The 280,270-nt window shown below is 48.4% G+C and overlaps 23 protein-coding genes and 2 long non-coding RNA genes across 35 annotated transcripts; 13 read left to right on the top strand and 12 right to left on the bottom strand.

The window, feature by feature from the left end:
- Positions 1-63,554: 63,554 nt before the first annotated feature.
- LOC120904364 (3-oxoacyl-[acyl-carrier-protein] reductase FabG-like) lies at positions 63,555-64,565 on the top strand. The gene has a single exon (XM_040314326.1). The coding sequence runs from the start codon at positions 63,698-63,700 to the stop codon at positions 64,454-64,456; it is 759 nt and encodes a 252-aa protein (XP_040170260.1). The 5' UTR covers positions 63,555-63,697; the 3' UTR covers positions 64,457-64,565.
- On the bottom strand, positions 64,506-65,691 carry LOC120904284 (3-oxoacyl-[acyl-carrier-protein] reductase FabG-like). The gene is made up of 3 exons (XM_040314212.1): positions 65,579-65,691; positions 64,916-65,511; positions 64,506-64,840 (listed from the first exon to the last, which is right to left on the bottom strand). Exons 2-3 carry the CDS (start codon positions 65,466-65,468, stop codon positions 64,623-64,625), a joined length of 771 nt encoding a protein of 256 aa, XP_040170146.1. The 5' UTR covers positions 65,469-65,511; positions 65,579-65,691; the 3' UTR covers positions 64,506-64,622.
- Positions 65,692-65,710: 19 nt separating this feature from the next.
- LOC120904046 (cell cycle checkpoint control protein RAD9A) lies at positions 65,711-68,089 on the top strand. The gene is made up of 3 exons (XM_040313808.1): positions 65,711-65,869; positions 65,933-66,168; positions 66,239-68,089. The coding sequence occupies exons 1-3, from the start codon at positions 65,836-65,838 to the stop codon at positions 67,637-67,639; spliced, it is 1,671 nt and encodes a 556-aa protein (XP_040169742.1). The 5' UTR covers positions 65,711-65,835; the 3' UTR covers positions 67,640-68,089.
- On the bottom strand, positions 67,742-83,366 carry LOC120904118 (coiled-coil domain-containing protein 1-like). Of its 3 annotated transcripts, none has more exons than XM_040314091.1 (4): positions 83,264-83,366; positions 70,534-70,623; positions 70,196-70,435; positions 67,742-70,113 (listed from the first exon to the last, which is right to left on the bottom strand). In XM_040314091.1, the coding sequence occupies exons 2-4, from the start codon at positions 70,610-70,612 to the stop codon at positions 69,089-69,091; spliced, it is 1,344 nt and encodes a 447-aa protein (XP_040170025.1). In that variant the 5' UTR covers positions 70,613-70,623; positions 83,264-83,366; the 3' UTR covers positions 67,742-69,088. The 3 variants fall into 3 exon arrangements, with proteins under 3 accessions (XP_040170025.1, XP_040169868.1, XP_040169947.1); XM_040313934.1 differs by lacking the exon at positions 83,264-83,366 and adding an exon at positions 75,588-75,860; XM_040314013.1 differs by lacking the exon at positions 83,264-83,366 and adding an exon at positions 75,794-75,856.
- Positions 83,367-84,245: 879 nt separating this feature from the next.
- On the bottom strand, positions 84,246-95,343 carry LOC120908471 (mediator of RNA polymerase II transcription subunit 12). Its single transcript, XM_040319457.1, has 11 exons — positions 93,085-95,343; positions 92,332-93,023; positions 90,540-92,240; positions 90,283-90,339; positions 89,422-89,506; positions 88,632-89,354; positions 88,369-88,556; positions 88,010-88,292; positions 86,392-87,943; positions 85,139-86,323; positions 84,246-84,590 (listed from the first exon to the last, which is right to left on the bottom strand). The coding sequence occupies exons 1-11, from the start codon at positions 94,948-94,950 to the stop codon at positions 84,430-84,432; spliced, it is 8,493 nt and encodes a 2,830-aa protein (XP_040175391.1). The 5' UTR covers positions 94,951-95,343; the 3' UTR covers positions 84,246-84,429.
- Positions 95,344-97,507: 2,164 nt separating this feature from the next.
- Positions 97,508-99,017, bottom strand: LOC120894564. Its single transcript, XR_005738207.1, has 4 exons — positions 98,589-99,017; positions 98,446-98,514; positions 98,050-98,352; positions 97,508-97,964 (listed from the first exon to the last, which is right to left on the bottom strand). It is a non-coding gene; the product is annotated as an uncharacterized LOC120894564 (long non-coding RNA).
- Positions 99,018-99,534: 517 nt separating this feature from the next.
- LOC120897304 (UPF0687 protein C20orf27 homolog) lies at positions 99,535-100,766 on the bottom strand. Its single transcript, XM_040302076.1, has 2 exons — positions 100,313-100,766; positions 99,535-100,174 (listed from the first exon to the last, which is right to left on the bottom strand). The coding sequence occupies exon 2, from the start codon at positions 100,160-100,162 to the stop codon at positions 99,626-99,628; it is 537 nt and encodes a 178-aa protein (XP_040158010.1). The 5' UTR covers positions 100,163-100,174; positions 100,313-100,766; the 3' UTR covers positions 99,535-99,625.
- A 554-nt stretch (positions 100,767-101,320) lies between these two features.
- Positions 101,321-103,966, top strand: LOC120902386 (eukaryotic translation initiation factor 2A). Its single transcript, XM_040311100.1, has 2 exons — positions 101,321-101,439; positions 101,835-103,966. The coding sequence occupies exons 1-2, from the start codon at positions 101,409-101,411 to the stop codon at positions 103,700-103,702; spliced, it is 1,899 nt and encodes a 632-aa protein (XP_040167034.1). The 5' UTR covers positions 101,321-101,408; the 3' UTR covers positions 103,703-103,966.
- On the bottom strand, positions 103,950-104,688 carry LOC120902396 (small integral membrane protein 8). 2 transcript variants are annotated; one of them, XM_040311111.1, is made up of 3 exons: positions 104,559-104,688; positions 104,244-104,429; positions 103,950-104,133 (listed from the first exon to the last, which is right to left on the bottom strand). In XM_040311111.1, exons 2-3 carry the CDS (start codon positions 104,343-104,345, stop codon positions 103,978-103,980), a joined length of 258 nt encoding a protein of 85 aa, XP_040167045.1. In that variant the 5' UTR covers positions 104,346-104,429; positions 104,559-104,688; the 3' UTR covers positions 103,950-103,977. The 2 variants fall into 2 exon arrangements, with proteins under 2 accessions (XP_040167045.1, XP_040167054.1); XM_040311120.1 differs by having other exon boundaries at positions 104,244-104,479; positions 104,559-104,678.
- Positions 104,689-104,742: 54 nt separating this feature from the next.
- On the top strand, positions 104,743-112,608 carry LOC120902377 (girdin). The gene is made up of 8 exons (XM_040311088.1): positions 104,743-105,311; positions 106,616-107,634; positions 107,704-108,001; positions 108,068-109,849; positions 109,926-110,164; positions 110,235-110,310; positions 110,389-110,672; positions 110,738-112,608. Exons 1-8 carry the CDS (start codon positions 105,261-105,263, stop codon positions 111,222-111,224), a joined length of 4,236 nt encoding a protein of 1,411 aa, XP_040167022.1. The 5' UTR covers positions 104,743-105,260; the 3' UTR covers positions 111,225-112,608.
- Positions 112,609-112,861: 253 nt separating this feature from the next.
- Positions 112,862-113,600, top strand: LOC120893747 (probable trafficking protein particle complex subunit 2). Its single transcript, XM_040295820.1, has 2 exons — positions 112,862-113,049; positions 113,140-113,600. Exons 1-2 carry the CDS (start codon positions 112,960-112,962, stop codon positions 113,470-113,472), a joined length of 423 nt encoding a protein of 140 aa, XP_040151754.1. The 5' UTR covers positions 112,862-112,959; the 3' UTR covers positions 113,473-113,600.
- A 10,114-nt stretch (positions 113,601-123,714) lies between these two features.
- Positions 123,715-155,858, top strand: LOC120904727. Its single transcript, XR_005739818.1, has 3 exons — positions 123,715-123,893; positions 127,823-128,089; positions 155,498-155,858. It is a non-coding gene; the product is annotated as an uncharacterized LOC120904727 (long non-coding RNA).
- Positions 155,859-155,933: 75 nt separating this feature from the next.
- Positions 155,934-180,955, top strand: LOC120897464 (1-phosphatidylinositol 4,5-bisphosphate phosphodiesterase epsilon-1-like). Its single transcript, XM_040302388.1, has 15 exons — positions 155,934-155,937; positions 155,982-156,721; positions 165,375-165,596; positions 165,738-165,883; positions 167,569-167,692; positions 167,815-168,480; positions 171,037-171,181; positions 171,271-172,126; positions 172,210-172,343; positions 172,413-172,639; positions 172,716-172,953; positions 173,022-173,233; positions 173,839-173,996; positions 174,084-174,220; positions 174,294-180,955. The coding sequence occupies exons 1-15, from the start codon at positions 155,934-155,936 to the stop codon at positions 176,927-176,929; spliced, it is 6,645 nt and encodes a 2,214-aa protein (XP_040158322.1). The 3' UTR covers positions 176,930-180,955.
- Positions 180,956-181,359: 404 nt separating this feature from the next.
- LOC120904722 (ADP-ribose glycohydrolase ARH3-like) lies at positions 181,360-182,759 on the bottom strand. The gene is made up of 3 exons (XM_040314962.1): positions 182,467-182,759; positions 181,727-182,406; positions 181,360-181,662 (listed from the first exon to the last, which is right to left on the bottom strand). Exons 1-3 carry the CDS (start codon positions 182,627-182,629, stop codon positions 181,456-181,458), a joined length of 1,050 nt encoding a protein of 349 aa, XP_040170896.1. The 5' UTR covers positions 182,630-182,759; the 3' UTR covers positions 181,360-181,455.
- A 596-nt stretch (positions 182,760-183,355) lies between these two features.
- On the top strand, positions 183,356-184,944 carry LOC120895680 (threonine aspartase 1). Its single transcript, XM_040299229.1, has 3 exons — positions 183,356-183,519; positions 183,594-184,531; positions 184,646-184,944. Exons 1-3 carry the CDS (start codon positions 183,492-183,494, stop codon positions 184,724-184,726), a joined length of 1,047 nt encoding a protein of 348 aa, XP_040155163.1. The 5' UTR covers positions 183,356-183,491; the 3' UTR covers positions 184,727-184,944.
- On the bottom strand, positions 184,565-186,452 carry LOC120895679 (cyclin-J). The gene is made up of 3 exons (XM_040299228.1): positions 186,283-186,452; positions 185,991-186,202; positions 184,565-185,888 (listed from the first exon to the last, which is right to left on the bottom strand). Exons 2-3 carry the CDS (start codon positions 186,190-186,192, stop codon positions 185,017-185,019), a joined length of 1,074 nt encoding a protein of 357 aa, XP_040155162.1. The 5' UTR covers positions 186,193-186,202; positions 186,283-186,452; the 3' UTR covers positions 184,565-185,016.
- A 93-nt stretch (positions 186,453-186,545) lies between these two features.
- Positions 186,546-187,809, top strand: LOC120895681 (polycomb group RING finger protein 3). The gene is made up of 4 exons (XM_040299230.1): positions 186,546-186,822; positions 186,953-187,105; positions 187,233-187,516; positions 187,637-187,809. Exons 1-4 carry the CDS (start codon positions 186,717-186,719, stop codon positions 187,760-187,762), a joined length of 669 nt encoding a protein of 222 aa, XP_040155164.1. The 5' UTR covers positions 186,546-186,716; the 3' UTR covers positions 187,763-187,809.
- Positions 187,810-189,778: 1,969 nt separating this feature from the next.
- On the bottom strand, positions 189,779-191,131 carry LOC120898746 (dihydropteridine reductase). Of its 2 annotated transcripts, XM_040305012.1 has the most exons (4): positions 190,935-191,131; positions 190,291-190,811; positions 190,129-190,216; positions 189,779-189,944 (listed from the first exon to the last, which is right to left on the bottom strand). In XM_040305012.1, the coding sequence occupies exons 1-4, from the start codon at positions 191,016-191,018 to the stop codon at positions 189,936-189,938; spliced, it is 702 nt and encodes a 233-aa protein (XP_040160946.1). In that variant the 5' UTR covers positions 191,019-191,131; the 3' UTR covers positions 189,779-189,935. The 2 variants fall into 2 exon arrangements, with proteins under 2 accessions (XP_040160946.1, XP_040160935.1); XM_040305001.1 differs by having other exon boundaries at positions 189,779-190,216; positions 190,935-191,129.
- Positions 191,132-191,436: 305 nt separating this feature from the next.
- LOC120898735 (serine/threonine-protein phosphatase Pgam5, mitochondrial) lies at positions 191,437-192,860 on the top strand. 2 transcript variants are annotated; one of them, XM_040304988.1, is made up of 4 exons: positions 191,437-191,627; positions 191,694-191,897; positions 191,970-192,366; positions 192,468-192,860. In XM_040304988.1, exons 2-4 carry the CDS (start codon positions 191,716-191,718, stop codon positions 192,744-192,746), a joined length of 858 nt encoding a protein of 285 aa, XP_040160922.1. In that variant the 5' UTR covers positions 191,437-191,627; positions 191,694-191,715; the 3' UTR covers positions 192,747-192,860. The 2 variants fall into 2 exon arrangements, with proteins under 2 accessions (XP_040160922.1, XP_040160915.1); XM_040304981.1 differs by having other exon boundaries at positions 191,439-191,627; positions 192,465-192,860.
- Positions 192,861-193,059: 199 nt separating this feature from the next.
- LOC120898721 (calmodulin) lies at positions 193,060-210,582 on the bottom strand. 4 transcript variants are annotated; one of them, XM_040304950.1, is made up of 4 exons: positions 210,410-210,582; positions 200,271-200,880; positions 194,662-195,361; positions 193,060-194,563 (listed from the first exon to the last, which is right to left on the bottom strand). In XM_040304950.1, the coding sequence occupies exons 2-4, from the start codon at positions 200,271-200,273 to the stop codon at positions 194,406-194,408; spliced, it is 861 nt and encodes a 286-aa protein (XP_040160884.1). In that variant the 5' UTR covers positions 200,274-200,880; positions 210,410-210,582; the 3' UTR covers positions 193,060-194,405. The 4 variants fall into 4 exon arrangements, with proteins under 4 accessions (XP_040160884.1, XP_040160902.1, XP_040160892.1 ...); XM_040304968.1 differs by lacking the exon at positions 210,410-210,582 and having other exon boundaries at positions 200,271-200,351; positions 200,580-202,355; XM_040304958.1 differs by lacking the exon at positions 210,410-210,582 and having other exon boundaries at positions 200,271-200,471; positions 200,580-202,354.
- Positions 210,583-211,531: 949 nt separating this feature from the next.
- On the bottom strand, positions 211,532-213,124 carry LOC120898714 (vacuolar protein sorting-associated protein 37A). The gene is made up of 3 exons (XM_040304927.1): positions 212,740-213,124; positions 212,458-212,650; positions 211,532-212,391 (listed from the first exon to the last, which is right to left on the bottom strand). The coding sequence occupies exons 1-3, from the start codon at positions 212,781-212,783 to the stop codon at positions 211,669-211,671; spliced, it is 960 nt and encodes a 319-aa protein (XP_040160861.1). The 5' UTR covers positions 212,784-213,124; the 3' UTR covers positions 211,532-211,668.
- Positions 213,125-213,440: 316 nt separating this feature from the next.
- On the top strand, positions 213,441-218,837 carry LOC120908581 (integrator complex subunit 3 homolog). Its single transcript, XM_040319753.1, has 2 exons — positions 213,441-213,515; positions 213,585-218,837. Exon 2 carries the CDS (start codon positions 213,827-213,829, stop codon positions 217,436-217,438), a length of 3,612 nt encoding a protein of 1,203 aa, XP_040175687.1. The 5' UTR covers positions 213,441-213,515; positions 213,585-213,826; the 3' UTR covers positions 217,439-218,837.
- A 211-nt stretch (positions 218,838-219,048) lies between these two features.
- On the top strand, positions 219,049-220,875 carry LOC120908582 (FAM172 family protein homolog CG10038). Of its 3 annotated transcripts, none has more exons than XM_040319756.1 (5): positions 219,049-219,165; positions 219,265-219,565; positions 219,631-220,295; positions 220,378-220,462; positions 220,671-220,875. In XM_040319756.1, the coding sequence occupies exons 2-5, from the start codon at positions 219,355-219,357 to the stop codon at positions 220,805-220,807; spliced, it is 1,098 nt and encodes a 365-aa protein (XP_040175690.1). In that variant the 5' UTR covers positions 219,049-219,165; positions 219,265-219,354; the 3' UTR covers positions 220,808-220,875. The 3 variants fall into 3 exon arrangements, with proteins under 3 accessions (XP_040175690.1, XP_040175689.1, XP_040175688.1); XM_040319755.1 differs by having other exon boundaries at positions 219,152-219,267; positions 219,385-219,565; XM_040319754.1 differs by lacking the exon at positions 219,049-219,165 and having other exon boundaries at positions 219,189-219,267; positions 219,379-219,565.
- A 19,775-nt stretch (positions 220,876-240,650) lies between these two features.
- On the bottom strand, positions 240,651-242,387 carry LOC120897316. Its single transcript, XM_040302091.1, has 2 exons — positions 240,993-242,387; positions 240,651-240,917 (listed from the first exon to the last, which is right to left on the bottom strand). Exons 1-2 carry the CDS (start codon positions 242,172-242,174, stop codon positions 240,840-240,842), a joined length of 1,260 nt encoding a protein of 419 aa, XP_040158025.1. The 5' UTR covers positions 242,175-242,387; the 3' UTR covers positions 240,651-240,839.
- An 18,360-nt stretch (positions 242,388-260,747) lies between these two features.
- Positions 260,748-262,169, top strand: LOC120893693 (volume-regulated anion channel subunit LRRC8A-like). Its single transcript, XM_040295725.1, has 2 exons — positions 260,748-261,107; positions 261,194-262,169. The coding sequence occupies exons 1-2, from the start codon at positions 261,070-261,072 to the stop codon at positions 262,122-262,124; spliced, it is 969 nt and encodes a 322-aa protein (XP_040151659.1). The 5' UTR covers positions 260,748-261,069; the 3' UTR covers positions 262,125-262,169.
- The last annotated feature ends 18,101 nt before the right edge of the window (positions 262,170-280,270 follow it).

Below are 280,270 nucleotides of genomic sequence, written 5' to 3'. Positions count from 1 at the left end.
TTACTCATAAAACATGTACATGCATTAGGTAAAAAAAAATGCGATTGGCGGACTTGAATCGTGTGGTGCAGCGGGCGGCGTGCTGCTGCTTTGTTGTGCGGGCCGGGATAAATCTTGAGCTCACTATCTCAAATCATTTCCAATAAGCCAGCGCCAGGCGCACGCCCTTACCATAAATATGCAATGCGCCGCCTGTGCTGCTAGTGCTGCCAGCCCTGGGTATTTTATCACTGTGTGTGGTTCGAGCTGCTCGCATCCTTTTGCATGATGCGGATGCTTTCGTTTATTCGATCGGCACTGAAACGGACCCACCGAAAACCTGCGCCCGTATTCCCCAAGTCCCACTCAACCGAGTGATGTGCGGGATGTTTGCATAGCCAAATGAAACTCCCTCTGCCCACCAAAAAAAAAAAAACAAAAAAAAAAGATGAACAAAACTGGAGAGCTAGGCTGCTTTCGAAATCAATCTACTTCATGCAATTCCCCAGCTGAGGGAGAGTTGCCCGTATGTGGCTCGGTGAAAAAAAAAAGATTATTTCATGAAACATTCATGCACTTGATTCGCTTTGCCAAAATCCTCCAGAATTTGATCTGACTGAAAGAGGGAGTTTGTGTATGAGAGAGAGAGAGAGAGAGAGAGAGAGAAAGAGTAAGAGACTACTCGTTGCAGCATTGTAGTGTGCGGCTCTACTGCGATGTGGTTTGTGCCGCTACTGCTGACGACTGCTGTGCATGGTCGTAAAATCGTAGCAAGCTATGGAAACGGTTGATGAGAAGCAATTGTCAATTGACGTGCCCCGGTGGTGTGTTGTGTTTTGCTCCATCCCGATTTCGGGAATGTTTTGCGTCCGCTCTTTGTCTGTGTGTATGCCATTTTCTTTAAAGATCATCGTTGTAAAAGTACCGAATCGTTAAGTGTGCAGTCAACAGGAAAGAACAAAACTGAAAGAACCGGGATATTGCAGGACAAAAGGTATGTTTGGGGGGCTGTTCGTTTGTGAATCGAGGAAGTAACGTGTAGAGGGTGATCTAGCGGGCTAAAGGAGACAGCGTGTGAGGGGTAAATCCATTAAACGGCACTTTAGATGAGTGTGGGAGGATTTTTATTCGGGTTCAGTTACTACAGCTCGCCACATCTCCTCCCATGCCCCTGTGGCACGAGCCTGACTATTGAATGGCAGTAATAAAAGGCTTCGACAAACTATAAATAAGGATGTCAGCATTGGACCGGGCCGGTATGCCGTGTATGAACCAGGAGGGACGTGTGTATGTGAGCACATATTGTTCACTGGATCGGTTGCCCGTGTGCATAATGCCACCTAGACAACGCACGCGAACACATTTACACACACACACACACACACACACACACACACACACACATACACACACATACACACATACATACATACATGCCCACAATAATGGAATAGGTAATAGGAGAAGCATCCATAATGTCCTTCTAGCTGGAAGATGTATTTCTTCATGCATTACGGCAAGTGTTTCGAGAATTCCGCTACGAAACGAGAAGACGAAACGTGCTGCAAAGTCCTGGCACAAGCACTCGCACGGAATGGAAGCACCACATTACCTACATACACAGGGAGAGACATGTTCACTGTACAGTCCCGTGGCTGTAATAAAGTGAAACTATTTATGACCTACACGCCGCCAGTGCCAGCGTACATGGGCCACCTTTTCCACCGTGGCGACGGACGCAAAAGGAAGGAGTGTGAACGTCACCGGGTGGTAAAAAAGGTATGCACAACGATACCGTCCGCATGTTAATGCTACAATTGCTGGCCGGATGGGACCCGCCGGGTACAGCAAAACTGATCTTCCCACTGGTTAGGAGAGGATGAAGGTGGCACAATCCACCACCAAAGCAGGAGGCGATCCATCAAACTTAAATAGACTACACCAGCATAATGCTTGGTGTGATTTACTGAAGCTCGGAGCGCTAGTTACTGGTGAAAGAAGAGTGGCAAAAGGCGGTGGCTTTAAAACACAAAATACCCACCGAAACTCTTGAAACGGTCGCTGAAAGGGGTGACTGTATGATTAGCCTAACGAAGCCCCATTTCATACGGTGTGTTGAGCTTTCCTGCCAGTACGATTCGGTCGATGTTGATGATTTTAAATGCAAATCTGTGTGTCTGTGCTGTATTATTGATACTATTTCTTTGCAAGCAGCTAGGAAATAATGCGATGTTTGAATTACAAAAAAATGGAAAAGAAATTCTTCTTTTCCATTTCATTCACAGTATTACGTGCCCGCAACGCACGTTCCCTACTGCTATAGGTTCATCGCAAGAAACAGATCGAAAATCATGGCGCTACTCGCTCCACGGGGCGGATGTAAATGAGTGTGCTGGGCCGTCCCTGACACTCGAGTAATGTGTGCACGACCCTGCCCTCTATCCCGCATTTGCCCAAACGGTAGAAAAAAATGCTATGAAAGCGCTTGCTTGAAGCTTTAATATTGCCTCCGTGCACGTCATCGCCCGGTGCTTGTGACAGCAGCTTCCGGCAGATGGATACGCACCCGTCAATCAGTCACTTCGGCCTGCGTCTGCTCGTATTCGGGGTAAGTCGTAAGCCCCGTTCGGTGTTTGTAGATGAATTCTCTGATCTCGACAACCACAAATCGCTGCAATGGATGTTTGAATTCTTTATCCTGTAACACTGTAAGAACGTGGAAAAGGTGTACATTTTTTATTTGATTTTGCTTGCCGTTTTTTTCTCCTTTTTGGGTAGGAATATTGAATTAAAATGAGAAAAGGGGGGAAACTGAGCTTCAGCACTTTCTAGACAGATATTAATACATTCTGCCGGCAGAAGGTTTACTCCCAATTGTAAGCAAAGAGTAAGCAACGATAGCAAGAAACAGCCAGAATTAACATAAATCTCTTCACAATATCAAAGAGCTGCCTTGCGTGGTGTTCGTCTGGAGGTGTCTCGGTGGGTGAGACTGTTTGGTTAAGTTTGGTACCCAAGCGACATACGACCTTCAGGGCAGCCTGTGGCTGGTTTAATAATCGACGATTCGTTATGATTTTTTTTGTCGTTTAGAGGTTGGTTGTTGATTTGAATAAATGGTGGGTTAAGGACAGGCCGGATGAACGGTACAAAGTGTTGTCGGTTTCCTTGAATTTCATGAATGCGGATTTGCCAAATCCATCTGGCTTACCAATAATAGCTAAATTCTTAAGGCCGGGCTACATTGATCGTACTCGCACGCGTAATTTTGATTTTCACTAGCGCATCTGGCGGCGGCTGACCGAAGCATTTTGCCAAACAATTGGAGCCGCTCCAGAAAATAAGTTAATTTTCCATGTTTTTTACTTAAATCGGAGGAGAAAAGTTTTGTAAAACGTAGATACACATGTTTTGCACGCATTGCATCCATTTTTGCAATGGAAAACGATGGAAAAACTACTTAATTTTGAGATCCGGCAGGTCCATTCTCTCGATGACCAAAAAAAGCTTCCACCAGCCGCCGCCAGATGCGCTAGTGAAAATCAAAATTACGCGTGCGAGTACGATCAATGTAGCCCGGCCTTTATAATTTATAGAAAGATGGTAGACTCCCGTTTCTGTAAACCAGCAAACGATGAAACAAACTTATTTTTATTGTTTTTTTTTTTCATGTATCCTGACAGCCGTTATATAGTACCTACGTGGCTGCTTCACTGCGAACCTTCCCTGCTGCTTCCCTTATTTCCTTATGTCAACAGCTGGCAACAGAATATCACTCCAGAGCAGGAGAGCAGGCCAAAGTCAAACACGTGCCAAAAGATATGCTGCCTTTGACGGGATGCATCGTATGTCCTTTTGATGGATGTTTATGCTAAGAGGCACCTTCGTCAAGGATGTCGAAGGCAACAAAACAAAAACCATTCGCCTGTCCCCTTCCATCCTCTGCTGCCTTTTCCTTGGGCACATAAACGCAAATACATACCGCGAGGTAGAGCCAAACATGTAAATAAGAAAGATATTCCGAGCTTTTTGCCTTTTTTGAAACATTCTTTTCTTGGAATGCGACCTTGAACGGAAACATTTGCCATTCTGGACAGATTGCTGGTCGCATGAGCAATGCGGAAATGTGAAGCTGTTTAAAGCCTACATAACATGCTGATGCCTTTTTGTACCACCTTTAAGGGGCCAGGTAGTTTGGCAGCGTTTTGGTGAAAGGTTTTTATCAGTCTCACCATTGTTCGGTGCAAATCAACAGGAAAAATAAATAAAACATTTATCACCGAACCTATTTCCTATCAACATTTTTCTTTGCACAATCGAAAAAAAGGCGAACAATTTTGCTGCGTCCCTTTAGTGCCTTCCGTTTGTGCCCTAACGCCCTTCGGTTCAATCAATTCTGAGCGATGTTGGTCTACCGCTGCTCATGTTTGTTCAATTTCAGAAATAAAAGCTCCACCCCGAAGCGATTCGTCACTGGTGTGTACTCATCTCGCCGGGTAGGCAGCAGATCGTCAACAGCTTTCCCTTTCGCTTCCAGCTCAGACAGAAATCATCTGTTGAGCAGCAGCAACTCTGCTTCGTTCACTAGGCGTAGGCTTCCCCCGTTTGGTTGATGTGAAATGATCACCCCTTTTTGTGGTGTGGCTTGCGATATTTTACGGCTCTCGGTTTATGGTTCAATTTCTCTTGTACCACCCGCGCACGCAACGCGTGGCTCGTAACGATAGGTCATGCTGGCCCGGGGGGACGAAAACTGCCAGCAAAGGCAAACAAATCATTGTCTGGTGAGGGTGGATGTTTTTTTTCTTCTTTACCAACCGTCGTCCAACTGGTTCGCAAAATCAACGGATTTGACGTACCGGTGTGTGATTGAAGGGTGATTGATCTGTTGTCGCTGCAATTTAATAGGACAATTACGGTACAAGTGAATTGTTGAATTGTAACTGAAAGGAAGCGAAAAGGTTGACAGGAACTGTTTGTGTAACGGTTACCCTAGAGACGGATGTTACGAAACCTTTCAAAATTTCAAATTTCTTTAGAAAGATTGCAAATGGAGACGCCTGGTCTTTTGTAATATATCAGCTACCTAACAGATATGACGTTACGTATGGAGAGATATTCTAACGCTACACAACTTTAAACAGCATCATTTGTAACGTTGGCCGTTTTATTTATTGCATTTTTGTTTGAATTCATGAAACGAAAAAAATAATAATTCAAATGGAGGCGCCTGGTCTTTCATGTGGAAGGCAAAAGAGTTCACTTTATCGAACACTTTGGTTATACTTTTATGACAGGTAAGGCGTGCAATTGCAATCAAAACGGTTGTGTGTGATGAATTATTTTTATTGATTCCTCATTAAATCTAAAAACAAACCTTTCCACTCGGTCGCTTAAATATGTAATGCATAACTTCATAATACGCACATGCCATATTTAGCTCCCATATGCGAACGTGCTCGACACTAAAGCATGTGCGTAGCATTCGCTCTTTGAAAGGTAGCATCGCCTCATCGAAAGTGATTGATTATCATGGTGATTCATCCTTTCCTCGAGCAGCTAACTATCTTTAGCTCTAGCGCACCACATGATTGATTGACTTTTCTTCACTTTCCCTCTTTCATCGACACACATACTCACACATGCACACAAACGCTCTTGAAGGATATATAACGCACATTCCGCAATAATGTCTTATTGTTTTCAGCGAACGAAACCACTCACGATTCAGGGACTCAGCCTCTGTCGAGCGTTATTATCACTCGGTTGCCAACAAATCCCAACATGTGCGCGTGCACTGATTATTGGCGTTCCATGTGAGAAAGCTAGCGTGTGCTCATCCTCTCCCGCACTCCCCCCACTCGATCTCTATTGGGATTAAGACGTATCTGCTTTTACCGAAGTTCATTATAGGTCAATGGCGGGACTCGTTGCCAGCCAACTGCCAGTAGAGGTAGATTTTCTCTATCGAATCACTCGACGGTATCGCCCTTAAGAACACGCATTGATTGATTGCTTGTTGCGAAGAAACCGGCAAAGCTGTTTGTGGAAATTCGTACCACAATCTGCGCTGCCGAACGATATAATTAATGCAAATGAAGCCATTTCAAAGCCATCGTTCGTGTAAGATCAAACGCAAACTAACGCCACGACCAGAAACCCTTTCGGGAGTTGGTAAACGGTTTCACGCGAAAGAATGTGGTGGGCATCCGTTCCCCTTTGCCGCTGCCTCACCGCAGCCAGGTGAAGAGGTATTAAAAAGACAGTCCCTCCGGAAAGATGCATAGTTACAGGCACTGCTTCCTGGCTCTGCCTGTCTACTTCTCGTTGGAATGGCGCAAACACATAAAACTATGCTGTGGTATCCCGCCAGCTTATCACATTTATCATCGGATGATTAGCTGCACTCGACTGCTGCACTGGTTTTTCACTTGCTCATTTTCCTACTCTCTCGCTCTCCTTCTCACGCACACACACACACACACACCCAGGTTCCATTAGTTTGCAATGAGTAATGAGTTTCTGTACCAGTTCTTCCTCAACATGACGCTCTGTTGTGTAGTGGTACCGGTGAAGTATCTGGGCAGGACACGATGCATTTTCCCGGTACGAACGACTCCTGCCAACACGAACTGCAGCAACCGGGCTTGACGAGGCTTGATTGTAAAGCCAAAGAGACAGCTGAAAAGCCACCAACTATGCCGGGGTAACAGATAAGCTGCGATGCAACGACGATGGGGGCTGTTTGCTCTTGTGTGCGCTTCGGTTTTGTATGCATGTGTGCTGTTGGGCTTATCGGAGTGTATTTAACTGACACGTCACAGTGGCAGATGTCTTGTAGCATTTATTTATAATCCTCTCCTCTCCGTAACTGGCCACCTCCGGGGCTTGGGCCGTTACCAAATGCGTAAAGCAAGCGATTGCTGGTAAAAAAGCACCGAGCCCATAGCTCTTCCCACAGCAATGGGATGAAAATCCAGGCTCTCCCTGGTGGAAAACACATTTTTACCTCCTTCTTTCACCTCTCTCACTCATCCACCGGTTTGCTGAAAGTACACACACACACGTCCAGGAATGGCTCGTTTTGGTAAAAGAAACACCGAAAGAAATTATCTCTTATTTTCTCAGCTAGATGTGCCGGGCGGATGACTGGCTAGATGAGTGGAATTTTCATTCCCCCATTTACTCTACCCCCTATCCGTGTTCCACCCCTTAGCATCATGCCCGCCCTGTCCGTCCTCATTGTTCGTTACTTTCCCGGTGGAAGGTTTTTTGAGCTGGCGCCCAAACAGGTCTAACGAAGCGTGGAATTGCTCGAATTTTGTCAGATTGCCAGGCAGCGTTTTGCCGGCGCAGAGTTGATAAGCCTTGCGGGTTCTGGATATCATGTGTGTGTGCGTCACGTTGATGAAAAGAGTCTCGGCAAGCCACAACCGGGGACGGGTTGGCAGGATGATTCCGATCGAGACCGCGCTCTCGCACACATTGTTGCCGTTTTCTCGAGCGGCTGGCTCCCCATCTCTGTTGTAAATTGAATTTGCATAGATTTAACGTTTAGCAAGGCGGAGCCGGCAGGATGAATTGAAATGCCGCGAGTGTAGCATTCCAGCAAAATGGAATGTTTTGATTGGAGAAAAATGTGCTACAAATCAAGTTCAGCCGAGTTGTTGTAGGCGGAGGTGGGGCGAAAAAATCACACACACACACACACACACACACACACACACACAGGATTAACATTGTCAAATACGGCATGCCATCTTGGAGATGTTCCAGGAAAAACAATATGTCAAACAGGCGCACACATTGAGCGGTGGCGTCACTTTGCACATTTAGTAAACGAGGGGGTGCGGGCCGCCCACCCGTTTGGCCAACAACTCCGATCGATTACAGTCATGTTGCAAACGGGCCACTTCTACGGAAAATACTTATACCGCACCGGGCACTGGGAGAGAAAACAATGGCACTCCGGTGTCGGGGAATGTTGATTGAATGTCTGTAGAAAATGAAACTCACCGTTTTTCACCGTTTGTGCGTGCGAGGGAGAAGAGGTAGAAATATGTCGGTGCTCATATTTTTCGTAATTCGTTCTCGAGAAGCCTACCTATTCATAAAACCTCTCATCCATCCATGGCGAGATCTTCCGACGTGCCTGTTCCATTCCTTTAAACGCTCGTACTTCTGTTGTTTACCTCCAGCTTTACCGCCTGTCCTGAGTGTTCGGTTTGGTTCGGCAACACACAAACATGGGAACATATGTGTGGGAGTGTCGAAAGGAAAGGGGGGGAGAAATGATCTACCAAACACCGTCTACGTTGGCGAGTGTTTTGCTTGCCCTCGGAATGGGGCCAAACATGTTTTGAGCCAATGTTTGCTAAGCGTGCGCGGTTCAGATCGAGTGGCTGGAGAGGGGGGGGGGGAGGATACAACCGCATACCACCGATCCCTCGTAGCGCAGGTGAAAGTTCAAGATCCGCTCAAGGAGTTCGCGCAATCACTACCGCTCACGGACGAAACAAAACAAACTACTTGAAAAACTTTACAGGCCAACCCAAGCTAAGGTCTAAGCAAGCTGGATGGGGTTGGGTTTTTGGGGCGCCAGTGTCGGCATTTAGATCAGATTTCGATGGCTCAGGACCAGCTTCCGTGGCGTGTTTCGGGGTTCAGTTTCCATTTGTTTGGCGCATTAAACGCGTGTGTGTGTGTTCCTGGGCGGCAATAAAGCAAGGGCATGATATGCTGGTCGGCTGAATGAGGTACTTCGCCCTCTACATGGCAGCAGCAGGAAGATGAGAGTGAAGGATCGACTTTCAACGGCGTATTTGTCCCGCCCCGGTTATTTCGGACGGTTATTTAACACCACGCTGAGAAGAATTCTCAGAACAACAGACGCTCTCTCTGTTTCTTTGTAGAGCAGTGCTTGTCCTATGGCTTTTTCGCTGCGTTTCGCTGCGTAATTTCGCAAAGATTAACCAGCTACCATGTCAGGTGAAGGTTTTGTTTGCACTGGGATGAATTCGAGTTACTACGGCGAATTGCGCTCGCTCTTGCGCTCCGACAAGACGCAAACAAGATTATTAAAGCACGTCTAGAGCAGTGTCTATGAACACTGGCTAGGCAGGGATATCGTCCTACTTCTAGCGGTAATTCATTTAGAGCTTCTGTTCCCGCTCCCATATTCGTTAACTCAACGCAACTAAAGCTGGAAAAAAACTCAAACACATCGGAATTTTTCCACACGCGCCTAGCAGTGTAGGAGCTTAATGTCACTTTTTCGTGTTCCGGCCCGATTGCGATGAGATTATCACCTGGGACAGCGCGACCGGCCGGCGAACGTATTGCCTCATTGCTAATTCAACAGGCACGCGCTACGGCGCTACCCGGGTCAGATAAGCGGCCCCCAGGTGTGCAGTAGGGCAATCCTGCATGCCTGAACAACCATAAGCCTACCGTGGCCGTGTAAGTGGCGCACCAACTGACCACCACTACCACTAAACTCCCGCCCCACAAATAAGTCCGTACGATCGTGCATGCATGCTCTGTGTGTTTGCTTTACTAGTGTTTGATTAAAGTAAATGTTGTTGCGTTGTTGTTGTTGTGGTTGTTTTTTTCATCATCGTGCAATGAAGCATGCACAGATCCTAATGGGGTTGGCGCTTAATCTGCGCATATGGGAAAACAAATAAAATCCTTTACTACGTCCGTGTCGATGGGTGACATGTGCTCGAGCTTGCCCGTTTCACGCCGGCCAGGTGCATTAATTTGTGGATGATTGTTTCCGACAAACCTGCGTCAATAACATGCCCATCCTCGTGTTGCTTGTGTGTTCTAAAACGTGTTCGAACTGTATGTGAACGACAAACAAATAGCAAACGGGGATGTAACTGAGCGTTAGTGATTTTATGGTAAAATACACACGCTCTCATGCTAATAACCGTACTGTAAACTATTGGGATGGGTAGGAATGCCTAAATAAATAAAGTCAGTAAAGGCATTTGCTATGATATGTTACTGCTTTTTTAGTAGTTTCCTTTATAAACTGGCTTTCCAATATCCAATCAATGTTGTGATTGAAATCAATGCCCTTTTAATTGCAGGATATAATTACAATTTTGGAGTTCCGTTGAAATAATATCAAATGTTTACACTATTGAAATTACATTTCACTAAACCCTTCGCTCATCTTGCTTCATTCAGTATATAGTTTGAGTTTTTATTTGTTGAAAAACTCAATATATTGTGTGTTGATTTTGCTCTCCTTTATTTCAATTTAATCTGTCCAACATCGACTGTTATGTCCCGACATTACTGTCCCCTTACTGCGCTGCCTGCTGGAATCGACATAAAATTTACACGGTCGGTGTAAAGCAGGGTTACGGGGAACCTGTACGAACAATTACACCCACATTTCGGTACGGCTCAACATCTTCGGTACCGTAAATTATTCACATCCGATCGTGCCGGTGTGCGGTCCGCCACGCACAACATGAGCCCAATTTAAGCCTCAAAAGTGTCACATCCCGCGGTTTGTAAATGAGTTTGTAAACTTTTGCACCCGTTGTGCTACCATAAAAAATGGTAACCATCACGCTTGATCGACCAAAAGACGCGCCAAGATGGGAGCTCAATCGCCTGCTGTTCGCACCGGATGGCACCACGGAAAGGGACAGCCGCTGCCAAAACGGCCTATCTCTGTATAATTTTGCTTTAATGGTTTCGGGGGATTGGGTTCCGTCCGGGTGGGAAAGAGTGGCGCTGACTTTGATTTAAACGTATTCAAAAACCAACCCACGGCGGTGCAGGCTTTGTCGCTGCCGTTGGGCTTTGGGCATCACAAATCATTGAGCGGGGTAGTACGATCGAAAGGCAAATGGTTCTCTCCTTTGGTTCTGGGTGAGCCATTTGCTGGGGAGTTTGTTCCGAGGGGAAGTGGCGAAAGTGGCGCGTTATTTATGCGTAAATTGACCTTGCAACACAATGGGCGCGGTGAAAGATAGAGCAAAGAGGTGTACGAAACCTCACCGCTGCTTTCAGCTTTGTTGTGAGACCGGGCTTTTTTGTGCCCGTTGGTGTGGCCGATGTGTCTTTTGTTTTGAAAAAATAATCCGAAATCTCGTTACCGCAGGACACTCCCAAGTGATGGGACGCGTAGAAACTTTGCGACTTTCCCCCCGCTGTGGCGTTGGTGATTGTGGGCAGCTTCCAGCCAACTGTTTCCATTCCGCAACACAGCGTATGAGCCCAAAACGGTGTTGGTCCTAATGTGGCGCTGCCACCGAATGAATGGTGTCCATTTCGGGCCGTCCGTACAGCATAAATAAACGAGTAGTGCCAACTTGCCCCGGGACCGAACGGGTGAACGAACGAACGAGGGCGAGTACCGCCCCAGACCGTCTCTCTTTAGCCGCCGGGAGTTGTTAGAGTTTTGGTTTTATTTATTTTTTGTTTTTTCCGAACGTTCTGCCCCTTCCCGCGCCCCACCACTCAAGTGCCCATTAGTGCCATCTGGTGGTGTTGCGGGACAGGACCGTCCGTGTACACACGACCATGAACGTCCAAAACTAGCGTTTAATGGCTCTCGAACGACCCACCAATTTTCCAAACCCACCAATGGAACTCTGAACTGGAAGAAGGGGAAAAGGGGGGGTGTGATGGGAGTGTCTAGTTCGCGTGGCCAAATATTTCCCTTTCCCAAATGATACCCCGTCATGGTGTTGGGAGTGTATGTGTGTGTGACAGTGCGCACCATTAGTAGTGGTGTTTCTATCGGGCTTTTACGGTCACCGGGGAGAGACCAACACACTGTCGGCAATCGGTGCAAATAGGGTAGGTTAGTGTGAGACCATGTAATAGATGGTTAGCTCTACAACTGCGTTTGCAGTTCATTTCACTCTGCAAAGAGCGAGCCAGCATGGAAGGGTTCGGTGGCTAAGTTCGGTGCGAGTGGTTTTAGATTGTATGCAAAAGGCGTGGTCAGCACCTAACAGAAACCTGCCAATTTACGTGCTGGCGGTGGTGTTGTGGCAATACGTTATCACCTTCGTATTCGAGAGGTTTCGGTTCACTTTGGGACAGCAAAACCATTGACTCAATTACACCGAACCGGACTAATGGAGTCATGCACAGGGAGGAGATGGTGGAGCGATTGCTAACTTTTAACCGTATCCTCTTTGCGCCAAGCAAGCTTTTGTGACACCGTCATCGACACATGGTATTAGGGGCGTTGGCGTGGTACGACGGGAACTGGTGGGAAAAAGTATTTGCGGTTCATTAGCTGGTGGTGGTGTGGTTCGGGGATGCTGGTTTGGTAGGTTCGTTTGAGGTTGTAGCCCGTGAGACCACCAAACAGCATGTGCTCGAGAGCTGAGATAAATACATAAATCGCATTTAGTCTATTGGGGGGACCCCTATTAACAGGGCAAATAAAAACAGCTTAACGGAAGGGGAGCAATTGTACATTTAATGTGCTTAAAAACCCAATAGCGCATGCAGCTTGTTTACAGCTGGGCGATACGCTACCACTTATTAAAATGTACTATGGCTGAGTATTTACAGTGTGTTGGCATTTGGCTTTCTTGTTTTCTTTATTTTTGCTATAATACATCAACATGATTTTTCACAGAACCTCGTGCGAATTCGAAAGTAGTGGGAAAAGGCCAACAAATATCGGCGGATCTCATACAGATATCCTTCTAGAAACTCCATCTCGAAGATGACCAACCACCGAACTAATCCAGTGAAATAAGACGCACAAGAAAATCATACTCTTTAAAAATCATATTTGATTCCGCCCGCTGACAGTACTCCATCATTTCTTAATCTGGCGACTGTGCTATGGAGCAGGACTGTGGCCCCAACATTTCTGACACATAAAGCCACTGTCTTTGCACTCGCCAGCTGCTACTCACGCGTGCAATAAACGGTATGAACGAGAAAAGAAAAAAGAGTTGAAGAAATAATCTAACGCTTCCACGTCAGTGGAATTTTCCCCCTACTGTCTCTCTACCCATCGTATTTTGGGCTGCATTCGCAAAGTCACTCGTCGACGTCGAACCCCGGGGTGACATTTTTCCTGGTGACAAACGCACGTTTCATAACGCGATGGCGCTGCACTTTTGCGACCCCCGTTGCGCGATACAAGCGCGCGAAATACGTGTCCGCACTGATGGTGTTGGGGCGATGGTTGCAAGCATCATCAACCACACACTCGCACAAACAGGCACACATAAGCAGGGTAACAGTAGAAGTAAAAAAAAAGATTCATACATAATGCAAGAAAGTGAATATGTGTGTATGTGTGTGCATGTGCGCGGGCTAAGTTTGCCTCAAGCGACGGCAACACAGCGACAGTCACTGGAGAGCGCGCCATACGATAAGCGCTAACGTCGGCGATAAGCAGCAACGAGCGGACAGGTTTGAGCTTTTGAGCATCCACTACTGGTGTTAAATGCGGGTGGGCAAAGAAACTCTACAACGACTATGGCAAAAAACGGCACACCTCCCTCGTGCGCCCTCCTTTTCGCCAAACGCATCCACATGGTCAGCACACCGCACGAGACACCCTGTCTTGTTTGCCCTGTCTAGTCTTGGCGAAGAATGGCTTTTGCTACTGCGTCGAGATTTAAGTGCCCGCAGGAACAGCTCGGTGCTGATCGCGCTCGTTGTCGCGTGGGTGTTTTGCGGGAATTTATTTTTCTTCCCGTTGTTGTCGTTTTCACCGAACCACAGTTCATTCCACCTCGTTGGTCGCGAGAGGTTTACTTTTCAATGCTCGCTATACGCGCGTGGTTCAAGATGATGGTACCATCCCACTTCCACCCCTACTGTATATTAAAGAACGGGAGGATTTAACAAAAACTGCTTTCGAGGAAATTCATAAGGACACAACGATGAGTATCAATTGATGCCATCATTTGATCTTCTCATCCCATTTTTAGGGAATGGGTACCAGGAGTACCGGGAAAAGTTGCCTGCTTTTTGCCATTGTGCGCATTTTGTGGAAATACGTTTGTTTCAATGGGTGTGATAGTTATTAAATAGAAATGTAACTTAATATCTGAAGGACTCATCTACAGAGAAGTATGTTGAAAATGTTTTAAATGCACAGTTCCAAGCAACTCTATAAACATTTTGACCATAAATCTATTTGATGGTATATTGTTAATGACAGAAAATCATATCACCGGTAATTTCCATTTCAGTACAAAAGCAATTTCATAAATCTGAAAACCTCATACTCCTCGCTGAAAGAGAAAAAAATAAACAAACACAAGAACAAGTCTAAGTAAAAGAAAATACAGCCGAAGAGCATTATCCGAATGACTGCCATTCCCCGACTGTTGGCTCCCGTTCGGCTTAACCTTGATTAAACAAATTCAAATCATGGCATCCCGAAATAATCTTTCCCACAAATCATATCCGCTTGACATTGCCCCTACAGGCTTCCTTATCTGTCCACCGGGTCCCTTGTGCCGATTGCCCGTAAACCGATGGGAAATGGGAAACAATCATCATAACAGAGCCAAAATGGTGACGCAGAAGCAGTGTGGGAGCCGGAAGAGCTGGAAGGATTTGGATTGCACTCGGCAGAAGGCAAGAATCGGAATCCCACCGGGCACAATTTGAATGGTGATTTGAAATTCAAATCACTCACCATACTTCCCCGGTTTTGGTTAGGAATGGGTGGGGAAGGTAAAATTGATCATTATGTTTGCCAAACTTCATTCGATAATGCTATGTGCGGCGTGAGCGGTGCGTCGTGCCAAGCAAGCTCTAGATTTTGCAAATTACGTGGAGGTGGAAGATTGTGGGCAAAGATTTACCGGCAAGTGTAAGCTTTTTTGTTTGAGATGGCAGTTGTTGTTTAGTGACCGACCGGCATTGTGAGCAGATGAGTTGGTGGCGCAGTGTCAACTCTGCCAGCAGGTTCAGCAGCAGGTTTCTCTTTAATTGATTTATATTTGATTTTTATGCGAACTTTTTGTTTCGGCTGTGCTCCACTTGCAACAATTTGCTTGAGTGCGTCTCGAGTAATAGAAAATCTTAGGAAAAAACGGAAGTTTTATTGCTAAATTACTTAATTGGCAATTTATCGCTCGCAAACAGTGTGAGAAGCTACTGGCCACCCCGAACCCCATGCTCACATCCCATTGTTAAACGAGCGCACCGTGTATCTAGCGAGACTCAAGCGTACTCAAACATTGTGTTACGGCTATTTGTTCTCACTCTCCAGTGCCCGCTGCTCGAGCCCGGAACGCTCCGGAAACCACCCTCGCCGTGCTGCATGCTGCTACCGGAGAATAAAGCCAGCCACCCTGCGAAGGGAAAGTTTCGTCCGTGTAGCTAACATTTGATGCTGCTACTGCTGCTTGCCGGCCATGGGAATCCGCTCCGATCTCGCAACGCCCGGTGTGCCCGGTTTCGCGTTGACAAAGGAGCAAGTTTCTTATTGCATTTCTCAAGAAAGCTGTCGATTGCGGGTGCCTTTTTGTTAGTGCGATTTGTGCGAGTCATGTGAAGCGTTAAATTGCACACTTAATGAACTACATGTTACACCGCACTCTGGCAGGGAGGTGGTGCCAGAAGTCAAACAGAGAAAGTTGTCAAACGTTTCCAGTGAACCGTGTGTGCGCCACTGGGTGTGTGCTGCTTGGAATGTGTTAAAACGTTGGTCACGAAACACGCTTAACGTTCTGCTGAACGAAATTTGGCAAGATAAAGAAACAGCATCGCGCAAAACAAGTGAACCACAAACTAGCAGCAGGAAAGTTGTTGGTTTCATGTTGATTGTGATTTGATTTCTGTATTTAGCATTTTAGATCAATTCGATCGAGACTTTACAGAGCGAACGTTTTTGTGATTGCAGGTGTGGCTGCACAAATGTGATTTTATCAGCTTAATTTAGTGGCAAGGGTTTAGTATTCAAAATAAGTCTAAAATTATGCGAATCTTGTTTGTTGCCGTCTCTCTGGCTGTCGTGCATGGTATTTATTCTGGTTCAGTAGTTCAGATTTTCTCGGGGATTAATGTGTGGTATTTGCCTTCTTTTGTGTATGGATTGCCATCAAAAAAACAGGAACGATGATGCCCACTGAATTATGAAATAATTTGCCTTTCATCAATTTCAATAAAGCTTTTTTTTGACGGCTTTTGAATTTCGATCGAATCTCCTCGTTTGGCCTGTTCGACGGAATGCTCATTTGGGTGGTTATTACATTTTAATGTGCAGTCTGCTGGAAACATATTTGGAAGCCATGTTTGCATTTACGCGGAAGATTTTCTATAAATACAACCATTTCTAACAATATGCATTGGAAACTCCTTCTAAATACAAAAAAAACAACAACAAGATGTTTTATTAAACTGACCAAAGTGTCAGATCTTGTGAAAAAAAAAGAATAAGCCTTAATCCGTATGTAGCGCTGATAAATGATGATATAACATGAAGGCTCGGCAGTCGCTCGAACTTTGGAAGGCGTAGCGGCATCCAATTAGTATTATACATGTTACCCATTAAGGACACAGGGCCCGATGTCGGACTGAAAGGGTGGAGAATCGGCATTTCTTTACCTTTCTGCCCAAAGTAGGAGTTTTACTCTGCGGTCTATTTGAGCTGCGGTTTTCATGTGGGCTGTAAGGGCTGTGCCCCATGTTGGTGGAGAGGTTTCGTTACTCCCACTCGTTTAATGTCACACAAAAAATCAAGCATGGCGAGCGCGTGCATTTTGATGTGGTTTACGCGTTAACACATCACAGCAGAGCAGCGCAGCCTTCCAGAGAGTGTCGAAATGTGTGTGTGCCGTTTGTTTGCCCGTGTTTATGTGCTGGTAAACCTCCATTAGGTATGCATGTGTGTCATATCGGTGCGTCCCGCAACCGCAAAGATTACATCGAATTTCTTCCGTTCACCCCGATCGAATTTGCGGCGAGTGTTAATCACGTAATCAAAGCGAAACCCAGCAAGCCATGAGCTTCATTTGGCATGCTGACAGCGACCACCGACCGGCACCGCAACGGGCAAATGTGCCCTGACGGATGTTGTCGGGCGTGTGTTTTGTTTGTTTCAATGACATTTTTCATACGCTGTATACGTATTCCGTTAATCCCATAACGAAGGAAGGTTGCGTTGAAACAAAAAGTTACATTGCGCCGGGTTCTGTGGTCTGTGGTAGGATTTGTATATTACGTTTGTTCTGGATTATCGATGGTACCGGTGACATCTGCAACGATTGACATGTGCTGGTGTGTTTGTGTCAGTGACTGTGAGAGGGAATTTAACATTTTAAAATTTGTATCCTTTCTCTCCACAGCAAAATGGGCAAAGTACAACAAATTGAAAGATTAAATGTACTCAAACAATTGCTCGGCCTAAGCAAACCCCTCAACCCGTGTATTAACGGTCTCAGCTTTGGAAGGGTTGAGCTTTCTAACTTTTCCCATCTTGTAACTTCACTCGATATGATAAAAATCTAACGTACAAAGTGTTTTGTACTCACCAAACAAACCGAAATGGTATGCGGGTTCGTCGGCCCAAAAAGTTATGTGGAACCGAAAATAAAGTACTTCTATGATGGGTAAAGCAGTTGTTTACCGACGAACAGACCTTCCAAACGTATTCACCGTAACCGGTTGCTTGACAGAGATTGCAGACAGACAGGCATAAGGAAAAAGCCAGTAGCTGTGATGTCCTCACTAGATAAAACACTCAAATTAAAGGAAAAAACATACTCCTACCGAACATTTTAACTAACGAATATTACGCAGTGAAAGCTGGCTACTGATGTGAAGTTTTGTTTTTCTTCTATTGTCTTGAATTGGTTTTGCCAGTATTAATCTTTTAAATAGGTTTATCAGACCAATTTACACGACTGTTGAGTGAAAAACTAAACTATGACTGTTATGTCGGAGTGCATTTCTAATCTACATTGCATTTGCAATAACAATACGCCCGAATGTATGCAACCTACACGATTAACAACGATTTAATGACTTTAAAAACAATCAAAAAATATACTTCAAATCTTTAAACGCTTACATGATGCTTTTCTATTGTCCTGAAACTCACATTATGCGTGGTGCACTGACTCGAAACGGTATTGAGTTGATTAAGAAATGATCATTGTACGGAAAACACAGGAAAACCAACCGCACACAACGGTACCAGACACTGATTGTGTGCGAAACGAGTGGAATTTTATTCGCATGTCAAATCTTTCTTCGCAAAGTTTTACATTTCTTACATTTTCTTGCTTCTGTGCCCTTGAAAATCGAGCCGAAACCGATTTGATACGCCTCACCGTCCCGAAGGTGCGACTGATCGATTCATACTCCAGCTTTCGCCCTCTCGCTTTCATCATTCTTTATTTGCCTGCTTACCCGTCCGTTTGTCGGTTGGAATTTTTGATTTGGAGAGCAGTATTTGCTCGCTTAAGATTCGAATCATTTCCATCAAGTTACTGGTGCAAAGGGCACGTTTCTCCCCCTAACACTAAATCGAACCATTCCGGACAAAAATCACAAAACGCCCGAAGCTAACCACAGAAGCTGTCGACGGTAGGAAACAAAATGAGACTGTTTTCTGTTTTTTTTTCTTTCTTTTTGATTCTTCTGTTTTATCTGCCGTAAATTCGTGTCATACTGGTGCCACATCCTTTTGTTCCTTGAGTCGCGCAACATCCCAGGGAGTGGACCATAGAGCAAACTGCACCCTGTAAAGAAATGTAAATTTAAGCCCAGCAAACAGCAATATAACAACGATCATAAAATGTTATACGTTCCTTTTTTGCATTTTTCTTAAGCATTCCTCTTTTTCGCCATTCCAACCCTGGAAATAGAAATGCACTTTCGTGGGAAGCGTCGTTTTCGCTGCTTCTACCTAGTCGAGAAAGAAAAGTAGTTCGGAGGAAATAGTTTTTTGCATTTTTACCGTGCCGAACATGCTCGCAGCGACCATTGAAAATCGGAACAGCTGGTGTTGAAAGTTCCCATTTTGTGGAAAACAATTATCTGTTTGTGCCGTTGCATTCCAAATTGCATCCCCGGCATGCAACAGGTGGAGAGCAGAGTGATGCTGTGTGCATGTGGGAGAGGGAGAGAGAGAGGAAAAAGAGGCTAAAAGGGAGAACATTTTCGGAAATAGTTTCCCTCGGGCAGGATGATGAGTAATGGGCAAACAGTGCGGGCAATAACCGTTACTCATGGGGCTTGTCTGCGACTGCTACTGTTAGTGATAGTGGATGTTGTTGGTGTGTGGATAGAACATTTCAGTTGAATGTATTTGCCATGATTTTTTTCAACTCGCTCAAACACAGGCAAGTTCTTTATTTGGAATAGTTTAAATGCTTTTAGATTGAAGTTTACAGCGTCCGGTGCAAGTTTAAGTTATCCTTTGGATGCAATGACATTTTTACTCATAAACAACAAACACAAATGCCGACTTTATTTGTTTTTGTACTGTACTTAAAAAAATATTCCCTGTAAAAATATATGAGCCATAGCTCATACAAACAATGTTAAGTGTGTTAAAAATCATTTTGAGTCTGTCAAAATACCTATGGTGCAGTCAATACTTCAACAATTCATAGTTAGTGTGAATCTTGAGCTTATAAAAACGGTATGTTCGCTGTAAATCCCTGTAATGATCTATGTTGCTCGTTCAAATAATCCTTCTGAATCCGCGCTTGTTTTGTTAAATGAAATATGATTGCATCACGATTACATTTGAAATTACATCTATGCATCCCGTCGTATAGTTCAACCTTTATCCCATACCTATCCCGGTGTTAGTGCACGGTGGATCACCAGCAATTCGTCGTAATTATTTATTACCCTTTCCATCGCAATTCGTGTGTTGTGATTATCGCTCAAATCAATAAATAATAAGTCTCTGTAATGCATAATGGCGCTACAATTCAGTTTGAAAAGTTATTATAAATTAATTTTCAAATTATCACACACCACCACCAGTCCTGTTGCGGTGAATAAAGGCAACACGTTCGGAAGGTGCTAGGTGACGGTTTGATGGGAAATAAATAACGTGTTGTGGTTTGGGGCTCACGAGTGCTTTCGCACACGCTGCTAGATCATCCGTCGTGTCAATGGGTTCTGGGGAAAATTGAAAATCAAATTGCTGCCGAAGGCACGTGCTCCGGCAGCGCTTGGTTGACTAAACCGATGGGTGGAGTCCTTTGCGTTGCAGGAGGTACGGCAGTGAGATGATTAATGTGTGAGTGGAATTAATTAATTGATGGTCTGAAACCAAAATTGCGCCCCAAACGGTGGTATGCTAAATAGCAGATAATGCTTGGCTGGAGGGTTCGACGTTTTGCAGGTGTGAAAGTTGAAGTCTGTACGTGTGTGTGTATGTTTGTGTGTTTATGAGTTTTTTAATATGGTATATTAACAAAGCTTTCATAGCTCGAATATGGATCAATGTATAAACGTTGAGGTGACGTTGTTTGAATGAGTAATAAAAGAGCTTTTTGTATAATACTAGTTAATTTGGCCCGGTTGCAGGTTTTGCAACAGAATTTAAGACGTGTATACTGACTGCAGGGCATATTTAAATGTTTTCATGCAAACATGTAGATAAGCATTCCTGCTCTCTTTTGATGTCTTTTTACTGATACTTTTTATGACCGTGTTGCTATCTTGGTACAGGTTTCCATCCAATCCTTATCCCGGTTTATAGCCCTTTCATAGTTTTGTCTTATTTACTTATTTAAATGTTTTATTTACAAATGTTAGTATTTCCATTACATTAGCAATCATGGTCAACTTTCTTTTTCAGTATGTTTGACTATCGGCTGGACTCGTGGTGCAGTCGTCAACTCGTTCGACTTAACAACATGCCTATCATGGGTTTAAGTTCCAGTATGACTGCCATTTACCTGCTATAGGTTATCAAAAAGTCACTAAAAACCAAGCCCCGATGTGGCGCAGGCAGGCCTTGGCCGACAACGGTTGTTGTGGTAAAGAAGAAAATGTTTGACTATTCCGCTCTCATTGACCATTTTTACAACCATATAAGACATACGAAAATTTAATTTAGTTATGCTGAACTTATGGAATAGCTTCTATTAAATGTCATGACATGTTCATATGACATATGGGTCATCCATCCACAGGGCTCACTGTCACGGCTTATTATTGACCCGTGCCCTATCTTCTGCAAGACTATTTGTGTACCAAGCAGCCATGGATCCAGGAGTGCTAAATGCAAATAAAATCAATTAAACTAATTTCATTCAACTTTGTTGCTTCATCATGTGCTCATATAAAAAAAAAACCCATGGCCCAGGAATGTCCTTATTCCGTGTTTATTATTTTTGTATATTATTCCGTGGGAAATATAAACCCGTTATATGCATGTTTTAAAGTTGTTCACTTAGTCCTAGTTATGCAGCTCCGATGGTTTCACTATTTTGCATGGTACCACGCATTTTTGGGTTAATGTACAATGGAAAATTGTAATAGTTAAACGTTCATAGCGTACGATTTGGCAATCCTTTCAAGCAAGCATTTGACTGCATTTGGATGATGGTACAGGAAGCAAGTACATGATAGTTCGAAGCAAGTCTTTTTATTTAAACGTTTTGAACTACACAAAAAAAACACTACTACGCATGATAAAACGGATGGAGTGAGGTAGAATCTCCACCACATAATTATTTAGAATCACTGGGAATAATTTGATAATTATTGATACACTTTCAACACGTGTGTAGAAGAAAACAATGATGTCTTTTGATCTGAATATGAATATATCAATGATTCAATCACTCTACCATTGCTTGTTGCCTCGGAGAATGGAAACACCGCAAAGAAATAAAAATCATCCAAGCATCCATAGTTGGTTAGCAAAACCGTTCTATAGTGAGTAACTTTTTCGTGGAAGGAAGATCCTATAGTGAGCAATCGTTTCACCTATGAGCGTAACGTGAGCGTAACGTGAGCGTCACCTCTTACTTCGTTTTGTATAGGGAGATTGCACTTTAAACATTAGAATTATCTTGAAAGCAAACAAGCAATACACACACAACCGTTCTTGGTTTTTTATAACCAGTAAAGACCTTTATTCGGCACGCTAAACGATAAGCTGCTTTAAGAGCTTTTACACTGTTGCGAATAAAATCACAGCGCGCACGGCCCTCGCCTTCTTATCGATCCCGAAATTCCATATTGCTCGGTCGCTCCGTTACGGCACGTTGATCGAATTTATCCTGACCCGTTCCTTCAGCAGCTTTCACACAAACACACCAACAGGCGGGTGGGGCAGGGGGAAGGAGGAATGCGGGAAGGGCAAAAGAATCAACCTATCGATTCGGTCGGGCTGAAATCCACTTTAAGCGTTCCGGGGGACGGGCTGGAGAGCTTGTGGGCTGATGTGCCGCCCTTTTTGTGCAACGCACTCCTCGTTCGCAGGCAAGCCTTTGGGCAATACAAAACGGGAGCAGGCAAATACACGAGAAGCGGTGTAAGGGGGGCGGGGGGGGTTGTTTAAGGGCATCCGCGCTCGATAGAAAATCCATTTCTGCATGCTTGAACTCCGCCGGTCCCGAACGTCGGCATGATTGTGGCTCGCTATCTTAAGGGGTTAAGCCGTGGTGAAAAGCAAGCTGAAAAAGCTGGGAATGAATATAACAACAGCAAAAAAAAACACCGAGGTTGGTTGCAAAAGTCTTTCAAACTTTCAACGGAAGTTTGCCGGCTGGGGGAGTGGAACCGAGGATCCGCCATTGGCAGCAAATGCAGCTTCGATCGCCGGAAGCATTGGAAGATTGCATGCTTGAGTCGCTACTTTATGCGAGAAGCGTGCACTGGCACCACTAGCGCTGTGGCAGGTCGGGTGTAAACTGTGAACGATCCGCGTCTTGCACACAATGCAATAAGCACATACCATTAGAAACGGGTGGTTGTTCCTTGTTCCGGTGAAAATTATGAGCTAAAACCGAAGTGTATTGCAAGCATTGCCGATTAGTAGTATCACTCTTGCTAAGCAGAGGGAACGAGTCGACTGTTGTTGAGCTGTTTCAACAGCAAACTCTGGACAAATTAGCACCTGAGAAATTGAATGAAATTAGTTGAGAAGGAATAGAGACCATGCACCATGCTAACGGGGGAAAAGGAAATTGACTCGCTCAATGTAAGGCTGCACCCGGGACACGGACGCGCGCGCTGCATTGCTAAGAACATAAACCTCTCATCCCCAGGTGGAGGACCACAAAAAAGGACAATCAGATAATTATATTCTGTTTTCAGATTTCCATCCATCTGAAGAAGGATACGTTTGTGCGATGGTTTTGCTGCGAGCACGGGCAAAAACGGGTCGCGTTCGGTATCATTAATTAAGAAAACGTTCGCATAATTAAGTGAGAGTACACTCATTGTGCTACGCGCGTCGTTTATCGTCCTCTGGAGGCTCTTTCGCTTGCGTTTTCGTCCTTTTCTCTCGTCTTCTCCCTAAACTTTGCTAAATGCGCTCCACCATCTCCGCACCTTTGGTGGTTAATTCTTGCGTAAGCATTCTACAGTCCACAAACGTCCGCGGGGCGAATGTTAAAAGCACTTCCGCTGCTGCAGCTGAGATGCTTTGCTTCGCCCGCGTACGCCGAAGATTGTCGTCTCCCGTTAACCCGTCCAATTTTAACGAGATGAACTTTCGGATCGCCGGAAGGGATTGGTAAAACTGCAAAAGTTTCACGCTTCGTGGCCCGAGTTGCCCGAATAAAGCAGCAAAAAAGAAGAAGGAAAAAGAGAGCTATCGATTCAGACGTCCCAGATGAAAGCGCCAGCGATAAGCAGAAATGGTATGAGTTTTTCGAAACTTCTTTCTGTTATATTTTTTGTTCGCCCCAAAGTACAAGATCTGTATCAAAAGAAATGATAAATCGTGTAAACGATCAGTTTGACGTGTTGAATTACACGAGTTTATTGAAAAGAAAACTGGTTAAAGTAAAGCAAAGACACACCCGTTAAAGAACCCCACGTCTGCTCGGAGCGTTGCCAACTCCTAGGCTCCTTCGCTGCGCAAATACATTATGCCTTCGTTCGTGACCTTTGCGCTGAAATATCGCCCGGCTAACCTGGTAACTTCTATTGCTCGTGCAAGCCCACCTTGAAACCATTTGAAAAACCACCAGCCAGTTTTATTAATCTTTCTAAGTAATGAAAGCCGTACATGCTTCGAGTGGGCTCAGGTGCGTTCGGTACGTTTGCATCGTTAATGCACGCTTGAAGCGGGTCAGTTTAAGCCGCTAGAGTTTAAATATTTGCCTGAGATTTTGTCCCAGCCGGGTGCTCCATTTTCGGCGAGTTACATTCTGCCCGCGTGTAACGTTTCGCCGATTCCCTGCCTAGCTCGGTTTGGTACCGGTTTGCTCTTACCGGTACGCCTACAACCGAACGAACTTTCCATTACGTTTCGTTCCACAAGCTTTTGCGTTTGCCGCAAGGTGGAATTGTTTTTGCTCCGCGCCCCTGCACCGCCCTGCCCTATCGACCCCGTAATGTGTGTTGCCGTAAAAAGCGACCGAAATGCCAAACTCGGTGTTTGAGAAGTTCATTTAAAAGATGAAAAAGTAAGCCATTTGCCCCAGTCGCTCGCGGTCGGTATTCGTTAGCTTCACGGCCACGCCACGGCCTCCGCAAGGGGGTGTGTGGGTACAGTGCGTACCGTGTGATGGAACATCATTTAAACAAGCTGCTGTTTGGCGGAGCATCTTCACTTAAAGTGTATGATCACGCGCTGGCCTTGCTTTCCGCAGAAATACGAACCGGTTGCAAAAGGAAAAATTGACCCCGGAACGGGGCAACGCTGCTGTGGTCGCTGGGCAAAGCAACACTGCAAGAGGACGGTTTATTACTGGTTCTTAACGTAGCGTTAAACTTTCACTTCCGAGCCCGAGCCGAGTTTTTGGATGGTGGTAAACATAATTTCCTGCGAAGTACCAACGCAAACGAGAATGAGATAGAAAGGGAAAACTGTGTGCTTAAGGAGAGTGGACGCAACTGCCCGTCCGTCCGGCTACAAGCATGCCAGCAAAACTAACATACCAGCGCGAGATAATGTTTGTCTGGGCGCTGTGAACATGCAGCATAATGCTGTGGTTTCTGTTTAATACGAATAAATTGAAGAAGAGGGAGAGAGATATTGGAAGGTAGATTAACTTGTTTTGTTTGTGTGTAGCTTTTTCATTGCACTGCATGGAAATGTAATTGAAAGCGAAAAAGTTCATTACACTTCTGAAGATAAAGTTCTCGAGACGCTTGGTGGCAGGGCAGGTTGAGAAATGAAAAATCATGTTTTTCTCTGCGCCCCAAACCAATGTCGATCGCTTGTTTTTACCGCGTGCTTTGTCTGCTTTGTTTGCTTCCACGGGCCGCAAGACGATATTTAATGGTTTATTTGGCAGAGCAACAACACCACCACACACGCAACGGCAAAAACAACATAACAACACTCACTTAAGCTCCCGAATTTCCGGCATGATGGATGAAACGAATTAATCTTACTGCTGCAAAGAACGAATAACCCCCCCCCCCTCCCCCTGTGCCGAGGGGGATTGCTTGCGCATTGTTCCGCCGGGCGCAACAGCTCCCCCATCGCAATAGGAAAATGATGAGACATTTATTGACTTCCGTCTTCCGGGGATTGAATGATGAGGTTGGTCGTGGGAGGAGGGGGGGTGGGGGCATATTTTCTTGACGAGGCCACAAGGTGAAGGGTATTAAATTTCGTAACTTATCGTCACATTTCCGGTTCGCTTGTTCGTTTCCATCGAGAGAATCCTTTTTTGTTTTGTTTTTTGGCAAATCGGTATGGTTTGGCCGGGTGTGTGTGTGGTATTTGATGTTGCAAATGAAATTCCTTCGCCTCGTTATACGCCCCGACCAGCGATAAAATGGTCCCCTGCCAACAGCCGGCAAGACCTTTTACCGTGCCGGTCAGGTTACGCATTACGCAACAACCACAGCCGGTACATTAAAGTGTGTACGCAAATGAAATGTCGCGCTGAAAAGTTTATATCAAGACGGTTGCACGGAGTTGTGTTTGCATGGGATATCTCTATGTTTGTCTCTTTCTCGATGGCACGTGCCATCCCCCCAAGGGCGTACCTCCCACTTTTGGTTAAGCACGCAATAAAATGCTGTAACGCAGTGGTGCTTTTGGGGGGAAGGGTTAGCCCTTCTCGTTCAACGATGACTTTGCTGGTCCAGTTGCGTATCACCCATGGTCAGAAGAAAATGTCTGTTGTTTTTGTGCGGATCAATCAACTTCCGTGACGAGGGTCCATGTGTGTATCAGTGTACTCGGCCGTCTCGGTATGAAAGCTGAGGCCGTTTTTCCCAAAATAAAGCATCTTTCGTGTTGGGATTATGGTCAGAAATCGCTGGCTGATAGCAAGCATATTTTGCGTACTCTTGCCCACGTGGTTCTTGTAATTTAACAAAATTCGGTAACACCAGGGTTGGCTCCCTAAAACGATGTACGAAAGGGTTGTTTGGGCGAGTTGAAAACTCCTTCAAAGCTGTCAAATTTGTTATTGCGAAGCGTCAGATATGACAGGCTCGATATGGATGGTATGGATGGTATGTTGAATCAAGAAGAATGCTCAATCGAGATAATGTGGTATGTGTCGGAGTGTGTATTCGATACCCTTTCTCTCAACTGTCGTTTCAATTGCCGCAGCAAAATGTTACGATAAACTTAGTTGATGCATGACAAAGGCAAACTTCGACCAGTTCACGTATTTTGCTGGGTTAATAACCCTATGAGACAGAGACTGATAGTTCCGGAGAAGTCATTTGAAAGGAAAAGGGTGTATAACTGCTAGTGAGGTTTTATTTCACTTGTCGGTTTCAACGTATTTTACTTCATTTTATTCAATGGAAACCGCATGCTTACAGTGATCTGTTACATCAAAATGGAATATAAAAACGTTCTATACGAAGCAGAAAGGATTAGATAATGATATTAAAGGACAAAGTGAAATATTGAGGTATAGCCAACACGTGCAAAGGATCCCCGTGCGACATAATTCGATTTTGTTTTCCTCCATCATCGAGAGCTCTTCAAAGGATAAGAAAGAACAATATTGACCCACATATTGAAGGGAAACTTGACGCAACTGGGGCGTAATCCGATGGTCCGATTCCAGCAACATCCACAAGAACGAGAGAGCAACATCCATCGAAAAGAACAGATCTAGTCCATCGATATTATATACATCATCGGTTCGGTTTGCAATCTTCCGTAAGCAATAGCCCAAAACAGTAGAGAAACATTTATTAATTCCTTTTCTGCTGCTGCTTTTGATTCAACCATTAAAAGCAATCCTCTTCTCCTTTGGATGCCTTTTTTTCCTCTCGTTTACTTTGGTCAACAATGAGCGACACACTGCCAAATATTGAATTATGATCCTCCGGTTCGCACGAATGAAACATCTCAAGGTGTACGGCCTTCAAGCCTCACATTTCGTCGATGTAGAATGAACATCCTAAACAACCTTCAAAGCTCGTCCGAAGACCAAGGATAAAGTGGGTAATATTTCAGCGATTGTGCCCCGAAGGATTCTATGCGAACACGCTGGACAAATAGAATGGGTTTCTTCTTGTATTTGATCATTAGAAGGACGAGTCCGTGAATCGGACAACAACAGAAGCATTTCGTCTTCATGCGAATCATTCTCCATTCTACAAAACGGTAACGAAATAACCAACCGAGGCTGGTCATCGCAATACAGATGCCGAATTGTGTTTATTCTTCGTCTTGAATTTCGCTAACGATTCCCTTTGGGCCGGCTATCCGACCTGCTGGTGCGCGTTAAAAGAAGAAGAACGACGGACCCAACGAATCGTTTATCGTCCATCGTGGCGCTTGGCCGTGATTCGAGGAAGTTTGTCGAATGGAACGTTCATTATGCCGGACTGAGCAGGGTGGTGCGTGCGAAACACGATACCATCACGGTCCGTTGTAATGATGATAAAGAGATCCTTCGAGACTTTAATTCAATTTATCATTGCTGCAATTACTTTGCAGTTAAGATTCGAATCAGACTACAAGCAACGCTAATGCCATCGAGTAAATAAAGCTTTAATTCAAGTTACACAACGACGGCCATGGGAATGTCTTCCTTGCAGTAGTATGTAACAACTCATTGAATGTACCTGAAAAGATGGAGTTCCGGAAATATCCGTGTCACCTCACAGCCAATCACAATGATTGGGAGAGTGAAAAAGAGCTATCGGTGTGCGTTTGGATACGCAATTTGTCACCTGGAACCGGAGATAAACAACGTCACCAACCATGCGTGGCCCGTTGATGAGAATGACGCTCGAGTGTGTTCCTTCCGTGCGTCTGCGAATACCAGGCATGATGGCGTGAAACCCGGTAAGACCCTCGATACGCGTTTCGTTACATCAATAGCAGTAGTACTATGACATCAAGGGGTGTGATAATCTTCTTACAGTCTCGCTTATGTCACGGTACACAATGTCGGGCTGAATTTCATGGTGGAATTAATCACGACCACGGAAACGTGCGCTGCCGGATAGGTCGATGCAATAATGGGACTTTCGCAGCGTCTTTCGTACCTAGCCATTTGACTGAAGGGAGGGTGACGGATCTTGCATTGCTCGAGATCTTGACATATTTGTGCCAATGCGACAAAGACGAATGTACCTTATTATCCGTGCAAGTATCTCGAAGAAACATGCAGAATTACAATCTATTCTGTAAGACATGGAAAAGCTCTATCTTCATGAATTTGATTCAATTGTTGATGGCAGATGAATCGGCAAACGATGTTTATCCTGCTGCAGCTAAAAGAAGTAGGCCTTTTGGACTTTTGGAGATGACAATATCACACAACCATCATCTCCCAAATTCTATCTAGGAACACGAAATTAGAACGGAATATGTAGGAACTCCGACAATACGGATAATCGAGCATTTTCACCTGAAACACGATACAGATATGATACTTTTCCATTCGTACAGTACTCTCCTGTTTTCTAGCGTAGGAAGCTAACCAAATTTTCGTCTTTACTGATAGTTGCACGGCAATGCACTTCAGAAACAAACGGTAAAAGTGCAATCTGCAATCTGATCTGTATTTCAACACAGTGCGCACCCGGTCGGCGAAACACGTCCAAGCTGATTGCGTGACCGTGGTACTGTCATTTCGCATTCCCGCGATCTCCCTCTCTCTCTCTCTCTATGTGCCAGGCGCGATGATAGTAGCTGGGTATCCATTGCTGTAACCAACCTGAGCAATTGCAATTTATTTTAGCGGCCAACGGGCGAGCTGCATCCGCGGACGTGGTTCGTTCGGATGCGTAAAGTGAAGTGCAATCAAGTGCACTGCCGCCGGCAACCCAATGCAATGAACACTGGTTGTCGAATGGTTGTTTTGTCGAATGTCTGCTAACAATGAGTACCAATTTCAGTTGAAGATGGAAGGCAGAAGGTAACTAAACCAATTAAATATAAGCAGAAAGAGAAGCAGAAATGTATTGTACAATACCGTAATAAGCAAATCATTTCAAGGAACAGCTCTGAATATGTTGCTATGGTGCATCGATGATGTTCTCAGTCATCATATTTCTGGATATGAATAGTTTATTGTGTTCTTCTTGGTATATTTCCATTGAAGTCACCGTCAAAGGAAGCGCAGTAGTCAGTCAGTCACGACAATAGCACACAGTATTTCCATCGAACAGCAAGAGATTTTAATAGACAATCCTATCAGAGAACTATCCCCCCAGTCTGACATATTGCCAGGCCTGCATGATGATACATTATGTTCCTTTGATGTGGTACAGCATGCTGCGACTGGGGAATCAATAAATGTCATAAATTAATTTCTCCCAACGACGGCACTACATAAGGCAGATTTTCCCCCGTGTGAACAATCGTACGCATGAATGGCTGATGAGGCATGGTCTTGTTCGGTCTGCTGGTATAATTATATAAGTGGCCAATCCCAAGAAGTAACCAGCATACTGTAATGCGTGCACGTAGAAAGGCATGTCATCCAGTAGACGTGCAAATGCAGCATGCTATTGATGTGAGTTGCAATTACTAGTGTTATTCCAACACTGACAATAGTTCAATAGATGTCCTCTGTTCGTTAGCAATAACAACTTCCCATAGCTCACCATGCGTGTAATATTGATGCAGCTTGTGCCATACGAAACAATGCGCTCCAAGACCATCCGAGACCAAACAAATCAATTAAAGCACATGCGACTAAAGCATCCCTTCCAACGATGGAAATAGCAAAGTTTATCCCTGTGATGCGTTACCATCATCTTCCATCTCATCAAACTTTCACCGCAATGGGACGGGTTTCAATTTCACTTCTCGTCTTTCGCCACACGCGACTGTGCAGAGAAGCACCCTCGCACGTGCGCGTATAGCAGTTTCTTCATAAATATGAAACGATGTGTCACATTTGGTGGAAAAGTTGTCACGGAATACGGCAATCATTCGATACAATTTGGCGCACTCGGTTACTGCTGCGGGGTGTGGTCGAGGGGAAACGGGGTAAAAGTTTGCTCTGTTCACTATGTGTAACTAACTGTCAAAAAGGCTCCCCCATTCCGCACAGCGACCAAGCCCCGCGGGGGAAATGAAACGGGATGAAAAATGCACCCCACAAAACCATGGATATGATGGAAACGTGTGAAGTAACACAACAAGAACAAAACTTGCTGGATAAGCATGACCCAAGTACGCATGGAATATATTATGACAGATGAAAGTCAAACAACTGTTCCGTCCTTGATGGATGAGAAGTTGCGCATGAGGCCTGAAAGATGCGAATACAGAAGTGGGGAAAATAAAACGCGTTTCTAGTAGCATGTTTTTTGCGCTCCATAAAGTAGCACGTGAATCGGCAAACTGTTGCATTTCAATGGACACTTTGGCAGTTATTTTTATGAATTCAATCCTTCATACTATTTTCCTGCTTTAATTTAACAGTATCATTTGAACGGATAATATTTAATTATAACAATAGTAATAATCATAAAATAAATCTAAGCTATGAAGAAGAAGACCTTCGCGATTGAAAACTCTAATTAACAATAAAGTCAACAACCATGAAAACTGAAATCATAGAGACCGACCGTGCAAATAAAGCTCCTTGAAAGAGCCGATCGGGGAAACTGCTGGCAATGGCAAGCAAACGCAGCACAATCCGCACTTGAATTTTCCTTCCAATTGCAATTCAAGAAATCGAAGCCCCTGCACACACCCACCCACTCCCAACAATACTTCTTCTCCTCCCACCCCAGCACAAACATTGCACGCTAATTCGATAGCAGATTACCAACCGTTTATCCTGCACACCCTCACGCCTCCTCCGTTAACACCGTGAAAATGACTCTCCAGGGGGAAAACGCCGGGAGGAGTTATGGCCATCGACAGGACTACGCTTAGGCTGCGGCTGCGGGCGACTTCGTGTTTGCTGACAGATTTCGATTACCGCCAAATGCCCTGTGCGCGCACATAACCCAAGACCGCAGGGCACGGCACGGTGATCTCTTGGGTGCAACTCTAGGGTGTGTGGGTGTGTGCGTGAGAGAGTGTTTTGATTGAAAATGGCACACTTTTCGTTCCATTTCCGTTGCAATTGCAATGCATTGGTGTGTCTGCGCGCTCAGGGAAGCTTGAAAGGTTTCCTTTTCTGGTGCTGTGGCAGCGGAAAGTTTCAAGGCAGCACCATTTTCTCGTTTTCCCGCACAGGCACAACGCGGTTAAAGAAAGCCGGTACTAAGAGGCAACCGTTTTTCAACTGCGATCGTGCCGAAGCGGTAAGCGGTGTTTTTTTGCGGAAAGTGTGATTGCTTTTCCTAAGCTGATAGTAACAGCAAACACAGCGGAGGTGCCTTGGGTGCGTTACGGTTCAATCATACGCAAACCCCTGCGCTGAATTTTCCTGCGAAAAGTGCATCCACATCGATAGTGCCGGGAGTGCAATTCCCTACCCTCCGTCCCTGTTTCTTCTTTCTTCCTTTCTCTCACTGGAACTGTTCCACGGATCGGGAACGAATTGCAATGGCAAGTAACGCTTCAAGTGAGCATTGGCGCTGTATCGCCACCGCAAGCACGGCACTCTCCACTAAACCTTCATAATGGGGAACTGTTTTCTTGTAACTGTGTGTTGGCGGTGAGTGTGGTGATGGAACCCGCCATCGGAGAATCGTTTTCTTTGACTAGAAAATCAGCAAAACCAGTGTACCAATGTACGGGGGTTATCACCACCAGGTCACGAAGAAGGCAACGCTAAGCTATAGAAATCAAGCTTGCTGGCACAGTTGAGTTCTTAATTAATTTTGCACAGCTTCTTTGATGTGAAAGATTGTACAAGAAGTTCATATCAACAAGTGTGGAGGCACTGTGGGGAAGCAAACAAACCACCAATATGTTGGAAATGGAGCACTCCATTGGGAGAGGAGGTAGTTTCCCAGCTTTGAAGCATTGAATGCAAGTTTCCGGAAACGGTACGAAACATTCTCCGCAATATGTTTTCCATTCGGATTTGAAAAGCTTCCTGTGGAAAACAGATGAAGAGTATTAAAGTCTTTTTTTCCCACCCAAAGCCCTTACTGGAAGGGCGTAAAATAGGACCTTTTAGTTTAGTTTCTTTAACTACATTTACTATCAGGCACCATTCAGCTCGCCCGACCATCATTGCAAACCATCAGTATCCACTTCGGCAGCGACCGTAAACCGAACCGCCCATTTTCAATGGGCCGTTCCCTTCCTGGCTGCCCTGGTCCCTTAGCCAGGGCCAGCCTTCAATGGGAAACGTTTCGTACGAACTCTTTTGCTTCACTGCTTCCGTGCACTGCTCGACCGGCTGTGTAACGCAGCAGCGCATTCGACTGTTTTTGCCGAGAACCGCTCCACCGTTCCCTGGCCGGGTGCGGGCAAAAGAAGATGGTCTGACTTTCTAGCCACAGCACCGACGCACCTTCAGCATTCGGCTCCGTGGTGTACCGCTTTTGCCCGGGGTTTGTATTAGCCGAATCAATGTGGAGCGGGTACGGGTACGGGTACGGGTTAAAATTAAATTTCCTTCTACTGCTTCCGTCGAAACGATACAATAGGAAATGTAAATGTACACACTGCAAACATACGCCACAGCAGTCCCAACCCGGCTACAAGTGCTCGGACGTGTTGCTGGTGGAGAGAAGCGTAACATCTCATTCCTGATTATCCTGGTGCCCCCAGGGGGTGAAAAAGGATACCAAACGGGTTTGGTGCTGGCAAACAGCTAGTATAATGAAGAAGAATGCAATTCCGTGGTGTCCATTTACGTGCATTTCGTTGGCTGGGATCCAAATGAAGACGACAAATAGCAATAAGGATGCATTATAATTTACAAGCTGGCTTTCCTCCGGATGCATGCGTCCGCAAACGGCAAGGACTGGTTAAAAGAGCGCACTGGATTCATTTCCATTTTGGGGTGTAAAGCCTTTTAAAGCTCGGTAATTGATTGCAAGCAAACTTGGAAGTGGATGGGCCGGATGAAATAGCACTTGAGCGTGTGACACTTGGCGGTTAGCCAACAGATGGAGTGTGTGTTGCGGATTTACGCGGTGCTTTCAATTTTCAAGAGGCATCCACCATCAGACTGAAAAGCAGCAACAATGGGATTGATGATTAATGCGTCGTAGACCTGTTTTTGATAGCATGATAACATGATAGGGCTCTACTGTTGGTGTACCATTAAAGGTATCCAAATTAAATTCGACTAAAATTCGACACAGGAGCCTGTAGGTACTAGTGAAAAAAGACATTGAAGCGTGCGAAATTACCTTTTTCTTCCAACCGAGTGAGATGGGCTGATGGAAAACCATCGTATTAATCAGAGTAAAGCGAACAAGTGCCGCATGCATTATCGTCATTACAAATGCATACCTTTCATGAAGTCGCAAAACAGTAACAGGCTATCTAATGCCATCATCAAAGGGGAGCACTACGTTATGATACCTTGAGCTTTTACCCACCGTCGATGTTTATACTTTGCTCCAGTTTGCAAACGCATGCTATGTCACCATTTGCAGCACGATATATCTCTACCAGCAGCAACAAACCCAACGAAAAAAAAAAAATCCCGAACGACACACAGAAGCATCGCACGCTTCTAAATGCTACGAACGCGATCAGCATTGCAAATGAATCACACAGCAAGACACGCTGAAACCCACGGATAAGTTGTGCCCTGGAAGAAAAACAGAGCTGATGCTAAAAACGAAATGACAAATTGGCTTGAATGTATTACACCTGCACTGCATTTCGCTTCGGTGAGCGCGCTCTGCTATGACAACCTATTGCATGCACAGATCAAAAGGACTGCTCACAATGTAAGTGAGTATCGGTTTGTCTGTTTTTGCTGCTGCTACTTGTTGCAACTTCCAACAACTTTCCGCTATTTTAGAAGATTTGGAAGCGACCAAAGTTTCGGCTCAATAGTTTGGAAAATGTTTAAAGAAGAGTCCTTACCGTACACTGTGCACTGTTCTTCGGTGGCAGCAGCCGTACTTCATTAATTGCACAGTTCAATGTGTAGCTGGGGCTAACAATCGCTACAGCACGGACTAACAATCTACCCGGGAACGTTATCGACAGTTTCTTCGCAAATTAAATTAGCAACTTTATCTTGGGACGCTTTACGGTCGCTGTCCGAAATTTCGGATGCACATGACAGCAACACGAAACAGACCGAACGGTGCACACAGTGTGAGCGAAACAATCACCTAAACCTTACTAGCAGTAGCTTGCACATCCTGCTGCACAGAAGCCGAACAAATGGAATCCCAATTATGCAACACAAGGGCGAGCTGTGTCAATGTTCGCTTAAATAATCGGAAGCGCCTCCGTACGCCACCGTTCCTGTTGCTGCAGCATCATAACCTGCTACTAACTAACGCCCGCTTTTCCGTCAACGCGCACTCCTTCACTGCACAGCCGGATCGGATCCGGTAACGGGCAAGGGCACATGTTGGGGGCAAGGGCACATACCAAGCCAGCAAAAATGATACGTCGCCCGTTTTGCCATACAAAATTGGACTAACTGCAACTCACAACTTATTCGTTCATGCACGTGGAGAGGTTGCACCCTTGAAAAAGTTGCTGAAAAGCTCATGAGCAGCAGGAATAACCCGCAGCAACAGAAATCGATTTTTTAAGTTTGATTGTAACCACCGTTAAAGGCACTATTTTACGTACGAATTTGCATTTTGCTTTGAGTTTGCAAAAGGGTGAGCAAAAAGATTGTTTCGCTTTAGGCAGTTGGGCAGGCGGGCAACAAAGAAACTAAATGAATGCAAATTATTCAACAAACCCGCAAGCCGTTGGCGTGTACCGTACACTAATCTTGTCATCAAATTAATCGCTCCCGACCAGCCACTGACTGAGCACAATCGCCGCCGGCTACACGGAAGCTATAAGCTGATGGTGATAAAATGAAGCAGAACTTGAGGCGAATGAAAGTATCATTTCACGCATAAATAACCATTGACCATAGCCTTTTCCCCCATCTGCGTGGTTTCATCCCTTCCCATTGCCTTCTGCCTTCATCTTTTATATCTCTCTTTCGCTCTACCTCCAGGAACCAGTCAATATAATGTCGACCGTTTTGGTGTCGGGGATACCAGGGAAAGGTTAATGTTTGAATACAGTTGATTCGCATCCCTTCCTGATAATTAATGTCCTGCTCGCAGTGATCGACGCCATGTTTTGGGCCCGGTAGGATGGGGACGAGGCCCCCATTACTGACGACGAACCTTCTTTTTCTTGTTTCTTGGTCATTAGTTGGGATTACTTCATTTGTAGAAGAGCACCATTATGTGGTCCTGCCGCTGTTGTAACTCTTTCGCAACCGTTCGACCTTGAAACTTTCCTGCTTGCGGTTGGAAGGCGCACTGGATGCGGGGAGATGCGACAAAAATGTGTATGCTATTGCGAGGGTTAAAACATCTGTTTGAGTGACCAGTTTGAAAACGTTTCAGCATGAAAAGCTAGTATTACAGAAATTGTTTTGGATGTAAAACTTAGCCATTCTGTTGAGCATGCTCATGACGACCACCGGAGTTTCGGGTGAAATGGATACTTTTAACCTTAAACATTTATTTCTCGTCTATCGATCCGCCACTTGCAATCGATTCGAGCGGAACAGTTCCAATTGCTTTATTAACATTATAATCCGAACCACCCCAAAAAGGACCCGGTTTTGGTGTGTCGTCTCACGCTCTGTTGTGTCCCTGGTCGGAGGTCAGAAGGTACTTGCATGATTTATGTCGAATCATGCAAACGGTCGACAATCAATCATGCCGTTCGAGTGGTTGCGGATAGATTCCTTTTTTCATGCGTTTATCTGTTTGTGGGTTTGAGTGTGCTAGTAACTCGCTGGTTAAAGGATTGATTGGTTCTGCGCGCGTAAACGGATCGTCGGGCGTCTCCGCAGGGCGTAAATTTTCGTAATCTATTTTGAGCGAGGAGCAGCCGCTTGGTTGGGTTGCCGCTCAGTGGCAATTTACACATCCCACGAAACATGGGAAAGTAAACACGGCACCCTATGAGAACCGGCAACATGCGCGGGACGATTGAACGCGGTAAACGAAAACTGCTCACATCACTCAATCTCCAGAACATATCGTTTTCGTGATGAAGCAAAACCATCCTCAGTTTTCTTCGCCACACATAATCAATCATCTGTAGAAATATATTTCCACGCCACGTCTAACGCTGACGATTTAACATAAACTTTGCACTGTCGCGCAAATGTCAAGCGTTTACTTTTCGGTGTACTCACTCTGCCAGATGTCATAAATTTGGAAACAGTTAGAAATCTACCGTACCGTGCAGTGCGCTGGGGAAGGATATATTGGCAATAAAAGGAACGGACAGGATACATTTTATGGTAGCAAACACGAAAGCGCAAACCGAATGTTTCGTTCCGAATGGAGAGATAACTCTATCTATTCAATAAATTATCACCTCTCCCTCTTATATGTATTGATTCTTTAATGTCACATCAACCACATTCGGCGGAGAACCCGCAAAACTGCAAACATGTCTCCTTTAGGATAGAGCCGGCCATTTTAGGGCCGGGAGCGGTTCCGTTCATTTTGGAAAAGCAAATATTTGCGCGGGCAAACATAAATGTACGAATAACTGAGGCATAAAACCGTTGCCACGTTCACGGAAACAAGAACGGCAAGTGCCGAAACCTACGCAAAGCGGTAGAACAAAAAGGGAAAGAAAAGCTGCTCCCGGGCATACACTTTGCTGGCACGCGGAAGAGACACATCTACCAGCTCTTGCAGCCTCGGGCTTTTCAACAGTGTTAAAAGAGCTCAGGGAGGGGGTTTCGATTTTAGACCCCAGCTTGTTAGGTTGAGCGTAGCTTTCGGGCAATTTCAAGCAAGCACCATCGCAAACAGACACAATTTTTCAAATAAACAATACCGTGTGGATGGGCACAGCGAACAAAAGCGCAGTAGAGAATGATTTCATTTCGATTGCAGCTGGGAAAGCAACAATGTTGGATGTTTTTTTGTTAGAAGGATTTGTAAAAAATGAACCTAAAACATTCACACAACAGTGCAACTGTGTTAACCCATGGGTAAGATGTTGTTATATACACGATTGACGCATGCTGAACCTGTTTTCATCGTACAAAAACGACACTTCTCACGTACCGAGTGAGGGTTTTCTGCTATACTCTTAGCTAATGCCTTGCAAAAAACAGGAAAAACAAAACCTGAAGCCCACCAGGTACCGCGCGCCAGTGCTGGGCAAACATACATATACCAACATAGACCAACGACAGGGCAGCTTCAACGGACGCAAAACGGACGGTGAGCGTAAACAGTGTCCGAGTTTAGCGCAGATGACTTACTTTCAAAGGCGCCTTTCCATTGGCAAATGGTACGAAAATAAGCTTCAAACGTGTTGATTAGAGCTTTCGCTAGCGGGCGTACGTGACTGTGGAGAAGAGCAACAGAAAACAACAAACGGCAGGCACATCCGCCGTGTGGCAATGTTCGGATGTTCCAGCATTAGATATGTTCTTGCTGGACGAACTGATACGGGCAAGACAGAATTAAGTAAGCCGCTTATGGGGCAGTGTTTGTACTTTCAAACTCCCTATCAGCTTTGCATACCGACGCTTCTCGGCGATGGATATCTTGGCTGGTATGTACATATACATTACTGGCATATACATTGTTCCGTTCGGTTAAGCTAGCGGGAAACGTCATTTTCGGAAACATAAATCTTCTGGAAAAGGATATGAGATGGTACTACTTTACGGAATTTATTACTTCATTCAGCTGCAAGGAACTGTTCAAGCGCATTGAAAAGATTTATTTCAAAGACATGATTATGATCCAGTTTCAATAGAGACGGACACATTTGCATGAAAAATGGATTACCGAAGCGTTTGTAGAATGGGGGTGTCTCTTTTTTCTGCAATTCCAGTAAATTTATATAACAAATATTGTTTTCACTCGCCGTTCACCGCAAGGGGTTGCTGTGGTTCTGAACGACAAACTTTCTTGCTATTACGTTTTGGGACTCCCCTACATGGTGGGAGTGCTCTGCTGACAGATGCGCAAGGTACGCTTGCAATATGCAGCTTTGAAAAAGTTTTGCTTTGATTGGACGTGCTTAACATGTTGTGCCGACATTTTGCACACGACCTAGCAAAACTTCAGCTGAATATGACGAATCTCAGAGTTTGAAGGCGTACGTATGTTTGGAAAGCTGTAACTTTCGCAGAAGGTTCCACAACGCTTCATCAATTCAGAAAATTAAATTTTATCTTACGTTGCGCACTTAATAGAATTCATCGATGAATGGATTTCGGATGCATCTGGTTGATTCATGGTAGTATAAAAGCAATTCAAAAAAGGGTACAAAGCAATACATTTGAACACGCCTGAAAGTTGGAATATTTCGGATAATACACAACTAGCTGTGTCATCAAAAATGGCGCGCAAACTAATCAGAGGTTCAGGACGTGCTCACAATATTAACAATTCTGACAAAGTTGCAAAGTTCCGTTTAGCATTATTGATCAAATATGCATCGGTCGGTATTAGTACGCATTTTGTGAATGTAATTTCAAATGTAATAGCAAAGTTCATTCATTCCGGAGTGGATTGCATTCGTTTAAGTTTGAAGAGTAGCAACTGTTGAACAGGAAATCGAATTTACCGCCAACGATGCGAACAGGTTGATGAAATACAACATTTCCCAGAAACGTGATAGTTGTCAGCACAATCTAGTCGCTGTGAAGCTGTTGACTGTTTGTTGAAAATAGATTTCTCTTCAATAATTATACATTCGGTGCAAAACTCGAACAGAAGCTTCACAACCATCGCTGGCCCAAGTGTTCATTTCATTGGGTTGCCGGCGGCAGTGCACTTGTGCAATCAAGTTCACTTTACGCATCCGAACGAACCACGTCCGCGGATGCAGCTCGCCCGTTGGCCGCTAAAATAAATTGCAATTGCTCAAGTTGGTTACAGCAATGGAAACCCAGCAACTATCATCGCGCCTGGCACATAGAGAGAGAGAGAGAGAGAGGGAGATCGCGGGAATGCGAAATGGCAGTACCACGGTCACGCAATCAGCTTGGACGTGTTTCGCCGACCGGGTGCGCACTGTGTTGAAATACAGATCAGATTGCAGATTGCACTTTTACCGTTTGTTTCTGAAGTGCATTGCCGTGCAAGAATCAGTAAGGACGAAAATTTGGTTAGTTTCCTACGCTAGAAAACAGGAGAATACTATAGGAATGGAAAAGTATCATATCTGTATCGTGTTTCAGGTGAAAATGCTCGATTATCCGTATAGTCGGAGTTCCTACATATTCCGTTCTAATTCCGTGTTCCTAGATAGAATTTGGGAGATGATGGTTGTGTGATATTGTCATCTCCAAAAGTCCCATAGCGCAGTTCTTTTAGCTGCAGCAGAATAAACATCGTTTGCCGATTCATCTGCCATCAACGATTGAATCAAATTCATGAAGATAGAGCTTTTCCATGTCTTACAGAATAGATTGTAATTCTGCATGTTTCTTCGAGATACTTGCACGGATAATAAGGTACATTCGTCTTTGTCGCATTGGCACAAATATGTCAAGATCTCGAGCAATGTGGCTGTTTCTCTTCTCCTGAAGATCCGTCACCCTCCTTTCAGTCAAATGGCTAGGTACGAAAGACGCTGCGAAAGTCCCATTATTGCATCGACCTATCCGGCAGCGCACGTTTCCGTGGTCGTGATTAATTCCACCATGAAATTCAGCCCAACATTGTGCACCGTGACATAAGCGAGACTGTAAGAAGATTATCACACTCCTTGATGTCATAGTACTACTGCCGGTGCGCTATTGATGTAACGAAACGCGTATCGAGGGTCTTACCGGGTTTCACGCCATCATGCCTGGTATTCGCAGACGCACGGAAGGAACACACTCGAGCGTCATTCTCATCAACGGGCCACGCATGGTTGGTGACGTTGTTTATCTCCGGTTCCAGGTGACAAATTGCGTATCCAAACGCACACCGATAGCTCTTTTTCACTCTCCCAATCATTGTGATTGGCTGTGAGGTGACACGGATATTTCCGGAACTCCATCTTTTCAGGTACATTCAATGAGCTGTTACATCCTGCTGCAAGGAAGACATTCCCATGGCCGTCGTTGTGTAACTTGAATTAAAGCTTTATTTACTCGATGGCATTAGCGTTGCTTGTAGTCTGATTCGAATCTTAACTGCAAAGTAATTGCAGCAATGATAAATTGAATTAAAGTCTCGAAGGATCTCTTTATCATCATTACAACGGACCGTGATGGTATCGTGTTTCGCACGCACCACCCTGCTCAGTCCGGCATAATGAACGTTCCATTCGACAAACTTCCTCGAATCACGGCCAAGCGCCACGATGGACGATAAACGATTCGTTGGGTCCGTCGTTCTTCTTCTTTTAACGCGCACCAGCAGGTCGGATAGCCGGCCCAAAGGGAATCGTTAGCGAAATTCAAGACGAAGAATAAACACAATTCGGCATCTGTATTGCGATGACCAGCCTCGGTTGGTTATTTCGTTACCGTTTTGTAGAATGGAGAATGATTCGCATGAAGACGAAATGCTTCTGTTGTTGTCCGATTCACGGACTCGTCCTTCTAATGATCAAATACAAGAAGAAACCCATTCTATTTGTCCAGCGTGTTCGCATAGAATCCTTCGGGGCACAATCGCTGAAATATTACCCACTTTATCCTTGGTCTTCGGACGAGCTTTGAAGGTTGTTTAGGATGTTCATTCTACATCGACGAAATGTGAGGCTTGAAGGCCGTACACCTTGAGATGTTTCATTCGTGCGAACCGGAGGATCATAATTCAATATTTGGCAGTGTGTCGCTCATTGTTGACCAAAGTAAACGAGGGAAAAAAAGGCATCCAAAGGAGAAGAGGATTGCTTTTAATGGTTGAATCAAAAGCAGCAGCAGAAAAGGAATTAATAAATGTTTCTCTACTGTTTTGGGCTATTGCTTACGGAAGATTGCAAACCGAACCGATGATGTATATAATATCGATGGACTAGATCTATTCTTTTCGATGGATGTTGCTCTCTCGGTCTTGTAGATGTTGCTGGAATCGGACTATCGGATGAAGCGCCAGTTGCGTCAAGTCCCCCTCCAATATGTGGGTCAATATTGTTCTTTCTTATCCTTTGAAGAGCTCTCGATGATGGAGGAAAACAAAATCGAATTATGTCGCACCGGGATCCTTCGCACGTGTTGGCTATACCTCAATATTTCTCGGTGCGCTCGTATCACTTTGTCGTTTAATATCATAATCTACCACCCTTCGCCTAGAACACATCTCCCATCCAAGGCGGCTCGAGAACGGCTTAATCAAGCAGGAACCTCGAGAAAGCAATTTAGATTAAAACTCAAAATACTTGCGGACTTTTGTTGGTGTTCGTTTTTTCGATTGTTTTTCTTTTCCCTTTGTGCTTAACAATCGTTACTTGAGCATGCAAAGAAACAACCATGCTGAGCACTAAATGGCTTGTACGGCAAAGGATAAACTTTCCTTCCCGCTGCTGAGATGCTGCCAGTGGTGATGGAGCTTGGTAGTTCTCGATGACGCAAATTATTCCAAACTACGGGAAGGAAACTTTTCATATTAGTTGCAGCTATTATCAGCGTTCATTGTTGTTTATATCTCGCTCCTATTTTCGCCTCAGATGTTCAGCGAAGGAAAGAGTTCAGCAATCAAAGCACCACATATCTTGCCGCTCGTAAACAAGTAGAGGGTAGAGGTAAACTAGGAGCTAACTTGTTATAGAATATTGCGAAAGGGAGCAAACTACTTGTGCAATTATTTCCTTACCTATCTTTTTTGAACAACTTGCTCTCTGTTCTGTTAGGATGTTCACCTATACTCAAACATATATCTCATAATTACTGCAATCTCGAAGTAGCTGTGGTATCCGGTTCCGATTAACTACGACTATAAAAGGATTGCAATTGCACCAAGGACATCCACATGGCATCGTTTGATGTTCATTATTTTAGCTTTTGGACCAACGACGTAAGTAGGACAGTGTTCAGATATATCAAGGATGAACAATTACTTTACAATGTTCCACTCTACTCGAGCGCTCTATTCCAACCTTATGATATTATTTGCCATTGAATCTGAAATACTATAGTATCAATCCGCTCCGTTTGGGGCTTCAAAATGCTTTGCTCGATACAGTACTCAGACAAAATCCATGCAGCAAATGCATTTATCTGGATGCGGACAGCATAGTTATATCATACTCTTGCTCCGTTTGCCCGAACCCTCCCCATGCACACCGGCAGCTGAAGCGTTCCAAATTCGATAAATCGTCATTACCTAGATCGGCTCCTTTGAAGCGTTCGACTAGCAATGAAATTGAATTTGTAGCATTTTTCTCTTTCTCTTTCTTGCTCGTAAGTTAATATCGCTGTTTCTCTCGCTTTCCTGTATTCTACCACTATCAGAATAGGTTGCCCAATTGCAATGGTTCGTTGGTACGGTTGCAAAACTGTATTGCTATAAGTATTGGGTAGCGGTGTGGAATTGGCTTATGACTCTGACTCCCCGGCTGCGGCTGGCAACTAGTGGCATTGCAGCTTGGTGCGCTTCGATACGTTACAACACAAGCAGAAAGTGATTTATGACGCTGGGATGTAATTTGTGCAGTTGAGTGATGCATTTAAAAGTACTATTGACACATCGACACTAAAACGCGATAATCTGTCATGTAATTAAGAGGAGCAGTTATTACATATTACTTGCCAGCAATTTTGTAGAATAATCTCCTCTGTGTATTCCTAAACATTGGTAAAGTATGCAAGTAAATATAACGTTGATCATTCCACGGCATTCGTAAAGGTATGATTTATATCAATAGAAAACTTCATTTTGAAAAATGTTCTATGTAATATCGTTTGAACAAACACATTGCCATCCATCGTAAAAAAGCTATTCGATGTTATAAATGATTTGGGCACCATAAGTTGATGCCTATAAAACACATCTTCATGAACGTGAGTTCCTTGTTGAATCGGGAATGCATTAGCATCACGTGCGCATGCGCTACTGTTCATCGGCTTCGTGAGCGCTTTCCAGTGGAGTTACTCGCCCGAGCGCTTATTCAATCTTTGCCGGGACAGTCTGCCCAAAACCACCGCCCGAGAAAGTGATCTTTAGTTTGCCGTGGCGTACACAAGAACACATGAGCGAGACGAGAAGCAAGCAGTAACGTGTTTGAATTGTAATGGTATTGTTGGGCAATGTTGAAAGAACAATAATCTATTAGTCTTCAATGTATGACACTATCGATTGTTGTAACGTCTTTTAAAGTTCTGAAAAGTTTGCTAAAAAGAATAATCCTCAATGCTAGAAAATGTAGCTAAGGATGTGACTGCAAGTAGTTTTTTTTTGGAAAAATCATTCTTCGCCACCCCGCGTTACTGGTAGCATTTGTTACATGGGATCGTCTGATAGCGAGAACAGCAGTACATAAAACTTTCTCCATCATTCACCATTTACCTCACTTACGAGGGCTTTGGTTCCGTACGGAGAAAGGCAGGAAATAAACAAATTCCGTTACAAAAATCTTTACCTTTCCCTCGTTGCCAAGCTTGCTTGCTGCAATGTGTCCGCTCGGTGCTTCTGCTTGAGTGAAGCACAACATCACCCGGCAGGGCATGATGGTATCGAATCGTGGACGAGCGATATTGAATCACGTTCGTTTTATTTTGCCATACTTTCCTTTTTTCATTGTTGTTCCATGAAAGCTATAATGATACTAGCGTCTAGAACAAGGTTGAATATTGTGCGAGTCGTTACTTGTGGGATGTCGGACAACCATATGCTCTTACTCGATGTACTAGAACCAGTGGTAACATTAAACGATGTTTATGCGAAGTATGAAAATAAAACGAACGATTTGTTTCCCGTTCGTTGCGTCGGGGGTTTCACCTGGTCGTCTTTTTATCTTCTATCGTTTGTTTCTGCGAATTTTTTGAGCAGATAAAGTTCTCGGAATCCTTCAACGCTTCAGGGACCGAAGGGAGGCGTTGTATTTGACCCGCATTTTCTAAACCACACTTCACTGGGCTCACATTCTTGCGGAAGCGGCTCCGAAGCAAGATACTCGTAACATAATTTCCAAGTTTACATTAACGTTTCGCTTAAAGTGCTCTGCTTTAAATGTGATCGCTTGTGTGTTTTGTTGGGAATCGAAACATTCAACCGTTCGTGCGAGGATCTACAGTAAAACTTAAGATGTACTATACGTTGCAGGAAACACACCAACGAATAACTTTTCGCCCCGGCTGTAGTAAGATTATGAGTCGCGCTCATTGAAGTTATCGGTCTCTGGAGGATGCTTCGAGAACGGACTTTCTTTATGTGGAGCATGAAATGGGACTCTTGCAGAAAGGCAAGACTTTTCTCACCATGAATAGGAGTGTTGATACACTTCGTCTCTTTAATGTTATCGCTTTGGTAGGCGGCTAAAGAGGACGGTTAGGGTAAGCTGATGTGTTTCAATATCCCATCCATAGCGTTTGGTATGGATGAGTAACTCCAACTATTCCCTGGTCGGCAAACATTGCTTTGAAGCTAGCTCCAACGTATCAGCGCCCAATCAGACCCTTCTTCAGAATGTCCATAACCCAATTAGTCCCACGCAATGCAAAACACGAGTCTGTATGCATGTGAGTGTGTGTGTGTGTGTGTATGCATGTCGAACGTAAGTTTACCTCTTCCTCATGTTTATGCTACTGCAACTGACCAGCTCTTAACTAGCATCGATCACAACCCTTGTCACAAGAATTGATTCGAGCTCTAGGAAAAACACACGCACACGCACACACACACATACACACACGTACCTAACAACAACAACACTCGATCAATCTCTCAACCCTTGCCATCTCAACGTTCAGGTTCACTGTGAACGTCAAAAGCAGACTGTTTAAATTCCCGCAGCACCCGAAACCCATAGGCCAATGTTTTGCCAAGTTGTTGTTTAGTTTGTTCACTCTCAGATCATTCCCATTCTTTAATGACGTTTCTTGGAGCTGGTTTTACGGTGATCATTTTAGCCGCATGTCCAGTTATGAAATCTACAAACCTCATGACTTTAGTTGGGCGAAAAGGTGATTGGTTGGATGATTCTTATCCTCTGAAGCTTTGTTGCGAGAAATTAACGTCATTAGCGTCAAATGGTAACAGATAACAATATTATTAAATGATTCAATTTTCAGTAACAGGAAGCATTGCTACTCGGCAACAGTCGGTTTTCTAATTTGCTGTAAACGACTACAGAAGCGTAGCATTGTAGAACGCTTCTCCCCCTGCGAAGGCTCACACTGTGTTGTAATGCGCCTTTTAACAATCTTTACGAAGCATAATTAATGTCTTTGGGTTGAAGTTTGGGAGCTGAATCCCATGCCACCACTAAATTGGTATCATCAGAACCGAACCGACTCCCGCTAATGTGACCCCAATCCTGACCACACAGTTTGTGGTTGTGGTGTAGCGTTGTGGCCCCCGTTTGGCTATCATTAATTATTCCATTCGCAAAGCCATCTCTACTTCGCCTGCAAGCAATTTAAAATTGTGGCCTGCCGTTCATCGGACACAAACAGGCCGATCTGCAAGAGCGAGAAGATATCTTAGCACCGAATGAGGCATGACATGAGAGGGAAAAACAATTGAATAACGGAAGAGCTAGCCCAGCACTGTCGCATGAGTTACAGCAATGTAGCATGCGTCATGTTTCGCGTGTTTTATTTTTTGCTGCATTTTTACAAAGATATCTGATACACCAGGGCAGCATGATGAAGTTGTTTTTTCTTATCTCAACGAGAAATATTGTTTTCGATGATGCCCACCGCCGAACACGCAAGCGGGCAGGCACCCCCTTCATCGCCGTTGACAGCGGATGCACAATTATTCAAACCAAATGTCACCGTGGCAGCGCAAAAAAAAAGCGAAGGGACCAAACCCAGCCAACCATTAAAGATAACGATGGACGTTTATTGTGTGTTGCGTTGTTTTTCCCATTCAGCTGAGTAGTTTTTCCCCCTGGCACACGGATGAGGGTCAGTGAAACCAAATCAACAACAAAAAACGACTCTTACTTACACCCTAAACGTTTCGAATAGAACTGGGAAACAAAACCAGTCAGCAACAGTAGCAACAAAAGAGCATTAACCAAAGCAACCTGCCTGCCGTGAGTTTATGTTGCGTGTGGCTCGGTGTGTGTGTCTTATGCGACATCCTTCCTGTTTGTGCAAGGCATCCTTTCGGGGCGCTTTTACGCATCGCTGGTCGTTGAAAGTTGAGACAAGTGGAAATGGCAACAACACGCCTGTGCCGGGTACCGATCGACTTTTATCGCTGTCGATTGTTCCTTCCGTGGCTTCGTGAGATTGTTGTTGGTCGATAGTGAAGCCTACAATGCGCACACGACCGAGGGGTCCAATTTCGGACCGGAGTTTGTTTATCTTGCCGGCGTGCTTACCGTAACCGGTTCGGGGTGCGGCTTTCTTGCCGTTAATCTTGCGTTAAAGTCATCGATTCACGAAAATCCAACCCAGTTGCAGATGCAGAAACAAAGGGGTCCGTGGTTGTGGGTGAGTGGGAGTTGAGAAGGAATTTGTCCGCAAAACCCCTTTTTCCGGTTTGAATGCCCCGATCACAATGGCACCCGGTTGGTATCGGTAGTTTGTGCAAATCGGTGCGATCATGCTGATATCTCTTTTGTTCGTAAAATTTAGCTCCAAAGGTTGTTCAAATTTTCACTAACAAACTTACACCAATGTGGGTTTGTGTCCGTGTTTGAATGTATGCCCGCTCTAAACGCTAACCACAACGTGCAAAAGGGGAAACTCCGTCGGGCTAGCAAAAGTATCAAACTACCGTAACGGAAAGTTTGGGCCGCATTTTATTGTACGACCAAAGTTAGCCCATATCCTAGGCGTAATGGAATGTTATTGAAATAAATTGAGCTATTGTGTGACGGTGGTGCTGTGCGTTCTTATTTTCGGGCTTCCCCCAAAAAAACGAAGAGGGCAAAGTTTATCTCACACTAAAACAATTATGAAGCAGCACGAAGCCTTGCACTACGTACGGTACGCTATTTAGGGTTTGGTAGTGGCCACTATTAGGAACGGTTTTTATGATGGTGAAATGGCGTTTTACTTGGCCCACCGCATATTATAACAATGATTTCACTTTACTTACTACTTGTGGTGCGTTACGCGCTTCCGGTGAAGCAGTGCTGCAGACATTTCAGTAACCCTCCACTGGTTGAGCCATCATCGTAATAAGTATTGTCACAAACGAACAAAAAATAGGGCTCACTAACGAACAAACGGTACCGTAGAAAGTGTACCGAACGATCAAGCAGCACGTAAAATACCGATTCTTTATTGTCCGGGACAGTATGTATAACGTTTTTCTATGGCTTTAGCACTAGTTCGATGCTCAATATCAGGTCAGAGAGAACCATTCTTATTATCTGCTTCCACTGTTTCTGTCTTGTGATTGGAAATGTAGACAGTCCTCTCTTGAATGCGGGTTCTGAATTCTGACACAATCATTCCATTGCAAAAAAACATCATAAAATCTTCCAACACATTGGACCCTCTGGTATGAAGGCATACCTTCACGATTACCGTCAAATAAGAAAATACAATAAGTATGGAAATTTTCGAGCTCCCTCAATTCCCTTTTTCTAGCTGACTTGTTTGATATTCAGTACATTTGTATGCCAACGATTATGACAGAGCAGCACTAGATTAAACTTCCTTGGCAAGAAGAAAGCGCAAGACAAACACACAAAGCGTAGAAGATACTGTGTCCTCTCTTGTTCAAGTTTACATAAATCACAGCTTAGCAAGATTTAGATGAAAAAGTAAAGAAGTTTACACAAACTGCGGTAAAAAGTTTCTGTTCAACAAGAAATGCTACCGAACGGTTAGCAAGATTACATACTGCCAGGCTGATTTGTCGACCAGATCAACGAGGTGCTATAAAACGCCTAAAGTTATGCAATTTATGGGTCAACGTGGAGAAGCGCTTCTTGCTGGCTGTGTAAAATTAACAAGCTCTGCTACTAACGAGCATGTAATATAAAACCCTAGTCCAGCGACACACACACACACGACATCACAGCAGCATCGTGCACCGGTCCGGAACAGTTCTGGTTCTTTATCTTCACTCGCTACCACCGCCATCAACTTTGGAAGACCGTTTGGATTTTTCCCGCGATTTAACAATCCAACACCAGATTGCACTGCCCACTTCCGGGTTGCAGGTTTTGCAAAAGTTTCGCTCCCACTGCAGCGATACATTTGCATCAAATTACTCGGTCTTCTCGGTCGTCCGGGGCGCGGATATAATTGCGACATTAATAATGGAAACTCCAAGGCGCATCCTCGTCGCGATGTCCTCCCCACATGGTACGGACACTCCTCAGCACGATCGGTCGTAAAATGGCTCGCGATAACAGCAAATGGGGACCCTCTATTCCATTCTCTTTCCGCTCTTTTTTAGGTTTTGTTCGTGACAAATAATAGCTACCACAAGGGAACCCGTGGGATGTAACTGCTGCCGGTCAGTAGCAAGCATCCGTCCGGGTAGTAGGAACATGGGAATGGGACCACATCCGGCTTGGTGTATACTACCATCGTGTAACAAGTGCCCACGCGGTCTACCAGTGGGGTGAGTGTGGTTGTGATCTGACGGAAAATTGCATTCTTTCGCAAACCCACAACACCGCACCGGACAATGATTCTGCCGGTCAGGGATGAGACACCAGTGGAGGACTTAGGTCAGCGTTGGTATTATGATGTTATTCGTTAAGATATTCCTGAGGAAATATTGATATTGATATTGATTAATATTGATTGATTCTCAAACCTCAAATCGAATATCGACAACTACGAACTGATTCACAAATCAAAAATAAAGAATACCAAACCAAGAATTGAATGCAAATCGTTCAAAATATTAGCATTCTTTTGATAATTTCTTGATCGAAGCACTTATAAATAGCGCTTCTTCTAACCTTAGTACACTTCGAATACATCGCAGACTTATGATTTATCATTTTTAGCATATGCATCGATTTTTTTCGAGCGTGTCCAAAAGACAGTTGCCCATCCCTGCAAACGGACAGCTAAGGGTGTCTGAAAAGAACACAAGAGATAGAAAAAGGAAAAACAAAATAGTAAGATCTCGTGTTTCCGTTTCCAATCCAACGGCCACTGGACCGAGAACGGTCGAGAGCTCCGTCGTGGCCCCCATGTCCTTGATTTTAGAGCCCCACTCATAACACGCTGAGGCCTGGTGCCGTTTGTGCATCCACACGGGGGCACAAAGAATGACATAAATCTGACGTGGGCTGCTGCCGCGATAAAAAATAAGTATGTGTGCCCTGGCAGTCGCCACGTTTCTGTCCACCGCGGAAACAGTTTTCCAACTCATTACAGTCGAAATGCACCTTGCCTCTGCAGCGTGTGGTGAGATAAAATGGAAGATTAAAAGTGTTGTGTACGTGCTGGCGTACCACTGTGCTGTGGCAAGGGCGTCAAAAATGAATCCACCCAACCAGGTGCTAACAGTGGGAAAGCATGAATCGCTTTTAGCTTCTTGGAAGCCAAGGGGGGGAGGGGGTGGTTCATTTAACCACTGTAAAATATCTTAAGCTGGCTGAGCTTTCTTGGTACGAGCAACACAACAGGTTTGGTTTCAGTGTACCATATTAACAGGGATTAGCATGCTGAGCGTGATCGACCCCTTCGTCAGCAGCAGCGTTATGATGCTTGCCCGTACAGCAATAGGTCCCAACATTTTACGCAAACAAATTCCCCACACTCTTGCTCTTTGCGCGCGAACTGTTAACACGAGTGCCATGGGGTCGTATACAACATATTCTATTGTTAACGCCTTTTCGAACCACCCGGCGAAGGGTGGGAGCGTGTGCTCGCGAAAGGGAATGATAAGGTTGCGTTCTATTCTCCTTTTATCAGTTAGCAACTGTATCTCTCTCTCTCTCCCACAAGCGGTACAACAAATTATAAATTCATTGTACGTAAACCGTGTGTCAATGATTGCGGTTTGTTAGCTCGCTCGCTTTGCCGCGCGCGATATACGATGCTCCATAGCATGCCGCGTTCTCGACATTTCGGCACAGCCTGCCTGCTCTTTGCCATTATTCAATTTAAACCCACGCGCACCTACACACACACACACCGCCCATCGGGTACGGTTGTTTGCGCGGGAAGAGGGCAAGCTTTTTCACTTCTCGTCGGATGGAGGCGCCTGGTGTGGCCGAACCACCATCATTGCGATTGCTGCTCAAAGTTCATTACCATCACCTACGCAGTGGATTTTTTATTATTATGTTGTGGCAATGCTGTGCGTGTTCGCGGTGCGTACGTGATAGTATTGGTTAAGAATGCTTGAACATGATACGCGCCCCTCCAGGCAGCTAGCTGTCCGCTGCCTCTGTCCACGAATCGGTCCAAATTGCAGGCAAACGAGTAGGGTGTTTGTGAAAGGTTACATCCTCGCCTCAAACGAGCGCTTGTATCATTTAAAATTGCTTTCGCTTATCAGTGTAAACAAAAAAAACAGATAAAATTGGCTTCATGTGTAGAGATATTTGTTTTACCTGTTCATGGCAACCCGTGCCCCGTTAGCTGGGTAAGCTTTTTGACACACCCGTAAGATATGGGCCTTGTGAGTTTAGTTCGTCACATCCGTCACCTGCCTACCTGTGGTACTAATCTGCCAACGCAATGCAAAGAATAATGAACCGTTCGCACAATATGTTTGATTTTCTATCCGGAAAGATGTTTTTTTTTCCTTTCTTATTTTCACGTTTTTCGGTGAGATGCGAAACAGAACAAAGAGCACACTCACACACACCCGACGAACGAATTTCGGGACGAACGAACTGAAGCGTGGAACGCCACGATCCAATTAAAATATTCATCATCACACAAACAGTCGCTGGAGGCTATTTGCTAGAAACGACGGTAGCCATTATCATTATGAACCAACCAAAAAGCCAAAAAACCCAAAAGGAAAGAAGGCACAAACACACACACACACACAAAAACTACCCAGAACATTAAAAATCTGTGCCAAGTGTTCGCCATCACACAATGGGGCGCATTGTGGTGGTTCAAGCGAAAGCGAATTGTGATTTTTGGAAGGTAAATCATATTAAAAGGTTTTCTTCCCTTCTTTTTGCATGTCAAGTTGTATGGATTTTTTCGTACAACATCAGGAAAAACTTATTCCAAACCTTCATGTCTCGGTGTTTTTGTCGGCTCACGAACGATGGTAGTGTTCTTTTTGACCCGCAATAAACTCTACAATCCGAGCAGTTAGTATCCATCAGCAATAATGTAGTGTGCCTGGTGTTTCTACAAATGACAATTTTAATTATTGCCGAAACACTGGCGTACTCTCAACCTAGTTTTGCATGCTGCACAACGTGTACTTTGAAATTGCTCAGCCCATTCACTGCCCTGACAATGGTTTCTTTGCGCAACTTGCCGTCTCCAGGCACCGGTTGCCCTTGAGCTGTTCGCTCTCTACTGTTCGTCCGGAGCTTAATTTAACCGGCTACCGGCAACTTTCCGTACGCATACGCTGCAGATGAATTGAGGCTGCTTCTTTGGGGGAATTAAATTACGAACTTTGTCCTGCAGCAGCACCAACACAGTAGTACCGCCACCACTAGCAGCTCCAACCAAGTAAATGCATCAAAACCGAAATTGAGGAAATTTGCAATCTGAGAACCTTGATTGCTGCATGCCGTCGGATGAAGATTGGAGTAGTGCTTAGCTGAACAGCATTCTCGTGCATTCACGCAAACTTGGCTAAGAAAAACGATTCATTAAAAAGGAATATATAAAACACCATTATAAACACTTATAAAACACCATTTCTACATAACTAATAAAAGCAAATGCTTTGATTGACTCGACGGTTTCCTACCAGATGGCGCTGCTTTTATTAGTTGCAAAGTAGATATTGAAAACCTCAAACAAGCTTTTTTTTTTGTATTTCATTGTTTTACTGTCTAAAACAGTATCGAGCTTTTTGGTATGTCTGAATGTTGTTTCACGTACGTTTCCTTTTTCTTCAAAGTCTGCCCTTGTCGTGCCCATCACTGTTGACTGTCACGATGAATCGCCCCTAGTTCGCTAGAATAAATCGTAATTTTAAACCGCTTCAAACCAAACGAGCTGCCACTTCAAAGATCGAGCTGCAAGAAACCAGCACAATAATAATGATTCGCGCCCGTGTGGCAATGCGGATTCAACCGAAAGCCGCTCCCGGCGATTGCTATTTTATATCAACGCCACGTAACACCTACCTATCGCCATTCGAGCTGCCGGGCAGCTCAACAACATCAGTGCCTCTCGGCAAATTACACCGAAGCGTCCAGAACACGACGACATACCACCGGGGTGGGGAGGGAAGGATGAGTGTTTGGGAGGAAACATGGACGCGCCCGGGAACGGAAACCCTCCCCCCCCATTCCCCTAGGTAGAATTTTGCTTTCACACTAACGCTTGACATCTTACCGCCGGACCAGATTCAGCACGGGAAACAATCTATTAGCCCAGCAGCAGCTGCCAGGGAAGAACAGACTGTCGATGCAAACATGAAACATGAGAAATTGCTGCTCGAAAACTCCGGGCAATGATTTCGCATTATTACGCCCATACGGGGAACTGACGCAGCGCGGCGTGTCTGTTTCAAGATGGACAGTGCTGGACAGCAACCGTGGTCGTATTTCGGTTGGTGCCCTGTTCTGCTGCACTGTTCCGTTTCACCTTGTTTGAAGGGCTGTGCTGTTTTCCGCTACTGCACACTACTAAAAGCTATCGATCTTACTCGGAATCAATTTTCAAACGCACACTCCCCACTTAAAACCACTATGCATTAAAAGTTCACAAAAAAAGAGAGTGATCTTCCTAAAAGCTTCCACCATTTATGCTGCGCCAGTAGTTTGGTAAATTAATGTTTTAAGCTTTTAAACAAAAACGAAAAAAAGGACAAGAAAATCAAGGGCGACTCATTACTCGCCCCCCTTTATTATGTCCCTACTGGTCGCATACAAAAAAAGAAAAAGAAACCGTTCGAACTTTTTGGAGAATTCCGCCGGAGGTGCTCAGTGTACATCATCGGCCCCGACACTGTGCCGGACCAAGTTTTGCTGGTAGCAGATTATTTGCTCCAACTTTTGCCCCAGGGTTTTGTGCGTCTCTAAGCAAACATGAAATGACAACGAGAAAAAAAGAAGAAGAAGAAGAAGAGTAATGGGAATAAGACAACCAAAAAAGGGAGAATTAACTCGTGTGCTAAAATAACCACTTATCGGTTGGGCGGCGAATTTGGCGAAACCATTTCTAGCACTAACCGACGCCGGCGTTGCCTAGCGCGTCCGGGAACTTAGCCAGAACGCCTTTTGGCGCAACACTGACTCTGCTTCTCTTTGCTCCCAACCCACCTCTACCTACTAGACATCCTCCCACACGGGAGGAAAAGTCGGCCCAACTAACCGGCCAAGGACCAAGTTTAATTGACGTTTTTCTTTTGCGTTTGGCCCGTTTTATCACTTTCACCTTTTCGGCACTTGCTCGCCCTTCCCTGGGGCGGCTGCTGATATGTATGTGTGTGTGTGTGGGAAGAAGTGCTTTAGCAGCCAAGCCGAAACCACAACAAGATGAATTGGGAAAACTTTTCACTCTCCACTTCGGTGAAGCGGTGAAGGTTGGAATCAATTCGTCGACCTGTTTGGGCGGTGCTGCTGCGATAGAGGGTGCGGTCAGCCGTGAGCAACATAAATTTTCATTCTTCCCCCCGTCGATAGAAAAGGTTCTGGCGCGCCCGAGGTTAAACCGCAAAACCGACACCCGGAGTGAGAAATCACAACGACGACGACGACGGCGGCGACGGTGGCGGCGGCGAAAACACGGGGTCCCAGTGTGGGAAAGTTTGCCCGCGACGTCAGTTGTGTTGACGTGTTGCCGACGGAGGAAGCTGGAAGGGAAGGGCAAGCGCACCGAAGGATAGCGCCCGGTGGATCGGTGAGGAATTGAAATTTAAACGTTGAAAAATTTACAATCAGCTACAAATCTTACATTACAATCCTGTCCTGCCACCCGAGCCCGCGGCCTTCCATTTCCTCCTCCTCGCCACCTACCGAAACAAAAAACGGATCTTTTTACCAGTGGAAAGCGGGGAAAAACGAGAGCAGAGTGGTGTGGTTTAAAGTTTCCTTTGCCATTACTCCTGTTCGCTGTTGGCCGCGAGTGTTTGCTGGGTCCGTTTTTTTTGTTCTTCCTCTGCTTACGCTACCAAAAGTTTGTTTCGCGGGGAAATTTGGAATGTTAACGCAGGCACACAAAAACTTTGCTTTCCGCTTCGTAGAAGCGGCGGGGATCGCATGAACCTGGGTCGCGCTTTTCCTTCGGACTCTCTCTCTCTCTCTCTTACTCCCACTCTCTCGTTTGCCTCGTACAGAAGGACAAACATTCGCCATTCATGCGTTTCGTGTTGCTGCCGCGGCGGCTGCTAGGCGGTGGTGGAACGAAGCGATCGCCAGCAGCCCGCCGCCCGCCCTGAAGCTGGGTGGAAGAAGAACCTTTATGGTTTAATTGTAGCAAAAGTATTTCAATAGGCAACATTCCAACACAGGGATGGGAGGGAATAAGGAAACGAAGTATGTTTTCTGTGTGTTCCTTTTTTTTGTCTGCCTATTTCTTCCCCCAGCTTTGCTTCCCACACCATTGCTCGAATCGAACTCGGCAACGACACGAGATCCCGTTGATGTATCGCACTTCCGCATTTTCGCATTTATTTTGCGGACATTCCGGGCGTCGCTCTAGCGCACGCACAGCAGCATTCGCGTGTGCGTCCCACCCAAAGTTGTGGGCTTATTGCCGAAGTTAAAACATCCTCCTCGAACGCTGCTGCCACCTTTCACCGTGGTGCCATCGGTATCCTTCCTTCAGGGAGACGGTTTACACCGACAACCACCACCACCACCAGGCTGCTGCTGCTCCGGAGTGGTATTTGGTGAAGTTACTCATAAATTGTATTTACTGAAAACTTGGCAATTATATTTAACATGGAAATGGGGGAGCAAAAACAACAACAAAAAAACAGAAAAGGAAGAAGAAACCCACACTCGACTCGCTCGGGATGAAAACCGCGTACAGATTAGAACGAGTTGCCAAGTCGCGTGCGATAGGGAAAGCTTTCGTCCTTCGCGGAGGGGCTTTTTTTTGCTGCTGTTTTTGTTATTGTTGATTCTTTTAATGGGCGAAAATTCCATTTAGAAAAGACGATCCCATGCCCCTCGCACACAGGTTTGTGAAACCTGTTTTTTCCCTATTTCGAGCACCTTTTCGCATTGCCGCCTCCAGGTCTTCACCGCTTGAATCACATTTTAAACCACATTTTACCCACTTTCCCTCCCGCGAAGCGAAGCGGTAGTCTACTGGGTGGCAAATGCTTCGCCCATATGTTGTCGAGAGGGTTTATTTGTACGGCGGACTCCATATTTCTTTTGCCATTTTTTGTTGTAGTTGTTACAAAGCGAAACCCTTAAAATTGAATTCATGTGTCGGACGCCTTTTCATGGAGCTTTACACACACACACAAACACCAAAAAAAGGAAAGTCCCGAATCACATTTATTTTTCCACGGTTAAATGTGCCTACCACACACACACTTGGCGTACCCTTTCCCTGTGAAAACGGGATTGTTTACTCGATTAAATACACTTATCCTTTTGCCTTCCATTCTCGAGGCCACCATTGCGGGCAGTGTAGAGCAATGAGGAGTTTTTTTAGTTGAAAGGAAAAGAGACGAGGGACCAGTTGGACCATAATTTATGTTATTTTAAGGGGATGGGTTGTACGCACTTTTGCTTACCGGTGCGCGTGCCGGTTAGACGGAAGGGCAAAGGATTAAACGCGACGGCTCACCCATGCACCAGCAGTTAACACATGGAATGTACACACAAACACACACACACACACACACACACACGCACACATACAGCGTGGGACGTGATTGAGGGAAGATAATTTATCCGGCACATGTTGTTGTCTGCTGCTTTGGGGAAAATGGAAAAAGGGGGAAAAAGGGCCAAACCCTTACCCGAGACAGGTAAAATTAATGGTGGCCTGGGGAATTGCAACACGTTAATGCACTGCGTATAAATTAATCTTTGATTGAGCGTTAATCCAACCGAGATAAAGTGGGTAGTGGGTAGTAAAGTGGGGGGGGTGGGAAAGGGCCCGCTGGTTTTCTTACTTTCCGGAGTGTAAAGTTTTTCGGGTGGTGGGGAGAGAGCGTGGCAGGCTTCTGCTGTGATGAGTGTAGCACGTGAAAGCATTAATAGCGTTGCGCGTATTGCATACCTTTAGGCGTGCAGTGTTCGATGCGCCTGCCTCTGTTTATTTTCAACGGAACCGTTCGATGCCGCGCTTTTGCCCTACAGCGCCACCTCGAATGTATGCAAATAGCGTCAAAAACGTTAAACGAATGTGCCCTTTTGCTTTTCGTTTCGCTTCGCCTGTTCGCAAGTGAATGCCGGGATAAACCGTATCGGCAGCGCGGCTCGAGCAAATCCGCTTACTGAGCAACCGCCGCGAATCGAAGTGTCTCGAATCGATTGCTTTCCCTCGACACCGCCGGCGCGCACTAAATCTACCGCAAACAAGATCTCGCCGCTGATGCCGTCGAATGCCGTCGAATGTCGTCGAACGTGAATACAATCCTCCCCGCGAAAGATACTCCCACAGCAGCAGCACCAGTACAGTGCTAAACCGTGAGCACATAATCTTATCACATCACGAAACCAGGAAAGCTTTAGTTAGTTCAAATTGATTCCTTTGTGAAGAGTGAAGAGGGTAGGGCAGTAAGCGAATAAAAAAAGAGATCGAACCTGCCCGCCAACGCCAGCCATCCTTTCACCGGAACCTGGCGTGCAAAAGCGCATACCGATGCGCTCCAGCCACACGCTGCAATTTGCAATGTGCGTGTGTGGGTGTGTATTTGGCGGCGGCCACCGCCGTATCGACTTGTGTGAACATGGTTCGCAACGAGCTATTAAGCATGTTCACGACCTGCAACGGAAAGGTTGCCATTTGCAGTGTGGTACGCTTTATTTCATGCTCGACAATCCCCTTGCACAGCGTGCTGGGCGTTATTTCTTCGGGTCGTATGCTGTTTCTGTAATTTCATTGTGCTGCTGTCAGCGTCACGTTTCATTATAAGCGGCCCTACCCTTTGCGCTTTCCTTGCGACGGCAGCAAGAATGGAGCATAGTCCTACAAAGCCTAGCATATCTGCTGCGCGTTGTAAGCCTTGCGGCGCATGCAGTGCGCCAGTATGACAGCGTGGACTGATGGTCCATCGCCTCGGGCGGGGGGAGACGGGGGGGGGGGTGTATGGTATTCTGTACCCGGCTGCCACCCGCTGTTGAAGGCCGAGAGCTTTTTAAAGCCAAGCCTCTGACCCTTTTTCCCGTTCATTTGTTCGCTTTACGTCGATGGATAACGCCGTTCGACGCAAAGAATGAATAATGAGTTTTCGTTTGACGGGTTTTTTGTCCCAGTTTTTCATCCTTCGCCCTTTCCAACCGTCCCTACCCCCGCGCAGCAACCCTTCATTGGCATTCATTGTCCGGTGGCTGGTCCGGTGCCCCGCCAGCTGCTGCTGCTGCTGCTGTAAGTCATCGCTTTTGTTTTACTGCGACTCCTTTTTTTTGTGCGCGATATGGAAGTCCGGCTTCCCTCTTCGAAGCATCTGACACGCCTGATACGCTTACGCGGAAAAGTGTACCAAAAAAAAAGAAAATGCTTTTGGAATCTTGTGCAAAATAAGAAGAATAGAAGGTCTTATTTCACTACTGACACCATTGGGACGAGAGATACGATAGAAGAGAGAGAAAAAAATCGTGTTACCACGCAAACGGATTCATTTCTGGTGCAGGATTAATGGGTTTGTCCTTCCGAACCACTTCATCTTCATCGATCTTGATTTCACTCGGCAGCCACCGGCAGCGCCTCCATGAACCACAAAGGGTTTGTGTATGGTGGTGGGTGGCGAGGTGGGCATGGCGATGAATGTTTTGTTTTGCTCCTTCTGCACAAGTGATGTTGTTACACGCAACAGCAGCAGCAGCAGCAGAGGAAAAAAGTGCTCTAAAATCCCGCATCATTTCTCTTCCCTGCTGCTGCTATCGTGTGCCGGTGCAACGAACGAGCGAACGAACGCTGCTATCTTCGCAATTGGGCATACAACAAAAACAAAACAAAAAAAGCTTAGATCGAACCAGTAACCATCGTTTAGTCACAACCGTAAGCAATTTAAAACGTTCATCCGTCAATCCGTTAAGCCACATTAAATCGGTGGCTATGGTTTGTAATCGAAGCGAGAAAAAAACCGCCAAAGCAGATGAATTGATTTTGTATTTGTTTTTTTATTCGCGCCCCTCTCTGAAACAGATGCAACAGTGCCCGACAATTTGTAGCCATATCCAGTGGCTTCAGTGCGAGCAGCAAAGTTTTGTAATTATTTATTGCCCTGCACAGATGCCCTTTTCTCCGTTGGGTTCGTTTTGCTAAATCGCCTTCTTTTAACGAAAAAAAACCATAGCGTCCCGGAAAATATTGGTTTTACTTCTCCGCCTGCTTAAATTTGCATGATACTACCGACCTTAAATGGGGTTTGCATGAATCATCCCATCCGGTCGTGAGGCCGAAACACAGGTAAAAGCGTAACGAGCAAAAGCGGAGCAAATGGTTACGGTTTTGAATTTTTTTTGCTGTTTATGCTTTTTGCTGTTTGCTTTTACATTTTTCTTTGCATACACACAGTCCCAACGTTCGCCCGATGGGTTTGGCAAATGGTACCCCCTGCCTCCCATTGTAAAGGTGATTAAATTTTCATTCCTGACACAACGGCTAATTTATGGTCGGCTGTCACTATGTTTAAAATTTGCCCTCCAGGGCCTACTCGATGCTGCGTGACGGGGCAGCAGCAGCATTTGATCCTTTTGCTTGCAGCTTCGGGCAGAGCAGTTCGACTCAAACCCAAACGGGGACGGTCGGACTCCACACCACTGAGTCAGAGGGGCAACATTTTAAAATAGATAAATTAAAAGAAATGGGGAAAACAGGAACGGGCAGAACCCCGTGCTCCCCCGTTTGGTAGAATTTTATCCAACCTGCCAGCCCACAACACTACCTACTGCGATGGAAACGTACCAAGAAAGCAAGGCGGGGGGAGGAGCCGGGCTAGTATCAAGATCCACAACGCCAGCGCGGTTGTGTACCAATTTGTATTAATTTTCTACGAATTTCCAAAGTCAACGGCCAACAGTGCAAGCGAACCATGATTGAGAAAATGATTTATCTTTAAGGAAAATCGCGTCGAAAAGCTAACCCACCCACCAGTCCTGGCCCCTGCTGCTCTCTGCTTCCCGTAAAGGGCAGCGTATTGTTGATGATTTGCAAATATTGCCCAGAAGCGCCTGATCTCCACTATTGCTCCCACGGCAACCTGGGGAAGGGGGAAGGATGAATACATTTTAGAACGATAACACCCAGACGGCGTATCCGAACGGTGGAGCCAGTTTGTTCGGTTTCCCACGCTTTTGGATAAATCCCGATGTTTTGTTTCTTGCCCGGGGAACCCTCTGCCCTATGGTTCCTCACAACACCGGTCACACCGGTCAGGCCTACGCCATTGTATATGCCTTTGCTGCACTTTGTCGAGCTCCATACCCGCGCAACCCTGGAGGCCAGACTAATCTGTCCGGAACATGGACAAAATTGATGATGCGTGAATTATATCATCGCTGCTGTTGCTGCTGCTCTAGTCCTTCCGGATTAGGCGAGCCGAAATAAGGTTATCGACCGGGGTCCACCACTAACCTCTACCGCCCGGCAAATGGGGTTGCCGGTTTTTTGTTGGCTGTTGCGTTGCGTTGCGGTTTCGGGACGGTATCGAAAGGATCGAGCTTTCGGAATATAGCGCCTGCTAATGCTAATTCTGTTAGCATATTAGCTGTACGCGCCAACACTGACCTTAACCACGGTAGGTAAGCATATGCGTCCGTGTGTGTGTGTGTGTGTGTCAGGGGCCTAATCTTTACTGCCAATCCGATGCGGCATAGCAGGTCGGTGTGCTTTTTCCAATTTCCTACCCCTTGACTGATAAGCGAGGCAATATGATTTCCGGAACGTGTCGAATCCGTGCGATAAACTAAATTTGTCTGTGACTGTGTAGGCTGTTGAGTGGGGACCGTATTCTATTTTTAGACGCTTGCATCAACAACCATCGAAACTTTAATGGCACGGATTGCTAGGATAGGATAGCTTGCAAAGAGCGCATTGCATACATTTAGGCGTTTTCGGTTGGTGCCACTGAAGTGTAGTAGAAAATGAACAAAGCGCCTAACTGTATGCAATGGGAGCTACAAAATCTGATCAGAATAAGGTGTTGATGGAGTATTGTGCTTACTTAAAAAAAACGGGTGAATTGGATATTGCGGCGCCTTTTTCTGGCATAATATCAAAAACAAAGTCGTACATTTAATTCTAGCAACGTATAGGCTGACGAAAAACATTCCCAGACAAAATCGAACATTGCTCCTCATCGGAAGCGTTGGAAGTTTGGGAGATATATTGGCCCGTTCAACCAAATTCGGATATACGCAACAAATTAATCTCTTTTCAGCTCAGTAACAGTGCAACAAATGTCCAACACACTTTAGCGAAAGGGGGAAAAAGCAACCGACAAACAACCGACCGTATCAACTGGCCGGATGCCCTTCCATCTCCCGTGCCAAGGGCCAAAGGTTCCTGTCGGAAAAATACATCGCATAAGCACTGCGATGACGGGTAATTGGGTCCTGTATTTATGGTAAAACTTTACCGTACCGGCTACGGAATGCGGGTCATAATCAATATTTTTTTTTTTTTTATCAGCAAAGTTGGGTTTTTCGCGCACGTCGCTTTCGCTCGCACTCTTTGTCGCTAATTTCCCGCTTCGCTTCCTGCTGTGAGTGAAAATAAGGAGAAGATGAAAATACGGCACCCTCCTGGTACGGGGCGATGATTTTGTCGTCCCAAGTACACATCCTTTAGTATCTACCATATCGACAAGGTTTACCCTTTTTTTGTTTTAATTAATGGGATGCTTTTTTAACTTTCAACCTTTTTGTGATGCAGAATTGGTTAATTATGAAGCAACCCAATCCACACGGACCGTGCTTTTAAAACTTTTGGCTGTTAACATGGACTTTATGCTTAACTTTCTACATTTCGAATTGAATGGCGGCACAGAACATCCTCCGTAATTCGATAATTGGCTACAATTGTTATCTCGATCACAGGTTACGGAACTTCTTTCGCAAATAGATCTGCAGTTGGGTCTGACCCCCTCTGTTCGCCCACTCGCCAGGTGATCAAAGCGTCCTCAAAGAGAGAAAGAGCTAAAACAAGGTCAAACATTTTGTTTTATTTACTTTAAACATTAACCCACAGTTTCCAACCGAAGCCCTTTTTAACCACTCCTAATCCGAAAGCTCAACACACTTATCTCCCATCCTCCCAACCCTGCCTGCGCCCTGCCCGCCACGCGTTTGTGTTTCTCAATTTGGGGGAAGGAAATATAATAAAAACTTCGACAAACAGACTTGTTAAAACTCGGCACGGAACACTGAACCGGTAAAAGGGGGATGAGGTAAAAGCTACACGAAAAGAAGGGAAAACTTTGTGAATTGGTGCAAATCATGCCATTGCTCCCCCATGGTATGACTGGCAGAACTGACCGGACGGGAAGACCAAACCAAGCCAAGGGGATTGCTGCTGGCTCCTAAATCCGGCGGGATTTTGGGGTACAGCTTCTTGCTTTCTGGGGTTGTTTTTTTTTTTTTTTTTTTGTTCCGAGCGGACACACAGGACAGGAATGTCCAGGACTGAAAGCAGGAGTTTAAGTGAAAAGTTGGCATACCGAACAGAGTGCACGATCAACTTGATTGGCAACGCACACGTGCTACAAACGCCACCGAATGCGCAACGAACCGCACACACGCAAAAGGAGCTTGTCGGTTGGTAATGCTGTTGTTTGTTGATTCTTAGTGTGTTGTCCCTTTCGTAGCCGGGGCTCTACGCGTGATGAGAGTGCAAAGATTTGGATGAGTGGAAAGTGGAAACAAAAAATATCATTGGCAACAAAGTATCAGTTTGTAACCGGATGTGGATTTGCACCAGTGATAAGTGTTCATTTTGTGGGCCTTTTCTTACATCTCCCAGGAACACACAATTCAAAATTTCAAAAGTTTTGCATAATTACACTTTCACACAGCGTCAAATTTGTGGCTCATTTTTGGCCGGGAAGGGGCAATGCATCATGCGCCCGTCCCGCCATTGTATGCGGTGGACATTTTTCATTTGCCAACCACAACGGTCATTAAATTCTGCAAATGTGGTCATCAAAATGCAATGAAAAGGCGGTAAAGAAAGAAAGTAAAAAGCAGCACGGAAACGTTCAGCGAAAGGAACGATTTGTCCACAGAGCGCGCCTTCCTGTCCTTTGCAGGAAGAAGGGAGTGAATAATGAGCATAATTTCATTTCGCTTATTTCGCCTTTCGTGCAAATGTGTCACCACTACTACTGCTGCTCGGTTGATAGTGATAATTCAATTTGCTGAGTGTTTGCAAAAGCATTAAAACCAACAATATGGTTGATGAATTACGCATTTTTTTAAAAGTATTTTCAAACAAAGCAATCAAAAGAAAGCGTTATATGCTTAACGCACCCAAAAAAACGTGATTTCCTTTTCGCGCATTGCGCTCGTGTACAGGCACCTTCATCCAATCTTATCGCGCTTGGTCCCCACCAGGCTGTTGTGTGTGCGTTGCGTTGCGCTGCCTGCTTGGATGAGTTTATTACCGTTACCAAGTGCAGCTGAACGGTCCGGAACAGCACCGACAACCACAACAACCACAACAACAGCAACATTGTTGTATTTGAGTTGATATTACATAACGATCATAATAGAACGCTCCCGTGTCTCGTAACCATGAATCTGGCCGGTAAGGTGGTTCTCATCACGGGCGCCAGCAGCGGCATTGGTGCTGCGACCGCGCTCAAGTTCTCCCAGCTCGGTGCCTCTCTCGCGCTAACCGGGCGCAAGCTGGACAACCTGAACGAGGTGGCCAGCCAGTGCGGCGGGTCACCGTTCGTGGTGGCCGGTGACATCTCGAAGGAGGCCGATACGGAGCGCGTGCTGAAGGCGACGATCGAGAAGTACGGCAAGCTGGATGTGCTCGTTAACAATGCGGGCATCATCGAAACGGGCACGATCGAAACGACCAGCCTGGAGCAGTACGATCGGGTGATGAACACCAACATCCGGGCGGTGTACCATCTGACGATGCTGGCCGTGCCGCATCTGCTGCAGTCGCGGGGTAACGTGGTGAACGTGTCCAGCGTGAACGGGATCCGCTCGTTCCCGGGCGTGCTGGCGTACAATATCTCGAAGATGGCCGTCGATCAGTTCACGCGCTGCGTTGCGCTCGAGCTGGCGGCCAAGGGTGTGCGGGTGAACTGCGTCAATCCCGGCGTGACGGTGACCAATCTGCACAAGCGCGGCGGCATGGACGAGCAGACGTACGCCAAGTTTTTGGAGCACTCGAAAAACACCCACGCCATGGGCCGGCCGGGCCAGGCGTCGGAGGTGGCCGATGCGATCGTGTTTCTGGCGAGCGACGCTGCTTCGTTTATTACCGGTGCCAGTCTGCCGATCGACGGTGGTCGCCATGCAATGTGCCCTCGTTAAGGCGATTAGAGTGAGAGTTAGGGTTTAAGCAAAGAAGGCATTCTCATTATTAAAGTGGTTCGTTACAATGTTTTACTTCGAATAAAATTGTTCGAAAAATATAAATGTATGAAATGCGTTTTTGTTTGATCCATTTTTTGCACGGGGAAACGCAGCGCGCCGCACTTTACCGGGGGCACATGGCGTGTCTTCCACCGTCCACGTTGAGTGTCACGCCGGTAATGAAGCTGGCACCGTCCGACGCCAAAAAAGCGATCGTGGAAGCGACTTCCTCGGCCACGCCCGGGCGTCCCAGTGCGTGGGTTTGTTCGCACTTCTTCAGAAAAGCGGCGTACGATTCCTCATCCATTCCACCGCGCTTGTGAATGTCCGTAATGATGACACCTGGAAAGAGGAAAGAGAAAAGGAGACACATTAGCCCAATTAGCCCAACCCGGCCCACCGGCAATTACCACTTACCCGGATTGACGGCATTCACGCGCACCTGCTTCGGTGCCAGCTCCAGGGCGGTACAGCGCGTGAACTGATCGATCGCCGCCTTCGACATGCTGTACGCCAAAATGCCCGGAAACGAACGATTGCCAGCCACGCTCGACAGATTCACGATGTTGCCCTTGGTTTCGATCAGCAGCGGTACGGCCAGCATGGTCAGGTGGTACACACCGCGCACGTTCGTGTTCATCAGCTCATCGTACTGCTGCAGACTCGTGTTTTCGATCGACCCGTTGCCCAGAATGCCCGCATTGTTGACCAGCACGTCCAGCTTGCCGTACTTGGCCACGATCTCGTCCAGCACGCGCTTGTTGTCCTCCTCCTTGGTCACGTCGGCGACGATCAGGAGCGGCTTGCTCTTGGACTGCGCTTCACACGCATCGCCCACCTTCTTCAGGTTGGCCTCGTTGCGTCCCGTAAGTGCGAGGGACGCACCAAACTTGGCAAAATAGATGGCCGTACCCTCGCCAATGCCGGACGAGGCTCCCGTAATCAGCACCACTTTGCCGGTGAAATCCATTCCAGAAATAAGGCACGGAGCAGAGCGGTTGATATCACGATGTCTGGATGATAGATCAAATGTATTGTTTGCTCCAAAGCAGCCAGATAATTGGACAATTATTGACTTACAATTGAGTTTTATCTATCACCGCAGCTGCTGGCGGCTTCTTATCTTTTCCAATTGTTGTTGAAATGTTCTCCCAATTCCTGTCAAGTAATTTGAAGTGAACTTCAAACCCAACTCAACCGCAGTAGCAGTATAAACACGTTGACAGATCGCCGGCATTCGGTTGTCAAACTTCCCGGCAGTTTGTTTGTTTTGGTTTCGCAAAACCTTGGCGGTTCTTTCTCGTGCTTTCTTTCTGTTGCTGGTGGAATAACTAACGATGAATTTCGTTCTACCCGGTGCTAACGTGAAAAGTATGCCATTTTCTTGGACTTCTGTTGTTTTGTGATTCTGATAAGCGCTCATTCTTTTCCCAGTGCTGGCACGTGCTGTCAACTGCTTCTCCAAAATCGGCAACGAGCTCTACTTCGAGGCCACCCCGGACGGGCTCGATCTGAAAACGATCAACTCCACCAACACGGCGTACGCGGTCGTACAGTTTCGGCGCGACTTTTTCATCAGCTTCCAGCAGGGCAGCTCGGACACGCCGGATGAAAACTGCTGCAAGATATCGGTCAAACCAATACTGAAGATTTTCAAGAGCCTCGCCACGGTAAGGTTCACGGTTGTTGGACCACGCGTTAGCACGTGTGATTTCACTTAATCAACGTTTCTGTTTTTAGATACAAACGTGCAAAATTTGGCTGGAGGTGAACCAATCGAAGATCATATTCCAGTTCCGCTGCAAGTCGGACGTGCTGAAGACGCACAAAATCTTTCTCCTCGAAAGCGAACATATCAACTCGCTCAATCTGTCCCAAACGTACCCGAGCGAAATCGTCGGCAATCACAAAGTGTTCAGCAACATCCTGGTGCATCTGTACCACTCGGTCGATGAAATTTCGTTCGACCTGAACGAGGACAAAACGATCGTCTCCAACTACGTCGACAACGAGCAGGCCGATCGTTCCACGCTCCGCTCGACGCTCTCGATCGATTCGTCCGCCTTCCAGGCGTACCAGCTGGCCGGCAAGGCGAACCTTATCTTTTGCTACAAAGAGTTCAAAGCGATCACGATGTTCGCCTCACTGAACAAGCTGAACGTGCGCATGAGCTTTTCCGCGCCCGGCTCACCGCTCATGCTGGAGATGAGCAAGGGCGAGGTGGTGCACGCCAAGTTCATCATGGGCACGATGAAACCCTCCGCCCAGCTGACCAGCCGTCGGGCCCATCGGCGAAAAGGGATCGATCGCAACGCGTCCAACCGCTCCGTTGCTATGGACAGTGAAGCAATCAACACGTACCTAACCGAAGACATTACCAGCGATGGTAACGATGGCAACACGGCCGCATCGGAGCCGCACGCCCAGCTGGATCGATCGTCGCAGAACGTCGTTTCCCAACCGAATCCAACGCCACACCGTGACAACAGTGTGCTACGCAACGAAACGAACGGCAAAGCAGTAATACGCAGCGAACGTACGCATCGACCCGCGGAAGAGAGCTCGGTACACCTGCTGCGACCATCACGGTTAAGTGCGGTCGCACCAAGTGCCTCCCCCGCTGGTGCACCTTCCTCCGAGGCGCTGTTCGGGCTGGAAAAGAACACGGAAAATCTTCCCTTCCTCGAGGGCTTAAACTTTCCACAGCAAACTACAAACGCACAGCCGCTCGACCGGCTCGACTCGATACCGACCCTGACGGATGATTCATTTTCCATCCCGGGAAACAACCGACCTGCGTCGCAGCCAAGGATCGAACAGGCCACCAGCAATCTGTCCGCCGTAAGGAGCACCGATTCCATGTTTTCCCGCAAACGACCCCAGGCGGAAAGTCCACCACCCCGGCACGAACCAGCGACGACACCGGGCGATGGGCGCAAGCAGGCTAAACCGGCCGACGATAGTGTCCCCGAGTCACCGGACGTAATTGAGGAGCGAAAGCGAAAGCAGGCCAAGCTGCGCCACATCTTCCGCCGTTGCTTCGAGCCAACGTTCAATCCCGCCTTTCAGCCCGGCTGTAGCCAACTCTTTGCGCCCAACTCGGACTCCGAGGAGGAGGAACAGGACAACACGAGCACGTGAAATCCGGACCCCTGGGGCCACATGATTCGGACGCCGATACTAAAAAAACTCGAAACTCGCACACGCCCACCGCAAGAAGGACGGGAGGAGTGTGTTGGGTGCTTTGTTTTTACAATCTCTCGCGTCCGTTTTGTTCGTTTCTTCTTTATTTGAGTCCTTTCGTACTTGTGTAACATGTGGTCGTGTATGTGTACGTGTTCTACTGTTGAGCAATGTCTGCGGCTATCACTTTCTTTTGGTTCACACGCAAAAAAAGAGTTCCAGCAGTGTTTTTTTTTCTTTTGCAGCACACAGCGTGTTTGTGTTAGCAGTTGGGTGGTAGAGATGGTTTTAGCAGTAGTAAAAGTCGCTGTGGTGTTGTGTTGTCCTTTGATTGTTGTACACATCCGTACGAATAAATTAAATAAATAAATAATTTAAATAAATAAATAAATTAGCTTAAAACTCCTAGTCAGTGTGTGTTCGGGGTTTTTCTTGCTTCTCGTTTACGTCCGCGTCGTCTGTGGTGGTGGTAGTTGCCCGGCCTGTTCCCCAGTTTCCCCATGGGAGGGGGTTGTTCCATCAAACACGGCTTCCATATCGGGGTCTGTCGGCGTCGATTGTGCCCGATTAGTATCGGCAGCGTCGGTGTTGTGGTCCGTTGCCGTGTGGGTACGGGTACGCGTGCGTCTTCTCTATGCTCTAATGCTCTATCTATCTATCTGATTTTCTTACTCTCTCTCTCTCTCTCTCTCTCCTCCTCTTGAACCTCCTTGAACGAGGCACAAACGGACATGCATGAGGGATTCGCATCGAAGTGTTAGGGGCTTAGGGTCATTTCTCTCTCTCTAGCGCGCACTGAAGCAGCATGAGTCGTTGCGCCAGTTGCGTGTGCAGATGAAATTGCACGCGAACGAATCTCCGCTCCCCCTATACTTCTTCTTCCAGCACACGATGGGGGGGGGGGGGACGCGTAGTTTGGTGGGTTTTGGTGGGAAAAGCAAAGTCTCTTTACGTATGACTGGCTGGGGCTGTGTTGGAGTGGCGCAGTTTGGGGGCGGGTTTTGACGGATGGGGGAGGTAGCTGGGAGGATAGTTGTGATCGCATCCAGGGAATATCGCATCAGGACAATCGTCGTCATTCTTTACAGTTTGGTTTGCTTCACCGGCCCATACACGCCAGGCGTGGCCATTGCGCTGCCATACTAACCCCCACTCCCACCCCACACCACCCCATCATCCCCCCTTTGTGCCACAATAACTGTTTCCCCCATTCTCACCTATTATCCACCATCTGTTTCTAGCGGGAGGGAAAGGGGCTGCTTCGTGCTAGGGTGTTTGGGTGTTCGCCTTCTACTTCCTTCGGTATATCGGCACGGCTGTGTTGCTGGAGTCGGGTTGAGCGGGGCGGGGCTGGGCTGGTGGGCGCTGGTGGGCCGCTGATGGGACACGCCCGGTCAGCGGACCAACTCACACGTCCGACTCGGCAATGTCCTCCACCGCGCTCTCGTCGATCAGCTCGTCGCTGTCGTCATCGTCATCGTCGTCATCGTCGTCTTCCGCGTCATCGTCCGCTTCCGCGGCCGCCTGCTGCTGCTGCTGCTGGTCCTCCTTCTGGCCGGTGGCGGCTGCTGCCGCTGCGCCGGCTGGCGTCTCCTCGCTGTCATCGTCATCGTCGTCGTCGTCGTCATCGTCATCGTCGCCGACCAGGGCGGACAGGTAGTCGTCATCGTCTCCGGTCGCCGGTTTCTTCTCCGGTTTCGTCACGGTTACGGGCTGAGCTGGAGCGTTCGCAACAACGTCAACTTTATTGTTATTCGTGTTTTGAGTTTGTACCTTTTCTGGCGAGTCCTCGTCGTACTCCTCCTCCTCTCCGTCCTCCTCCACCGCCGGCTCGGTCGCGCTGTCCCCTGCGCCTCCCTGGCTGGTGAGCGATTCCGCAATCTTGTTCACCTCGCTGTTCACGTCCAGCTCCTCGGCCGGCTTCTTCACCGCGCTGCTGTCCACCTCGTTCTGGGCCGCGGCCGCATCGGCCAGATCCAGCAGGGCCTGCGTGTTCTGGGCGGCCACCTTCTTCTTCGTCTTCTTGGCGGCGGCCGGGGCGGCGGCCGCGACCTGGGCCACCGGTTCGGCGGCGGCCTGGGCGACGGGCTGGGCGACGGCGGCGGCGGCCTGGACGGCGGGCTGGACGGCGGCAACCGTATCCTCATCATCGTCATCATCATCGTCATCATCGTCGTCGTCGTCGTCATCATCGTCGAAGGCGCCTAGGAGGTCATCACCAAAAAAAGACAGCGCATCGTCCTCCTCATCATCGTCATCATCGTCGTCATCGTCGTCCTCAGCAGCGGCCGCCGCAGCCGCCGGTGCCACCTGGTTGGCCGTCTGCTTCTGCTGGTCGACAACCGCCGCCGGGGCCACCGGTGCCGCTACCTCATCATCATCGTCATCATCATCATCGTCGTCATCGTCGTCGATCTCATCCTCGACCGATCCTGTTCGGGCGAGCGGCACACAAAAAAAAACGGGGTAAGCGGCCGTGCACCTAATCGCTCAACACCACCGAACTACACTTACCGATGATGTCTTCCTCGTCGTCATCATCGTCGTCCGCATCGTCATCGTCGTCTTCGGCCGAATCGTCGTCGTCGCCGAGATCGAACTCATCGGAATCGTCGTCATCGTCGTCGTCGTCATCACCGCCGGCAGCCGGGGCAACGGGAACCACTGGTGCGCCATCAACCGGTGCTACTGCTCCAGCCAGATCTTCGGCCGCCTGTCGCGAGATGAGCGTGCCTTTGTGTGCATTTCGTCCCTCTGGCAAAGGGAGCAATAAACTGGTATTAGCCACTGGAGACGAGCATCAGATGCAAAGATCTCTCTCCCCCTTCGAAGAGGGTCGGGTCATCACTTACCATCGCTGACCGGTTTGGAGGCAGCAAATGCGATGATGATCAGAATTAGTAATAGCTCCAACAGGAATGTGACTTTCATTTTTATATGTTCTGCAAGAAGGGGGAAGATAAAGCCAAAGTTAGTAAATAAAAAACAACAAAATCTAACATACTGCTACTGCTACCCCCCCGCGTACAACGATAATCGCGCTAAATTGAATTGCTGTGCGCATCAACTCAATGCCTACTACAGTTGATGAATGTTGCTCCTCGTTGTTGCTATTGCTGTACTACACTGCCACTATCACTATCGCCTCGCCTTCTTCGCCTTCGCCCACTGCGCAACCCGATTTCTGCGCAAACTTTCTTTCTTTCTGCGTGAACACCGCGCAAAACGGTGTTACTGGGTGAGCCACACCGGCCGCGTAGAGAGTTGTATGCTAATTATGCATTCATCATAAACCTCCCCCGCCACTACTACGCCCCACTATTTCCACATCCCTTAAAAAGGGGGTGAAATATTGCCTCTCCTATCCTCTCCTTGAAGAGGTGGTTGAGCGCTTTCGGTGGTTGGCCGCGTGGGAAGGGAGAACGGGTCATCGACCGAATCATTAATCGACGACGGGTCGATGTTTTGCTGTGGAACCGAAGTGTGGAGACGATTTCACTCTTCCAATCAGGAGGAACAGGAGCCAACGCAACAGGTGGCTGAAAGTGAACTTTCTATTTCGCTCTCTCTTTTCTCTCTGTCTTTTTGAGGCTACCTTGGACCAAGCATCATACAAACTTCACTTGACCAATCAAAAAAAAAAGCAAAAAAGCGATGACTGAAAGTTTTGTTCCTCTATTTTGTATCGAGAGGTCTTAAGAGGTGCCCTTTCTTAACACCATTAATTAGCCCTCTTTGTCTCTCTCTCTCTCGCTGGAGATTGGTTTTTGAAATTCCTTTCTCATCCTGGTCCACCCCATCGAAAAATGTGGGTGAGAATACGAAATCTCAAACCTGTTTCTTACTCTCAAGCAACTCCTCTCTGTCTTCCTGTGTGTCATAAACTGTTCTGTTCGATTTTACAGTACATTTCCCAAAACGAGCTACACTCAACATAAAATATTAACGTCCATTAGTGCCGTTTTTTTAATGGGTTTGGCAGTTTCAGTGAGTCCCAAAAGTTCCCAATAACCGAAACGAAGACTCCGCGCGTCTGACAGGCACGGTGTCCCTACTAAGTTATAAGTTTATTCAACTCGAGATTGCATAGAATTTAGCTCTCTCTCACACACACACACGTACATTGGTGGTCGCATTTGAAGAAATGGAAAGTTCAAACAGGTTACCTTGATTATGGTTCAATCAACTTTCTCCAACCACCTTTGACGAGACCTTGTGCGTTGTGCGTGTGGTCAAAGGCATAAAAAAGAAGAAGCGAGAAGTGGAAGATGTAGAAGCGAAAAGAAAGAGAGCGAGAAAAATAAAAACACATAAAACAAGATTATCGAAATAGAAGCCACAAACCCTAATCGGACCGGTTTCGCGGTGCGGACTCCGCACGGGTCAGGGAAAACAATCTTTACCAAACATTAATTTTGAGCAACTTTCGCCCGCTGCTTCCGCTTCTTTTGACTAGTTTTTTATCTCTTTTTTATCCCCTCTCCCCCCCCCTCCTTATGTACGCAGCATACGCAACGCATCAAATGCGTGAAACGAGTGTGATACGATCTCAATCCAAAAAGGAACATAAAATTTCAATCGCCCCACAAAATCCGTGTTCCTGAAGCCGACATTGATTTTGGAACGATCGAATCGATCGTGCAAACCCCAATACACCGGACCGAAACCGAAGCGGTGAGGGGTGGTGGGAAGCACATTAAGGGAGGAATACGAAATTCGAGATAATTCCAACAGATAGAGAAATCAATGGAAAAAGCAAAGCGCGCGCTTGCCACATCCCTTCCCCATCATCACAGTGGCCTACTTTGTGTTCGCAGTCTCCGGTTTGTGCGCCTCGGTGGAATATGGAAGCTTTTCCCTACCCTGAGCGTGGGGCACCATCAATCTAGTAAGCGGGGTATGAAGCCTCATCTCCATATTTAAATATGGACAGCCCCGAGGCCCGATTCCGAGGAAAGTATGCTAATCGTGTACCAATTGCCCGCGATTAGACGCGGTCAATTGGGAGAGCGCTCTCCCCAGTCGGGAAAACATTCGCGCTCCAATTTCCCGCCGGTGCGCGTACGCTCTTCCACCACCACCACCGCCACCGCCGACCGGGGCTAATGCTTTACGCCAAACCGCCTTTTCCAAAGCAACCTTGAAAAGCCTTGTGTCCGTGTAGTTTGTGTCACGCGAACCCACTTGAATGTCCCCCGGAATAGCCATGGTTTGCCGTGGTAAAAGCGATCAAATCGTCCGTTCCCGCCGCGCGATACGCACAAAAGACTTCAACGGGCGCGACAGACGACGAACCTTCCGCTCTTATTCATCGGACAGGACAGGATCTTTACACCGGGCTTTTCACTTTTTACCAATCTCGAACTCTAAAGACAAATGGACAGACGTTCAGTGGATTTCTCGTACGTGTGTGCGTGTGCGTGTGTGTGCGCCTTTTCTTATTAAACAAAATAACACACGCACCCAGGGGGGCGGTTTCTCTTTCGGGGTGAGATGAGCTCATTCAAAAGGCTCGCGTGGCGCGTCCATCGCCGTTTCGAAATGAAAGTGATAAAAGAAAAGAGAAAGTTTCCCCCGACTACCCCGACGTCAGTGTGGACGTGTGTGTGTGTGTGTGACTGCGCTCGTTCAATCGTGCGGGGTAAGGAGGTCCCAAGAGCTACCGGGCAAAGGGGGAGCATGGAATGCCGTGGTGCTCGCAGCAAATAAGCTGCCCCCTCACAACATCCTGCCATCATTGATGAGCACCGTTTTTTGATTGCGCTGTTCTGTTGGGGGATAAATCGTTAGATATATTCGGAAACTTGTCGGAGACTCTGTTAGTGGAATTAAAATTCAAAACGGGAAGGTTTGGTTGATTGAGTTAATACATCTTTGGCTGTAAATATCAAAGCACTCAGCATTACTAAACGTTTAATGTATTTTAATTGCAATCCCTGCCAATCCCTACAATCCCGTTTCCCTGTGCGGTATCTTTAACACGCACAAATTTACCAAAAACAGGTGTCCCGCTTTTGCTGGCAACGGTCATATCTGGCGAAATTTTAATCAGCCATCCCAAAAAATGTCGACGGAAGACGGGCCACTAGGGCTAGTAGCCAGTAGCCGACGTCAAACCGTTCGACGATCGACGATTTCCGCCTAGCAGTCAGTAGTGCTGGGCCGACGGATTGCCGGACCGGATAGGAATTTCTAGGTCAAAAGCAGCATAATAATTAATATTGATTCTTTCCTCAATTTGGAACCGTTATCTGTTCGACATACGCCGCCAGCCGGGCCCCGCCAACCGTATCCACCTCTCACGGCCTTTCCTTCTCTCTCTCTCTCTCTCTCTCTCTCTCTCTCTCTCTCTCTCTCTCTTTCGCTATGGCCCTGTCTGTTTGACTGAGCAGCGCAAGCACAAGCGTCAGCAGCACCGGGAAGCGGGCCCCTGCTGCAGGAGGCGCAAGCATGAATTTGCATTCGATCAAACCCTTCTACCCCTTTCATCCGCCTGCTTTCCGAACACGCACAAGCACAAACCACACAGTCACACACACATTTACACACCATATCGCAAAGGAACACGCTGGGTGGAGGGCGAACACCTCCATCAATCCTATTCGAATCTGGGTCCAACACATTTCTCCTCCCCCAGGGGCTTCCATACGCCTTGAATGCGGCCCAAAACCAAACGAAAGGAAGTAATCAATAAAGAAAGATACAACAGCATCTCCTCTCTCCCGCTGGTCCACCATTTTGGGGGGTAGGGAGGCAGGCGGGTGTGGTGTGCAACCAAAAATCCCGAAACACCAATCCCGGCCAAAGGGGAGGTGATGGATAAAAAAGAGCATAACTTTCAAGAAGCAACGAACACGGGAAGAGAGATCAAAGGCACACCATCACCCGGGGAGCACAACCAGCACCACCAGCAGCAGCAGCATCACCGCTGGCCACAGGCCGAAATCTCCCGAAAATTACAAAGCCCCAACCACACGGATCTGGTCACGGGGGCCGCCTCCCATTGAGGGGCTGGGGTGAAATCCGGAAAACAGGTCATAAAAGAAGTGGGACCCACACACACACACACACACACACACACACACACGCACATACACACACACACACTTCACCACAACAGCCACCCTTGGCCTGGTCGGGGGGTGGGGGTGATTTGGCCCCCTTTGATGTGGGTTTTGGGTTTTTTTTCTTCTCAGAGCTTTCCGATTGCTATTTTCGTCCAATCCACTACTGGGTAGCGCTGCTCATCGATCTAGGGTCCAATTTTGAATTGCACTTTCAATGTATCCCGGACGGGATGAATGGGTGTGCGTGCTTTGACGTTTGGCGTGTTCGGTCCGACCGTAATCTGGTTTTTTTTCTTCTCTCCAAGGAGTCATCAAAGTAGTCCTGGGGCTCTTGCTCTTCCTTCACCGTCGCTGACGACGCCCTAGTTTAACCAACTTGTTCCCGAGACAGGTGTGAAGGGGAGGCGGGTGGGGGGCATTTTCTGTCAGGCTGCCCGTCGAATGACACTTGTTCCAACAAACACAGATCGAAAACGGTATCTGAAGAACGGTTCTTCCCTGGGAAGAGATTCATCATCGCTTGTGTTGCGCTCTCACCCTCCTCCTACCCAGTGTTGCAGAGAGGTTCGTGTCTTGGCGCAGCGACAGTCGTTTGTGCTCTACTTCTCGCCTACTAGGGCGCTGCCCGTCCAATGTCCAATTAGCACACCTTTCCGTACAGAACGTCTCCGAGCAAGAGAGATGTTCACACATAAGCTCTGCGGAAATCAAACACCACACCGTCGTAACCGTAGCAACAGTGACAGCAACAGCACCAGCAACAACAACAACAGCAGCAGCAGCAACAACAGTTTCTGTTCCCTCAACGGCGTCTGCAGCCTACAGGAGTAGTTACTCACTTTGGGGTCTTGTTGACTGGGAAACGTAACGTGTACTAAAACTTAAGATGTGTCTACGGAACCGAGCCGCAGCAGAACGAAAACAAAAGGCTACAGCCGCCGGGGACAGAGCGATACCAACTAAACCGTAAATCCCGTACGGGCGCTTGCTTAACCACGCTCGCAGCACTACAACTCTCTCTCTTGCTACACACACACGCACGCACCAGATATTGAGCGGCAAAAACCGAGGGCGCGCAGATACACTACTTTCTTCCACCGTGTACACCACGATACTGACTGAACTGTTTCTACTTCTCAAACTCTTAATGAAAACTTTTTTCCTACCCGGACGGACCCATTCTCCCCCCACCGCCCCGCTCCGCTTGGGCCCCCCGCCCGGGTTCGTCGTTTGCCGCGACGACGCCGATCTTCGCGAGCGAGCGAGAGACCGCGAGAGACCCCCATAGCCCCAGCGGTGTTCCGTCCGTACTTTCTTTCCAAGCCAACCCATTATACCGTCCCATTCCTTCCCACTGCCCAAGTGTATGGCCGTGTGTGTGTGTGTGTCTTTCGTGTGGGGGTTGGCAGGCGCTTTCACGCGATCGCGCTTCAAACACACCAACGGCAGCGGCAACATCGGCAAGAAGGGAGAAGCTGAACACCACGATGGTAAAGGGTGGATAGGGGACAAGAAGGGGGTGGTGGTTTGTGTAGCTTCGATTCGAGCGAGCGTCTTGGGGCTCTGTTCAGCGATGCCGAAACGATGTTACCCGTCCCGATGACGAACGGGAGACAGAAAGGGGAAGAAGGAACGCGAAGGGAGCGAAGCAACCGTTTTCGAACCGGTGGTGGCAAGAGCGGGATCCAACGGGAGAAAGGGTGCGGCAGAGAGATGATGCGAAGGGAAAGCAGAAGAAGAGAGAGAGAAAAAAAGTGTTACAAATGTGTGTATGTGTGTGTGTGTATGCATCGATGTATAGATCCAATGTGCCGTTGATTCGTCGATTTGCTCTTTCCGTCTTGATTCCTTCCTTGGCCGGTTCTTTCCGTGGCGGGTTTCACGTTTTCCTTCGGCGTCGGCCAGCTCCGCGCTTGCTTTGCTCTTCCCATTCTTCCTTTCGGATTTTCTGTCTGTTGCTGCCTTTCGTCGTCTCCATCTGCGCCCTCATCTAACGATCTTCCTCTACTATCCCGGGTCCCGGGTTTGGTGGAGTCGCCGCCGCACTCGTTATTATCAGTGGCATGGCGCACGGGCGCACAGTCACACATACGCGCACCGGGCCCCTGCGGGAGGAACTGGCACACTTCTTCCCCGAGCCAATCCCTCACCCCCCCCCCAATTCCATTGCCCCGCGCGTGTCCAAAGCGCCTGGTGGGAGACCCATCATCTCGGACCGATCATCGAACCCAGAGCGCACAGTGCGCCGCCATTGGGGGTTCGTCGTTTGGATGCGTTTCCCTGTGAAGGAAGAGGCCACACCACGGACACCACAGCCACCGTATACCCCGGAGCAGGGCTGCACTGGTTGCCACCGTTTTCCGCTTTTCCGTTTCGTGCATCGAGAACGACAGAGCGAGAGGGTTGTGCTTTTCTTGTGCACCCCCCCAGTGAAGGTTTAAGCTCCAGTTGAGATTTCTTAATAAGCGCGCTACCTGTCCCTCGTCCATGCTACACTCTGTATCTCCATCCCCCCTACAACGGTTGTAATTTCTTTAAAAGCTCTAGCCATCCGTGGGTCACAAGGTGTCGTTTTGTTGTTGTTGTTGTTGTTGTTGCAGGAAGCTATCACAGCACTGTTTGGCTGGTCTTTCTTTTGCCCTACGGTCACCAGTATTAGAGTAAGATGTCATTGCCAGTAGGTTGCCGCTGGTAGCACATCCAGTACAGTAGGTGGGACCGGTGTGGACAGCCCCGAGTACTCTCACGTGCCATTGATTAGTGCGATTACGCCAAAAGTGGTGATTGCGCAGAAATACTCTGTGATCGAGTGTAGCTTTTGTCGATGTCGATTCCATTACAGTGATGTCCTTACAGGGGTTTTCAGGGGTTCTCATACTTGTGGGATACTTTCATGCCTCTTTCTTATACGAATGATCTTTATGTGAAAGGAATTGGACTCTATAGCACGCTTGTTGGAAAATCCAATAGGAATTTCTGTTCAAAAAGCGTGCCATGGATTCCAATTCTCATCATATAAAGTTCTTTTCCTAATAAGAAAGAGTCAAGAAAGTATCCCACAGCTAAGAGAGCCCCAGAAAAAAAAACCCTGTAAAACTACACGCTACTTGTTAGAAAGTGGCAGTAGTAATGTTAAACTACCTGTCATCAATTCTATCCCATCGTCGTTTATACCTAACGCAGCTTTACACCTGTGGCTTTCAAGCATACCCTTAAACCGAGGTACAAGAACTTACTTACATTACGTTCGAAAATGGGGTAGCATAACGATCGCCTTTATATAGAATTGATCGGCAAGCTGTAATTGTTCAGTTCAATTGCTTCCTTTCGCCGAAATAGACGCCTTAGTGCATAAGAAGTGTCCTGTATTAATCGTGTCCTCGCACAATAAAAATGGTCCATTATGAACCATACTGGTATTATCAGATGAATATGGATCCCTACGGTACAGATGCTGTCGACGAAGAAGGTACCGATGCCCTGCCAGGGTTTCTGTTCATCTGTTCTTCGCTTGCACTGGTCGCGCTGTCCAAAGTGCTGCAGAAGACGAGCTTGCGCCCGGGGAGCTACATATCCTAAACAAAAAGGTAATCATCGGTACAATTTCCCATCGTAATAGTGAACGCCAAGGAAGACAATAAACTCCCCAAAGCGCAATGGTTGTGTACATTATTTCAGTTCGGCCGCGATTCGGTACACCTCTTCCTCCTACCTTTCTACTAACTGTTCAACTGGCTCCTCATAACGCTAACTGTTGGCAAATTATCGCAACCAATTTCGAATTTTCACCTCGGTACGGTGGGGATACGTTAGATACGATCTTCCTCCGACTGCACTGCTGGGGAACAAAGCGATCGGGGCACGGTCTATTCCTCTTGGCGGTGCAGCGGCGGTCGGCTTCTTCCAACTGTCGTTGGAGCGAAAAATAATCAGTGCAGAAAAAAAACGAACTGCAATCGCTAAATGGAAAAGCTTCCCCGCGAGGTGGAAAATTTGAAGCTGAAGTGTTTTTTGCAGACGCTTCGCTGAGTTGTAAGTAGCCTCGTTAAAACCCTCTTCTTTCACGGATCCTCACCCGGATTTGGAGGGTCTCAAACTCCAATTAGCAGGTTTGAGTGAGTCGCTTTTGTGTCTGATTGTGTCGTTTTCGCCCAATGGAATGCGAATTCCTCCTTTTCGCCATTCTTTTAACTTGGTTGTGGCTTGCGTTTGGTGTCACCCACCCAAGTAACGCACCCTTTTGGCCGTCCTCGACAAGTAAATATTTAAAGCAAACAGCAAACCGCGACCGACCCATTCGATCCATCCTCTTGCCATCCCTTCGACAGTGTCTGCCAAAGCGCCCGAGATGACAGATCGCCCGAGCACGCGCTTCGACCCTCTTTCTCTCTCTCTTTCTCTTGCTTTTTCCCCCCTCCACCAATGCGCAGCTTTCGTTGTGTCCGCAAACAACTCATTACCATAATTCGATTCCGAGATTCCGATGCCGTTACTTTCCAACTCCACATCCGCCACCGAGCCGGACGGGCACGGGCACGGGACGTCTCCACCAGGTCACACACACACTAACACAGACACATCCTGCCCGGGTATTACTCATCCGCGAGACGCGCGACCCTAGTGGCCACTAGGTTAATCCCCAAGGCTGCAACGGTACGGTATTCTGTGCCGGATAACACCCCTCGCTCACTCCCCGGCACACTCTCCGTGCCATGGAAAGGGAAATAAACGTCGCTGGCGGGTCATGCTGCTGCTCCCGGGTACGGTCGATAATCGGTCGAACGATTATTCAACTACGTCAGGCTCCTGCACATAATTGTGCCTTAACTTCTCGGCCCGCGTCTCTGTTTTATCAAGGTCCTCCGCTCCATCCCCCGGTCTATCTGTAGCAAAGGGGGATGGGGGGAGGGGAGGTAGAAGTGCGCAACTGGGTGAGACCACTGGTGGACGATACCGTTGCCGGGAACGGATCCAGTTGACCACACCATCCGAGCGGCCAGCGGCGCGAACCGGATCCACCGTAGGTGCTACAGATAGCATTAACACACTTTGCTTCGGATGAATAATTAAACTTTTCCATCCCGAATGCGCCATTTCCCCTTTTCACCAAGAAATCAGAGAGAGAGAGAGAGAGAAAGAGAGAGAGAGAGAGAGAGAGAGAAAGAGAGAGAGAAAGGCAGAGAAAGAGAGCGAAATAATCCCGAAACAGCATCCCGCCCAAAGAGGACGAAACCACATCCTCGCTGCTTAATATATTATTGCTCTGTGATTTTCAACAACAATTTCACCAATTCCCCTCGGAATTCATCGCAAATGTTGGCGGCACCAATCTATGCTGCTGGTCACTGACACCGCAGCGGTACAGAAAGTCCAGTTCCACACACCCCAGCTAAACACGGACATGGACAAAAAAGAAAGAAAGAAAAAAAGAAGGTTCAGCACAACTTGCTGTACGCGCCAGCTGGGTCACCAGCGCGAGCGGAGGGGGGAAACAAGGAAAAGTACATGAAAATAAAAGTGTTTCCTTTGCTCTCCACCCCCCGTCCTCTCCCCACCACCCCCGCTGCCATTTCCCGGTCATCGTCCATCGCCACAGTCCGATGGTTGGCCGAGGTCGCCAGCAACGAATTTAACGCCATCCGTTCCGTGTGGAACGTGCGACTACGCTGAAAACGTGGCCTCTCCCATTACCGATCATCAGCATGCTTGACACGTGCTCGGCCACACAGACACACACACACACACGTTTTCCCTGACCATCCAATTGTTTCTCTTAGAGGGTGCGGCCAACCGCTGGCCTACCGATCGCACCACAGCGAGGGTTCGTCGCTTGACGTCGTTCGCCGTTGTTTCCAGCGGGCAGAGAAAGTGTTGCATATTTACATTACAGCAACAACAAAAGGCACGACCTCATCGCGGTCGAAGATCCGTGGTTGCTTCTTCTTCCCATCCTCCATTTCCAATCGATTTGGACACATAATAGCCGACGAAATTCCACCCCGCCTTTGTCGATGGAGATTGTTAAGATCTTTATCCAAAAAAAACGGACAAAAACGGATCGTTATACCTTGCTCGCTCGCGTAAGTGCCCTTCCATCTCGCTCAAGTTTCACCGTGACCTCCAGTGCTGGTGGGCCTTCACACACATACACACACACACATACACACGCAAAAACCGGTCCAGAAAGTCCAGCATAGCGGAGCGTTGGAAGTCCAACCTGACGAAGGTACACCAAACTAACCCACAGCTTCCCCGGACTGTTCGGCTATGTGATGCCTTAATATGATCATAATGTGAATGGCGCATGTCCTCGATAGTTTGGTGTACGATGCTGGTATGCTTTTATTTTATTTTATTTTTTTCTAAAATCTCCATCGTTCCACACCTTTCCATGGGGCGATCGACATCCAACCGGTGTGTGATCACCGCCAAACAAAAATAAAACCACGGCAGCAACCCAAACTACCCCCCGAATGTAAGTTCCGGTTTCGAAGTCACTTTGGCGTCCCAGTTCGTGCCATGTTGCGCCCTCGGATGCGAGGACGCGTCTCTCGGTACGCCCGGTTGCCCAGCAGCCAGGCACAGACGTGGAAAGTAATGTGTGAAAAGTTTCACTTTCCTCTCGTAAAAACCGGTGAAAGATCTGGCGAAGGGCAGGCAGGTTCGTCGCTTGCGCGCGCTCGATGGCGCATTCGACGCGATGCAGCGGCTACCGAAAACTATTATTCAACGCGGATGCAACCGAGCCATCATCATGCTAGGCGCGGTGCGGGGTGCCGTCATTTTGTTCTATGCAAAGCGCGCCCGCGTCGCTCGGTGATGCAAACGAGTTTTATGACGTAAGCTAAGGATCACCCCTATCCGCAGCCTTTATCTATCGGTTTTGGAACATCGGATTCTAGAGTAAGAGTCGCTTAAATGATGCTTTCTCTTGTCGCACCTTGAGAGGGGAGACAGCATAACAGAGACGTTGAGCTTTTGAATTTTTGATTAGAAAACAACAAACATCCCAATTAGTGTTCTACCCCACAATCATCTCATTTGTATGCGACGGTCTCCCCTCCCTCCAACTGTGCCATACTTTTGTGCGCTCGCTCGCTTTCTGTTATCACTAGAAATTCCATTCCAATCCTCAAGTGATGGCAACGGCGATCGATGAAAGGCACCAACGAAAAACGGATACAACAGCAACTCCAATTCCAATAGCGCAGAAAGGGCGGTGCGGTGCCCCACAGGAAGTTTCATTAGAAAGTCATAAATTGTGTTTCACTTCACCAACCAGTCAGCCAGCCAGCCAGCCAGCCAGTCAGGCAGGCAGGCAGGCAGATCGCCAACCCGCACCACCCACTTTCGACACATTGCGCGCTCACACACATAGCGAGCAATCCCGAAAACCAACCAAACGTTCCGAATATAATCCGCACTGCTTTGCGAGTGCGTGTGGCCAGCGCGTGCACACACACCGGAATGGGTGAGCAACGATAGCGCGAAACTACCGCTCGTCCGTTGACTCTTCTTCGGCGGCACTCGAAACTCGGCCGGACCGTTTTGGAGCGAACGGAACCCTCCTCCCCCCCTCCCATTCCCCTCGTGGTTGGCGTGTACGTGGTACGTTTTGCGAATAATCCGCCCGGTACCACTGGCGTGCACCGGCTTGGAAATCTTGTCGCGACCGTTGTCTATTTTCACCCTTAATTGTAGCCCGTGGTGGTGGTGCGCATCCGTGGCAGCGGTTGGAGATAAGCAATGGTACAATTCCTTCCCAAACCACCCACCCACCCACCTAGTGTCATGCGTGGCGGGTGTGGTATTGCTTTGCGATTCGGTTTCGTGCGCTTTTGCAGTTTTTGTTTCCTCGTGTCTTCGTTTTCTGTAATGGGGCCGCCCGCGGGGGTAGTTGGCGTAAAAGCTTATCTTTTGCGCATAGTACATATACAAACACACAGACACACGAGCGAACACGCGCGTACGCAGGTGTGAAGATGAAGAAAACATAAACATAAGCAGTAAATTCCTCGCAGAAAGAAAACATCATTTGTTTCCACCTGCGTTGCTAGCAGTGCTCTGACCTGCTTCAATGAGCGAGGCGTGATGCATGGTCAATTTCTCTGTCCGTCGACGGATTTCTTTTTCTCCCCGCACCATGCCAGGCACTGGCAGGCGAAATACTCTCGGCGCTGATTGCACGCACGCAGTAGCAATTTGTATGTTTCCCTGGCAACGCTTTTCAGCTGCCAGTACCACCCGACGTGTGCCGTTTTTTCCCCTTCAGCTTCAGCAGCTACCTTCAGGTTGTGTTAAATTAGCGCATCAGAGGTGGCATCGCTACTTTCTTGCTGTGTGGAGGGTGGGCAAATTTTCTTTGACTAATCCTCTACCCATAAATCCCGTACGCAATCGAAATACTTTCTTTCTACACTTAACTTACTTTGTAAACGTTTTCGTTTTTTTCTGTTCTTTCTGTCTTGCAAAAAAAAGATGATACATACTGTGTTCGGTTGACCATTCTACTTACTTTAAATGTTAATATTCGGTACAAAGTTAAACGTGAGAATGTCGTGCAGCTTGGTCTGCATTTGGTGCGTATTGTCGTTCATCTTTTTAACGGATGTGGTTGTATTCTGGAGCACCATCTAAAACGTACCTTGTTTAGTTAATGGTCCTGCAGCATACTGTGTCGCAGTAGATGACACCGGAAACCGAAAACAATAACGCTCACTCACCTGCGATTTCATGAGAAAGTTGTCCGTTTCATTGAGCTGCTTCGAGACGGATATTACCGTGTTGTGGATGAATTCGTTGAGCATCGAAATGCAACGTTCATCTGCAAGCGAAACAAAAAAAACATGCACATTAAATTCGAGTGGGGGGGGGGGGGTGTGTAGGCAGGTCATTGCGTTGCAAATTTTCCACTTACTCATCGCCCGGCGCACGTGCAACCGGTGCATCTCCTCGTCCGAAGCAACGACCTGCGGCGGTGTGCTGGATGCCGATGATTCAACCGCTTCCCGGGCAAACGTGTACGATTGAGGCGCCGCCCCGGATACGGACAGATGGGGAATTCCTTTTTCAATCGATATTACCTGCCGAACAGAAACAGACCCGTCGGTGGGTTTTGTAGAGTTTATACTCAGCTCCGCACCGCGCTTTCACTCTCCGCGAAGGGAATGGAATTTGGGGGCGGTGTTACCTCAGCAGCCTCGTCGTCATCCGTTTCGGAAGCTTCGCCCGCAACAATGTTGGGCGTTTTGCACTCCATTTCCAGCGAAAAGGCAAGCGACCGAGAGCGATTTCTCCGTTTGCAAAGCTGCGCCGACTTGGATCTGTTTACAAATAAATCGGACAAAGCGTTTGTTGACATCCTTTCTGGCGTTGCAGCTGTCACAGAACGCTGTCAAAGAACGTTCTCGGCAAAAACAAAAATTCAAACGAGACGTTAGCCCATTTTTACATTTCTTTCACACCAAGCGCGGACAATCGTCAGTACAAAGAACGCATTATAGCTTATACTCATTTTATTGCGGTGTGTCTATTCCATATCTAAGAAATATATATATATGCGCCTGTCCGAAGTCACAGTGGTAATAAATATGTGTAAATGTACTTGCATGAGGATGTACTGTCTTTCATCATCAGATCGCTTGGGTTGCTGGTTTTGTAGCTCGCTTCGCTTTCCACTCCTTAATACTGCGGAGGCTGATGAGGATACTGCTGGCCCATCATGTTGTTCTGGTTCGGCATCTGGCGCTGTAGCTGAGCCACCAGATTGGGCGTCTGCTGGGTGCTCATGCCCTGCCCTTGATTCTGCATCATGCCCTGCGCGTTGCCTCCTTGTCCCATGCCTGCAAGTAGAGAGAGAGTGAGAAAGAGTACGATATCAGATATGAGCATTAGTGATGAGTAAAGTCAGCAACAATATGGAGTCGATTCCGATCCGACTCTGATAATTTCGGATTCCGGAATGTGGGTCCACCTAGCGTTATACGGAGTCGTTCTGAATCGTCCGGAGTCGTCTGGAGTCGCCCGGAGTCGTCTAGAATCGTCTGGAGTTGTCCAGAGTAGGAGTCATGCGGAGTCGTCCAGAGTCGTCCGGAGTTTTCCAGAGTCGGATGGAGTGCTTGATAACAGGCACATTGCACCGGACGGCTCCTGTTGACTCCGACCGACTCCGATTCTGGTAGACTCCGATCGACTCTGGCCGACTCCAGACGCCTCCGCGCGACTCCAGATGACTCCGGACGGAACTAGTGATTCCCAGTTTTGCCGGAGTTGGAATCGGACTAACAATAGTTGGAATCGGATCGGAACCGTGGGTGCGCTCCAGAGAGCACATCACTTATGAGCATGCAACATTATAAATCACCAACCAAGGTTTTATTCGCTCGCTTACCTGAGTGTTGCTGCATTATCAGGCGCATCCGTTGCTGCTGGAACTGTTGCTGCTGATTCTGGGGCATATTGCCCCCAACGCCCGGTTTGCCGCCCTGCCGAGGATACGGCGGAACGGCACCCTGATTGACGCCCATGTTGCCCATCGTTACGTTCGGTGCATGCTGCCCGTACTGACCACGGCCGGCCGCCATTGCCGCCCGCTGCTGCGCCAGGAACTCGGCCTGCGTGTTGCGCTGCTGCTGGGCCATCGGATTGAAGTTGCCCATCATGCCGCCACCCTGGCCGCTCTGCTGTCCCATGCCCTGGTTGCCGTAGTTGGGATAGTTCTGGTTGACGTTCTGGTACGGCACATTCTGCCCCTGGAACATGCCACCGCCCTGCATGTTGCCCGACTGCTGCATGTTCTGCATGCCCATGCCCGGATTGCCCATGGCAGGGTTTCCCATCCCAGCTGCATTCGGCATTCCGGCGTTGCCGCCCATACCGCCGCCCTGTCCACCGGCACCCATCGGTGCCGTGTTTCCGATGCCAGCGCTGCCCATGCCGCCAGTAACCATCCCGCCGGAAGTTACCATACCACCACCGCTGGTACCGCCCATTCCGCCCGCACTTGCGCCCATTCCACTGTTGCCGGCCATTCCGCTGGCCCCTCCGAGTCCACCACTGCCACCCATACCCTGGCCGACCAAGGCCGGATTTTGCTGCGGATTCATCATGCCCGTCTGTATCATGCTGCCCCCGGACTGGCTCATTATCGATCCCCCGGTCGTGCCCATCATGGCCGGCGTGGTTTGATTCATGATGCCACCGGCGCCCTGCTGGCCCTGGGCAGTCTGCTGCGCTCCCATCATTCCACCGGCACCCATGCCCTGCGCACCCATTACCGCACCGCCACCCGCGGTCCCAATGCCTGCGGTGCCACCAGCCATGGCAGGATTCATCGGACCCATGCCGGCCTGTGCACCGACAATCGGGTTGCCCGGCATTCCTGCCCGCAGCGGGCCGCGCAAAAAGGGTTGCTGAGGATTACGCTGCGCCTGTTGCTGCTGCGCCTGTTGTTGCTGCTGCTGCTGCTGCATAAAGCTGGCCGGATGACCAGCGTTGATAGGCAATTTGGAGCGCAGCATGTTCGAGAGAGCTTGTTTCGAGTTTGTGTTCAACTGTGGGCGATCGAACCGATTCACTGCAAAGAAGGAGGCATGAAAAAGGTCAAAAATGTTAACGTAAAGAGGACAGAACACTCATACTCACTCGTTGCTTGACCCATTCCGGAATAGAACATTTGCTGCTGCTGTTGCTGCTGCTGCAGCTGCTGCTGTGTTTGTGGTCCCTGCTGAGCGCCTTGCTGGGGTCCTTGCTGCGGTCCTTGCTGTTGAGACGCTTGCTGGCCTTGCTGTGGCGTTTGCTGCTGCTGTTGTACTTGTGACTGTGTTTGTTGCTGTTGTTGCTGCTGCTGTTGCTGCTGCTGCTGCTGTTGCTGCTGTTGCTGTTGCTGTTGTTGCTGCTGTTGCTGTTGCTGTTGCTGTTGCTGCTGCTGTTGCTGCTGCTGTTGTTGTTGCTGCAATGATCCATATCCTCCCCACTGTTGGTTGCCGCCCTGTTGTTGGGCCAGCTGAGCCATGGGATTTACATTGCCAACGAAGCCCATATTCGGATTGCCTTGGGGTTGCTGCTGCTGAGCTTGCTGTGCTTGCTGCGCTTGTTGCGCCTGCTGTGGTTGTTGCTGTTGCGGAGGCTGCTGCTGCTGCTGTTGTTGTTGCTGCTGCTGTTGATTCATCATACCGCCGCCCATGCCCGCGCCGAGCCCACCCATTCCCGTCTGCATTCCGCCCATGTTGCCCTGTCCGACGAGCTGGGCCGGGTTTGCCTGCCCGTACTGCTGCTGCATGTGCTGCTGGTTCATTGAGCTCATCGGCCCGCCCATCTGCATGCCTCCCATGCTGTTGTTTTGCATCTGCTGGAGCGTTTGCTGCGGTGTCATGGTAACCTGCTGCTGCTGCTGCTGCTGTCCCTGCTGCGATCCGAGCTGTTGCTGCTGCAGCGCCGACTGTTGTTGCTGCGGAATGTTGGGTTGCTGTTGCTGCTGCATCATCATTTGATTCTGCTGCTGCTGCTGCTGTTGTAGCTGTTGCTGCTGCTGCTGCTGTAGTTGTTGCAGCTGTTGCTGCTGCTGCAGCTGTTGCTGTTGTTGTGCCTGCTGTTGCTGCAGGTGCAGCTGTTGCTGCTGCTGTTGCAAGTGTTGCTGCTGTTGCAGCGTTTGCTGCTGCTGCATCTGCTGTTGTTGCTGTTGTTGTTGATGTTGTTGATGCTGCTGCTGTTGTTGCTGCTGTTGTTGCTGCTGCTGCTGTTGCTGTTGCATTTGTTGCATCTGCTGAGGTCCTGCCGCTGGCTGAGGTACGATCGCCGGCATAATCGGCTGCTGTGGTTGGCTTTGTTGCACCTGTGCTGCAGCCGTGGCTTTCGTTTTACGTTTGCGGGTCGTCGTTTTACTCTTCTTTGAACCCGTGCTCGGGGCCGGCGACTGGTCCGACGAGGGCGTATCGGCTTTCATGTCGTCCTTTAGCTTGTCCGGCAAAGGATCCACCTCTTCGGGCGGTAAAGGCAGCGGCTCGTAGTAGTAGCTGCTCGGCTTGAACAGACTGTGCGTGTGGTACTTCAGCAAACGATGCGTCTCTTCGTACGCGAGGGGTTTGCGTTCGATTTTCACCGCTCCGAACCAGGCCCAGGATAGCGGGGCAGGATTTTTATGTCCTTCCAGAAGATCCCAAACGCTTACACGTTGCTTATCACCCAGTCGAAGGCCCTGCGGAAAGAGGAACGGGGGACGGTTTTCATATCCTGCGACGCACTATTTAACGAAGATACTTACATTCTTCTTTTCGATACTATCGATTGCAATCTTGTTGCCCTTCGCATCGGTTGACGAGCCAGCCGAGTCGCAGGTTAGGACCTCACACGTTTGCTTCGCTAGCGGGAGCAACTGTCGCACGTACTTGATCGAGGGCCCATTCTTATCGCCAAGCTCTTTGCGCAGTTTTTTCATGAGGTTTGTATACAGCTTCTTGTTCTCATCGCGCTCCGTCTGGCTGTCGCTCACAAGCGTCGAGTGTATCAGTGTGGCCAGCATATCGAGTGTCGTGGTAAATAACTCTCTGTGAAAGACACACGCACCAAAGCCGCGATTGAACAAAAAACCGTCCACTCACACACACACACTAATCTACTTACGAATTGTTGCTCAAATCAATCACACCCTGGCTGATGAGCTGAGCGAACAGAATGGCCCAGTCCGTGGTGGAGGTGGCATTTTTCATGATTGCATCGAACAGTCCTCCAACAAGCGAGTAGCGTAGCTGTAACGCATCCAGCATTTTCTCAAACCCGCAAGGATCCTCAATGCCTCCGATGGTTTCGAGCTGAGGGAGCAAGCAGTAACACCATTGATCGATTATAAATTATGCCAAATTGAAAGGAAATTGCAGCACACTCACACTTTGATCGCGATTCTGCAGGAATTGGGACAGCTGCGAGTATAGCGATTGCAGCAAACCCTCCTTCTGCTCATCCTGCCCCTTTAAACAGGTCAGCACCAGTCCCAGGAACGGCTGATGGTTCAGCTGCGCCGACTGTTTGCTGCCAAAGGTGCTGCCGTTCGAGCTGACGGAACTGTTGCTGTTCGCGCCATGGTTGTGGCTGTTGTTGTTGCTACTATTATTGCCCCCGTTGCCATCCTTGTGTTTGCTGAACATGCTCGTGCTCTCCAGCACCTGGCCCGACACTTTCAGAATTCTTCCCTGTACCGCGCTCGGCAGCTTCGAAACCAAGGGCGCGACCAGCCAGGTCGATGGTTTAACCTTCTCCTGCTTCACGTCCGGGCTGTTCAGTATGAACTCGTTCACGCGGAACACATCGATCGCTGCCCTTGCCACCATATCGAGCCAGTTGGACAGATCCGGCGAGCTGCAGTTGGTCTGCTTAAACATAAGCTGCAAGTCAAGCCACGAAATCCGCAGCGACCACTGCTCCAGATTCTCCAAGATGCGCACAATGATCGCCTTCTGGTCGAGCTCGGCGATCAGATTCGACTCGTGCTCCGGATAGCAGATCATGTGCAGCAACCGTTGGGCCTGCTTTGCTGTCAACAGATTGTCGATCAGCATACCATGCTGGCAGAGTTCTTCCGCATGCTGCAGGCAGCGTTCTAGGACCCATTCCTGCAGGAAACGAAGGGTGTATTATTCCACTGTGCACGGAAAGACGATGATCGTGTTCGGAGCTTACCTGGGAGCAGATTTGGCGCAGTACATGCTGGGCGAAATCCGACAGGCTTGTCGCATTGTCCTGATTTAGATGCGAATTTTGTTGCCTGGGAAATACAATGTAAACCGCATTAATACGCTGTTGAACCCAACCTACTACGATCGTAACGGGTTAACACTTGAGCTCTAAAATGAATGGAGGTGTGAATGGATGGAAAATGGATAAAGGACGCCAAGAAGACCAGCATACACACATAAATCGAAATCCAACCAAACGGAAATGATAAAAACAAGGCAATTCCCATAGTGCGAAAACAACACCCACAAGGATATGGTATGAAACAGAATGAGACATTCATACAAGCACAAATTGATCGCAAATGTAGCACAAATTGGCATTGTTTCTTTTGCCGGATTCATTTGCCCAGGGGCATTTGCTTTCTATCGCTGCAATTCGTTGTAACTTCAGTGAGTATGGGTTTTGTACTTGAAGCAATCATTCGAAAATCTCCTAAAACTGGTGAAATTATGGTGACGGGATGTGATTATGATTATGGCGATTATGGTATTGGATCATTCCGCATATAACATTGCTAACGATAGCATTTTAGTACCAAGAATGAGAACCAACCACCGATGGGCGAAGTGCAATCCCCATGCCATGGCGAGGGTGTTTTTGGGATCTTGTAGATTCTCACTCTCTACACACAAGAAAAAAACGTGCGTGAAAAACTGATTAAATGATACCGGAAGCGATAAAACACGGGTAACATGGGACAAACACAAATAATAATAATAAAACAGAACAAAAAACAAAAGAAAATATATCGAATGATAACGTAACGTAAAACAAATGAACTCAAACGGCAAACCATTCGCACACCTGCTAGAGTATAATCGAGCGGAGGCGGTTGGAGAGAGTTCCCCCAGTTCGATCATCCTAAATCAGGAACCAAGAAAAATAAGAGAAAATATCGTATGAAAACTCATCAACTAAATCGAACACAATATGATGAGGGTCAATAATATGCACATCGCACGATAGAGCAGATCAAACGAACAACAACTCTATCGATCGTTGTTTGCTTTTACACTTCAATATCATCCAGCCCCGCCAATAGTCAGTGCTCGGCTACTTACGAAACATCCAGCATCGATTCATCCGGGTTCCCCAGTATGGACAGGTCGCTGGTACCGAGAATGTGACTCAAATCGCCCGATCCGGCCATACTTTTCGGCGTACTGCCCGGGTGGACCGGTGTGTTGAGTCCGCTGCGCTTGCCGCTGCCAAAGATGGACGACACCTTGTGGGCCGTTGCATCGCCCACGACCAGAATTCCCTTCAGCACGGCCAGCACCGGCGCGACGCCGATGTTTTTGTGTGCCGCAGCGAGCAGGTGCCGATCGCAGCTCAGCTTAATGTTGTGCGCATTGCCGACCGTGATCGGATTGGGCGACGTGCTGACCGAGTACAGGCCCGGCTGCGGACATTCGATGGTTTTGAACAGGCGCAGCAGCAGATGGCAGGACAGCCTGGCGCCGGCCTCAATTTCGGGCGTCGTTTCCCCGCGCCCTTTGCACGCCTGCACCAGCGACGGTAGCGCTACGTGGGCCACAAAGTTCTCCAGCGAGAAGCAGTGCCTCGCCACCAGAATGCTCGTGAACACGGACAGTGCATTGTGGATGTTGGTGTTCTGCACGTCCACCTGCGTCAGCACGTCCACGTAGTAGCCGGCGTCGCGGTTCGAACCGCACAGCGCAATCAACACGCCCAACCACTCGGTGCTGAGCGAGTTGCAGCACGCCGTCAGCTCCGCACACATGGCCGCAATGTCGTTCAGGCAGTCGTTGTCGATGTCGCGCGTCACTGCCACCACGGCATTGCACACGAAGCTGTACCGGTTGGAGGCGGACTCGTTCAGCTGCCTTGCCCAGCCACTTTCAATCTTGCCGCCGCGGCGCGGGTTCGTGATGATGTCGAGCATGAACTGCGGGTTGTACGTGTGCGCGGATGGAGTGGGCTGAAGCGGCGTGTACAACGCTTGCTTGATCTTCGGGTAAGCGTTGTGGAACGGCTCCTGCTGCGGGCGCGCCTTGAGCGACGAGCAGGCCGAGTACAGATCGTACAGGTACGCCAGAATGCACCGTTCTGCCGAGCTGCAATCGCTCGGATTGCTCACGTGCTTCACAATCCGGCACAACCCTTCGAAGATCGCGGTCGTTTGCTCCTGGGACAGCAGCAGACAGCAATGGTACCGGCGCAGCACGCCCACCACATACAGGCTGAGCGAGGTCGTGTAGCTGCGCACGAGCGCCATCGAGCTTTTGCCAATCAGCTGCAGCTCGACCTCGGGCAGTTCGCGCAAAATCTGAATGCAGGTATCGATCAGCCCGTAGATGTTGAACGCTGACTCCATCAGATCGAACAGAAACGCCACGTGCTCCTGCACCGGCAGATAGTTGCTGTTGCCGATGGCGAACGCGTTCAGCATCTCCTGCACCTGCACCGCACACTGCCACGTGACGACGTGCTGGTCGAAGTACGACATCGCCTGGCACTTGTTCGAGGTGGACTCGAAGTTAAACTCGCTGCGCGAATGCTTCTTCACCTTGCCGCCCTCGGCCACGTCGATGCTGAACTTCTTCGAGAACAGCTTGCAGATTTCCTTCGACATCTTCTTCACCGCGTGCTTCTTTTCGTCCCGCTCCTTGCCCACCCCGTACAGCAGGATGTACCGCTGGTTGCAGTCGTGCTGCGAAATGGGATCGTCCTGGCAGAGTGGGAAGTGCTCGGTGTACAGGAAATGGCGGCTAGATGATTCTGCCTTTCCCAACCCCGTCCTGTGGAAGGAAATGAAAAATAACACAGTTTACACCCCGTTGTCTTACCGACCGCGAATCAATCGCAAGGAGGGAATGAAATGGGTCTTACACTGACGGTGCTGCATGTTCCGGATCCTTCGGACTGTCGGGTGCATCCATGGAGTTTTGCTGGTCCTCTTTGATGTGCTGCAACAGCTTGTCGAGATCGTCGTCCACATTCGAGTCGTCCAGATCCTCCAGCTTGCCCTTAAAATCCGTCTGCAGCACATCATCCTCCACCCCGCCGCCACCGTTCGGGGAAGAGCTAGTGGCCGGTTTGTTCGAGATTGGCCCCGTGCCGAGGCCTGCGTTGCAGATCCCTTGACTATCGAGCGACAGCATGCCACCGGCACCGGTCAGCAGATCGCCGCGCGAAATCAGACAGCACATGTACGCATCGTGCGAAAACACGTCGTGCCGAATCAGCTCGCTGAACAGGTGCACGAGGTTGGTGAACTGAGATTTGTTCTGCGGGCTGCCCGCTTCGTCCAGCACCGGGGCGTCGTGGTCGAGGAAATTCATCAGGATGTGCTGAAAGACGGGCTGTCCACCGTTCAGGCCGCTGCCGGACAGAACCGAGTCCTTGTCGTCGGAATTGTTCAGGTTGTTGGTGTAGCTATCGTTTTCCAGCGCCGTCAGCACCTCGTTCTGCCGCTTGTCTAGCAGCCAGGCCACCACCATTGCCCGATGCTCTCCCCAACGCTGCCACGATACGGCCCATTCGCACAGAATCTTCACGATCGAGGAGTCTTGTTCGACATTCTACAAGGAATTGAACAGTACGTTAACATAAAACATCAAACGCAATGGATATTAGTCTTACATATTCAAACTGCTTCGTTGCCGCATCCTTCCCGTCGACTGCAGCGAGCCCGGATGGCATGTTGCCCGTCCCGCTGCCACCACTGCCACCGGCTGCCGAAGCGCTTTCGGCCGGTTTGAGCGGTTGCACCTGGAACGGGGGAAATATCTTCGAGTACAGCGAATCGAGCGAATTGTTCGAATCCATCCGATCGAAACAATGCCCATCGAGCGCGTCCAGTGTGGCCAGGATCTTCAGGCTCGCGTTTCCCGCAGCCGTCTGCCACTTGTCGATACACCACCGCGATTCCGCATGCCGGGAGCGCACTTTGATGCTTTCTTCCGCCTCGAACAGCTGGCGGCGTATGTCTTCGTTGGATTTTTCGTATCGCGTCGGTATGGGTAGCGCGGATGGTGCGACCGGCAGATGGTCCAGCGGACTTCCCGAAAGCACCGACGAGGAGCGAGTTTCCCCGACGCCACACCACACCAGTGCGGTGGGACACTCGAGTGTGATGACCTGCAGAATGGACGACAGCTGCAGTATCACGTCCCGATGGTGGGAGCATTGCAGATACTCGGTGAAAATCATTTCGTACGGGTTCACCTTCGGCGGTTTGCTGTCCGCGGGTTGTGCCACTATACCGACGGTGCCCTCTTTCGATGGCTTGTCGTTCTGCTTCTCGGACTTGCTTTCGGGCGCCTCGACAGACGGTTGCTTCCCGCTAGCATCCTGCGGTTCGGGAGAGCTCAGATTGATGTTGTGGCTTTCGGCCATCTGGTTTATGAGCTGGGCGAGCTTTTTCGACACTGCATACGCCAACCGACGGCAGAACCGCTCCGATTGTACCAAGTCGTACAGGTATTGCATTGCCAGGGGAAGATAAATTCTCAGCAACCCATCGTCCGCGTTCGGGGAAGACTTCATCTTTTCCAGCAAATCGATAATCCAGTTGAGAAATTCCTGCTTGTCCAGCAAACCCTCCTCGTACATGTACTTGCAAAGCTGCGTACTGTAGTTCCACTGCTTCTGGGCGATGCGCTGCTCCTCTTGGGGCGAAATCGGTTGCTGCTGCTGCTGTTGCTGCTGCTGGGCATGCATCGAGCCGCCGACGACCGGATTTCCACCGGCCGGACTGTGCATGCTGCCGGCCGGGCTGGACAGGGGCGGTGGAATGGTTACCGCATTGGTCCCACCCGCTCCGGAGCCTAGCCCGAGCCCGCTGGCTCCGCTGCCCAGCCCGCCAGAGCTTCCCGCACCACCCGACGACGGTTTCTCTTGCAGCGGGCCCTGATGATAGTGCTCGTGCAGCTTGGGAATAAGATCTTTCATGAACTTTATCATCGTTCCCGTCCATTCCGTCGCCGGGTCGGGCATCTGACGCTTCTTGATCTTTGCCTCCGAAACCGCCACGGTGTAGGCGGAACTGAGCTTGATGAACCAAGCGGCCCGCTGCATCGTGACCTGGTTTTCGCACAGCATGGCAAAGATTTCCTCCTTCTTGTTGAAGGACGGTGCCTTCTTCGCCAGACTGCTCAGCGGTTTCGTGCCGGCCAGATCCTTAAACCACGTATCCAGGGTGGTCTTGTTGCGGGCCGTCACCGGCCAGAAGTTGTCCTTCGGATTGATCTGCTGCTTCTTGCGGCCCGAATCCGGCAGCGTCATGAGCTCCTCCTTCTTGGCAAGGATCGCATTGAAGTAGGCACCGACTTTGCTCGCGGAAACGTTGCAGTTGCGCGCGGTGCCAAACTCTTCGGAAAGTTTGTGTTCGGTTGCGAAACCATGTTTGACGTGCGTGGACGTTAGCTCATCTTCCCGCTGCTTCGCCTCCTGCGGGTACACATCCGGTGGGCCCAGGCGCGGCCGCTTCAATGGCCGCATATTCATTGTGATGCCGCCGTTCGTCGTTCGTCGGGGCTGACTGTGCAGCTGCTGCTGCAGAAAGCACTGCAGAAAGACCTGCAGGCGATTGCAGGTGTGAGCAAAAAAGGGTACGGCGCTACGGAAGGTGAGTTGTTTTCACACGGGCGTTTGATGTACACCACTCTAGTTCCCATGGGAAAACACAATCGCATTTGCACACGTTTTCCGCATCGTACCGGGTGCACTTTGCGTGAATCACACTTATCGAACACAATACTACCTATCGGATCACCACATTTCGACAATTGTCGTGGATTTCACGTAAAATAATCCAAAAATAAAAGCCAATTCGCTCGCAAAGGGCGATTGAAGAAAACAAAATATGGCTGCCGGATAATGACAGTACCGCGATGCTATGCACAAATCCAGGTTCGTCCATTCGCCCAATTCGGTCCGCGAGTTTTGTTTACCTTTCTCACCGTAGGCCGGATAATCGAGGAAGGAACTCACAAGTCTAGATAAGGCAGCGCTCTGGCATCAATCGTCATCAAGACGCTCTGTCACCTGTTCGATGTCTTATAGACCTGTCATGATGCTCCAAATGTAAACAAACGTCCATGCCAAAACACATACAGTGCAAACACATGCATTATGTACACGTAATAGTTTAACACGTTTTAATCTTGTATATTTCATGTTATAATTGATTTTGAAGATTATATGGGTTTGTTCGAGTCGGATGTCGTGTTCGATTGATGCCAGAACGCCGCCTAACACAGCCACACTCGGTTATTCGGGCGCTACCGTGACCCGCAGTGCAAGTGACAGCGATTTGCGAGGGCGCGCGAGGGCTCGCACGCCATACAAGTTCACTGCTCCAGAGCCCTCGCATTAAAGAGCTTGCGAGCCTTGGAAGTGTCATTTGAGCGAGACAGCTGTATGTCAAGTGTATGGCTATCTCTTTCGGGCAAGAAAAAAGCTCCGAAATGCAACGGTGTTGGTGGACAAAATTTAAATGGCCAAAAATTTTGACCACACACACTCTCTCCCGGTGCCTTCCCCTGTCCTCTCTTCCTTCAGGCCCCTTCCTCTTATTTGCGCGCGCCGCTCGCTTGTGTGCGATAGCTCATCAGCTGGTACTGGTATATGGTAGGGTTGTAGTTGTATCTTGAATTGGCGATTGGTACATATATATGTAGTGTATTTGGTTTTACCTGTGACCTTGACGATGCGAGAGCCGATCAATTCTGGTGTTGAAGCAATATTTGTGCTATGCTGGTGGTTGCCGTTCCGTGCCGTTTCCGATGTGGCCATTTGATCGCCATGTCGATCAATGGTTATGAAGCCAATTTCAAACGAGCGAAGGTGAAGGGATAGTTCCGAACCGGATTTTTTTTTTATCATGTGTGATACTCCAATGGTGATCTCAACCCGATGTAAGCTGGTTTTAACGGCCATATGAGATAATGTACTCATGTGTTAAAAAAATGTCGCTTTTTTTTCTTTCCTGATTTTCCCGAAAATTGACCCATAATTCAAATACGATTTGACTATTTTCATTGATTCCTCATACAACGCATGGAAAGAGGTAAACTGGCTTCGGGGGGGCGCCAATTCATTCATCTCCGCTCCCAACCATTCATCACCCGAACCACCCACAATCTCATCATTCCATCCACATGCAACGACATTTCCTTCTTCTTTAACAGCAAAGGTCTCAACCGAAGCTTCTACAGACTGCTGCTTTCCATCTTCCTGTTTCTTCTTCTTCTATTTGCCGTATCCATCTATCTGGTCATGCCCGCCAATGCAAGCTTTAGCGTCTTTTTTTAGTACCACACACCCGGCTGGCCAGTCCTTACTACGAGGGGACGGTCTATATGAGGCTTGAACCAATGACGGGCCTGATATTATCATCCTTTATGTATTAATACAAAATGTGCGACAAAACAACACATAAACGTCGTTCAACAGCGCTTTGGTTTATTTCTTTAACACATGATTATAAAGCCACATACATAAGGAAGAAGAAAAAGAAAGCCACGTCCAAAAACACACGCGGGAAGGGGAGGGGGAGAGAACAGCCGCTCTCGGTTCCATGTCAAGACCCTCATTGAGGACATCACACGCTGACAGCGGCTTTTTCAACGATGAGCCCTCAGGATCGGGCCGTGATCTGCGCACATCCTTTTGAACGTGTCACCAACTGACAATAAAACGTTAGAAACGGACTCTCTCACCCGCAGGTACCCATTTTCTACCATCTGTTACACATTCTGTGACACACCGTTTTGACTATGGGCTGGATCGTTCAGTACCAGGGGTATGACATGGCCTACCCATCGCGGACAGGCGAGTATGGTGCGCTACAAGCTACCAGATCCACCAAGTTAATCCAATGATAGACTAGCCGCATCCTTGCTGTTGGGGTTTGTAAAACGCAAGACGAGGCAAAGCGACATGCGCAATCGAAATGCAGTCCGTAAATATCCAGACAAAATCCTCTAGTGAACGTGCATAGAAACCTTCTAACAAACTAACTATATGTCATCATGTTTATTCCCCCTTTAAAAATGCGTAGTGATTTATGAGAATATAAACTAGATTTATTTATCTTAAATGTTGTATAAAACCCGCACATACGAGTGGAGGCAGTCTCATAAATGTAGGTTTACAAGCACAAATGTAAATTTTACTAGCGAGCGAGGGGTGGGTTCCATTTTTGGGGCCCCTCAAGACCACGGGGCCCTACGCGGCCGCTTAGTTTGCTTAGCGCTTATCTCGACCCTTCACACACACGCGCATGTCAAAACACTTAACTTAAAATTAGGCATATCGATGTATGCCTTAAAGCGTACTTAAGTCTAATCTTAACTCGTTAACATCATCACAATAACACTATTAACGTGATGTCGTATAGATGTGCGGAAGTGGGTTAATGTTACCAATTTGCCGCGATGAGTGTTTGTCGCCTTTCCGGGGTTATTCGGTGGCATGTTGGTGCTGCCAGCGAGCGGCCGTCGATGAAATCGATACACCTGAGGGAATATAAAACATTTGCTTTAGAGGGAAGATAAAACAACAGATCTAGATGTAGCGATAGTGCATCTAGAAGGAACTCACTTGTGGGGTTTTTTCTCCTGCCACGAAATTTGACCGCAATCAGTAGAGCGGTCGGTTCGGTCCTGTTGCTGCTGCAGCTATTGTGGGGCAGCGGATAATGCAGATCCCAAGGGTTGAATTCCTGCCCCGAACATTGTGAACGAGCGCGCTCGACACCGTCTGACCGCGCAATCGGAGCACCCGGTGCCGGCTGGGTCTCTAGCGTGTTGTGCTGGTAGAGCCCGACTCGTCGCCGTACAGCTTCCGGAGGATGTTCTTAAATGGTTCCTCGTAAGCCCACGTTCCAGGATAGAGGAAAATTGGCTGCAAAAAAGGAATAAACACCACGATTAGCATCCTAATCCCTAGCTTCACCAAACAATCTTCTTCTTCTTTCGTAGCCCACTTACAACTTACCGAATCATATACAACGCAACGTACAGTCGCAAACACCTGCGGCAGGCCCATATCGTTTCTGCATTATATCTGCAAATAAAAAAGAGGCCATAGTCTGTTCAAAAAGTGTTTCTTTATCATGATAATCGCTGGATAACACTTACCCGCTGTCTTGTGCTGTGTTGTTCACCACACCACTTTCCTACGCCGGTACATGCACGTAACGCTTCCGACGGAGCCAGCACGCATTGGGGAGGACTTCAACTACTTACTTTTGCTAAAATTACACTTACTTACGTAAAATTAAGAACTTAATTATTAAAAAACTTACCAAAATTGATCAGCAAACAACACTGTTTACGTTTTTTTACACACACAACCGAACTTCTACAGTGACAGCAGCCGCCGTGCACCAACACAACGAAAGGTGTCAGGCGAGACGTCAGACGATCTTAGGCGAGGGGTAGGAAGGAGATCGGTGGTGAGGGACGTGAAAGCTCAGCTCGACAGAATCGCTATAGGAGGAAGCGAGGCAACTAGACTAGACTAGAGAAATTAGAGCGAGAGGTACCTCACCAACCCTCGCATTGTTTGCCGGGACCGTAGGCCGGATAATCGAGGAAGGAACTCACAAGTCTAGATAAGGCAGCGCTCTGGCATCAATCGTCATCAAGACGCTCTGTCACCTGTTCGATGTCTTATAGACCTGTCATGATGCTCCAAATGTAAACAAACGTCCATGTCAAAACACATACAGTGCAAATACATGCATTATGTACACGTAATAGTCATATACGTTTCAAACCTGTATATTTCATGTTACAATAGATTTTGAAGATTATATGGGTTTGTACGAGTCGAATGTCGTGTTCGATTGATGCCAGAGCGCCGCCTAACACAGCCACACTCGGTTATTCGGGCGCTGCCGTGAGTGTCGTTTTGTAAACAAATCGGGCGGACCGTAAATAAACAAGGTCAAGCCCCCATTTTTTGTTCTTTTCTTCTCGCTGCTGGCAGACCACTTTTTCGCACAGCACGATTTTCCGTACCAATCAACAGGCGCTTCTTATTCGACCCAATAAAAAAATGCCCTAGATTGAAGGTGGTCAATTTTTTTTTTCAAAAGAGTTTTGGGAAATTTATTACGCTATCAATAGGCGGTAAAAATACACAATGCAGACATAGCAAATGGGTCTGCTGTTTACTTTTCTTTAGCAAAACCCTGCCAATCGGACATTTCCGATTCGTCGTCGTTCTTGTCCACGCCGATGCAATGAATCCCGTTCCGCAGCATCGGCGTCCCCTTGCCCTTTCCGAGCACACGCGCCACCAGAATCAGTTCCAGCCGCCGGCCGGCCTCTTCCTTGCCACACAAATGCAAACATTCCTTCAGCAGCTTCTCCTTGTGGGCGAAAAACTCGATCGTCACGGCAAAGTGCTCCACGCCCTTTACCTCAACCGTGCGGGAGGGAAAATCCAGCAGCCGGCAGTGCACGTTCGGCACTGCGACATCCTGCGCAACGAAGGCGCTGATGCCGTCGGCAGTAAAGCCTGCATCCTTTATTGCTTGCGCCGGCACATTCAGCTCGATGCGGTAGCGGTGATTTATCTGCAGAAATCCCAGGTGGACGGTCAGGGACGTTCCGTCGGGGGCGACTTGATAGATAATGCTGTTATCGTGCAGCCCGTCGTTTATCACCGCTTGGTCAAAGTGGACGTGATGCGGCGAGTCGACCATACTGCGTGTTTGCTGAAAATATGATATCGACGTTAGCGAAGGCGCAACACGTGATGATGATGATGATGAGCATGATGGAGGTTGAAGCAGCTCACCGGACCCGAATTGAGGCCAAAGGCGCGCTCTGATTGATGCTATCCATTACCATACCTTAAATCTGCGCTCAAGTTGGAGGAAAGATTCGCCCTGAAGAACGTGCCGTTAGCACGTTGTTCTGCACACTGTTGATGGTTTCTTCTTTGCCGGACTTGATTTCACGCAGCGTGTTTCGGGTTATTTTAAGAACACACAATCTCATCGCCCCGTCCTCACCGACGCGTCGCTGGGTTGTGATGGTGCAAACTTCGGCCTAGCCAGAACTTCTTGTTGACTGTTCATCGAAGCAAATTATCGAAACAAGAAAAATCACTTTGCGCGAGTGTGTAATCGTGAACGACCGCCAATCCTGAAATCAACAAACGCGGAACGGAGCGGAATGTGGAACGTCGCGTTTGAAGGGTCCCGCAGGCCAAAAACCGTCGCCAGCGCCTCCAAATCGGTGCGATTTTCCCTCGCTGGCGACGTTTTTTAAGTACTTGTGAGGGTTTTCGACGTTTTGAGCGAGGAGGATGGCCGTCGAAAAGCTCGCCTTGCCCAAGATGTTATAAAAGACCAGGTGGATGAATACAGAGCAATTTGACAATCAAGCAAGAGTGGCTATGTCAAATCCCATACATCTTCAAACCCGTATAAAACATTTTTTGGAATTTTTGACATATTTAACAAAACAAACGATTAATGAGGATGAGAAAAATCATGTTATAAAGATTATCTAATTTAAGTTAAATGAAAAGTGAACGTAGTTTCAATAATTGCTAATTAAATCATGCGAAAAGTGACACACGGGTTCTCCATTGGCTAGCTGTCAGAAGGATATTGCATCACCTGGACTCTTATAACTTCCTTGGCCTTGCCTTGCAGGCTGTCACTCAAGCGGACGGTTTGGCAAAACAAAACTCGTTTTGCGAAAAAATCCCTATTGAAATTACATGGAATATGTTAAAAATTATCTTTCCTTATCACAAATCATGACGATTCTACTACAGCTATCTGTTCTCATTGATGATTTGCTTCCCATAGCCGTTTGCAAGAAATGGTGTGTCATTCCCTCAGTTGAAAGGGCAATACATGCAAGAAGAAGAAGAAGAAGAAGAGGAGGAAACTTCAGTCGAAAAATCGAAATCGTCACCAAAGGGCTACGTGAACAATGGCGAGCGGAAATACTCCTACAGTAGCGTGTAAGTAGTAACCCGGAACTAGGCTGGCATGATTTCGACCATTCCTAAACCCTGTCCGAACAAGCTGTGCATGGGGAATTATGTCCCCGTGGCCTAAATTACCGTACAACCACGTTTTGCCGGGAGCACACCTCTCGAAAACATGCAAGGCGCACGGCTTGCACCCTCGTTGACGTCACGAACGCGATCCTCCCATAGCGTGGCGATCGTGACTGATGATCGTGAATGTTTGCCGAGAATTGTTTGAGTGCCGCTGGACGGTGTCCCCCCATTTTCGGAGATTTCGGCTGACCTTGCTATAACCTACAATTTTGTTTCTCTATCGCTTTCTTTCCCTCTCCTCTCTCTCTCTCTCTCTCTCGCTCTTTCACGTCCCCTCTTTGCCCGGGAGGCAGTGCGATCCGCGAAAGGAGTGGAAGTGTGGAAGACCGAACAACAGAAACAGCAGCTCACATTTCTTCCGGACCCGAGGTTTACTCCCGACCAGAGTAAATCTTGCCGCGCTATTGTTTATAGCCCCGACGGACGATTTCTGGCCTGGGCCAATGGGTCGACGGTGCAGCTGTGCCAGGTGACGGCGGCGGGCTGGAAGCCGATCGCGTCCCTACCCCGTCCGAAGGCGTGCCATCTGCGGTTCTCGCCGCTCGGCAGCTTCCTCATGACGTGGGAGGTGTACACCGAGAATCCGCACGAAACGCCGAAGGAGAAGCCGAACCTGTTCATCTACCGTGCGGCGACGGGCGAGGAGGTGTACTCCATCATCCAGAAGCGTCACCAGGACTGGCAGATGCATTGGAGCTGCGACGAAAGCATTGCCGCTCTGTTGGTCGGCGGAGAGGCACTGTTCTACGATCATGGCCCGACCGGGTCCGGCTTCGGGCAGGTGGTGAAGCGCTTCGGCGGCCTCCGGAACGGGGGACTCTCGGTGGCCCCCGGACCCTCGCCACCGCACATCGGCGTGTACATGCCGGGCACGAAGGGTGCACCGTCGATGTGCCGCCTGTTCAAGTATCCGAACCTGGAGCTGAACCAGCCGGTCGCGTCCAAGAGCTTCTTCCAGGCGGATAAGGTGGACATGATGTGGAACCGGAAGGGCACCGGGCTGATCCTGATGACCAGCACGGACGTCGACACGACCGGCGTGTCCTACTACGGCAAGCAGGCGCTGCACTACATGACGCCCAAGGGCGACTCGTGCGGCATCCAGCTCAAGGCGGAAGGGCCCATCCACGACGTGGCGTGGAGCCCGAAGTCGACGGAGTTCTGCGTGGTGTACGGCTTCATGCCCGCCCGGGCCACACTGTTCAATCTGAAGTGCGACGCGGTGTACGATTTCGAGCCGGACAACCGGAACTCGGTCTTCTTCAACGACTTTGGCAATCTGGTCGTGTTCGGCGGGTTCGGCAATCTGCCCGGCTACATCGAAACCTGGGACCTGGTGCGGCGCAAGAAGCTGGCCAACTTCAAGGCGCCCGACACGACGCTGCTGGAGTGGAACCCGGCCGGCGACACGTTCCTGACGGCCACGACCGCACCGCGGCTGCGCATGTCGAACGGGTTCAAGGTTTGGCACTATTCCGGCGCCCTGCTCGGCGAGTACAGCTGGGCCGGTGAGCTGCTGGAGGTGATCTGGCAGAAGTACCCGGCGGGCACGTTCAAGCAGCCGGCCATCTCCGACGAGAAGGTGGCAGGCATCGTGTCCGCCACGCCGGTGGCCAGCAAGCAGAAGTACATTCCACCCGGCGCACGGAACAGCGTGACCGTCTCGGCGAGCGGGGAAACCGTCGACCTTCGACCACCGATTCCGGGGCTGCCGCCCGGCTACCGCTCTTCGGTGCAGATTAAGAACAGCAAGAAGAGCAAGAAGGCGGCGGCAGCTGCGGCCAAAGCGTCCACTGCCACCCCTGCTGCTGGCGGTGAGTCCACTTCGCCGCCCGAGCCGAAGAAGCAACCGGCAAAGAAGAATGCCGCCAAAAACCTACCCACCGACAATGGTGATCTGGCGAATGGCAACGCTACCCAGGCGAAGCAGAGCGACACCACCACCACCACCACCAGCAGTAATAGCAGCTTGCAGAAGGTATCGCCCACGGGCGATCCGGCAAAGGACAAAAAGATCAAAACAATTCAAAAGAAGCTGAAGGACATCAAGGTGCTGAAAGAGAAGCACGAACGGGGCGAAACGCTTGTGCAGACGCAAATCATCAAGATGAACTCGGAAGCCGAGCTCATCAAGGAGCTGGAAGCACTGAAGGTGGCCTGAGCCTCTGTACAGTTCTTTCCATTGACCATGCTGTCAACAAACCACAACCTCCAGCCAACCTTCAGGTACCTAAGGGACGACCGCGTCTGTCTGCCTGCTGCAAATTGAACAATCGACATCGAACGTGAAGAAATATTTTTGATAATACTTTTCTCCATCTCCCCCTTGCCCCCTCCCTCTTTGTTAGAGCATCAAAGCACACGTTTCGGAAACGGGTGATGTCTTTTGGGATGAAATAAAGCAAACGTTTGCAAGAAAACCGAACGCCCGGGGGTTTATTCCCATTTCGATTTCCGCTTTACGAACACTTCCTTCCCGTCTTCCTGCACTGCCGTGTAGTAGCCTAACCCTTCGTACTTGGATCGCATGTAGGCGATGTAACCGAATGTGATGCCGAGACAAACAACGCCTATTCCCATTACGACGACATTCTGCAAAAAGAGGGAGAGTAGGGCAAGATTAGAAGGACCTCAGAATGGTAAGAACTACGATCCGGAGGGGAAACATTTCATCAATTTGCTTCCCATCATGCAATACATACGGGCTTTGCGTACAGTTCAAAGTTGATGGCCCGGAAAACGTTGGTCATGCGCATAGAACGGATGCCGTCTCCGGGCGCTGGTTCTTTCGGTTTTTCGCTCATCGCTTCCGTGGTGATCTCTCCGCGTGATTATTCAATCAACATCAACAACTTACTGCGCACGTTATCGCTGGCGCTCTCGGCCGGCTGAAAACAAAGGCAAACGCTCGTTACAATACCCGCACAACGGTAGACACCTTTCAACTGTACAAATGTCGCACAATTAAAATAACATTTTCCTTCCCGAAAACCATCGTTTCCTTTCCTTCTACTCACCTGTTCGCTTATTTTGATTTGGTGGGATTTTTTATTTTATTTTCCACCGAAACGTCGCGCTCCACCACCAGCCAGGTGACAGTTGGTTGTCACAACACAAAAGCCCCTCCCCTTCCTCTTTGCTCCCCGTCGTCGCGCACAAACTCAAAACTTCACCGTTTGACAGTTGGTCGCACCTCGGGGAACAGGTTTTCCTCTGCGCACAGAAAGCGAAAGGTGTGTGTGGAGACGCATAAACGCAGCAGCAGCAGCAGCAGCAGACACAAAAGCGCTTCTCGGTGGTGCGTTCACGCAAAAGAAAAACAGGGCCGTCGTGTCGCAAAGGTGTCGAAACAAACAAAACAAAACACAAGTGCAGAATCGTTTTTTGTATCGGGCACAAAGGGGAAACCATGCTACCGTACGCTAGGGCCGCTGGGGTGTGACTCGCGGCGCATCATCGGTACCCCCACGGCAGCAGCAGCAGCAGCACCTAAAAAATGGTTCTCCAACTTACCTTCGCAAGATCGATCGACGAAGCCATTGGCTGCATGTAGTTGCGCGAAGGGCTACGGAAAGATTTGTGGTGCCTGCAGCAGCACTGTTGTCGCCGCCTACCCGTCCCCGTGCTGAATGTTTTCCCGTTTGTGTTTTCCTTTTACGTGTTTTTTGTGAGTGTGTGTGTACGTGTGTGTGTGCGTCTGTTTTCGTCGGTGAAGAAAAATGTCGTCCAGTGAGATTGAAGAATTTGTAAACGGGGCGCTGGTTTCGTGGGTAAGTAAAGCAGCCAGCACCACCCAGGCATTGGGCCTGGGAAAGGGAGCATGGAAAAGGCAAGAGTGAAAAAACAACAACGTCCGCACACAACCAGCCACAGTGCTTTGCAAACCCCCCTCCTCCCTTTATTCCATCCCCTCGCCACCCTTCTTCCACCATCTGGTGCTGGTGCGAGTTATAGGCCAGTTTTTCCCTTTTATTTTTCTTTCGTTTCGGAACTCGCTCTGGAATGCGCTCCACAATACGTGAGACAAATTAAACATCGCTATTTTGCATACTCTGTACGTTCGGAGTATAAGGAATATTGCTTCCATCCATATTCGTCTTTCCGAATGCAATTAATTGCTCTGCGAACGTGACCCCCCCACCCCCTCTCCCGATATACTTCCAGTGCCTACTGCGCGAATGCATAATACACACTGCCATGTGTCCCCCCTTCTATTGCTTCCATTTTTTTACGAGCCGCGTTCGAATGAGAATCGTTTTCGCAATTCTTTCGCCGTGTTTGCGTGGGTTTTTTGTGTGGCGGGGCACGCTCTTCTCGCATTAAAAATAGAGTCGGGCCAGCGGCGGAATCGAGCGCGATAAATAAAGAGGAAAGACTGCAGGCAACGAACAAGAAATCGAAGAAAAACAACGACACCAACCAAATACCGAATCTCCAGCCTCTCTACGCGCACCCGGTACCAGCCAAACGGCAGCTGGCCAATGTCTTGCCGTTTAAAAGCACTTCACAGCAGCAGCAACATAACAGCTTTGCTTGTTGGTTGGTGGGAAAGGGAAGGCAGGGAGAAGAAGAGGTTTCGGTTTTGTGGTGAACGGTCCCGAGATGGGTACACCTCCTCCTCCTTCTCCTCTTCGTCCTCCTCTACTCCTCAGCTGCGCTTGGCAGTCGATGGTATTTGACCCTTTATGCCTAACGAATGCGGGGTGCACTTGTGCCCGAAATTGGAAAGGTCGTCGCCCAAGAGGAAAAGAAGCTTGGAGAGGCCCAAAACGCCAGATAAAACACGCGGACGTCGGCACAAATACATTTTGTGGTTTGTCGCGCTTCTAGGTCGACGGCCTCCCCCCCAACCCCTCCCCCACTAACACCAAAGAGAAAGAGAGAGAAAAATAATTAAAAATTCGAATTCGCATTTCGCAACAGCTCCAAATCGAAGCTCTTAAAAGATCGTCCCAAAAGAAAGAAATACAAAAAGTGCGTGACGGCGTGTGCGTTCGTCTGTTTGTTTTCAGTTATCATTCATTAAGCGTTTTTTTCTGCTCCCTCTCTCTCTCTTTCTCTCTCGCCAACGCAGATTGAATCGTGTTTACCGCGGCATGAAATAATCGCCGGATACGTGTCACTGCTCGATGGCACCATACTGCACACCGTGTACCTGCAGATCGACCCCGAGCCGCAGCATCATCCGGCCAAGATACGCGGCACGGCGGAAGTGCTGACCTCGCTGGCCGCCGCCCGCACGCGCAACTTCGACGCGATCGTGAAGAACCTGCGCAATCTGTACGATGAGGAGCTCGGGCAAACGATCCTCACCCTGCCGGACTGTTCCGTGCTCGGCCATTCGCCGGAGTCGCGGGCCGGCCTCGAGCAGATGAAGCTGCTCATCACGCTGCTGCTCGGGGCGGCCGTCCAGTGCCCGAACAAGGAAATATTCATTGCGCGCATCAAGGAGCTGGACGTGAACACGCAGCACGCGATCGTGGAGGTAATCAAGCAGGTGACGGACAGCCAGACGCTCGTGCTGACGCAGGAAGCGCTCGACCAGCTGGCGCCCGAGCTGATGTGCAAGCACCTGGTGCGGCTGGCGAAGGAGCGCGACCAGTACCATGGCAAGTGGATGTCGTCCTTCATTACGGACAGCGAGCAGCAGGCGCTGGTCAACAGTTCCAGCTCGAAGGGCAGCCTGCACAATGCCGCATTGTCGTCCGCGTCGACCAGCACGGCCAACACGCCGTCCACCACGTCCGAGAGCAACCATCTGGCGGTGGAGCTGGCCGACTACAAGTCGAAGCTGCGGAAGCTGCGCCAGGAGCTGGAGGAAAAGTCGGAGCTGCTGATGGAGGTGAAGGAAGAGCTGGACCACAAGTGCAACCAGTACGAGAAGCTGCGCACGGAAAGCCAGGACTGGTACTCGGAGTCGCGCCGGGCGGCCGCCTACCGGGACGAGGTGGACGTGCTGCGGGAGCGGTCCGAGCGGGCCGATCGGCTGGAGGTGGAGGTACAAAAGCTGCGCGAGAAGCTGTCCGATGCCGAGTTTTACAAGACGCGGGTCGAGGAACTGCGCGAGGACAATAGGATGCTGCTGGAGACGAAGTAAGTGCCAACGGGGGGAGGTGTTTTTCCCCATTTCTAATGCATTGTAATGCGTTTTTTTTTTTGTAGGGAAATGTTGGAAGAACAGCTAGCGCGGTCCCGCAAGCGCAGCGATCAGGTGATGACGCTCGAGGCGGAAATTATCAAATTCAAGCAGATGATGAACGATATGACGCTCGAGCGGGACGTGGACAAGAGCAAGCTGCAGGAACTGTTGGAAGAGAACGTACAGCTGCAGCTGGCGACGAAGAATTTGATGGCGGGTCCGGATGCGAACGTCGCGAACCAGGCACAATCCGACACGGATACGGACGACCTGCCATCGAACGACAACAGTTTGTCGGAGCAGCTGACGACGAACGCACAAGTGAGCAGGATTTGCATCCATGCATGTCAATGCAATCTATTTTATGTTTTTCCCTCCCTTTTCCAGACCCGCGCACTGAAGCTGGAGCTCGAGAATCGACGACTGCTCGCCGCCCTCGATAGCCTGAAGGAGTCCTCCTTCCACGAAAACTCGAACAAGATTCTGGAGCTCGAGAAGGACAAGAAGAAGCTATCGCTGCGGCTAGAGCAGACGCAGGAAAATTGCAACCGACTGGTGCAGCAAAACAGCGAGCTTGAGAACGTGTTCAAGAACGCGCTGGAAGAGAACAAGAAACTGCAGGACGCGATCGATTCGAAGCAGCAGATGATCGACCGGCAGACGCACGATCGCGAGCTCGACCGCATACGGCAGATCGATCTGGAAAAGCAGATCGAATCGCTCACCAAGGACAAGCAGCGGGTGCAGAACCTGTTCGAGAGCATCCAGCGCCGCACGATCGATCTGGAGCGTTCGATCGACACCAAGAGCAAGGAGAGCGTGCAGCTGAACGAGCGGCTGAAGGAGCTCGAGGACGTGCGCAAGGAGCTGTACGACGTGCGGGGCAAGTGCTCGACCGTCGAGCGGGAAAACGTGAACCTCGCCAAGGAGCTGGTCAAGTACAAGGAGGTGCTGGAAAAGTGTGAGCACGATCTGGACCGGGTCGGGGGCGAGCTCGAGACGAAGGAAAAGGAAATCGAGCAGCTGGCGAAACAGGTCGACGAAGGTTCGAGCGTGCTAGTGAAGCTGCAGGAGCTGGAGAAGGAAAACCAGGAGCTGCTGTCGCAGCAGAAGATGCACACCGACACGATCGCTACGCTGCAGAAGGATCTGTACGATGGCACGATGGCGACGAAGAAGGTGAAGCAAAACCTGGAGCGGCTCGGGCTGAACGATACCGAGCTGGAGCGGAACGAGATGAACGTGGAGGTGTTTGTCGAAAAGCTGTGCAAAAATCCCGAATCCTTCAAGACGGTGCGCGAGATCGTGCTGAACGTGGCGGGCTCGAGGGATGCGGGCTCGACCGGTGCCGGTGGCGGTACCAAATCCGCCGACATCTGTGTCCTCTGCCACCGGCAGGAGATCTACACGGTCGAGAAGAGCATCGAATTTTCCAACTGCGACGAAACGGCGGCGGCCGACTCCAGCGCGGCAACGAACGCCGTCCCGGAGCTGGAGCAGAAGCTGGAGCAGCTGCGGCAGGAGCATACCGCCCTGCTGGCTGCGCAGGACTCGCTGCAGGAGGAAAACGCGCGCCAGAAGGTGAAGGTGGCTACGCTGGGTTCGCAGATTGCGTCACTCAACACGCAGCACGTGGCGCTGCAGCTGGCCAACTCGCAGCTGGCCGTCGAGAAGGATATGCTGGTGAAGCAGGTGGAGGCGAAGCGGCAGCAGTACGAATCGCTGCAGCACGATTACGTCGCGCTGCAGTGCCTGCACGAGCAGCTGAGCAGTGACTACGACGCGCTGAACGGGGAGAAGGAACTGCTGAAGAACACGATCCGCGACCTGAAGACGGAGAACCGGGATCATCGCGAGCGCACGGTGGCCCTGGAGCGCAAGATCGAGGAGCTGCAGGCCGAACTGCACTCGATGAAGGACGGGCTGACGAATCTGAACAATCTGCGCGCGGAACACTCGAAGCTGAAGGATGACTTCCGGTGTCTGTTCACCACGAGCGAGCGGTTGAAGCAGGACTACAAAAACTGCCACGATCAGTATCGCGCGTTCCGGACGGAGAACAGCCGGCTGAAGCTGCGCAACACCGAGCTGTCCGGGGAGCTGACGAACAAAAAGGAACAGATCAACAATCTGGAGATTGAGTACACCAAAATAAACCAAAGATGCGAGGTAAGTGTGAGTGTGGTAGAGGAACGGGAAGCGAGACGATACACGAGGGGTTCTTGTTTACTTTCCGCTTGCCCAGATGTTGCTTAACATGAACGCCAGCCTGGACATTGATCGGCGCACGCTGATGGACCACGTGTCGCAGATACTCGCTCAGTATCAGGAGCTGCTGGCGCATTCGCTGGAAGACAAACAGCACTACCATGACGAGGAGAAGAGTTTCACCGACAAGCTGAACAACTTGAACCGCCAGAAAGAGAAGCTGGAGGAGAAGATAATGGAACACTACCGGAAGCTGGATAGCTGTTCGCCCAAAAAGTAAGTAAACACCGTGGATGTCCTTTTGTAGCCGTAAAAGGTTATTAACTCTTTCTCGCCTTTTTTGCAGGAAACCGTTCGGCTTGAATCTGGTGAAGAAAATGCGTCGGGCAGGATCGGAACTAATGAATCGTGTTCCTAATAGGGTAAGTACGGAATGCTTCCAGCGCTGATCGAAACACGCAACATTGCATTTAATGCATCAATTTGTCCGGAAATTCCAGAACCGCCGTTCGTGGGTGGAAGAACAACGCCTCACCCAAAGCCAGTGTCTTTCCATGGGTTCCGAGTCGGGCGGCAACGAATCGGACAACAGTATCGAGGAGCCTAACTCGGTCGCCTCCGACACGAACCTGCTGCAGCGTGGCTCCCAGCTGCGCCAGAGTCTCCAGCGAAAGCCAAACAACGAAGCGCTCAATGCCACGTTGCTGCGTGGCGGAATTCGCAGCAGCCTGCAGGCTTCCCGCCGCGATGAGGTGAATCCCGCCCACAGAAACAGCTTCCAGGGGTAGGTTGAGCAGCTGCTGGCACGCGAATGGATGGCGAGCGGATTTTAACTGTACTCCTTTCCAGGTTTGATACCGCTACCGACGCGCTGAATCTTGGCACGGCCGGAACTCGCCGCACGGTGTACCTGGACGACAAGATCGTCAACTCCGGTTCTAGCACACCGACCGGCGGTGGTGCCGTGAACCCATCTCCTCCACCATCCGTTTCCACGCCCCCTCCGCCGCCTCCGCCGCGTACGGATCAGAGTGCGGGTGCAGCCACTACCAGCCAATCGAACTCACCGGCCGAACCGACGTTCGTGCTGCTGAACCGAATTTCCACCACAACCACCACGCTGAAAACGGAAACCACTTCGAACCTGCTGCCCGGCAGCCCGCAACAGCTGAACGAGGTCAGTGGCAATCCGTCCGGTGCACCGAATGCCGGCACGAACTCGCTCTGCGGCATGGAGGACAGCAACAAAAAGGACTCGAACGGCAACAACAGCAAGAAGAAGCCGGAACCGAAGAACCGCGACAGTGCGATATGGTACGAGTATGGGTGTGTTTAGCGTGTATGAAAGTGTGTCCCATCCCCAAGCGAAAAGCGTATTCAATGCAAGCATTTATTAGAAAACGAAGCATTGCAACCATAAGCCTATACGAGCAGTATTGTAGTGAGAGAGAGAGAGAGAGGTGATGAAATAGGTGGCCTAGCATTTTTCGACTGATGATGGATGGCACGTTTTTGCTGCAGAAAGATGTGCAGGCGTGCGGATATGACGCCTACTGCGTTCCCCGCTGGAGAAGGCGATTATACTTTTTTTAATGCTGGCCGGTGCGTGTGTGTGCGTTTAGTGAACAGCGTGCTTGCGTGTGCATGTGTGTGCGTGTTCGTCCATTCCGTACCAGCCCATATTTACCCAGTTAACAAGTGCTTTAACCTAAATACCACTTACAAAACACTCAACAGCAAAATAAGGCCTGAACAAAGTTTAATTTAAAAATAGGTCTTACGCGCCCGGTGTGATGCGTACGTTTTGGCGCATCTGTTAGGTTATTGCTCAATTGCGCGCTGCATGTCTCCCCGCAACACATTATGGCCTTTTCTTGTTTGCGTCGTGCAAATTATGAGTTTGTGCGCAAATTAATGCAGCTGCTTATTGAAACTATTGCCCAGATGAGTAAACTTTATCCCAAGTGCTTAGCGTTAATCTCTTCCCAAATGCCCTACGCGCGCACCGCAAACAACGAACCCTGTTTACCATGTATTATGAAAACGTAAGGAATCTCTTTAAAAGTATCTCCATGTTTTGTTTTACATTAAAATTAATACGTTTACATATATCTCGCTGCTATCCATTTTGAAACTAGTATTGTACGAACTAAATTGTAAGATTTGTATCGCCCCCGCTATCAACGTTTCCCTGCGCCCCGCCTTATCATTGGGCTCTCGACCGAAGCGTGAATGTAGCGTGTGTAACCTATACCACAACGAAATACCACTAACATACTTTCGTTTTTGTCTTGTGATAACATTTAAATGATTTATTGTTTGCCCTCCCTCCCCGAACAATTACCAACCATTTTTGAAAAGCGCAATTTTATTACTCCTCGGATGCTCGTGTTTTAGAGAGTTGTTGTGTAACAGGACTGTTCGATACAGGGTTCCGATAAAAAAACAAACAAAGGAGAAGAAATCAAAATTATACCACTAGGATAATATGCTTCCGTTCCGGCTACAGGACAGTTCAAACAGACGCTAATGCAGATGTTTGAAGGAGAAAACATGAATCTGTAAAGCGAAACGAATGAAGCAGAGGAATGAATCACCATTGCCGTTATTAGCATTTGTATTTAATCCTTTTTTAGGTTTAAAAGAAAGCATCGCAAAGGATGTAGAGTGAGAGAGATTTTTAAGTGAAATAAAGGTATAAAATAATTATACTCATCAAATGCATTATGATTTTGTTTTCTACGTGTAAAATTTTATCTACGAAAAAAATCGTTAAATTCCAAATTATTTCACGCAGTAGAAGCTTCCCTGACTGTCAAGCAGTGGGTTTATAATACCGTTTTCATTACTTGCACGGCGATACTGCTATACCTTTTCCCAGTTGCATGAACACTGGTGCGGGGAAGACGTCCTTACTTTTATGCTGCGAAAAGATATACGGTTCTGCGGTGGTTGCTGCCCGTTTTTTGTTCGCAAAAATGTAAACAAACCAATCGGTCTAATCATAACAAATCCACCAAAAGCCATCGTGGCTACGGAGATACTCATTCGCGATTAAAAATAGTGCTAACATGAGCAGCAGTTATTACTTTGCCATCGTTGGCCACAACGATAATCCCATATTCGAAACCGAGTTCGTTACGGTGAATAAGGAAGCGAAGGTAAGCCGAATGCAACCACCCGTCGTACCGACGGTCGTACGATTTTTACACCTTTCTAAAGTGTTTGCCCCTTTTTTCCACCCACTGCAGAAAGAAGACCATCGTCATCTGAACCAATTCATTGCGCACGCCGCACTCGATCTGATCGACGAGCACAAATGGAAAACGAACAACACGTACCTGAAATCGATCGACAAGTTTAACCAATGGTTCGTGTCCGGGTTTGTGACGGCCAGCCATCTGCGGTTCGTGATGGTGCACGACAACCGGAACGATGAAGGCATCAAGAACTTCTTCAACGAGATGTATGAAACGTACATCAAATATCTGATGAATCCGTTCTACATGCCCAACACGCCGATCAAGTCGCTGGCGTTCGAGAAGAAGGCCCAGCTGTATGGGAAAAAGTTTCTCGGAACGTAATGTGCCGCCACCTGCCGGCACAGTAAGAAGCGGACGGTATGGGTTAAGGGTTTTGAGAAAAACATTCGAAATCGTTACAATTAGCTTACGAATAAGATATATACATTGAAAGTCATCTACTCCAGTAAGATTTGGTGTCTTTCGGGTCAATCTACCGATAAAAACACATTCGAAACAACACATACAGCAGAACACATAATTTCCTATTTCAAATTATTCTATTTTCTTTTGCTTCATAGAGCTGCTCTTTTAAATTTAATATCAGCTACAAACTTTAAATTACTTCCAAAAACATACGCACGCACGCACGCACGCACGCACGCACTTTACGCTGTTCGTTTCGTTGCGCAAGAATGCTTGCGCTTCGCTAAACGTTTGTCTATTCATAAGAGAAAAGAGAAAAATCGCATAAAAAAGTGTCCCTTTTTGCCTTTGTACTTGCTTTCTCTGGCAGCTGGCTGACAGTGCTATTGAACAGCGAACTGTACGGCATCCTGGGCCTAGGCCTTCGGCGAGATTGAAAAACTAATGGATAGGAAGGGACCAAAATAAACCCTCGCCACGCGACACGAGACAGGCAGATGAAAGGGTGACATATGTGCGGTCAACCCCCGCAAATAGGAATACCCGTGTCCTTTTGCTGCCGCCCAACGAAGTGAACTAATTTGGTTTATCCGGTTACGGTTGAGGCAAGAGAACGAAGAGGGGGCGAAAAAAACCGTTCGCTTCGGACGAACCCCACATACCGACGCTGTGTGCGGAAAAGATTCCCATCCGACCCCTTGCCCTTAGTCACTCCGAAGACCCACCCACCCACACACACTCACACACACACACACAAGAGCGGGCAAACCCACGACCAGCAACAGGTAACCCGCTGTGTTAACGCTTTGATAAATTTTCATTATGCTACGATTAAAATCATCAAACGATTATAACGACAGACGACACGTTCCTGGTAGAAGCGGGCTGATGAAGCGGGCGGGGGCATTTTATTATGATGAAACAGTTCCCAGTCGCTGCTACAGCGAGAGAGGTATTCCTCTGTTTTCCAATAGCATCACCATCACCATCATCATCATCATCTGCCCACCGCGCACGCCAAGCCTCCACGTGAAGCACGTTGCTGCAGTGCGCGCTGCAGAAGCGAAAAGGACATTAGGTCGCCCGGTAGGTCTGTCGGTGGCAGCATATCTCGGCTGTTCTTGTACTTGCTTGTACCGCCGCTCACCACCCACAGAGGGGTGGCAGAGTGGTTACCGTTTATTACCGGAAAAATTGCGTCCACAGAAAACACACGGGCTGCGACGACGACAACGACGACGACAACGGTGGTTCTACCATGGTGATCATCCGAAGGCGGCCTTTCAAGTGCATCCATACGCAGCAACAACCTGTGGAGCGCCGTGTCGTCCCTTTTATTGAATCCTCTTCGTCCTGCCTGTCTTTGACCAGCTTTCAACAGCTTCCTATCCCTCTCCCCATCGGTTACAGAGTGAAGAGTGAAGCCTCTGGTGAAGGGGGTTTATTGGGGATTGAGTAATAACCTGTTGCCCCCAAACCCTCTCTTGGTGGGCGGTTCAACACGAAGACATTACGATGCGCTCGTGCAGGCTGTTCCTCCCCCCCGTACACACCCGGAATGCTCATATTCAATTGATTGATCAAACGGCGGGGCTTCACGCTGCGGTACACACAAACACATTTTTGATCGCTCGAGCGGAAAACCCAGAAAAGCGTGTGCGAAATCCTTTCCACCAATGCGTTATCCTGCCACGCGATGCGTTTTACCGTGCCGTACATCCGTGGTGATAGAAATAGCGTTGGCGGTGGCAAGGGTGGGGAAGGTATGTAAAACCCACCGGAATTGTGTAACGTATGTGTGTAATGCCAAAGGGTCAACAGGGATTGATGCATTATCCTTTGTTGTGATTTATTTTCCCCCAAAAAAACTTGTTTTTATTGTTGCAACTAATGTAAGAAGGTTGTGCGAAAGCTCATTAAAAATGATTTAACATAAAAGCTGTAATCGCAAGAATCCATTACGGGCATGTTTTTCATTCGCTCTCTTTTCATTTCTTCTATTTTTTTATTTATATCGTCCTCAGACATCGATATGATATAGACATCATTGGTCTGCGGCTCTCCTATGTAGCAGAAGCCTACCAAGGGATCGAGCAGGCGGCAGAGAACCTCGGATTGCAGATAAACGAGGCAAAGACCAAACTGATGGTGGCAACATCAGCGGGCCCGCCAACAAATAATCAGAATCTACGTAGGCGTGACGTGCAGATAGGTGAACGCACTTTTGAAGTCGTCCCACAATTCACCTATCTGGGATCAAAGGTCAGCAACGACAATAGCATGGAAGCTGAGTTGCGCGCAAGGATGCTGGCTGCCAACCGGTCATTCTACAGCCTGAAAAAGCAGTTCACCTCAAAGAACCTGTCGCGACGGACGAAGCTGGGACTATATAGTACCTATATAGTACCAGTAATCACATACGCCTCTGAGACATGGACACTGTCCAAATCTGACGAAACCCTCTTAGCCGCGTTCGAGAGGAAGATGCTCAGAAGGATACTTGGCCCCGTATGTGTGGAAGGACAATGGAGGAGCCGCTATAATGACGAGCTATACGAGATGTACGGCGACCTCACTGTCGTACAGCGTATAAAGCTCGCCAGGCTCCGGTGGGCTGGCCGTGTTATACGCATGGAAACGGACGACCCAGCCCGTAAAGTCTTTTTAGGCCGTCCACAAGGACAGAGGAGGCGTGGTAGGCCCAAATTGAGGTGGCAAGATGGCGTGGAGGCGTCCGCCATTAAGGCCGGGATAACGGACTGGCAGACGAAGGCGCGAGACCGTGAGCGGTTTCGGACACTCCTGAGGCAGGCCAAGACCGCAAAGCGGTTGTAGCGCCGGATAAGTAAGTAAGTATCGTCCTCAGAACAACAGCAGTAATGGAGAACATACATGCATTTCCAACTTATTCTCCTTCGACATTGACTGTACGAGTTAAGATCCTTCTTCTTCTTTTTCTCCTTCTTTTTCTATGGCTCAACATCCATTGTCGGTTAAGGCCTGCCTCTGTACCACTTAGTGGGCTTAGCTTTCAGTGACTTATGTATTGGTTACTTTTGCAGCATAGTCAAGGCCTACGGGGGCACGGTCCATTCGGGACTTGAATATGATGGGCATGTTGTTAAGTCGTACGAGTTGACGACTGTAGCACGAAACCGGCCCAACGAGTTAAGATTACAGGTACTAAACGGTCACGCTTTGTTTCGGATAGCCTATCCCTTAGACCAAATCCGACCGAACTACAAGACCTACAACCGGCGATAGAACATCAATTGTTTTTTTTTCAGAAATGTTCAGAAAAATATTGATTTTAATGCCACGAACTTTAAATTGCACATCTAATGGTCGGCAGTAAATGGGTATAAATCTTTGGATGGACCGAATGGACACATCTGACCCACCATTGCCCAGCTTTTCCACATAGAAGGCTGTGAAGGCTTGTTAATAGGCTTTAATGCGCCTTACTCTCTTACTGAACTTATCCGGCGCAATAACCGCTTCGCAGTCTTTGCGGCCTGCTGCAGGAGTGTCCGAAACCGCTCATGGTCTCGCTCGTTGGACTGCCATCTTTATTTGGGTCTACTTTGTGCCCCCTCTGTTCGCGTGGACGGTCTTAAAGGACACGTTGCAACGACAGCGATATCTCCGTATAGCTCGCATAGCTCCAGTTCCTCCATATATGATCCTACTACATATATGGGGTCAAAAAATTGTTTCGAGCATCTTCCTCTAGATCGCGGCTAAGAGGGTCTTGTGAGATTAGGCGTGAGTGTCCTTGTTACAGAGGCGTATGCGTGTACGGATACCTTCAAAGTACAATATCGAGTCAGTTACACCCATCGGGAAAGATTCTACCTTCACGTGAACAGCTTCTTCGGGCTAAAGAATAATCGGTGGGACGTCTGGACTGGATTTGCTAGAAGGATCACTAGATGATGTAAAGACCATTAGTTCGAAGGTTATTTGCCTCCTGCTCGATCCCTTTTTAAGTTTCAACTACATAGAAGAGCTGCAGACTAGTGATGGGAAAAATGAAGTATTTGTCGGAATCGATTCCGGCTAGCTCCGCAGTTTTCTAGAATCGATTCCGGATAGTAAGTCCAGAATTAGTTTCCGAAATCGATGCCGGAATCGGCTCCGGAATCGGAATCGACTCCAGAATAGATTCCGGAATCGGCTCCAGAATTAATTCCGGAATCGACTCCGAAATCGACTCCGGAATCGGAATAGGTTCCGGAATTGAAATCGCATCTCGAATCGAAATTGGCTCCTAAATTAGAAACGGCTTCCAAACGGAGTCAGTTTCGGCATCGCGCACCACAGAAAAGAACTCACTAGACAACGTACATTTCTGTACATAGGAGTATAAGATAACTTTAGCCTCATACAACGACTCTCTATTGACAATGTATGAACAGTTCAATTTCCTTAAAAACGTCTTAAAAACTAGGATTTGACATTCGTACGCACTCGAAAATAGGCAAGATTAGTTTTAAAACATAGAATTAAGTTGCAAGCAAGTCATAGTCTATGTAGTACCAGAACCATTAATTGTCCAAATAAATAAATTATCATACAAAGCAATTTCCATGCCATTAAAAGAAGGAATTGATCCTTTAAGCAATTTTAGGATTTTACACTGTATGAGAATTTTCATCACATTATAAAATTATATGTAGTTTGAATGTAAGAGGAATAGGAATTCGATAATTAATATAAATTAAAAGAAAAAAACCGCATACAATTCATCCATACGGAAGACATCGCCAATTTGTAATTAAAACCTCATAAAAGTTAGCAACACAACACACACAAAATTAAGCTTATTCTCTCTCTCAAGCACCTTCTTTTAAGTACATTTGGCTCACTCCACACGGTTCAAGTACGGGCGCGGTATTTTACATTCCGTTTGCCCTTGTCCAACACAGCATGGCCCTTGTACTTCAAACACTCACCCCTTGCAGCAGCAGCAGCATGACTGCATTTGCAATTTTTATAACCCACCCGGCCTTGTCCACGCGCCCCAAAGATGGACGGGATGTTCCGGTTTTATTGGTCCACGTTACGTTACGAATGGTCGACACTTTCGCTTTGATCTCTTCCCTCAATCGCTCGAACGACCAGGAACACCACAAATCCATCCCTTGGTGGGGGGAGGGGGAGGGGAGAGGTGGTTTCTCCTTGCCACTTCTCCTCTTTATAAATGATCGCGCGGATGTTTCGATTTTCAAAGCAGCTCGCACACAGCACAACAGGTTCTGGGGCGTATGGCTTTCCGTGCGTGCGTCCGTGCGTGTAGAAAACATCCCACCTCACCTCATTAACTAATTCGATGGGAGAAGGTGTCGTCTGCGAGGCAGGAGAGGACGAAGGTCCTTTTTTAAAACAACCTTTTCTGTCCCCCGTGTGGTGGTTTCGGTTCGCTGGAGCTCACGGGAGTGTGCACGGGTGTAATTTTTAGTAAGGGTTGCACCCGAGGTCTTCCCTTCGCTAGTAGAAGGAATCGTGTCGGCTCAAGCGCAACTAGTTGCTGGTGGCATTGATTAATATTTTTCCCACCCGGTGCGGAATGTGTATGTGTGTGTGTATGTGCGTGAAAAGAGGTTTATATGCCCGACTGACCGTGAAATCGAACCCAAGCTCAACCGACAAAAAGGGAAACATGGAGGGTATGAATTGTCGCACCTTTTTTATTCCTTTTCCGCTTCGACTTCACGCTTGCGACATCGGGGGTTAATCCGATCAGGTGTAACTGGCTACACAGTACGCAGTGAAGCGTGTGAATAAGATATTATTTATTTAGCCAATAGGACTATATAATTTATGTAAGAAAATGTTCCTTTTTTAATGCCACAAAGCGTCAATCAACATCCAAATTGATGGCAAATCGAAGCATCCAATAGTTGGCCCACCAAGCGATACCAGGAATTCTCTGTGGCCGATGTGCTCTTCAGCTTGATTAGCTCTTCAGCAGCCAAGCACTTGACACGAGCTCCGGGGCAACCGTTAGCAGCTAATTCGCTTCTAAAACATTCCAAATACACGGCAAGCTCGGCAATGGATGACGAAGTGAGCATAATTAGGGCGATAATTTTTGCACCGCGTGAAAGTGACTGCTGCTGCTGCTGCTGCTGCTGAAAAGCGCACTGTTGTTGCAGGAGCACACTCGCGCAAGGTTGCACTCGCTGCAATCGCTGGGGCGGATGGGCACAAATTGCGGGTGCCCGCTACCCCGGTGTGAAGCATTTTAATTTGCATACGAAATCGCAAGCGCACCGGTTTTCGCATGTAACGCTGGCTGATAAGGATGAATATTTAATTGACGAAAGCCGAGACGATCTTGCGCTTGAGTATGGTTCTGTGAGCGCTTGTTGGTTGGTGGAGAGTGCAGCTTTTGCGGGTGTTTTTTGGAGGGGTGAGCATGAACATATACAACTCACTATAGAGCGAATTATTCTTATACTTGAACTTTAGCTGCACAATCTACACCTACGTTCGATGAAACGATCAATCAATCGACATTAAAAAGCAACTCAGGCGAGACAGGTAAACGGGGAAGTGTTTGTGTGGGCTAAGAATAGATGTTTCTGCTTACCACTGAGCTCGAGATCTACCTGACGATAAACAAAAACAATGGTATCCACTCGAAAACATGTTGCACAAGAGTTGTTAATGCTGAAAAAAAGGGAAGCATTTCAAATGGTGCGTAGATAAAGGCTATTAGTTACTCGATTCTATTAGTAAACTGTTCGTTGAAGAGTGCTGAAGAGCTAAAAATCAATAAAAATTTATAATAAACATTGCGTCGCGGCGATTTTTTTTAGATTATTTTGGCAGGTATGAATGGAATAATTGTGCATTTCTTTCGTAAAATGTTAGTGGCGTTTTGCAGGTTGTTTCGTTCTACGAACGGTTTTCTAGAATGGTAAACCAATGCTTTTAAAATCGCTTTCTCTGAAATACACAAAACAAATGATATAATCAGAGCATTGATCTGGGATGCTTACGAGATGCTGTAAACGGGAGAAAATGCTACAATTATTTGCCCTAAATAAAGCATGCTTACCAAGCAAGCAAGCAAAATTAAACCAGAGCATAACTGCATTCATCCTTCAAGAGGCTTAAAAAAAAGACGATTATTAGAATTTTATACCAATAAACAACCGAAACAAAAGCCTTTAAATCAATTATGGAATCTTAAAACCTTCTGTTACAGCAACCAAAAGTAGCCTTTTGATAAGACTTACACTGCGTTTGACGAGTATGGCTCGGTGGTGTCATGGTAGATTGGAGGGCTTGTATAACACCGTACCTGGTTCGTTGCCCACTCAGAATCGTCTCTCAGCGAACCGTTTTCTGATTTATATGGACCTCATACTGATTTATATGGAACTCTCATGGACCCTCTTAGCCGCGTTCGAGAGGAAGATGCTCAGAAGGATACTTGGCCCCGTATGTGTGGAAGGACAATGGAGGAGCCGCTATAATGACGAGCTATACGAGATGTACGGCGACCTCACTGTCGTACAGCGTATCAAGCTCGCCAGGCTCCGGTGGGGGGCTGGCCATGTTGTGCGCATGGAAACGGACTGACCCAGCCCGTAAAGTCTTTTTAGGCAGCCCACAAGGACAGAGGAGGCGTGGTAGGCCCAAATTGAGGTGGCAGAATGGCGTGGAGGTGTTCGCCATTATTAGGCCGGGATAACGGACTGGCAGACGAAGGCGCGAGACCGTGAGCGGTTCCGGACACTCCTGAGGCAGGATAAGACCGCAAAGCGGTTGTAGCGCCGGATAAGTAAGTAAGTATATGGTGTCTCATGGAGATTTTAGATAAGGTATCAGGAATTTAATTTGATCATGTGTTAAATTCCACTCTGGACCTATAAGTACCTTGCACCTTAAGTGGAGCAAAAAGTAACTGTAGGTAGTCCTTACCTTACCGTTAAACACAAAGACACCAAAAGAACAGTAAATTGTTGGCTCATGTTCAAATTTTGACCCAAAGGCATTACTTTCCATTTCATTCCCGGCATTCCCCGGCAGCCTTTTGTACAGAAAAAGAGACTTCGCAAAACATATTGCTGCCCCACGATTAACCTACCAACAACGGACAAACGATCCATCGCCAACCGTTGATCTGTGTTTGTCCTTTTGTCTCAGCACTTTTCAGCAGCCAATTTTCCGACAGCATGCACCCCTGGTAGCGAGAACAGCAAGCTACAAGCAAACTGATTACATGGCGACAACCTTTAAAAAAGCATTCCCGACAACTCCTCGACATGACCTTGCTCATTGCTACGAAGTGGTTCAACCGAAGAAAGTGCCCAGAAGCCCTCAGCCAAAACCCTCCTCTCCCTCCCTCCCCCAACACAGGACACAAACACCCCCCCCCCTCCAGCGGGTTGATTTGTACCGCGAAATGCGCAGCGCAACAACCTGTATCGTTTTACCGCCACCCGAAAGCACGGCACGGAATTCATGCTTTGACAGTGAATGGCCGTTGGCGTTTCGGGAGCGCGAGTTCACATTAAAGAACTTCCTCCCTCCCCACATCCTGCCACTATCCTCTGTCTACCAATTTGGCCCACTGTATCGATCTTTTGCTCCGTTACTTTTGGCTGCCACTTCGGCGGCTACTACTACGGCTACGGCAAAGCGGCAACAAATCCCCGAAGGGGTTGTAAATTCATACCATACCAATTTCCGTGACTTCAAACCAGAAAACACCTCAATACGCACGGCTTGCGAAAACTCATCTCACCTCCACCTCCTTTTTGGCCCACTCCTCTTCCCATCGTCCCCTTTTTCACTCTTCATAGAATGGAGCAGCCACGAGCCCGGAGGTTACGTTTACGAGTGAAATATGACAGTGGCGCGCTGGTAGAAGCGACTCGCTAGCGACAATCAGTGACACACACACACACACACAGCTCGGTGACAATGCGAAAGTAGGGTCGCGCAAAAATGAAGTCGAAAAATAACAACAAACGTTGAAACCACCCAACCACCACCCACTCACACCAAACTAAGGCGAGCGAGCCGACGGTGTGGGGAGGTTGAAGTGAACGCGATGCAAAAACAAAAATAAATCGAAAATACAGGAAAATGCGTTGGAAGGAGAGCTTGTGGGGTGGATGGACGGAGGCGCGGAGAAGGTAGTCGACGAAGGGGACAGGCACAACATAAATAAACAAAAACTGTTGTTTCGCACACACACAGCAGTCCTTGCCTCCGGCGAAAATGGAAACTGTCTTGCCGTATGTGTTTTCTTTTCTTCTTCCTTTCTAGCTTGTAGTGTTTCCTGCACCATGTGCAGTTGTGCGATTTAAATTAGAACACTAAGCATTTGTAAAAGGGTGTGAAAAAACCTTAGTTCCAATGTTTCGATGCCTTCGTCCATCGTGCCAATTTCTATTGAACCTTCAAAAACCTGCCTTCGAGTAGCAAAACCAAACACAACAAAAGCCACAAATTTCTTTCGTACGGTCAAGTTTTCCTTTCTTGAAGAGTGTGTTTAAAGTGCAAACAAGAAAGAATGTAAGTCCCACAACACTCCAGAACCCTTTTCCACCGTACACCAACACACACACACATACATACAAACGGTGAAGAAGCAGTGGTAACTATGATCAGTAACCAGCGAAAACAGGTGTGCAATGTATGCGCGTTCGACTCTTCGTAGACGACACAACAACACGCACGTACACACAAGCACACAAGCAGTGTGTCACATGTGTAGTGTCAGTCACAGTGTTTCGGTGGTGGTGGTGGTAGTGTCAGCTTCGCGCTGTGTTGGAGCTCCCTGTTCGTGGAAGCATGCGCGCCGAGCGCGTTCGCGAGCGCTCGGTTCGGCTCCCGGTTCGGCTCTCGCAAAAGGAAAACCCCTTTGTTTTATCAGATGCTTTGCGCACTATGGGCGAACAAGCATCCTGTGAGTGGTTAAAAATATGGTCTCCCTTTAAGAAGTACAATAAAATCCATCTCTTTCCCTCTCGGTAGGGTTAAAGCAAATCGCCATTTGCTCTCTCTCTCGCGAGCCAAACGGCAAAGCCGAAGCGATCGAATGTTCTCTCGCAAGGGGAAAAGGGAAAGCACGGGAGCTGGCGCGGAGGGGGGAGTGAACTGATAGCAAAACTGACCGACACCAGCGGCCTCGGACGCATTGCACACGTGTCCGTCGGACGGAACGGTTCCCAAAACAAACAAACAAACAGAAAAACAAAAACCGACAACCACAACACCACCAACAAAGTACGGGTCGTGACATCCGGTTTAGTAGTTTAGTAGTCGGAACGTGCGGAAAATGTGACGGGAAAGAGGAAGTTCAGTTGCATAAGGTGTGTGTTTATTTGTTTGTGTGTGTGTGTATGTGGGCGCGAGTCAGTGTGGTAAACATTTCTTAGTGGAAAATAATTAGAAGCATATTTCTGTCCGTACCCTTGCGTGTGCGTGTGTGTGTGTTGGTGGGTGGGTAGAATGCTCGTACGTCTTTAACGGAAGTGTCCGCCAATTGAACAGAAGAGAAAACACGGCCAAGAGCAAAAAATTGTGATGCTTCTTTTTTTTTCGTCAAAATCACTTCAAAATCACTTTTCCTGTTTTCAACCGATTTTCCTTCATGTACGGATTTGCTAACAGGACAGCCGATTTAAACATCCGGGAAATCACAGACAGGAAGAGGAAAGGGAGGGGAGATTTCCATCACATTGGGGGGGGGGGGGAGTTCAACTATTCACACGGCCAATTCGGGGAACGGTTCAATCCGTAGCTCGCCGCTGCTGTGTGAGTCAGTGCTGGGCGTACGGATTTAATCTCCCATTCTTCTCTTCCTCGTGTACATGTGTGTGTGTACTTGTGTATGTGTGCTTCATTTTTCCTGTTCTTCCTCTTCCTGCTAATGTTCTCCCGCTGCTGCTGCTGCTGCTAGTGGTGGTGGTGGTGTGTGCGTGCTCTCATTAATAAAAGATAGGTGTGCTTCTGTCCGCTTCGGTTTCGGCCCATCCAGCTGGTGTGTTTGGCTACTCCCTTCCAGCCCCACCCTCATTTTTTGACCTCCCGCTCCTCCCCCACACAGTGGGCTGAACGTAGTGGTGACCGAGAGTTAAATCGAGCCCCCTTCGCCCACCGCCCCCGTTCACGGGTGGTCAACAAAAAACACACACACACACTGGGAGCAAAACCCGAACCCGAGCGCACGACTTTTCCAAGCCCGAACCGAAAGAGGGGGCCCGAACTCATGGTCGCGACTCATGGAATTTTCGCATCGGCTCACACACAACCACCACGACAGTCCTTTCTTTGCGATCAGCCTGGTCGGTCGGCGTGTTCGGTGAGCGTGCGTGCGTGCCTTGCCAGTGTACCGTCATCGGGTCACACCGTTTGGGGTGCCACCGCCCTCTGCTCCACCGTTTGTGTGTGCCGTGTTTGTGTGTGTGCGTCCTAGCACGGCAGCGCGAGCAGGGCAAAGGGAGCGGCCAACCATTTAGGGACCAGTGTGTGTGTGTGTGTGTGTCTGTGTGAAAAACGGTGTACACCAGCACACAATGGAACCGTGTTCTCTTAGTGAATACTACTAACAACACAAATACACACACACACATGAACAAAAAGAACACACTCAAGGGGTGACAAACGAACAAACAAACAAACAGAAAAATAATAGAAGAGAAAACAAAAACGAACTCAACTTTCCAATTTTAGGGTGAATGTTGGAGTGGAAAGGAAGCAGGCAAGGAAAAACAATCTCCCATTGTTAGGGTTAGTGCATTGCGCTGCGAATAAGCAAAGGGTCTGTGGGGAAAGAGGAGGAAGCGCGCACGGGAGAGAGTGACAGAAAGAGAGATAAAAAGAGAGAAAGTTGCCAGCTGCCAAAACTTGCAAACTATTTCCCAAACGGTGAAACTTGCCTTGCCCCAGGTAGCAAGATGGACGGCAATGGAACGTTTCCACATTAGCACAATGAATGGCGCGGTAGTGATGGGAGCGCCAAGGGCGTGCACTGGTCATTCTCTATACTAAACCTATCTCGAGGGGGGAGGGGGGGGGAGTGCGGATGACGGGGCTAAAAAGTACGCGGAAAGTAGCTGTTCTCAGCTGTGCTGGGTACCATTCTTTTGCTTTCTCCCTAAACTTCAGCCCTCAAAGGCAAAATATTTTCACGGCGAAAGCGCACCCTTTTTTGGGGCTTGTAGAGAGCTACTATACACGGGCTACTGTATACCCTCTCAATTACATCGCGTATCAGCCCGGTTTGGTTTGGCGTTCGAAACTTTTCCGGGTCGAACAAAACAAACAAACAAAAAAACCCAACCCAAATGTACAAAGCAACAAGAAGCAGAGCTTGCACAAAAAGGGGCAGAGAGGTCGAAAGTCAGCCTCGTGCGCGTGCCAATTGTTTCGATGCGTGTTTCAACCCGGCCAACTGAGCCATGCGTTCGCCCGTTGCTATGGTGTTGCTAGTTGAGAACGGCTTAGAAAACGGGGGAAACGGGCAGCAAAAACCTCAGGTCCAAAAAACTCCATCGCCTACCTTGCAAAATTTCCCCAACATCCCGTTTTGCATTTTCTTTTCTGTTTGTTCTTGCTGTTTTTTTTTGTTTGTTTTTTGAACAAAATTGAGACAAAAGGAAATAGCAAAAAGGAAGTAATTGGTGGAGGAAGTTAACCAAAAAGAAAAAAAAAACTGCCCAACCGAAAGTTAAGGGGATGAAAGTGTTTTATTCGTTCGATCAGTAGAGCTGAAATGTGTGTGTGTGTGTGAGTGTGTGTGTGTGTGTGTGTATGTGTGCCTGTGTGTCTACGGGAGTATGTGTGTGTGTACTTTCGTCTCGGTAATGGTGCCAGAATGAGACGGGAAGAATTAAATTTTCATCATCAGAAGCCAGTACACCTGCATGCATAATAGATGGGAAAGTTGTTGTACGCCTTTCTTCCTTTTTTGTATGTGTGTGTGTGTGTGTGTGTGTGTGTATTACCGCCCCATTCCCTCCTCTTTCCATTCATCCCCCTTTTCTCCAGCTCGCTTACATTCACACACACAAACACACAAACGCACCTGACGTTGTCTATTGCTACGCCATTTCTGCCCATAAATAGTTAACCGAACATAGGATGTGTGTGTGTGCGTTCTCCTTTGTATGTGTGCGTTTGGGTATTTCGGAAAGTTTCACGTGGACAGGTGATCCAGAGACGATGTATGACGACGATGTGCGGAAGATAAGGAAAAATGGTTAGATGGATCCAAAAAAAAATGGGAGAGAAAAAACATTTCCGTCCATGATGTTGCTGGCCGTGGCGTGGCTATTTACGGCAGCCTTTTCCCATCCATTTATCGTAATTCAAAAAAAGAAGGTGGGAGGGTTGAGTGACGGGTGTAAGGGAGAAAGCAAACCCTGTTACATTGGGAAGAAAAAGGGGAGCGACTGCACGGGCCCTGGCAGAGACAGAGTGGCGAGGACGGTAGCCGTAAAGTGGTTGTGGTTGGGTTGTTCGGATTCCGACAGGAACAAGAAAAGCTGCTGGCGCTAGCGGATAAAACCCGAAAAGTTTTGATGAATTGAGATGCACAGCATTAGTGGGCAAAGTGTTTAGCTCTGTATGTGTGTGTGTGTGGGTGTGTGTCTGTATGTTGAAAGCCAAGCCGTTTTTTCCCCTTTTTCCCCCTCCCATCATTTCCATTTTACAGCCAAAAAGGAGAGAGGTCTCCCCGGGGGGGCGATGTTTTTTTTCTTGCTCGTTCAAAATTTCGGTTTTGTTCATGATTAAAATCCGCTTTGTTTGTTTGTTTGTTTAACCGTCTCCCCTCGCTGGGTGGTGGTGGTGGTGGGCGAACACGCAACAATAGGGAGTGGCGCGTCAACTTCTTTTGATGCCTTTATAATCGGCTCCACCGTTACGGAAGACGGGTAGAGAAGGAGGAAACAACAGAGAGCGCGGGTAGGGAAGAAAAAAGAGCAGAAGGACTTTTACATTTGAATTTTCCCAACTCGATTATGATTATTATCGTTGGTTTGCAGTTTTTTTCGTAACCCCCCCCCCCCACCACTCTTTTTGTTGTTGCTCTTCCTCTACCACATCAACCCACTCGGGGTCGTTCAGCGCAGGGTTAGATGCAACAATAATTGTTGGACAACCCACCGTTAGCCAACCCACTGGGAGGTGGAGGTGGATGGCAGGGGTCATCCCACCTGCGTGATGCTAATGTGTATTTATGGGTTTTGTGGTTTTCATTGTTCTCCTCTCCTCTCCTCCTGTTTACGCCTCGCAGCTACGTGGCAGCAAGTTCGTACATCTGCGGAGCCTGCCGTTCGGTTCGGCGTGGTGTGTATTTACATTGTGTTTTTCCGCATTTGACTGTCGTGCGTGTGTGTGTGTGTTTGAAAGTGCGCGTGTGTGTGTTTTCGCAAGAAAAAGTTACAAACGCGTACAACAATAACTAAACGTGAAACAAAGCGTGTGTGTGTGTGCTCGTGAAGTCGCCGAAAAAAAACAACACACCGGATGTGCTTGGAATACAGCAACAAGCAGCAGCCCTGTAAGTATATTAAGCAATGAAACACGCCTGTCGCATGTGTGCCTTTTGTTGTTATCGTGTACCCTTCCCAGCCCTTATCTTGCAAACGTACTTTGCATAAAGTGTATTGAAAATACAATATTACGCTGTAAAACTGCTGTGTCTCACCGCCCACTCTTGGCACACGCAAACAAACAAACAAACGATCGGCCCTTATCACGCAACGGGGAAGGAACAGGGATCAACACGGTTTGGGGAGGGAAGGAGTGTATTTCATTCCAATGTTTTACTACATTTTATTTTAGGCAATAAAGTGCACGGTTCACCGTTTGATTGCACACACGATATGCTTCTTTTTTTCGTTCACACACACTCTTTCTCTCTCACACACACTCACTGCACTCTGGGGAAGGTGATGGGTTTACCAACTCCGGCTTGTTATCGAACGCTGTGGGGTCGTTTACTCGTTTGATGGGTGCCGTCGCTTCGATAGGAGAGGAACAAGAACGCCACCAGAGAGAGGAATAAAAAGGCAACAGCACCAGGTGTTGCAACACGAACCCCTTTCGCGTTAAAAATGGGGATGAGAGGAGACTGAAGGGAAAAAGGAGCGTCTATTTTGGATGGAAAATTTATATCCTCAAAACACACACACACACAGTCACCGACACGGAACGTACGCCCCCTGCAACGCTCTGACAACAGCATGAAATGAATTTCAAGAGCCAACGGAACCGGGATTGTCCGCTCGGTAAGTTCGTCTGCCACGCATAAGCGTACTGATGTAGATGGGGACAGATGGGGGCAAAATGGCGGTTGAGGTAATGGTAGGACGGGGGAAAGAAGAAAGAAAAAAAAGAGGGCACGGCAAATGTTTGCCAACACGGTCCTCAAAGACACCGTCGTGTGTGCACCTTTTCTTGTGCAGCCCGCTGAAGGTTCTTACACCATTGTTATGAACCATCTTCTTCAAATCGTCCGTCCCTTTAGCTGTCCGGCCGAGTCACCGAAGGGACGCCACTGCCACTGGTGTTTGATATATCCTTTAGGTAAGATAATCGGGAAAGTGTAGGGTGGTAGGTAGGGGGTGACAAAAACAGGGGGATGTTCCTTAATGCGACAAAGCTTCACACGTCGGTTTCGTGCGCTCTTTGCTCTCTCTCTATCTATCCATCCTCCTTTGCTTACAGGCACAATTTGCCCATCAATGGTACGGGGTGGGCCTTTTTCGCCAATTATCCAAACTTTCCCAGGCAATCATCCGCCGCCACGGTGGTTGAGTAAACACACACACAAACACACTAACACTCCAGCACCGAAATGAGATCTGGCTCTGGGGTTTTTGGAGGCTCGGGCATTAAATACTGTCTGTAAGGGGTTGTTGGTACTGGAACCGGGGGGAGTGCTAAAGGGTGAAAGAGTGGCCCTTAAAATACTCTCACCCAGACACACACACACACACACACACTCACCACGAGCGAAAGAACAAACTTACAGCGCATCACACTTACGGCAGGCAGGCGGACGGACAGGAATAGTGTTAATATCCATTAAAATATTCCCAGCACTACACCCTGGTGGGCCAATGTTTACCTTTCCCATAACACTTTGCCCAGGATGGTTCTCTCTATCTACACACACACACACACACGCACACACTGACCGAAACACATACAGACAAACAAATACACCGAATATACATACACACCCAAATTGAGGCTAGTGAGCACGCGGCGTTTGGTACCATGGGTGTGTGTGTGTTTTGATTTCTTTTTTTGGGTGATTTTACGTATTACCCTCCTTCCTCTTCTTCCCCTTTTGGTGCTCGGTTGATACTGAGGACGGCCATCGGCAAGAGCATATTCCTGTTTGTACGCTTCCAGTCTTCCCCGGCACCAAAAGTATACGGCCACATGCATGTTAAGCGTCTGCCACAGTACGCGTAGTGCCACCCACACATGGAGGCGGTGTGGATGTTGAGGCCGGTAAGGGTGGAGAAAGAATGAAAAGTAAACTGAAACGAGTACAAAATAATGTAAGAGTGTCCGCACCGCCCAAGCCCACGCCAAACGGTAAAGGCCCGCCTTGCCCGACAGCACAAACGAACCCAGCGGCAAGCACCATGGCAGAGCCCATTTCCCACAGCGATCGAAACACATTCATCCATCGCTGGCTGCTCTGGTGCTGCTGCTGCTGCTGACCCGGGCCACACGGCCAAAAGGATAACGAACGCGCTCTTGTGTCTGGTGGCGATGGTGGTGGCGGTGATGAAGAAGGCCGGATTTAAGCACAGACACACACACACACAGTGCACAGTCGAAGCAGACGTGAGAGGGAGGATTTTTCCCCGTGCCTTTTTGCTCCCTCTCTTGTTGCATTACAAAGCTACCACCGCCACCACTCTCGCTTCCAACCATTCCTCGATGGATCCGGGTTGTACGGTTGAATGAAAAGTCATGCCAAGCAATACACAACACACACGCACGAACGGGAACGACGCTCGTTTCGTCCGGTGGTGCTCGCCGTGTGTACAGTGCCGCGCGCGAACATGTTGGGTCGTTTCTCACGTTTTTTTGTTGTTGTTTTTATGTGTGTGTTGTCCGTTTCATTTGCTAGTACACGCTGCCCTTGCCATACAATATGCTGCTGATCCCGCAAGCAGCACACAAAGGAAGAAAAGAGCGAGAGAAAGGAAGAGAAACCGGCGGTGGCCAGCGGTGTGTGGATGTGTTTTCAGGATTCCCCAGGCTGCACTAGATACTCGTACTCGGGACAGTGTGCGCACACAGGAAGAAGAGCGTGTCTCGTGTCTATGCAGCGCTCCTGAGGATAGGATTTTCCACCCATTATCTGCCCCACCTCGTCCCCCAATCCTACCCTGACTCCGACACGTTTGGATGAGCCACGATTTAGTCGCTTGGCATTATGGCATCAGGTCGGCAGGTCGGTGAGCGTGCCTGCCGGCGGCAAGGCAAGGCGTGGCGGTTGCACAAGTGGTGGCCGCCGCCCGAAGGCACATCCAAAAACCGGGCTTCATGCTGCTGCTGCCATCATGTACTGTGCTGATTACGTATAGGACTGTGGCCAGCACGAGCAGTCAGAGATGCAAAAGGAGACAGAGGGAGCAAAAAAGAAAAAAAACTCTCCAACCCAACATTCAAATATTATTCATACACGCGCGAAAGCGTCCGTAAGCGGATTTTGATAGTCGGCGGCACATCCTCACCACCTTTTTGGTAAGCGGAAAGATGTGATTTTTCTCTGTGGTGTGATTTTGGGCGGTAATGTTTTTTCTTGTATTTTTCATTTTTTCCGCCTATGTAAAGGTGACTGATAAAACACCATTTTGTAAAGCGATTTGGATTTTTTTTCCTTTGCTATACTATTTTGCTCCACAAAAGGGTGTGTGGCTTTTCGCTGACAAAAATCGATGGAGACGCATGGTTTCCCATGCCCATGGGTACACCGAGTACCCTTCTTGTGCCGGGGTTGGGTGTAACATTTTTGCATACCTTCAAAGTGAAAGGAATGTTATCTTGGAACGAGTGAAAAAACGAAGACTTTCAACCAAAAATGCAAAAAATACCGAGAAAATGCCTTCACCCAACCCGATGGAGGCGCCTGGTTATTTTCGAAAAAATTCAATGGAGACGCCTGGCCGATCGTGACGATGAAGACATTTCTGGGTGAACGCTCACAGATTAGAACTTTGGTGCCGGCAACTGAGAGCGAGGAAGAGAGAGAGAGAGAAAATGAAAAAAGGTACACATGATGCAGAGGGGAACACAAAAAAAAAACATCCACTCCTCCCGGAGCAAAAGGCACCCCTTCTAACGGAGGGAACGGTAGTAACTCTAGCCTCCATTATAACGAACACCTTTGGCTCGTCGCACAGCCGATACTTTACCCTGTCCCAGTGGGCACGTTGCTTGGGCAGCTTTCTGGGGTTTTTTTTTCGCAAGGCCTTTTATTTTCCTTCTGTTTGTGCGCTGCTTTCTCCAACCCTGAGAAGTTTTGGGGCAAGCAAGTTAGATAGCAAGTTAGCAACCGAAGCTAGGCAGCATTATGCGAAAAGTGCTCAACCATCATTAAAAAGCACGCTATACCGCTTACCCTTAGCAACAAAAAGTACACCAAAGCGGCGATGAAAGTGAAACAAAAAAGAAGGAAAAGCTAAACATTGTGAGGGGCGTTTTGTACAAAAAAACACCCTCCTTCCTCCCCTACCTCCCTCCCCACCCCTTTCGATGGATTCGATGGAAAATCGATTTCCAAGGCTTCGCATCCTATTACCATTACGCGCGGAAAACGCTTGCGTACGTGCATTCGTGCGTGCGTGTGTCGCCTCGCGTTTTGCTCCCTTTCCGCTATAGCTAGGCGGGCAGGCGGGCTGCTTCGATGGTAAACAGGTGGGGCTGACGATTGGTTGGTTTTTGCTTTCGGAAATTACATCAATATCACATCAATATTTGCGTTGCGTTGCTCTGTCGCTTTGCATTAGCGGTTGCGCTAAGGAGGCGGTGGCAACGGCGGCACCTGCGGATGCGTATCATCAGGCGTTAGCGTTAGCGCAAGATCAAACGCGCACCCCGCAGTAGGCTTTCTGGCTAGCCGGGCGTTCCGATAGCGCAAAGGTTGCTTTTCACGGGTGCGCGCTATGGCTGTACTTTCGATTCGTTTCACTTTCACCCCTTGGCAGACAGACAGCATCCTTGGTAGGGAAGTTTTTAGCTCCCGGTTTCTGTTTTTCCAGCGCGTAGCTCTCGTATTTTATTGCGCGCAAAAAAACCGTACAGAAAATTAAAAAAAGGTTAACAAGATGCAAGAGTCCCCCCGAAGCCGGTCTCATGTTAATTGTGGCCACGGAAAGGTCGTTTTTATTGCCGGCGGGAAAAAAGGGTGGCATACAATATTGAACATTTTATGGCAACAAAAAAAAAGGATCACCGTGGGTAATGTTTTCCGATTTTCTTGGAATACCAATACCGCTGTGTATGCGTGTGGGTTTGTATGCTCCGAGTGCTCTCCCTCCTCTCCTGCACGTACAAAGAAGCTGACAAGCGCTAGCGCAATAACAACAAAAAAACGGCGATGAATCGTTGAACGCCGCCCGAGAGCAGCAACAACAACACACTGGCAAATGGCCGCCGACCGTCCCGCCGTAGGCAGGTTCGCGCTGTTACCGTGGAGAGAGAGGCCACCAAAATGCTTCACTTTTATGTGCCATATTTCGGTTTTATATTTCAGCGTCCTGCTCCGCGCCACGGGCGTGTGTTCGGAACCGTGTGGAACCCACGGTGCGAAGCAAATGTGAATTTTCCATACATATTTTTTTATGCCACGTTCCGTTGACTGTTTAGGGCACGGCGACGGTCGCACCGGTTTTATCTAACGCTCGCCTGCTAGTCCATTTGGCCGCGAGGCTACACGTTTCGTGTGTGCGATGGAAAATGCGAATAAAAAAGCCCTCTTCCATCTCTCTCCCATGCACCTCCTCTTCTTTATCTTTCCCACTCCATCCGCCCACCTTCCAGTAATCGGGGCAGCAGCAGCAGCAGCAGCAGCAGTCCCACGCGCATCATAAATTGGTTTTGCAAATTTGTAGTACATTCAAAATTCGTCGAACGTTTGGGTGCGGTTTTTCGTGCACCACTCCGCACCAGCAGCTCCCTTGCCATCTCTCTCGCTCTCTCTATGTGTATGTATGTGTACGTTGGTGTGTGTGTGTGCACGTATTGTATTTAGGTTAGTCTGCCCCGTGCACCAGTCCCAATCGCAGCCACCCCAAACCGGCCAGCGCTCCCAATGTTCATTCACTCCATTTCGGTTACGGGCTGTAACCGGGTGTGGGCATAAAATGTCAGCTTAATTGCAACTGCTGAACGCCAAGTGTCGAAAACGTGGAAAATTTAATTTTCACCCACAATTGGAAAGCTGGCAAGGCAGGGTGCACGGCCTGTCGAGTGGAGGAAAGTTGGGTTCAATGGGGGATGAATAGGAGTAGCTAGCGACCGGCACTCTCGCTGCGGGGAAACGCTATTATTCCATTCGAACGGCCTAATCGAGAGCCTTATTAAGCGAGAGGCACACGCACGGGGCACACCAAAAAAAAAAATACAGTGGAAAAAGGCAGTGCACACATTCGCTTCTTGGCGTTTCTTATGGCTGTGGTCACGAAAAATTAGCTCCCCGAGCCACCAGCCATCCCGGTTTTAGCTTTTTCTATCGCACTTCTTTCGTTGAATCTAATATTGCGACGCACGAATTGGTGGAAAATTGAACCAAACTTAACGTTCTTTTCTCTTGCTCTTTCCCTCTCTTCTTTCACACACTCGTTCGTTCGCTCGCTCCCTCACACGCTCTGTTACGGCAGTGTGAAGCGGTGAAACCTTTGCGCGCGAGGGAAAAAAAACGCCCTCAGGCTGGGAAGAGCTGGAGAAAGGACTGGGAAAATGAGTTTCCCGCAAAACCGCAACGACTTTGAGCGTCGTTCGCCCCAAAGTCTTGAACCACTTCGCCTAAACGGTGGCGGAAAAGGGGGGGGGGAGGGGAGCGATCGGACAAGGGAGCCGTGGTCGAAAAATAAAACAAATAACGAAACGAGCGAACAGCAGCCGTCGGCAGTAAACAAACATTGATCTCGTGTCCTTCGTGGGGTCAGCGGGTGGGCAGGAGGGTTTGCTGCTTCTTCTTCTTTCCATTCCACCCTTTTTGCTGTTCTGCTCGTCTATACGAGGAGTTCAAGGGTTCAGTGGCTTTCCACAGAGTGAGACTTGAATTGATGGGGAAAGAAAAAACCTTCAATATGAACTGAAATATTCTGGATTTGTGAACAGACAATTAAATAAAAAAAGCAGTCACAAAGCGACCCACAAACGTCTTTTGCTCGGGGTTTATGGATTGCTAAAATCCTACGTTTGGCTGACGCCGGCTTTGACAGTGAAGCGATTGAGCTGCAAAATCCCGTCAGATTTGTGCGCGGGAAAATAATGAGGAAAATTAAAGCAAAATAATAGGAGGGTAAGGTAAGGGTAAGAGCATCTCTTGCAATCTCTCCCCTAAGAGAAACACACACACACACACACACACACACACACACACCGATCGTTGACATCAGCGTCGAAATGAAAGATCCTTATCGTACGCCAGATTGTTCGACCGATGGTACGTACGGTCGGGATGGCGGGGCGCCAAAACTTTGCTCAGCACTTTTGACGAAATGAAAATTTCTGCCCGTCCATGATGATAATGTTTTCCCGTCCCGGTTCCAATTTCAGGTGGTCGCTACCCATTTCACCAGCTACCTGGGAGATACCCATTATGCCTCAACCTCACGGAGCACACGCTGTGGGGTAACAGTTGTGACAAACTGCTCCATTTTGCTCTATCCCTCTCTCTCTCTCTCTCTTTCTCTGTCTCTGTTTCTCTAATACGAACGGCACCACAACGATTCAAAACTTTTTGTACGACCAAAAAAGCAGGAAGAATGAGAAACAAAACACGGCGCAAAGAAACAAGACACAGCGCCCAACAGGCAACCTTTTGCGGGTGCTATAGCGCGCGGCATCGCACCGAAAGGAAATCATTTCCCATTTTTCAGATCAAATGGAACAACAAGAAAACACCCATCTACACACACACACACACACACCCATCGTCTACCGTATTGCCTCGGGTCACACCCTACTGGTGGTTGTTTTCTTCTCCCCAATGGCCCAATTGACGACAGCGACGGAGAAAAGCGTCGTCGTATCGATCGATTCTACCATCATCCATCCACTTTCCTGTGACCAGCTCGCACCTGTTGGGCCGGTCCAGTGTGGATCGGGAAGCGGTGCCGCGACAGGAAAGTTTTTTGACCAAGTTTTTATTAGCAAAAAAGGGGTGGGGGAGAGCTTAAATACAACGCTGAAGTGCAAGCAGTGCAAAAGCGACGAACGAAAGTACAAAATATAAAAAAAGGGGGAAAAAGCCGTGCTTATTGGAGTAATAAAAGTAGTTAAGCTTATTTTGAGCCAGTCCAGTGAGGTCTCTTGGAGTGAGCGGTTTCATTCCACACTCCGGCATGGGGATGGAAGTTTTCAAAGCGATGAAAAATTAGTCCTCTTTGCAGTCATAAGTTACGCTTTGCTGAGGCCAGTTTTGCATCGAGCTCAGGTTCGGAGATATAATGCCCCACAATCCACCCCATCCCAACCCCAAAATCTCGCGGTAATTGTGTGCTGTGATTGCGATTCATTCATCAGCGAAAGTGAAACAGAGTGCCACTTATCCCTTCCCCAGCCCTCGAAGGAGGGGGGGGGGGGAGTGGATGGAAAGAAAAAGTGAGCTGCTTAAGAAGCTATTTCGCGGAACAGTTCGCTTCATTCCGGGTATAGGGTATCCAGTCCGCTCGCAACAGCTCTATCACCACACACACAGGCAGCACAGCACGCCCCAAAGTGAATATTATTATCCTTCCGGGGCGTCCTAAACGACCGCACACACTGACACAATCCGCGATCACTGTTATGCGAATGCCGGAGGGATTTTACGCACCTTTTTTTATGTGTGTGTGTGTGTGGCGCTGTTGTTGTAAGTGTGAGCGTGCGTGAAAAATACTCGCCAGTCATCTTGCGCCAGCTTCCAGCCGGTCCAGCGACAGTCTCTAAATATTTCAACAGTTTGTCAACCCTCGGCTCGGCCTCAATCGGCTTCGCCGGGCGACATTTTTCAAAACAGCGGTCCTTCTACCACTCCGAGACACACACACACACACACACACACAGACACACTGAAGGGCGCTGTGGTTTGTCGATTGGATTGGTCGTCATAAAAAATGAAAACATCAAAAAGCTTAAACCATTAGACGCCCGTAAAGTCGGCGCACACTCGGCGGGTGCTGCTCATGAATAATGCACACTGGCGGCACGGCCCTTTCGCTCACATTCCATAGAACCCCCGCTCGCCCCCTCCTCCCCACCATCTCCTGCATCACAATTCCAACGATATGGCGTTTCCCCGGTGGTTATGGAAAAGGTACTCCCCCATCACGGCCGTCCGTCCCTGCGCGCACTCGTGTCGCTTTCAATGGGCGTTCGTTATTTTATAATATGCTTAACAAAATACCTCCCCGAAAGCACACCCCAACAACACTGCACACACACACACATCTAACTGTGTTAGGGGATTGGTGCGTGTCAAAGGCACCCTCCTTCCCCCCCTTACCCTCGAGGGTTGGGCTGGGCTTTCGTGGAAAAATTGCGATAGCGCTTTCCGCCGGGTTTTGGCGACATTGACTGAACGGGGAGGAGGGGTGCCGGGCGCGGGCCCTGCTACTGCGATACTCTCGAGCACGTCGTAATCGGAACTTTTGCGCTGTCTCATGGTCACGGTTTGCCGGAGACCATTTATCAATCCGCACCACACAGCGCCACACTCAGCTACTTGCCACTGTTAAAAGGCGAGAGCATATTTTCTATAAAAGCATACCAAACCTGGCCCACTTGGATCGCAGTGTGTTTCTGTGTGTGTGCCTGTGTGTGCATTTCCTTCTCTCAGCACTCTCTTGCCCTTTTCCCTACTGCCGTGATACTGAAACGCCTTGCCAACGGTTTGTAAAAAGCGGGTCGTTTGTTTAACTCTCTCCCTCTCTCTTTCTCGCATTCGTGCACTCTGTCACTCCGCCTTTTTCCCTGCCTTGCGAAATATCAAGGTCGGTCAGCTCCGCCGAGCTTAACCGGAGCTGACCATGAGCAACAGCTTGTTTCCGTCCAGTGTGTGACGTGGGGCGTGCTGTAAAGCAATCAAGTGCAAATCATAGGCTTGATCGTTATTAGCCGACCGAAAAGGATCCTGGACAACACACACACAGCACACACGACTAGTTTGAAGGTAGTCCAAGGGTGGGTAAGCAAAACAAAGTGAAATAATAACGAACGATGAAAACTACATTTGTACGCTCTGGACACAGCGAAGGACCTCGGCTGGCGGTGGATGGAATATGTTTTTACCGAGAAGAGAAGACATTTGGGAGGATAAAAAGCATAACGTACTCTGTTGCTGCGAAAATGGCTACAGTAATGGCTGCGTAGCGTAGCGTAGCGAGATGATCAATGTTTAACTTTCGTCAAATAAACACGTACTGCTTCAGATCCACTTTAGTGGGAGAAATGTGTGCTTCTGTCCTTCCATACATTGTATTTAACACATACGAGCCATATGCTGTGCAGCATGTAACGACTGACAGTCCCCGTGGAGGAATTGGTTGCGGGGTTGAGAATGAGGGAAGGCGATGATAGCAAATTTACCCCAATGTTTGTGAAGGCTACTTTAAGCTAGCTGGGTTTCATGATGATTTCGGAGAATTTAGTGAGTTGTTTGGGAGCCTTTTTTGTGCGAATGCTCACAATTAATGGTTTGGATTATCGGGTCAAGGTTACAACTTTGTTTAATATTTGTTCAACAGTAGGGTAATGAACCATTGCAACATTTCAAGGGATTCCTGGAAGAGTTGAATAGAGCGAAATCGCATATCCTTGAAATTTCAACTCAATTGAGCTTATCAGATGTTTATATCATAGTGTTTGACACCCTTAACTGTACGTTTATGAACACATGAAACAAGGATTCTTGAAACAGTTGAATGAGAGTAATCTCATATCCTTGAAATCTAAGCTCAGGAAGACGCAAAGGATGTTTCAATCACTTTGCTCCACACACTGTATTGTGTATCGCAGTTTATGGGCAAAAACGTTTCGTTGGTTTAGATATTGGACAGACTTGAGGAGCGCTTTGCAGATGTCTGCCGTAGTGGAAAACACTATTCTGGGCTAAGTATCTTATCACGCTTAAGTGAAGTCAATCTCTATGTATGTAATAAGATATTCTTAGTTTCTGAATTGTCTTAGTGTCCTTCCACACATACGGGGCTAAAAATCGTTCTGAGCATCGGCTTCTCGAACAAGGCTAAGAGAGTTTCGCCAGATTTGGACAGTGTCCATGTCTCAGAGGCGTATGTGAGTACCGGTACTATGTGTAAGTGCTATGTAGTCCCAGCTTCGTCCATCGTGACAGGCACTTTGAAGTGAACTGATTTCTCAGGCTGTAGAATGACCGGTTGGCAGCCAGCATCCTTGCGCGCAATTCAGCTTCCAGGCTGTAGTCGTTGCTGACCTTTAACCCGGGATAGGTGAATTCTGGGACAACTTTAAAAATGCGTTCACCTGACTGTACGTCACACCTACGTAGGTTTGGATTGTTTGTTGGTAGGGCCGCTGGTGTTGTCACCATCAGTTTGGTCTTTGCCTCGTTTATCTGCAGTCCGAGGCTCTCTGCCGCCTGCTCGATCTCTTGGTAGGCTTCTGCTACATAGGAGAGCCGCAGACCAATGATGTAGAACAGGGGTCTCCAAACTTTTCAGTTCGCGGGCCGCATTGCTTCACAATCAACTTCGTTGAGGGCCATTTTGACGCTACCTTTAGAATGGGTGGAAGTTCAAATCTCGTTTTAATTAGAAAATTCTAGCAAAATACATAAAATTTCTAGATCTTTCTTTTATTGAATCATGATTTTCGTGTTCCAGAATTAAAAAAATAAATTTTGATTGGTTAGTCAGAAAAGAAAGCTATTTAATTTAACCTTTACCCAGCCATCGCGGGCCGCATTAAAGGCTCTTGAGAGCCGCATGCGGCCCGCGGGCCGTAGTTTGGAGACCCCTGATGTAGAAGATGGTCCCCAAAGTCTCCACCTTCGAGTTCCGGATCACCCTCTCTAGCACCTAGATGAATAGGACATAGGAAAGCCCGTACCCCTGGCGCAATGCTTTGGTGGTAACAAAAGACCCTGAAAAGGCAAGTGACGTTGATCATAGTCATTCTAACTAGCCTTATCAGTTTGATCGGTATTCCAAAAGAGCTCATTGGTGAAGAGCTGGTGAAGAGCTGGTCTGAGGTTGTTTTTCCGTTTCGGAATCTTCTTTGAAAGTTTCCGACTATTTCTTCGACGTAAGGGACAAGTCAAACCTGGAGGATCAGGGAAAATATTTTGTTGGCGGTATTCAACAGCGTAATATACCCGTAGTTGTGCTATGTGGCTATACCACAACGATAGCAATAGCATAAAATGTTTTCCTAAAAGCCAACAGTTGTTTATTTAAAAATAAAACTATGTGCTTTAGAGGCAAAAATTTAGCGACTTCATCCGTTAAACGTTTAACAAGAACATTGACCTATTTCATGGCAAATGTTGCTCCGTTAAAAATGTATCGAACTAATAACACACACGCCACCACGCATAAAGTACGCGCTTCAAATGCTAACCCCAAAGTTGGTTAATTTCCAACAGCTAGCAAAAGCTCCAGCCCTTGTACCTCGCACCAAGCCAACCAAACTCAACGCAGTTAGGAGGGGTTATCGGTGTACCACATACTGCCCGCCCGACCGCCTCTCACCCCTGCATCCTTTTCCCCTTGCTCGCTGCCAATGCTGCGCAAGGGGGCGCAAGGGTTGAGCGTAGTTTTAATAGAACGGTCACCACGGCACCACCGTCCACCATAATAATGTCTGATAAACGTCACGCAGCCTTTCGCCACGCCACTCAACCGGGTCCGGTGGGCCAACGGGTCCAGGAGGGGGAAGGGAGGATACTGGTGGTCGGTGTGGAAATAAAACCTTAACATGTAATTGCTTCGAAATTGCGTGATAAGCCATCGTCGCGGGACGGGGGTGAAAAACCCCCGAAAATCCACCCTCCCCGATCCCCGCCCTGCCCCGGTCGCGAGCTGCGAGACATGCGTGCGCTACACGTCGTCGTCGTCATCGTGGTTGTGGGATGGCGTCGGCACAATGCCCTAGCCCGCTAATGGACGATGACGTTCGTTGGTATGCGCTGAGCGCGAACTGGAAGGGCCGAGGACGTCTCACGCAGCACGAACGCACGAATGGGCAACAGGGGCCCGGTGGCAGGGGTCCGCCTGCTCAGCAAAACCGTTTCAGCTCGTTCGCTAAGCGCAGCCCCGTTTTATCGATCCTTGCCGACTGGTTCCTCCATCCCGGCCCGCCATGGTCCCAACAACCCCCCCGTCCCCGGACGACATCATGACATCGCTTCGGCAGCAGTTTAGCGAGCGGAGTTGATTTCTTTGGAGTTTGGAGCTTCGATCGAATGGCAAGCGAGCTGCCATTGGAGCTGTTTCGATGAAGTGTAAATAGTACCGGCGGCCTTTCAGAAAGGACATTTGCACCATCAGCTATTTATCCAACACTCGATCATCATCATCAACTCCGTCCGCGGGCAGTTTTGTGTGCTCCTTTCACCCCGCTATCACCACGTTCCATCGCGCTCCTTCCTTACAATCGGTGCTATTATTAGTGGGCCAGGCGGTTGGCAATGCACAACAGGAAAAAAAAAAGAAAAAGAAGCAAAACATCTCCCAGAGCAGCTCCCCGGGCAAAATGGCAAACCAGTCGCGGCACGGCTTCACGGCAACCGAGGGCGAGATGACCATTGTCGCTTTCATTATCCAATTTCGCGCTTCGCCGAACCTTACTTGCCGCGCGCTGTATTTGTGTCGGTGGTGAAGCGTGTTCATGAAATTAACCCCGCGTCCGACGGGAAGGACCGGATCCGTTCCGGGGGGTTCTTTTCGCTGCCTTCCGTACCTTCACTCTACCGCTTTCCGCACAGGTTTTTACCAATTATCTTGCAGCAGCCACACGGAACGATGACACCTACACATTCTGGGGGTCGTTGTTTCTCGACAAAACTCACCCAAAAAAAGGATAAGACTCGTTATAACCTTTTGTTGTAGATGTGTGTGTGTGTGTCTTGTTGTGAAACTGTTAAAGGCATCAAATTTTACTGTACCGGAGAGTGTAGATTAACTCACCGGGGTTAACCCGCCGTGGTAAATCCAACATAACGCTCACCGTTCTCCCCCCCCCCCAAGGTAAGAGCAGTGCAGTGCGAAACAGTGTATTGAAATAAAATACCCCAAATACCTCACCCCGCATTCCCCCAAATGGCATTTTATACACTTCTACCATCTTTCAAAGTAATCGTCACTTTACAGCACGCTGGAGGGCAAAAGCATTATGTGCCTTTTTTTTTTGGTGGGCACCGGAGCTACCCGATCGCACCCGCTTGATATATATATAGGAAAATAGGAAAATGGCGGCACCTCAAACCGGGAGGCGGGGTTTTCCACTACGCGCGCTCGCTCGTCCACATTTAACGGCAGCGCCGATGGCGAGGGTTGGCGCAGTTTTGGGGGTTAGGGCTATTATTTATTCATGGCAAGAAACGGGACCAACGGCTGCTAAAAGGTGGTTATTAGGGAGCAGAGTGACGTTAGCGGAGAGGGGTGATTTTATATATTTTTTCATTTCCCATTTTCCTCCCTTTCCCTTCCTACTACACTAAGGGTATGCTCTCTGCCTGCCTCCCTAAGCTTTCCTTTGCAACGGCGAGGCTAGAGTCAGGGAGCTTTTGTTCCGTTCAGCATTGGGAAGTAAAGGATGGGAGGAGGAATGGGAGGGTGTTTGAACGCGACAACAGCTCAATAGACTCGCTGGGAGGGCGGACCGAGCCGGGTGGCAGCGGCCTGTGAGCAGTGAATACATTATTAACGGTTGATTTGCTTTCGGGTTTTCGGTTTATCGATACAAAAATAGGTGTAACTAAGTAAAAAAAGAAGGAGAAAAAAACAACAACCCACCAACCGACCGGAACGAACCGGTTTGTAATTCTCGCGTTGTTCCGCAGTTTCGGCGTAGCGTAGTTGTCGCCCGCTCACAGCCCCAAACCGACACAGAACGACAGAAGTAAGTCAAATTGTTAATCGCGTGGCCCCGAGGGGGAGAGGGGGAGAGAGAGTGTTTAGAATGGGAAGGGGAGGTGCGGCAGTTCGCAAAAGTGGGCAAAGGGGAGTCTCTGAGTTTATATTTAGTTTGCGACGACGCAAACACATCAAAATCCATGTCCTGCGGTGGATTATGAGTCGATCCGATTCCGAAATCATCTCCCCCAAAAGCAGTGTCGTTTGAATAGGGAGGGGGAGGAGGCAGGTGATGGTGGGAGTAGAGGAGGGTGGCCCACACAAAGGGCAAGGGCTTAAAATAGGATTAAATTTCATTTCATGCGCCAAATAACGTGGAAGCTTGTGGATTTTCAAACCATCCAGCTCGCCCGAGGACGCACTGCTGACGCAGTGACGCGATGAGGCCGTTGTTTGCCGGCCCCCCTCCTGTGTTGACGAGACGAAATAGAAAACAGATACCAAAAAATATGGAAGGAGAGGGGAGAGGAGCGGTGGTAGCAACAAAACAAAATCTCAGCGGCAAGACGAGGAGAGAGAGAGAGCGAGGGAGAGCTATGGAGAGAGAAAAATGCTCGTGCAAAACTTTTAACGCAGCTGGATCAATATTGCCGGGCCAAGATTATTTCAATTATATCGAGCGAGTTTTGTGTGTCTGTGTGTGTGTGTGTGTGGGTGTTTGTGGCTGTGTTTGTCTGTGGCACACCCTTCCTTTGCCTCACCATGTCTCCTTCGTCCCATCCGAGTGAAAGTTGTGAAATGTTGCTGTTTAAAGACACTTTTCTTACATAATCACCGGCACTTGAGCGGACAACCGGATGGGGGAGGGGGGATGTAGCACACCCCGCTACTGCCAACCTACCACAGCGTTTACGTTGAATAAAAGATCTCAGTTTGCAGCAAAACTTTCACCCCGCGGTAGGTGGTTTGGGCGAGGTGAGATCTGTGAGCGGGTGCGGGCTGGCTTCTTATCTGTTCCGCGATCAGATTTGGATGAGCAAAAGGTTGGGGAAAACCAATTTTACCCAACCACCACCAGCACCACCGGGAAGTCAGCCTCGTCGATTGAATCATCAGCACACAGCTTGCTGGTTGGTTGGTGTTTATTGGGAAGGGGCGGAAGTGCAATAACCGCCACCCTTCGCTTATCATTTTTCCATTTCGTTTCACCTTTTTTCCCTTTGTTACTCTTTAATTCGCCGAATTGCGCCTCCCGCCCCCTTCGTTGCCTCTTCGCTTGGGTTTTGTTTGCGGAAGCTTTTCATTACTGGCAGATTTTCCGCACACACACACACACACAGAGGCAACCTTTCATGCTCAGATTATGTTGTTGTGTGTACGGAGCACGCTTTAGAACAGCCTGATCGGTGACTCAGTGGATTCTTGCCTGGTTTTTGTTGCTGTTGTTGCTGCGAGGGACACCACCACGAGGGATATCGCTGCGTGTACAAAGGCGAAGAAGTTATCGGACACCAAATGCGCCTTGCTTCTTCCTTTCAGTACGTCCTTATCTTCCCTATTTCGGACGGTTAAATCTTTCCTCTGAAAAACCACAGCACAAAACCTGCCGAGTGACTTTCTTCGCCGAAGCGGGCGCACAGCAGGACTGCCTCGGTGGACATTTTTCCTAGAGGAGAAGCCGATCTGTCCCTTAAGCTGCTGCCTTACACTTGCAGACCGGCGCGAGACGAAGCGCGAAGTACACAGGCTCCCCGAACCAAGCCAAGCGAATTTTGTCGACGTTTGCTTTTCTTTCTGTTCTTGTGAAAGGAATTTTCCACCGATGTTTCTGGTAGTTGCCGTTCGGCACAGGGCTGGACAGGGGCAGGGTATGAGACGATCCTTCCGGTGACAGACACACACAGGTAGCGTCAGCATTATTAGTATGCCACCGGCCGGGAAAAGCTTTCAACGGGTCACCGCTGTGAGCTGGAACGGCTGGAACGTGCGGGAGCGAAAGAGATACATTTTCAAAGTACATTCATTTCGCTTGCTTCTCTTTGTGCCGTTCTGTGTGTGTTTAAAAGTGTATTTGGCGTGTTTCCGTCAGTTATGATGAAATTTTCTACCCCTACGCACACGCCTTTCCTCCCCGGGCTGGACAAGTTGCTTCCGGGCGCTGGGAAAAGGAATGAAAGGAAAGCGCCTACTGCGTGTTCACCTGCCCGCGCACACGCACCGCACACAGCGATGGGCGATGGGCAAGCTGTCTGTTCCACTTATATGAATCGTTTTGCCCCCCAAAAAAAAAACCCAACCAAAAGCTAATGCCATGATTTTATCCATCCACCCTGTGTGCCCTGAATGCTTTGTGCCACGGTGTGACAGAGAGGCTGTAGAAATGATATATTTTTAATTTCTAATCCTCTTACAATTCCGAAATCTCCTCCACCGCCGGCAAGGTGGCAGGCGCTCCGTCTATAGAGGCCCATTCTTAGGTGACCTTTTTGCATTGGTCTCTGAGTGTCTTTGGGCATTAGACAGTCGAAGGGACGCTTCTTTGTCGCTTCTCGTGTGCATGGATGTCTGTTGCGTGTGGCTTTTTGTTCCCTCCCTCCTCCCTCGGAACGGTTGCGGGAAATCAAAAGTCAATTGCGTTGTAGCCTCGTTGATACGGTACGAGAATTAGCACACTCACGTACAACATCCCACACACACACATACACACAGAGAAAACTAACTCCAAAATGGAGTCCCAATAAAAAAGAAAATCCCCAACTAAACTGCCGGAAACGGCACGAATCAGAACAAATCTTTCAACCAACAGCACACCAATACTTGCCCCCAGGGGGGTGGGGAGCATCGAAAAGAGATTTGTGCTTTCGTTCTCCTCAAACCCTCCCCCCCCTTCTAGAGGCTTTGATTTGGTCCCCCTGAAGGGTACCATCGACATTGGCAAAATCAGTAGCACCATCAGCATCGTCATCGCCCACCACCGCCTTGGGCAACATCAGCCTGGCATCAGCTGCGCTTTATCTGACACCACCACCCCTCCCCGTTCTCCAGCTCTGTCCTGCTCTCTCTCCCTCTCTCTCTCTCCTTCTCTCTTCTCGGCAAGCGGTGTATGAAGTACTGATTTATTGGTCGGTAGGGAAAATAAAATCCAGCTGCGACCTTGCGAACCTGCTCTCGGAACGATCCATCTCACGCTCGGGGAGGGACGCTGCAAGGCCATCATGTGGGAAATCTTCTGTTCTGTACATGTGTGCATGTGTGTGTGTGTTCCAAAAAGTCACACATTTCACACATTGAACTCCGGGCAGAAGCGGACTCAATTGCTAAATCGATACAATCGTGAGAAATTGGAACACGTGCTAAAGCTGGGCGCTGGAAGCTTGTGTGCATGAAAAACCAGCTTTCACCTAATAACCATAAAAAACACACACACACACAAACACAAAGCCACACACATACCCGCAGAGTTATCGAAAACCCAATTTGGAGCAGAAAGCCTAGTCCTGGTGTGGGTGGTGGGCAAATGGCCGGAAAAAAATACTTAGAGCAGCGATTTGATTAGTGGTTGTGTTTTCTTTCTTCCCCCTCCCTGAAATTCATCCCCAACTCCTCCCCTACCCCCAAAAGTTCGGCACAGCACGGTGGTGCTTTAATACACTCGAGCACTGCCAAGGCTAATCGAATCAAAGGTGCCACTGATTTGCCACCGCACGTACCGCACTGGATCGCACGGACGACGCCGCCGGGCTGTGCGTGTTTTTGATTTAAATGTCACTAATGTGACCCCACTCCCAGCGCCCATGCAACACATCCCATTAGGGCTGGATACACATAAGGACTGTTTGTGCGTTCATTGCGTACTTCTGCTTTGGGAAACGGGCAGGCCTGTCAGGTGTGCACAGGTAGGCAGCCCCGGGTTTGGAGTAAAGGTTGTACTTCCTGGAAGCAGCCACTGTGGATACACTTCCGACATCCGATCCGTCACGATCCGTCCGTCATCCTCTGGGATGAGGGAGCCATGGCGCACGGGGCTCGGTCTAGCGGAAAATGTAAGTAAATGGAAGTGGAGGAACAAGAAGAAAACAAACGAAAAAAAAAACAACTGTCACTGTAGTCACACCAAGCACTGCACAGGACGGGAGGTGGGACCTGTTTCGCGGTGCCATACCGGATGAGCATGATATGACTGCTTGAAGGTTGAAGGTTGTGCCGGAGAACCTGCTAAAAGGGCTACCCGACCGTAGGTTACCACGGGAGATGGATGGCACGGTTGATTTTTGCGTGGGTTGTGCTGGCTGCCGCGTTGCCGTGGGTACCGGTGGGCAGGTGGTGTGGCAAGGGGACAGGCGAGCGAGGTGAAATAGACCGTCAGGTTTGACCGTGTTTATAATGTCATTTTGCAAACGAGAGTCGAAGCTCGCCAACCAGCATCCACCAGGGAAGGGTGGATCGGGAAGGGGAAGGGGACAAAGGAATGGTAGCACAAAACCGGGCCTTTTTCACCTTTCGCTCGACCGTGAAAGCGTGCGAGGATGCCAAGCCGGCAAGCTGCTATGGCAACCGCTTGCCCGTGTGCTGCTGTCTCGCAGTGAAAATGCCTACCCAGTTGCGTACCTCGTGCACGTGCGCGACTAATATATTCCGGTTCGGTTGGCGTGCGCGCCAGCCCAAAAAAAAACGGGAAAGTTCAATGAAAAAGAGCAAACAAGAAACACGAAGAACATAACAACGATAGCAAAGTAAAAACCAACACCACGCTGAATGTAGAAAAGTCTATGCATACGCAAGATAGGAGCGGAAGAATGCGCACAGAAAAAAAGGTGTGCGCCTGTGAGGACTACTCGTCTGTGTTAAGGGAAAGCAGCGAAAGCTTCGCTTACAACACGACACGACCATCCACATCTGATCGTCTTGTACGTGTGTGTGTGTGTGTGTATGGTGGCACTTTGCTGCTTATAATTGGATTACGATTCGTCCGCCCTCTTACGGCCATTTGTGGGTCGTGGCGGGTAGGTGCATTTATTCCGTTTTTCTAACCGCTACCCTTACGTCCTTCGATGGAGGGAAAACGGGGGAGAACAGTTCCATCCGAAAATTTAACCTCACTTTGAAGCGACGGTGAGTGAACGAGAGCTTTTAAGTATTTTCACGACCGACAGGGTCGCAAATCGGCCCACCCGTAGACGCTGGCAGCTTGGCAAAGTGGCAAATGGCAGCACCTTTGGCCGGGCGTTCCCCACCACGTGTGCTAGAGTGAGTGTGTGTGTGTGTGTGTGTGTACAGTAGCGGAAAACTGCTGCTACTCTGGTTTGATGATGATGATGATGATGTTGATGATGCTTTTAATGGCGCATCTAGGCATCTCAGAAACAGCAGCAACTCCGTACGGTACTAGCGTACTAGCAGTAAAGGTGGAAAGGTGAAACACTGGACAAACCCTGGAACTGGAAGGGCAATAATAATTTATTCAACACCGAGTAAAGGATTCCCGTTTTCATTTGTGTGATTATTTTCAAGCGTACGTAAGCCATGCGCCGGCATCTCATAATCACATTTGACGTCCGCTGCCAGTTGTGCAGCCAAAGATGTCCTGTGGATGCTGTGGGTGGTGCTGTGTGTGGATGTTTGACGCTTTAAGAAGATCAGTACACCTAACGCCCATTATGGAATTATTAAATTCCTTGCCATGATTCCTTCTCCATCCAGAGATTAATACAGACGGAAGCCACGGCAAGCGGTTTTACGGACTGGGCGGGTACTATTGTATCACTTTCAAGCTGTTTCGTGAGTCGTGAGTTACCGCTTAACCCTTATCCGTGCATTCAATTCTACGTATAAAGGAGTTTTCGATCAAACAAAGCGGAACGTTCGTTAGCAGGCTCGTTGTGTAACGAACGCTTTTCCTGTGACAATTTATTTTTTCCTCCAAACTGCTGGCGAGCGAGATTGCAATTGACTCATTTTAAAGGTCAAACCATACAAAGTTTGCTTTGTGTCCGTAATGTAATATCAACACAAATCACTAGAAGTAATAACTCGTTCACTGTTTCACTCTGCTGTAATGGAGTTAGATGGAAAATGCACGAGCAGAATTGAGTTTTCGCACAACATTTTTCCACGAACAGGGCGCTTTGCGTTGTGTCTTTCATTCCAGATAGAGAGCAGGTTAATAGGTGGTGCAAACATCGAAATCGAAAAATTAAAATTTTGACAGCACACCATCCTTCCGCCGCCAACCATTTCGATTCCGTACTCAAACATCATCGACAGTAAGCAATAACGCAAAAAAAAACAAGAAACAACCTTACCACACGCAGTGCCATCTGTTGCCTTCTGCAGCTGCTTCATCATCATCATCATCATCCCTAACGCAAGCAAATCCAATTTGCTTCATCTCAAAAATATCGGATTGGAAAGTTTTCCCAACTGGCGGAAAGGGAGCTTTTTCCCATCGTTTGTTTTTTTGTTGTTGCTATTACTTTTCCATCATCTCAATCCCCCCCCCCACTCCCATCAAAAGCTGCCAGACTGCCGGTTCTCCAGTCACGGTGACAATTACAAGTCTGTCGCGAGTGTGTGGGTGCACAGCGTGTGGGTGTGTGTGTGCATATATCAGCGTGTCTGTGTGTTTGTACGTGTGCGACTTTCCCCTTCAATTGAGCGCACGGGAGAAGAAAGCAACACATTCTTCCAACTTTCGTACACATGTTGTTGTTTATCTTAGCATATTATGCCGTGTGCGCCCGGTCGCTTTGCGCTTCAACTTCTACATTTGTCCACCCAACCCACCCACATTCCAGACGTCGACGACCGGCGAAAAACCCCCTCGCGGGAAAACGAAACTCACGTCAAAGGCGGCAAGGCATGGCAGAGAGTTTGGATGGTATGTGCCTTCCTTCCCACGCTCATTATCGCCACTCCTCGACGCGCCGTTCGTGTTGGAGCCACGGTCGGTATCGCATTAGACACACACACACACACACACACATACATATACATACAGGCACACCTGCTTTTCCCAATAAGAAATAACTCATTTTCATGCATTCGCGCCGAATGCCGCCGGGAGCGATTTGCTGCGCGGGGTGTGCCATACCAGCCGTGCCGTCGCAGCGGTTGAAGTGACTTTGGAGAGGGGGCGAAAGTTTGGAAGGACTTACCGACCATTAAATGACATCCGGCATCCGGAAGCATTGGCGGGCATTGGTGGCAATGATGAGAGGGTAAACCCGGGGAAGCGTGGAGCGGATTTTGTTTCTTTCATTTCTGCCTTTTGTTGGCCGATTTTTCCAAAGGATGTGCCTTTCGAGGGCAATGTTTGCCATTCCGTCGTGTGTTTCATTTCTACGGCGGAGACACAGTGACAGTGGCGCGTGTAAGTGGGTGTGTGCCGCGGGTACAGTACGTATTGCATGCGCTCCACCCCGTTAGCGCCACCACAGTCGCAATTCATTGGTTTCCTTGTTTGGGAGCAGCCGAATGGGTTACCAGCGTGGTACGAACAAATCGCTGTACACCGGGTGGAGGACCTCCACAGGAGGGGGGAGGCAGCGTTGTAGCTGTGCGTGTAAATTGCACCGCCCAATTCGCCCCCGGGGGGTTTGTAACCGACGATGACTGGCCAACCGGCTGAGGAGCACACGCTGGATGAAAACTTCAACGAGTGAGCTCATTAGTCTTGTCACTTGTTTCCACCCTTATTTCCTTGCCAGTTGTTTGTTTGTTTGTTTCTGCGGCAAATTGTCGGAATGTAGTCGACAGGACCGGGGCCGGGCGACACGGCTTTGTTAGCAAATGGAAATGGAGGGAGAACGCCCGGGAGCTTTTGTTTCGAGCTCTAACCCTTCACTGTGTGTCGCGAGTTTGTTTGCGAGTTTTTGGGGCGGGATGCAAAGCCGCGTGGAAAACCTTTAGCGATAGGCTGATGCTATTGTTTTTGCTGGGGTAGAATTTTCTTTGTACCAAACAATAACGATTATAAAGCTATCTCGAGCCTATTTTGCCAACAGATGGCGCGGAGGACAGTCTCAGATGACAGTTGCTGTCATAATAATACGTTTAGCGTTTGTTTAGTTACCAACGGGCCTCTACTACTAATACTCTTACGTTCGTTATAATGGTTAATTGTGAAATGGAACTAGAATTTGGGAACACTCATTTTCAAAACCATGCAATCAATAAAACAAAAATCAATTTAAATCCAATTCTAAACTACAAAAGAAGGAATAAATTTCAGAGCAATAAAGTGCACTTGGGAGAGGGAGAGGGAGAGCGATTCTTGCGATACATTTTGATACACTGAAAGCTGGAGGGAATATCTTTTTTGTTTCGTTATTTATGGATGACACCTTAACAAACGCTGAATTTGATACTTGCTATTAGATAAAGAATTATTACCAGAAATTGCTATAGCTGTTTCAAAATGCAAATAAAAAAATGACAGCACAAGATGGAATCAAATAAAATTCGAACCCCTTCCCCCAGGAAACCGCACAGTATAACCTACCATCCCGCCGGTACAGAAGACCATTTTCAGTCCAAAACTTCTCGAAGGAAAACTTCATCCATGCCGCACCGCTATCCCGCACCACAAACAAACGACAAATTGGCAGCGAACCCAGTGGCAGGCGCTCGTTTGCGGGTGGATGCCGCCAGCCGGGGCAGCCGGGCAATGAAAGTGACAGCCGTTGCAGCTTGGTTTCCGCGTTGCAGCTCGGCGTAGCGTGCCACGTAGCAAAGGGTCGTAAAAAATTTCGCCATTTCATTCGCCACCCGCTCACCGGAACCTGTTGACGTACCGCAAGAATGCACTTCCCGTGCGAAAAGGGGAGGGGGGGGGGGGTGCGCATCGCAAGGTTACGCTCCTTTTGCACTTGCGCTGGCTGGCTGAGGTGGAGTCGAGGGTCGGAAATGGACATAATGCGGAAAGGAAATTTGCAATAGCAATAGTGTGCTTTACCATTTACGAACGAATTCTGCTGCACGGTGCGCGGCTCGGTCGGAACGTGAAGGGAACATCCGTGGTGATCCATTTTGATGGGTGGGTTTTGTTTTACAGCTTCACATTTATTGATGGCTTCCGCCTTTACGGCGCATGATGTCATGTGCCGTGGGGGCGGTTGCTGCATCGCGCGAGAGAAGTAATAAACCATCTCCACCTCCTTGCCGTTTGATTGCTCGTTGACTTTGAACTGTTTATCCAGTAGCGATTCAGCGCAGCAATTTACAAAAAAAAAAAGGTGGGAGAGAGCAGAAGTAACCTGTCTACTGTCGACCACCAAGAATACACGCTCTGCTGTCGCCCCTTTTTCTCCGTGGAGCGATCGCTTTCATTAGTGGCGCTGCGCAACGAAACGTCAAAACGCGCTGACACTTCAGAACCAGAAGGACCCGCGTGTGCATGCGAGCGCTCCGAGAAGAGAGTGCGCACACACACACACACACACACACAAACACACACACACACACACACTAGGAAAACAAGCGACAGCTCACTCTACTGCAATCGTTCAAGTGGCTTTCACACATTGAAAAGTCACCACCGACAAGTTGGACGATTGTGGATCTAGTTGGCATAGTCCTTACTCTCCTCTCGCCTCTCTCACGGAGAAAAAAAAACGCCCCAAGGATGTGTGCTATGTTGATATGTGCGGTTTTGAAGGTGGCAAGCGTCGCACAAGCATCCCCCCCTGGGGGAATCCTCGAGCGGGACGGACCCATCGAGTCGAGTCCCAACCGACCAGCGTCGTCGCGGTCGCTTGCCCAGTAGAGCTTAAGCTTTTGCATCGTTCTTTTTTTTCTTCTTCCTCACTGTTGTTGTTGTTGTTGTTGTTTGCGTTTGCTTCCTTTTTAAACCATGTTCGCACGCTCGCTCTCGACACTTGCGGTTGACTCCTACCGGTTGACAGCTCTCGCCGGCGGGTGTAGTGGCACCGGTCCGCCGTCCACACACGTTTACGAAAAAGTACGGCACGCGAGGTGAGCTTCCCCAATGCTGCGGCTGCCGCCTCCACCGCCGCCGCCTCCGGCAATGAATTGGTTCGCTAAGCCCGAACAAGGATTACGCGGATGAACGGACAGCTATGGCGTGTCCTTTCGCACACACACACACGCGCGACGCCTGGATGCTTCAAAAGTGCAGCTAGAAGTGCTTTTCCGTTTGTTATGCTTCGTTGTTTTCTTTCTTGCTTTTTTATGCCATTCATTTTCGCTCCTCCTTGCCACCAGAGGGCCCTCCCACCAGAGGCGCTGCTTGTCCAGGGTGCTGCTTACCTCATTGCCGCCGGGCACTCAGCAGTCGTGGCCATGGGATGGGCTCAGTAAGGCTGAGATGGGAGCAAGCAGCGTGCTGTTTTTTTTTGTTGGTTTTTGTTCGTTTGCCACCCGACCTCTTAGCGTCACACACCCTGGTGACTGGTGGTGTCACTGGTGAAGGTCGGCTGGGGAATTCGGTTCGGTGCGGCGGGTTCGGCAAAACGGGGAGGCAGAACAAACACGTCTGCTGAACCGCAGCACTCACTCTCTCTTAGCTTGCCGGCTGGTGTAGTAAGCGGAAAGCGAGCGCAAGAAAAGTGCCATGCAGCCTTCAAACAAATCATACCAAAACCCAGCCCCAGCTCATTACTACAAGTGTCATCCTGTCGAGTTATAGTGCTTTTACGTGTTCAAGACAAGTTCACCGTAATTATTCCGCTTCCCTTCACGCTCCCGGGTCGGCAGCAGCGGATGATGATGATTTGCATGCGTGTGTGTGTTTGTGTAAGGTTTTTTCCCCCCTCTTCGGCTTTCATCCCATTCTGGTTCTGGCGCTTCTCATTTTAAATTCTTTTTGCCAATTCGTGCAGGCCTAAACTGCTGGCCTAGGTGGTACGCGGGTCGCTCGGGCGGCAGAAATCGATTAACTCCTGCCACTGGCTGGAACCGTTTCTGGGAAAATGTAACATCCAAAGAGAGAGAGAGAGAGTAAAAGACAGACAAATTGTAGAAAGCTATTCCTTCCGAGAAATGTATGCTACAAAGATTATTTAAATTGCACACGCAGTACAAGGAGCCGGCCAACCCATCGGAGGGGTTAAGTTTATTGGACCCGTGAAAAGGCTACAGGCTGCAGGCTCTAATCAGTTTAACTTTCAATCGAATGATATGCTTTCCAGTTGAGGCTTACGGTTCCGTGGCTTCTAAACTGTTGCTGTGCGTGTGCTTTGTGTACTGCCATCGAATCAAACAGCTCCTAATCCTGTGGTCCAATCGCTGGACCTTTCGCTCGAAACAAAAAAAGACCCGCTGGCCACGGTTCTGTGCCTGGCTTATTAAAGGGGTTACAAGCTGTACTCTGTTTTTCCAGCTTCGCCGAATTTCCTTTCCCCAAAACACACTGTGAGTCAATAAACGTCCTGCAGGTCGGCCGCTTTGCATTCTGCCAAAACCGCACACACACACACTAACACGAGACTAACCGAGCCCTTGCACTGTGTGGTGGGAGTTCTACGGGCTTCCACGAATCGATAAATTTGATTCGATTCGAAATGCTTCCCCGAAACCGGGAAAACGAAATCCACCCCGAAAGAGAGTGTGTGGGCGCCGGCTGGCACGAGATTATCGCGGCTCTCCAGTGCTCCGGTCGGTTTGGTTCTGGGCCACACACACACACACACTCGAAGGTTTCGGGCGCGTTGTTTGTGGGCAAAGTCGTCGTCCTCGTCGCATGGCAGTTTTATTGATCGTCGTTTTTCGGGCCTGTCGAAAAAGTTTCGGCACCACTCCGGCAGCCCCAAAACTTCTCTTCCTCCGTTAGTGCCCTTGCCCTTGGGTGTGTGTGTGCGAGGGTCGGCGGCGTAGGAGGATGATGGCTGTCGGAAGCTGATTCTATTAGCACCCCGAGGGGGTGCTGCTGTATTGGGTTAATGTTGGGTTTGGCACAGTGTGTGGCCGATGCACCCGCGACGAACCCAGCCGTCCGAGAGCAGGATGAAGTTGATGTTCAAAACCAGATGCAAACTTTGTTAGCCCGGCTTCGGGTTTCGGGGTAGAGTAGAGCCAAATTCTGCAATCCCTCGGATGAATAATTATATCACGGAGCGTGCAAACCATATTTTCGCGCAACCCTTCCCCCCTTATAAAGGCCTGAAGAGCCCAGGGTCCGAGCGTTTGGCGGGGGCAGGCAGGTAGAGGCAGATTCGTACAGCAATGATTCGTAGAAATCCTTCGTTAATTCCGAGCGAATTACCTCGTGAGAATAATTCCGCTGCAAAGCGCAGGGCAGCATCTAGGGCGGCGGACAAAGTTTTGCACTTTCCGGAGTTAAGGCTGTAGTGTTGGGTACTCAAACGGGAGCTCGAACCTCTGCTTCCTGCGTGTACATAAGCCTACTCTGCCTACATTCACTGCATTACCCGCCCAGCAGGAGGGGGCTTGTTGGCAGATTGTTGGGTACGCTTTCGCTCTCCGGCGAGCAATGCAATTACAAGCGCTAAGTGTTTAACTACGAAGCAAACAACACGGCCAAACAAGTGCTAAGTTGTTGCGCTCCAGCTCCGCTCCAGCTTGGCCGAATTTGTGAGCAGGAACGGCGGCTTCCGTGCTTTCCTCCAAATGTGTAGTTGCGAGCGGATGTCGCGCCTCAACTGTGAATAATTAATTAATGTTGCTAACTTGTTCTTCTTTCTCTCCCACTCCCTCAGGTTAGCAGCTCATCGTAGCAGTAATGCACACTTTTCTGCTCGAGGCAGACGGTGGGCGGACCGGCCCCACACGGTACCTGTAACTCTGCCGCCAGCGACGAGTAATGGCCGTGGAAAGCTGCTACTTCACTGCAACGCACTCGAGCAAGACGGGAAACGGGACGACCTCCTAGCGAGTTGTCGCTGGAGATCGCAGGAACGTGTTGCCGCAAAACGTGCTGCCAAAAAGTGTGCGTGTGTGTGCGACATCGGAAAGTCAGTGCGTACGTGGAAGTTAAAGCATTAAAACACACCCACACGCACCTGTGTAGACGGTTGAAGTGAAGGGGTTAAAATCACGACAAAACAAACAAAAGAGAGAAAAAAACACACACGCACCCATACATACACACACACCATGTCAAATTAAATTTCCACTGGCGTCGATTAGCGTAACATGCGTGAAGCTTTCCCAAGTCTTCCATTTGATAACATTACTGAAGAGAAGCTACTACTACTACTACTGCTAGCGGCCCGGCCAAGCCCGACGGCGCAGCACGAACCACAGCAGAGGCAGCAGCAGCAGCAGCAGCAGCCGCACTACCACCAGTCCCCCAGCACCACCAGCACCACCACCGCCACGACGCGAAGGAGGACGGGCGGCGGCACGAGCTGACGATAATCGGCGAAAAGATAATAATTAATCGTGAGGGCGAAACAATTAAGCAAACATTGGTGGATAACGACCAGCCCGACCAGCCGCCGACGGTCCAGAAGAATGCTGTACTTGATACTGACGACACAGCGCAAAGCCACGCTGGCCATCTGCCAGCAGCAGTCCTCACGGCAGCAACAGCAGCAACAGCGGCTGCGGCGGCGGCGGCGGCCGGTGCAGCAACAACGGCGGCAGCGGCGGCGGCCTCATCATCGCCCTCGGTCAGCTCGACGACTCACCACCAACAACAACAGCACCACCACCACCATCACTACCACCTGCACCATCACCAGCAGCACTCGGTGGCGGCATCGGCCACTGCGACGGCCGCAGCCACGTTCTCCACCACCGCCGCCAGCACGATCTCGGGCAGCAGCGGCGGTGGTGGCGGGAGCGGCGCCAGTCCCGCACTAGCGGCGACCACCACCGTCCCCTTCTCGGGTGAGCTGGAGGAGCTGCAGAACATACTGCACTTTCCCGAGGAGGTCGCGCTTCGCATCACCGACATGGAGTATCAGCTGTTCTACCAGGTACGGTCGCGCCGGATTCGGTCGCACTCATGTCCTTTTTTCCATATATTTTGTTTAAGGGTTATTATTCATTTTCCGACCGCAACGGCTCTTTGAAGCCAGCATAGCGTGAGTGAGAGAGAGAGAGAGAGAGAGAGAGAGAGAGAGAAAGAGAAAGAGAAAGAGAGAAAGTAAGCGAGTGTGTTTTCCTATCGTCCACAAGCTCCGAAGCTGTGTTTCCGAAGTCTCTATGGAAACGATCTTAATATTCAACGGGTCTGCTAAAACTTACCATCATCATCATCATCATCATCATCGTCGGGCCAGCATCAGGATGATGAATTGAATTGAATGAAAACCGCCATGAACCGTACGACCGAAACGCAACGACTGAACCGATATCCGGCTGCCCCAGCCATCCTCTTGCCCCGGCCAATGACCACGACCACCACGGAGGAGTGATTGAAATTCAGTTTAATTTCGAAAACTTTTGCTACCCCAACTTTGTTCACCGCCAACAAATCTCCCCCATCTCCCCACTTGGCCTGTTGCTTACCTGTCGCCTTTCCATCCCTTCCCTTTCATCTGCACCGCTGCTCATCCTATTCATATTCTATCCTTGCCTCCATTTCCCCGACACTACCACCAACACCCCCGCCCCCCACCCCCCGCACTGTCCAAAAGGATGCAAAAGTTTCGTGAACCCACTTTTCGATGCATAACTTATCGTTCGTTCCATTTCTTCAAAGCTCCTTCCCCGCTCTCCTTCAGCTTCTCCACTTCCGATTTTTCCACCCGATTTCTTATTCAACGGCCTTTTAAAATCTTTGGCAAATCAGTTTCCCATTTCCATGCGACTGCCCTTCTTCGATCCCACCCACCTTTAAAACCCACTACCCCTCCAGGGTTGCCCTTTCGGTTCTGTGGGCTGTGTGTAAAACTTACCTTATTCATGGTCAATTAATGCTTTCCGATTGACTGACGGGCAAAACGGTTACTTCCCGTGGACAGACGCCGCTCTTTGTCACGCTGGCCACGGGGCCTGCAGCTGACGGGCTTTCAGATGAATTCGTTCGGAAAATTCATACTCTCTCTCTCTCTCGCTCATCAAGCAGGCGGCGTCAACGGCCGAACGGTGGTTGGACCTTTTGTTCACGCGCGCGCTCGTCGACACTATTTACCGGCGGCCGACGCGCTGTGGTAAGGGTGTTGGGGTGGGAGGCGGAGACTGTGACAGCTCACAGCCCAACAAAGGCCAACCACTGACGATGACAATCATTTGACAGCGGCCCTTGCCGGGGACGCCCAGGTCCGCTTCAGGTAGAGCCATTTAGGAATAGTGCGGACCATGCGAATTTTCACAACAGTTGCAAACGAGAATGGCCAAAGCTTATTCGCCTCCACCGCTTGCCCGTTGGATGCTTTTAATCCGAGTTTTATTTTTCTTCCCCCCCCCCATTTCTCCAATGTGGTCTCTGGAAAGTAGAACGTGAAACTTTATGCCGAATGCATGGGTGAAGCAAAACTTCCCTACCATTCGCATCAAAAATCAACACACACACGTGAGCTCCGCTTCTGTCCGGCTGTTACCCCCTTTTTTGGGGTTTGCGTTTCCTTCCCAGCTCTTTCCAACTTTCACGCACGGCAAACAGCAACAGCTCAATCAGCGTCACGATAATGACCGACGCCGGCGGGCGGTGGGCAAAACTTTGTGTCCCTTCTTCCCATTGCCGACAGCTCAGCAACGGCCAGCACCGCAACCACCGTTGCCATGGCCAAAATTTGGGGGGTGAAGGTTGGGAGAGAAGAGGGAGGGGATTTTTTGAGGCACGTGGCACGCCATATAAAGCAGCAATAGTATCGATTACCCCGTGCCGTACCAGTATCAGTGACCGGCTACAAGCGGAGCAACATATTGCCGTTGGAGTTGGATCGTTTTTATGTTCTAGGAAGTAGACGACTAGGGGAATAGTGGTAAGAGATGGGGGAGGGGGTGAGGATGGGGGGTCCTTCCTCACTTCCCAGCAAGTTGAGCTCGCACCGGAGAAGCAACAGGACCTTGCAAACGGAGTTGGATCTTGATTCTTCGATCGATATTTCCAGCCAGTGTGTGTGTGTGTGCCGGAAGATACTGGGAGCCTCCATTTTTCCCGTTCGATTTTCTTATCACGTCCTGTCCAGGCGCAAGGGCTGCTGTTGCTGCTGCCTTCCCGTGCGCCTTGGTAACTATTATTTCCGTACAGCCCCGCTTCGCCACCGCCGAGACCTGGTTACGAGGCAGGCGCTTTACTCAAATTAATTATCTTTTCCGATGTGAAAGCAGAAATCTTTTGCCGCTGGAGCACGGTGTATTCTTTAGAAGCGGGCAAGCTCCATCCTCCCCGCTTTTGACCGGCATGAATTTTGCGCCCGCACGTGGCTACACTCCAGCTCGACGGGGGCGACGGGGCTTTGGCTTTGGACGAAAAGTTAGGTGAAACAGACCTGCCTTCCGGGGAAAATTATGCTTTGTTCCCTGCCAGAGCTCAGTAGTCGTAGCTAACTTACAACTTGTTACAGCAGCAGAAGCAAGTGCCGTTTCACCGGAAGCAGTTTTGCCAGCAGTTGCCCTTCCAAAATCGATACCCCTAGCAAGTATTGAAGGTGGACGGCCAGGCTAAACTTTCGCATTTTTGCTTCCCCATTTGGTATTGGAGATTAAATTCTTCGAACTACCTTCACACACACACACACACACACACACACACACACACACACACACACACACACACACACACACACACACACACACACACACACACACACACACACACACACACACACACACACACACACACACACACACACACACACACACACACACACACACACACACACACACACACACACACACACACACACACACACACACACACACACACACACACACACACACACACACACACACACACACACACACACACACACACACACACACACACACACACACACACACACACACACACACACACACACACACACACACACACACACACACACACACACACACACACACACACACACACACACACACACACACACACACACACACACACACACACACACACACACACACACACACACACACACACACACACACACACACACACACACACACACACACACACACACACACACACACACACACACACACACACACACACACACACACACACACACACACACACACACACACACACACACACACACACACACACACACACACACACACACACACACACACACACACACACACACACACACACACACACACACACACACACACACACACACACACACACACACACACACACACACACACACACACACACACACACACACACACACACACACACACACACACACACACACACACACACACACACACACACACACACACACACACACACACACACACACACACACACACACACACACACACACACACACACACACACACACACACACACACACACACACACACACACACACACACACACACACACACACACACACACACACACACACACACACACACACACACACACACACACACACACACACACACACACACACACACACACACACAGTGAGCGGGGGTTGAGCAACACACTCGGCGTAACGAGCCCGCGAATTGGATCTAATAAATCACAATGCTAAATGTGAAACTAATTAGCTTCATTATGTCTCTGATTATCGGATCATCTTTCGAGCAGCGAGTCGAATGAAGCCATTTCACTCGAGAGACCGAAATAGAGCACAGGGAAATAGGGAGCGTTTGGGGAGGAGTGTGAATTGGGGGGAGAAAAGGCAGATGGTGGGAAGGACAACTTCAGCCAACAGCACCAACCAACCAACAGCAGCAATCAATAGCTAACGAAACGGACGAAGCGAAGCGAGGGACGAGCGAAACGATCGCTTTTCGCCGCCAACACCACCACCACCCGCCAAAAGCCACACCACATCAAGGTTGCGCTTCCAGCAACATCCTTCATATTTATCTCTTTTTCTCTCTGCCTCCCCCTCCTTTGCCTTATGCCACCCCTTTCCACCGTGCTGGTAGCGGTGTGGATAAGGGTTTGGGAAAAGTTTTATTCGTTTAAATCGTCCCCGTGGTACCGTTTGTGCGCTTCGCACAATGGCACACCACGCTGATGGCGGTGACCAGAACGTTAGGGGGGGAAAAAGGTAGAGGAGGGATCGGTTATGCAAAATTGACATGGAAAAGATTCGGTTTCCAGATCATTAATCAGTTTCATCGTTGTTTTGCTTCTTCTTCTTCGTTTTGTTTGTCACTCTTTCTCTCTTTCTCCTGCACAGGGAAGACACACAACAGCCGCCTGGTGACGGTATTATTGGATTCCTGCTCCCTCCCGCCTGATTGCGGCTGCCCCATTCCATCACCGGGTAACCGGGAGGAAGGGGAAGGCGTAGGGAGGGAACGATTGAATTGTGTCAACAAAATTATGGACGAGAAATGATCCAACCAACCGTGCCGGGTTGCGAAACAGTTCCATTATGTACAACATCCCTCCAACGTCTCTCCCAGGGTCCGACGGCAGGCAGGCGGAAGCTTATTTTGCTTCTTTTGCGGACCGCAACAAAGATTGTCCCACTTTGTTCCGGCCCCCGGGCCATCGGGGAGCGCTCGGGTAATAGGACAAGGTCGAATAAAAATATGCACCCTGGCCCGTGCCCCTGCCCGCCGCAAGCCGCGCCGAAGTGGCTGGAAGATAATTTTCTCTGCTGCATACGCAAATGGAACGATAATCAATTGAATCGGTCGTTTGATTGGGGCGAAATAAAGGGCAGGGCTACCCGACGCTCAAACCCCATGCACAAAGGGGGCTTCTTTTCGCTTGATTTAATGACCTGGCGCAAGGCGGCCCTTTGCCGGATAAATACGCGCGGGATATAATAGGATTGGCCTCATAAACGGCACCGAAAATCAATTCAATCACAACCCTGTGCGCGCTGTATTAGGAGTTCCATCGGGAGGCAAACGGAGAGGAAGGAGGGCTGGATCCTGGCCTACTTATTCTCGGTCCGGCCGGTCCGAAACCGGAGGGATTCGTGTTAAATTCTCTTCAGGCAGCAGCAGCAATAGTGTGCCCGACTGATAGGCAATTGGTACGGCAAACAACGTTTGGCACAGGCACAGGCGTCGATTGCTTCGAAATTGGCTTTGCTCGCTTGGACATGCTCGGTAGAGCGTTTGTCCGACAAAAAAGAAAGGGAACGCATTTAATCTGCCTCCCTGGGTACGGGGCGATTCGATTTGCGGGCAAATCGAATTATTGTATCGTAATTCCCGTAAGGAAATACGCGCACCTTATTGTTGTCGGTGGCTTTTGAGGAGCATAAAGCGCCTTAAACAATGATAACAACATGCTAATTAGTTTCGGCAAAGATATTAAAATTAAATTCACAATTCCACTGTGGGCTTTAAACGTGACGATAACGATTACTTTCAATCGTCTACAGCATGTGTTGATTCGTTTTGCTGTCTTGTTTGTAGCTCTTATAGGCAAATATCGCCACCCGTCTTTATATGGTCTCGTGGTGCCGTGCCAAGCACCGGGTGTATAATGAACCGTACGTCTCTGGTTCAAATCTCTAATTTGATCGAGTCCCCACCCGTCCGTCTCCTGTTCACAACACGTTTGATCTTCTACAAACTTTGTTGAATTACAAGTTACAGGGTTTTCGAGGATTATATTATATAGACATGTTCAGCGAGTTGAGGATTCGTTCAGGCATATAATAGACTCTTTCAGCGAGATATAGAATTGTTCGGAAGTAGGCGTTGACATGTTCGGTTATACTGTAGAGCTGTCACTGTCGTACCCCTTGGACTGCAGCTTGGATCATTCACATCAGAAGGTAAACAAACGGTTTTCGAAAAAATATGCTTTTTTCAACTAATTTATGTATTAAGCAGCTTGGAGAATGATTATTAGCTACTTTTAGGACTTTTAAGAATGAAAAATTGAATGCTACGGCACAGTGTGTAAACAAAACAAATGACAGCACTACAGAATCGCTGAACATGTCAACGCCTACTTCCGAACAATTCTATATCTCGCTGAAAGAGTCTATTATATGCCTGAACGAATCTACAACTCGCTGAACATGTCTATATTATCCTCGAAAACCCTGTAAGAAGAGAGGCGTAAAACTGAAGTTGCTACTTGTTGTTATTTACTTAACTGTGTTTGACTTAACTTTTAGAAAACTTTTTTTATCTCTTATAGAACCGAAATTCTACTATATTTTAGGGATTATTGTCTTCCAAAACCTTTTAAAGGCAGTTCTGTACTGATATGAATGTTCAAAAACAATGTCCGCAAACAATATTTCCGAAAAAAAAAAGGTTTGAAAAAAAAGCATCAATAAAAAAGGCAATCCCCAAGGTAACGCCGTGTTCACACTTACAGAGCCCACCCGGCGAAACCGAAACCGCGATGGGCCACACAAAACGGCTGCCCCACAAAGCTTTCAGCCTTAATGAGTGGGGCCCGGCCCAGCTGAATGTAATTAAAAATTGAAATTATCATCAACCTGCCATAAATAAAAATTCATTTGCTACGGCCGTGTCCCTTCCCGGAAACCGGAAAGGTAAACAAAACAACACACCGGAAACGCCCGTCGAACAATGCGGGTGAGATGCGGCCACGACCGGCGAGGGCAGCCGCTCGATCAGGTGCTAATAAAAGAGCGAAAGGGGTGAATGTTTTAAATTTTATAGCATAATTTAGCGACACTTGCCACTTCGGGTTCTTCGGGGTGGACAACAGTGCAGCGCCACTGCTGGCTTGGAGTATGAATCATTTCTCGCCGGGCACATAATTTCCCATCGGGCGCCCGGGTGGTACCGAACTTTGTCGTTATCGTTCAGAGTGCAGCAAGCGCAAAGTGTGCAGTGGGGGGTAGACTGGAGGGAGGACCGAACAGGCCTCCCAGCGATTGGGACCAATCACTTTGATGCCAATGAGCCAAGCAGCCAGTTTATTGTATACTGATGCCTGATAGCGAAGAGTGGAGATGGCAGGCTCAATTTCATCGTTTCATTGTTTCGTTAAAGCTTACAGCCTCGTTCACTGCAAACTGCAAAAGCTCTACGGAGCGTTAGGGTAAAGCTCTCTGTAGGTCCCTTTTTGTATGTGTGTTTGTGTGTGTGTGAGAGAGATTCACTGCCCATAAAACCTCGTACGGCCATTTGCTTTCAAGCCGCCCGAGATTTGCGTTTAAAAGGCCCACCAGCTTTACCAGCTCACCGCAGCATGACGTTCCCTTGTGTGCACATTCCGCACCGTCACCCCACCCACACACCCGGTTCCAGCCATTCCGCTCCAAAACATTTGATGTTTGTAAATGTGCCAATGCTTTCGGTGTGACTCATGCACACACACACACACACACACATCAGGCAACGCCAACTCGAAAGGTTCTTTGTCTTTCATTGCGCGTCCCTTTTGGGGTTCCTCTTGCCTCAATTCAATCTTTGCAAACCGTGGCTCCCCGCACAAATGGAAATCTCAAATCATGAAGAAGTTACATGACCTGATCTCCCAATGCACCGCAAAACCCCACCCCAACACCACCACGGGAAAATCTTTGCCCGTAATGTGTTAAAATTCGTCCATTTTGGGGCGTTTTGGACCATGGCGTACAGAAGATTAGCAGCATCAGTAGAAGAAAGTGAGCCAGAGAGAGAGAGAGAGAGAGAGAGAGAGAGAGAGAGAGAGTAGACAGGCCAGGGCAGGGGCTGCGCTCGTTCCAAAAATGACAAAATGGCCATCCGTGCCCGTGAACGACACGGGGACGGCACGCGCACGGGCGGGAAAACCAATATAAGTCAAACTGGAAAACTGGCACGGTGTGTGTGTGTGTGTGCGGATCTCCTCCGACCGGTCGGATGGTCGTTTTCCAGCTCGGTCACGTACCGGAAGCGTGTCGTACGGCAGCAGTGTAGCTACGGCTACGGCTGCTAGCTGTCGTCATCGCACACAAATGATTCATAATGAAAACGACCCAACGCAGCCGCGCGCGCGTTGTTGGAGATGGGGCGGACCACCGCCGTAAGAAATTTACAACAAACGTTCACTGCCATTTTATTACATTCCCTCGCACCTTCCTTTCTATGCGCTCACTCCCGGGCGATGGAAAAACCCCGAGACAAGAACAAGAACGGCTGCCCATTTCTTAAGCGAAACGGTCGAAACGAACTTCACTCGGCGGAGTACGGGCGAAATCCTTCCCGCCGTGATGGTCCCGCCGCGGAACGTGCCCGTATGCAGAGAGTCGCTGCGTCTTCTCGCTTTGGACCTTTCTTTCCGTACCTCCGTGCCGTCCTGTACATCGCGAGCATCTAAAGTTTCGTGCGTTCTTTTCGTTTCGTACCGCCGTGTTCTGGCGCGCGCGTTTTAGCGTACAACAGGGCGCGATATCGATTCGATTGTCGCAGCTTCCGAACCGTACCTTCTTCCTCTGTCTCAAATGTTGTGTGTTTGATAGGCATTGTTGTATTTCCAAAACACACACACACACAAACACACACAAAAAACTTATGTATGTTTGCTTTAAATCGCGTCTTTCTTATTCTCTGTTTTCCATTTTCTGTGTCCCATTTCAGGTATCACCGATAGATTTCATAAACGAAGCCATCCTCGAGCTAAAACGGGAACGGTGTGGCAGCATCGGCAGTGGTCCAGAAGGAGGTGGTGGAGGTGGAACGGGAGGAGGTGGAACGGGAGGTGGAGGAACCGGAGGTGGCGACCGAGAGGACGGAAGCTTCCAGTCGCCTTTTAGTAGCTTTATATCGTCACTGAATCCCATACGCAAACGATTCGATGAGGTAAGCGGAGGCTGTGGATCACCTCAACCTCAATTCAGTCTGTCGCTCGTATCGACAGGTTCCAGTTTGGGGCTAACGTGTGGCGTGGTTTCAAAACTTTTCCCTTCTTTCTGCTTGCTGTGTTGTTGTTTTTTGTTTCAGACCAGCGCGTGGACCAACTACATTGTGCTCTCACAAGGTACACAAGACGAACGAAAAGCGGCCTTTGCATGTCTGTTGCGTGTTGCTATTTCATGCTGGAATATCGGAAACTTCAATGGTGCTAAAGAGATAGTGGATGGGCTGAAGTGAGTTCGGTTTTTTACTTCCCATCTTCTCCCCATCATTCCATCATCATCATCATCATCCACAACAACCATTTTAGATTCTTTCCAGCAGTGTTGGGGGTGGAGGGAAGGAAAAGCCTTTAAAATGTTATTTATACCAGCGGCCGGAAGTTCTTCCCGTGTGAGGTTGTGTGGGAAAAGCCGCGGACATCATTTAATTAGGGGAGGCTCAAGAGACTCCTAACAAGCGATTGGGAGAGAGAGAGAAAAAGGGAGACTGTGTGTTCTATTTCAGGGTGTGTATGAGTGCCGGTCGCTATATATTTTGCGCCTCTGTGTCAATTTACCCAACCAAATTGGGCCTCTAAAAAGAAAGGTCCCTCTCTCTCTGTTCAGTGTTTTTTGTTCTGTTTCTGTGTTTTCATTTTTGTTCATCACAGCACATTGTGGAGTGGATTTGCATTTCAAATTTAGTTCGTTTTCTTTGCTGCCCCACGTTTGTCCTTTCGGGACGGAACGCAGCAACGGGTGCAGCGAAGAATACCAATCGTTGTCGGTAACGATACGCTTCGGGGCGCTATCCAAGAAGTCAAGAGTCCTTTGCCTTTGAATCGGTCGGTTGCCGGAGTGTGATGACCTCACCGCTATCCGTTAACCTCTCGCTTTCTCGCCCACTGTCCATCTATCTTGTCTGCACGGACACGGACCACACGGACCCTCAAACGGTCGACCATGGGCGGGTGATGGGCGAGCAAACTCCGAACGCCCCACACCATGTCGATGTTTATTATTGTGTCGTACCGAGAAAACTGCTCCGGGGCAAGGATCCGGCACATAAAAAACACGGCAAAGGCGAAGAAGATGACTGCTGGCTAGCACCGACGGCCGGTGTACGGACCAAGCGGGCGGTTCCGGGGGCAGGGGTTTCTTTCGGCCTCCAGCAGCATTTGACCGTTGTAGGCCGGCGGAAACTACTTGCTTCCGTCGTTCCCGTTCTACAAGGAAAGGAGAGAAAAAAGGCACCACAGAAAAGGAAAACCTTCCAGAAAAGCATCGACACCCTGCGCTTTTCCTTCTTTTCTTGCTTTCCACGAACCGAGGTGAGGTGTTTCTTTTCAATCTGTGTGTTAAGCAGCACCCACCACCACCATCATCATCCCGTTAGCCGCATCCGGACGATCCGCAAGGCTACTCGCTGAGTGGACATTATTCGGTTACGCTTTCCACAGTGTCCGTGGTGGTTTATTTTTTCCTATCGATGGGGAGGGGGAGCAGTGTTTCGTATCTTCTCTTGGATTTCTCGGACCAGCAGCTGGCACACCCCTTCCACACCAGCCCCGGAGCAAAGAAGCGGCAAACTCGAGTCTATAAATGTGAATTATAATTTCATTATCCAATCGGGTCACTATCGGGTGTGTTTGTGTGTGTGTGTGTGCCTTTTCTGGTCCATTGGCGTGTGGAGATGAGAAAACACGGACAACCAAACAAGCCGCAGGCTCCATCCGACCCGCCCGACCTAATGGGGTGCGCTTTTACGGCTAGTTGACCGTACGGCTCAGATCTCCTCCTCCCTCCTTCCCCAGGGGTACATCATCTATCCACCATTTGTGGGGAAATGGTGGTGCCACATCACACTTTTTTGGCAGCAGCTACGGTTCTGTTTCTCTTCACATCCTCCCTCTCTCGCTCTATCGCTTTATTTATAGATCAATCAAAAAGGAAGCCTTCTGGACGTCGGCCACGGATCGCACCGGTCGGAACACGGTGTACGAGTTTCTTACGACCGTGTTCGATAGCTTCGAGTATGATAATGCGGTTACGCGAGCACTGGTGAGTTTGTTGTTTCATTTTTTCCCATGACCACTGCCCATGACGACTCCCACCCCCAAAACGCCAATCAATAACATAATTTGGGGTTTTTTTGTGGGTTTTTTCCTCTTTTCTTTCTCCAGGCCATACCCACGTGTCGCATGATACCGTACTTCCGGAACCACGTCGACGAGATCAAAACCTTGCTGGTGACCGTCCCGCAGACCGGTGAACCCGGGCTCGAGAACCCGGTCGAAAAGTACTTCCTCGGCGAGGTGAAACCGCTGCCGCTGCGCGAAGATGAGGAGTTTGTGGCCCGATTGTTACCGCTCGAGCTGCCACTGGTCGATTGCCGGGTGCGCACCCCAGTACCGGCGGACCCAACGGCCTCCGAAGTTGGGTCGGATGAATCGACGGAGCAGCTGGTGGTACGGTCGGAGCCGGAGCACGATCAGCCCGACGCTCAGCCCGATGACGAGGGCGAGGAGGAGCAGATGGTGGAGCAGATACTGGTGCGGGCGGAACCGGCCGTCAGCCGGCTGCAAGCGTCCATCGAGCACCACGACCAGCTGTGCCGGGAGCTGCCGCACAGCCTACTGGAGTACCTACGGGCGGCGGCCAACAGTCCGCGCCAAACGAAAACCCCACTGTACATCTACCAGCCCTCGAACCTGCAGGAACAGGAGGAGGACTACGAGGTGGAGATCGGCAACTACAACCCGGTGCAGCCGCTGTTCTACGACCACGGCATCAGCATCATACCGCTGTCGTCGAAGAAAACCAACGCGATCGATCATCACATACTGCAGGTGGGTGGTGCCTCTCTATTTCTCTACGCAAAAAAGAGGGTTCTTGGTGATGTTTTATGGACGCGTGACACATCTGTTCAGCAAATGCAGCAACGCCCACGTTCGACGAGTCCATATTGTTCTCCGTTCTGCTTCTAATGGTGTGCTCGGTGTGTGTAATGTGTGTTATTTAATGGATACCTCCCACACGTTATGGCACCGAGTGAAAGCATCTCGAACGTTTTGGAGATCTTGGGAACTATAACGAGAAATAGGAACACGTTGAAGGTTGCTACTTCCACGTATCGAGTTTTTTTGTAGACTCTCTGGGGATCTGACATCTAAAACAATTGCATAACTTTCATTCAAGTTTGGCACAGTGATTCAGAGAATCGGTATGGATTCTTTCCGGAATAGTATTTCAATAACATTCCAACAAACGTCAAACGGTCGGTCAAACGCAATCGCTTCCATTACTCCCATTAGTAATGAGTAATTGAAAGTGACCAAAACAGACGATGTAACCAAACATTTCTCGCAGCTCGCAGAAGCATCAACATTATTTCCTAGCACAATTAAAACTACCATTTATAAAAACCCTCCAGCCCCATCGTCCGCTAACCAACCACCCAAAGTACAAGCTATGGGACGCTATCCCGCTGGTTCCGGCTGACGCCCAGCATCAGCTACTTAGTCAAATTGATTCCCCAACCCCGAGGATGGTCGCCGATCGATGTAAAAATGGTGCCCGCCAGTCGGATGAAAGTAGTGAAAAGCCTTCAAAAGCTGATCTTTCCATCCCTCTCCCTCGCTCTCTCAAACTCCTCTCTATCTCGCGCTCTCTCAATCCCACTAGCAATCGATCATTCTACCGCCACTGACACCTCCGATGCCACCACTGCCGTGGATGATGCGAAGTGAAATTGATATCGGTTCTGCAATGGTATGCGCCCTCTTCAATGCCCAGTGCACTCACGGCCAATTTGGTGTTGCACGAACGCGGGCCCGGAACTGGCGGAACGCTTCCATCATTTCCACTCCCATTTTCTCTCTCACAAACGCGCACACACACACACACATGCACACAAATAGTCACCACTCTTCCCCTCGGCTGGTTCATTTTCCTCCCCCATATAAGCCGGAATGTTGGATGTTGAAATTTATTACGCCAATATTTCAACGATGATGGCGCGCGGTAAACGCAAATGGACAGCGACGAACGCCGAGGGTCAATGGGCCTAAGGGAGAGGGAGGAGGCTCCTTTTGCACCATCCGGAATCAATTACCGAGGGAGGCGACGGATGTCAAGGAAGGACAAGGTGTGTTTGTGGTCTCGCTGGTGTACGAGAGAGGTCCACTTCCACGCATCATTTATCGTGACCAGTTATGAGATGTATCATTATACGTACGCACGCCCGCAAGCCAAGAGTACAAGAGGGAGGAGGGAAGGGGAGAAGGGGGAGGGGGCTTACGCAGAAGCTTCTTCCAAAAGCTTCCGAGCTACGCCTGCCGTCTAGCTGATGGAATTACCGTGCGTATCGCTTCGCTTTTCCCCGTACCAGCTCGCCACGGGGTCAATTGTGGAACGGCTCTCGAGTACCTCGAAGTAGACCCACTCGATGGCCACTCGATAGACCGAACATCTACTCCCTGTTTTCCCCGCTCGGACTCGCTGTCCAGACACGCCGTCCGACCAACCTATTCGGTAAACAAAGAACGTCAAACCATTACTGGGCGAGGCCGCAGCGACACCTGCCAGGGAGGGTCGCTGTTGGTAGTGAAATCCGTTGCGATGGAGAGTCCGGCATACACTATTGTTTCGCGATGTGTGTGTGTGTGTGTCGGCGAGGTTATATCCCATCCACAGCAACGAGATTGAATTGCCCGAGACTACATTCCTGTCTCTCCCTCTCTCTCATTCTCCCTGCTCTTCTAGTGTTCCACATGGTCCTTGAGGCCGTCAGGCCATACACCATACAGGCGGCACACGTTATTTGTCACAGTTCTTCGAACTCTGCGGGGAATCTCCCGCATTCGTCGCACATTTCGCAAACGATCCACTCTCCATCAGACCTGCCTCCTGCACAGGACATCAATCCCATTTATCGCAGCGTGGCACTGTGTGTGTGTGTGTCGGCACGCGTGGACTGTCGTGCTGGCACTGCTCGTGTGTGCGTTTATAAACCGACATCAATTTCAATCATCGCAAATATCGAATTATTGTTGTGACCTACATTAATGTCCTGGCGTCCTTCAGTGCCTCTGCATCACCAAACCACATCGGCACGTTCGAGCTCACATGCAGACACACACACACAGAGACACGTGTGCCAGTGCTGGCGGCGATTTAATGAATTACAAATTATGGTACTTTCGCTTACATCGCATGTCGGATACGCCGGAGAAGGGTGGAAATGGTGCCATGTTGGGAACGGTGACGGGGACATTCAATCATTTTGGGGCTTTGGCTTTACTACCAAAGCACACCGTACCATAAATACATATCAATACATTATGATTACTCTTTTCTCTCTCTCTCTCTCTCTCTCTCTCTCTCTCTCTTGCTTGTATTGTCAGATCCTGCACCATGGAACCACGTGTGTACTGTGGGAACCGGAGATACCGTCGGATCGGTCGTCCTTCGTCTACCTGCGGCTGGAGCGTTCCTGTTCGTTTGTCTCCTGGCAACGAACGGCCTGGCGGCGCATCAAATCCCAACAAGGTAAGGATATGGACCTGGAGATTTTTTCTTTTTCTTTTCCAACAACCTCAAATGCCCGTTTCTTCCGCTCTCCCCCAACGGCCAAGCAGACTTTAGCCTTAACGTGAACCCGGAGGAGATAGTGGCGTGGAAGTTTGCCAATCGCTATGCATCGAACGTCGGCGAGCTGGAGGGCCAGTGCCAGAACCTGGACGAGGGCATGCTCGACCTCGGCACGATCAAGGAGATCAACATGGGCTCGCGGAACCACGAGTACGACGCGGAGATACTGGCGGCCGGCAAGCGCTTCGGCCTGACGCACGTCGAGTGCTGCGTGACGCTGCTGTACGGTAACTCGGCGAGCGAAAACCGCATACTGTGCATCCTCTGCCCGCCGATGCTGTGCCGGGCGTGGTACGTCGGGCTGAACTGGATGCTGCGCGGCATCCGGCGCCAGCAGATCCTGATCGACCGGTCGATGCTGTGGCTGAAGGAGCTGTACATACAGCTGTACTTCGAGGAGGGCGCGTGCAGCGAACCGAGCGTGGCCGACGCGATCAAAGCGTTCGGCGGACGGTGCTACGGGCTGTCCTCGATCAAGTCGTGGTCGGGTTCGCAGATCAATGAGCCGGGATGTAGCGAGCCGAGCACTGTGGTCGCGAAGAAGGACTCGTGCACGACCAAGATACGCAAGAAGCGGTCCGTGGTCAACCTGCTGAACCAGGGCAACGCGAATCAGGGAGGTGGTGGTGGCAGTGGCAGTGGGAGTGGGGGCGATACGACGCCCTCGGACACGATGCTGCTCGACACGCGCGACTACCGGACGCGGTCGATCGAGCGGCGCCGGGAGCGGAACGGCTCGAACGATCAGCTCTGGCAGAACGTGAAGCATCTTCGCATCGGCTCGGTTACCTACGATACTCAATTAGATTTTTTAAGCTTCGTATCACTGTATCGATCGTTTAGGTAGGTGCTGAGTTGGCTGTAGGGATTTGATCACACGTACGAAGAATTCCTTCACACCAACCCTTCTTTCTTCCCTCGCACAGTTTAATTGCACGGCAGGACCTACGTGATATTTTCGACCAGCTCTCGGTGACGACCATCTCGCGGACGACGCTGAACGGGGAGAAGAGCCGCAGTGCGCCCGAACTATCGGAGGCCATGGTCAAGCGAAAGATAGGTAAGCGGATATCTGAGGTTCTGGAGTGTAACAAAGCCATTCATGTAACTCTCTCCCCCATCGCCTCAGGACTTTTGACGCGCAACTGCTCACTGGACATGGATCTGACCGAGGCGAAGCACACGCAGAAGAAGTACTTCGACGCGATAGCGGCCTCGAGCATCGCACACATCGCCGCCAGCAACGATTTCCTTTCGTGCAGCAACAAGGTCATCACGATATCGACGCTGAAAAAGTTTCTCGAAACGCGCCAGATGGAGATCAAAACCGACGAGGATGTGAAAGCCATTATACAGGTAAGTTGGCAATAAGCTTACATGACTCCTTTCCGTGTACTTAATGCGCACAATCCCCCCCCGTGCCGTACCGTAGCGTCACGAACCGGAAGCGGCACATCGGATCGAGAACTGTCTCAGCTTCGAGGGATTCGCCCGGTACATGATCGACAAGGACAACTACGCGTTTCTGAGTGAAATCATGCCGGAAAGCACCTACATGAACCTGCCGATGTCCCACTACTACATTGCGTCCTCGCACAATACGTACCTAACCGGGCACCAACTGAAGGGCGAAAGCTCGGTCGAGCTGTACAGTCAGGTGTTGCTAACAGGTAACAGGGTCCCCACTGACAAGTGGCTGTCCAGCTGGTTGTCCACTAACCGACCGCTTCTTTGGCAGGTGCGCGCTGCGTTGAGCTCGACTGCTGGGACGGGGACGATGGTACGCCCGTCATCTACCATGGACACACCTTCACCACGAAGATCCCGTTCCGGGCCGTCGTAGAAGCAATAAACAAATCTGCCTTCATTCAATCTTCCTACCCCGTGATACTTTCCATCGAGAACCACTGCTCGGTGCAGCAGCAGCAACGGATGGCGAACATCTTTCAGGTAGGTGTGCGGCGGTTCTTCGCGTCCGCTTCCCCAAAGACTCATATGCTATCAATTCCGGAGCCGATCCTGAAGCCGATTTCGAAGACGATCCCAGAACTGATTCCGGAGCTGAATCCCGAGCCGACTCCTATTCTGAAATTGGTTCCGGTATCAAAATTGGTACCTGTATCGGAATCGAAATCGGCTCCGGAATTAGAATCGGAATCGATCCGGGAATAGCAATCAGTTCCGGAATCTGAATACGATCCGCAATTGGAATTGGCTCCGGAATCAGAATCAGATCTGGAATTGAAATCAGTCCCTGAATCTCCATTGGAATGGGTCGTACAAATAAACTTGGATTCTTTGCGGTTATCAATACAATCGTAGCAGCATAGTACCCAAACACCTATTCTCATGGAGATCCCAAAACTGATTCTGATGTCGGAGCCAATTCTGATTCCAGAGTCGATTTCGGTTACGATTTCGGAACCAATTTCTGGGCCGATTACGATTCAGGAATCGATTCCGGAAACTGGTTCCAGACCCACTATTCGGAATGGATCCGGACGAATCCGGACATCATTTTTCCCATCACTATTATGCTCTCCCGTTCGTTGCAGGCAATCTTCGGCGAAAAGCTGGTCACCAACTTCATGTTCGATCAGGACTACAGCGACGAGCCGTACCTGCCGTCGCCGCTTTCGCTCAAGCACAAGATACTGATCAAGAACAAAAAGCTGATAGTGGAGATACCGGCCACCTTATCGACCGGTTTGACGTGAGTATTTGAGTTCGCGTAGCCTAATCTCATCGCGTCCCCACAGCGAACGTTGAACGTTTCCCGTATTTTGTTTCCGATTTGCAGGCGACAGAACACCTTCAAACAATCGAATTTATCCAGCAGAGCCAGTTCAATTATATCCAACACTAGCGGTAGTTCACTGAACGAAGAGTTTAGCGATGACGAGTACGAGGATGATGACGATTTTGACAATATTGATGGTAAGTGACCGCCCACGGTCCCCTCGGTAGTACGCAACACGCGTAACGCTCTGCATTCTTCTCTTCTACGCAGAAAAAACATATCATACAACTTGGGGATCAATAGAGGATAAGTATAGGCACAGTGTGTGCCATTCCAACATCACGCCGACAAAATCGAAAGCCCAAGACCAGGACGAACGATCCCGCAAGCGCAGCAACCAGATCGCCCGAGAGCTCTCCGACCTGGTGATCTACGTGCAAGCAATAAAATTTCGCGGCCTGAACCCCTACAGTCCGCACAACTCAATACGTGCCAATCCGAAGCAGCAGCAGCAGCAGCAGCAGCAACAGCAGCAGCAACAGCAGCAACAAAGTCAGCAAAATCTGACCAGCGCCCAGCTGAGTTCGCAGCAACAGCAGCAAAATGTGCTCAAGACGAGTGGGTCGGTCGTGACGGTGGGAAGCATACTGAAGAACAGCTCCGGCGACACGCTCAGTCTGCCCTCGTCCAGCCACCTGTCCGATAGTTTGTCGCTCAGCTACGACGCGTCCAGCATCAGTGGCAGCGAGTCGCATCTACCGCCGACCTCGAACTCGATTCGCAACCGCACCCTGCCGAACGCGAACCACCCCTGCTACCAGTGCTCCTCGATCAATGAGGCCAGCGCGAAGAAGCTCTGCCGGAAGGATCCGCTCGGGCTGATCGCGCACACCGAGTCGCAGCTGATGCGCACCTACCCGGCCGGCCTGCGCATCGACTCGTCCAACTTCAATCCGGTGTTTTTCTGGGCGTTCGGCATCCAGATGGTGGCGCTCAACTACCAAACCGAGGACATACCGATGCACATCAACAAGGCCATGTTCGAGGAGAACAACAGCTGCGGGTACGTGCGGAAGCCGGACGTGCTGTGGAACCGGTCGCACCTGATGTACCGGCGGTACAGCCCGCTGGAGAAGGAGTTCGACGGGCTGCACGTGACGCAGCTCGTGCTGAACATCGTGTCCGGGCAGTACCTCAACCAGGCCAGCCTGTACTCGAGCACGTTCGTCGAGATCGAGCTGCTCGGCATACCGGTCGACTGTGGCAAGCGCAAGACGAAGATCATCCGCAAGAACTCGTTCAACCCGCTGTGGAACGAAACGTTCTACTTCAAGATCATGTTTCACGATCTGGCGTTCCTGAAGTTCAGCGTGTACGACGCGGAGACGGGGCTGGTCATTGCGCAGCGCGTAATTTCGCTCAAGTGCATCCGGCCCGGGTACCGGCACGTGCGGCTCCGCTCGCCCACCAACCAGCCGCTCAACATGGCGTCGCTGTTCGTGTACACGCGCGTGGAGGAGGAAAGCCTCGACCGGTCGTACGACGAGATCGACGAGCAGTACCTGCAGCAGCGGGGCGAGAAAACGCGCGGCGGCCGGGGTGGCAACGCCGGCGGCGGGGGCGACGGTGGCGACGTGCCGGTCCTGTTCGAGGCGAGCCGGCTCGACATTGCCAACAGCCTGGAGAGCAAGGTGCCGCAGCTGAAGCGCAAAATGTTCTTTCTCACCGTGTACGACGTGGTGCCGGACAAACCGTACACGATCCTGAAGATCACGCAGGAAAGCACCACCAAGGACGTGCTGACGCAGGCGATGGGCAAGATGAACAAGTCGGCCCAGGACATGGCCAACTTCATACTGATCGAGGAGGTGTACCGGGGGTGGGAAAAGAAGGACCGGCTGCTGCCGCCGAGCCAGCGCGTGCTCGACATGGCGGAGAAGCCGCTGCAGGCCCAGGGCCACTGGAAGGGCGAGGGCCGGTTCATACTGAAAAAGATCGGCAACGATCCGAGCAGCCGGGCCTGGGTGACCTCGATCCGGCGGACGACCGACCGGCGGGCGTCGATCGCTGCCACAATGGCCGCCGGTGGTGGTGCGGCGGGGCTGTCCGGCGCTGCCACCGGCGGCAAGGAACCGACCGCCGACGATCTGCTCGCCCTCGAGAACGTGGACAACTTTCTCGTGTGCGTGTACAACGTGTCGCAGGACATACCGTACGCGATACTGCGCGTGCCGATGAAGTCGACCGCGCAGGACGTGCTCGCGCAGGCCCTGCTGAAGGCCCGCCGGCTCGACAACCCGAACAACTTCGTGCTGGTGGAGGAGCTCAACTACAGCACCAAGGGCAACGACACGATGCAGCGCATCCTGCTCGACGACGAGAACGTGTACGTGACGCAGGCAAACTGGAAAACGATCGGCCGGTTCGTCATCCACGAGCGCAGCCAGCTGACGCCGTCGACGATCCGCAAAACGATCCTGCCGATCGAGAAGATTAGCCGCGGGTTCAGCATCAGCCGCGGGTCGTCCTCGTCCTCCACCTCGGTGCACTCGCTCGCGTCCAAGTCGCCGATACAGGTGGCGCTCAGCGATCCGACCGCTTCCTCCTCGACGTCCCGTTTCAAGTCCCGATCGGCCGGTGCGCACGAGCCGGGCGCGTCGGGCTCGGGCGTGGGCGCCAAGTCGCGCCACCACGGGCACGGTCGGACAAAGTTTTGCTCGGAAAAGGACACGTCCTTCTCGAGCACCAGCGGTGGCAGTGCGGGCTCGAAGTCGGCCAACCGGCGCGAGGTCCACTCGGAGGGCGAAACGCTCAGCGACGAGGAGACGAAGGAATCGGACATCATGTCGACGATGTCACGCTTCAAGCGCATGTCGATCAAGAAGCTAAAGTCCTGGAAATCCTAACTCGGCCCGCTGTGGGAGACGTCCGTGGACGTGGAGTTAGCAGCGAGCTAGCAGCAGCTCCGAGACCGAGACACGACTAATCGACACACAAAACAAAACCTGGCCCAAACCAGCAAGCACAAGGGTGCAGCCGCAAAGTAGCATCATGTTGCTGCTGCTACCATCATCATCAGCATCATCATCATCATCATAGTGTTCTCACGATGGCAGCCGAGTCAGCACAAAAACCCCACTAAACACATGGTGTGCGCGAGTCAGCAATTTGACGGCCATTTTGACTACCAGCCTACACGTTTGTTTTTTTGTATTGCTATCACACAGCTGTACGTCTATTGCTACTATTATCGCAGCTTGCGTTTGTTAAAGGCTTCCTAAGGCTTGAAAGCGTTACGCAGATTGAAGGGAAAAACGAGAGAAACGGAAAGGAAAGAGTGTTGTTAAAGAAGGTGGGCGCGCTTGGTTTTATGCTTCAAACAACTAGGACACTTGATAGCATAAAAAACCCTGCTCTCCCCCCAAGAAGCCCAACGCGCCTCAAACTAGTTAATGTAGACCGTAATGTCCGTAAGGGTTGGACCATCCGCAATACCAGTTTCCTGTGATTTTGTGCCCATTCTCTCCTCACACGTTCACGTTCAGGCCCTCCGGCAGCCATCCCCGCCCAAACCCGAAGCGAAGCGGAGGAGCAGAGCAATACGGAGGGCACTACCCACACAAACGCGCCCATTATTGTAGGAGATTAATCTTGATAGATGGGAGTGGGAGAGTGCACGATAGGGCGGCAGATACGAGATGAGGTGGAGTTAAGATGAAAGGGTTAATAAATGAAAAACAAAGAAAAAAACGCATCTTTACAGCAAGTTGCAACAATAAACAGTCGTAGCATATGCTAATCATATTCTCACACTAAATCTCACACTTCTGGTTCGTAGTAGCAGCGCCGTGTTACAGACGCTACAGACGTGCTCGACACTAATGATAGATTCAATGTTCGTGCTATGGGCACCCCGTATCGTGAAAGTGACAGTGCGGAACAGGAGCGCATCGCCATAATGGGATGCGCGGTTGAAACGTTAACGATGACGAAGATATGATAGCATTAGCAGTAATTGTTTAACCTACCATCCTCTGATGACCACCCCATGCCTCTCCTGCGCCTACCCACCTTCTCCCCAACAGTTCCCGAAAAGGGAAGAATGAAAATAAAGCAAATAAGTAAGCAAACAAACAAACAAACAAACAAGAGCAAAGCAAACATACATGTTGATAACACGTTAATAAATATTTAATAAGCTAGCGAGTTCAAGAAAAAGAGAGCGAGAGAGAGAGAGAGAGAGAGAGAGAGAGAGAGAGAGAGACAGAGAGAAAGTGTGTTAGCAGTCCAGTGTGGAGTAAAAAGTGGAAGTGAAAAACAAAAACGATATTAGAATAGAACAAAAAAAGCAAGGAATGGAGTTATAATATCAAGCATATTGGGGCGCAAATAAACGAGAAAGTGGAAAAAATGGAAAAGCGCGACAGAACGAACGATGCACAGGCGGCAGAAACAAACCATGTGATAATAAAAAGAAAGAAAGAAAGAAAGTTTAAATTGGATATACATTTTTGAAGTATCAGATTGTGACCTATTCTTTCAAAAACCAAACAAAACTAAAGAAACCATTGAACGAACTAGTGGGAGGAAAGTGTTATATTTTATATAAACCTTCTTACACATACACAAAATCACATTTCCTTCTACACGGACCCGTGGCATCGACACACATATACACATACACATACACACAAACACTCAATCAGTTAAATCGGGAAAATAGCTGTACAACAACCAAAACCCAACCAAAGCTCAACACGGACAAAGCCCGTTCGATGGTGTGAGTGTGTGTACGTAGAAGCGTAGAACGTTCTTTGTTAGGGACGATAGTATACTACAATACCCCGTAACAGAACCTCACGTGTACAACATTTCAAAACAAAACAAAAAATGGAACATAAAACAATAGTTCTAGAAACAGAAACAAATAATAGGGGAAAAAGTAGAAAAAACAACTCCACCCTCCGGAAAACAGATAAAACTAAGCAAACACTATAAAAAACATACAATATATCTCGACACACAAAATGGAACATAACCATATCCACCACACGAAAGCAGCGGGGTGACGACAAAACTACAAGTAAACAGATGCAAAAAAAAAGAAAACATGTACACGCAAATAGCGCAAACAATTACCAATAGCATAAACTAAAACGTGAACAAAACTGCTTCGTTTTTAATAACAGTCTACAGCATACATTAAAAATAACTGTTACCCCAAACAGCAAAATGGCAAAGTGTGTTGATAGTGACTATCCCTGATTCCCTTTCTCTCTATCTCCTTCCCGCCTACCTTATCACTGGCCACACCGACAAACGCTAATGCCGCGCGCCAATGTTAATAGAGAGTTCTCTTTTTTAACTTGTTGTTCAATGAGAAAAAGGAAATAAGTAACAAAACAAAGAAAAATAAATCTAAACAAAACGAAACCGACAAAAAAATGGCAAAACCTACACACAACAACAAACAAAAAAAAAACAAAACAAACGAGCAAGCAAATATAGAAGTTAAACGTATTTGAACAAATAATTAACTAACGCGCTTTACTTTCATTTAATGAAACAAACAAAAAAAAACAAGAGAAAAACATAGCATAGATGATAATCGTTTTCATCGCGGGGCCGAATGAATGACTATAGCATAAAGTACTGTTTATAAATAGAGAGCTAGAGTTATACCCTTTTTATCAATCATATCACCCTCCGCACCCGTTGTCCAAAGTTTTCATCTTACATTATACCCCTTTTCCAGTGAAAATACACAAAACACTCTCTCTCACACACGAACTCCACGAACATAGAAGCACCTGAACCAGAGGAGGAAAAAACAAAGCAAACAAATACAAAAACCATATCCTACCACACTACCACAGGACCCAAGGATTCCTTCTATTCCTAAAAGGACGTAGACAACATTACAAACAAGAAGAAACAGAGATAAAGAGATGAAAAAAGATAAGAAAACAAAACAAAACGCAACAAGCTACCCACTAAAACAAACTTAACAATTTAGCGTTACACGGAATTGAAAAGCAAAGTAATAAAAAGTAACAGTTTATTCTTGATGTTTATATGTGTCAATATCTGAGATTTGTACGAATATTTATATACACATTAGTGATGAAATAGTAGAAGAAGGATGAGGATCACACCGACGCCACATAAACCACGCACACACCCACGCACACATCCACACGAGACAAATGCATAGGCGCATGTAAAAGAAGCTCGTACATTAGAGGGAGGGGTAGTAAAATCATTAACAAACAGCTACAACAAAATCCCAAAACATCTCGTCGGAGCAATGCATGCGACGTTGCCTGTTGCAAAGTAATGGTAATATAAATAATAAAATTAATAATAATATTAATAATAATAATAATAATAATAATAATAATAATAATAATAATAATAATAACATTAACAAGTAAACAGAAAAAATGGAAGTAATGCATACAACTAAATAAAGAAGTAATAAATATCAGACAGTATGATAAATTAATGCTAACGGTAACGGACAAACATTAGTAAAATGAGGAAAATTAACACTCAACAAGAAAAAAGTAACACTAGTAGCAAGTAATTTAATTACAAGTGCAGCAAATGCAGACGTTAGATTTTTTTAAATAATAAAATGAAAAATCAAATAAACAAAAGAATGATTCATTTTCGCGGATGCAGCCTGTATCGCGGTTGCGTCGATTGCAGTTATTCAAAATGAGATTTAAAAAACAAACGGAAAGAGAACACGTGGTGTTCTAAAATCTCAGCTTAAAGCATCTAAGTACACATTGCACATCGCATGGACAGTTGGTTCGTCCTGGTAATCAAACCAACTTCATGTCACCCATATGCACACCAGGTTCATGTGAGCAATACACTTCAATCACACCTGTTCCTTCCATCACGTTTCATGGCGCTTACCAAAACAAAAAAAAACCAACACCTGTTTTGATATTCATAAAGCAACAATTAGACAAGCACAATACTCTTGACTGGTTCAATTGCAAGCGCAAACATCTCCTTTTCGCATGAATTGCAACATCCGTAGGTGGTTTAAAGCTAGCTCTAGAATTTAAGGTAAGAACTGCAGCAGCAGCAGCAGCAGCTGTGCAAAGCTTACATCACATCAGCATCAAGCATTGCGGTAGACGGAAAAGATAGCCGCAAGCCGAAAGATGAACAAATAAACCTAACATTGATAATAAAAATAACTCACTAATAGCTTTAAATTTGTACGCCACAGCTTTGTCGATGGTTTTACTCACGTGAGAAGATGGGCTTGTTTGTTTCTCTCGGTCAATGTGCACGACGACTGTTGCAAAATCGGATATTACAAGTACGGAAGATTCTCCACGTCGGGGAACGGTTTATTGAACCACACACCACCTACATACTACACGCTATGGCTACTGTGATGCTTTACACGTCACTGGGTGCCGGCAACCTGGAACAGTTGCTCCGCCAGCTCCGCAACACTGTCAGCACTTTCGCAGTGCTTCAGCAAAGCGCTTGAAATGGCAGGCTCACCGTAGTAGGCGCCACTGATCGCGCACGCCATGCTACCGATCGTATCACAATCCCCACCAAGCGAGATAGCATACTCAAGCGTATTGCGGAACGATTTTCGATCCGTCTGAAAGCAGATGCACGCAATTATTTACATACTTTTACTTACAACTCACAGAAACTTTACTTACATCCTTCAGCAGGTCTTGCGTGTGCCGCAGGAAGCAGTACACTGCCGTGGGGACGGAGTACAGCGCTGCCACGCTGTGTCCCAACAGGTTCAGCACATTCTCGTCCGACGGGTCCACCCGATGGTCTAGCAGGGTTTCCATGTTTTGCAGCTGTTTTTCGTACGCATTCGGATTGGCATCCAGGTCGGGATCGTTTCCCTTTTCTATCTCGACCATGTGCTGCTTCAGCTCGGCAAGAAATGCTTTCCAGCAGAACGGTTCGTTCGGATTCAACAGTAAGCTCTGCCGGATGGCCAACGCCTGCAGAATCGCCCCGTTCACACCAAGCACGTTGGTGTGCGTTATCTCAGACGATTCCTTCACCAGCCGGACCAGCTCGTCGATGCTCTTGTTCACGCAGTACAGTGCGACCGGAGAAATGCGCATGGCTGCACCGTTACCGAACGATCCACTACCGTTGAACTGAGCCATGGCGGGGCACGTCGGATCGGCGATCTTGGTTTGCCGCAGTTTGCGAAACACTTCCCCCACCGCTGCTCCGTATCCGCGGTTCGGTTCTTTGAAGAATTCGACCACATAGTTCTTTGCCAGCAGCTTTTGCGAGTACCCGTTTGGGTCGACCAGCGCTCTCGCCGTTTGTATCGTCATTGCCGTATCGTCCGTGTACTTTTTGTACGGAGCTACAAATATACCATAAGGATTGTTATACCAGATTCGGAAAGAGCCCTATTGCTACGAACCGTTAAATGGGGGCCCTTCCAATTTGTCAAGATTTTTCTTTAAAATCAACTTCGCTCCACTGTCCATGAGTTGACCTTCGAAAGGGGCACCACAGCAATCGCCTACCAGGGCGCCCAGCAGACTTCCTCTGAATTTCGATAACATTAGTGACTTTTCCAACATCGTTTTCCAGCACTATCGTACGAGCGCTATCTAAAAATGTTTAGAAAGCACCACAACAAACTGCAATGCACTAGGTTTTACTCGCCCACTTTAACTCGCACAGCCGGCGTAAAAGTAAAAATAAACAAACGAATCAGCTGATAGCGTGCCCGGTGAAAATAGTATGACAACTCTTTTGCAATCGTTTCATAATTTTAGAAGATTGTTTTGTAGCTTTCAGTTGAGAGTAAATGATCATTTTATGATTGCCCATAACGTGTTCATCACAATGAAACCTGCATTTCAATTAGCTAAAAAAAATTCTCGGTTTGTGTGGATTGACTACGAGTTAAACGGTCATTCAATTTAAATGCCATCAGCCGGGTGGAAAATCAAACAACTCGACTGAAACTGACAGCGCCTCTTTCCGAGAATGCCAAGGTGGAATATAGGGGAGGTGTGTTCTTAGCATCTGACAGGTTGCCATTTTTAGATTCAGTTTGACAACAGCTGCAATGTAACGGGAAACATACCGATTTATGAAGAGCAGCGGTTGAAAAATTTAAGTTTTGAGCGCTAAAAGAATCTTCATCAAATGTAAATAATTTGTTTATCATACACATTTAGCAGCAGCACGCTTCGCATATGACAACTGCCTTTGATACAGGTTTTCTGTTTTTTTCTAATGCCTTGATGGCCAGATATTCCACATGACAACACCTCCTATATGCTCACTTTACCGAGAAATGTAAATAAACAAAACATCCTACCGTCGCAGTGCGCGGTTCTAAAATCGATACAATTATCATCTACAAGCTGCCCGTGCCAATGTAGTATTGTCCAAATGTAATTGTTCGTAAAAAAAGCAAGAGCGATAGTAACAATGACCGGATTCGTAGCGGTGCATACGGGTAAGGGATTGGAGGTGTTTCAGGATGAATTCGCAACGGTGTACTGACCAGCCCCCTCCTTCCTAAACCCACAGGTGCGGGAAACTTCCTCGACGAGACGCTGTACGAGCACGTCTGCCGAGAGGCGTGCAATCAGGCGGTCAACGTGCTGTACGCGGGCGGAACCGCGTTGGACGCATGCGAGCGCGCTATCGTCCTGCTGGAAAACTCGACCGCGACGAATGCGGGCATCGGCTCGAACCTCAACTGGGACCGAAGGGTGGAGTGCGACGCGTGTATCATGGACGGTGCGTCGCTACAGTTCGGTGCCTGCACCAACGTGACCGACGTCAAGAACCCGATCAGCCTGGCACGCCACCTGTGCGAGCGACAATCAAAGCTGCTCAGCTTCGGCCGGATACCACCGATGGTGCTGGTAGGGCAGGGTGCGTCGGCGTACGCGCGCGAAGTCGGACTGCAGCTGGTGCCGGCCGAGCACATGATATCGGTGAATGCGGCCAAAAAGTACGACCACTACCGATCGCAAATCATGCAGTACGAAGAGATGAATCGGGCAAAATTATCACCGCTGGACACGGTCGGTGCGGTGTGCGTCGATGCGGAAGGTTCGATCGTGGCCGGTTGCAGTTCCGGCGGCCTAATGCTGAAGCTGAGTGGCCGGGTGGGCCAGGCGGCAACGTACGGGGCCGGCTGTTGGGCGCTGATGGACGAAAGCACCAGCATGTCGGCCGCATCCTGCACCACCGGCAACGGCGAGTATCTGATGAAGACGCTGTTCGCCAAGGAGCTGGTGGACGATCTGATCAGCTGCAACTGTCCAATCACTTCGCAGCATCTGACGTACAAGAAGAAGCTGCTCGAGTCACCGTTCCTGTCGAAGCAGAAGGCGATACACGCCGGTTCGCTTTCGATCATCTACAACACTGCCAGCGGGGATGGCGATCTGCTGTGGGCGCACACGACCAACTCCATGTGCATCGGGTTCATGTCGACCAAGCAGAAAAAACCCAAGGTGGGCAGAGGGGGAAAAAACGCTCGATAGTCGTACATAGAATAGCAGTTTAATTTCAAACATTAATGCATTTTCCGTTCTCTCTGTGTGTGCTTTTCAATCCTTTTCCTACAGTTCGTCCTATCGAAGCTTCCACAGAATCTCACCTGTGGGACGAAGCCAGTCATCAATGGGCACCATTTCAAGCTGATCTAAGATAACAGAAAACAGAAGGACCAGCGCAAACCGCGTACTATGACACTCAGCACAAGAGCAACTAGCAACTACTACAACCTAAAGTGATTCGCAATCTGATAGAGAGTTACTAGTTCCAACCAGAGAAATTTAATCCAGAGATGCTACCTTCCGATATTCCTTGTATAGAAATAAAGCCTAACCACGGCAAACAGTTCAATTATCCTAGCATTAACATGCATAACCATCGTAATCGTAATAATCTCTCGCTTTTTCTCTGAGTGTATATCTACGTGCCGCTCGGCAACACGCTATTTTTCTGTATCCGCCATTTTACGCTTCTTTGGGGCACTTTCGCCCGTATCACTGAGAACCAGCTCGGACCGAAGACAGGTCTTCCGGTATGTGCTGCCAGCACTTCCGCTACAGCTTTGCGTATCACTACTATCTTGGCTAGTACTACTGCTACTACTACTACTGCTGTTAATACTGACGCAACTGCTAATGGTCCCATTTTCATCTTCATTTTCCGATTCCCACCATTCCGACAGATAGCCTGCATCACTGGTCGAACGTTTGGGGGTAGAGGAGCTCAAAGACGACCGCGACGATCGAGGCGATTGGGGCATCGCCTCAAACAGTAGCATCTGGCATACCTCGTGGATCTGGCTGTACTCATACCCGGTAGCACTGGTCAACCGGTCGCTCCAAACGGACACACGGGGCGTGAGACAGCGGGCCGCCGCAATGCAACCGGCAGCAAGCAGTGACGGCTTAACGGTGGAAAGCTTCAAGTGCAGCAAGGTGGCTTCGAGAATTGTGGAGCTTGTCTCATTGATGTGCTGCACTAACAGGGCCATAGAGTCGCACGCGTTCCATGGTGGCGAGACGGCATCCCAATCCTGCTGATCGAAGGAATGCATCGCAAAGATGTCCAGAAAGGTGGACGCAGTTGGGATGGTGATGTGCCAGTCGAAGAAGCACAGGATTGCCACCTCCAGCGCGATGAAATCGGCCGGACGGTACACGTTGGCCAGAAACCCGTTCAGCCGGGTCGGCGACGGTACGCTGGAATCGTTTTCCTCAATCTTGCACGCCAGATACAGGCACGTGAGGGCGACCAGTTTGAGGCGACCGACCGCGATCGTGTGGTTGCTCATGAACACGTCGAGCAGATAGATTGCTGAAAATGGGAAAGTTGCGGGGGGAGGAGTGTTTTTTGGTCATGAAAGGAAACTGCCAGGCGGCGCATAAACAATAGCGCATTTTGAGATCAACAACATACCTAGGTGAACGGTCGCTTGACGGTAGGACTGCTGCTTGCAAACGTTCAGAATAAGCTGAACGGAGGACCGTCGGTGCTCGAGCTGGGGCGAGATGAAGTGTACGTTCATTCTGCGGGATTCGCATTCTTTCAGCGTTTCCAGTATGTCCTCGTCGTATTCGGTGCAGTACGGGGCGTTAAAGAAAGTATTCCAACGATCCATGTTTTCAGTCCTGTTTGTTCAATCAAAGCACATCAGAATGCAATCAGCTGCTGTTAGGGCTGCACTTGGGCATTTAGAGGAAAAACTTACAATTTTAACACATCCAAAAAAAACGGGCAAAACACGACAAAACACGAGCACAAGTACCACAATACTGCAAAACGGCTCCTGTTAGTATTTTCCGTGAGCTAAGAATACTGCGAAGATTGCTGAAACATTTCACGCCGCAACTGCTTGAAAGGCAAATTCCATTTGAAATGTTGCAACGTCATTCGAGGGTCGCGTTTTGTCTTATACCAGTGTGCACGGTTCATTTCGCGCCCGTTGACCGACGGGCGGTCCCACTGTGCCCGAAGTTTGACAGCGGCCTTAGTTCAGGACGAAAGCAGAGAAGGGAGAGAGAAAGGAAAGAAAGCAACAATAGATAAAAAAAGGGCAGTTTTCTAAAAGTCGCGACCAACAAATTCGTGCGATCGTGGTAAAAACATCATCATCCCTGGGCTTGCCCGGCGCCTGTCCCGACCATGGAAAGACGGATAAAGTTGAAAACACTGAACGAACACATCACCTGCGAGATTTGCCGTGGCTACTTCATCGATGCAACCACCGTAACCGAGTGTTTACATACGTGTAAGGCTGTTGTCTGTGGTGGAGGAGGAGGAGGAGGAGGAGGGCCCGTTTGCCGTGGTTGACCGCGATAGTTGCGGACACATTGCGACCGACCCGCGTCTCACCCTTGTTTCGTTTCGTTTCGTTTCAGTCTGCAAAAGCTGCCTTGTGAAGCATTTAGAGGAAAACAATACCTGCCCAACGTGTGAAAATGTTATCCACCAGTCCCATCCGCTGCAGTACATCAGCTTCGACCGGACGATGCAGGACATCGTGTACAAGCTGGTGCCGAACCTCATGGACAGTAAGTGGGGCAATGGGGTTGCGAGGGATGGAGCAGAGAGTGGTTTTCTGGTTCGGCCCCGGGGAAGGAAGCTTAACCGCACACATACACACACAACACCAACGCCGTTCCCTTTTACCTTTTGCAGATGAGATGCAGCGGGAGCGCGAGTTTTACAAATCGCGCAACCTGCCCTGCCCGAAGGATATGCCGCAGGTGCACGACAGCGACGATAAGGCGAACGAGCAGGCGCACCAGGAAGCGGACTACCACCGGCAGGACGAGCAGGTTAACGTGTGCCTCGAGTGTATTAGCGACAAGCTGCGCAACCTGAAGCGACGGTTCATCCGGTGTAGTTCGCAGATCACGATCACACACCTAAAGAAGTTCCTCGCGAAAAAAGTACTGAACGGTATCGACCGATACAAAGATGTGAGTGTGTGTTTGTGTGTGCAGGAGCCAGTGGGGGAATACAGAGAGACAGAGAGAGAAAGAGAGCAAACAGGAGAAAGTCGGACGATGCTAATTAGCTTTCTTTTTACCCCGTTTTAGATCGACATCCTGTGCAATGACGAGCTGCTGGGAAAGGACCACACGCTCAAGTTCGTGTACGTGACGCGGTGGCGCTTCAAAGACCCCCCACTGAGATTACAGTATCGGCCCCGAATCGACCTCTAAGCAGGCCAGTGGTGATGGTGGTGTACATTTTGAGATGTCCAGATAGGGGGAAGGAGCGACAAATGCACTTTTCCAAATGTGTTGATTGCTCTCTCCCCGTTCCCCCAGCCATCCCGAGTGCACACGCGGGAGAAGGCTTACGGATGGGAGGGGGAAGGGTGGACTGTGTAGATAAGGCACTTCTTAGGGGTGTGGGTGTGTGGACGCGCCCGTTCGTCCTTCAGTTCAGTTAATGTGCAGCAAAACCCGAGCGTCCGGTGATATCAGCAGGAGGTTTATCTTTTCTTTTCGCAGTGTAGCAAAAAGGGGAAAGCACAGGGCATTTTATCCCTACATCACCATTCGTCTTCGTTGTTGTCGCCAGGATCGCTTGGATCACGTGTTTAAGAAGCAAAGAAAGGGAGAGGTTTAGAAAAAGATTTGTTTTATGATCTAGATTTATATGTTTATGTGTTATTTAAGCAGTGTATGTGTGTACATAAAGAGAACGGCAAGCAGGCGGAGGAAGCTGATGCGGAGGAACGCTCCCATCGTGCCGTGGCGGGTGTTTGCTCCGCAGAAGCAGAAAGGTTTTATTCTAGACTGCCAATGCCAATGCGTTATGGTGAATAACGCATTGGCAGAACAGTTGCAACGGAACGCGGTGCGTGTGCAGTACGAAATGTATAGCAAAAATTTGGGACCGAAAGGACGAAGCGAAGGGAGCAGTCTACAAAACGGTGGGCCACACTGTGCACGACTCGTTGCACATAGGTGCGTGTAATAATTCTCAATTAAAGAAGGCTAGGAGAAAGTGTGTGTGTCTGTTTGTGTGTGAATGTAGGAGCGACTCGATCACAAGATCACTCTCAAGAGCATGACGTAGTAAAAACAAAAAAAGATGATCTGTATAAGTATTACAATAAATTTATATTCTAAAAACGTGAAACAAGAAAACGCTATCTTTGGACGATAGAAGCCCCGCGGTGGTGATAATGATGAGAACGTTCTAATGATACCGAGGCACAGCATATCGCAAGATGGTTTGTCGATGCGAACCTTTTGACCCGCAGCCGAGCGATTAGGTCTTATCGGCAAGCCCGAAGTGGCAGACAGATACGGTGTGCCTAATTATGCGCCGTGGTGGTGGCGGGTATGCTAAAGGGCTGCTATACTACAAAAACGTGTCTAGCGTGTGTGTATGTGTGTGTACGCGAGAGAACAATTAACCGATGCAGTGACCCGTGAAAATGCGCCACTTCTTACATTGACCCACTGAGTGGAGATTTCTATTTCTTGAAGTCTGTCTGGAAAACAATCGTCGAACGTGTGCAAAGCGCTGGGACCAGTTTCTCATGCGCGTTTACGTTCGGCCGTACAATAAGTATGCTGACGCACTGGCAGGCTCTCGGTGGCTGACCATTCCTGTTCCGAACCGGTCACGAAATTTACTTTCCTGTCGCACTTGACTTCCGATTTGTGCCCGCGCGCGCGCCCACCAGCACACTTTGAACCGGTTTCCCACCGACCGTGAGTGGGGTGAAAGAGTTGAAAAATTGAATTCCGTTTCCTTCCCTTTCCAATCAAATGCTATTCGCTTGAACTAGAGGCAGGTGCTATTTTTTTTATTTGGCAATTCCTTTCCATGCGGCTCATGCTTCTTAAACGCACCCTTCACCAACAGAGCACCATGGTCAACAAATGGGGTATGGGGTACAATTTGGGGAGGGAGAAGCCAGACCAGACTCTGACTCGGACGGATCGCGTGAGACAATACAAACACTCGTTCGCGCCGGCCGCTTAAGCCCAACGGGGGAGAGATCGTTGCTTAACAAAGTCAAGGTTCTTTCAATTCCATGCCGCATTGCTCCTCCGAGGCGATTTGCACGCCGTTGTTTTTCTCGCGTTCTTTTGAAGGTCGTCCTATAATACTAACACACGCTGTGGCATTCCGTGTGGCACGTTTGCGAACGCGCGCACATGTGTAAGAAGCGCCATTTCGGTCAACGTTAATAACAATTGACGTTTTGTTTCATGTTTGATTCATTTGCCGTTCAAAACAGCAATATTACACTTTATTTTCACTTAAAGTTTCGATCAACGAATTCGATGCACGCTCAATTTTTAACAATTAAACAACAATGTGCGCCAGTGGAACTGTGTGCTGACTCACAGCTTGGGGATTTTTGGCGGTTTACGATTTCTGGAATGTGTTTGTTTGTTTTTTTTTAAGTAAATCGACCCCATCATGGAATGTACCGTCACAAAACGGTGGAATCAATGTATAGAAAGAGAGAAAGAAAGAGAGCATACAGTGGAGTTGAGATTCGGGAAGGGCATGAACGTGGTGTGCGGTCTCCCCGCCGGAAGGCCGCTTAGACGATTACCATCTCTGTTTTGGAGTCTTTGGTAATCAGCTTCACCAGGCTGCCGTTGGCGGGACGCTCCTCTCCCTTGGACCACTTGTGGAACAGCCTGAAAAGTGAATAGCGCATTGAAGCACGGTTTTGTCGACGCGCTCCGCACCAGCCCCACCACTCTGTACTTACTCAGAAAGGAACTCGAGCGGCGTCCAAGTGGACGTATCCGCATCCGGCATCCATTTGCGGTTCATCGGCGTATCGAGCGTGACGGGCAGGATGGACACGACGAGCGAATTGTCCGGCAGGCCCGACTTCTCGCCGGCCAAACTCTTCGTCAGCTGGTGCACGGCGGCCTTCGCCATACCGTAGCCAATCATACCCGGGGTACCCTCGAGGGCGGGGTTCGCTCCCGTCAGCACCAGCAAACCGCCCGGCTTCAGATGGTTGGCGCCGACCGTCGCCGAGATGGCGGACGACCACACCGACTGCTTCCACATGAGGTCGGAGCTCTTGGCAAGGTCCTTCTTCGCGTTGCCACCGGCCCAACCGCCCGCGACGCAGATGATGGCGTCGAGCGTTTCGCCCTTCAGCTCGGCACCGACCTTGCTCAACACGGCCGCCTCCTGCGCCACCCAGTCGGCGTCACGGTCCACCACGATGTTGGCGTCGGCCGCATCGTTTTCCGTCAGATCGATCGAACCTACCCACTGCCCAAGGACATGTGCGGTCGAGATGCGGTGAAGGAAAGCGGTGTGTGTGTGTTAAATAATCATTCACTATTCGCCTATTCGTTGGAGAAAATTGTGAAAATATTGCACTGCATCACTTACCCAGTTGTTCTTTTTGAAGAACTGCACGCACGACGCACCCAGAGCACCGCGGCCACCGTAGATGAGAATCTTTCCCGAAGCCATTTTCACACACTTTTTTTCGTTCTTCGATCGATCGAACACGAGAGCGGCACAAGTGGATGAGGAGATACGTCTACGTTCTCGGACGGTTGCTAGGCGATTAAATTCAACAGGTTACTTCGTTGCTCCCTCGTAAAGACAACTATCGGTGGCGCTTGCACTCAGCCTCTATTTGGAGGGGGAAACTCTTGGGAGCGTATTCTCTCGGAAAGCGAAAAACCGAAAAAAGGTGATGCAAGAATGCTAATTATCAGTGGTATTTCAAGAGGAATGAAAATCACAACAGAGAATTGGAATTAAATCTCGGTTTGCTTAAAAAAAAGAACAAACTTTCCAATTTTCCCACTGGTCCATAGCAAAAGGGTTAACAAAAGCATTACAACTCTACGGTATAAACTTACGACGCCGCTTTGACAATTGAAGCATGAAAAAAAACACAAAAAAGAAAAACACTCGAAGCGAATTCGGTTTCGCGTCGAGTATTGCCGAAACGCCGTACTTAATTGCTTGTTTTGTAGTTCAGTTTATTGTGATAAGTATTGTAAGTGTTTAGAAAGTTAAGACTTTAAAGTTCATAGAACATTGTATTCATACGTTGAGTTTGTTGTAGGAGTAAGTACCGTGTGGGTTTGTGTTGCCGGTGAAACCGTGCTCTAACCTCAATCGCTTCTGTTGCAGAAATCTTAGACCGCTGTAAGCCATGGGAGTGTGGAGCCGATTTATGTCGAAAAAGTTATTCACGGGCACCGTAATCGGTGTGGTAGGTGGTGCATCCGGTTACTGGTTTGCGTCGAACGCGTTCGAACGCCAGACGGTGGAAAACTCGTTCACAACCAACTATGAACCGTCCCCGTGTGCCCGATGGGACTGGAACTGGGACCAGTACGTAGCGCGGACCATGTAGTGAAAAAATTGGTCGTTTTTTACACTCATTTTGTACCCCTCTCTTTTTAGTCGTGACCCGAAGAGCCTTGTAAAGCCACTGAGAAAGGTAGACGATCCGGAATCGCAGAACGATTACAACAAAGCGGTGGAGATGAAGAAGGGCCGCGCCATACGCCATCTGATCCTGGTGCGCCACGGCCAGTACAACATGGACGGGCTGACCGATGCGCAGCGTACGCTCACCGAGCTGGGTCGCCGGCAGGCCGCACTGAGCGGTGAGCGGTTGAAGCAGCTTGCCCTACCGTACGATGAAATTGTCCGTTCCACGATGACCCGGGCACAGGAGACGGCAGAAATCATTGGCAAATCGCTGTCGCATCTAAAGCTGATCAATTGTCCACTGCTCGAGGAGGGCTCCCCCATTCCACCGGAACCACCCGTTGGCCACTGGCGTCCGGAAGCATCGGTAATTGAGGGTTGCGGTAGAGAGGGTGCGGGTAAAACAGTTTGTCTCACTGATGAACACACCTTCTTTCCCTTCCATCCCATGTGTGCCACTTTTAGCAGTTCTTCCAGGACGGTGCTCGGATTGAGGGTGCGTTCCGGAAGTATTTCTACCGTGCCGATCCGTCCCAAAAGTCGGACTCGTACACCATCATCGTGTGCCATGCCAACGTGATACGGTATTTCGTGTGCCGAGCACTGCAATATCCGGCCGAAGGGTGGCTGCGCATTTCCCTTGGCCACGCTTCCCTGTCCTGGGTGTCGATCTATCCTGATGGGCGGGTGTCGCTCCGCACGCTGGGCGACTGCGGTCACATGCCGAAGGAATGTCTTACGCGATAAAGGATGCACCAGCAGGCAAGTATTTTTCAAGTGTTCATGGTGGCAGCCCGACAACCGTGGTAATCTCCGAAAGATATCGTGATGTCTAGAAATAAGAATTAACACTGAAATGAATGTTACGCTACTGTCCTTTTTGGCCAATTCATGGCCGTACACTTAACCGAAAGAACGCGAAACGTCCGTTGCCGACTTCATTTTAAATAGGAAAAAAACGCTCTGAGAGGTAAGTGGACTGTTTTGCTTTTCCCCTCCACTAACAATATTTTCGGATTAGAACACCAAATACCAAAGAAACAGTGTAGTTAAACATACATAAAATTCCTTAACATTTATTGATGTTTAGTGTTACGCTCAAGATTGTACACGTGGGCAAATGTGGTAACGAACGTTTGTGACTTTCCTCAAAAGTTTGGTACGTGATTATGCGTGTTTGCAATGCAATGTTAAATAGCATCTTTCAATATGTTATCGTAGTATAGTTTTGATTTGCGAATATTGATGATTTATCTTTTACCGTCAGCAACTGTGGAAACAATATTAAACTTTTTAATGTTTTACCCTTCAAGATGCAAATGCAAAACATTGCGTTATGCAGCACTTCGCGCGTGCTACACGCAACTGTTTATGACATAGAGAGTTTTACAAGCCTTAAGAAATTCGCATACACAGTCCAAAAATACTGAACATAACTGGCCTATAAAGTAAGTGCATCGCTTACAAGATGAATGTTTTAATAATGTCCCCATACCTATTAGCTAATAGTTCGCATTCACGTGTACGTTGGCGCAAATCGCCCCCCAACTCAACCACACTAAGACCACACGCTCATCGTTCAACAATGATAAATGTACAGTATTAACCAGTGAAAGGAAATGGCTTGAAAAGCTAGATTCAAATAAATTCCATTTAAACAGAGCTACCAGATTAGCCGCGCGCCGGTACCGGCTTGCGTGTTGTATAGAGCACGTTTTGCGCAATCCCATACAGCTGTGCGCAAGCAACATCATCCTTGCGGTTGATATGTTTTCCGTTAGTGGTCCGTGTACAGTACCAGACATATTTATCATAGTAGGCGAACACAGTGAGTGCATCAACACGGTCGCAAACGGTAGCTGCAAGAGGAGAAAAACGATTTCGGAAAAAGTGTTATCGAGTTCGCGAAACATCTGTTTTGCATCATCTTGGGGCGTGCTTTCCTTGCTAGCGCGGTAACGTGCTTTTTCACCTAATCTCTCCTCCTTATTTCCTATCAAATGGTATGTAGTAATTGCTTCTTTTTTTATATTTTTATCCGAGTGTATATTTTTGTGTTTATTAGTTTTTTTTTTGTTGGTTTTGCTTTCTTCATGTGAAACAGTAAATACGATGGAAAAAGACTTTTAAAAATTTGGCTTTTTTAAGTTATATGCGAGCACAGTGCGTTTTGTTGTTGTTGTTGTGGATTGGTGTAATTTGTGTAATCTTCGCCATTGTGTGTGTGTGTGCACTTTGCAGAACATTGAAATTGCGGAGTATCATTGAACGCTAGCGCGTTCCTTCACACCTATCCAAATGTTACGATGAAGCGAAAATACGATTAAGTTGCTTAAACTGCCGCCGTAGTATTTTCGATAAAATTGGCTTTGCCTGTCCTTTGGCACGCTGCCTCGGCTCGGCACCTTAAACTTGCACATCGAACGACGGGGAGCGCTGGGAAACGATCTCATCATCCTCATCGTTTTCCTGCGAATCTTCCGGCTCGCCGAGCGCGTGCACAAACTCGTAGAAATCGATCCGCCCGTCACCGTCCACGTCCACCTCCTTGATCATATCCTCGACTGTGTGTGGCGGGGGGGGAGAGAGATTGAAGATCATAATTTGGATCACATTTTTTAAATTAACGACAGCACAGAAGGACCGCACTGACTCTACTTACTCTCTTCCTCGTCCAGATCTTCGCCCAAACACTGCAGCACCGCGCGCAGATCGGACGCGGTAATGTAGCCCCGGTTGTGCTTGTCGAACACCCGGAACGCATCGCGCAGCTCGCGCTCCTCCTGGTCGGCCGACGTTTCCGCCACCGTGTCCGTCATGTTGGACATGATGTCGACAAACTCCTCGAAGCTGACGTTCCCATCGCCATCCACGTCAATCTCGAGCAGCATCTCCTGCAGCTCCTCGACCCGGGCAAACTGCCCGAGCGAGCGCATCACCGTGCCGAGCTCCTCCTTCGTGATCGAACCGTCGTTGTCCTTGTCGAACAGCCGGAACGCCTCCCGGAACTCCTTCATCTGGTTCTTTGAGATGAAGCGTTTGTTTAGGCTGTAGCTAATGTTGGTGCCGGACGTGAGCGAATCGGTCGTCTGCGAGCGGCGCTGTTTGCCGTGCAGCGGCACGTTCGCACCACCCTCGACGAACACGTTCCCGTCCAGGCTGGAGCAGTCGCTGGGCGGTTGATTGAGGCTGTCCTGCCGGTACGGATCGATCGGGGAGCGGGAACTCGACCGACCGCCGCCACTGTGGCCGCTGGTCGAGTCGGGACGATGGGAATGGTACTGCTGCTGCTGCTGCTGCTCATTGCCCGCGTTCGGTCCCGCCTCCGGTGCAGTCGTAGGGTCGTTGTTTGTCTGTCGGGTCTGTTGGGGTTGGCATCGGAAAGCGGTGAGAAAGGTGAGAAAAAAGGATAATATTTGCTTAGGACTGACGGTTGTGACGTGGAAACGATAAAAACATACGCCCGTTTGGGGGTTTCTGCTCTTCTGCTTCTACCTACTCTCCCTCCCTTGTTGATTGCATACCTAATAGGTAAAGCAATTGAATCAACACACATGGCACGGAGAAAGGGTTCCTCCGGCACAACGCTGTGAAACCCCCGGTGAATATCCTTGCCGTGTTTTGTAATCCTACCGTTGACAAGTGGTGGTAATACGAGAGGATCAACACGTGTAAACACGGGTGAAGTGAAATGTGACGGCGTGAAACAGAAAACAGGCCATTGCCACCCTCACCACCACACGCCATTGCCGGTAGGTTGTCGATAGAAGCGATATAAATTTAAATTCTTTTGCTTCTTTTTTGTAGGTATTTCTATCGCATCCAAACGCTGCCGGAAAAGAACGTCTTCCATCCCAGCCCCTGCTGCTGCTGCTCCACCACGGCACCGCAAAAGGCACCGTTGTCACGTGCCAAAAGGTGGTTAATATGATTTGATTGACTCCGAAATGCAATCACGAGCTAACGCGCCAAACACGTTTTTAAATTGAATCGAACAAAAACGCCACTCAACGCGCGGGCATCCTGCAACACACCGAACGAAATGGTTGGAAATGGTGAAAAACTCACGTGAAAACAGCATGTGAAAACAGAAAACCAGTACTCGGTCGGTATACACTCGGTTGGGTTTGCGGAAGCGAAATGTTTCACATTGAAAGGTCGTTAGTTATTTATGAACGTTAGTAAACAATTGATTGCATTCCACAGTAGCAGCAGCAGCAGCAGCAGCAGCCAGTCGGCATGAAACAAATGCGCTTGGGTTGGAAACGTGAGGAAAGTGGGGGTACTGCTGCTTTGTTATAGTACTTGGCACAAAATTAAATGATGCCAACGATAAAAATCGTCCCTTTTGCCCTTCCGGGTTCAGTCGCGGGCTGTTCAATGACACGTTTGAAATGAAATGTTTGCCAATGACAGCTTTTGCGTGGGAAGGGGCCGCCGTTTACCCCCGGGTTTTCCGGGACCGTAAGCAAACAATGAAAGTAGTATAATTTGTATGCTTTGCGACCCTTGAGAGAACTGAATGGGCATCTGAGCACAAACAAAAAAACCTCCCTAACGTTTCTCAATGGAAAGCATTTAAAGTGTACCGATTTCATCGCTGGCGGCATGCTGCAAACGCTAACGGTGATAAGGGAGAAAATAGCCGCACTCCTTCCCATGCAAATAGTATTGATTTTCCACCCATATTTTATGCGTAAAAGTTATGCGTTATTTCCGCTTCGGATTGCGTTGCCCGTTTCGTGCGGGAAGGACTCAAAACTCGGCTTCAAAGTGAATTGTTGGCAAATATTTGACGAGTTTTTGATGTTTCTATATACCCGGCGGCTGACGGTGGTGGTACGGCGTTTGTAACGAGCCCTTCCCCTTGCCGTCCCGTTTTGTCGATAATTATTGGCCGGTGCGTAGGCTGGTCCGGGGTATCAATTTCGGCCTTTGTTTGCGCCGCTATCGATGAACTCTTTAATTTTGTGGGGCAAGAAGTGGACAGCCATTGTGGAAAATGGAATGAAACGCATTAAATGCTGTTAAAGGTGTAAATGACGATTCTGATGGGTGTAATAGATAGGTGGAAAATTGAAGTACTCTTCGCGCAAAGTGTTCCTTTTTTTTGGCAATTTTGAAAAATTCATAAAGCGAGCTCTATCTCCTCGCCACTGCCGTACAACAGCAGCCAATTAGCGCACTTCGGGTTCGGGTTGCACCATCTGGCAGGCGGGCCCCATTCCCAGTACCACGTGTCCTTTGATGCTTTACTGTGTGTGCGCACCATGTTGCGTTAATCATTTCATCATCATCATCATCATCATCATTACCGTCATTTTATGACAAAAATCGATTCACTTGTTCCTTACTGTTCGGGTGGACATTATTCGGAAACATTATCACAGCACGTCGACAATAGCAAATGACGCTACACGCAACCGGCACCGCCGGTTCTCATTATCGTCATCGGTCGATTTCACGGGTTCATGGGCGCCAGCGGAATGTAAAGCAAACAAAGTGGCTAACAAGAAGAAAAAAAAAGAAAGCGCCGAACATCGATGTCGTCGAGAGCAACAAGTCGCGTAAGTGGGATTTTGAGCCGCCGGTTGTTTTTCTTCTTTTTGCGTTAGGGTGTTTAGAGAGTTTTCGTGAAATTTAGCAGCAATTCAAGGCACTGTGCAAGCACGTGCACACTCACCACCATCTGCTCATTAAAATTCGTGTGTGTGTGCTCTCGTTGTGGGCGCTGAGCGAAAACTTAATTATAGTTAGCTTCGTCGTTTTGTGCAATGGTTGTTTGGAACGGGAGAGACTTGGAGCCTGGAAGTCAATTCTGAACGTCTCGCAGACCTGTGCCGTCTGTTCGCTTGGGGGCTGCAACATTTGACTCGCGCTGAGCAGCTTGCCGTAGACCATCCGAAGACCCGGAGCAACAGGAGGATCTTGCAACTTTAATAAGTTCATTCCCTGCTTCAATACTCGGGGGAAATTTGATTGACATTAAGAGCAACTTAGAGCTGTTCGGCTAGCCGTTCGCTCTTTGGCCAGTGTATGTATTAAAGCAATATTCGTTACCCCAGGGCTGAAAGTACGCAATACCAAGCACGCAAAAGGGACACTGAAAGTCAGCAAGTTTAGCAAGCAGTGGTGCTTGCATCGCGATCGTCGAAGAAATAGAAGACGTTGAAGGGACAATTTTTCTTACTTGCGCATTTGCTTTGTAGCGCGAGGTCAACCACCACATGGCACGCACAGGAGAGTGTGTCTGAGCGAGGACAGAAAAGTATCTCATGTGATGTAGGTCCTCTCAATACCGTGTTGGTGTGACAACCATTTCTCCGCATTTCTCCAGGAGTCGTGTGCCAGGAGTCGTACGAGTAGCAGGCGGTGGCGTTGGAAATCGTCGCATAAAAGATTGCCAATGTCGTTACACAGCTTGATGCTCCTGACGACAACACCCCCAGGAAGGAGAGTACGATAAAAGCTAATGGTCGAATAGTGTTTTCCCCCGTCGAGTTGAACGGTTGACCTTTGTCCGGCGCGGGGCTTTATTTCTTTCCACTGAAGTCACCGGCATTAAATGGCACTTTCTTCAGATTGTAGAGGTTTAATCTGTCATGGAATGGTTTCGGCAACACTCACTGGTAGTGATTTGGTCTTTCCCATTCCGTAAGTCGTAGTCGTGTAAGCCGATTCCAGCTGAGACATAGCTCCACAGAACAAGAGGTTGTGTGTGTGTGTGTTTGTGTGGAAACATGCATGAAGTATGTTGTCAAAGTTTTCGAAACCATTAATGGGGAAAACCATGGTTTTACAGTTGGGTAGCTGGCGCTGGCACTGGGTAGCTCGAAGGAACGAGAGACGTCCCCGAATAGGCACAGGCTGTGTAAAAGGGCGTGTTCGTAAGAAACCTGATAAAATCTCCTGTGTGATGTAAAATTAGATACAGTAACAGTCCCCGATCGGGGAAAGCTTTTCCCCGGGTATTGTGTAGCGCAACTTCCCCGGTATCGGTATAAGCTGTTGCGTTAGCCCTGCTACGACAGTTCGCCACACCGTGCAGGAGCGGGAAGGCAAGCCGCCAAGCCTGAGCCATCAGAAGAGGAACTCCCATTACTCCGAACCTGCGCGATAACTAAATAGTAAATTTATTATTAACATATGCATATGATTTACACGCCGGAAGCGGTGGAAAGGCACGAGACGACTGGTGTGTTGGTACACTTTATCAACTCCCTTATCTCTCGCACCCGCACCGCATTTCTGAGGACCCAACTCATACGTGCAGGGCGGCTGGATGTGAAAGCATGCCCGTAAACTAACTTGCGTGCGCTTTTATTGGGCCCAACAACAACGCCGCTTTGCCGATTACGAATTTTCGACGGGTGGGGGGATGCCCGGGAGGAGGCGCGCCCTTTCTGCTAATGACTAAATTATTACGCTCTTTGTTTCCGTATGCGTGTGTGTGTGTGTGGAAGAGAGTCAATGGTTGGGAAATAAGCCTCCGACCCGACTGCGACCAGACCGCGAATCCGGTAATCAGTTTAGGTGGATTAATTTATGGCAGATTAGAGAATATGTATTCATCAACCTTTGGGCAACGTGTTTCGGTGGGCAACGAATGAACTGTAAACGGGGACGGTGACCCACCAGCGTGGGAAATATACCCTGCCCCTCCTCTAAGCTCTATCTTGCCGGAGAAGATAGCGTCCGATAGCGCAAAGTGTGGTCCCTTAGTGTTAGGGTGGGAATGTGTTCAGGTGTGCGCCGTATCTTCGGTACGATAAGATGCTGCCCGCGTTGTGTGTCATTTAATTAGCATTATCCTGCACTTTATGGGTTTATTAAGAGGATGAGAATGGCTGCAGAGGATCCTTTACATTGTTGTAGACTGGAAAACGGGAAATTGAATTGTGTTGGACCGTCTTCTTGCTCCGCGTTGTTCCTTTTTGTGTAATTGAGATGTTGGAAGTACTTTAAAGAGTATATACCCTCTGATGCGCCTCTTCTGGGTAGAAAAGTTTCTTCTTCAATAGCTCTCCAACCCCTCCCGCTATAGAATCTAATTATCTCAACAGCCATATCGCAGCGCGAAAGTAACGCAATTTGTCCTCAGCTCTCAAACGTCAGCCAGAGAAGTTCGGTGGAAGCGTGTTTCCCCGTTTTTTTTTGTGTGTTTGACGCATTTCTCACGTCCGATGGCTGCCAAAGCCGGCCTTTTGGAGACCGTAAAGAGTTATGGCCCTTTTTGCTTGCCCTCCCCTCAATGCTACTACTTCTACTCACCATGATCAGTTGTCTGATGTCTTTGACGAAGGTCGATGCAGTGAGAAAGTTGTTCACCGCCGAGAAGATTTTTCCTTCCAACTTGAAACGGTTTTGGGGGGTGTTAGTATGCTACGTAGAATCCGTCGTGATGGTGGTGCTGGTGATGGTGGTGGTTTTGGTGACGGTGATGCTGGGTGCGCTCGTGCCGTCGACCCTGTCCTAAGGATGGTGGAGTGCCGATAAGGGGTTGAGGGAACGATAGGAGCGATGGGGAATGCGGTGGCACGGATGCAGGGTGGTTTGCAGGGTTTGTTGGAGTTGCCTTACCACAGAGGAGCGCAATGATTGCGATTGATGATGATTGGGGAACGGGTTGCTGATTATGAAGTTTCACTCCTCTGCTTTCTCTCACGGTTGCTCTGCTAGGCTGCACCCGTTAACACCGTGCGACATAAAACCGTGCTGGAACCATGCGTTTATTCTGTCACACTGTAAAAGAAACACATCACATCCACACAAGCACGTAAACACAGTTCCCACCACGATATTGCGATCGATCGATCAATCAGTGTTTACGAGGATCGTTACGGAGATTTGCGCAGAACTACGCTGAATTCACCACATCATACTGGAAGGTGAGAGAAGAGATGATTAAAAAAGCAATGCACACGTTCAAATACAGTTCAAATGCCGGGCCCGATGGGGACACAATGCCGCGTGCAGGTCTTCTTGCAGGACCTGCTCTCGGGTGGAGAAGATCTTGCCAACTGAATCTCGATACTTCTGTCGAGAGAACCAAACCAAACAGCCCCTTGGGATGACGCACACGTTCCGGTGCAAAGTTAGCGGCCACCACCACCACCGCTGCTGCCAGTGTGTGATTAACGAAGGGGATTTCTTCAAAGTTTCGTTGTCGTTTGTTTGATGTGCACAACAACAATCGTCATCGGCACATGCTTGTTCATTCCTTTCCCGCCACTGCTGCTCGGGCGTACGTTGTCCACGTACGAATCTGCAGACATGCTGTGTTTGTTTTACTCTTTGCATCTACACTGCCAACACACTGTCGTGTCGTTCATGAATGTGTAATATTTTATCGGCTCAAGAGGGCTGTACTCTGTCTCACCGTAGGGACACCGTAGCTGGGGTGAGTTGTAGGACACCGATATACCCATTTGTACACCATATATCGGTATGTGCTACTGTGTTTAGAATGCAGCCCGTGCGTGTGCCTGCTGCCTGTGATTACCCCACCAGCGGTGGCCCCCAGAAGCTGCGCTCGCTCGCTCTGTCCATAAATCGTTCGGATTGGCGGTTCGAAGTTTATTGCTCGCTTAATGTGAATGTAAGTGCACCAGATTATAATCTCGCACTAGACGGAAACGGCGCGCTGTAAAGCACACACCGCCAGCAAAACGGTGATGATTTATACTTCCTGGTACAGCAAGACACGAGTGCTCCGGCTAAAATTAATAGCTTTAGTAAAGATAATTAAAAAAGACGGCGTTCCAAAACACTCCAGTGTATTTCCATTTCCTGAGTGCTGCAAAACGGGTAATATAATTTGCCAAAACAAGCCTTCATCCTAACGAGAAGCGCACATTTCCGCTTGCATTTATCGTTAGTGCGGAGTGTTTATGCACTTTTTGAACGCAAGAAATACAACGCTTGGGGGGAAAGCTGGGCAGCTCAACCACTTCTTTCGCGTTTCAGTTAGCAGCGCGCATTAGCACACACACACAAAGCACAAGATGAAGCATAATTAGTGTACGAAAGCAGGTGGAGACATGCGTACGGGTAGAGAAAGCAAAGCTAAAACGGAAAGGGCCTCGCTCTGGCTTAAGGACGTTCTCCAGCAAGGCAACGGCACAACAATCGGTTTAAGACAGGTCTTGAGAATGGGTGGGGTCGTAGCAAAGAAGCACACAAATTTATCAAGCTATGGAAAGCAAAAAGGCAGCAACAAACAAAAAAAAACGAACCTCCGATGCAACATAAAACTTTCGCCCCGGGAAGCAATAAAGCGCGCACAAAATATGCTGCCAAGGCGTCGAGTTATTCAGGTCAGTTTTTGCTTGCACTGGGGCCCAGCTTTTTTGCATTGGATGGGATGCTGGCAGAAACTTTTCCACACCCCCCCTCCCCCTCCCCCTTTCTTTCCGGCAGCGTGGTTCGTGTATATAGTTCGTTAAATGGGAAATTGTGATGCAACAAAGCAGTGTGAGCGTGAGAGAGGTGGGAATTATGTTAGCGCAGCTTTGACTTCCGGATCCTGGTAGTTTGGGGCGGTGCCGTAGGGAAGGGGAAAGGGTATAAAAGGGAAGGAAAGGTGTTGGTGGAAAGTGTAGTTTTGCAAAAGTTTTTGGTTTTTTGTATCCCTTGGCTTCCACTTGGCTGTTGGGAAACGGTACAGGACTTCCCTTGTGGTCCGGTACCTTATCGTACGGAATGCGAATAAGCGCCCGTTGGCTGCTGGCATGCTTAACAGAGAGCTAGCGAGAGTAGCGAGTGACGAACGGCACACACACACACACATACACAAGGAGACACAACATCATCATCATCATCATCGGCACGATCACAAGCACAGGCACAGGTCGGTACGACACCTACTTTGCGGAACTTTTTCTCGCCATTCTTCGCCTTGGGACAGAAGAGCGACACGGACGCTTCCCGTTCGCCCGACTCCTGGCAGCACATGCAGGACCGCTCCATCTGCCAGATCTTGCTGCCGGACACCTGGATGTAGCTGGCGCAGCGGCCAATGCACGCGAACGAGGGGATCGGTTTCGGCACGCAGCCCGGATACTGCAGCACGTGGATGACGGGCGTTACCTGGCAGTCGTCTGAGGAGTAGTGTGATCCACCGTCCTCTGACGCGTTCCAGTGGTGGTGGAGAGGAGGGGATGGCCAGGAATGTTGAAGTCCACGTGGATTTGTGCGTGTGTGTGTGTGAAGAGTGTGATGGAATGTACGAGAAAAAGAGAGAGAGAGAGAGAAAGAGGCACAGAAAATGGGATACAATAGTTTAATTTCCAATGCTCCAAAGCTTCTATTTGCTGCTACCCAAAAAGGTTTGGGGGTAATGGGTTAGTGTAAAAAGAGAAAAGAAAAAAATGGTGTGACAGAAATTTGGTTTGCTCTCTGGTGGTTGATTCGTTTTGGTGGTTTGTCGATGGGGTTTGGCGAAATTGAATTGTGGTGAGGGAAGCGCGCTCGGTGATGGTGATGACGATGGGAAATGGTTGCTGCTTGCACCCTGAAATTGTAAAGCCACATATGTGAATGCACGCGAAACAAATTGGATTAGGGAGATAAATTGCGTGTGTGAGTGTGTGTGTGTGTGCGAATTATTAGCTGACCAACAGACACTACTGGCCTGGAGAGGGAAGGGGAGGGACCATGTGGATAAGCAAACAAAATCGACAGCGTCGTTTCCGTCAACCTGATCGATCGGCACCGTTGTTCGAACTGCAGCTGCAAAAGCAGGGATTTGTACCACCAGTCAACGCAACCAGTCAATGATGGGTGTTTGTTCCCCACCATTATCTAATGGAGTTCAATTTGTCAGCAGTAATCGGATTTGTTGGCATCTCCCCGAAACGTCACAATACTCCGCCGTTTGCCGTTGGTGCAATTCAATCCACTACGACGACACTCGATGCACACATTTTTTTAGCACAAAACGTCGCATCTTCACAATTTATTGCTTTCCTCCATTTAATTTCACCAACACACACACACACAATCGGTACGAATCGACGGTTTATCGTAGGAGGATAGGGTTAGGGTGCTATTTTTATTGCAACCCGCCTGCTGCTTCGTGGGAATGGTTGCGATCGAAATCGCAAAGGGAAGTGTGTTTTTCCAATTGGATTTTTTCAGTTAGACACGGAGTTGGTATGACAACGGTGACGATAGCAAATCGATAGGCAATTTATGGCAGTTCCTGCCGGAGTGTGCCCGTGTGCGCTATAAATCTGTGAACCCACTGGACAGAAAAGGACTACTAACCCAAACCTCCCTAGGAACTACTTCTAGGCAGTGGTCGTAAAATCAACACCATAAGGATAGATGCACAAGAATAAGCTCACGGTATCGTTAAATGCAATTTAATTATTTTGCTGGCACTTTATTGCTCCTTTAGCAATGGAATAATTTAAGTTGAATTGCAAAAATCCCACACATAAACTTTGTCTGAGCAGTTTAAGACCAAAATAAGGCTATTGTAGCACAAAATTACGATTATTGCATTATATTTGACTGCTTTAGATCTCCAGGGTCGGGCCTAAATCTGGCCAGCGTGGGATAAAGTTTTGTGATTAACTTGCTTGTTGAATATTCATCATCCGATGCCGGTCGTCGTTGTCGTTCCTTAGCCCGTTCAAAATCTCAGGTTGCTTATTTCGAACAACCTTTGGAAGCTTTTCCAAAAGGTATTTCTTTTACTTGTGTGTGTGTTTTGTCTTTTTGTTTGTGTGCATGCCAGGAGGAATTGAGGTAAAATGAAATCCCTGCTTCACGGAATTGCTTAGATGAGTTATGATGTTTTAGCAGGACCAAAAAGAGAAGCTATATTTCTGCAGAAACCGACAAACTCTCTGAAGCGGGAAAATTGGTTTTGCTATGTCCGACTACTACTACTACTGCCGTGCTTTGGTGCTTTGTGAGTATACGTGCTGTTAGGCTCACATTTCTGTACGTCCATGATGAAGCAGAATGGTTGTGGATCAAGGTGTCCAAGGTCCAAGAGGGGATCAATTATAAAGGGGCGAAGAAGCTTTGGTCGGAAACTACCGGTTAAGCCATCGAAATCCGAATTCGAAATTCTTGTGTCCTTTCTTGATTGTGACTTTTGCTTTGATATATACAAAGGTTGGCCACCGAACGAGGTAATCCCAGCACTGGACTCTTCGAAGTCTTTGATGCTCTTCGTTTCGTTCCATCGAAAACTTTCATCGACACGCCAGTATCGACGGGCAAAAGTAATAAATCTGCGTTCCCGTTCCTCTTTTTCATCACATAAACACACACGGCGAAGTCTGGCGAAACGTGCTCTTTCAAGAATATCATTATACCACCATAAAGCGAGCTCCCTCTCTCTCTCTGGTACACTGAACATTGTGAAAGCTCTTCGTCCTTTTATTTGTTGCTTGTTAGTGCTCCCACACGCAACTGCTTCTCGATTTGTGTCGATTTGTCAATCCGCCCGCTCCCCCGACAAAGCCGAACGAACAAAGACGTGACGTGATTCGTGTTGTCAAACAACTCTTCAGCTATCAGGTCCTGCATATACAGGCCCATCTGTCCGTTCTTCGTCCCTCTTACGCTCTAGAACTGCTGCTAGCAGTTCATCGACGCGCCGGCATGTTGACATATTTGGACACTTATGTGCCGTGTTTGTCCCATACCGCCCAATGGCTGCCAATTCGCAATTCACACCTCTCACACGTTCTCTTGGGATGTGTAGTTTGTCAAAGTGAGCTGGCACTAGACACTAGAACTTAACTAGGTGAGGTCGAATCGATGGACGGCGGATGTAATCAAACTTTGTTCCTGCCATCATCATCATACTCATCATCTTCATCATCATCAACAGCGACACTACAGCAAGCACCAACGCTCCTCGTTATGCGCGTGTGTCCTTCTCTTAGACTTTGGACGTTGGAATATGGTCTGTCGGAACTCCCGGACATGAAAGTTGTTTGATTATGAGACCCACCCCACGTTGCGGTGTACGATCTAAGCAAAGCACACGGTGGGACGGGATGGCAGGTTTTATTGCAAACCGGACGAGATTTGCTGGTTAAACACAGCTGGTTAGCTCTATAATTCTAGGAGGGACGACACGCCGCGATACGACGTCCCCGGGCCAGCGAGGTGTGCCCGGCATATGTGTGTATGTTTAACTTTTGTCGGGTCGTAATGGCCATCTGTCGCCCGGTCAGTTAACACGCTCTTTGACTTTGAACTGCTCTCGTGCACCACCATAGGGGGTTGGGAATTTATGCGTTTCGTTCGATGCAGAAAGGAAAGCAATGAAGTTAGCGCACCACCCCCAAAAAAAAAAAGGCGCAAACTTTCCACGAGGCGAAGCCATTGAACTTGTCAACGTTAGGTTTCGTTCAGTAATCGCGAAGAGTTGATAGAGACCGTACCATGGGAGGAATGGCCGTACCGTCCTATGGTTGAAAGCTTAATATATTGCAGAACGAAGCTGCGATGATGCGTTAACTCTGATTGAGTTTTATTGAGTGAACACAACGACCAGAGGACGATGGCACAACGGATTAAAAGTTAACGTATGTTACGAACGTTTGGTAGTATTTTTCCTCGGTAATAGTCATCCTCGAAGAAGAACACCCATCATGTGATTATATTCGGGATATTGGCTGAGGGATTTATGGATACGTTAAAATGGGTGCTGTAAATGGGAGCAATATGGATGATTGGGGGAGAAGAACTAATAGTAAGCTACTGGTGGACGCCTCCTATGCTGTCCTAATTGGGTCACCAAGCTGGGAGCAAACGGTTATCGATCCATATTATTGCTCAGTCCATCCATAAAAAGTTGTGAAATGGTAAAAAGGACAGTCAGTATCAACTCGTACGACTTAACGACATGCCCGTCTTGGGTTCAAACCTCAAATGGACCGTGCCGCCATACGTAGGACAGACTATCCTACTATGGGAGGAAATCAATAAGTCACTGAAAGCCAAGCAGATAAGTTGTTATTGTTGTTGTTGTTAGTATGGTTTAGAGAGGCTTTGGCTCCTGCGGAGTTCTTTCGCCTCAAAACAGATAAGTGGTACAGGCCAAGCCTTGACCGACAACGGTTGTTGAGCCAAAAGCAGAAGAAGGAGATTCCTGGAATACATTTAACGATTTAAAGTCAAGTTAAAGGGATACTATAGAACGTTTTGAGCCACTGAAAGCCAAGCTCGCCAGTACTGCAGGCAGGCCTTGACTGTTCCAACATGCTAATAATTGTAAAATTGAGCGGATTTCGTGGTAAAGCCGTAGAACCAATCGTAGATCATCATGATCATCTTGTTCTAACAAAACAATGTGCCTTTAATCTTCTTCATTGTTCACCATTAGTGTCTATTTTGAACAATGCAGAACAATTATAATTACCCTAATAACGGACGCTCCGGGTAGGATATGATACAGCACAATAAGTATTTCCAGCATTCACACGCCCACTTACACCGACCACACACACACACAAGCTGAAATGAATGAACACCTTTCCCTTTGCCACGTCTAACTATGCTCAGAAAGCCAGAAAAGGGTCATTTATCATGCCAAATGCCATGTCAAAGAAGAAACAAAAAACGGCCCCCATTACAACGAAGGAAAACTTCAGCTCGCACAACTCCCACAAGTACAGACTGTTTAGCGATATTGCCTTGCCATTGCAAGGGTTTTGTCGGTTCAGAGTGTGGGAGATTTCGATTAAAAATGGCCAACATCAATCATAATAAGCTCCTGGAGTAAGCTCGCTCCAGGCGGTAACAAGCAGGTGCAAGCATAGGTGAGCGTCTTGTTGTTAATAGATTTCTACGCGCAACGGTTGCAAACATCATCCTTTCCAGCCTGTGTTGGTCAGTTATTTGCCATTTTTAGGAAGTGCTGGAAAGGACAAAAACATCTTCCATTGTACAACAGTACGGTAAGATAAGAGCCACCGAACACCGAACATGGAGCGAAAAGAGAAACACTTGAATGTAAGTGATGATTTCCGTACCTCCGGTTGATTGTTAGGCCCGTGGGAAATTGGAAACGCAGAAAGAATGATAACCCAGGGCAAAACACTACAAAATCCATACCAGATTAAGCGGTACAGACCGACTGGCGGTACGAAGTGTAGCAGAAGAGGAAAAACAATATCAAAAAAGTGCTGTGATTCGTAGAAACCCACGTTTGAGTTAATATTCAAATAACAGGACTTTATCTTAACTACCGAGAGAGAGAGAGAGAGAGTACCGGTGATGAAGCAAAACGACCCATACCGAACGGTGAGGAACCGGGTTTCCCATTCGTAGTTCCGTGTTTGGAGCAAAAACAAAAAGAAGAAGGTTATTACCATTTAATAAAGAAACTTCTAGTCCCTTCTGTGCTTTACTTCCAGGATCGTTGAGTAGTTGAAGGAGATGTGCCCGTGACGCAGACAGAGCCCACTTGTTCTCACTGCTCAACGAGGAAGTTCAACGTGGAAGCTCAACTTGTTCTAGAAAATCCATTGGAGCAAAGACAGTGGGAAATGTCTCTGCAGAACACGCGGAACAGGAAATTCAAGCAAATCAATTCGATAACGAACAAAATGATGCCCTCAGGAGAATGCGTTTAGAAGCGAGGATATACAGTCGCAAAAAGGGCGTAGGTACGCGCTGTACATGTTCCCGCTGGCATGCCTTAAAATATCACCCAAATACTTCCCGCACTGGCTGTGGTTGATCTACTCATCCTTCTACTAATGATCGGGAATCTTCATCCCCCTCTGGATTCTGTTCTGCAACCAACGTCAAGCGGATGCATAAAACTTCCATGGAAATTGGTGACACACAAACACAAACATTAAGGACTTGAAAATTGCGACTCAATGGGGGAGTGCATTCAAGGAATCGCTTTATGCCGTCGGAACGGGAAACGAGCGTGGAACATTCCAACCAAACAAAAAAAACCTCCAATAGGACCTTCCAAAAACCCCAGCATCTTTTGTGGTAACTCTGCCGGCGGGGTTTTGATACGATTACCTCCGAACCTCTAGGCCACCGTTATAAGATTCGCTTTAGTTCCGAACAACAGCTAACACAGAGAGAGGGAGAGATAGAGAGATAGAAAAAAATTGAGTTTTTGATCAGCAAAGCGAGATCTTCTAAAAGGATGGCGCGGGTTGTTTTACGGTATAATGTACCATACTTTACCGCCCTGGGTTCCTTTGCGGGGAATGCAAGAACGGTTGTGTTTCCTTTCACTGGGTGAAAGCATCCCGAGGCGCTGTGTATGTGTTTTTGTGTATGTTGCTGCAACTGGGAAGGCTGTGAAAATGGTTTTGTTTGTGTGTCTGTCTGTTGGTTGAGAAAATTGTGGCTTTTCCAGGAAAAACAAAAACGGTTGTAAAAAGCAGCAATTCTACTGGAAGGGTGGGATGCCTTCGTGGAAGAATAGCGGCGGTCCGTGCGTGTGTGCGGTACGTTGTGCACAATAAAAGCACAAAATGCCTTTAGGGTGGGACAGAGTAATTGGGGTACAAACGGGGCTGAAAAGAAAATGACAACTTGCTAAGGCAAGGAGTATGCGGGTTGATTTGAATTTCATTATCCGCTCAGCAGCGCATCCCTGCTGAGTGCGATTCGGTCAGCTTTCGGTCGTCGTACACGCGAAGTCCTCTTCCCATTCCTTTTCGTTGGTATATTGTTTAGAAATTCTAGAGTTGATTTTCGCATTTTTTTTTTCGTTGCTAAATCTTTAAATCCAGAATTGTGTTTGTACAATCTTACTAAAAAAATAGACACAACTGCACCTGTGTGTGGTGTGTATACTTCTTCGATCCACACCATTCCTTGTGGTTGTCCTTTTACTTGCCACTATACCCAAGGTTAAGGAAGAGTGTTTTTCCCAATCTCAACGCAGCGTCAGATGGCCTTGCCGCGTGCCACATAAAAAACACACTCACACACAGCACGATAGAAGAACACTCAGCCGCAGTGCCGCACACACATAGAGTATTAGTACGGGTCAGTACTTAGACGTCAAGGCCTACTCAGTTTGTTGTGCAGTTCAACTACTCCTTCTCACGCGTGTTACACATCCTTTGTGTTTACTTCCCCTGTGTGTCCTGTTTACATACGGAGAGGGTGTACCATACAGCTTCAACACACACACACGCACACATGCACACACGCACACACTTGACACTGATTCTTCATTCATTCCGTGTACGGAAACATTCGCCAAGTTCTTCCCACATTCCCTCAGTATCAAGCTCAACCCACACCGGGGCTTAGAATGATTGGGAACGCAGTCACTGCTGGGTTTGGGAAATTGGTAACACCGTTCACTGGAAACTAGAGTACTCCTCCCAAAACGATAACCTCTGGCCCTTTTTCCCAAATTTCTGCCTTCTGAAAATTAGCACAACCCTACGCACTCTGTGGTTGAAGTGACGACTTCAGCACTGGCAAGCGCTTCCGGTTTAATATGGAGGGGGAAGGAGGAAAGATTGAACGAATTCCGACGCTTTGGAGACCACTTGGGGGCAACACGATCACCACGCAACCGTTCAGCGCGCACTTGCTACCGAGAATGAGCGTCCCTTCCGAGTGTGCGGGCCTGTTTATTATATCCTGATCCCGGTGTGGCGTGGCCGTGGCTCTTCGTATCGTTCTCCGGAAGCTCTCGCACACTGCGGCTCACTCTCCCGTACGGAGCGGATATAGGGGAGGGTAGGGACATTGTTGGATGTTTTTCCCCAAAAACGTGCCCTCCTCCCGCTGGAATGGGTGGAGTGCGGTTGTTCTCGCCGCGAGCGGTCGGTGTTTTTGGGCGACCCAACCGAGCGAGCTTCGTACTGTGAGAGACAAACCCCACGTTGAGAAGGTAGGCCACCGTAGGTTGTACTTGCGCTTTCGTGGAAGTGACCGTTGTACTTGAGCCTGGTGCAGCCGGGATGGATGAAGTTAATGGTATTATTTCGTAGAGTTGAAACGGCAACGAATTACATGGCCATAGCCATGAGGTAATGGTGAAAAAGGGGTGTGAATTTTATTAAATATTAAATAATTAAATATGCATTTCCTAACAACATTCAAATGTCAATTACTACAAAGTATCTTACTAGTGTGGATACCAGACCATCCTAAAGCCGCCACTGACTACAACCCTGCAGCATCATTGCTTACGTTACGTTGCTTCTACGCTCGGGATGTTCAAACAAAGAGTTTCTTGTTTTATTTTTTTTTCTTTCATTACGAGCAACATTGTTAACAATGCTCAAACATGCCTAACGCATTGTTTTGTGTGTCCTCATACCGTAATCCTTTAAGGACGACCATGTTAAACAACACTGTTGCGTGCGCGCCCAGTGGGTGGCAGTCGGTTGGATATGTGTCGAGTACACGACCACCACGGTTGCCCTCGTCGGTGGGAAAGAGAGCCCTTCGCGATAAAGTGCCGCGTCCTAACGCAAGAGAGTAGTGTGCGCGAGAGCTCTCCTCGCTTTACTGCGTCTGCGCAATGTTTCATCAGCGACATAAGCAAAATACCGAAGACGTTTCATTTGCACCGAAAGCTTGCATTCGGCACCAGAGCATGTTTATTGCAACAGTACATACTATGATCTGCTCACACCGCGGATGGGGAAAAATATCACAAGAAAGCGCACAACATCTCGCTCTCTCCCGAGCAACCTCAAAATGCGGCACGCTCCAGTGCAGTCAGCTGCTGCACCAGCCGCTCCTCTTTGGCTTTCCGCATCGTGTACAGCTTGCGGGACTCGATAAAGTTCTGCAGGAAGGTGCCAACGTCACTCTGGCCGGCCAGAAAGCGCTGTGCCTCGTCGTCGCTCTTGCTGTCCGCGGTCGAGACGGCAATCTGCAGCAGTTCCTTGATGTGCTGGGGCGAAAAGTCTTCCGCCTTTCGTTGGTACCGTTGGTTCATCGATTCCCACTGCTGGCCCAGCTCCTTGAACTCGAGCGCCAACGATTCGAGCTTCGCTTTCCGCTCCTCGACCGTCTGCTTGCGGGCGAGATTGTCGACGGCCAGCGACTCTATGCCCGCCAGCAGTTGATCCAGCTCGTCGTTCTGGTGCTGCAGGAAGGGTAGCTTGGCGACGAACTCTTCCAGGTAGTCTTCGTCCGCGTTTAACCGGCTCAGCTCATCGGTGGTGAGATTACGCAGTCCGAACGGGTCCGGTTCGTGCGAGGGCGAGAGCATGGCATTCCGATTATCGACACCGTAGTCCGGTACGTTGCCATTTCGACACTGTTGGTGGTGTTGGTTTGCTGCAGCAGCTGCTGGTGGTGGTGGTGCGTGATGTTGGGGTGTGGATTCGTTCACAAACCGGGGAGGGTGTTTTTCAAATTCCCGCCCCACTGCCTGCACTATCCGCCCTAGATCGGAATGTATGGTGTACTGTAATGGGAAGTGGGGAAGTTACTAAGCATTCAAATGGGAACCGGATGCAGCAAAAATTCGTACGTTCAGTATCCCGGGAGCATTTTCAATCTCTCCAGTAGTGCCATTAACCCACGGATGGCGAAGAATCGGGCTCACGATGAGCTTTGGCTTTTCGTTTGGAAATCCACTGCCCAGCAGGATGTTGATGGCAATTTCCCTTCCGCCACAGTCAAAGTTGACCAGATATTCTTCGTTTTCCTTCACCTCCTGTACGCTGTGCGTGATTGAGAAAGTTGAAAGAATCAGTGAGGAGGAGGTCGCTGGATGATTGCAACATGCATAACATTTCCCATTAATACTCACTTGTGGTTGAATATCTTGAGCGTATCGATCTGCCGTTTGCGCATCGTTCCGAATGTGACGATCCTTGGACGTGCAGATGGTGATGATCCAGCACCGTTAAACCAGTACGGCCTACGACGATAAAGACATTTGAGGGCGATAATTTGATTTGGACACGGTGAATCAATCGGACAGGTTGAAGAAACGATGATAATTTTGTGGTTTGTTTTGGTTACGTTTGTGACGTCATGAGTTTGTGTGTATTTCTGCGAATGAGAAATGTCAAAGATTTGCCGAAATTTTCGAAAATAATCTCGAACGTTTTCTGCAGGGTTCGTTAACTGGAAGAAGGGCAAAGGATTGAATAAAACCGAGATTCTACTGAAAGCAGCTAAATTTGGAAAGTCGTGCAATGATTGCACTCCTCACGAGGCTAAAGAACACTAGATAGATTTTCTCTTTCATCTTTCATTAGCTTGTACATTTTTAAACAACGGCTATTATCAATTGAACAAAGGCTAGACATGGATAATCTTAAATGTCTTTACTGTTGGAGGATAAATTTATTGCAATTTTATTACACATTTCGTCAAGTGAATTGAAATGTAGCATACATTTTGCATGAATTTCCATTGATTGATTTTTCGAACAAACGCGGCTGTTTCCGAAACTTTCGAAAATTGCGTTTACATCAGGACTGTCGGCTACTCGGCTAGTTTGGTCTCGTTTTGACAGGTCGGAGTTGCACGGCAAAAAAAAAGGAACGGGTTGCTGCTGCTGCTGCTGCTGCTGCTTTGGTAAACGGGGACGAACAGCGATTGGCCAACACTTAAGAAAACGGTGAACGTGAATCGTTCTTCTTGCAGCGCGCCAGCTCACCGTGCTGATTTGTATGCGTGTGCGTGTGCCGTGCGTGACACGCTGCTGCTCGTGCTAGCCCGCCCCTTGCGGCAGGTTTGTGGATGTACACAACGCCAGAAGAAGAAGGGAGGCTTCACCAGCTCCGCTAGCGAACGACGACGACGATCATCCCCCTCCCCCCGGACGCGTCGCCGGAAGCGGTACGCGGGGATCCAGTCGACGGCTCGGTGCCGTCTCCACGGCACAGATGGACGCGAGCGGGAAGGGTGCCGCGGGCTTCGAGGGCAAGCTGTTCGTGCAGACGATCGACGCGCGCGATGAGAACGAGGAGAAGTACATGCGGGCGTACCGCGCGTTCGAGGAGACGACGGCCGGGCTGAGCGATAAGGACTTTCACGATCTGCTCTCCTCGCTGGTGAGCAAGGAGAAGCAGCATGAGGAGATTTCGCTAGCGCTCGTCTACATCATACTGACCGACCCGAGCAGTGCGCCGAAAACGTACCGCGACCTGACGCTGCTGACCCGGGACGGGCTCGGGTTCGTAACGGCCAATCTCGCGATGCTGGTGGCGGAGAAGTACCACAAGCTGACGGACGTCGGGCGCAAACAGTTGCTGTGGTTGCTGCGCGAGCTGATCAAGAACCAGGTGCTGAACGTGGACAATCTGGCGTGGAACATTCTGCGGCAGGCGAGCGGCGGTGACATCAGTCCGAAAAACGTTGCCCTGATCGAGGGGCTGCTGGACATTTTCACCGAGCATCGGGCGTGGCTGGAGAAGGACCAGTTCCTGGTCGGTACGGTGGCGTACACGTTCGTGCGGCTGATCGAGGACCACTTCGGGCCGCAGTTTGTGCATCTGCGGAATCGGGAGGTGAAGTTTGTAATCTCGCTGATACGGGACCGGTTCATGGACATCATTCCGCTCGGGCGGGAGTTTGTGCGGTTGCTGCAGAACGTCGGCCGGATACCGGAGTTCGACCAGCTGTGGAAGGACATGCTGTACAACCCGAAGTCGCTCTGCCCAACATTCAACGGCGTGTGGCAGCTGCTGCAAACGCGAACGAGTCGGCGGTTTCTGCGCGGCCGCCTGACGCCGGACATCGAGCGCAAGATCCACTTTCTCACCAGCAACGTCAAGTTCGGCAATCAAAAGCGCTACCAGGACTGGTTTCAGGAGCGGTACTTCAACACGCCCGAGTCGCAGAGCCTGCGGTGCGATCTGATCCGGTTTATCATCAGCGCCATCCACCCGACGAACGACATGCTCTGCTCGGACATCATACCGCGCTGGGCGATCATTGGCTGGCTGCTGACGTCGTGCACGAACGCGGTCACGCTGGCGAACGCGAAGCTGGCCCTCTTCTACGACTGGCTGTTCTTCGACCCGGCCAAGGACAACATCATGAACGTGGAGCCGGGCATACTGGTGATGTACCACTCGATCAAGAACCATCCGCTCGTGAGCTGCACCCTGCTCGACTTTCTCTGCCGCATCATGAAAAACTTCTACCCGAAGTGGGAGGATCGCATCCGGACCGGGATCTACAACTCGCTGCGCAAAATTCTCGAGATGAAGGTGATACCGAATCTGGTGCCGTTGTTTGAATCGCCCAAGCTGGACCGCGAGCTGAAGGGAATGTTGCGCGAAACGTTCCGCGAGTTTTGCGTACCGCCGAACAGCATGTACATGCATCCCGGACCGCCCCAGCCCGGCATGGAGACGCCGATGATGATGCACTATCCGGGACCCGGTGGTGGTGAGCAAGTCGATCAGCATCCGCCTCATCTAATGCATCCGTCAATGATCCACACGACGGTACATCCTGGCCAGACCGATATCACCCAGCTGAATCGAATGGATCCCTCTCGGAAAGCACATGACAGTGGTGGAGGAGGAGGCGGAGGTGGTGGAGGCGGTGGAGGCGGACAAGTTGGAATGGGGCCAGGATGGCTCGCCTTACGCGGACCGATGGCTGCTGGTGTCGGTACAATGCCCGTGACACAGGGCGCACGTGGAGGTCCTCCCGGAGGACCTGGAATGATGCTCGCCGGTGGTGGTGGTGGTGGTGCTGCTGTCGCGAGTGGTGCTCCTTTCAGTGGCGGAGGCATGGCGGGCCCTGGCGCCGGTACCCCTTTCATCAAACCAGAACCTCCCCGAACAGACAGTGCTGCGAAGGCAGCATCGACAGCGGCCTCAGCGGATGATCCCAAATTCAGCGACGATGAAGACGATGCAACCACAAAACCCGCAACGACGACGACGACGACAACAACAAAGACGGAGGACGTGTCGGATGATGACGATCTGCCGCTAGCCAAGGTACGCCTGCTGGAGAAGCCGGCCATCGCGAAGGTAGCCCTGCCGGACACGCTGAACGGCCACCTGGAAGAGTTTCTGCGGGAGAAGAGCGTGAAAACGTTCGAGCCGCTGCTGCAGTGCCTGGGCAGCTGCGGGAAGGCCGCGCTCAACCAGGAGCAGGAAAACTACCTCACCGAGAGTGTGATATCGGTCATTAAGCAGACACTGCCCGACAAGAGCTACTTCCCGGCGTCGAAGACGGACGACAACCTGTCGGAGAGCATCAACTATCCGCTGTTTGCGGCGTACCGGTTGCTCTATCAGCAGGAGGACTCGTGCAAGAAGCGCGTGATGGCGCTGCTGGTCGCGATCGTGACGCGCGTCAGCGTGGCCGGCTACATGCTGCTGTACTTCCTGAAGGTGCACGGGAAGCTGCAGGGCCGGCGGAAGGAGACGGCCGGCGGCAGCACCGCGTTCAAGGCGTCCGTGTACGGTGTGCTGTGCGATGCGCTCGACTCGGTCGACTCGGTGGACGAGTGCATCGAGAAGGATCTCAACCTGCTCGAGAAGCACAACACGCAGATGTTCCTGTGGATCCTGCCGGACATGTACCGGGAGTTCAAGCAAACCATGCTCAACAACACGACCGTGCTGCGGCTGCTGGTGGGCTGCATCGACGCGAACAACCTGGGCGACATCATCTACAGCATCACGCAGGGCAAGCTGATCCTGTTCGACGAGGACGGCATCGTCGAGATACTGCGCAAAAGCCTCGAGTACGAAACGTTCGAGCAGGTGTGCATCTGGCAGCTGGTGCAGGCGCACGACATCCCGCTCGAAACGTTCCAGGAGATCATCCCCGAGCTGGAGTCGGGCGCGCACGCGGAAGCGCTCACCGCGATCCTGCTGCTGCTGCGCGCGGAAAAGCCCACCACCGAGCTGGTCCGGTTGCTGCTGAGCCGCGAGACGGAATCGAAGCACCGGGGCGACCCGTTCGTCACCTCCGTCCTGCGCTACTGGTGCCAGGAGTTTGAGGAGAAGCTGTCCGAGCTGATCGCCGCCCTGCTCACCTCGAAGTACCCCTCCAACTCGCCGAACAAGCGCAAGCGGCCGTCGAAGAGTGCGCAGCAAAACACGGCCCCCACCTCGGAGCAGCTGCTGAACCATCTCGAGCACTTCCGGCGCAGCTGCCGGCACGGGAACGGAACCGGCACCGGGCTGTTCGTGCAGAACGACATGCAGCGCGCCCTGCAGCAAGCGTTCACCCACAGCTCGGAGAGCCAGCGGAAGCAGTTCAGCGATCTGTTCGCGCTCGCCGCCGAAGACGAAACGTCCACGACGGTGGGCCGAAGGGGCACGAGCAGCCGGGGCCGGAAGGCGCCCTCGAACAAGAAGGAAACGGCGGCCGAGAAGGCGGCAGCGGCGGCCGCCGCGGCCCACGCCAACAACAGCAAGAAGGCGGCGGAAGCGTCCGCCAAGTTCAGCGACGACTCGAGCGACGAAGACTGGTCCAAGCAGAAAGCCTCGAAGCGAAGGAAAACGCTCAGCGATTCCGATTGACACCGTTCGCCGGTGGAACTGCTGGTTCGGCGCCGGATGGTGTGGCGGGCGACGCGGAAGGTAGTTGTGTACAGTTTGCTGCGGTTTGCGGCCTATTGCCAATAATGCCATTCGATGGACACAGAACCGCGTGAATGGGGCGGCACCAAGCGATCAGTACTTTGGTTTTGTAAGGCCACCAGGGGGTTAGGGGGAGGGGGGGAGCGGGAAGAGCAAAACGTTAACCGATCCGCGATCTGTTATGTGAGTGTTGGGAGTGTGGCAGAGAGTCCAGATCGCATCCACGTGCGCACGCACGCACACAAATGTATCGCTTGTCCCACTTTTTTGGGCGCTTCCCGTGTTTGGTTTGCCCCGTTTGTTGTGGTAGAGCATGTTTTATTATTTTTTTGCTATCCCACCGCTTGGGAGAGACCGTTTTTGTGCCTGTTTTTGCTTTTAAACATCCCGATCGTCGGTTTTTGGGGGTTATTAGACAACAAGAAGATCGGCTTTTATCCATCTTCTCAATCCAGAAAACTAAAATCAAGGCCCCCGCTATTTTAGGACACGTTCGTTTGCCATGCTAAATGAACGTTTGTCGGCAGATGTAAATGTAGGTAAATCAGTGAGTTGCAATATGGTACAATATCGTTCTAGATAGACATCTCGCCGCGGCCATTCCGTCGTGTGATATTGTCAACGTTTGTGCGTGAGTTGGGCACATGTGTTAATGTATTTTTTTAATTGTGCATAGTTTTCTTGCTCCAGATTTTAACGGGCCTGACCTGCCTGACATACACACCAACCCTTCTCCCCCAGTCGGTCGGTGTTGTATTTATGCTCTACCCATAAAGCGGGGCGGGGGGAGCGAAAAGATGCGAACTTTATCGCAACTCTTACAACGTTCAAAGAAGCTAACCGTGTCGTGAAACACATCACACTGTACAATAATTGAAAAGGGAGATAGGAAAGGAAGTGCGAAATAGGTTGGGCGACGTCGTCGTGGTGTGCGTGCGTGAAGATAAAAGCGCGATCGCGCGATACTCATTCAAATGGATCGTCATCGTCATCGGGATTGTGGGAAGGATAGGTTACTACAGGTGGATTCTTCTGCCGCGTGTGTCGCATAATCAAAAGCCGGGACTAAAGGAAGGTCTTTTGCCGAGTGAGGCCCCATCGGCGGTTGAAGCCAGGATCGCGGGAGAACGGATCATCCAAAAGCACACAGCCGTTAGGTTAGGTGGGTAGATGGTCGTTAGGGGGGAAAAGGGAGATACAGACAGAGAGAGAAAAAAGAGGAAAAAGTTAGAGCACTGCTACAAAAGAATATACACACTTAGAAATTGCGTAAAATATGTAATAGTATTTCTAAAAAAAATGTTTATAGATTAAATAAAGCGAACATTGATGTAAAGCATGTTGTGTGTGTATGTGTGTGTGTGTATGCGGGTTCCCTGTTGGATGTGGATTCATAACGCGCGGCGGCAACATTCGATGGGAAGCGAACAGTTGAATTTAGCCGCCCGCGGATGAGGTGTGCGTCTTGGGAAGCGTTTCTAACAGGAAACCCGTTTGAAACGCTTGCGATTGAACGAAGCCATTAGAGCCCGTTTTTTTAACGAAACCATCTGTCAAACGGGGCAAACGAGATCAATGCCAAATTTCAAAACAAATAGCGCGAAAAAGCGGAACAAGCAAGACTGCCACTGCTACGAGTGGCCTGTTCGAGGACATAAACAAAGGTGGTGCGTACTAGCTCGGGCGTGTACTAGCGTACTCGGGTGGTTATTTAATCAATGTATCCTGCACTTTACATAATCTCGCTCACTCTCGGTGCATTGCAGCTGGTCAGTGTGGTTTTGGTAGAAGGCGTAGAAGGGAAACACGGTTGTTCGCGAACGAGACCGTCGCCGCCGGCAGCTAGCCGATAGCTTATGAGGGTTCTGCTTCGTCTGTTCCAGCAGCAGCAGCACGCCAAACTACTAGCAGCACCGTCGGGCGGGTTGTTCCGGTGGCGTCAAGCAACAGCAGCAGCAGCACCAGTGACAGCGGCGCTCGTAGCGATTTCCGGCATCCGAATGGCAGCCTCAGAGGAACGCACCTATCCGACCACCTTGGAGGGGTTCGGCTACGGGTTCAATGAAGGTGAGTGCGAGAGGTTTCCCGAGTGCCGGAAGCAGTTGTTTATCTTCGTTATCACCCTTCCACAGAAGGAAAGCTGCGCCAGCTTGACAAGGACACGGGCAAGCTGACGGATCGCGTCTTCGACTATCAGGTGTACACGTCGCTGTCGGAGAATCAGGCCCACTACGAGGCGCTCGGCGACGTCATCACGCAGTACGTCTACGAGCGGCTGGAGGAAAAGGAAGGAATGAAGAAGCTGTACGTGCCGGCCGATGTGCCCCCCGAGGAGGCCACGTTCGTGTTTAGCACGGTGGAAAAGTTAGACCGGCCGAAGAAGCTGCTCGTACTGATACATGGCAGCGGCGTGGTTCGGGCCGGCCAGTGGGCCCGCAGCCTCATCATCAACGATTGTCTCGATTCGGGCACGCAGATCCCGTACATCAGGAGGGGCCGCGAGCTGGGCTACGAGGTGCTGCTGCTCAACACGAACGACAACTATCGCACGGTGAAGGGAGCGCGGAAGCCGATCCGTGGCAGCCGCAACCCGACCGAGCACGCCGCCACCGTGCTGGAGCAGTACATTCTGGCCAGCCGGCCCGAATCGGTCGCGATCGTCGCGCACAGCTACGGTGGTGTGGTAACGGTCGAGCTGGCGCAACGATTTCCGGACTTTTTCCGCGACAAAGTGTTTGCGGTCGGGTTTACCGACAGTGTCCACGCGAGTTCGCTCGTGCCGGAAGCGTTGAAAAAGGTAAATGACGATGGATGATGGGTTGTTATGGGAGTGCGACGAGTGATTTTTTGTTTCTTTCGTTTGCTTCTCATTGCCGCAGATTGGCCGCAATTGGGTGACGGCTAAGGATCCACTCGACACCCCGCTGACAATCACCAAGCACGATATTCCCCGACACTCGGCCGGTAAGTGCAAGCACAAGGGTGTCAAGGCACCATATCCATGCCTGCTGCGATGTGAATGATGCTTCATAAAATGGCTACATAGCATGCAGCAACGGGCTGCAAATGGGCTTGCTTGCCGTTCTTATCTAGAGATCGATTGAACTGCGTCGAAGAAGTGGTAGTAGTGGTTGTTAATTGGCATTCTCTCTGTTCTAATTCGTCCCCGCAGGCCATATCAAACATGAGATGACATCGTACAGTTGCATGAGTGCACTTTTCGAGTTTCTCGAGAGCCGCTACGCGGAGTTTCGGACCAACCGGGGCGAAGAACCGCGATCGAAGAAGGCAAAGGGTGACGAGCTGTAAGTGCCTGCCCGTGGAACACTGGTCCGTTCCGGGTGGAATAAGAATAAAGTTTACGAAATGAAACGAAAGGTTTGTGGTGAAGCAAAATGAAGAAACATTATATCACCGTAGTAAGTAGCGTAGTAAGACATAGTGAATCTTTCCGGCTAGAAAGCATAATGTGCTTAAAGACCGCCTTCAATATGCCTTTCTTGAGAAAGGTAAATGAGAAGAACCCCACCCCCATCGCGGAAGGTAGCAAGTTTTAACTTATCCATATGTTTGCACTCATCTTCAGTATCAGCATCGATTAAATGGACCGTGCGCCGAACGTTTCGATTGGATCAATAGCTTCCAAGAAAACCCTTCTAATAGCATCCCGGTAAGCCGAAGAGTAAGAAATGCTCTTGCCTCTTCACCATTCATCCCTCAAGCTCGTTTCAAAAGACTTCTCAAGAAGGTCCTTTCCTGGGACACGACAAAAAAGGACAAACGCTCGTCTTAAATACAGCAGAGTTTATTTTACATTGCGGCGCCCACCTTCCAGCCGGCATAAATCTCCAGCGCCGATTGTGTAACGGAAGATTACAAACTTCCCTTTCACGTGCGCACTCCCACCGTTCCTTCTCATCCCCCCTCATGGCCCTCAACACACCAATTTACCGGCTGTGCCGGTTGATTATTTGCAACTTTCTTTGGTCGGTGTGGCGGTGGATTTTGTTTTTATTTTCCTCCGAACGGCAAATATACCAACGAACTGTTGGAGCGTAATTGTGAACGAGCAGCTCAATCTGCTTAAGAAAATTTGCACAAGCAGTCTCCGCCCTCAGCATTGTGTTAACATCCGCCCCCCCCGATGGAAGTCCCTCTGCCCGTGATAAACTCATGCCGATTGTGCGGAATCGAGCTCTCCGGCAGCAGCATGATTGTAACAAAACCCCCCCACCAAAGGATAAAAGATCTCATTCTATGTATGTGTGTGTGTTCTTTCTTCATTTTAGGTGCTGTACGGCAAAGATTTACACCGAAGAAACGGCAGTGTCGCGCTATCGGAACGTTTTTATCTTTAACCACTCTCGCGAAGGACGCACACGAAGCATCTGAGCTATGCCAAGCTATGGGGAGAGTGAGTTTTTCAAGTACAACACGCACACAACGCGCGATAATCGCGAAGCAATTGTACTACGGAGCGTTGTCGTTGTCGGCCGTGTTTGCTGCACAAACGCGGGTGGACAGAGTAGAGCAGCCCCAATCTTAACACGAAATTCGGTTAGTAGTAATGCTCGGGCGTGCCCGAAATAGATGCCCGGTGGCGGTGGCGCGGTCACGTTTTAAAAGCGATGCCCGGTGTGTGTGTGTAGCACAATATTGTGTCGCGCGCGAAGGGTCGATTTCGTATGCTAATGATGTTCGCTCTTCGCTGGGTGCTGCAGCTGACGAAGCTAATTGAGCGTGTTTATCTGTGGAGTGGCTTAAAAGTTGCCAAGCGTCCTTTGCCGTGACGGGGGGGGCCGTGACATTTAATTCGGGAAAGTTTTGCTAAGAGCAAAAAGGATTAGTTTTTGTAGGAAAAATGCATCTTTTGAACAGTTGTAATCGTAAAAGGGCGAAATGAATTAATTAATTCATCAATTGATGGATTCTGTAAAGACTTTTAACCTTTTAAAAGTCAAAAAAGCTCAAATTAATTACGAGCGAATTGAAACGAACCACTTTTAAACCGTCCATCATCAAACACGTGGGACGGGCCTGGGGTCGCTGGTAAAGTGTCAAAATTTCAATAATCAAACTGTTGAAGAGCAAGCCTTGAGTAAAATAGTAGGCTATGATTATTAATGTAAGATTCTAGAAATATAGTCTTGTTCCAACCAGCAACCTTTACACAGCTACTCTCTACAGGTTATGGGCCCAGACTCGAAAATTGATTAAAGATCCAGAATATCGAAGACTTGAATCTAGAAAGTTTAGTGAAAATGGCGCTTCCTAGCTCAAGCAATTCCTCGTCAAGTTTCGTCGGTTCGACAAGTATTCCCTCCATTGAACGTCTGCTCGGTCGGGAAAATTGGACATCCTGGAAGTTTGCTGCTAAAACGTTTCTACAACTCGAAGGACTTTGGGAAGTAGTAAAACCTGTGAAAAAGAGGATGGAACTTTCGAAACGGTGGACGAAAAAAAGGATTTGCAAGCCAGATTGAAGCTCATCCTTTTACTCGACCCAACAATTTATGTCCATATTGAAGACGCGGAATCGGCTCGATCTGCTTGGGACAAATTGGAAATGGCGTTTGAGGATAAAGGGCTTTCTAGGCAAATCGGCTTGCTTCACAAGCTGATTAAGTCTGATTTGGATACATGTGGCTCAATGAATTCATACGTGAATCAGGTAATATCCACGGCAAACCAACTAAATGCCATTGGTTTCCAAATTGCCCGACTTGTGGGTAGGAATGATTCTTTTGGCTGGTTTACCGGAAGAGTATCGACCGATGATTTTGGCTATGGAGAATTCTGGTGTTGCAATCACAGGCGACTATGTGAAGACAAAACTTCTTCAAGAGAGGCCGTTGCTATGTAACGAAAATGTTCAAGCGTTAGCCACTAACAAACGTCGTGAAGTTTTCAAGCCAAAACAGAAGCCTTCTTCGTCGAAAGGTCCGCAATGTAGGAAATGTGGCCGGTATGGTCATATTGCGAAATTCTGCAAGGATGATCGAAAAGGAGGAACAACGTTGTGTACGGTGCTATCGACATTTGGAAACAGTGAAGCTAACGAGTGGATTTTGGATTCGGCAGCGTATGCGCACATGACTAGCAACAAGGATTTATTGAGCAACCTGCAAAACGCAACAGGTAAAGTAGTTGCTGCTAACGGAGGAACTCTGGACATTGTCGCTCGTGGAACTGCTATAATACAACCGAAATGCATGGAAGAGATTGTAACGATCAGCGATGTAAAGCTGATTCCAGGTTTAACATCGAATTTACTTTCGGTTAGCAGGATGGTAGAAAAGGGATATACTGTTCAATTCAACACCAAAGGTTGCAAAGTATATAACCCTAGCGGCAAGTTGGTGCTTACTGGTATTCACAACAATAATCAGTTCAAGGTGGAACAGGTAGCGAACAACATGCAGGAGGCTCTGTCGTGTAACACAGCAGAAAGTTTCGAATTGTGGCATAAACGGATGGGGCATCTGGGTGCTGTGAATCTCAAGAAACTTGCTGGTGGTTTGGCAACTGGCATCACATTGAAAAATATGGACGGTGCGGATTGCAGAGTTTGCCCGTTAGGCAAACATTCGAAGTTACCGTTTCCGAAGAAAGGTTCTCGAGCTGAAAATGTCTTGGATTTGGTTCATTCGGACATTAATGGACCGATGGAAACGCACTCGCTTGGTGGACATCGATACTACATCACGTTCATCGATGACAAGACGAGGCGTATATTCGTTTATTTCCTTAAGACGAAATCTGAAGTAGAAGTTTTCGAAGCCTTCAAGAGATTCCACGCGATGGCGGAGCGTCAAAGCGGAAGGAAGCTTAAAACACTACGTACAGATAACGGTAAGGAATATATGAACAAATCCCTAACATCGTTCTTGCAGAAAGAGGGCATCCGCCATGAAACTTCGAACGGATACACACCACAGCAAAATGGACTGGCGGAACGTGCCAACAGAACTATTGTGGAAATGGCGCGGTGTTTACTGTTCGAAGGAAACATGACCAAAGGTTTTTGGGCGGAGGCGGTTTCAACAGCAGTTTATCTTATCAATCGTTCTCCTACACGTGGACACAATTTAACTCCTGAAGAAGCGTGGAATGGAAGAAAACCTGATCTTTCACATCTGCGTGTGTTTGGAACGAAAGCGATGGTAATGATTCCGAAGGAGAAGCGACGTAAATGGGATCCGAAATCTCATGAGTGCGTTCTGACTGGCTTTGATGAAGAAACGAAAGGATATCGTCTGTACGACCATAAAAAGAAGCAAACGATCATTAGCCGCGAAGTAATTTTTTTAGATGAAGGTTGTTCATCGAACGTGACAGTTACAGCAATGCAAGAGCCAAGAAGAACATTCGTTAGACTGGACATCGAGGAAACAACTTCAATCCAACCTGTGCAAATCCCGGTTCCCAATTTTGCACCCGATGCTGGATCAGACAGCACGTTGGAAGAAAATGATGCAGAAACGGATGGTGAACTCGATGAAAGTACGACAGATGACGAAAACAACACTAGTACAGAAACGTTGGTACAATCTGAAGACGATTCGAGTGATTTTCTTGGGTTTTCCGGAAGCGATGTCGATGGCTTTGTAGCAGTTGCGTCTGGTATGTACAGTGGAACATATGCTGATCCTGTTTCACACCAAGAAGCACTCGCTAGGGATGATAGCAAAGAATGGGGGACTGCCATGCAGGAGGAGTATAACGCTCTGATGGAGAACAAAACCTGGACGCTAACTTCGCTCCCGAAAGGAAGACAAGCCATAAAATGCAAATGGGTGTATCGGACTAAATGCGATTCATCTGGAAATTTAACTCGTTACAAGGCTCGTTTGGTCGTCAAAGGATTCTCACAGCGAAAGGGGGAAGATTATGATGAAACGTACGCTCCCGTGGTACGGTATTGTTCGCTGCGATACCTTTTGCCCTGGCTATCAAGCATGATCTGATGATAGATCAAATGGATGCAGTAACAGCATTTCTGCAAGGAGATCTTGATGAAGATATTTACATGGAGCAACCACCTTGCTTCGTTGATGGACAGCGGAAAACGTTGGTATGTAAACTTAACAAAGCTATTTATGGTTTGAAGCAGGCGAGCCGAGTTTGGAACAACAAACTGGATGCAGCATTACAACGGTTCGGCCTGATACCAACTCAGTACGATCCTTGCGTGTATGTAGGTAGCGAAGGAGGTAAGATCATTATCGTTGCTATATACGTTGACGACATGATGATTTTTAGCAACGATGTGGCATGGAAAAAGCAGCTGAAGAAACATCTTTGTAGTTGTTTCCGTATGAAGGATTTAGGAGCAGCACAGCACTGCCTAGGTATAAGGATTCAACGGACAAAAGAAACCATCAAGTTGGATCAAGAAATCTACATAGAATCTATTTTAAAGAGGTTCAATATGGATAAATGTAAACCAGTGGCAGTTCCAATGAACAACAGTGAGAAGCTGACCAAGGAAGAAAGTCCGAAGAGTAACAATGAAACTGCTGCGATGAAAGATGTGCCGTATCAAGAAGCCGTTGGGTGTTTGATGTATTTGGCACAAAGTACTCGACCAGACATTCTGTACGCGGTGAACATGCTGAGTCGATTCAACAAAAATCCAGGACAAAAACACTGGAACGGAGTGAAGCATGTTATGCGCTATCTTCGAGGGACTTCTAATTTTAAATTGGTTTACAAAAAAATGTAGATTCGAAAATTATCGGTTACTGTGATGCTGATTGGGGATCTGATCCAGATGAACGAAAATCCACCACTGGCAACATCTTTATGGCGCAAGGAGGAGCAATTTCATGAATGTGCAAGAAGCAACCGACGGTAGCCTTATCTACGTGTGAGGCTGAATACATGTCTGTATCGGCGGCGGTACAGGAAGCCTCATGGTGGCGCGGACTTTCTGCGAAACTGGCGAATGCGGATGAAGTGATTGAAATTCGTTGTGACAATCAAAGCTGCATTGCGATCGCGAAGAATGGTGGGTATCATCCACGAACGAAACACATTGATATTCGTCACCATTTCATCAAAGATGCTCTCAGCCGTGGGATTGTCACTCTAGAATATGTTAGCACGGAGGACCAGATTGCAGATGGACTTACTAAACCATTGCAACGGACTAAATTCGAGATTAGTCGCGAGTTAATGGGTATCTCTGAGGCTTGAGGAGGAGTGTTGAAGAGCAAGCCTTGAGTAAAATAGTAGGCTATGATTATTAATGTAAGATTCTAGAAATATAGTCTTGTTCCAACCAGCAACCTTTACACAGCTACTCTCTACACAAACAACACAAACAGCAAACGGATTGGATTCCTGCATTAAAAACAGCAATCGATCGAAGGCTCGGAATCGGGTGCTAAAGGTTGTGAACAGTAAATTATCAGCCGCCACGGTACACACTTCAGCACGTTTCAGCGTTCCAGCGTCGGAAGAACGATTTATGGGACTCGATGTGAATGGGCGAACCACATTCATCATCATCCGGCAGGGTGCATGAGTGAGAGGAGGAATTGGCAGCGAGAAAAAAAAAAGATGAGGGTAGAAATCATTAAAAACCAACCAATTGTAATTATAAAATTCACACTTTTTTAAGCGACCCTTTTCTGTTGCAGCGATTGAAACAGTTGCCGAAACAACCCCCTCCCGGATTAATCGAAACTTCAACGGGCAAACAAATCGCGGGAATATGTCCCGAAAAACGAAATTACCCCCCTACCGTCCCTGCATTTACGCTTCGGCGATTGTTCATGCTACTACTGCTGTTGGTGGTGCAACTGCAACATTTTTCCACGTTCGAGTGCTTTTTTCCGGTTCGGTTCCGGTGCAGTGAGCAGCAGCGGCGGGCTCCTCGTGCGCCCCTCTCGCTTTCTCGCCGTCCACAGGATACATGCTGTCCACATATATCCTGCAACCTGCTTCCGGAATGGACACATGGGGCAAAAGGATGTGCGTATCTGTGGCGGTGGTGGTGGCATTTTGATTCGTACATAAATCGGACAGCACAATTCAACATCGGACGCTGTTGGTTGGTCCTGTCATGTTGCTGTCCCCCTTGTGTAATTTATGTTCATGCACCACTGACCGTACATCGTGCATTGCACGTCAAATCTGTGTGCTTAAAGGTGTAATTACTGCTTCGGGTAAGTACCGAGTAGCTTTTTTCATTCTTTCTCTTTTTCTATCTCTCTCTCTATCTCTCACACTGTCCCTTACAATTCCAGGACATCAAATCGGTAGCGTTTCGGTTGATAATGTTATTTGATTAACTTTCCAGTTCCTTCCCGTTTTAGTGGTTTGCTCTTGGGAACTTTGCCCCCCCTGTACATTAAATGCATCCACAATAACAGTTTAATGTTCGACATTACCCTTCCAAGTGGGGTTAGACGAATCGGGGTGAAACGAAGCTAAAAATCTCGCATCCTGAATCAGTGTTTGTTGGTCAGTGTGGGAATTTTTGGATCCCTTCGGGTCGAATGTTTTTAGTGGTTTCCGGAGTGTCTAATTACGGCACTGACGAGGTTTGAGGTTGCTTTACTTTTACTCACTATTGTGAACTCATTATTGTTCATGTGCAGTTGCACTTTTCCAGCAATAAAGTGCACATGCGGAAGGGAAGTGATTGGTTTGAGCGCAAGGATGATTACATGGTGGACACTGCGAGACGGGGTAGATTTTGAGTGTAGGTTCCAGTCATTTCCTTTAGTCAACGGTGAAAATGGTTTGCGACAGATGTCCCTATTGCAGTACTTGATTGCGTGGGAAAAGGTATGGGAGTGTACTGTTGAGAGTTAATCGCTAAATGTTCCGTTTAATATCGATGAGAACACGTAGATGAGTTAGTTGCTGGTTCTCTGGGGTACAGCAACTCCATGTGGCTCACACTGGTGGCCGTTTGCAGTCCGACTCATGCCGTATTTTGCAAGAATTTTGCGACCAAGAATTTTGCGACCAAGAATTTTACGACCAAGATAATTGCGAACAAGAATTTGGCAACTAAGAATTTGCTACCAACCTGGGTCGCACAATTCTTGGTCGCAAAATTAACGATCATAAATTAACGAAACCTTAGAGCAAATTTTGAACAATTGAAATATCTTTGTTTTAGATTGTGTATCATCACTCTCTATTTCTTTGTTTGTTCTTTGTAATGCATGTGTTTCTTTTTAATGCATGCATTATCCCATTACCAAGTCAAGTAGAATAATTGTTCCGATTTTGTAGTATTGAACGTTGAACTTGTATGAAAGAAAATAGTCGTTTAAAAAAGCAATTTTTAATTAGACTCCGATGAAAAGCTCAACACTTCTCGTTACCAATGCAATTTGCAATGAGCAGAAACAACGATAATAAACAACAGTACCACCATCGCCATTATCAATTCCATTACCACGATCGCATGCAAACGAACGAGATCCGCACCTGCCGGTTGGTTGGTCCGTTCATATTCCTATTCGCAGCATTTGAGCAAATGACATGATTCATTGCCCTATTCGCAACCATCACCATCATCACCACCACCACCACCGCCAGTGTCATAATTCTATGAAATAAATATTTTGTCAGCTTTGTGCCTATTCATTACACTGGGGCTGAGCAACGGTCCGACACCTTTAACCTCTGCGCCGCAACCTCTCAACCTCACGCACCCCATGTTCATGTATATATGAGTAAAAGCCCTCGGCCCAACAATTGCGCGAATGCACTTTTCCTGCAATCCTCTGCTGCACATTCTCCTGCTGCTGGGGTATGCGAACAGATCCGGTAAAACAATGGTACAACCATTGGGTGGATAAAAAGTAATAGAACGTGTACTGCGCTTCCTTCAACCAGAATTCCTTGCCGCTTCTCGTTCTTGTCTGTCCTTCGTGCCGCTTAACTCCGCGAAGCCCGGCCACTTACGGTTAACTTTTTTAATGATTTTGTGAGCTGATAAATGGGCTTGCCCTTGACATGATCACCGTTTGGCTTCCCGCAACAAACACGGCGGCACACAGACACACACACACACATACACGGCGACGGATCATATCTTCTCCTTTGGGCTCTCCTGGGGCCCAAACCACGGTGCGTGCGAAAGCGTTCGCACCTTTTCTTCCTCTTCTAGTGCCAGTTTTGCCCTTCTTTCTTGATGTTGCTTATGAACTCCTCCTATCCCCGTCCCCTACTCTCACACGAGGGGCGAGAGGTGGATCCCCAGCCACTCAAACTGTTGTTGACGAGCATAAATACACGGCTCGGCCTGGGCACTCTAGGGCCCGGCAGCAGTTTGCAGCCAACTGCACAGATATCAAACGAACCAACAGAACAAACCGTTTGTAAAGGATGCTGATCCACCAAAATCACCGTCGGGAGGGGAAAGAGGACAGGGAAGAGCCCACAACGATAATTCTACCAAGGCGCACTGTGCGCGCAACTGTGTGCCCGCGACCACAGTACAGTAATCAACCAATAGTGGAGAAAGATTGATGAGCCCTCGGGTCTCCTCCCCCTTCTCACCATGGTTCCCTTTCCGAGGAGACTTCGCGGCATTGACGATCGCGCAGGGACGTCGGTGGTGTGTGGTAACTAATGATCAAAATATAATAAATTTTATTCAATAAATTAACAGATTTTGATGGTTCGCGGTTCAACCCGGGCTCTACCATCCACCGGCATTGACCCAGAACCGGGGCTGCCCTGGAGGGGGGAAACATGATGATCCTCTTTTTTGTGCTTTGTTTTGTCTTTGCTACCACAAGGTGCCAACGAATGGGAGGCACAAAACGTTACTTATGACACTTGGGCCGTTGCAATTCCCGGGGTTGTGGGGGGTGGGAGGTTGGGGGAGCTGGTGCCAACTAATTTGCTGGAAGCTGCTAACTGTGCAGTTTTGCAGTGTGTCTTCAAAAGCCCATCTCGCAAGTACTCGCGCCCCTTGAGGACCAAACGAGCCTGCTTCGAGTGGGGTTTGGGTTGGAGCGCTGTGGATGTGTATGAGATTGGACAAACAAATTGGACTTGAGCAGAGAGATGAGACGACCAAGTGCTTCTTGCATTGTACTGGGGCGGGCTTTCGTTGCTGGCCGGCAGCAAAAGCCGGGACAAATTAAGGTGTATTTTTCCTTTCGTTCTGGTGGTTTGGAAGGAAGCGATAACGATATCGTGAACTAATCACCTTCGAATAGGAGATAAGATGGAATTCAAGACTTCCTATTTGTAATTTATGTAATGATCGCGTTGAAAAAGAATTTCTGATCTGTGGTTGAGATGTTGTACTTCAAGGAAAGGGAAAGTCCTGAAATAGGGAAGGATAGATTCTAGGAATAGACTCTTTCTTACGGGAAATGAGCACAATGAAACGGGAATTGGACTCTATAGCATCCTTGTTGAACAAATCTAATAGGATTTTCCAAGGAGCCTGTCCAAAAAGGGTGCATTTTTGAGTCCAAAGAGTTAAATTTCCATCAAATGAAGTTCACATCCCATAAGAGGCAAGGAAGTGTCCCTCAACTATGAGAACCCCTGGAAAAAACCTGTAAGTTCAACATCACAAACAGTCGCATGGTGAGGTTTAACTTACAGGGTTTTCCAATGCCTGCGAATGCTTGCCTACGAATGCTTCCAGATGCATCGGACGGCTATAGACAAACATCTAAGACAGATAATTCCTTGTCATAAACATCATTTGAAACGTCATTATTCTTCAGCTTACTTGTAAAAATAAATCTACGACCGTGCGAGAGGTGCCTTTCGTCAATTATTCGGAATTTTCGCCATGGCGGACAAAAACATGTGTTTAGGCATGTTTGTACATCGATTTTTATCAATTCTTACTCAGGTTTCGGGACACAATTGTTGGATCAGAGCTTTTGCATCATTTTAGTCCAGAAAATGTCGATGTCACGCAGCTGGGGGATGCTGGGCTGGTTCGCAAACTTAATATCTAAGTTTTACCGAAAATCTCCTAAATTTGGCATAATTGCAGTTTCGAAGTTCTGCTGCTTCCTGATATGTTTGTTCATGTTCTTCAGGTACTATTTCAGCTGTTTGGGCGATTGCATCGACCTACCGGTCAAGCGAACGCAGCATTGTAGCCTCGGTCTACATTGTCAGCTTCCTTTGGAACCTCTATTCGGAATCAGGACTTCTTTCGATGCTTTGATTGTTGTCCAATAGTGCCAAGATGTTGTGGTTGCTGGCGCACTTATTTGACTTGTTCGACGTCTACAAACTGCCGCACGATGTCCGTTTGCGTCGTAGAGCGGTGCCGTTCTTTGATCGCGCACGCTTCTATACGAAGTTGCTTCACTGTTTTGGCCATCACGGTTAGAGTTCGACTGATAGAGGTGTCAAAATTTGTCTGCTGTTGTCTGAGAAGTTCAAATTTAACTTGCTTTCTGAGTTGAAGAGCGATCTTACTCATATAAAGATCAGAAACGTCATTAAATTGACTCTAAGCAGCACACACTTTCAGGGTGTTCTAGTAAATGAAGTTACAAGTGATATCCTCATATATCCAATTAAATTCTCAGCCTCTCCATCGGTCATATTCCTCGTATCACATTCCATATTTAACGATCATTACCCATCACCCATCGGAATGTTCTTCCGTGCGATCGTACTTTTCGTTTTACCTCCCTTTTGCTTGCAAATGATTTTGTCAATCAATATCGGGGTGACAGAACGGTTGCTGCTTGCAATTACCTGCACCCTGTGGCCTCTTGTTGACCTGCTTCGAGCAGCCTAAGGACGACACCTCCTTCGGAAGAGTTTGCCCGTTCCTGCGTTCTTGCGCCTTGCCAGCGAGGTGTGAGCGCGAATGTGTGTGATGAAATTATCATTCTCGCACCTTTGCCCATCCCGTCTGACGGTCGGTCCAATAAGACAAAACCCCAACAAAAAACAACGCATCGTCTGCCTTAACGATTCCACAACCGGCAGGACATTGAGATGAGGGCTAACAGCAAAAAACAAAAAAAAAACAAGGCACTCAGTTCCCTGGAAATCACCACCCCCTCCCCCTCCCATCTGTTATGGTGGCATCCATTCCCTGGTGGGTTTTAAAATGTTTCTCCAGCGCTCCTCTCCGGCGGTGATTCCGTTCGGCTATATTGTTCAAAAGCGGTACGAACAAAAATCGTGGCCCAAGGCTTGCGCGCGCGTAAAAAAGAAAAGGACGACACCGTCGGCCCATCGGCAGGGGGATTGAGGTACGAAGGCAGCACACGTTTATACGAATACGCGTTTTTAAAAATTCGAGAAAATGATAAATGATACGCGGTAATGAATTTATGAAAACACTTCTCGTTTGCTTTCCCACCAACCTCCCTCGTGGGCTTTCCTCCTCCCAGCCCTTATGCGCGGTGTACATTCCCTGCTTGATTGTGTGTGTGTCACGGGATTGTTGCGGCAGCGGAACAGTCGAGGTGTGTGTGTGTGTGTGGATGAGTAATGATTGACGTCTTCCAATATCGGGCGCTCGACGCTCGTTTGCAGCCGGGGCGAGAAACCCAGAGCCGAGGATTCCTTTCTCTCCGTGATCGGCCGCCAGACTGTTGGACGCAGGACGGTCTCGGACAGCAGGGCCTGCCAATAAAGCCCGTCGAACCAGCTGAGGGCCGTACCACGGGCGATAATGATGGTGAACCGAAGCGTGGTGTGGTGTGGAGGAGATGGTCCATTCGTTTGCAAGGTGTGACTTGTCCCTCTCTTCCTTCTCTCTCTCGCGCGCTCTCTGACCCAACCCTAAGTGGAGATTTATAAACATTTCAATTAGAAATAGAGTCCATTAATTGGATTTACACGCCGATTCGATGTGGGCCTTCTTTGGAGGGCTAAGGTATGCTTGGCGCAACACGCCAGGGTGTGCAAGGTGTGCAACCCCGTGCGGCCTCTGTGCACGGTTATTGATGGCAAACCGGTCAGTGTGAAAGGAGTTTGTGTGGCTCGTCTTTTGCCGTTTTTTTTTTATTTTGCTCAGTATAGAAAGGTATCGATCGTCCACTCATGCACTCGCACAATTGGCATTGCAAACTGTGGTTTATTGTGTGTTTGTTTTAGCACGAAACCCTACGAGCTTACGAGATAAAAACGAATCTATTGCCAAATCTAATCCGGGCTTTTTATCACGTGCGCATCGTGCACCAGCACTGGCGGCAATTTATCAATTTGAATTGATGTTTTCGCCTTTTGTAAGGCGCCCCAGCTTGTGCCACAGCTCAGCACACAAGAAGAGACGAACCCCCTAACACCCATCAGCTTTGCCGGATCAACATCATCGCGATCGCGATCACCGAATTTCACCCCTTTCGTGTATTGATCGTTTATCTTCCCGTTTCGGTGCGGTCAATCATGGGGCCAGTTCCTGATCTTTTGTGCCAGCTTCCTCAAAGTCTCTGACCTCTGCTGTCCAGAGCACGAGCCACAAGCGCTCGGTGATGATCACCCACGAAACTGGTGCTGCAGGCGCTGGTTTTTTCTTGCGTTTCTTTTCGGCTTAAGCATATTAGATTAAGCCACACAGAGCCACACACACACACACCACTTGATCTTGCCCACAGGGTAATTAATCTCTAGTCCGGCGTTTCGGTCTAATTGTGTACCGTGTAACGACCCCGTTACTGTGTGTGTGTTGGCTGTATGGAATATATTCGCGCCCGCGCCAGTCCTTCCCATCATCGTGTGACAAATTGACCATTAAAATAATTACCCTCAGGGTGTGTGGGGCGTGGGGAGTTTATGTTGCATCTGTGCTGCTTTCACCTACCCATTTGTGTTGTGGGCTGGTGGGGTAGGAGTAGGAAAGGCGAAGGGGGATTTTAGAGGGTGGCAGGTTTTGCACACTAAATCATAATAATCATTAAACGCGTAAACGTTGAATTCTGCGGCTGGTCACACAAACACCCAGCCCGCAAGGGTTGGTGTGTGTGTGTCGTCGGGGGTCCAGCAAAAAGTGCATCATTTAGCGATAGAAGTGCACTCCCTTTCTTGCACCAAGCCTTTGCTGCTCCACGCCAGCTTCTGGTGGTCATTATGTTAAGTACTTAATAATACCGTGTGCCGGCCATTAAAGCGGGCGGCATCGAAGAAGGATTCACTTGTTCGTTCGTTGGTGTGTGTTTTTGTGTGTGTGTGTTTCGGTTGATGTTCTTACTTTTACCACGGTTACAGTATGATTTGTGTTTGGTAGCAAAATTTACGCTCAAAGCGAAAGGATCCTTGTCCGTCACTAGACGGAACACGATCAGAATTGGGGAGGAAAAAAACCAACAACAACAACACCAACCAGCCAAAGATTAACGAGGACCTTTTGCTGTTCGCCACTTAGTGTGTGTGTGTGTAATCGTTGGATCAGCTAGCGGGTGAAGCGCGGAGCGGGAATTAAATATCGTGTCCCTTTGTTTTTAAATGCTGTGTGTCTACCTGCAGCAGGGTTCCTCGTTTCACAAGCCGCCGTTTCAGCTGGTGCGCTTCATTATTTTTATTTAAGTACCTTTCGCCGTACCTCCGAGGCTTAGGGGAGCGAAGCTACTGGCGAATTTGCACCAGTTTTGTTGTTGAAAAAACAACAATGTTTGGTGGTGCGGCGTGTGTAGGAGATTGTGTATTAATGGGATGGTTGGTTCACCGCATTTAACATCCGACGATGAGGATGAGTGCTCGAAAAAGAAGGGCAAAGTAAAGAGAAAGAGAAAGACAGAGAAAGAGAGAGCGAGAGTGAGAGAGAAAGTGAGAGACAGAGTAATTACTTAATCAGTAGAGTAGATGGTTTGATGCCAATGGAAGGTTTCACTGTACTGAAGCGTCGGGAGTTTGCCCACTACCCGGAGGAAGGATGCCAACTGTTTGATCCATTTTTGGTGGAGGATTTCTGCACATCTTTCATCGGGAGTTTTGGGTAGCTAGATTTAGCCCTGTTTACTTCCACTGGCTTCACTCACCGAGCTGGCGTTAAACGACGAACCTCTAAGGAGCTATTTTTTTTGCGGACGATCGATCGACGTAAAGTCGGTACGAAAGAAACAGCACACCCATCCGTCTAATTTATCGCCATGGTTGCTGCTGCTACTTCTGCTTGGTTTGCCCTAAAAAGCAGTCTTCTCCACCACAAACTTATCTCATTTAGCACTCCCCTCTGTTCCGTCAGAGATGCTGGGAGGGGGAGGGGCCCCATATGCACGACACCACAGCCACAGGGCAGCCGTGGTCGCGTATAAGCACACGCGCGACAACACAGTTGGGTTTGGTATCAATTATTACGCTAAAAGTGATGCTGCTTAGATACCGCTCCGTGCTCCGACAGGCACGCTTTTTTGTAATTAAGAAGTGCTTGAGTGTTGTGTGTGTGTGTGTGTGTGTGTTGGCCCCCTCCTTGGTGTTTTTCGGGCAACATCGGGTGTCCTTGCGTGTAACGGGCCGTTTCATGCCGCAGGCCGCAGGTGTTGGCGTCGTGAGTAGTCACTTAGCCATAAATTAGCATGAAAGGTATAACACACACACACACACACACACACACACACACACACACACACACACACACACACACACACACACACACACACACACACACACACACACACACACACACACAGACACACATAAACACACAAACGGGAGAACCAATGTTCTCGTGGTGGAAGTTGTGTTTGATATGGAGTTTGTGTCGGAGATGGTTGTTTGGAAAGTTGTGATGTTTTCGGAATTTTTCACCCAACATAAAACCATCAAACATATTTGGAGGTTTTTTGCAAATATTGTTTCTTTTCAAAAAAAACGTTGCAAAATTAAAGGCTCCAGCAAAATGAACTCACTGATTGTTGTATACAATCATCTGTAAAGGGCGAACAAGAGGGACTGGTGGCGTTGTAGCATGAGAGGTGATGTTTCGCCTGCCGGTTGGAAAAATGCAATTAAAAACCACACAGACACGTGATGGCACACCACATGTTCCACCAAATGTAAAGGCTGATTTGGTTGTTTTTTTTTTGTCGCTCCCTTTTTTGCTATTTACCGCGATTAATCAATGGCACGTCCGTGGTGTTTCACCACAAACAGGCGCCATCCATTTCCGCCTGTCGACACACGTCCATGGGAGAAGAGATGGAGATTGTTCCGGTGCGTTTTTCTATCGTTGCGCAAGAGACGCATGATGTGCGCGCTTCAAACGGGGAGATGTGTGTACGCACACGTGTTTTCGTACGCAGACATGTGTGCTTCGCCGACGCTCGGTCACATCAATAGCTTTGATTGACTTCCTTCAGAAGTGGATGTGTCCAACTTCATTTTTTTTAACTTTTTATTTTGTAGCAACACTTCAAAGGTTTGTTTAGCGGGCCAAGCGAATGCCATCCCGCTTGCATACCCGAAATGATAATGCACCCACTTGAGTGCAATTTCTTGCTTACGCTTTCCCACCGCAAGACAGTCCCCGAAGGAAGTCGGTTTTAAGCACTTGAACCAAGGCGGGGAAAGAGACCGCTCCTGACTCCGGTGGACGATGCGCTTCGACCCGGACCTGCCGACCTTCTTCCGGTTGTGCTCACAGGGGCACAATCACCAGCTGGTGAACTCCACAGTGTGTATTTGGGCTTCCGATTTCCCGACCCCGACCCCCGGTACACATACGATACCGTGTGAACTTGACTCGCTTCCACGCGCAAACGGTGACTAACGGAGGCTAACGGGGCAACGATTAGGCCCCGTGATTTACGCTTCCACTGGGACACGGGTAGTAGGTACTAGCGAGGTTTCGCTCACGCTCAGAGCTCATGCACGTTTCATATCTCCAGTGTTGGAAGCGTCGGAAGCGTCATCGTCGTAGGATAATCTTAGGCCTTACAATACATTCTCCCTCCACCGGCCGTTTCAATCGCTTCCTGCGAGTGTCATCGATCGGTATGGGAATCATATGTTCCTGCATTCTGGAGCAAAACAAAAAAAAGTAGAGGGAATAGGTGTGTAGGCGACCGTCCCAAACAGCGAAAGGAACGATGAGCACAAAGCAGAGCAGAGGAAGAGAATCGTCGCCGTGCGGGTTGTGCTCTGCTCCGTTTTCGACTCCTTAATATGTTAATCATTTTCCGGTGTTGAATTGCCCCGAGGAGAGTGTCGTGTTACTTATGTGTGTCCAGCTCAAGGGGCAGATAATGTTGCTGTTGACTTTGCTTTCTCTTGCTTAGGAGGCAATCTTCTTTAGACTAAAGAAAAAAAACAGTGAAGAAGTCTTATCCACGTAGGAAACAGCTAATTGATTACGGACGAGACAAGTGTGTAACTGTGTACGATTGCATTTGTTGCCTAAAGCCTAAAGCGTGTGTAACCACAAAGTGAAAGAGAACGACTCTGTGTGACGAATACACACACACACACCCACCATTTAACCTTAACAGTCCATTTCTGTTGCGGGTCTAATAATTGTCATCTTACAAAACCATACCAGCACGCGGCTGGGGCGGCATTGCAATCAAAAATCAATTTCATCTCCGTACCTAGCGAGCTACCACCGTTCCATCATTATACAAGTGCAACCATGTGCAAACAACAACCGGTGTCAGTGGTTCCGGTCTTTACAATAGACACACACACGCAGGGACGAACCCGTGTGTCCTGCAGCGCGGCGTCAGTGTGCCATCACGACGTTCGTTGGCGTTCTAAGCGTAATGTGATTATGAAACATTTATGAGTTCCAATCGGCTGGTAGATAACAATTATCACGTGGCTCACCCGATTGTTGTCATCGGAGTGGCACTTTTTGTTGTTGTTGTTGTTGTGGGTATAGTGGTTTTTCCGGCCCAACACCCAGATGGAATGCTTCAACGCCTCGCCGAAAAACGCCGTTGCCAAACAATGGTTCAATGATGCGAGGATAACCGAAACGGACGCCGGGCGCACTATGACCGACGTAACAGACGATCCCAATTATATTCTTCCCCTGTGTTGTGGCAAGTGACCACTTCTATGCTCATCCATCTCGTGTGCGTTGGCAGGGTTCCACAACCACACACACACACATGCATAATTACATTCCGGCTGACAATGATCGATAGCAGCGATGGCGCGACTATCTGGTGGTGGTGGTGGTGGTGAGTGATAACTTTTATTAAATTTTACAGATAATGCAACACGGGAAAGAAATAGAGAGAGAAAGCGGGGAAGGAAAATCCTGTTTGGAGGGGATTTTTCCTGAAAACCACACAAACTACACAACGAGATACATTACCGAAAAGGATTGGAATTTCGAGAGCAGGCTCCCTTTGGACGAACCAGCGTGACGGTCACACTGGACCGCTCACCGCGGGTTACAGCATAATGACACAAAGGAGGACACATTTTAATTAATCCACCTAATACTGACCAGGGGCGAGACGAGGGAAGAGTAGCACTGTGTCCACGGCTTTTGCTGGTCGACATCGAGTGAGATGCTTCACGGTGGAAGCAGACTCCGTTCCGAGAACTTAGTCACCAACGACAAATGCGGTGCCATTTGTCTGGTTTTGCGGACTGTTGGATTGTGTGGTTTGGGCTATTTAGTGGCCTTTGCTTGGCAACTGTCGACCGAAGGTGTCCAGTTTGCGGGAGATTAGTTTGATCGATTTGTTTGCAGGCTAAAAAAACCCTGGGTTGGACCGGTCAGACGGTGGTAATTAATTTAATTTCCGAAACAGCTCGTGGAACGGAGCACAAGGACAGTGCTTCTCCTAAGGAGCACGCGGGTAACTGGGACATCTCAATCCAAGCGCAGGCTACCGAGAGCATTTTAAAAATATATAATTCCAGCTTATCCTCCGTGAGGACGGAATGGGCCCGCAGTACATCTTAACTTTCTCACGCATCCCGATCTCAATTAGTTTACAACCGCAATAACAACAGCACGGTCGGCGTTACATGTGTCCGTAATTAGTCGGAAGCCGCCATAAATCTCCGTGCAACAGTCCGGAAATGGCGTCTAGGGTATAGAGAAAGAGAGAGAGGGCGAGGTAGAACCCAGGGCGCAGGCAAGACCTTCTGCGGATAGGACCGACACACACACTTGATTGCTTCCGAACTGGCTGTTATACGTGAACCAAGACGACACGGATCTTGAGGACAGTAGACGACATGGCTTCCGTTTGTGTTTGTGTGTGTGTGTGTGTTTTTCAGAACTAGGAAATCACCCAAAAACACATCCCGACGACGACAGCCAGCAACGATTGACGCTGGCTGGTGCTGTCCGGCGGGCCACACAGGACGGGTTGGGACCTTTCGGGCCCTGACACCTGGAAGCTGTTTTGCTGAACTGGACCTGCAGCGCCGCAAATCGTCATTGCAAGTGTTCCCGGAGCTATGTTTCGGGACCGGCCGGGACCCACACGACCTTAAGCTCCCCTTTAGCCCCCCAAACGGCGCAGTCCGGTGTGAGGGGTCATTAATTTTTCGTGCTGCCTTTGTCCAATGCTCGTTGGTGGTCCTGGGGGCTTAGCACGCTAGCGCGAATCCAATGTACCTGGTCTCTCTTTCTATCCGCTCTTGAGGTCTATCCAAAAGAGTAAAAAAGCGGTATATTATAGTGTGACGTCTAACACGAAAACAACAAATGAGCAATTCGGCAGAAGAGAAACTGGATGGATGAGAGATGATTCATGTGGCGGGTATGAACTTACGAGCGAACCGTTTTAGTCTCAGTGGTTTTATGTGCAGCACCTCCTCCTCACGCCCCGCCCCGAACGACTTCTGGCTGGCCCCGAGCGCGTCGAAGGTTCTCACACGACGTAATTAAATTATTTATGTTGACGCACGCAAGATATTCTTCCAACCGCTTTATGATAGTGGTGGGGCCGTGTTTAACAGCGAAGATCCCACTAGAGCAACACACACACACATACACACGCACAGGTACCTATCTTTAACGCAGGACCGCGTTTTTGGAAATGGAAATAAACTCACACGGTAGGGTCGTAAACGGGCAGCGTGTGCAGAAGTGCTGCCACGCACGGTCCTACCGGGTGTGTTCTTGGGAGAAACAACAAGAAACCATGACAACAGCAACATCACATCACCGCCAGACAACTAGATGGAAAACCGAAACAGGCGCGCATTTGGGGCAAGAAATTGGACCGATCTCGCGCTCACCGTTGACTCGCGTACCTCAATGTTGCGTGGAATATAGCATAACGCCCGTGTCCGTGTAGAGGGGCGAAGGATGGTTTAATTAATTAAATTTTGACGGTGCTGGAAAGTGTCGCGCAGCCTCAGTTGTGCGCCGTCGCGCAGCAACAACATGGTGCAAACGAGCGTGAGAAAGTACACCGTGGAATGGCTTCCGGGAACGGTGGCACATTCGAGAGGAGGACGATCATTCCATCGGGTTCGTAGTGTCGGGTGGCCCGTTCCGCGGCAGTCGCTTGCGGGCCAGATGACCGCGGGCGTGAGACTGTGAAGGGCGTGTAGATGGCTTTATTAGTTCGGGGTCAGTGAGAAGAAGTCGCAAGCCGGCTTCGGCACTTACCTGCAGCATGGTGGCCATTTGGTGTTTGACTTTTTCTTTCCCAGCGTGCTTGCGGGCCAGATGTCCCCGAACGGTAGATTGGAGCAGTGTGGCAGCTTGGTCCGGGTCCAGCTGGGAGGGTGCGTCCGCTGCAGCAGCATTGGGGACGATCTGTTTTCGTGCTTGATGGCCACGGAACACTGATTGAATCATCGTGGCCGCTTCGTCGGTGGTCAGTTCAGGTGGTGTCGGCTGTCGGCGCATTTGTTGCTCGGGAACATCTTCGGAGCATCCAAGGGAAACGTTGATCAAATGGCGAATATCCTCCGAAGGTGTGTACTGCTCGCCAACAGGTTCGCCCACAATTTCCTGCGCGATCAGGACAGAAGGTACACCGGCCACGGCAGCCTCCTCCAGGCGGCGCCGTTGGTGCGTCCGTACGGCCTGCTGGATGATCTTGGCGCTCCGGTCCAGCTCCTGCCGCCGGCGCGTATAGTACGCCCGATAGGCCACTTGAATACGCCGCGCTGCCACTTCCATCTCCTCCCTGGTTGGACCGGTCTGTGCGTACAGCCCGAGCGTATGCTTGGCGGCCTGCCGCCAGTCCTTATCCGTACCGGCGGCCTGATGCTGCTCCTTGTACGCATTGCGGAAGTAGTACGTCCGGTACGCTTGCTCGATAATGCGCGACGCTTTGCGTGCTTCCTGCTCGGTAAAGTGGCACTCCCGGACCAGCCGCTCCAGCACGTCACGCTCCCGGAACGTTTCGCGCAACCGCTCGTTGTCCGGCCTCGTCTCGAAATGGTGGTGGAACGCTTCGCGTATACGCTTTACCGCCTCCTCGGCACGCGTCGAATCAATGCCCACCGCTTCCAGCATCGCCACAATGTCCAGGCTAATGTCCAGCACGTTGTCGACAATCTTCTCCGCGACGCGGCGATTCTCGCGCCGGGCCAGCTTCTCCTCCAGGTAGTCCGCCAGGAAGGTGATCACGTTCGGGGGCTGGCTGCGCAGCACCTCGCGGCTAATGTCCTGCATCAGCTCCTCCAGCTCCGGCGGGATGGGTATGACCGCACCGGGACTTCGCTGACAGTGAAGCAGATAGTTCATTGCGAAGGTGTGCTTCCTTTCGAGTTCGGTGTCACAGAACTTGCGGTGTGACAGATTTGTTCCCAGCCGATGGGGGAGTCGGGTGTGTAGCATCCCAAAGCATACTGCGATGTTGTGGCGTTTGATTGACAGTTTTATTTATAGCCGTAGCGTGCGCAGACAGGCAAGGTGATTAGAATTCCGATTCGTGTCCCGAAATCGATGGGAAAATCGAAAGTGGAAAGTGAAGGGAAAATCAAATCGCCTTAAATGTGAAAATGTTCCTTACTTTCCCAGACAGCACAACACCCCTCTATGGCTATGGCAAGAGCAGGGCGAATTGTTGTCGTGAGTGCACAGCGGAAGTGGTTCCATTTCCAAGGCTCACTTTGTAGGAATTTCTCCACCGGGATTTGTGTGCGTTCGTTGATTCGGGTTTGAACAGAGGGCCGGGCAGAGAGATTCATAAATATTTATTGAACATGATATACTACACCGGGCATGTTTTGGACAATTACATAAACCACCGACTGATGCATGCGTGCGATATGAAGTCTTCTGGGTGAGAGCCGAACGACCGACCCGACGATTTATGGGAACAGCGGTAGTAACAGTGAAGAGTTTTGGTAAATATTGGAGATTTTAGTAACAATTGCGTAAAGCAGATTTAAAATTATTATCATGTTTTTCTTTCACAGAAATCGTACTTCAACAAGCTCCTGAAAATAAACTCCGACGCACAACTCCTAAGCGTATCCTTTTACAATAAGTGAGTATGTCTATGATGTCCTCCTCAGCACGAAACACACTCCACTTACAGAAGCAGAAGGAGCCTCCTGCTCAACTTCACTGATAGTTGAGTGTTTTATGTGATGTATGATTTTCTTCCATTTTCCCCGACTCCCCAACACCCTTCTGCCCTTCATGCATTATTGTTTCAGAACTGGGAGGACAGTCGCTGTTACGTTTTGCGGGATTCCGGGTTGGCGTGGTGCCCGCTGGTCGCGGGCAATAAGAACACCATAAATCATTTCCGGCCGAAAAGTCACGGAAAATGTCTTGTGTGTGTTTCGTATATGTAGTAGGCGGTGAGTGTATGACTTTCCATCGTTTTTTTTTTGGTTTTTGTTATCGTCTTCCCACTCCTCTTTTATTTCCACCAGACGTGAAACATAAAAAAGGCATTTTCCGAAATGGTCCCCGGAATGTCAGGTCTATCAGGGCGTCCCGTGACGAGCGCTGCAGGGACCAGAGGGAGGAATTGCGCGGAGAAACACGATGACCTTTCGGGCGTGAGCAGGTTATCGCACAACTTCTTGGGGTTGTGGACGCCAGGACCACTGTGTCCTGATCAGATTGTCCCGAGCACTTGCACAAACCACACGACACACGTTGTTGCTCCCTTTACCGACAGCAATGACAACAGTTGGGAAGGCTTTTGCGCGGGCCACCGCATGGTACCGCACGAAACGAAACGAGGAAATAATTTGTCGATTTGCATTTGATGGTTGATTTGAATTTTAAATCACAACAATCCCTGCCAATACACCAGCCAGTCAGCGCAGTCAGGCAGCTTGATACGGCGTGATGGTGGACGGGGGAAAATCCGCCGCACACCCAGGAGCGACGGACGCGCGACGCATGCCGTGACGATAAATCTCTCAATCGCTGCACTGGAAGCAATCGAAAGTGGATTCTAACCAGTGGGAGGGGTGTACTACAGCAAGGGAAAAGGGGCCGGGTGATTGTCACATTCCAGCGAAGTTGTCGCAGAGCGCTGCTGCTATCTTTGTCCTCCCCACCCAGCGGAGGGTATGGTGGACCTTTATCGGAACCACCGATAAGACCGCTCAATGACAGCTGAAGAGTCCCCTGGGGGGAAGGTAGGTCGTTTGGCACTGTTCCGGGGAAGTGGCACAGATTGGGAAAGGTTGGGAGGAAGGTGGTGAGCTGGAGGGTCCAAGGGGAAGTATCAAGATTTTGGGCAAAGTTTTCACCACCCGGTGAAGGTTTCGTGATTTATTTTCCTGAACTCTCGGCGAACCGCTGTTGGTTCGGGCTATGTTGTGGTGTGTAAAGGCAGAAGCCTTAGGGCGTTGGGAAGGCGGCTTTTTAGAGGGAAGATCCATTTGTTCCAGTGGTTTGTATTGTATTTGTCACAGCTACTGCCCGCAAGCGCGACAATGGAGCGCGAGTAATTGTGTGTGAAAGGTTTGAAAAGGTGATGCTGAAGGTTTTGGAGGGATCTTTCGAGAGCAAAAGCCCAACAAGTGAACGACCTAAAGGTAGCTTTAAAAAGGTTGGATTGTTCCGTGTCGTTCGCATGGTGTGACTTAGTTCAGACATTATAAGGAGATTGAATTACTTCTCAAGGACTTTTTGTAGTAACCGGTCTATGGATACTTATTCCCCTTTTGTGTAGATTTCATGTCAAGCTGGATCAAGCCACGGAACTCATTTACTGATATTTCTCCCGGGATGGGTAGTACTGGGATTTTCAGAGGCTCTGATATCTTTGGAGGAGATTCCTACTGGACTGACATCCTTATTTGAGAGGCATATTGGAAATTTCCAACAGTCAATTGTAACATTGGATTCTAATGTGTCATTCCAATAAGAGTGTATTAGAACCGCATCACAGTATAACTTATCGTGCGACATAGTCAAGAAAATGTGCCAATAGTATTAGATCCTCTGGAAAACCTCGTGTTGGAGGTGTTTAGAAATCACATGAGGAGTCATTAATAGATGATTTCGATATGCTTTATCCAGTCTTTTCCCTACAAAACTGCTCCATTTACTTGTCTGATCTAACATGCAGCAAAAAACTGTAACATTAGCCAACTTCTACAAGGGTCATATGAGGCATCGAGGCGCTCTATTCCTGCCCCCTCCTTTCTGCAACCGTTTTACGTTCCCAAGTCACAATGTCACGACCAGGCCGGTCCAGTGAATGGCTTCATTTCCGTACCGGGCCATCACGCCTGCTGCATCACGGCGACATCCGACCAATTACCGGATACCCGAAGGACAAGCGATACTGGCACGAATGTTTGTGACCAGCTCGCCGGCTCCACCGAGTGCGCCCACACCTGAAGCTGCGCCACCAAGCGTGTGCTCACCACTGTGCTATCTTTTATTGATTTTTTTTACGCGAATCTCTCTGTACGCAAATCTCTGCACGCCCAAGGTGTGGTTCGAGGACCTCCACGGCTCCTGGATACTCCCAGCACCAGCACCAAATCCATTCATTCAGCAAACCGATACGAAAAGGGATACGTGTACACGGCCTGGCGTTCCGGTGAGAGAGGTCTGTTGTCTTATTTAATTGAATTAAATTATCTCCAAAACCGTGCGCCGTGTGCGGGTTGTCCAGCTCCTTCTGCTCTTCCTGTGCTCCCCGCATGTTCAGCTGTCGGGGGTACGAACGAAGACCGCGACCACCACCATCGCCTTTAGGCCGTTGTTTTTGGGATGGGGGGGGCTGGGGGGACCGTGATTCCGTGAGTAATTGCTAGAGAGGCCGCGGAAGTTCCAAGTTTATCGACCGCGCGCTGCACGAGACGATATGTGTTTCGTCCACCCTTCCCGCGTCTTTGCACCCTTTCCGGGGTCGCGGACTATGTGTGTAGTATGCAAACAAGAGTATCCTTTCCTTTCTACTGCTCTAGCTACTGGGTGTCTGCGTGTGTGTGTGTGCTCCAGCCTTTACGCAAATTATCGACGCAAACCGTACGAAACCGGGGTACGGGGATGATGGCAGTTTGCCTTTGCCTTGGCAAAATGGTGTGCCCGTAATTATTATCTTAATTTGATGCAATCTCGTTTCTCTGTGTTATTATTTTAACCTTTTATTGTTATTGTATTTCGTTTCGTTTCCTCGTTTCGTTTTGTGCAGCCTCCCCTGCACGGGATGTGCGGGAGCATCGATGTTCGGTGAGCTTTAGTGTATTTGTCTTTTTTTCTGTCTGTCTTTGTCGAATCGAATCTGTGGGTGAAGAAAATACGGCGGCATAAAACAAAATGCATATATGCATTTTGTGCGCAACGGGACGATGCAATGGTTGGATTTTTTTCTCTTTTTTTGCAATTTCAGTTCCAGAGGACACCCAGTAGTGGCTGGACAGTGGGATAGATGTGGTGGATAAAATTAAAAAAAATCACTTTCTTAGTTTAATGGGGGGAATTGATGGTTTAAAACATAAATGCAGCTTAACATGTCATTAGAAACCAATGAAATTGAATTATTAAAAAATTAACACTAAACATTTGCACACATTGAGGATGCATCATTTTTGACCCTCATCTTTACCCACTGTCCCACTGGAAAGGAAGGACCGCTACTGTGCAGCAAAATGCATCGCGAGAAGATTGCTGCAAATCTTTCGCCCAATCTTTCGATCTCTTCGTCCGCACTGGCTACACACAAGCCACACTGTACACTGTACAAGGATGATGGTGAGGGGGGGATGAGGCTCCCATAGGCTTTGGAACACCTTCCCCTATTAACCCACTCTCTCTCTTTCCCTTTCTCTCTCTCTCTCTCTTTCTAGCCCTCACTGGGAGTGGGAGAAGGACAGCGGTTGACACATTTGCATTTGCATCTGATCGTCGTTTCCCCCCCCCCCCTTCTCGCTTCGACCCACCGGGGAGGATCGCTCGGCTCGTACCGCTCGGCTTCGTGATAGTTTCCTGCAGGGTAAGAAAAATTATCATTTTGTCACAATGTGTGTGGCTGATTGTCGGTGATAAATTTACACGTTTCAATTAAGACTATTAATTTCTCGGCTTGGTTCGGCCGGCCAGATCGTTGCCCACTGATTGGGTTAATTAATTTATCGCCCCAGTGTGGTGGTGGTGATGGAAAGGGGGAGGGAGGGGGATTTGTTGGAACGGTTTGGGTGGCTTTTTGCACCGGCAAACCGGGAGGGTTTTGTTTGCTTTGCCAGAGATTCGATCCAACCTTCGGCAGTACGGAGGTACTACGCGTAAGCTGTGTATTTATTTTGGTACTTTGGTTGGTCGCGATCGTGTATGTGTGTGTGTGCTCCCGGCTCGATAGCGTCGTGTTGTCGTGTTGGAGCGTTGAGCTTACGGTAACGCTAACCCTCCCCGTCTGCCCGTGTGCGATCGCCCTAGCCGATCGTGATGGATAATTATGCCGATTATGGCGGCGGTACATTAGATGGGCAAATTTATATCCTTCTAGTGAAGAGTGAAGGGAAGGATGGGACGGGGAGAATATTTGCGATAAGTAGCAATTGAACTGTTGGATGAAAAATGTAATTAAAGAACGGAATAATGTTAATTTCAGTATCAATACTGTTGAGCTTAAGTTCTTTAAGCGAACACACAACGCGCTGTGATGGATGCAAGCGCAGGCGAACGAGCAATCGATCAAATAAAATAATGCTCTGTTCTCACCGGCCAGATAATCTCCCCGCCACACACACACAATCATTAATGGAAGAGTTATTCCATTGAACGAGAGCATCCGCGGTTAATCAAGAATGAATGTGTTGTTGCATCATGAATGAATAATTCGGCTTGCTCGTTGCCTTGCCGCGCGGCTTGTTCGGTTCGGTTTGCGTAACAATGAATCAGCGGAAATTTTGTATGCATCTCTGCAGATTCGACAGCGCTCTCTTGTAGTGTCCTCTTTCTTCTACTTCTGCGGGACGCTGCACAAAAAAAAAAACGAACGGGAAGAATTATTCCAAACCGCGAATTCGCCACCGTAATGCCAGAAGCCGATCAGCCGATCCGCCCCGCTGATGGTGCGTAAATTATCGACGGCGATGTTTTAATTCGCGATAATTGGCCCACCCGTTAGTGCGGAGATTCCGGAGGGAAACAGAGAGTGAGAGAAAGAGAGAAAATGAGAAAAATAAAGAAAGAGGACAGGGATGAAGCGAATCGAACAAAATTGGGTCCAAAATCCGTTGCATTTTGTTACGTTTTTCGGTGTGTCATTTTGGATGAGGGTGATTTATTTTGATAACAAATAAAAAATATCAGTATTATTGGTTGCAGCAAATGAGATATTGATAATTATTTTTATTAAATTGAAGGTTTTTCAATAATTTAGACTGAATCCATTTGATGTTGTTTTTTTATTAGATTGCTAAAATTTCAGTCTGTGTCAGTGGAACTATTCATCAAAATATGGAGTAAAAAGTTGTTTTTGCTTAAATTTAGTACTTTCATGCAATTAATAACTCATTTCATACAATTCATTTAGAAAACTTGATTTATTTTGACCAATTTTGAATTTTGCTAGCGTTTTAAAAGTTTTAGCAAAAATGTAATTTATTTTGCGTTGGTGTTTATTGTAACTTGTAACTTGTAACTTGAGCTGTAAACCCAGGCTTAACACGAGGTAAGACTGTACAATCATACGACAAACAACGACAATACAATAATGTTGTTTTATTTATTGTTGAAACGCAACAAATTTACCAAAATTCATTTTAATTTTTCTATTACTCGTAATGGTGGCTCGATTCCTATTGTGTCCTTGAAGTAAGAGTAGCAAAACCCCCCCGAAAAAACTTTGTATAATTGAAAAGGAAATTAATGTTGAAGCTTCATTGGCTTAAATATGAATAGAATATGCTGTTATATTATCGAATATAGCGATAACTTCATAATAACTGTAGTCATCTCAGACTTGTAAGAATGTGCTTTGTTTTTGATGCATTGCCCGTACTCCGGTTTTGCAAAAATTTGGATTTTTTTATTATTATATTATTATACGTTTTTTATTGAAGTCGCTTACTTTTGTTATTATTTATACATTCTTCTTCTTCTTCTTTGGCTCAACAACCGTTGTCGGTCAAGGCCTGCCTGTACCACTAGTGGGCTTTGGCTTTCAGTGACTAATTGATTTCCCCCCATAGCAGGATAGTCAATCCTACGTATGGCGGCACGGTCTATTTGGGGATCGAACCCATGACGGGCATGTTGTTAAGTCGTCGAGTTTTTGAAATACTTTTAGCCCAGAACCCATTCAACTGTACACATCTGCTTAAAACATTTACGAAACATTGCTCAAAAGTATATACTTTCATCGCCCTCGTATGTAAAGGATATTCCGCCCTACCCGCCATAATCGATTGATGGATCGATTTCTGATGGCATTTTTTTGGGAAACAGTTTCTCCCAACAACCCAACTTCCTCCACCTGACAGTTATCAGCTCGCGTTTGATTGAGCTCGTTCACACATCATCGTGCCTTAATCGTGCCTTTCTATCGCTTATGGTGTGCTATCAAACGCTTTGTCGTCCGTTTTCCTATATGGATCGTTCCCTGGGGACCAAAGGGACGCAGCAAATAATCGTTGAAGCGCCGTCTTACATTCAACCACGGTTATCAGTAGCTCACGTGGCAGCAAGTACGATTACCAAAACACACAAAGTGAACTTGCGGCAACAAAAGGAAATTCTACTTTTTCCGCTTCGTAATAGATAATAAATAAACGTAAAATGGAACATGCCATGGGGCAATCCCGGCGGAAGGAAGGATCAGCATTGCTTGCCATTTAAAGCTAAGCTGACCAACGCAACGACACAAGCGTGTCTATTCCTCCCATTTACCACGCACAACAGCTCGCACCGTTTCCGGTGGTCGTGGCCATAGGCGGTAGCTAATAATGGACTCGTTAACAAATTAATTATCTCCTTCTCGGACCCTCGGAACACGGGGTGTGAAACACGAGGGTGGAAGCGTTATGGGAGCAAGAATTCATTCATCCTTTTTTTCTCGCTTCTACGTCCTTCTATCACAAGCTCCGTGCTACGTGCTACCGAAAAACGGACAACCAGTTGTTTGACCGTTTATTGTGTGGACGCGCGCACACGTGGGACGGCACCATTGTACCCGGGATTGTTCGCTTGAAAGCGTGCAAGATTCTCGCTGCTTTGGTCGTGAACCACAATGTCTACAATGTGACACAGGGACATTGTTTTGCGGCCCTATTTGCCGGGAGGGGTAGGCGGGGGGTAGGGTAGGCAAAAGGGAGCAAAAATCACTATATAAATAACAGTAACGCACAAAACCGGCCGGCCGGGCCCGCCACTTCCGGGCGCACATGATGATCCCTACGTGGGCCACAAGAGTCGACCAAAATCATGATGCACACGATCATGCTCTTCCTTCGCCGCAGCGGGTGTCTCCAAAAATGGTTTGAGATAATAAAGTCATAAAAATGCCTTTGTTCACACCTTTTGATGGTGCGCGGTGGACGTTGACCCAGGCAGGAAGTTACGCCCTGCCAAACGCGTTAAAGAATGTAGATCCTTCCGTGTGTTTTCCTTTTTTTTTGTTGTTTTCGGCCGCTCTTCGCTCATGTCGCTCTCGCCGCGGGAGGTTTTCTGTCCTGTTGCATGCCGATCCAGTGTCCCGATGGTTGCTCTGACGGATGTGAAGGGCGTGTGCAAAAGTGCAAGTCAGCAGCAGTAGCAACAGCAGCAGCAGCGCCTACTGGGACGGCTCAAATCCAGCTGCCGTGGTCCTTTTTTTTGGTTGTCTTGGTGGTGGCGGTAGGTAACGAGCTGTTAATTGAATCGAATCACGTCCCATTTACTGATTGGTGGCGATGATGGTGGTGGTGGTGGTGGTCGGCTAGTGGTTGGCAACTGTTAGTTTATTGTTTCGCTGTGCTTTTCGGCTAGCGTTATGCGAAGCGGCTCGCAGCTGGCTTGCAGGGGTGTTGGGCTTTTGTGAAGTGTTTGGTTAGCTTTTTGGCGGCCTAATTGTGGTGTAATTGGCCACAAGCTGCTTTGCGGTGAATGAAAAGGAATAGGTGTTTTTGGTTGGAAGCAGTATGATGGTTGTGTTTTAGTATTAAATGTCAGGTATTAATAAAAATGCTACTTGAGAAAATGAAGTGATTTTAAGGGGTTTGGGTGATTTTAACTGAATCTGCTTTTATGGGACGATCACCAGAGCAAAATGATCATCTCAATGGAAACAAAATGTGAAGAAAAGTGTGATCTTTGCATTGCTTTGCTGAACAATTTAAACAATTAGTAGCACCGCGCTTATTTATTACCAGCGTAAGGTGTAACTTAATCGTACAAAACACTTTACAAAAACCCCTTTCCTCTTGCGCAACTGCACCCCCCTTCCCCTTCTTTATGATGTACGACAAACGGAACAGGGCGCCAAACTGCAATAAGTAAAAATTGTAATAAATTATCAAGCGGTACAACCCAAAATCCTCCTGCCAAGCCATCAGGGAAAAATGCCTTCTCTCCAGCTGCTATTTTTAAATTGCATCCCGAAAATGCATTCATTTTGTGGCCCTCCCTCGCTTTTTCGCTCGCAACACACTACGAAACGAAGATAAATAATATTGAATTACTTCACCTCGCACTTTACCGAAACAGAATCCTTTCTCCCCCTTGTGCTACGCTGTGCTTTTTGCCATGTCGTGCCGTGGTTGGCAGGAAGTTGTCATCAAATTATGGTTCCCCCGTTGCATTTAAGGGTCCATTGACTTGCTTCTACTGCTACTGCTTAACTGCAACGTGCGTTCTCCCCTTTTGCCTTTAACCGTTTTATTTCGTAGTTCTTTTTTTTGTAATTTTTGGGTAGAAAAAGCAAAGGGGGCAAACGATCTATTAGATACAAATTTGTCATCCAGTTGTTGATAGTTTGTCACCTTGCCTTGCCCGGGTGGAGGAGTTGGGGATCATAAAGTTGGGTGAGTTGCATACAAAAAAGGCTGAGACGGAGAGAGCACTCTAATTGACGTAAATGGTTTGTTTTTTAGTGTTGGGACCCCTTTTTTCTCTCTCTCTCTCTTATCTGTTAATTGTGAACAAAAAACCACAGGTTAGAGATTGGTAATTGAAAGTGCTGACTGGGATGTAATGGGAAGCAGTTAAATTCTTTTAAATCGGTGACAAATTTAATGGCAAAAAGTGTTTCTCTTTTCCCCTTTATTTTTTTTTATCCGCCCCGAGATGCAGACGCGAGATCTGAGACGCTTTTCGGAAAACACGGATACACGGCACGGGCCACGGAGAGGTCAAACACATCCATCGATCCCTTTAGTCTCACATCCTTCTTGGGAGGGTGCTTTTTTGATCGTCAGTTTTACGAGGTAAAACATGTGTCAAAAACCCGCAAACCCCAGCGCACAACACTTACCCGTACCCCCGAGCGCAACAAACAAACGCGAAGGGTTGCGGCGTGGTGGTTGAGAGATCGAGTTCTGGCGGTGGCGCTGGAAAATCGATACTATTCGAAAATACACACACACACGCACACAACCGGTGACGACGTGTTTTGACTGCGGGAAACGGTCGGGATTTGATGAAACAATAATCGTTCGCTTGCATCGCTCTACACTCGCTACGCAAAACAATTATTGATGCGCGTATGACAGGTTATTGACAGTGAAGGATTAGTTTTGTCGACACTGAAAGTCGTGTTTCCCCGCGAAGAAGCGCTTTTACCGGGAAAGGGGTTTTGGTTTCCGTCAATTTGTGGGAATGTTTTAAAAAGGACACATTGGGAAACAAGAAACAAGATGAGTGAAATTGAGTTGAGTTTTAGAATGATGTTGTTGGTTACTTTTAAAAGCGGAGTTTTATGACTTTTATTGTATTTTTTTATTTTATTTTATTTTTTATTTTATTAATTGCTCGGCCACGTTGGGTTACAGCAATAGTGCTTACTGACTATAGTATACAATTATTCACGAAGGAGTTGGAAGGAGTTTATGGTACGGAAAAGGAGCGAAGACGGGATCGGTAGACAGGATAGGATATGTTGAAATCGAACAGATCAGAAGTACTATTAAAAGACGACATAGCTCTTACAAAAGGCTCATTGCGAGCAAAACGTGTACGACATATAGGTAACTGGAGACGAAAACGATAACGTAAGGTGCGACAAGGTGCATACAAATGTAAGCGCGACAGAAGTGAAGGAGTATCAATCGTATTGAGCAATATGCCAGCGACGAAAGAAGCCTGAGCGACCGAGAGGCGGTGCTCCAACTTGGCAAGGCCTAATAGAGTGCATCTATCGTCATACGAAGGAAGCGGAATAGAGTGATGACCCAGCGACCTACGAAATACGATCCTTGTAAAACGTCTCTGGATCCTCTCAATCCTTTGGAGCAAAGATAGTTGAACAGGAGACCAGATGACACAGGCATATTCCAGTACGGAACGGACCCAACAACAATAAAGGGACTTAAGACAAAAAGGATCACGAATTTCAGTGGACATGCGACAAATATAACCAAGACTTTTGTTGGCCTTGTTGATGACATAGTCCGTGTGCTCCTTGAAAGAAAGACTCGGGTCAAAGAGTTTTAACATGCTTTAACATGCTTTTCTTATTTGGACTGCTTGAATGGTTCATAAATCATTGCAACTTGATATCTGTTAATGAGAATACAACTGTTTTAAGAATAAGCTACTCAAAAATTGATTAATTTTGGTAAAAAAAAGCTTCTTATTTACTCTCTCTCTCTCTCTCTCTCTTTTTCTCTCTCTCTCTCTCTCTCTCTTTCTATCGTTTGACTACTATTACTTGTACTTTATTGCTAAAAAATGGTATTAAAAACTTCGCCATAAATCTTTCCAATCGCAATCAATTTTGAATGCCTTCACTTTGCTCTTTTACGCTGTTTTTGTGAGTGTGCGTGCTAGTGCTGGGCATCAAATGCATCAATTTTTCTAAATTATGAGAACCACCACCAAAATGTTTATTAAAACGGAAAGCACCATCTAATAAAGGGGCGGCTGTGTTTATCACAACACATAAATATTGCTGCGAGCTAATTCACTCAAAAACCAAACGTCCAAAAAAACAACACGGAAAAGAAACACTCGCTACTAGCTACTAGCTATTGCTTTTGCTGTTCAAATCCAACAAACGAACAACGCAAGGAACAAACGAAAGAAAAAAAAATCCATCACTTAATCACACACACACCCGCCAAAATGATGATGATCGCTTACTTTGTAAGTAGCAGTGCCTTCAAGCTGGCACATTTCGCCTCGAGAAACGCAATTTCCATTTAGATGGCCCCTCTTAGTCCATAGAGCAGGGGCTACCGCTCCAAGAATCACATGTTTCCCTATCTCTTCTTCTCCTGCAAAGTAGTGTTACGATCGTTATTTAAGCTACGATCGTAGGCCGTACCTTTGCTTTGCTCTGCTCTATCGAAATGGTAAATAAATAAACAGATTAGAGGCAAACTTGTTTGACAAACGCATCGTGTGCGCGATCTGTTGCACTTTTGCTGGCCCCCTCCTTTCCCGAACACCACACTACACACACCCACGCATCGAAGGTCGATTTAATGTAAGAGGGAGGAGGTAGAACTGTGTGTTTTTATTTGGGAAATTTGTGTGTGTTTTTTTGTTCCAAACGTTCCAACGAAGCGCAGGCTCATTAAGGCGTTTTACATCTGTTTTTACCGCGACTGATCGGTGTTGGGTGCGATCGTGCAAAGGCAAAAAAAAAGACGCCAAACCTCTCTCCCACTGAACCATAGACCATTAAAAATGTTTGAAAATATCTTAACGATAGTTACTGGTGATGTTGTTTTTTTGTGTTTCCCACTTCCCATGGTTTTTAGTGATTTTGTAGGAACGTTACAGAAGCACACCTCTGTGTCTGTTTGGGGTGTGTGTGTGTTTTTTGTCTAGGATTTTGTGTTTTTCTAATTCTCTCTCTCTCTCGCTCTCTCTTTCCATGGTTTTGCGATGTTTTCTCGAGCCCTCTCCTGCACACACACACACACATTTAGGGATGCGGTGGCAACGGCGGCGGTCGCGGTGATTTATGACTGACTGAAGATGAGTCCCACCCTACGGGGGTGGATTTGAGTGAGCGCGGGATTATGAGGGAGGTTTAAGTACACGCTGTGACGCTGTGCGTTTGACGGGTTGGTCTTTTCCTTCCCCGTCCCGTAACCTCATCTCGTGGCTTGTAAGCCATTTAGCTGCTGGGATGCGATGGGATTTGTTGTCTATTTCCTATTTCCCCTTGAAAAAACACAAACACACACCTCAAATAGTGATGCATTTTGTGTGATAGAAGTATCCCATCCGAATGTGACTTAATAAATGTGTCCACTCGAGTGATTTCGATCCACAAGAAGCTTCCTTTTTTGCTGACCCGACATCATTATACAGGGGATTCTGATCGATCGATCGAAGGGGTAATTCATTCGGCTCTGCTGCCACTCTTTCATCACAACAGCTGCTTCCGCTTCCGACCACTTCCCAAAAAAAGGCCACCACAAAGTGGACAATCCAGTGGAGGGGGGAGGGGGGGGATATAATCGAGACCAGAGTTGCCGAAAATGGTCGAAAAACCCCAGACGAAACTCCATTTTTAGTTGATCAATTATTCAGATCCACTCATCATCAGCTCTCAACCGTCGTTTGTTGGTCTGGCTTTGTTGTGACTCTGTGGCTGTGTGCTACGACAAACAAGTTCTACGTTGGTGCAGTTTTTAATTTAAAATTATACTTTTCTCTTCATCTCTCAAAAGCTTTTAGTCATCATGGATGGAAGGCTGGATGGAGCGCGTTGGTGGTACGATGGATTAGTGCAAAGATCGCTGGCACTGGTTGGCTTTCGCCATCACAAACTCTCTGATTTTGGACGAAAGTTAAATGTTAGAGGATTTTGGGGGCTAATTCTCTGCTAAAGCAACTCATTTGACTTACAAAACCAATGGCATGACTCTCTTAATCAAGTGCAGCCGGCCTCCGTTAACCGTAATGGCTGCACTGTCTCAAAACACCTGAGACACAACAGCGGAGGAAACGCGAGGGATGTGAGTGATTGCAGACGCTAATTCTGGGGCCTTAGCGTTGCGTCCTCAGCAAACTTCAGCAACAAACGAGGAGAGAGAGCACTCGATATGAAGATGTCAACGTTGAGTTCTTCATGGAGTCGTGCGCCCTTCCGCAAAGCCCCATGAACCGATGAGAGGACAGCAAGTTGTCAGCCGCTTGTCTTGCTCATTAGTGGGTCCAGATGTAAAGAAGTCCTGATGAGCCGCGAACGCGTAATGCTTCTTCCCCATTTTTTGTATGTCTGTGCCTGTGTGTGTACTTCATCCATTAAAACTGTACTGTAAGGGGGGTTTGTTTTTTCTTCATGTATGTGTACTCTTCCTCCCGCTGGTGAAACTGCACAAACTCTGCTGTCTTTGTACGTGTCGTGTTGAAGTGGCAAAGTGATCGAACCCACCACACACCGCCACAAGAAAAAAGCGGTGAAAGATCCACAAGCCAAACATACAGAGCTTCTTTCACGCGATTCCACCTTGGTCCACGTCGGTTACGGTTCCCCTTTCGGCTTTGCTCCCCCGCCAGCAGCAGCAAACAGGGCAATGATTAATTTATGTTGATTTTGCACCGTTTTCACACCGATCAGCTCGTGAGACGATCGCTGATGAGAAGGGCTCGTTTGGGTGTGTGTGTGATGATGCTGCTGCTGCTGTGAGCTATGTGATGGACAAGGTGAATCCGATGGAATCCATCTCCAATCCATCCATTGCACGATCGGCGCGAAGAAGGCATCACCAACAATTACGCCTGAAGCGCCTGGCGCGCGCGCGCGCTCGCTCGCGATCGCTCCTTCGGAGACCTTTCCAAGCAAACAACAGAACGAAAAATATGATGATGTCTGTTGAAAGTGGATAAAGAGAGAATTTTATAACAAAACACAAACACGAAAGAAAGAACTGACAACACAACGGGTTATGCGGTTGACTGAACACCTTCCTCGTTGTGCAAAGATATGGAATTCTAAAACACAAGATCGGGCGCGGGGTGTGTGTGAAGGATACATTAATTTTCCTTCGATCTCGTTCGTTCTGCTCGCCTTCTTGCTGTGGCTGTGACGAGGCTGACGATTAGAACTGGACTCCGTTGGCTCGACTGGCGACTGGAGCGCCAATCTGGCTGGCATTGAGACAAAAGCATTCCAGGGTTCCAGGGGCTTGCTTTTTGGCTGGAGGAAGGGTTTTGTTTTGATTTGTTCAAATGCTTCTCCCGTCGGGGACACGCTGTGATTGTACGCATACGGGATGACTGATGTGCTGTGCGCTGTGTGTGCTTGGAGTGGAATTCCTAAACTCCCTCCCTCTTAACCCCCCTTTGCGTGTGTGATTAGGCGTACTCCTCGGTGCCGTAAAAGCGCGAGCTTGATCGATTTTACCGGCGTGAGAGTGAAGGGGTTTGTCAGTTGTTGGCCTTTCGGAGATTTTTAAATAAATCAATATCACACGCTTTGACGTGCGCGATAGAGACTGATGAGTCTGAGGCAGTTTGGAACCGTTTGGAGAGAAATGTTAAATGGGAATGGATAAATAAAAAAGGCTCAACGATGCTGTAAAGTCCACATTATATGGGAGGATTTGAAGTGTAGAGATGTTTCAAAATGTGTGGTAAAATGTCATGAAATAGTTTAGCGATAGCTTTACTGGAGCTTACTGGAAGCTCCAAATGGAAATAAATTGTAAGAGATTGACTTAATGCATTGAAAGTGCAGAACTATTATTAGTTTTATCTGAAATTAGAACTGGTTTGTTGGATGTTTCATCAGTTCTGTATCATTGAGTATTTACATACGGTCAATAATTCATTCCCCATCCCCGCAATGGATATTTAAAGACTTTCAATAATTAATTAACTACCAAAGATTCGAATTCACGACTCTTTCCCGGTGGCATATTTTCCCCCAATTTGGTTAAGCTGATAATCTACCTGAATCCATAAAAACCATCCTTGCTCCGTTTTTCAATATCAATTAAAGCTGATCTCGTTTGAGGCAAATTGCGGACTCATTAAGGAAATTGCCCTCCCCCCCATCTCTCCCCAAACCATCCAATAACTCTTCCATCGCAATCGCTCCAAAAACCCCGAATTACGCATCCGACTAACCAGAGCGACCTCCGGAAGCTGTTTATTATGGCATTACACAGGGGCTGCGGTGTGCCCACGGCGTGTATCGGGGCTCGGGTGTGCTTATCACCACTAAATATCCCTTCCATATGCAAAACCATTAAATCACTTTTATTGATATTTGCTATCAAAAACTACAGATTGTAAAAAAAAGGGGGAAAGCGAGGATAGCGAGAATGTAAAGAGCAAACCCAGCCCACATGCACCCAACGCGGTGGTGTTGGGTCCGGAGTGAAACACACAAAACCTGCTAATGGTTGATTATGGCCAGTTGTAGAGAGGCTTCCAGAACGGGGGTAAATAAAAAGCAAAACATGCCCCGTTTCTCAACATCTTCTGTCGCTGTCTGTCTGCGTTCGTGTGGTATTAAACTTAAAGGCAGAGGTTGAAAACCAAAATCAGCGCCACCGAATGACAATTACTGTCAACGCTAACTGTCAATTCGAATGCGTTGTTTTCCTATTTTTTTTTTTGCAAATGCTGGGAATGCTTTCGCACTGCAACCCTTGCGTGGGATAAAAACAAAGTGATGCTAATCTCTTCCCCCGAACAGCTTCTTGCACTGCCCGCGCACTGCAAGGGTTAAGCTTACTTCACTTTAACTAATGGCCGACACTCTTTAAGCAAATCACCGCGCCTACTTAGTTCGCCGGCTCGGCTTGCGGTCTGGTAGCTTATGGAGCGCATAAAACTGTCACCAGGTGCCTTGCCTTGCCTTGGGCACCGGGCAACCCACGGCCCATCCAAGCATGCCACAGGGTTTGCGGTTTTGCGGCACACTTCTCGACGCAAAGCAAACCCCTCCCGATCTGCAACGAAAAAGGTCTGAGAATCACCTGGCATATAGGCAACATCGAGCGAGCACGAGCACGACTGGCAGGTGCGATAAAGTAACAATAAAAATATTAATTAATATGCAAACTAACACACACAAGCACACACGTCTACCACCGGAGACACCTTCTGGAAGAAAGAGACTTGCGGCGGCCCGGTCTGCGGTTTGCACTTTCGGAAGTCGTCTGACCGATTCCTGATCCTTTCCCCTGATCTGAGCCATAAAGTAGTGAAACTTATTGGAAAATCGATACCGCGTACGATCGCGTACGGAAGGAAACACACAGCAGAACCACCGGCACACAGTCGTTCTGAGCGGTCGTGAGCGGCTTAAAGTCGCACTGCCGAGTGGTGGTGCCACATTAAAGCAGGGTAAAGGCGCAGACGGCAAAACCACCAGCCCATGTATCGAGTGACAGTTTTATGCGACATTTCGGGCGGCTTTCGAAGGCGCCGGAAGCCGTTAGAGCTAATGGTTTGTGTACGTGTGTATGTGGTTGTGTTGGCATGTTGTTGTTGTCGTTGTTGTGTTTGGACCAGGGTGGGCCGACAACCGCCAAGAACCGTTGGGATCGATCGTTTGACCCTGTCGGGTCTGTTCAATTCCGGGATAAGGTCAACCAACCAACCAAAAAAAAACGAACATTGGAACATGCATACATGCAGACTGTTTGCGGAGCGGAAATAGAATTGAAATGCACGTTAATGTTAAACATGATTAGAAATCGACACGAGGTGAGTTTAAATTTTAAAACGTATGATTTCCGCTCTCCCCCATATCGATACAGGAAGAAGCATTGGAATGAAACGGGCTTGAAGAACTGGAAGAATGCTTTATAGATGGCTTTTTTACGCTACCGCAAAGGCATTCTGCACGTGAGGAAACTGGCAAAATGTCCGCCATCTCGGTGCTATTTTGTGGTTCGCATAGAATGGAAATTCAATTTCCTGTCCCACACAAGGACACACACGTGCGCACACCCAACAAACGAATGTACTCCTTCACCCGTCCCTTCAAGTGTTATCCTTCATCACGTGGCACAAAATCAAATAAATTCCTCCTGAGCATGTCTTCGTCGCCCTTCCCAGAGCTAACACATTAAAGACGACAAGCTGTGTCACCGAAACCGAAGCGGAGGGGGAAAGAGGAGTCGCTTTTGTATGATCTTTAAAATCTTAAGAAAACTTTCGCCTCCCTTTCGTGTCGAGTTGGATCTCGTCGTCGCTTTGATATCATCGAACAGTTTGATATCGTCGAAGTGAAGAGTCGTGACCACCCGTACCACCCCGGGGTGGAGGGCTGGAGGTGGTATTATTTATTCACCATTAACCAACCAACCACCGCCGGTCACGCTCGGGCGGGACCGAAACCCCGGACCGAAACAGATGGTACAGTGCGTGTGTCTGTCCTTTAATGGGAGCAAAACACCGTCTTAATTACCGACGGATGACAAGTCTTGTGATGATTGTTTGATCAACGCTGGGGAGACGGAAACGTAATGAAATAAACACCTCCTCACGGACGTTGGCACGGTGAAGTTTATGGTAGGATGATGGGAAAGCGTCTTGGAATGATTTGCAATCGGAGGGTTTAAAGTGCTCATAAAACATGCACAAAGTGTCATTATCGGTGTCATTAAAGGATTGATGCTTTGCGCGATGAGCTGCAATCAGTTTGGTAGACGTAGAAGAAGACGTTTCAATCAATATCTGGTCCTTCGAACCGGATTCCAGTAGCCTAAGGATTGTGTACATATAATTTTTATCATTTAAAATAGAAAACACATCATGTACTAGTGATTCCAGTTCTTTCCTGTAACGTTTAATGCTGGTTTAGAAGTCGCTCAGTCAGCTGCCCCATGTCGCATGCCCCAACTGACGCACCAGCCAACCAGGGCGCACTGAACGCGCGCAAACTGTGACAAACAAACGTATCAAAACGAACCAAACAAATAAATAACACGTTGTTTTGCTGCTGGATAGATGGACTCTCCGTTCTCCGTTAATCTAGAGCGCAACCTTCTTGTGTAAAGGGGGCTCCCCTCCACCCCCAAAACAAAAGCCAATAAATAGACCCAGAATCCACGGTGCCACGATCAATGTGGAGCGAACCGGCAAAGCAACGATCCGGTCCAAAAACGACGTCGCACCGATCGTCGTCAACCGCTCTCTCTCTCTGTCTCTCTCGGTCTCAGTCAATTGATAACAAACAACGCAGGAGGCCATGTTGACGATGGCACGCTACCGGGACGTGATACTGCTGTAAGACGACGCATCACGCTGCCAGAAGCGTACTGCGAAACCTACTTTGATTGATTCCTTTCCTTTCTCGCTTCAAATTGTTGCAGGGCCTTGGCAGGTCTGCTGTTCCTAGCGGTGGTAGGCAGTGTGTATGGCCGTGCCGTGCCTCATCATCGTCGCCGGGGCGACAAGCGTGTTGGCCGACTGCAAAATGTGACACTTACCAACGCGACCCTTTCCGCGATGGCACAAACGGGCGGTGGCGGTGAACTCTCGCTCGACGGCTGCCAGATTGACCACTTCGGGCCGGCACTGTTCGCGCTGCTGCAGCGCACAGACTGTCTGACGCTTCGCGGTGGCCACATCCCCTCCGTGTCGTTCCATTCCCACACGCTCGATACGCTCGTGATCGATGCGACCGGTCTGCGAATGTTCGATGTAGCCGGCGGGCCCGCTGGAGCCCCGTACGAAAAGCTCCGAATACTGCACATCACACGCACGCGGCTGGAGCGGCTGCCAGCGCGCCTCTCGCTGCTGGTGGGCCTAAAACGGTTGGACCTGTCGCAGAATCAACTAACCCACATCGAGCTGGACGTGCTGGGTGCGATGAGGCGGCTGCGCGATCTCGACCTGTCCGTGAATCAAATCGCGCGATTGGACGCTTCGCCCGAGCTGCAGCTGGCGGGCCTCCGCAACCTGTGGGTCAGCTACAATCGGTTGCGCTCGTTCGGGGCCTTCCCGGGCGCGTTCCCGGCCCTGGACACGGTGCGCCTGATAGGGAACCGGTGGCACTGCGGCTGGGTCGATCGGGCCCGGGCCGACATCATGCGTCACGGGATCACGGCGTTCGGTGCTGATTACGATTGTCCCGGCGAGCGCCAGGGTGGACTTTGCTGCTACGATGACGTGCCGGGCGAGGTGGTGGCGATCGAGCAGACGACGACAGCCGGTGAGGCCGGTGCTGATGATCTCACGCTGCGGGCATCGAATCGTAGCACGATCGAAGTTCGGTACGGGGATGTGGAGCTGTTTTTGTGAAACAGAGGGCAAATGGAATAAATTTAAAAAGAAATGGTTTGAATTCAAACCACTCTTGTGCATCTTTTTTTCTATTTGCGTTCCTGTTTTGGGGGAACAGTATCGACCCTGATCGCCCAAAAAAAAAACCCCTTTTCAAAGCCGTTCGTCCATCATCATCCTTTAATTGAAAGAGATTATCAAAGTGATAACCCATATTTATACTATTTGCCCGTTAAGAGCCTATTATGCTTCACTAGAGAGCAACAAAAAAAAACCCCTCGCAGACCCTGCTCGAGATGGCATTTAATGAAAAATGGATTAATTTCAATAAAGGGAAACCTCGCACATGCTTTTTATTGTGTACCGCGCGTTCGCTTGCTGTGCCCGTTGGCCAAAGTGAGCAAGAGCTACAAATCTGAACCATACACGGGTTCTATCATGGCGAAAGAACCGAACCAATCGAAACGGCGCATAATCAGCTCACCACCACCACCACGAGATATGGTCCCTTCCAAGGCACGGGTTGCTTCACAAAGCGAGGAAAGCCAGCATAAGATTTTGGGTTGCCTGGTTTGAGAATCAATTGGGAAATTATTCGATCGGGGTAAATGCTCCCCGTCGGGTTCAAATTTGTCACGGCACAAACTGATCGAAACCCGCAGCCAAATGCGTACATTCGGCGGCGGCGATGACGGCGGCGGTTTATGATTGTATTGGGTACGCGTGGAAGTAGTGGCCGATCGCATTCGCATTCCTTGGGCTAGAATTTAATTAAGCCGTCTTTTATTAACGCGGGTTTAGGCTTTTTGTTTGTGTGTTTACCGGCGCCCGGCTTGTGGTGCTGGCGGTGGGCTGTTGGGTGAGTAAAATTCTGCCAAGGAATGTTTGGCTTTTCTTTCGAAAGGCACAAAAAGGCCTACCCCCTTTTTAGGGGTAGAAGAACTTTTCCACTTTTCACGTATTCGAGAAAGTAAAACGGTGAACAAACTCTCTCTCTCTGGCTCTTCTGTGCCATCGTGCAGTTTCCATTACCGAAATGAGTTGCTCGTCCGCGGTGACCAGTGCCGAACGGTGCTCACAATTACTAATCAGCCAACCCGGAGATGGGTGGGTTACATTAAGAGAAATGACATGAATGCAAAATACAAAAAAAGGAGTAAAACAACCAAAGCTTTCATAATTATCTTCAAAAAAAGAGAGAAACTCTGAGGCTAGACACCAAACAAGGCGACCACAAAATGGAAGGTAACTGGTACGGCTTTTGACAAACCAACAAACAAACATCGAAAGATCTGACTGAAGAAAAAGGAAATATTTTGCGAAAAGAAAATAGAGAAAGTTTTATCAAGAAATGGCTGAAACTCGTGACTGGAAGTTGCACATTCGTCTGTACATGTTGCGGAAAGCGTAGCTCCGTCTTCAACGTACTTGAGCGTAATTAAACCAACCACTGGAAAAAGGGGAGTTTTTTCACGGAAAATAAGAAAATCAGGAATAGGAAAAGGAAAAGAAAGCAAATTTATTCTACAAGAAACTTTTCGCTTATTTGTGAACAGCAGCTTCCAAGAAGTTGCTTAAAGGTTTCAACGATGAAAATGCATTTTCTACAATTTTTCTTTAAAAATTAAGCTTTTGCTACAAGTTCAGCTTACCTTCCAAACTTGTATTGAATTGTATAAAACACAACACAAATGTCCTCTCTTGTACAGTGTTCCAGGGGTAGGTTGTCGTTGCAATATCTAGCTGACCTTACATCTGTACTTTCGTGCACCGGTCGCCGGTTTGTGCAAAGTGTGGGAAATCCCGACGACGAGCTGCAACATTTTACCAACCGGTAAATGGCGTTGTTACGGTTACTTCATCGCAAGCAGTTACCTCGGTTGCTAGGTGGCATTTGCACGAACATTCCCACGAACTGGTGATCTGCGTACGCACCACTATTGTACGGTGAAAATTAAGAATAATCTGCATCGCACCGGCGTAACGAGAATCCGGGTGCGCGCTGGGCGATTTAATTTATTTACCGAAAATAAATGCCAACTATTGTTGCTGTTGTTTCGGGCGCGTTCACGAAATTGGTGCACGTATCGGCTGTGTGTGTCGCAATTTTTGCAAAAACCTTAAAGTAACCATTCTTGTTCCCCCATTGCTTGCCATCCTTTACAGGGCTGCTTCAGCTGTACGGCGCGGTGCACACGGTAACTGGATTTGAATATTTTGCCCCTTGCGAAGCGTAACCAAAGTAGGCGAATCGGACGAAAAATCGATCGAAAGATTTCCATCGTCCACCGGGTGTGTGTGTGGCGTGCGAGCAGAGGGGTCGCAATCCATTCTTGCTGCTGCTGGAAAGTGTGATGTAGCTACATGCGAAAGGTCACCTCAATAAATCTCCATACGGTGCAAGGCAATGGTTCGACGTCCGGACGTCCGGAGGGTTCGTTTCTTACCTGTCAAGGCGGGAAACGGGACGGGATTTGAGAAGGACGCTGTCCTTCTTTGAATGCGCAAAAATCAAGCCCTCAAGAAGGGAACCCTTCGGACGGCAGCAGCAGCAACAACAGCAACAGTATCGAACTCGGGTGATAGAATTGAACAAGAACTAGAGCAGCCTGCATCATCATCATCAACATCGTGTCAACCCCCGGGGCAGAAGAAAGTGGGGGGAAATGCAAATTGTGAGTCCTTATTTAAATTTTAACAACCGATCGACTACACCCCGGTCGAGTGCTGATTTTGGTTGTCCGGCGGCCGAATTATGCATCCATTGTTAGGAAAGCTGGTGAGAATATTCCCACCCCATATGACGGCCTGGGTCCTGTTCGATAATCTAATTCCGATTTCCGAAATTCAAGCACACACAAACGCACAACACACATTCGATTCGACTGACGATCCGGCAGCACCGCGGGGTAGCCAACCGTGAATTAGAATGACCTTTGACATTCACGGCGCTGGGGAACGCCGCGTGTGTGTGGTGTGTGTAGCGCTGGTTTATAGTACACTGCCGGAAGTGAGTTTCTGCAAAAATGTGCAAAAACTTAAATCTCCTATAAGAAACGTGACGGAAACGTGCAACCACCGCACCATCATGCCAGACCAGGTCGCGCAATTTTTAGCACATAAGTTCCGCAACCGCGTACGCGACGTGAGGCGACACGACATTTCCACTAGGTTTATGAGGCGTGCAAATAATCTGAGCAAGGGAGCAATACATTCGTAGTGGATGACACACAATGGGAAAGTCGATCGTAAAATAGGTGGTTTTGTTTAGTATTTTTTGCTAGTCAAAGGTATTAGAAGTTGCATATAAATATTTTAAGTGCATTACATTTATCAAATATCAAATGATCTCATTTTCAACCCCAGTGCCATAGTTTTGACACGATTAATTGAACACAATCGCACTGTGTCTCAATTTCCAGCACAACTCCCATTCAGCTAACAACCCCTTTTCGCAACAACAACTTCAACTTTTTTTTTTTTAGTGGAAACCGCACAAGGTCATAAAATGCCACAATATAGCAAAACATATTACTTCACTCCCAAGAGCTGGCTCCTTCCCTACATTCCTTCATGATCGATTTTCACGCAAGTGGCGTAACTCCTTTCACTTTTCACTGCAAGTTCGGGTGTGTGTGCTGCGGAGAAGGGTGCATAAAAATAGGAAACATTTATTTGACATAAAAATCAAATTTAATAATATTTATTGATCCGATTCCCGGTGTGCCCGGGGGTACTCAGACTCCGTCGCCGTACCGTCGGGGTTGATGGCTGTTGTTGTGGGGTTACCTTCTGTTGACGTCTCTTTTTTTCGAAACACTCGAAAGGAGTTGGAAGTGCGTGCCAACGAAGCGTGCTGTCTTTCGATGACTTTCTTTAAGACTACAGGGCCTACCTAGATGGCGGTTTAAAGGCAGAGCCTGCAGCGCATTAGTTCGGTTGATTCGGTTGCTACCCCTGCCCGGGTGGGGTGGCCGTTTTTTTGGTTGGTTCATAGTTTTCCACAGCACAAAAAGGATGCTGTTGTGTCACCCCTCTCGCACATTGAACCAAACCGTAAAAAGAGGTTCGATTCCTTCACTTTCACCCTTGACTTCAAATGCGTCAGAAGGGGCGTCCGAAGAAAGTATTGAATGAAAAGTATTGATCCTTTTATTGGTCCTCCCAGGGGTGGTTGGTGGTTGGTTGGTCGTATCTTAAGAAAAGGGCTTTTACTGTCACTGTGTAGCGTAATCGGCCGTATAAACGCTACGGGAAGACGGCACTTGGGTGGCATGTGTGTGTTTGATTGTGCGCGGTAATCCAGCCGTAACGACACGGGATTACGGCCCCGGTTAAAGGACTTACAAGCGGATCAAGTCGATGGGAAGACACAGACAAAAAACGAGCCCGTCCGAGGGGGAAAGGGGTCGTCCATTGATGGTGCGGCTTTACTCGGTTCAGTTACCCGATCGACCACGATGATGATGATGATGATTATGTGATGATGGTGGTGGTGGTGGCAGGCAACCACACACCGTTCACTGTTGACAGACTGGTTCAACAGTGGAAAGTGTTTGATGTAATGATGGTAACAGGATAAATCCGCTTCCGTACTAACGGTGGAGGGGGGAGTTTGCAGTGCTTAGGAAGTTGGTTGAAGCCGATTGGAAGTCATTAGGAAATGAGCGACTGTAAAAAAACGGCCCCTCATTGAAAGGGGGAAGCGAAGTGTTTGACGTTGATGAATTTATCAAATTTGTCCAAAGGATCGTGTGGCGCTGGAATAAATCACGACTCTGCCTGTTTCCCCGCTCACGGGTGTTGCATTGCGCTTGAGGTGGAATCGTGTTCTGTTTGCTTTCCAGTGTAGCCAGTTTCCGTTACAGTTTCAAAAAACAAACAACCCTCTAGAAGTCTTTTTCTCACCATTTTCTGCAGCCTCTAGTGCCACAATACACTTCCAATTATCTACGGGATATAAATATTGGCAATGGATGTGGACAGATCTGCATCAAACCGGGCTACCGGGCTAATCTGTTCCTGTTTCTGATTCCACGCTTCCATCCCAAAAGGGAATTAGATTTCATTTCCCGGAAAGAAAAAGCCTTACTCTATCACATGTAAAACAGTTAAAAGAAAAGGAACTTAAAAAATGCCCTTAAAAAACTGAGCGATATTGTCTAATCGCTTTTACGCCGGGCGCCAAAAACCGAAACCGCTCGCACCGAAATTTGCAAACACAACCGTAATCCCAAAAGTGGCCGCTCCGTTACCCAACCGTCCGGGAGTCCGGGAGAGTTAATCGAAACAACAACACACAAGAAATTAAACAAAAAAAACGAGTCATTCAAGGCTAAAAAAAAAAAAATCACTCCATACAAAAGCATCCCGCGACCGGTGCCACGGCAACGATCATAACAATGAAATCCAATTATCTACGAACATAAACATTTCATTTACATGAAGAGCACCCAGATCTCAGGACCAGCCCAGCCCGTTCGAAGATCGAAACAAACATCCTCAGCCTCCTAGATGCTGTTTTTTCTGTCTTTTTGACAGGAGCGCCCATAAGACGTAAAGCTGATTTGTCACATTGTTCCGATTAGCTGTTAATAAATATTCACAGATTCACAGAATCTGCCGCCGTGAGAGGGGGAAAAAAAACCTCTCGATCTCAAAACAAAACCCAACACCCAACACCACCACCGTCGACTTCTCAACGAGGGACACAACACAACAGCAAAAAATCGTTACAGAAAAGATAGAAATTAGACCACTTGCAAGGTAAAAGGAAAACGGACATCCCTCTCCCTTGGAAGTGATCTTGATTTTGGCGCAAAGGAAGACTCAGCCGCACTCTCACTTCAGTTCAAGTTCAATTCAAGGGACGCATCGTCCTTTTTTTAACAACGCATTTTTTGTTGTTGCAAATTTCAAGACAGCAAATGGCCGGGTGTCTTGTAGACAGTGGGGTGGTCGCGCTCTCCCCTGTTTGCCTTGTGAAGGACCTCACAAAACAGCACCTTTGAAACCTATGCTGGTTTGGGCTAATTTGAGGCCGTTTTTTGAAGCCGTTTTTTCAATAAAAAAAGGGAAACCCAATCATGGTTCCTGCTCCGGTCGATGATGCCCCGTGCGCATAATATTGTTTGCTGATCATTCTGCTTTCCTTTTTCCTTTTTGTTGGCTGATTGCTGTAGCCCTCTTCTTCACCAAAAAATGCAATCTAATTCACTATTTCACGCCTCGCACATCGAAATACTGGTGCGTTTTCTTTGCGTTTGCTTTGCGCGCTCGTTCCGTTGCGCATTGTTTGCTTCTCTTCCTTTAAGATTGTTTCCCCCTGTTCATTTGAGTGGCACAATGCAATGCAAGGAAGCAAATATAGCTTTGCACACCTTTGGCCTGTACATACACAAACACATACACACACACCCAAGCGCACGCATGCACGGTGGTGCATCTCGGCCGCGAAGTGTTGCTGCAGCAACGGTAGCAATACTTCGTTTTGCCGCGAAAAACACCAAAATGCAACAATGTTGCGATAATTCTATTTTTGAGGCTGTTTGTTTTCATTCCATGAGTGTATATAAAAGTCAGACCTTCGCGTCTTTGTGCTGCTGCCGTTCTGTTTGGTGGATTATGGCAATTGTTGCAATTGTGGCAGGGATCAATGGATTTATGTCTTTTATTTTAATGGGATACTTCTTTGTGTGTGTGCCTGGACCTTCATGGTACATGTGGAGTAATAAGCGTAAATGTCGTAACGTTTGTAACGGTTTTCTTTGCTTTGATTATGGACGGGTTTTGGGGTGTGTAACACTGATTTTTAAGGAAATTCTAATTTTAACACAATTTTTAAGGACAAAAATTAAGATCATTTTCAACAGTATCTTCAGCTCAATGAATTCTTCGAGTAACGAGCACAACAGCAAGCACACAACCAGCACCAATTCCTTCACCCATCTGTCTTTGTCTGTTTACTTTTCTCACCAAAAGTGCACGCTCGTGGGTGCATCTTACATCTCCCAAGACACTGGCCAGGCGGTGCAACCTTGGAAGAAATCTCGCTTTCCCACCGCTTTCGTGTAGCAAAGGCGCCTCTACAACAATCCATCCGATTGTCATCCTACCGCCATGCTGCCGCCATGGTTTGTGTTGAACAAACAGTTACTTCGCGTGGCGCGTTGCTTCCGTTCTGCGTTGCGTATCTACTGTGGTGCGCTTGGTGGACAAACTTCCAGCTTCCAGCTACTTCCGTATTTGCTTAACCTCTCGGCTCAACTCGGAAACCCCGTACCGTGTGATTGCAGCAGCAGCAGCATTCCAGGTGGTACAGAAGAGTGGTTGCCCCAACCCACACGACGACAGTGCTTCGATTGAATGCTAAACCTCGTAATTAAAATCTTGTGTGCATATGTGTGTGTAACATGATATGGTTGATTTTTGCGGTTTCCTTGTTGCGTGTTTCTTTTTCCGATTTGTCGGATGTGTAGAACCATCTACTGCCTCCTCACACCCCCAGGGAGTTGTCGGTCGAATCAGAAATCTATCGCGATAGGAGGGTAGACGGTAGTTTGTTACGCTTATCGATGGATATCGAGGAGTCGCAGCACAGATGGATAGCATTACCGTGCGGAGCGGTAATGATTAAATCCTTAAAAATCGGCCAGGAAGGGAGCAGTTGGGACGGGAGCACAGGGTACCCTGCGCGGAGCTTCTATGCGGCAATGGGACATGTGTCGCGTCATTTACTTATCAACCGCGTACGGATCATCGGTTGAACGCGCGTGTTTTGTTCGCGGGGTTTACAGTGACATTCCCGAGATGTCCCCTCTATAAAGACATGCAAGCTAAATGCATCTATATCGGGTGAGGTTGGCTCTCTCTCTCTCTCCTGTTTGTTAGTTTGTCCCTTTTAATGATTTAATCTGGCAAAACTTGTGGAGTCAAATTACGGCGCCTAAAAGGGGCGAAGATAGCAGTCGCATAATGAAAGATGAAAGGCGCGCACCATTGGGGGGTGATGAGGTGGTTTTTCAGTTGTTCGCCAGGTTCAGCTCGTGCGATGGGCGGTGTTGATAAAGAAGATATAACCCACGATAACGTATGGTTTAATATGCGGGACATACAGGGGAAAAAACAAAACAAATAATACAAAAAAAGCGAAACGACCACATCGGATGACATTGTTAATTGAAAGTGCACCTACCTGATGCTCTGTGTTCCTGTGCAACGCAAAGAAGGGAAGAGATCATTTATTTTATTTCATTTAAAGCATCATTAAAATGTCGTTTTTTTACGGATGGCATTTTTCACTGTCCATCAATTTACATTTTAAGTGTCCCATCGATTCTATTCATCAATACTTCCCTTTAATTGCAAATGAATTCAAATGATTGGACTGAGAAAAAACGGTGCAAATTGCAAAGCCAAACATTAAAAAAAACAAGTCATCACCTTTACTAACAGATTTTAATTGCTATCATGATTGATTGATTTTTTCATTAGCATTTTTTGTCGCTTTTCCACTTTACCGCTTTGATTGATGACTTTAGCAAACGTGCCCCCACCCCATTGTGCATGGGTCACTCAGGCTAACGAGAGAGGCTTGCACTTCTAGCGCCTCACAGCATCATCATTGTCATCATAGTTCTTGACTTCCAATGTGATGATCTCTCGCGGGGCTAGTGTTGTTGATGCGCGCTCGGTTGCAATTGCATTCTTCCAAACCTTGCCAGTACACGAACACGTGCAACAATGCGTTACGCAGCTAATGCTTTGCGTTTCAAATCTCCATCAAAGCAAGCGTTGATGCAGCGGGCACAGAAAAATGGTGCGATTTTCATAATAAATCCATTTGCTTGCCGGCCACACAGCCCAAAACTGCGGTACGGGGCTTTATCATTCGCCGCATCTAAGCGGTTGCACTTTGCGTTCTCTTTGTGGTGAAATTGCAGCAAGCACCCCCCTCCCACTCCCACACACACACACACATAGCGAGCAGTGGGGATCGTCGTTATCCTGCTCTTGGGAAGCCCATTAAATCATTTCCAACTGCCGGTTTGCGTGCAGTGCACCGCGCGCAAAGTTGCAATTATAATGTTCCACCGCGACACAATGTCAACCCTTTTTTGCGTTCCCATTTTTTTCTACGTGTGTGTGTGTGTAATGCTGCTTTTTAAGTAACAACAGAAAAAATGGGTCTCCCTTTTTTTCGTTAGCAAAGGTACTAAAGCATGAGAGTGGTTTGCGCTGCGCTACGGAAAGGACACCGAAACCGATATGCATTTTTTTACCCTGCGCACTTTGCGGTGAAAAGGGGTTTTTTGTTGCTGTTGTTGTTACTGCGCTCTACCGTTCTGCGGATGTAACAATGATGCGCGCTCGGATGCGAAAAAGGGACCCATCATGTAAGTGAGCCCTTTAATGAAATCTCTTTGAAGAGGCGTTTTTGTTAGCCTCTCTGCCACATCGTCATCCGTGCCACAGCCAGTGCTATTTGAAAGCCAAAGCCAAAATGTGATGCACCATAAATGCATCCTGCTGCTGCTACTGCTGCCACCCGCCTGCTTCGGAAAAGGATTTAATCGCGAACGACACTGAATGATAAAATGTTAATATGTTAATGGACGAGCGCCCGCGAGCACCACCACCATCACGTCCATTAGACAATCCGCCGGGGATGGGGGCAGCTCATCGTTTCTCAACAAGTGGCCTTTGTGTCTTTGGTTGGTTGGTTTGACAATCAACAGCAGTGCGCACGAGAACTACTACTACTTACCGTCGTTTGTGTCATCGTCCCTAAAGTGGGGCTTTGCGTGGTGTCTGTTGTTGGTGAAGCAGAAACAGTTTCTTAGGATTGTAGAAAGATGTTACACACAATCGGAGAGGCACTTGCTTGGACAAAATGTGGGACAGAATGTTTCTTCTTTCTTCGGCTGCCACAATCAACCCCCAGGTACATGTAGAATGTAGAGTGGTTGGTGTGGACTAAGTCTCTTTTCTTTTCAAATGTCAGTCAACACGCTTTAAGCTGTGCTGATTTTAAGGGAAGAGTTACGAACCGTGCTTCTCCGGCAGGCCACGCGAAGGTTTGGCCCTCAGCAAGAGTTGCAGGGTCGTAGCGGAGGAGAAACAAACAGCAATTGTGGACAGAGTATTTGATACTTCGCTTACTAACCAGTCCTTCCCGCTAGTTACTTCTAATCCAGGGGCTCTGTCCTATTTCGGATATTGGAATTAAAGCTCTTCACTCCAAGAGCTTCTGCGTTTGAATATTTCTTTATTGAAAATATGGCCTACTTGTATACTAAATTTATCCTTACACGTTTACCCGAATATCCGATCGGACTTGATAATTCGTGTTTCCAGAAACATCTTATTTTGACGTGGAAGGATAAACAATGGTTACTAGGATCAGATTGGTAAAAAAAAAGAAATTTAGAATCGCGTGCGTAACAGGAAGAGTTACTGCATTTAAAGTTACTAACGTTATAAACATCAATTCTTTATAGTGTAATCATGAGGAAAATAATGAAATGGAACAAAATATAAAAATACTAAAAAGAAGATATTAGAAACTCCCAAAAAATCATGGAAAATACTGTCTTTCTATTATCCCACAGTCAAACTAATTGCAAATTGATTCCGTACTCTTAGCAAGCAAATCATCAAAAAACATTTAAGTAACAAGAAAGGAGCCGAAAAACAAAGTCATGCAAATAGAGTCACCCTACATACACTTGAGATCTTCTTTTATTTGCTTTTTATCTTTAAAAAAAAAGAAAACCTCGCGAGTGTTGCCTTACGATTTAACGACCTTCAAACAACACTCTCACCTAACTAACGAGTGCACGGAGGAGGCCCTGGGCCTTGTACGAACGATAATTAGCCCACGGTGATGCCCATGGTGCCACGCACAAACAAGCCGGTTTCTCAACTCAACCGTTAAAATAATGCACCCGATTGTCCGTCGTCCCTCGATGGGACGGTTTTGTTGTTCTTTCTCCCTTACCCTGATTTGCCTACACGCGTATCGATCCGTTGCGCGAGTTTCGGGCACGTCAAATTGTCAATCTACACACACACACATCTGTCTCCCGAGAGAGACACAGAGAGAGAGAGAGAGCGCGGAAGAGCAAGCAGAAAGCATTTAATCAAACAGGACTTTCTTGAATTCGAGGGGGGGAAGGTTGAGAAGTGCGCCATCACCCCACGGAAGTATTTTTTTAAGGCCAATTCTAGGGACACTCGGTTCGTTTGTGGGACAAAAGTAGCAGAAAGAGGAGAAAAAACGATCCTGTACACGTATCTCAAGTCCATCACATCCAATTTGCATGTCCTTTGCATAGACTCTCGCTCGCTGATTCGGTACCTATTCACGCCTCACGCTTGTCGATGGAGTTGTCCCGGCTTTTAGGAGGGTTTGGTATTGCTTTTCCACATCCCCGTTGCGGTATCACATTGGTGGTGCGGGCAATTTTCCAAGCGATTTTTCTCCCGAAACTCCCGAAACTAAAAAAAAGGAACCCAATGTATCAGTGGGAAGTGGGCTGTCAAGCCACTTTTGTTCGGGGCCGTTTGGCGGGGCCAGTTTTGGGCGTCTCAGGACGTCGGATGTTGTCGGGCTAAGATGTGGTGAGATTTTTGTGGTTGATTTGAAGTATTTTTTCTAACGTTCACTCTCTCCCTTTCTTTCTCTCTTTTTACCAGTATGTGACATGTTGAGGAATTCCCTGGCGGGTTGATTTCAGCAAAACCAAAACCAAAATGCAAAAAAAAGACAAGTATCGCATCTTTGACTTTGAATCCAGAAAAGCACTTTAATGTGCATTTTGCCTTTGCTCGAAAACCGTTGGGAGTTTCTGGGCGATTTAGAAGAGTCGTTAGAATATACCCACACAAAAAAAAATAAGAAAATTGTTGAAAAAAAACGCGGCAAGTATTTTGTCGTTAGACAGTTGTTGCGTGAAAAGCGCTAACTTGCTTAAAATTTGAATATAATTTGAACCAGCAGTGGATGATGATGGCCATCGCACCGGTTGACTTCCCGTTGGCAGCAACAAAAAAAATCAGAGCTGCTGGGCCGTGTTGTTTAAGTTTAAGTCAAATCCTGTTGAAGATCGTCCGTTTTGTGGACAACATTCACCACGGCGGAAACTGTGCTACCACAGTTGGCTGAAAGCTAAAATTTGGTTCAATTTCCTTAACATCTCCTTTAAATAATGCAACACGGATACGGGCGCTGTCGGGCGTTGGATGTGGAACGAATAATAAGAAAAGGGACGAAAAACGGTAGCATTAAAATTAGTTCCGCTAATTTGTTTCCTTTTTTTGTGTGTGTGCTGTCGTAAAATAAGGCAAACGTTTAAAATTGGGAGAATTTTTTGGGACGTTTTTCGTCGTTGTTTTATGTGAGAATTTTGAACCACAAAAAGCATGAAAATGTCGCTTTGCACATATTTCATTCACTGAGATGCATCTGCTGTGGCGTCCGTCATTGTACTTCATTTACACATTTAGACACGTTTATAGCATCAACCAGCAAGTACCGAACATCCGTGGCATTAAATAGGATATCGCTCCACTAAACCGATCCCGCTGATAAGCATGATCCTTTGCTTAAAAGCCACAAACACTCTCTCTGACACACACAAACACACACACAGAGCACATTAGCATCCACAAGCAGGCATTAGCCTGCCGGCCGACACGAGCCAATCCACCGAACAAAAGGCGCCCGGAATCGCCGGAAATGGAAGAGTTACGGTTTAACGGAGGCAAAAGGGATTCTGCCTGTCCCGCGTATCAGCACGATCTCCGGCGTTACACAATCCTCGGCTGCTGCTGCACAGAGAAAAAGGTGATAAAACACAACAAACAAAGCTAACCCCCTTCCCGGTTAGAAGAACGAGAAAACAGCATTGAGAAAGTGTCACCATCTTCACCTCGTCGTGGCAGGATCAGCCGGATTCCGATCCCGATGCCCGCCGGTGGTCGAGCGAATCCTTTCCCGGGCACGCGACCACCTCGTAAGAGTCGAGTCGAGCCCCTTGTGTCTTACCAAACCCATAATCTTAACCCCTCGCAGGCGATGATCAACGGAGCGCCGGCCGCCGCCTAACCTCCCAGCATCCGAAACGGAACGAAGCGTAAAGCCCTCTCTCAGTCCGCAAGGGTTGAACGGGGACAAAGGGTAAAGGGATTAAGGGATGCTGCTGCTGCTGCTGCTGCTGCTGCACTAAACCTTTACGGCAGTCGTGGTGCTATTTTTTGTCTTCCTTGCATCATTTCTTCAAGATGCTTTTTAGCTCCGATGCCCCCGATGTTGTTGAGCGAGGTTAAAAAAAGGGTTCCACCAATCGTGCGTAATTGATGGGTTTTTTTGCTTGTTGGGTCGTTTGCGGGATTCCTCTCTTGGGATGGAATTTTGGCCGCTAGATTGTTGTTTTTTTTTTACCTTCCGAAAAGGGGAATTTTCATCTTTCATCTCCTGGTGTGGTTTGTTTGGTTTGTGGTTTTGTTTGTTGAATAAAAATGGCAATTAGCGACGTAGAAAAGAGAGAAGCTGGAAGGAAACTGATTGGCCCTAAACAAAACAAAGCGTTCGTGGCTTTTGTTTGTTTTCCAAGGTGGTACACTTACGGTGACATAATTGTTTGCCGTTTTGAGTTGAGAGGAAGGAGATTTATTGCTGAAAGATTGATTAAAAGTGTCCCATTTTTGATGATTTACTCTTTACAGGCGCTCGTTTTGTTTATCAATTGAAGTAAGGAAGAGATTTTTTCTATTTTTACTAGATCTTATAATTAATTAATTTAAATGAAGAGCAAATGTGCAGGAATTTTCGTAAAAATTGCCATTGATTCGCTTAAAACCAAGCAGCAGCAGCAATACAAATTCCCACGAACTGTGCTTAACGTCCGTATCGAATCCATTTTCCATTTCCATCGCTAACGCGGATATGACACACCGTTCGCTTCGGGGTTACCATGGCAGCCTCGAAATTTCCACCCTGCTTAACGCTATCAAGACGACGGTTGTGTGTTTCATCGATTGGCATTCAAAATATATGACAGCGATCAGTGAGCTCGCTCGCTATCGAATAGAAGAAGGCGACTGAGAAGACGGGAGAAAAAATCGGGAAAAATGAGGTGTCTCTAGCCATGTACAACATGCCGATGACAATGATAAAGCTGTTGTTGGCCATCCTCACACACACACCCGATACAGAGGATGCTCTTGCACGAATGATGACATTCGTTGCACGATTCAAATTCGGCACACATCGTGAAGCTATCGAAGGACGCAATGGTCCGTTGTCCGTTTTTCGATAGTTGGTCCGGGCGGTCCCGCTTGTGTGACCAATGGTCACACATGGAGGGGAAGTGAGCGAACACAGACACACACACACACACACACCAAAAAAAGGACGGTAATTTATAAACCGTAAAATTGCTAATCAAAGATTTTCCATTCTGGCGCTGTCTCGCTCGGCTCAGGGGCTGTGTGGCTGGACAGCGCGCGGTGAAGAAGAAACACGTCTTCTACACGTTTTTGCATGCAGTTCGGTGAGCGTAGGGTTTTTGTCGGGGCATAAAGTGTCTTGTTCCTATTCTTGTGCGCTTTTTCGGCCATCGTATGAAGGCACCAACACAAAGCCATTCTATATGTGCCGTATGGCTGTTGGGTGTTGCACTTGGGGAGGGCAGCAAACACAAGGGAATTCGCTGCTCTAACTCTACCGGCCCGGGGTTCCGGGGCGACCAACGATTCGTACGGTCGCGATATGGTCAATAAGTTTTAATTTAAATTTATGTCCATCCATTCATTTGCATTCCTTTTTGCCCCGGGAACTGGATGCCTGTGCTGGAAGAAGCAATATGCTTTCGATGATGATGATGTTCTTATCCGCATGACCGTTCCGTGTGTTGCACGAGGAAGTTGGTCGATTTTTTCCTGGCGAGTGCAATACATGCCGGCAAATACATCAGCACTAACCAACATGGATTCATGCCTAAGAGATCAACTACGACAAATCTGATGCAATTCGTTAGCGGCTGTTATAAGTCCATTGATGATGGTATGCAGGTTGATGCCATTTACACGGACATTAAGGCGGCTTTTGACAGTGTGTCCCACAACATTCTTCTGGCAAAACTTGATAGACTTGGATTATCACCACCCCTGGTAAAGTGGATGAAATCGTATTTATGTGGTCGTTCATATGCAGTTAGAATGGGCTCCCACCAATCTAGATCTATCGGTGCCTCTTCCGGCGTACCCCAGGGCAGCAACCTGGGGCCTCTGTTGTTTCTGCTCTACATAAACGACTTGTGCACGGCACTCCCGGATAATAGTTGCCTACTCTACGCAGATGATGCTAAAATCTATCGTGAAATCCGTGAGCCCGAGGACCATCTTCAACTTCAAGCCACTTTGACTGAATTTGTCTCCTGGTGCAAGCGTAATGCACTAAGCGTCTGTATCGATAAATGCGCCATAATCTCATTCAGCCGTTCAAGAGCTCCAGCGCTGTTTAATTATACGCTTGATGGTCAGAACCTCGAAAGAGTGAACTGTGTAAAGGATCTAGGAGTCCTCCTAGATGCTAAACTCTCCTTCGAAGTAGTCCAGTAGTACAGATAGACCAAGTAGTCGCTAGTGGCAATCGTCTACTTGGCTTGGTCATAAACATGACGCGCGAGCTTCGTGATCCTATGTGTTTCAAGACACTGTACTGCGCACTTATCAGACCACTGCTGGAATATGCTAGCATTGTTTGGTGGCCAGCATCTACTCGGGCACTTGCGCGGCTAGAGTCCATTCAACGGAAGGCAACGCGCTTCGCCCTTCGTGATTGGCCGCGTCGTCTCGACTACAGAACTAGGTGTCTGCTGCTTGGAATCCCGCCTCTCGCCGAACGTGTTGAGCACACCAGACTAGCATTTATCACGGGAATCTTAAACGGAACCATCGACTGTCCCGAGCTGCTTTCAAGGATTCACCTCTATGTTCCTGCCAGAATACTCCATCGCCGACCAATGCTGGCAGTCGCTGAAACCCGAACAACATTTGGCTCGCGCAACCCCCTTCTTTGTATGTGCCGTCTATTAAATTCAGCTAACGATATTTATGAGCCTGGAATGACGATAACGGAACTGACTTCACTTTTAAGTGTTCGGAATGCGTTCAACAATAACAATATATAAATGTTCTGTTCGTTATCTAATGTAATGTATTGTAAACAAATTTTGACTCGAGAGGGCTTCATAGTCCATCGATTAATAAACTAAACTAAATAGAATCGCCTCCCAACTAGCAACTAGCAACTAGCGTCCATCCTATCATTCTGGCGGCATAATGGCGTAAGCAAATATTTATCAAATGTATCGGTATTGAAAAGGAAAACGGGTTTTTTTGGCTACATCTTTTCAGCACTTCACACATGTGGGACAGCCATCGTAAGAAAACCGTTAAAGACACGTTCGAATGAGTCGAATGCTCGATATTGTCACCTTAATCCTTACCGTTTCTTGCGCTGTCTTTCCTTTAGTCCTTCCGGAACCGGACGTAATGCAGGGGCAGCCAACCCAGTGAGCAGTACCTACCGAACGGACTGGCCGAAAACTGGCCGGCTGCCAATAAACAAGTTTTTCAAGCTTTCCATCAATTCACATTCGATGACCTTTGAGGTCAATGCTTTAAAGGTCTTCGGTGCTTTGGGTGCTGCGCCAAAGGACGGCGGCATCTTGAAACAGTGCCCAAACAATCGAAGGGGATGTGCACATGTAGAACTAGTTTTGGCTGATGTGCTGCGTTTCTTTGCGCATGTTCTTGGGAAGGTTCCTGCGACAAGGATTTCGGTGTGTGATGTTTTTCCTGTAGTGTCCCTTTTTTCAGTCCGGGGAAGCATCAGGGGAAGCTAACAAAAAAGCCAAATCCTATCAAGCGTAAAGGTCAGCAACAGTCGATTAATTGACCCCATTGTCGTTCAGCTTCGCGATCTGGAATTTTCCACCGAATCCAGGAACGGCGCAGATATGACGTTGCGATGTGATGTACTGTGGTGACCGCTGGGAGAGGATTTTGCTGATCAATTATTCCACCATGAATCAATTGGCGGTGGGTGAGTGTAATGAGGTGGGTGGGTGGGACCCTTTTTATGTCCAGAGTGGGAAAGATTGATGATTGGTCAAGAAGAGCGTGAGCTGGAATAGGAATAATCCTTACAGCGGATTATATCCTCCATCCAGTGCAATTGAACGGGGGGGAAAATGCAGTATCGTCTCGGAAACCACAGAAAAGCGAATGGAAATGAGGGAGGAAAGCAAATCTTTTAATTAACTTTGCACATCCCCCCAGCTTTGGGCTTTGGGCCTTGTTGCAAAATCAATCCCGCAAAACCCGTCCACACGATTTCGATTGATCCGTAAATCCTTGCAAACAGTTCAGTTCTTCCTTCTTCACCATTGAGCCATTCAGCGCATCGCACAACAGTGCAAGTCGTTGGCAGTTGTGCAGAAGGGCCGTTAGGGAAGGCCCTCACTTGTGGCCCCACCATTTAGGCCAGCTGGTGTGCCCCTACCCCACAAAATGCTTGCCAATGGGTGAGCTAAGCAAAGGCGGCCCGGAACCATTCGGCGCGGGCCATAAAACAAAGTATTATCAGTGAGAAACGGGGTTTAATTTTTACTGCAAGACAGTCGCCCGTTGTGTTGGATTGTTTTTCGCGGGCTGATGTCGAATTTTTCCTCCTCTTTTCGCTATGCAAAACTGAAATGATAAGCTTGAAGGGGGTGGAGGGGGAATGTGGTTTACCCTTTTTTCTTCCCGGGCGCAAGACGCGACCACATTCGAACTAATAAAAGCAAGCAATAAATGCAACATGAAACAGAAATTAAAAACAGACATTAAAGTGTTGGAACGGTGGAAATTCACGCCGCGCGTACTCGCTGTTCTCAACTCCAAAACCCTCTCTTTCTCTCTCTCTCTCTCTCTCTCTCTTTATATCTTAGAAAAGTACCAAGGATTGAGTTAACAAATGTCTTATTAGTCATTAATTAGTCTTACCTCGCGCGCGCTCGCTCGCCTTGTATCGTCCACGCAGTCGAGTCGAGGTCGAGTTGCAATCTTAATCAGCACGCGGTTCCTTCCATTTGTCCCATCAGATCTTGGGC

This window comes from Anopheles arabiensis, chromosome 2, assembly GCF_016920715.1.
Source record: "Anopheles arabiensis isolate DONGOLA chromosome 2, AaraD3, whole genome shotgun sequence".
NCBI lineage: Eukaryota > Metazoa > Arthropoda > Insecta > Diptera > Culicidae > Anopheles > Anopheles arabiensis.
The sequence above is the reverse complement of the archived record's forward strand: the minus strand, read 5'-3'. Positions and strand labels throughout refer to the sequence as shown.

What these genes read in the sequence shown, in the direction of transcription:
- LOC120897316 (XM_040302091.1), bottom strand. Translation starts at nt 242,174, where the DNA reads ATGCTACACACCCGACTCCCCCATCGGCTGGGAACAAATCTGTCACAC. An exon ending in AAATGGCCACCATGCTGCAG is followed by an intron (nt 240,918 to 240,992) that starts GTAAGTGCCGAA and finishes CGCCCTTCACAG; the next exon opens with TCTCACGCCCGCGGTCATCT.
- LOC120895681 (XM_040299230.1), top strand. Translation starts at nt 186,717, where the DNA reads ATGGAAAGACGGATAAAGTTGAAAACACTGAACGAACACATCACCTGC. An exon ending in AACCGAGTGTTTACATACGT is followed by an intron (nt 186,823 to 186,952) that starts GTAAGGCTGTTG and finishes GTTTCGTTTCAG; the next exon opens with TCTGCAAAAGCTGCCTTGTG. An exon ending in GGTGCCGAACCTCATGGACA is followed by an intron (nt 187,106 to 187,232) that starts GTAAGTGGGGCA and finishes TACCTTTTGCAG; the next exon opens with ATGAGATGCAGCGGGAGCGC.
- LOC120897464 (XM_040302388.1), top strand. An exon ending in GCGCATCAAATCCCAACAAG is followed by an intron (nt 171,182 to 171,270) that starts GTAAGGATATGG and finishes ACGGCCAAGCAG; the next exon opens with ACTTTAGCCTTAACGTGAAC. An exon ending in GGATGGCGAACATCTTTCAG is followed by an intron (nt 173,234 to 173,838) that starts GTAGGTGTGCGG and finishes CGTTCGTTGCAG; the next exon opens with GCAATCTTCGGCGAAAAGCT.
- LOC120904046 (XM_040313808.1), top strand. Translation starts at nt 65,836, where the DNA reads ATGAATTTCGTTCTACCCGGTGCTAACGTGAAAA. An exon ending in ACCCGGTGCTAACGTGAAAA is followed by an intron (nt 65,870 to 65,932) that starts GTATGCCATTTT and finishes TTCTTTTCCCAG; the next exon opens with TGCTGGCACGTGCTGTCAAC. An exon ending in TTTTCAAGAGCCTCGCCACG is followed by an intron (nt 66,169 to 66,238) that starts GTAAGGTTCACG and finishes TTCTGTTTTTAG; the next exon opens with ATACAAACGTGCAAAATTTG.
- LOC120904284 (XM_040314212.1), bottom strand. Translation starts at nt 65,468, where the DNA reads ATGGATTTCACCGGCAAAGTGGTGCTGATTACGGGAGCCTCGTCCGGC. An exon ending in CGTGAATGCCGTCAATCCGG is followed by an intron (nt 64,841 to 64,915) that starts GTAAGTGGTAAT and finishes TCCTCTTTCCAG; the next exon opens with GTGTCATCATTACGGACATT.
- LOC120904722 (XM_040314962.1), bottom strand. Translation starts at nt 182,629, where the DNA reads ATGTTGGAAAAGTCACTAATGTTATCGAAATTCAGAGGAAGTCTGCTG. An exon ending in GGAAGGGCCCCCATTTAACG is followed by an intron (nt 182,407 to 182,466) that starts GTTCGTAGCAAT and finishes GTATATTTGTAG; the next exon opens with CTCCGTACAAAAAGTACACG. An exon ending in CGCAAGACCTGCTGAAGGAT is followed by an intron (nt 181,663 to 181,726) that starts GTAAGTAAAGTT and finishes ATCTGCTTTCAG; the next exon opens with ACGGATCGAAAATCGTTCCG.
- LOC120898735 (XM_040304981.1), top strand. Translation starts at nt 191,716, where the DNA reads ATGGGAGTGTGGAGCCGATTTATGTCGAAAAAGTTATTCACGGGCACC. An exon ending in TGGGACTGGAACTGGGACCA is followed by an intron (nt 191,898 to 191,969) that starts GTACGTAGCGCG and finishes CTCTCTTTTTAG; the next exon opens with TCGTGACCCGAAGAGCCTTG. An exon ending in ACTGGCGTCCGGAAGCATCG is followed by an intron (nt 192,367 to 192,464) that starts GTAATTGAGGGT and finishes TGCCACTTTTAG; the next exon opens with CAGTTCTTCCAGGACGGTGC.
- LOC120908581 (XM_040319753.1), top strand. Translation starts at nt 213,827, where the DNA reads ATGGACGCGAGCGGGAAGGGTGCCGCGGGCTTCGAGGGCAAGCTGTTC.
- LOC120898721 (XM_040304950.1), bottom strand. An exon ending in AGATCTGGACGAGGAAGAGA is followed by an intron (nt 194,564 to 194,661) that starts GTAAGTAGAGTC and finishes CGCCACACACAG; the next exon opens with TCGAGGATATGATCAAGGAG.
- LOC120895680 (XM_040299229.1), top strand. Translation starts at nt 183,492, where the DNA reads ATGACCGGATTCGTAGCGGTGCATACGG. An exon ending in ATTCGTAGCGGTGCATACGG is followed by an intron (nt 183,520 to 183,593) that starts GTAAGGGATTGG and finishes CTAAACCCACAG; the next exon opens with GTGCGGGAAACTTCCTCGAC. An exon ending in CCAAGCAGAAAAAACCCAAG is followed by an intron (nt 184,532 to 184,645) that starts GTGGGCAGAGGG and finishes CTTTTCCTACAG; the next exon opens with TTCGTCCTATCGAAGCTTCC.
- LOC120898714 (XM_040304927.1), bottom strand. Translation starts at nt 212,783, where the DNA reads ATGCGCAAACGGCAGATCGATACGCTCAAGATATTCAACCACAA. An exon ending in CTCAAGATATTCAACCACAA is followed by an intron (nt 212,651 to 212,739) that starts GTGAGTATTAAT and finishes AATCACGCACAG; the next exon opens with CGTACAGGAGGTGAAGGAAA. An exon ending in ATGCTCCCGGGATACTGAAC is followed by an intron (nt 212,392 to 212,457) that starts GTACGAATTTTT and finishes TTCCCATTACAG; the next exon opens with TACACCATACATTCCGATCT.
- LOC120893747 (XM_040295820.1), top strand. Translation starts at nt 112,960, where the DNA reads ATGAGCAGCAGTTATTACTTTGCCATCGTTGGCCACAACGATAATCCC. An exon ending in CGGTGAATAAGGAAGCGAAG is followed by an intron (nt 113,050 to 113,139) that starts GTAAGCCGAATG and finishes CACCCACTGCAG; the next exon opens with AAAGAAGACCATCGTCATCT.
- LOC120902396 (XM_040311111.1), bottom strand. Translation starts at nt 104,345, where the DNA reads ATGAGCGAAAAACCGAAAGAACCAGCGCCCGGAGACGGCATCCGTTCT. An exon ending in TTGAACTGTACGCAAAGCCC is followed by an intron (nt 104,134 to 104,243) that starts GTATGTATTGCA and finishes CTCTTTTTGCAG; the next exon opens with AATGTCGTCGTAATGGGAAT.
- LOC120895679 (XM_040299228.1), bottom strand. Translation starts at nt 186,192, where the DNA reads ATGGATCGTTGGAATACTTTCTTTAACGCCCCGTACTGCACCGAATAC. An exon ending in TCAAGCGACCGTTCACCTAG is followed by an intron (nt 185,889 to 185,990) that starts GTATGTTGTTGA and finishes TCCCATTTTCAG; the next exon opens with CAATCTATCTGCTCGACGTG.
- LOC120908582 (XM_040319754.1), top strand. Translation starts at nt 219,217, where the DNA reads ATGTATCCTGCACTTTACATAATCTCGCTCACTCTCGGTGCATTGCAG. An exon ending in CGGCTACGGGTTCAATGAAG is followed by an intron (nt 219,566 to 219,630) that starts GTGAGTGCGAGA and finishes ACCCTTCCACAG; the next exon opens with AAGGAAAGCTGCGCCAGCTT. An exon ending in TATTCCCCGACACTCGGCCG is followed by an intron (nt 220,463 to 220,670) that starts GTAAGTGCAAGC and finishes TCGTCCCCGCAG; the next exon opens with GCCATATCAAACATGAGATG.
- LOC120897304 (XM_040302076.1), bottom strand. Translation starts at nt 100,162, where the DNA reads ATGGTCGACTCGCCGCATCACGTCCACTTTGACCAAGCGGTGATAAAC.
- LOC120898746 (XM_040305001.1), bottom strand. Translation starts at nt 191,018, where the DNA reads ATGGCTTCGGGAAAGATTCTCATCTACGGTGGCCGCGGTGCTCTGGGT. An exon ending in TCTTCAAAAAGAACAACTGG is followed by an intron (nt 190,812 to 190,934) that starts GTAAGTGATGCA and finishes GTCCTTGGGCAG; the next exon opens with TGGGTAGGTTCGATCGATCT. An exon ending in CCGCTCGAGTTCCTTTCTGA is followed by an intron (nt 190,217 to 190,290) that starts GTAAGTACAGAG and finishes TTCACTTTTCAG; the next exon opens with GCTGTTCCACAAGTGGTCCA.
- LOC120908471 (XM_040319457.1), bottom strand. Translation starts at nt 94,950, where the DNA reads ATGAATATGCGGCCATTGAAGCGGCCGCGCCTGGGCCCACCGGATGTG. An exon ending in GAATCGATGCTGGATGTTTC is followed by an intron (nt 90,340 to 90,539) that starts GTAAGTAGCCGA and finishes TTCCTGATTTAG; the next exon opens with GATGATCGAACTGGGGGAAC. An exon ending in GCTCGATTATACTCTAGCAG is followed by an intron (nt 89,507 to 90,282) that starts GTGTGCGAATGG and finishes TGTATTTCCCAG; the next exon opens with GCAACAAAATTCGCATCTAA.
- LOC120904118 (XM_040314091.1), bottom strand. Translation starts at nt 70,612, where the DNA reads ATGAAAGTCACATTCCTGTTGGAGCTATTACTAATTCTGATCATCATC. An exon ending in CTCCAAACCGGTCAGCGATG is followed by an intron (nt 70,436 to 70,533) that starts GTAAGTGATGAC and finishes TCCCTTTGCCAG; the next exon opens with AGGGACGAAATGCACACAAA. An exon ending in CGACGAGGAAGACATCATCG is followed by an intron (nt 70,114 to 70,195) that starts GTAAGTGTAGTT and finishes TCGCCCGAACAG; the next exon opens with GATCGGTCGAGGATGAGATC.
- LOC120902386 (XM_040311100.1), top strand. Translation starts at nt 101,409, where the DNA reads ATGGCGAGCGGAAATACTCCTACAGTAGCGT. An exon ending in AAATACTCCTACAGTAGCGT is followed by an intron (nt 101,440 to 101,834) that starts GTAAGTAGTAAC and finishes CCCGGGAGGCAG; the next exon opens with TGCGATCCGCGAAAGGAGTG.
- LOC120904364 (XM_040314326.1), top strand. Translation starts at nt 63,698, where the DNA reads ATGAATCTGGCCGGTAAGGTGGTTCTCATCACGGGCGCCAGCAGCGGC.
- LOC120902377 (XM_040311088.1), top strand. Translation starts at nt 105,261, where the DNA reads ATGTCGTCCAGTGAGATTGAAGAATTTGTAAACGGGGCGCTGGTTTCG. An exon ending in AGCTGACGACGAACGCACAA is followed by an intron (nt 108,002 to 108,067) that starts GTGAGCAGGATT and finishes TCCCTTTTCCAG; the next exon opens with ACCCGCGCACTGAAGCTGGA. An exon ending in TGAATCGTGTTCCTAATAGG is followed by an intron (nt 110,311 to 110,388) that starts GTAAGTACGGAA and finishes CGGAAATTCCAG; the next exon opens with AACCGCCGTTCGTGGGTGGA.
- LOC120893693 (XM_040295725.1), top strand. Translation starts at nt 261,070, where the DNA reads ATGTTGACGATGGCACGCTACCGGGACGTGATACTGCT. An exon ending in TACCGGGACGTGATACTGCT is followed by an intron (nt 261,108 to 261,193) that starts GTAAGACGACGC and finishes AAATTGTTGCAG; the next exon opens with GGCCTTGGCAGGTCTGCTGT.